The sequence below is a fragment of the Cydia pomonella genome, chromosome 3, assembly GCF_033807575.1.
Source record: "Cydia pomonella isolate Wapato2018A chromosome 3, ilCydPomo1, whole genome shotgun sequence".
Taxonomy (NCBI): Eukaryota; Metazoa; Arthropoda; class Insecta; order Lepidoptera; family Tortricidae; genus Cydia; species Cydia pomonella.
Window position 1 is genome coordinate 21928334 of NC_084705.1, and position 288358 is coordinate 22216691.

Sequence of the window (288358 nt, forward strand, 5' to 3'; positions counted from 1 at the left end):
AGAAGGCAAATATACAAAATATTATTTGAAAAATATATAAAACATACATTTATACGTTTTTCATTCGTTTGCATTGACTGTGAAACTGTTTGGTAAACGTTTTGCAATACACACAGTTTTAATAAAATTAAATATTTTAGTAAGTTTGTCATTATAACGTAATATTGATGATGAAATTTTGTTGACCTGACTGAGAGCAATGGATGTAATCGCATGAAAACGCTGTTTTATATTGTCTTCGTTATGTAAATATTAGCATTCCATTTAACTTTGTTTGTTTCAGGTAATTAAAAAAACAGCAAATTTATCAACTAATGTACGGTTGACAAAAATAATAAGATACACAGAAAATAATAATTATATATATATTAGAAAGATTATGTAGTAACATGAAACAATACTATTAGCAGCGTTTTCAAGTACACGGTGCGCTTCGAAAAGAGAAATACTTAATTTAATAAAAATAAATAAATAAAAATAACTCTTTACGATTTACAGATTGCTTTTAGTTGGTTCCCCTATCTTTGGCCTAATATTTTTTTAATAAGTCTATTCTGCATAATAACTTAGGCATAATATACTGTTAGCATTCACCTGGTACTGGATAGTTGCGCATACGTACTATACTCATAATTTTTATTGATCGAAGTATTTTTTGGCATTAAATTAATGTTAGAATTGTGACCTGTTATCTCCCTCCCTCTACGTCTCCGTTTTTGCAATTGCTCTCTAGGGGTAGGACAGACAAGACCACGTGGGTAGTGGTGTGTTATGTTTCGGTTTTAGATGAACTTGACATTTTAGTGATCCTTTGATTTAATGGGTATTTTTTTGGAAATGAGTTTGAAAAACGGCTGATCATTTAATTACTTCCCATTACAAACTGACGCTTTCTTTCATTCTAGCAAACGTACCTATCTTATGACAGATGCGTTTTAGGTCAAAGTTATGCAAAATAGAAGAAATCGAAATGAGTTTTCTGCAATGTAAAAAATCGGCTAAAACCTATTATGCTAAATAGATTATACCAATAACGTCTCGGACAATTGATCAAACTATGCTATGGTATATTATACAAACTGAAGCTTTCTGCAAATTTAACATTCGTAGAAAAACAGTTCTGCAAATAGGTTATGCCAAATGCGTTCCGGGTCACGGAAGTTATGCCAAATGGACGGACAGTGCTGTAACAGAAGTAGTGGGGATCCGTTTAAGGGCATATTTGGTATCGTGTTCTGATTAGGAAAAAGTAGAACACATTGTTTTTTAACCCTCAGTGCGTCAGTTAAACGGAATCGCACTTGACCCGTTATTTTAATTTGTACTGGATATGATATTTCTGCTTCATGTTTCAATAACATTAAAAATAGTCAATTTGCTTACAAATTCTGATTTACCCAGGTAGAGTACAGTCAGAAGCAACAGTAGCTCGGCTGCTGACTGTACGCCTTGGTATTCAGTTGGTACAAGTCAGTATCATGTTATTGGTTATAAATAATCTGTGTACAATTTCATCGCACCAAGGTAAAAACAATTTTATACGTAAGTATATGATTTTTAGGAATCATGTTTGTAGACAGAATGCTTTTCTATAAAAAGAGACGTCTAAATAGTTTACCTTTTTTGAAATGCTAAAAAACAGGTACAGTCAACCAAATTGAATCCTAGGCCACTATAGAACCTTGTCGCTTTAACTACTCTATACATGACGTGCATCACTCAATAAGCACTGTCGTAGAAGTTATTATGACATGCTTCTATAGTGGCCTAGGAATCAAATTGGTTGACCGTACATATTTATGTTATAGACAAAATACTGAAATAAGAGCATAAAGGCGGGATTCCTCCAGTGCGGCACCGCGCAGCACAAGCATATTCAATACACCTTACAATAATTTTTAAGAAAAAAAAACCGACTTCAATGAGGGAGACCGGTAAAAGAACGATTATTGTTGATTTTGGATTTCATACAATGAAATTAAAAAGACACCGTCCTACACCTAATTATGTAGACAAGGAGGTAATATGTTTTTTTTGTCACTGCACCCACACGACACATTTCAGATTTGCCCTATGGTTGACTGGTAAGATACCCGCAATAGGATATTCGACTGTATTTAAGATAAATTATTTTACACCATGCATGAAATAAAGCACCTGATAATTATTAAAAAACTCAATAGGATAGAAATATAAAAATATGCATTGAAAACCTAACTGCTTGACAAACATGCAAAGAGAACAAATTGCCAAACGTGAACTATGCATCGTTGAAGAGTTCCGTTCTGTTCATCATCAGCAGTTCCACTTCATCAAATGCCACTTTTTAAATGTAAATGCTTTATTTGTTAAAGAAAATACAAAAATCACTATATGTATGCCTTTCACATTTGAAGAGTTCCCTCGATTCCTCATGGACCCCATCGTCAGAACTCGAACTCGACAAAAATTTGTCTTCAAAATCTAATTTACTTAACAAACACAGCGAAGAGGACAAATCGCCACACGTGTACTATGCGTCGTTGAAGAGTTCCATTCTGATCATCCTCAGCAGTTTTACTTCATCAAATGTCACTTTTTTAAATGTAAATGCTTAATTTGTTAAAGAAAATACAAAAATCACTATATGTATGCCTTTCACATTTGAAGAGTTCCCTCGATTCCTCATGGATCCCATCATCAGAACTGAGTTTTGACAAAAACGGGACCAATCTGTATATATATATATATTCAAACAAAAAATAATTTTCAAAATCGGTTTAGAAATGACGGAGTTATGGAGTAGCAATCATTGAAAAAAAAACATACAACCGAATTGATAACCTCCTCCTTTTGAAATCTTGAAGCCGGTTAAAAAGGCTTGTGCCGCACAATGCCGCACATTGGTAGAATCCCGCGTAACATCTTATTGCTGTAAAGACTTCGCTAGATTCACTAACTAGGTGTCGCTACTCGTTATTATTTTAATTAATAACTACTCCCGGGTAAACATTATTTCGTAAAACCTAAATATTACGCCCTATTTTTGATTTGTAGGTAGGTATATAAGTATAAGAAAGTATAAACATTTTTAACAATCCCGAGTGCCTCTTACAAACGATTTTATACAGGCAATACATTAATAGACTGAAACTCTTTTTCTTTAGTTTTGAGGTTCCTTAGACAATGGATGACCAGAAAGTCGCGTTGCTAACAGCCCTGACCGTCGCGTGCCCAGAAATTATCTAAGGACGGGCCTTACAGCGATATCACGCACACGAATTCGAGCCAATCGTGCAGTCTTACGCCACAACACGATTGGTTGATGAGTTCGCATCACGCGCGCGATTGGTTGGAACTAGTTGCGTTAGACTGCACGAGTGGCTCGAACTGGTGAGTGACAGCGCTGAACTAGCACCATTATTAGTGCCCGTATAGCCCGTCCTTAGATATATGTCAATGTCACTGTTACTATCGTAAGAGTGCTTAGCTTCACAATTGTGCCCTTATTTATAAATATTATCACCATTAGCTTGTTTAATTTTGATTAGTAAGTTTTAAATTGAACAATAGCTAGCCTCTCTCACACGTTCATACTCGTATAAAGCTTTACGTTTGACGTTGACCTTATAGGTAGATTGGGGGGCCTTACAGTTTTACCCCGAAAATGCATTTGCATCGGGCTAAGACGGGACAAACGCGCAGCGGTGTTCATGAATATTCCCGGCGTAATGCGATAGTTTAATACTGGCCGCTTTCTGGCACACAACGGACCATATACCATCAAATTGCAAGTGAGAGGGAACTCAATTAATCTAGTTTGGTGCAAATGATAAGAATAGTTTTCAACTTCTTATATATAAAAGTTGAAACATTTCCTGTATTCCTTTATGATCACACCAAATGTTAAACTAAGATCAAACGGCTTAATGTTGTTACGTTTATTTTTTTAGTTCTATGAAGCTCTAATTTGACATGGATATTAATAACGACAACAAAGTGGTAAAACATTAGGGTGACTACCTACAGCTCAAAGCTATTAAAGTCTAGCAACACTTCTTTTGAAATTCTACAAGATATAAATAATATTCCCTACGTTTCAAACTCCTCCATTATTCATAATTCCTTATACTCTATGTAAGAAGCCGCAGGCGATAAAGCGACTAAGATAAACGGCCTTGTATACGAAAAGCGATCTATGGAAGAAGCACTTCCATTATATTTGTACGTATTATATTGCCTGGCTTTTAAGTTTTCCCACTAAGAGAGCACCTTTCATAACGCTAATAATGTAGCAAGTTCTTACAATGGATATGTATTAGTAGTTCGTGTTTAATATACTTCTCACATCCGAATTTCTGTTTTCTTTTAAATAATAAAAAATAAAGACTTAAAAGTTTTATAAAACATTCACTTCATGTTCATTATAATAATGAACAATAATTTTTGGCAGTGCCTTCCGTTTTTTGCATGTCATGAATTATTTTTCATATACCTTTCTATTTTGTGTAATGAGAAAAACCTAATAGCGTTTTTCATTTTTTTTTTCATAATTGAGTTCATATGACACGTTGCTTTTGAATGTCTAACGTTGATGTTGAAGGCAAATTATAATTCCGTAGGTACCTAGGTTTATTAAATTGCTTTTTTTATCATGTATGAAATGAATATCAAATTCGGTAAATTTTATTTCTAATTATTACGACAAACAGTTTGAAACAGTGAAAAATCATTAAGCGCCATTTTCGTAACCATGTTGGATGTTGGTGGCCATAATATCGGTTCTAGTAAACCTATATCTCCTAAACCTAAATTCATACAATAAACACGGGTAGATACTCGTATATTCCATTTTTATGTTCAGATAACATGTTTTATGGCATAAGTAGCCGATACTATTGACATCTTATGAAGTTATTATGGACTTTTTATATGTTTGTAACTCAGTTCTGATGGCAGAACGTCTTCCAACTGACGTTACAAGGAGCTATTAAGAGTTAATAGCTAAGCAAATATATTATGTTATTTACATCAAATCTAATGTTGTGGAAAATAGTGACATTTATAAAAGGAACTGCGACTATAAAACCTACCAATATGAGAGTGGTGTAATTAGTAGGTACATAATTATTAGAAAACGTTTGTCGGTTTATATATTTTCTGTAAAGATCGGAAAAATAAGGCAAGATCGTAAGAGTATAAACCTAATGTAGGAAAGAGTTACCTATGCCTAGGTAATATAAAATATATTATAACTAATATAAACGGGACTTAATCGCGTATTAACTTTAAAATTTATCCCCGTTTATATTAGTTAATAATGTGTAAAAATCGTGAAAGTTTAAATCAGGATATAAAATATAGTTATGCAGCCTATGCAGCAGCCCTATTAAGTAATCAAATTGAACTGATTGTAACAGAGAGGTAAGTCTAAGAAAAAAACGTACTCCGTACTTTAATCATTTTGTTTTAATGCCGCTGTACAGCGCCGTATGTTTTGCGGTCACTGAACTGTCACACGTCAACTTTTGATAATCAGAGTTACCGCAAAATGCATAAAGTAAAGTAAGTATATGTATAGCACAAAATGTATCGAGCTGTACAGCTCATCTCGTTTACATACCTGTCAAATTCGAAGCACCAAATTGCCTGAAATTTTACGAATCTTATTAATGGAAATCGGTAATAACATTTTATTACACGCACGCACGCACGCACGCACGCACGCACGCACGCACGCACGAACACACACACACACACACACACACACACACACACACACACACACACACGTCATACATTGTCACTTACTATCTTAGTATTATTATGTTTTCACTTCTTCTTAAAGTACCTAAGTTCATAAAACAACCTGTACCAATTTCTCCGGAGGAATTACTGAATCCTGAGTCAAAGGCTTTGTCCTAGTTCAGGAAACAGAAGCTCAATCCTAATGGAACTGTTATAAACCTAATATAAGTTTTGTTTTGTAATTTAATGTAAGGCTCACATTGTGTATTAGGTTTCAAGTAAATAAAAATTTATTTATTATTTATTTAAACTCATGCACAATGTCGTAAGTATCCAACCAAACTCTATTCTGCTGAAACATAGAACGATATGCTACTCGTATTTGATATACGATTGATGTATGCCATATAAAGGTTTTTACAACAACCGAGGGTCCGGAAACGACCGAGCGCCTACAAGAATACTGTACGCAATAACACTCGTGTAAATGAATGCTAAGGCCCTCGCCCTAGGCGTAGCTCCCCGGTACTAACTAACAACTCATCTGCCTAAATAAGAGTTACGAGCTGCGATTGCGAGGTTAGGTTAGGTTGAAGTGCCGGTTTATAAGAGTATGTACCGATTCAGTTCTATTATTACTATCAAATTCATGTACGAAGTAATTATTTCTGAGACGATCTTTAGTCTTGTTTATACTTAAATATAAGAAGGCTTTCGAAAATCAAATTATGCCGGTCGATTAAGCAAAGTCATTTAGTCAAATTTAGCACTCCAAAAATGAGGTGTACAGATAGCTTGCCGCAATCTCGTTGTTTTTTACACCGCTGTAATTTAACGCGACTGAGCTAAGTGCTCACTTAACGGGTGCGGCTCGGTTACCGGACGGCTTCCATGTCATCGATATAACGTTGTGTACACGCCGATATTAAACGAGAGCGAAGGCATTCTCACATCATTTTCAGCTATTATCAGAAAATCGGCCATTACTTGTAAAAAACTGGCCAAGTGCGAGCCGGACTCGCGCACGAAGTGTTCCGTACCATTATATATAAAAACGGCAAAAAATCACGTTTGTTGTATGGCCTTCTCAAGTATTTATTTTATTCTGTTTTTAGTATTCGTTGTTATAGCGGTAACAGAAATACATCATCTGTGAAAACTTCAACTGTCTAACTATCACGGTTCTTAAGATACAGCCTGGTGACAGGCGGACAGACAGACGGACAGCGGAGTCTTACAATTAGTAATAGGGTCCCGTTTTACCCTTTGGGTACGGAGCATTACAGAAGAACAGTTTTATCAAAAGCGCCCGATCACTCTTAACATAAATTTCGTATGTGATTTTTAAGCGCAACAATTAGACTACAGAAGTAATTTAAAACTCAGTCATAATATATTAAAAGTTGTCACTCCTATGGACAATACTAAACAGCTTGTGTGCACAAAGTAATGGCTGTATTTACACTGGTTGATAAAGAAGAAGAACCCTTAATACGGATATCGACAATAAAAATAGTACATTACGATACAAGTGCAAAACATAATAAATTTTGTATCATAATGTACTATGTGTATTACATATTGTTACTGCTTTACGATTCTAGTGCGGTAATGAGCACTTTACGTGCCTATGTCGAAAATTTAAAGGGCCATATATACAGTGAGCTGCGAAATTGCATGGAGAAATTATAAATGAATTCATTGATGAAGTCGCCATACACAATAACACATTGAGTACCAGGAACCCGCTCGGCGGGTTCTCTGTTCGTAGTCGCTTTCCTCTATAAAGCGGGAAAACGCTGGGATCGGCTACAAGCGTAGCGCTACGAAAACGTTCATAGCGAACGTGTTTGCGGCTGATGGTACTGTAAAACGTTAACTCGGGTCAATTTAAAAAAAAACTCTCTTTGGTCGTGTTTTAATAATTTATCGCCGGCGAATTTCCTACTTTTCTAGCTTGTATCGAAATGTACTAATTTTTACTTCAGTGTAAAAAAAAGTAATATAAAGCGAGTTATTGTGATTGCCATGCACTTACAAGTGAAAATTTGCACGTACAATGTGATATTCATTTGTAGGTAACTACTTACTCCTTCTGTGCAATAACATCTCTCTCTTCAGCTAAGCGCACGATGCCGGAAGGAGGAAGGCTGGGTAAACACAGGGGCTTTCCCACAGTTCTAATGGCCGCCGCGCAAATATCGCGACTAGACTAATAACACTATACTTTACTAGAGCCCTCTTTGAGTTTAAATTAGTTCTTTATATACGGCAACAGTAATGCCAATTTTGCGAAAAATCATGGATAAATTTTTCGAAATGCAGTACCTAACCCAATTAGCGCTAATTTCCACACCACGTCACGCGGATTTTCTCTAAATACAACGAGGGAATTTTTTCCACCATTTGGTGAGAAATAATGATGTAGGAAATGAGCTACACAGACGAACAACAACAATAATAGTTTTTCTACTCGTCGATTGTAATTGTTGAATTAAGATTTCGTATACCAAACTATAATAGTATATTTTTCAAAAATGGGCTCCCAACTCCACTATAATATTCTTTTCGATACGCTGTAGTCAACTATAGAAAAATAACCAATGAAGTCCCGCCGCGCTCCAATAGAAAAGACTAAACGGGGGACTGGCGGGCGGGGTACTTCGCCGTATGTATGAATTTTGTACTACATTTTTGTCTACTGATATAATACTCATAAATTTTCATTAATTATTTAGGTTTTATAGCAAAAGAACTGTTATTTTAAATGACTCGTAGAAAAAGTATGGTATAAGGTAGTGGTATAATCAAGCCTTTCAATTTCCTACCTTACTTAGGCAACTCAGCCTAGAAAGTTCTATATTATATCACGATTGTTTGAAATACTATTGGGTCATTTGTCGATAGAAAGTTGAAGTGGAGTATAATATGTAATTCTAATAATGTCAAAGATTATGTCACAAGATGTACCTCGTCTCTTGTCATACAATCTTGCAAAAGTGCGTTGCTCAACTTTTTTATCGAGCTATTTTCATGTTACGTTAGCCAATTTAACAATATGGTTCATTGTTTGGACGAGATCGCTTTTTAACAATAAGACCGCCTGGCCTATTTTCTGTTTCTATCTTAAATATTTTTTTCTGTAAGTAGCTGTTTTTTTTTCCAGTACTATCTAGCAAATATCAGGGTGCGTAGCCAACGTGCAAATCTTTTTCTGTCACTGTCGCACTAATATGGAAGAGTGGTAGAAAGACGTGACTACGCTACGCTACGCAGCGTTAAGACGAAAGTGGAGGACTCGTGTAAAATCGCCTTTCCATACAAACGTAGTCCTCATTTTCCTCTCTGGTAATAACGTAATTGAAAATATGTTGACAGCATGTGTTGTAACTATATCAACGTTTGATTTTTTATTTATTTATTTTAAGAGCATTTAAAAATTGTATGAAAACTGTTTTTCGTTCCAATTATTACAATAATAAAAAAAGAAAAAAGTCAAACGTAGCGGCATAGCTACTGGTGATATACATCAAATTATGAAAAAATATTTTCTATAATGACAATATCCAAAGAGGAAGATGGGGACTACGATTGTATGGAGAAACGGCCGTTCCCTTTCCTCTTAACGATTGGCATATTGGTTAATCACCCAGATATCAATGAAATTGAATTGGAAAGAATATAATTAGCGTATTCTATTTTAAGATTTATCTTCATTATAATTTATGTATTATTGTGTTATATTATTGTCCGCCATTTGTACCTAAATCTTTTTGTGCCTACAAGATACAACTCACTTCTAATATTTTGGTATCTTTTATTATACATTTTATCGTTTTGGGTACAGAAAGTTTGACACAAATAAAAGCAATTCTATCTCAATCAGTCTAGATCATCTCAGTACGTTGGTGCTTTTCTATTGAAACCAACGTAATTTATGAGGCCAACGAGCGTTCTATCAATATTACTACTTACTAAAGGTCTTGGCCCTCTACTTACGGGCCTGTTGGTGACAGTTATTGATTCACTTGTAATAAAGAAAGGGGTACAATGATCTGATGTTATCGAGAATAACCTAGTTTCTATGGGACTCTTACATTTTCCGGGTGCGTTTACTCCTATTTCACTTACGATTCTTTCTAAATAATTGGTACCTATGTTAAGATTTTTTTAAGATGTCCAACGTGAAGGAAGATAGCTCATTCAACATTAGGACACCTTTAAAATCAAACTATTAAGCAACTCTATAAAGCTTACTTACTAACTTTTTAGCGCTATTTATTTGTGTAACCACTGTATAACCTTATTCTGTCATTACTAGTGCGAGTATTCACAAGCTCCTAATAAGTTCATTTATGTAATAAGTAGTCATTTTAGTTTATCGTAAAAATATACAGCAGTTTCACTAATTGAGCGTCTCTTTTTTATGTGACCTTTTTTTGCACTTTTGTGTTATTTCTAGTCAGGATCAAGAAAAAGTGTCCCAAAATTTACTATATATTTTTCAAACTTTCCTTTTTGTTACCGCCATACAAAACATACGGGAAAATGGTAACACAATAGAACAAAAACTCTTGGACATATGTTTATCAGATTAGGATCGAAAGCGCTCGTGATTCTGAATTTAAAAAAACAAACTCAATGAACATGGCATTTTTTTTAAAGAAACGCTCAAGTTACGGTTTCAACTAAAAAATTCAATCGAAAGTTTGAGATTACGGCCTCGTGTCACCACAGAGATTCTCAATTTAATAGTCAAGTAAAAGCTTTATTCTTACACAATACATAGGTACAGATAAATTGTGAAAGGCTGGCAAGGACAACACTGCTACAAATGCTATAATAGGCAACCAGGAGGGCGAAACGAACTTTATAATCTTGTTATACATGTAACCGTTATGGATACAATCTGTCAGCTGTCAACAGTGAAATTTCTGTTGTTGACAGTAAAGTTATGATAGCAAATAATTTTAAGACTCCTGGATATTTAACCTTCGACTTTATTATATTGTTAAAAAACATGGATAGTAAAAATCTCCAATAGAAAAAATATCGGCCAAGAGCATGTCAGGCTCAGGGCCGGATTTAAAGGAGGGCAACCGGGGCTACAGCCCCGGGGCCTCCACAAAAGAGGGGCCCCCACACAATAGAGACTTCGGAAAATTTACCATTTTATTTTGAAAATAATTTGGGGCCCTCCTCTCCTTTATTGCCCGAGGTCTCCAGACCTCTAAATCCGGCATTGTGTCGGACTATCCTCAGTGTAGGATTCCGTAGTTACCATTCTGTCAGAATAAGCTAAAGGGAGGCTATTAGTAGGTTTCATGGACATAACAAGCATAAGAGAGTACCTTCGCAGCGCTTTGTACGTATTTTTACTAAGAAAAGAAGACTTTTGCAATAACTCGAAAACGGCTGGACCGATCATGTTCATGCCTCATATAAAGTATTTATCGATTTCACGATTTTTTTCATATTTTTTTGGTCCCATGGTTCTAAAGTTAGAGGGAGGAAGACACATTTTTTTCAGAGGCTCTTATTCGTTTTGAAAAACCTATCCAACATTATCCCACACCGTTGGATTAAATCGAAATAAAATGAAAATAGAAAATATTTTTTATGGAAGGTACCCTAAAAAAAATTTTGTACTTTTTATTTTACTATTCTGTCGCCATGCATTATTTATTGTTTCCATGCCAAATTGCAACTTTCTACTAAAAACAGAATAAAATAAATATTTCTTTCCAATCCCGAGGTTCTCATCCAAAAACAAAAATGCTAAAAATTGTGTGATTTACGGAACCTTTGGAACGCGAGTCCGACTGGCACTTGACTGACTTTTTATTATTATTTCTATTGGACTCTCGGAGTAATTATGTATTTCACATCCCACTTTGGAGTAAATTAATCAGCCCCCACTTTCCTTTAATGTGTACGACACTCTTATAAATAAGTAGATATTATTTTTAATGTTGGCGTCATACAAATTTTAAATTCAATTTCTATCTTGGCCACACTGGCGTCAAACAAAATTTAAATTCAATTAATCTAGGCCTCACAGTGACATCATATAATTACACGACATTCTTATAAATAAAACAGCCAGTACCTGGGTAAACATTACATTAAAGATAAATTGCGTGTGACATCATATAATTACACGACATTCTTATAAATAAAACAGCCAGTACCTGGGTAAACATTACATTAAAGATAAATTGCGTAGCGACAGACAGACAGACGGACATAGCAATATCGGAAAAACTATAAGGGTTCCTAGTTTACTACGGAACTCTAAAAATTCATTAGTATCAGATAAATTTACTGTAAAAGAATGAAAAAATTACCACATGCCACGACAGACATGGTATGTGGTAATTTTTATACGCACCTTACTTTCAGCTTCCATTTATCCATCCCCATGGAGTACAAAGACGTGCCGCTGTGCGAATGAAATCACATTTTGTCGCGTCATTGCCTCAAAGCATTAGCACATTAGCTAATGGCGTGTGGTCCTAAAATGGATTTCTGATGGAAACCAAAGGTGAACAGCTTGAAAAAAGTATTTTTACATTCGAAGATTCGAGAACTCTCCGTCGGTATTTAGGAAAAATCCAAATTTAAATAAGTCATCTCAACAATAGGGGTACGATTTAACCTAATTGTAAGTTTCAACCTAACAAGAAATTTCTCCCTTCTTTTGAGTGTACCTTTGTAAGATTTGGCGTTGTTGATAATTATAAATGAAAAAAGAATTTTGGGACAAATACTTAAAATTAAACAGAAGTTTTAAAGTAGACATAGTTTTATATTTTTATTTTTATTTCAAGCAAGCTACAATATTTATCGCTTATTATTCTAATCCCAGATGGTGTAAAGGTAGCAAAAACTAATTAACATTAAGATATCTAATGGACTGATCTACAACATGATTATGATCGGCCAACCCAGCTTACTGTCATATTAACCTATGTCGCTTGTGTTAATAGCCCCAGCAGGCTATCGGCAGATGAACTCATAAATATGGGTTTATATATCTACTTACCTACTATCTAATGGTAAAAAGGTCAATTTTATCATTGTCGCAGGGGAAATGTGTGTCTTTATTATAACATACAAAGTAAATTGTAACGATGTTTGTATTTTAATTATCTTCATGGTTATCGTCATCAGCCTAATACGTTTCACTACTGGGCACAAACATCTTCTTACAAACTAAACACGAAGGTTAGGACTACCTGTAGTCCTCACGCCCGCATGTTTATTTTTCTAGGTAACCTGTTACCGTCTTCATGTTCCCTAGGTCTCAGTGCCAAGAGGTGTATAGTTCTTTATAAGTTCATTCTTACGTTATATATCGCGATGTTATGTTGCTAAGACGTGTAAACAAAAATAAAGAAATGGAAAGGAATCGGACCGGCGTTCCGAAAGGTCGCAGGTTTGACGCTTGCCCGAAGCGGTGAATTTTAAATTTTTTTTTCTTTAATATAATAATTTACAGAGCTATTTATTTTATACGACTAAGATTCAGTGAAAAAAAAAAAAACATTTTTAATTGCTTTTGTAATGATTATTGTTTACCAACCCTTAATGAAACACTAGAAAATCCTAAATATTCGTTGGATTCCTATAAATTCATCTTACTCTCCGCTTCTTAAAATACTATTTACACATAGATTTAGCGAGATCGAAGTCAGGGCAAAATCTCTGTCTCAATATTCGGTTCGAAATAATCGGGAATTCCGCTCTTTCCGTTATCTAGTATATTGCAATATGACAGGAAATTGCTTTCGCCGGAAACTTTCACTCGCCATTGTGCGTACCTGACGATTCAGATCACCGTTTTATTGTATTGCCAAGTGCGATGGGGTGCCTAAGGATTCACGTATGAATAAGGAAAACCCGAGAACGTGGGAAATTCCTTCAAAAGTTGGGAAAAGATTAATATGAACTGCTGAAGTGGTCAGACTTATTCCAGATTAAGTATATGTGAGTTTTTACATGAGCTTAGTCAGGTCAGGGGTTTTCAGGTTAGTAGAAACAAAGTATTAAAATACGTGTTATGATCGGATAGACCTTAGTCTAGGCGTTGATGAAAAATAACAAAGGACAAGTTTTTTACATGAACATAATTCAGTTGATATTTTTATGCCGCTGTTATCTTAATGTAACACATGTATAACCTAAATAATAAACCTGAACCCCTGATCATGTTTAGTAATTAAATGTATTTACGTAATTATTTTGCTTGTCAATCACTGTTTTAATGTAACGTAACGTTATATCAATTATGTCATTGTTTGTAACGACATAATGTAATATTACTTTATGGTGAAAAATTAAATGAAATGAAAGAACAGTTCGGCTAGGATTCATCGTGTCTTAAATATCTTATAGCTTGTAAAAATTGGACGCGATAACTTATGGTAACTGGATAGTTATCATATTAAAAATATGGCCAGTTTTGACACTACTTGACTTCTCAAAGTTTTGTACCACATTTCTTTTTTTTGTCCTCGTTTTAAGCGTTCGTGAAAACAATACAGAGCTCGTCAATGCTCACGTAAACAAAGACATTCTTTTTTCACAACAGTCAACGATTGTAGCTGTATCATGCTAAATTTCATTTTGTTACATAAACAGGGTTCCGTTGCGCGCTGGGATTGTGCGGAGTATGATAAAAGTACAATAAAGCTATGGACAAACACAAAACAGATTATTATCTCGCTTAAGCAAGAAAAACACTTGATATAGTGTGTTTTAAATTTTTAAAATATATTTTATTACAATATGTATACTAGTTTATACCTATAATAGTTGCCTGAAAATAAAGATTTTCAATCATTCATGCATAATTAAACCTGCAGTTACCGACAGGATACTTGATCCATCAGACCTTATCGCTCGTAAAATTGTGAACCTGTATTGGAGAATCGAACGTCGGATGAATCACTTAAGGGATATATGCATGTAAATAAAATCGGAATCAGAGCGTCCTATCCACGTGGTCCTATCAAAGATGATGATAATAATATCATAATTCGATGGTAAAGCTTTATTATATTAATAAGGCGTACATAGGCTACGGAGACTGCTTACCATCAGGCGTGCCGTATGTTTGTTTGCCACCGACGTAGTATAAAAAAATGTTTTTCACACTGCTATTTAATAGGCAAACTTTAACATTTCACGCAGGTAATTACGTGATCATTTTTGTCTGTACATTAATCACTAAAGTTTGATCTCTGAATACAGCATAGGAACAAGTACGGCAACGCTATATTTATTACTATAACCTTCCCACTTATCACAATATAAAGAATACCTAAGTACTCTCTTAGTTCAAAGCCCGATGAGCCTCTAAAACCTTTCCAAACCAGTAAAAATTACATAAATTTAGCATATAATAAAAATAGAAAAAATATTTATTATAAAAATGGAAACTGTACCCAAAAGCTGTGCAAAACAAAATATTTCCCACGACCAACCCACGTCCGAAGTTATTTGTTTTCACTTTATGACGTCAAACTTGGCATGATAAAAACTTACAATAAAGGAATTGGCCTCCCTAGTATTTGTCAATGTCAGTCCCGTGGTTTTATTAAGATAATATTTCCAGATAGGTATATTTGCCTGGCAATGAAAATGTAGAAATAATGAACAGGAAAATATGTTTGGATGAATGTTCCGGAACGAGGAAAATACGACGCGCAGGCATCATCCTAATGGATACTTGGATTGAAAAGTTGATATACAATATTAATTACAGAAGGACACTGTGTATAGCAGGTTTTTTTAAATATTTTTTTTTATAGAAATAGTCTACCTTGTAGAAGAATTATATGTCTTGCAATAGTTGCATGGTCATTGGTACGATAGGATACAGAGTGAATATCTTCTTTCAAGATAGTATGGACAGATAGGTATTGTGAAGGTTTAAAAACTTCACAATATATTGTAGAGAACAGCATATATGTATTTTCTCTACTTGCATGTACACTGAGACGCCCAACTAGATGACACACTACTTCAGCTGCTCAGCAGGATGCAGCAACAGAGATACGAACCCCACCAGGCTCATGTTCATCTCGGAAGGCGTGGCGGGAAGATGGCGGTCATATGCAACTCCCGCTTCCATGCCACAGCCAATGAGGTGAATCAGCTACGAGCCGATTTCTGGCTTGACTTCTTCACAGAGGGTGCGGCGAGAAGACAGGCGGTTATACGCAGCCCCTGCTTCCACGCCATCACCGATGGAGAAAATCAGCTTCTATAAATATTATTCTTTATTGTCGAGTTTTTTTAATAAAATTCGCCTTGTTTTATTTTTTATTTTGAAGTTTTCAACAGCTATCAAAGTTAATGTCATCTAGTTATGACCAGTGGCAATTAGCTGTAAGAAAGTTCAAACATAAAAGGGTTTAGCCGAGGAGTCAGAGTTAAGGTTATTTTCCCATGTTTTTACCTCGCCATAAGCCGTATCCAACCATTTTTTGAGGATGGTAGCCATAGGCATGACCTGCGCGGATGGTTTGGACACTGGCTACCTTGAATTAGGCTGACTCATAGCGAATAGGTGTTAAGAAAATTATTTACTCTGTATGGATCTGGACTAGCTTAGGACAGAGTAGGATAGGGTGTAGTTTTGTGATAATTATTGCCACTTCCACCCGAAGAGGCAGTAGGCAGTTTGGTAGATAACTGGCAACGATTAATATGTATTTGAATTCAGAACTATCGCCCTGCTAGATGATTAAATATCTGCAGGAGGGCACTCCGAAGGTGGCAACCATTAAGAGTAGTCGATGTTTGTGATCTTGCTGATTGATGAAAAAAAAAAAATAGAATCAGAAATTTACGTCTACGTTTATTCTCCACCACAACTTGGCGGCACACTTTACAGTATTAAGTATACTATCTTTAGGGGCGGTGGCTGGATGAGTAAACGTTTATTTTAGAATTTATTATATAGGTACAGTTGTGATACTTGTGATAGAGCAATACTACATCATCTCCAGCATCTCCTGAGGATGCCTCGTAGAGAGGCGAAACACGTGTCGAGTTTTGTACTTTTGGTGGTGGGTTGTTATATTTATTTGCGTATTTATTTTTGCGGTGGGAGGGTGGGGATATTAATTGCATGTAAAAATACGCAAATAAGTATAACGGGTTAGCACTGTTTGACTAACACGTTATTTTCTCGCGGATTAGCAAAGTAATATTAAATTGCTTGCTTTAATTAGCATGGATTTCCGCAAAGTAACGCCTGATTCTATTAATTAATAGTTATGTGTTTTACAAGGGGGCAATATTGATATTAAACCAGTCTTACTAATATTAATACCCGAGCAAGTGAAAGATTCCAAAATTGATCCACGAGCATAGCGAGCGGAATAGAATTTTGAGCGTTGCGAGGGTTTCAAGACACGAGGGTTAAACAAACTTTGCCTTCGAGTTAAGCACAAACATTTTCACCAACACCAACGCGAGGAAAATACTAACTATGAAATACCAAAAAAAATCAAACCAAATCAAATTCAAATGAACGTATTATAAAATCTTTTTCAAAATCATCATTTACAAGTCACTTTTATCAGCTAACACAACTTAAAATTTGCATCTGATTACTTTGCCCCACATGTAGATAAAATGCAACTTTCAGTCTCATTAGTTTTTCAACAATCAAGTGGGCCTTTACCAGTTGGTGAGATGAAAATAAAATTACACAAAAGTACTACCTAGGTACTAGTAGTTCGTTTTTGACCACAGAATTAATTATATAGATGTACTCTTTCAAGCCAGCTTAGTCTCTAGAAAAGGCGGCAAATTTGAAAAATGTCGGCGCGAAGGATCGATACTTTTCGATCGATAATTTTAAATTTCGCGCTTTTATTTACTGACAAAGTTTGCTTGGCCGAGTATATTTATTTAATATCCGACGCGCTTAAATTAATAAAAAACTGAAAATTAAGAACGGATCCTCAGATATCAATTTTAAAAATTAAGAAATTTAAGATGGCCAATTTTGTCCTTTGTTGACTCACGTTTTGTATTAAAAGTCCTTATGCCTGATGTCATTTTTCCATAACAACTTGATTGTTCCAAAGTTATCTCGCGGAACAAACTGTAAAAAATTAGACTATCAACCTGCGTTCCAAGTTGATTCTAAGAATCTCGCTTGTTAAATTATCTTCTCTCTCTTACATTGTCTTATAATAGGTGTGTAAAATATGATTCAGATTAGCTCAGGACCGGGACAAGTGGCGTACTAGAAGAGAGGCCTATGCGCAGCAGTGGGCGATAAACAACTGATATGATGATGATGATGAAAATATGAATAGTACCTAAACCTATTATACACATGTTCGTCAATATTAGCCCAGTGTTATTACCTATTGTATTATGTTCGTGCTTTCTTAGAACACGTCGTTGTTCTCAGAACTTTATAAGCCTTTACTTGACAATAAAGCCTTAGAATAACAAAAGCGCACTACAAACTACCTCAAATTGTTCCACGACAAAGGCTGGCTTATTTTCAAAACCTGTTCAAACAATTCTAAGCTAACCTAAACAGCATTGGCGCAAGCTACATGAATCTGCCTGGGGCCTCCACTTCAATCGATTTGGCTACCGCTTGACCTGCCCTTTACTAAGTTAAACAACGGCAGCGCGAAGTTTTTCAATTGTTTTGAGTGCATTGAAGCTAATTGAAACAATAGCCGTAAGAATGTCGCGCTTAATGTAACATTTTAAGACATTTATTTAAACTTTATTGCAGAAAAGAAAAACTGAATGTACGAAATGCAAGCTTAACGCCATAAGGCACTCTCAAACAGTCAACTTTAGGGTAAAGTAGAAAACATGATTATGAACGAAAAAATATGATAAAGATTGTGTAGGCAACTAATGTCAAAGATTACATAGTAACAATTGGTCTTTAATCAAGATATGTGCAAGTTAAAAAAAAACAGTTTGGTAAATTTAAAAAATACTATTTACCTATAAATTAGGCTTTACGTTTTACGAAATATAATTATGAGAAGCTAAACAACTAAAAAAAATAACAAAGTCTAAAACACGTTCGTAACAAGTTTTTATTTTAAAGCATTTATTAATAAATCCCTTTTTATCCTTCTGTTTTTACCTACTTGCCACGGATACCACTAGGTTTTATTTAGGTAGGTATGCAATAAAAGTAATTGTGTAAACAACAAAAGTATTTTTTTCTTAAAGCAAAAGATAAATTATTGTAACGAAGCAATGTACAACTAAATGTCTATCACCATGCTCAGCGTTGATGTACGAAGCCGCAGCGGTGGAGTAGCCGAATCAGTGGAACCATGCCAATAGCCGAGACATATGCGACCAGCTAGCCTTTTTCTCAATTCCGTTGCAATTTTCGGTAAGAGAGAGGTTATGAACATCCATTCTGTTGGGTAATTTCACTTTGAAGAGGATAAAAGTAAATTACATTTTATTATTATTATCTAAAAATATCATTCACCGGTTAGAGGCGATTTACACACCATAATAATACCAACACACCTAATTAATCAAATCTGAAAACCATCTGTTCTGTACGTAATTAATTGCGTGCTTAAATTACAAAATTATTTTTGCAAAACACGGGTCAAACCTAAATGTTTGCGACTTTGCCGTAAAAAGGAAAAATACCGTGGTGTTAGGTAACGTTAAGAATAAACAAAAACATATATATTTAAAAAGAAATTGAATGAAAAGGGGTCCTCGATACCTAAAACCCTTCGAAATAAAATAATAAAAATCATTGTTGATCTCAAACGTTCAATTATTTATGATCAAAGTAAATATTCCTATTACGCGAGCTTATCGAATTGCGATCGAATACCTAATTTATATTTGAGCTTATTCTTTTTCCCTGGATTGTATAACAAGGAAATTGCCTCCGGGATATTGTGACAGGTAGATAAGTAAATATAAAAAAGTATACTCGTTTTATGTTAAATCCACGTTTTCTTGTCGGATAATTGAATTACTTGATAGGAAGTGGCAACTGATAACTTTCTGACATTTAATCAGTAAACAACAAAAACCTCAATATTATAAATATATTTTTTTTTAAATAAAATTAGACACTAAAAAGAATTATTATTATTCAGTATCTTTAAATACTTAATATAGTCTATTATCGTTAATAGATTAAATTTAGGTATAGTCTGTATCTTTAGGTATTTAAAAAAAGGTAAACAAAATCTATCCTCAAATGGCTCCTTAAGGCAGCTGAGGGTAGATGAAAACATTACATGATCAAATAATGTAGGTTTAAAGTCAGGTCGTTCAGTGACAGATCCAGGCGGTTTTGTATTTGGTTGGTTAACCAATAAATATTAAAACTACCCGAAAATTTACAAATTGTTTGTAAACCTTTTTTTAAATACCTAAAGATACAGACTATAGTAGTCCTCTATCTGATCTTTCATATTTCTGTAATTTCTCATTAAACTAATCCACCTTAATATTATAGTTAGCACCTTCAATAATTACAAGCTAAATTACAGCAGTCGTGAAAACAGTTTTTCAAATATACCAAATGCTCTGAAAAAAAGAAAGTGAAACAACATTTTTGGGTTTTGGAGAATAAGTAGAAGGTGAAGTGATCACAATGATGAAGGCCGTTGGAAACTAATTTTACAGTACATATGGGGCTACTTTATAGCACTTGTGCGAGAAGTAGCATATTACGTTACTGTGTCGAACATTTAAAGGGCCATATGTACTGTAAAACGTTGTACGATACATGTGCGAATAGGTAATTCGCAACTCGTGTCGATTTAAAACACTCCCTTCGGTCGTGTTTTAATTTATCGCCACTAGTTTCGAATTTCCTATTTTTCGCACTTGTATCGTAATGTACTGTTATACGTCGCTCTTATAGATTTTACATGATAATAGAGAGATATAGAAGTTAAAAATGTCGCTTTACGTAAACTTAAAACAAAACAGTAAAATTGAGTATCTTCTTTGTTTAAACCTAGTTTGTCTTGTTTTTCTTCTTTCGTGTTGAAGTTCCCTTAAACAGTGGATGCACAGAAAGCAGCAGTGCTGACAGCCCTGACCATCCGTGAGACGTGCAACTAGTTTAGAAAAACAAATATAATCTCTATATTTATACTATACTAAATGTAGCTTTCCATCAGACATCAGAGAAAGGTCATTTTGCACATGAAGCATAAGGATCCTTATCTGATGGAAAGCCACAAATAAACTTGACTACTCTCGCAACGCCCACTTAAGAGTAAGTACAGAGACCGACACTGAATCAGTAATATTTACTTGAATAGTGGGGTTGCTTTCAATATTCAGGATATCTGTAGCGGCGGAGTAACTTATATTTCGGGGGGGTTAGTTTATGTGCGGTGGTTGACGTCTAAACTGCCCGGGTGTCTATCGTAAAGTAAGAGGTCCATAGTGCCAGAGAGTAATATTCTTTGCTACTCGTAGTGGCACGTCAGAATGTATGTAGATTGATATCCACGTTTTATAGCACTTTAGTGTATTTGTGTTTAATAGTCTCCATATTTAGCTCCATATTTGTATGAGTTCTACATTTCCTGCTACCTAAAGGTTGTCTAGAAGAGAACGCTTATTAGCGATAAGACCACCTGTTGTTACTTGGTTCTATTTTCATTTAAAATTTATTTGTAGTTTAACATGTATGTATAATGATTGTATAATTATTGGTGCAATAAAGAATTTTTACTCTCATTTACTTTACTGTTCAAACGCAAGAATTACACTTTCGTGCACTTCAACGATATTTTTAAGGTTTCAGGTTGTTTAACAGAGCGCGAGCGAAGCATCTCCGTTTCAGCTTGGGCAAAAAAGTTTTTTATGTTTGTCCGCCAACTGTTCTCCTCTACAGGAGGTCTATATTAATTTTAATGATTGTATAATCAGAATAAAAATTGGTTGACAAATTTTTGGAGAAGGTTCGATAATCATATGTTGGTTGTGTTTGCGAGGTCTAAGTACAACTCACAAATCCCTAATTTTAATAACTAACTGGTTTGGCTCAGTGATCCAAAAAGAATTTTGACCTCCGAAACGTGAGCGTGCCACCTGTCCTGATCCTGCGCAACTTCTTACCGGTTACTGAATAATTTGAATAGTATTGGAATTTTGTCCTTTTTTATGAATATGAGCAACATTATTTTCAAAAGGTACGTAAGAAAAACACTTCAACTGATCAATTTTGAATTTTAACCCTTAAAAAAGCAAGTCATAACAAAACTGCGTCCATTTTAAAACGTAAAAAGTTAAAGCCAATGATATCCCCTGAAATATCACCGGAAATGAAGACTCGAACAAACAAGCCGGACAAAGTGGGGGCACAAAATAATAAGGAATTGTGGAGACCGGCCGGTTTTAATGAGTCATGAAAGAACATTCATCTACTGACATTGCTTTTTATTCGGGTTGTCAGTAACGTGGATGAGGTTTTTTTTTTATTTAAAGTAGATATTTTATGTATGTTAGATATGCTTCGCTTGGGCTGGGGTCCATTTCTCAAACGGTATTAGTCTGATATTTTTAGAGTGTTGCCATGATAATCCATATGACTTGACAGTTCGTGGACTAATAATATTAATCTAATACCATTCGAGCCCCTGGTAGGTAAATATGTATGAGTATTTTTTTAATAGGAAAATAACATAAATGAAAAATATCATGCAATCCAGCAACAGATTGTTGAGTTCCTCTCAGGCTAATCACTAGTAAAGGGTTAAAATGGCAATGTATGACGAATGAATATTCAGCTGCTGCTGCTGTGTTTGTGTATTGCAGCTGTATTTATATTGATTGTTTCTGTCTGTTAGTTAAAGGGGCTGATTATAAAGTTGTGGATGATAATGATGCTGATTGCTGATAGTTGACGGTTAAGGTCTGCGAAAATGTTGTTCCCGGAACATTCGAATGTTAGAATTTCTTAAGACTGCATTTAATAACACTTTTACTAGCAATGTAACGTTGCGACAAAAAAACGTCAGGCGTGCCAAAAAAGTATGCCCCAAATACCCGATATATACAATCTGCGATAACCGGCTAATTTGTCATCTATTTTATATTAAGATCACCTGTCTAATGTACATTGTACACTATGTTACCTCCATGTTCGATTTCGAGTGCCTTGTAATTTTGATAGATGGCGTGATCAATTCTAAGGCCGAATGTACATGGACGTTAATGGCCGTATGTGATTGGAGTTTATGACGTTTACCAATGTGTACTATGGTAATGTGTCTATAGAGAATCGGAAGTGAATGCTATCCTACACTACAAGAATACCGGCGTAACTGTAGGCGTTAAATACTATTGGTATAGACCACTATGGCGGAACATGTTATTGCAGTTTTCACCCCTTAAACGTATAAAATTAGTAACAATTTTTTTTCTATAGTTACTCATAAGCACTTCTAAGATATTTGAGTTACGAAGTCTGTAATTTTATTTATTGATGGTGCACGGTGCGGTGTTGACAACTACTTTAAAACTATTATTAATATGGCCCGGTTTGAATATAACACACTTCAAACCATTAATTTAAGAACCGAATAAAGACATAAATTTGTCTTGAATTCGCTTCCTTGATAGTAAACGAGCTGAATAAATGATACTTAGATATATCCAAAAATTTAAAAGATTATGCTGATAAATCTAGTGGTAAATAACCCAGCACTGATATAAGTCCAAATCTTGTAATTTCCAAACATGGTGTAGTACTCATCAAATTCAAATATCTCAAACAAAGGCGAAAAAGTAAATTTATAATTAGATTCATATAACTATAACTAATTGTTGAAGAAACGATTATGTATGGTTTTGTGTTTTTAATTTTGAGTGTTTTAGGTTCAGCGTATATCAGCATTGCTGGAATGACGAATGAATATTAAAGAGTTTGTTTATATCTATTCACATTTAAGCTGTTTTGTACAGTGAGAAGCATTAACAATCATTTAAAGGAAGAAAGAAAAAATGCAAAATGTCGTAGACCCCATCTCCTCAATTCTGTCGAAAGCAGCCGAATTCAAAAGAATGCTCACTTTTACGACAGCCTTAGAACTGTGCTCTCCCACAGACGATGTTAATGATAACAATTTTTATATCTTCACTCGGCCTACAGTCATGTCCCGCAAAAATGAGCTGACTTTTCTTTCAGTTTTGCTTACCTATTTTTAAGTTAGTTAAGGCAGCACAACAACATTTTATTTAAGATATTTTTTTAATAACTACTACTATGATAATAGTTTGTACTCGCTTCTGTCCGCGACTTCGTCTGCGTGGAATGGTAATGATGATTGATGAAACCTACTCTATGTCCTTTTCCGGGTCTCACACTATTTCCACACAAATTTCATCTAAATCGGATCAGTGGTTTAAGTGTAAAGAGGTTGGTGACAGACAGACCGAGTTACTTTCGCATTTACATTATTATAGTATGGATATGTGATTATTCACATAGTAATTGTATAGTAATTGTATAAAATTGAGCCAATAACATAAAACTGAGGTGAATTCATATAAATGAATTTATATACTAATATAAATAATTACTAGTTTGTGCCCGCGACTCTGTCTGCTAGGAATAAAAATTATCGTACGCCCTTTCTCGGGCCTCTTGCTACTTTCTTACTTCATTTCATCTAAATCGGTTCAGCGGTTTAAACGAAGAGGTACAGACAGATTTTTATAATATTAATTAAGGATTTTAAACTTAAAATGAAACAATTGCATTTTCAATATACTTGCTCTTTTATCAAGGACCTTTTGCACCAGCCACAGTTAACAGACTGATCAACGTCACGCTCTGCTGGGCATTTTCCGCAAATAGACAACCATTGTGCCTATTTTATATTGTTGCCCTTATTCTTTTATATTCTTGTACTTATATAATAAATATGGCGTAATTGTATTTAATACAAGGAATACCTATAATAACCTTGGAGGATTTAACAACCGCAGTCGCCTTTTAAGAGCTTACCCCTGTGTCGAAATCCTCGGCCAATGGTTATATGTATTGTATGGACTGACTTTTATCTGAAATGGTTATTTGTAAGTTAGGTAAAAATATCCATAAATTTGCCGTGTCCCCCGCAAAAAACTGCAGACTGTTTTATACAGAAAATTACAGACAAGGCGTCTCAAGTTATTAAATCCTCCAAGATAATAACTATAGCACACTGTGAATAGCGTAACATTAACTATGCTGCACCCACTAAAACATCTGCAAGTCCAATTTCTTAACACATGCATATAATCTCGTAGATCCACAGCATGCAAGCGTATATTTACACTGGGGCGAAGTCGTATCTCCTAGAGATATGCAACTCCAGTCGGAATTAAAATTGGCCTGAGGCCAATATAATCGCGTAGTGCTGTTATATTTATCGCCTTAACCTAAGTGTGTTGCTAAACGATTATTAGGTTCTATGAATATTTTTGCATATTTTGAGATTTTTCTGCACCAAATATTTCGGTGATATGCAAACTTCTTTTTGTATTTTTTCTACACTTGTGACGCGATTAATTTAAAACAAGTTACTGTAAAACACTGGAAACATTGAAAATAAATACATACAATTTCTGTGTTAATAACGAGTATTATTTCACGAGTTATAATTAAAAAAAAAACAAGTACTCTGGATTTACAGTACTTATTTTAGTTAAGCCTTTAAGTTACTGCCTAGTTGCCATAATAAAAGCTTTGCTTCATTTGGGGCTACTTCGATCTCTAACATAAGATCGTCCCTAAATATAAAAGTAAATAAATACGTATTTACGGATATCAAAATATATATATATATATATATATATATATATATATATATATATATACTCCTCAAAAGAAAATAAGGACCACTGAGTTTTTTGGCTATAACTTAAAACAAACTTATTTTATGTGATACCGTCGAGTTTCTTATCTTCGCCTGTGCTACCTATTTTCGCCTAGTTTGACATTAGTTGCCATTAACAAAATGTTTCTAATGGAAGCCTTACATAAAACTGCTAAATACAAAGTATTTTTTATGGGTGTCAACATTCTTCGAACAACCTGCGGCTAACTTCACACAGTTGACGTTCAGTGAGGTTTTTTCGCGACACCGACGAGACGTTTTTTTAATCCAGTGTTTTAACTTAAGTTTTAAACAGTGATACGGACCAGGTAATGTTAAACTTTTTAGATGATTATATCCTATAACTATTTGTTTTTCAAATGAAACTATTATTTAATGGCTAGCTTACGTTTAGAAGTCATAAGTGGATAAAACATTGGTGAGGGTACTTTGCGTCCGTCTTATTGCCAAATTTCGCCTACACCTAGGGTTGTCAAATTTGTAGTACCACATTAATTGGTGGATGACATTACTTGTTTCCAAATTTAAATATTTTCTTGTGTTTGGTTTTTCGGAAATGCCTTTAACAATTTGGAGGAAAGTCAATAAGTAGATTAGATTACGGATGATTCCGAATATGGGACAATGGACGATTATATCACGGCGTATTTACAACAAGAAGAAGAAAATTTAGAACCGCTGATACCTTTCGGAATTTCTGATATTGGGTATCTCATAGAGGACGATAAGAAATTAAATACAGGCTCCTGGGTTTTGGCAAAGTTCGTAACCAAAAAGAGTGTAAATTTTGTAGGAAAAGTAATAACTATGAAAGGTAACGTCCCCGAAATCAAATTCGTGAGGAAAGTGAAAGAATCGAAATTTAATACAGGATTCGTATTTTTCTACCCAAGAGTTGACATCTGCATGTACTATGAAGCATTTAGATGACATTCTTTTAATATTTCCCGAACCAAACATTTCTCGACGGGGACAAATTGTATTCAATAATATCAATTTAAGTAAATACAATTTACAGTAGTTTTCAAATAAAAGTACCTACCTACCTATTGGTTTTTATGTCTATTACAGGTTGATTGAAAGTTGAGACTTAATTATTATTTAAGTGTTGATATAAAGTTTAAGAAAAGCTGACTGAGATTTAAGACTTAATTATTATGTAAGTGTTAATGGAAATTTATTAAAGAATATAACCGAATTGCCTTTATACAGTTCCTGTTGAAGACCTTAGTACTTAACATGATTTTAGACTGATAGATTTTGTTGAATACTATTTAATGCCAACAAAATGGCCATATTCTGTATAGCTGTCGCAAAATTGATATGTTATTACTTATTTTACGTGTAAGCCAAAGTCGGTACTATTATTGTTATTCGTAGTGCAAACGCAATAAAAAGAGTATTTAAATTAAGAAGTTAAATATTTTAGTTTACGCTATATGAGTATATGCGAATGTTTGTCTCTACTCTTGCCGATGTGGAGTAGATATTTTTATATGTCTAACTTTGAATAATAAGGTTGATTTGATCTCAATTACTATCATAATAATAAGCGAAAAAAGATAAGTTTTTTGTTTAAATATGAAACAATTTTATTAAAAATATATTTTTTTTCTTATAAACCATTACTCCCCTTTATTTGGCATGTTGGTTAATTTTTGGCAGCCCTAGCTTCATTATAGAAAATGTATGTAAACAACTTCAGTCTGGTACCAAACTTCGCCTACCACACCGTTTTTAAAAAATATGCCTAGTCTGGTGGAGTTAAGGTTCATAGTATATTAACACATTCCAAGGAGATAACACTTAACATGCATAAGTCACAGAAAAGTTTATTATTAGCGGTAAGGCATGCCATAGGCGAAGATTGGGAAAAATACCCATACTTCGCCTATTGCCTTCGGGGCCATTTATTACCAAGTTAACCAATTAAATTCAAAGCTTTAGTGGTATATACAGATAGTCAGGAGTACTAAAAAACGTTTTTTTGCCATAACGCACTAAAATGCTTTCAAATTTGAAAGATTTTTTGGGAAAAGTGTCAAAATCCAGGCGAAGATACGAAACTCGACGGTATATTTTTTTACAATAAAAAATGACATTATTTTTTCCAAAAAAAAAATGCATTCTTTTTTTACAATTTAAGTGTGTTTCTGTAACCATTACCGAATCAAAAAAAAAGATTAATGTAAATTTACTTCTCTAATAAAAAAAATTAAAACTTAGAAATCACTGAAAATTAAACAAAATGACATTAAATCACTAAGTAACACTTTTGTTACTAACGGGTATGTCCTCCTCTTTTAACATTACATTCTTGCACCCTTGAGTGCATGCTTTCGATCAAGTTATTCACATTCTCCTCTGGAATAGCATCCCAAGCCCTTTTTAAAACGTTTGAGTTGCTGCTGGTTGTTAACCTCTAGCTGACTCTCCCGTGTTAGGGAGAGTCGTTTTAACTGGTCCCACAAGTATTCTATCAGATTTAAAGTAGGGCTGTTTAAGGCAGGCCATGGTAAGACATAAATGTGAGCTTCAGCAAGTACAGCTTTAGTCGCTCGAGCTGTATGAGCACGGGCATTGTCCTGCATCAGGATGAAGCCAGGGCCCACTCGCTGTGAAATTGGGTTCACGTGGGGTCTAATGACGCTTTCGATGTACCGCTGTGCAGTTACGGTACCTTCATTTAAAATGACCAGCTCCGTTTTCCCGTGTAAGCTTATGCCGGCTCAAACCATAACATTGGGCCCTCCAAAACGGTCAACTTCATGGATGCAAGCTTCAGAAAAGCGTTCGCCACGTCTCCAAACTCTAACACGCCGATCGTCATAAAAAAACTTCACTTTGCACTCGTCTGTAAAAAGAACTATGCCCCACTGGTTAAGGTTCCAGTTCAAATATCGACGACAGAAATTTCTACGATTTGTACGTTGAACCCTGGACAGCGGAATTCGAACCACTCGTTGTCTGGATGTTTGGTGAACTTCATGCAGTCGGTTACGAATCGTTTGGTCACTGACACGAGTACCTGTCGTCAACCGTAGTCGATTTTGTAGTGTACGAGCCGTAACTGAGCGTTCTCGTCGGGCACTTAATCGGATGTAACGGTCCTCTTGAGCAGTAGTAGCACGAATCCTACCTGACCCAGGTCTCTTTGCAACACTACCAGTCCGCTGAAAGCGATTTCAAGCGTTTTGGATTACTTGATGAGAAAATCTTAGCCGCAAAGCCACCGAACGCTGTGAATTACCTTCTGCAACCAGTGTAATAGCCCTGGTTGCAGTATTCATGTCCATATGTCTTCGATGTCGCTCCATTATTCATTAAAACGAATATTTAATGACTTTTCTTAAGAACACCTTATTTTTTTGAACAACGTAAAACAAAACAAAAGATCATAAAAAAATCGAATCGTTCTTTTTTTTAATCAGCCAGTATATTTCAACAAAAAGTTCAAAAAAAAAAGTTTAGATACCAAAGAGTTCGTGACATGCCTAAATTTACCACCTAAGCTGTAGACCTCGCGAGCATAGCTTAAAACTGAATAAATGTGAGGCTCGACTGTTTAGAAGAATTTATAAAAACTAAATTTACAAAATAAAAAAAATTATCGAATAGGATGGTTCAACTCTGTATGTAGAAAAAAAAGTGGAATTGATTTTGTCTTCACAAGGCTCCCTTTATTATATTATGGAATTGTGTAAAAATATTGAAAGATGTGGTATAATAGAGAAGGTAAGTTTCAAGTATTCATTGCAATTAATTTTACCCATTCGCTCTAGTAGAGACTTGATTATTGCTTACTTACTACGGTAATGTTTAGATGCGCAATAATTTCGCAAAACATCACTAGATGTCAGTCTCAGGCACAATAACAGTCTTGTTAATTTAAAATGTTCAGGTGGTATAATATACTCGTATAAGAAGCCGCAGTAGGCGGGTTTGTACGAGTAGCCGCGAACACTTGAACATCCATAGGTTCCTGGCTGCGTAGACAAGATGTCAATCGTTAACGCTCCGTAGCGAACGAAACGCAGCTGTCTGTGTCGCACTAATATGGAAGAGTGATAGAGAGAGATAACTTCGCTACGCTACGGAGCGTGAACGATTGGCATCTTGTCTACGCAGCCTGGTAAGTTTGAGCATACATCACACTTCAGGGGGCATCGTAATTTGCGGGCACGTCAGTTACTAAGGTTTACCAAAATACTTTTTTTTATACCACGACGGTGGCAAACAAGCATACGGCCCGCCTGATGGTAAACAGTCACCGCCGCCTATGGACGCCTACAACTCCAGAGGTGTTACATGCGCGTTGCCGACCCTAATTTATGAGTAGACGTTCTTAGTACTCGTAACTTACCTTCCCTTTTGCTAATTATTGTAACATCAAAATTAAATACATTTTATTTGATTTACACATAAACCCTTTTTGTTATTTACCCTACATATAAACTTTATAAACCTTTTGTAGCGATATTCAACCGGCCACTTAACAAATGTATAGGTAACAAATTTGGAAAAATGGAGGATGTGAAGAAAAGTATAAGTAGGTAAGTATATATATGAGAATTGGATCCACTGTTTGGAGTGCAAAGCTTGGTAGTACGAGAAGTGCACTAATTATAAAAATATTGGTAACTTTATGTGATTCAAATGTGTTAATTAAGTGTTGGTTCTCTTATTCTATTCCTATGCGAATTCTTTAACCACGGTAGGTTTAAGAGTTCGCAAATCTCCTTGTATGATTTTTTGTTTCATTTTCGACAGTTTGTAAAAGTTTTTGTTTGTAACTCTTAATAGCGCGTCCAGCTTAATTTACTCATATGTACTCGCCTTATGAGGCTATCATCACACTAGCCCCCTTTCCATAATCGGCTAAAAATGGGTGACGATGCTTTCAAATAATTCTCGTATCGAAATGGTTATGTCAAAATATCTCGTTATATCTCGAGCACTTAATCCTTGCAGAGGTAATCTACCGTGGTCAGAACCGTTATTTAGATGTGGATCCACTTACACGCGATATAATTGTATTGGCCCTGTGCCAGCGTATACAGTTTCATCTGTAAATGGGTGTATATATAATTTTTATGACGCCGCTTATGTCCGGGTTACTCGGGTGTGAAACGATTTTGTAAATTCATTGTAGATGAATGGCGCGATTGTTATGTTTTGTTACTAAACATGTCTTATATTAGTACTTATGAATCTTGTGACCCATAAGTGATGTTTTTTTGTTAATTTTGTACTTTAAAATAATAGTTGTAGCCTTAAGATCGATTCCAAGAGTTTTAACTGTAACTTCGGATATTATCTACACCAACATTGACTCCCGCACTTGACCTGAGTATTGAATATTTCTAATTATTAACTTTACGCTAATTTTTCCTAATAGTTGCGCTTCATTGGCAGCCTTCAACAAGTTTACAATTGCAATTTACCGTTTATAATCCAGATTTATCGCAGTTACGTAATTGAACGGGATTGATATAAGATTCGATAAAACAACAACAGTATCTTGAATGTGATAGCGGGTAGGCTCGATAGTCGCTATATGCAGCACTGGTCGAACCTGCACCGTTCCTTAGCTCCCTATGATGAAATGTAGTAGGTAGATAGATATATAATAAATTAAGTACTAACATGGTCTAAATTACAAGCCCTGTATATACATGTTTACTAACCTGTTATGGATATTTTTGTGGTCCGAAATAAATGATTTTTATTTTATTTATTTATTTTATTTATAGTATTCTACAATATTACTAGCCAAAGGTAGTGGTTTAAGACGTGTTCTAGATTAAACTATTACTTAACTAAGTGGTTAGGATTTTGATGATTGAAACTATTCTGTGCATCTAAGTTGCTTAGGACTGTCAGTCGTGTGTTTGAAAATATTTTAACATAACCATAGCACTTAGTGTTTGATAATATTTTGGCATAACGAGTTATAAAAAGCTGTTTGATCCACACAAACCAAGGCCCCAACGTTGACTGATCTCAATACAGAATTTAATACTCAAGCCGTAGCCATTTTAGTGGTTACACTGTGTATGTGTGCGTAAAAATGTTTTTTAGGGTTGTGAACTGGTCGATTTTAATCATGCTACATATCGATAAGCGCTACACAGCGGAAGGGGATAGTGATTAATTGAAGCTTTGATATCTTCACAATAAACTAATTCAACTGTCGCAGAAAATAAATGTTAGTAGTAATTTATGTATTGTAATTAAAAAAGTGTCGTGATAACCACGATAAAGAATAAAAGCGTTTACCTACTGTTAATTTGAGATAATATAAGTATTTAGGTACTAGTTAAACCTTTCAAGTACAATTATAACTGTACGAAATGTCGATTATCGATATGGCTCTATCGACATGGCCGATATCTGGTCATACATTGTCATCGTACACGTGTGCGCGTGTGCGCGTGTGCGTGTGTGTGCCGGTGCTGGCTTTGACTTCATCTTTCGGATCTTATATCTATGATACAAACAAACACTGATGGCATGACATAATAGAAGGATTCACTCCACTGTTTTCTGATTGTATGGGTGCAAAAAACTGAAACTTTGCACCAAATTGAATATAACAAAGTGAGTGTGTGTCATTATAAACATCATATTTTTATTGAAATTTTACATTAATGATGATATATTCACACTTTGTCACTACAAATGCCATTCCGCGGCCGTAGCACGGTCGCATTTTTAGCGCCTGCCACCATACCTGTCTCGTTCTAACAAGTTAGTAAGCACGAAAGTAACGGGCAAAGTGACATGCTTGGCTCGACTCTAGTTAGCAGTAGTTTGAATGTTCTTAGATGAAATTTTTAATATTTATTTTATTTAAGCATTAAAACACATTTCAGAACTTGGTTCACAATTTAACCGCATATACATGTGTTTAATATTTTTGAACTTTCTTTAAAATCTCGCTAAAAATACATTCATACAAAAAAAAATCGGTTAAATACCATGATAAATAATTATCCTTGAAAAACCAACATGAGACTAGGTCGCGCAAACGAGTCAGCCGATTTGCCGATAGATTGTGTTGTTCATCAGATTATATACAATAATATTTTGGTACAAAATCAGTATATAATATTTTGGTACAAAATCATCATGTTTATAGTTTCATGAAAAAAATTAAAGTACATACAGAACCCTCGGTGCGCGATTTAAATGAACATACAATTATTTTATTTTTGCTTAGCCGCCATTGTTCGGTCAGATGTTCATTTTGTTTTGGTATTTTTCATAATTTAAGCTGTCGTTTAAATACGATATATTATAATAGTTATTTATTTTAGGTATTTGTACTCTCAAAAACAGTCATTTAAAAAAGTTGTAAATACAAATTTGTATGTCATGGAACTTACTCGTGCTTGTTTATAAATAGGTAAGCTACGGTTGCTAAGCACTGTCGGTATTGATTAACGATTCAAATGACACTGCCTTTTGTTTCTCACTGGCGTAGTCATCGCGTATCCGGCAAAAGTGTCAGTTAAGTTAAATATAAAAATATACAATGTTTGAAAAATATTACCCAGACTGAACATTTGCTTGATAAATATAAAATCCGGGAAAAAAGACGTACCCTGTGTAAGCGTATCCTTTGATCCTCATTTATTTGCAATTATGGTCATTTAAAACTGCGTGAATGAACTTTTAGTTTTCATTATGGTTTATTTTGTGTCAATACTTATTTTGAAAAAGAAAATCATGGAGAATCCCGCAAGATCATTTTGTAGGTAAATAAACCATTTTTTATTTGTTTGTTTGTTTATTTATCTATTTATTCATTCGTTCGTTCGTTCTTTAATTCAGTAATTCATTTATTTATGTTACGGATATCCAACAGCTATCAATACAAAGTAGCGCCAATGAATAAGAGATGGAAAGCCATTAAAGCCAATTACATGATTACACATATAGCTATAACCAGAAATGACAAATTTTGAAAAACACCTACAGTCAAAAATACAATTAAAAAAAATACTTGGCAAGACAAAACACCCAACAGTAACGAACAAGGATTATTAAACATGCTCATTCAAAACATTTTAGCGTCAAATAATGTTTAATCAAAGGGATCATACAATTAAATACATCAATATCAAATTCTTTGGCAGGTTGTTTAAAGCTCGGCTCGCACGCGACAAGAAACTGTTTTTGGACTTGGTGTTATTGACAGTATTTCGACGATGAAAATTTAACGAAAATAGAAGTATTGTACCTTTTACAACGAGTAGGAGTATTAAAAGAGAAGTTATATAGAAAGTAATTCATCTACCAAACCGGAGAGGGACATAGGGGAGAGTCGCCTATATCGTACTAGTTATTACTTAAAGGTCAATATTTTGTTAATGAAAAGCAGTTACAAATGTGTTTGGATATGTATGTAAAAAAATAGCATCTTGGCTACATTATGTATGAATATTAGCATTCTGGGATTAACTTAGCCAATTTGTTTTTCGACTGTCGCAAGGCGATAGTGTGCGTGTTCATACATTTGTGAGCACGTTGACCGCCTCGATAACAACGACAACATCAACGAAAATCATATTTATTCTCTTTTTCATTTGTTTTTATCCGTTTGCCATTTCTGGTTAGATCATTGAGGGACCGAGGGAACCACCACTGAAGCGTTTGGTGCCTCACGCACAAATATAGTAGTAGGTAGTTTAATGGAAAATATAGACGTGGTACGATTTAACCGGCGGTACAATATACACGACTCTCTCGTAATTCAATCCTGAAGCCAATTAAAATTTAGATATTAAAGTCGTAATTATATAAAAATAATATCATTTTGTTATTATTCGCCCGTGTGTCTCGCTTGCGCCAATACATGAACGCATAAGTGCTAAATTTGATGAATTGTTGTCTCAGTTTGATGAAACGAATTTTGGCATTTATTAATAATAAAAAAATAATTGATTTTATTCAGGCAAGCACATATATAAAACAAAGTCATACAAAAAAAAACATTTAAAAGTCAAGTATAAAAAACACAAAAGTGTAAAAACCTACATCGTTTACGTGAATATGCCGCCAATGTAAAAACGTTATACATCATTTCGTAAAAGCAATTCGCTTTGATTTCCGAATTAAATTAAGCGAATTTATACAACGTTCTGTGAACCAACCGAATTAAAACGGATACCCTTTGTCTGTTTTAACCACATACGGTTCAAATCGAAATGTATTTTAGCTATTATTATATTTGCATAGGATACAAAGCCCTGTGACATGAAACTATCTAAACATGATTGCGTGATACTCAGAATAAACAGAAGTGATATTAAAATCTGAGCCCCTGAGTGTAAAATAAATTTATTCGATTTCGTTAAGTCTCATTTTGTATGGGATTTAGAAACAGCGCGCCAAGCGGAACGTTTTGAAAACTCAAAATCCCATACAAAATGAGACTTCACGCAAACGCGTAGTCACGTTACGCCATCGAATAAATTTAAACTAGGGATACCGATGTAAAAACTATACAAATAAAATTTAGTGGGGTTACCTTTCCGTCAAGCAATATTACCTGTTTGCGGCTATCTCTATCTGCCATAGGTAGACAGTCCCAAATCAATCCCTAATTTAAGCAATCCGCTCCTTTCAATCCTTTAAATGCCCAGCAGGCGTACTTCTGAACCTACATAATATTTTGCTATATGTTGCCACAAGTCTCATCTTTGTATTAGATGACATAAATTCACCACTTTTTCGTACCTTTAAAGTACCCGGCAGACGTACTTTCGGCAATTTGGGAGCTGGCAGATGAGTGTTTTCTGCACGTACATATAAATTGCTATATGTTGCCACAAGTCTCGTCTTTGTATCAGATGACGTAGATTCCACTTTTTTCGTACCTTTTAAGTGCCCGGCAGACATAGGTACTTTCGGCCATTTTGGAGCTGGCAGACGAGTCTTTTCGTAATTCGTGTATGTATGGGTTCCCTTACATTCCACAAATCTTCTCTTTCCGCAGAGAACCTATAAGTTTTTATATCTTTCCCAAAGCGGTACATTTTTCCTTTAATTAGTAGGTACTAGTATAAAAAATAGTTTTTTTTCACAGTAACTTGAAATAAATCATTTATTTAATCATAATTATGATCTGTCGGACCCTCAACTTATCGGCCCCCAGGTCCAAGAATGTTAAGTCTAGGTACTTAACTAACCTAACCTAACCTAACCATGCATTTAATAAATGCGAATTGTGCCTACTATTTGTAATCATCGAGCAAAGTACATTTGTAATCAGATTTCACGGCAAATGGAAACAATATTATAATAATTAACCTGTAATCAGTCCGCTAAAGCATTAATTAGTCCTTATCGAATTCAGATAAACAATAATTATCCAAATACCAGGTATCGAATTGATTTATCTTAAGTTCAACCAATGTACATAGTACTATTCTGGTCGTTGTGTAGTTATCTTGTTTTGTTTTGTATCGGTAAGTAAATTTAAACATTAATTTTCATAGAAATTTAAATACTTTGTACAAACACACAGTTTTTTTTTTCCTACTAATAGGTACATACTCAAAAGTGTTTAGCGTCACACTCGTGATTTTACCAACAAATGATAAGCGTGGCAGACTAACGAACACAGGGTCGTGTCGACCAGTGTTGGCTGAACGTTAATTGCAATTGACCATTAACCATCACAAATGGAACCGTAAACCGCAACGGATGGTTACAGTTTACGGTTCAATTTGTAATGGTTATTGGTCAATTGCATCAACGTTTCGGCCAACACTGGCGTCGACGTCAACATTACCATTCAAAAACATCAAAAGAACTACATATATTAACTATATACATACCTATCTATTGGTTTCAGCAATTGTCTTTGGGATTATGTCGTCGCACAACGAAAGTATCACAATGGAAAAAAAATATTGATCCGTACTTTGTGTTATAAATAAGCGAAAGCCAAAAATAATTCTTTTTAAATCTAAAACGTCACTTTAGACACTGACATATCCGATCCATATGGTATCTAGACCTAATATTATAGAATATTGTATAATATGGCTAAGGTAAATTAAATTGCTAATATCGTCAGAAAGAAACAAAATTATTTGTTTAAAAACCGTAACGTTAACACCCTCAATTTTAATGAACAGAAAATTAACTATTAAAATCACGCGTTATTACTTTGCGGAAATCCATATTAATATCGAGTTTTGTACTTTTGGTCTTCTCGTGGTGGTTTGTTATATTTATTTACGTACCTATTTATTTTTGGAGTTCTTATCTCAAGTGTGAGAATATTATTTGCAGGTAAAAATATGCAAGTAAATAACGGGTAAACACTGATTGAATAGCACGTTTTGACTTGCGGATTAGCAAAGTAATATTTTTTTTAGCAAAATAATAGTCAATATTGGTTGGTCAAATGACAGCGACATGACAGTCGTAGACACATTATGTCTAGATTGGCCAAGAATTGGGTTATACTTTCTGGGTACTTTTTCTGTGACGTAAGACACAAAATGGTCTGCAAAAGTAGGTTACTTAGGAGTTAGGACTATTAGCAGGCATTGTGCGGCCTAAGTACTCACAGTACAATAATTAACACGCGTTTAAACGTGATTGTTATTACGTGAATGCAAGGACTTATCTTAAGCAACGAAACCATAATGTAAAGTATTAGTTCTGTATTCGAAACGTACAATACTTGCACCGCTTATTAGGATCGCGGCAAATAAAGTACCTCTATTACCACGGCAGCCATACAATAAGGGATTTCATGTGGGGTACGAGTTTTTGTTTCAAGTTTTTCTATTTTGCTCGAGGCAAGAGAAACAGAATGAGCATTCCCTACAAGTGTTTTTCTTGTCCCGCCTAACTTTATTTAAAATTGTCTTTTACTTAGGATCTAATTGTCGTTATACTCTTCACAGAGTGTAGTGGTCAACTGCTGGTAAGTATCATTATCACGACTGGTTTAACAACAACTTTGCTCCCTTAAAAAACATTTTTTCATTTTTTTTCCATTCAATGAGCACTAACAGTTTAACCTTACGTACTAATTGGTATTATAATATTACTTAATTTCTAACATGCATTAATCGCTAATCACAATAAATCGACATACTAATTTCAATAAGTTATGTAAATAAGATATTATTATTGAACCGAAATAAATGTCATATATTTCATTTATTAGATAAAAATACACTATTGCTTTGAGCGTATTTAAAACAATTGAAACGAATTAATTAAGTCAATTGTAGAGTTTAAATACTTAATAATCAATGTCAGTTCGCACAAATTAAATTTAAATTAATCCGTTATTAAGAATGTAGCAAAAACGCCAAATTGAATTAAACAATAATAATTGTAAATTGTGTTATTTAAGATTTGCAATATTATACCATATATTATTATTAAAGCCTTTATTATACGAACTTTTGACATTATATTTAACTGTTCGTAAGGTATTTTGACCTAGGCCTAAGCATATATACTAAACTTACTAAAAGATGGTGCCATTAACATTGTGTAAGGTTATGATTTTTAAATGTATGCTACCTAAAATATAATTGTTTTAAACTAAGAACATCCGTTTATATATTTTGTATAATTACACAAATATTATATTGTTGTTGTTGCTATTGATCGATAACGATAGCATCACTGGACTTTAACTCATAGATAACTAAATACCTAAAAGCTACTTTACATGCATTGCATAATGGGCAAATGATTTTGTTCACCAATTCATTTATTTATTTCTTGTCACTCGAAACAAATAAATTAAGCTATTGCATTTTTTTAAATTATTTCATATTTCAGTACAACAAATATTAGGGCACAAATAAGTTTTAAGTTAAGGTTTACTAATAGTAAAATCCATAGAGGAAACTTTGAGGCAATTATCCCAACATTTGTTAATTTGTTCATGAAACTTTACAAGCTTCAATTAGTTCATCCCTTTCTTACAAATACATAAGTCAAAATGATAGATTAAGACAAAAGATTAATAGCTAATTGAGGCTTGGAGCGTTTTTATGAATAACGCCATAAATAGATAAGTATACTACATTGTCACCACACATCTATTCCTTATCGAATTTTCCTTCCCTCTTTTTCAAACATTAACCGCAGTTTTCCTGCAATCATAAGCGAGATAACGCTACTACACTAATTGTAGTGACGATGTCGTAGCTAGTAATAATACGGTACGACTCACGCGCGTATTCAATGCGTGTATTGCGCTCTGCAACGATGCGCGCGGTGTTGTCGAAAATATAAAAAAATCTTGCAATATTTAACTGATTTTTTGTGAAGTTATGTTTGCATTTATTAAATAAACCGTGAGGAGATATGGTCTACGATTGTATTCTCAGATATATTATTGTTTTAAGTTTAGTGAAAACTGTTCTGCGTCCATTGATTAACAAAGGCCTCTCATCTAAAAAATTTTTGTGGTACGTATATAATATACAAATATTTTATTTCAAGTTAATTAATTTTATGAGTTAGCTTGTATCATATTGATCTATTTAATAGTATATAAATATTTACTATTTAATATCAGTTCGATAATATTTTCCGATAATTTGCTTTCAATTTTATTCTCAAACATTACTGAACTATGGAAATATAAGCATATATTATACTACTATGTGACCGGTTTTGTACAACTCCTACGCGTACCGACTTGAAGTTTATTGGTAATCATATAAAATGTGTTTGCATTAATTACTGTCAATATGCATAATGAATGAATATTGAATAAATATTTTAAAAATCAAAGACAATGCCCATTGTCTTTCGTACGTCAGTCAAAATAGCATAGCACTTTTAACTTAACGCAGTCGTACTGAAAAATATGATATCAGTCAACAAATAGCTACGTCTTATAGCTGTAGTACAGGTACCTATCTTTGTAGTTATTTTTAATAACAAAACTTCCGTGAGACACAGACATATTAAATATGTTAAACGTGTGTGACCCACGTTTTTTTATGACAAAACGCTCGACATGTTTCACTCCATACCGAGGAGTGTTAGTGTTGTGTGTGTGGAGTTATTTTTAAGACAAATTTTCGCGTAAGTAATTACTTAAATTTAATTAAATTTGTTATACATTTGTGATGAATTGAAGGCGTAATCATAAATCACAAGACATGATGGAGTACTAAAACGAAAACTTTAATTTACAAAGATATGAACATACTAGAACGTTGCGTCACTCGTCTTATTTCCCATACTGATACCTCCTTAGTTCCATATAGTAACTTACAATAATATTGTGCTGTTACTTAACTTCGTGATTCGTTATATCTTTCCTCCTCCTTCTTCTTCTTCTTCTCAGCATATATGCGTCCACTGCTGAACATATGCAGCGGTTCTATGCCAGGTCGGCCCTGCAGGCTTTCTGATATCGTCCAACCATCTGGCTCGTGGTTTTCCGTCACCTCGGCTTCCCAGTCGAGGTCTCCAGAACAGTACTCGCTGGGCCCATCGGTCATCATCCCTGCGGCATATATGGCCGGCCCATTCCCACTTCAGCTGCGTAATTCTTTTGGCGATGTTGGTAACTGTTGTGCGTTGGCGAATACGTTGCGCGCTCCATAGCTCTCTGTGCCACTTTTAACTGGCGGACCCTTGCGACAGTCAACGTCCATGTCTCGCATGCGTAGGTCATTACTGGGACACATTGGTTGTAAACCCTGGTTTTCAGGGACTGTGGGATTTTGGACTTGAAAACATCACCCAGCTTGCCAAATGCGCCCCATCCCAATTGAATGCGCCTACTAATTTCAGCAGCCAAGGGATTACCGTCTAGCGTTATTTTCTGACCCAAATATACATAATCGCTTACTTTCTTCATCGTATTGCCTTCCAATGAAATGGTTGCCTTCTCAATAATGCTCATCCACTTTGTTTTCTCCATTTTAGACCAACTTGCATCGATGCCTGGCTTAGATCCTTGAGCATTTGTTCAAGATCTTCAGGTGTATCTGCGAGTAGAATGATGTCGTCAGCAAAGCGTAGGTGGTTTAAGTACTTTCCATCTATTTTGATACCTATGCCGTCCCAGTTGCAGTGTTTAAATACGTCTTCTAGTGCATTTGTGAAAAGGAGATATTACGTCACCTTGACGCACTCTTCTTCCGAGTGGTCTTGATGTTTTGGAGCCTTGAATTTGCACTGTCGTTGACGCTGAGCGGTAAAGGTTTTTCAACAGCTGGATGTATCTGTAGTCTATTCGGCAACGCTTTAAGGAGTCAAAAATTGCCCAATGTTCCACCGTATTGAACGCCTTCTCATAATCCACGAGGGCAAGGTATAGTGGTAGGTTGTACTCAAGTGATTTTTGTATCACTTGCCTCACTGTGAGAATATAATCGACTGTACTAAAACCGCTCCTGAAGCCCGCTTGCTCTTTAGGCTGGTATTCGTCCAATCTTTGTGATATTCTCGATGTGACGTTAAGTTGCTTCAAAGCCTGCTTAACTTCATAGGTACTGATATCTGGAATGTCTCCGGTGTAATGTTTTGTCAGAGTTGTACGTGAACACTCTGCACTGTCCGTCAAGTACTGTATATTTTGTGATTCATATAGTTTGTCATAGAATTTGGCTAACACATTTAACAGCCCTGAAGTGTCCGTTACTATATGGCCATTTTCGTCTTCCAGTTTGTTAAGCTGGCTAGTGCCACTACTCGTAGCCCTCTGAAACACCTTTGGGCCCCGATGTTTTTCTATTAAGCGGTGAATTATTTGCGTGTTTTTTCTCCTGATATCCCGTCTAACTGCCTTGGATATTTGTCTGTTTAGGCTCCGGTGTTCCAGTGAGTTGTACTGCTCCGAAGTCAAATGTTCGCACTGTTTGAGAAGCAAAAGCGTATCAGGGGATAGTTTGTCGTTGTCTTTTGTCGTCCGCTCAAATATCTCCTTGGCACTGCTAGTGACGTTTGTAATACATGTGCAGTACTTGTAGTCTAGACTCTTTTCGAAGTAGTCTGCATCAGAACGTGAACTCCTATGAGGATTTGTAGGTTAGCCAATGGTTTTGATACCAGTTTTCTCCTTTCTAGCTTGGTGTTGATGCATATCCTACTACGCACGAGGCGGTGGTCACTCATCTTCAGTTTTTTGAGGACGGTCACGTCTGTAACTACGCGTTTCTTATCTGCACATATAAGGTCAATTTCATTATTTGCTTCCCCGTCTGGACTTGGTTTGTTTGTACTTTCCATGAAGGTAATTGCCATAGACTTTTCACGTTGGCCAGACGTCTAGGGGAGCTGGCATTTTGGAGGCTTTTTAATTCCTCAAGGTTGCCATTGCCTAGAGATAGGTTAATTGACCGCCGCATGTTGCTCGGCGTTGGTGTATTTATGTCAGTTCTACACCTCTCTGCCTACCTTCCTCCTTTCTCAAACCGGGCTTAGGACCGTCTACGGCTATTATCTTTCCTCCACTCTACGCAAACCCAAACCATGAAATGAATTTAAATTAATAATTAAACGAAAAATTTGCAGATTTCCTGAATATAGTAAGGCTACTTTCACACGACGACTATTCGATTCGATTCGACAATTTAGCTACCGATATATTAAGAAATGGTACTTTAATTTAAAATAATTAAATTTAAATAAAAATTAAGAAATTCATATATTTTTTTTATTTTCAATTACCAAATAAAAAAATCAAAATTCTGTCTAATAATTTTCATCATTTGCATTTAACTGACAAGATGTTTTGTAACAAGGTGTTTTGACACTTTCTGTCATGTCAACAATTGTTTGTCTACAATGTCATTATCAACGTGTCATTTTATTTATCAACGTGAAGTAGCCAGCTAATTATTAGTTAATTGAAGTTCTAATATTTGCTCAATGAAGTCTCATTTAATAAAATTATCTCATTAACAGGGTCTTTTACGTTACAAATTTGTTTTTCAATTTTCTTAAAAAAAAAAACATTATAAAGACTATAATGATTCATACTTAAAAACACTCCAGAAGTTGAGTGCTATCAGCTGTAAAAATATTGGTAGCTAATTTGTTAGCACAACTGCCCGCGGGCGTCTCGTATACGAGAAACCACTGTCCGTGTGAACGAAATCATCGCATTGTATTCGATAAAACCGTTTCGAGAATCTCGCATCCGCGGTGGCAAGACCCTACGGTATAGAAACCGTGTGAAAGATTTTTACATTGACATACAAATTTTGTTTGACATTCGATAAAATCTCATATGCGGTACCCCTATACGAGAAAAATTGCGGCGTATGTACGTAGCCTAAGTGTGCTCGTATTTAAGAGAACATAACATAATTAAATAGTTATTTATTTTACAAGGGGGCAAAGTTGTTGTTTCACCATATACCATATACCAAAAATGAGCCACAAACGTAGCGAGTGGTGCAAGAAGTAAAATCTTGAGCGTTTCGAGGGTTTCAAGGCACGAGGGTTAAACAGATTTTACCACCGAGTAAAATACAAAAGTTTTTATCACACCAATGAAAATCAAACAAAATGAACGTTATTAAATACTGTCATTCAAATTCATATTATCATCATTTCAAAGTAATTTCTACCAGCCAATAAGGAAACAACTTAAAAATTGCATCAAATCACTTTTTCAATCGAAGTCAAGAGTGGCTTTTGTAAACGTATAAACAAAAATTATATTTTACAGTACATATGGTGCTACTTTACCGCACTAGTGCGAAAATTAGCATATTACGTTACTGTGTCGAACATTTAAAGGGCCATATGTACTGTAAAACGTACGATACATGTGAGAATAGGTAATTCGCAACTCGTGTCGATTTAAAACACTCCCTTCGGTCGTGTTTTAATTTATCGCCACTCGTTTTGAATTTCCTATTTTTCGCACTTGTATCGTAATGTACTATTGTTTTGAATATAATATGAGAGCGCTGGTGGCCTAGCGGTAAGAGCGTAAATAAGAAATAAATAAATAAATAAATAATAAATAAATATATAGGACGTTATTACACAAATTGACTAAGTCCCACAGTAAGCTCAATAAGGCTTGAATGTGTTGAGGGTACTTAGACAACGATATATATAATATATAAATATTTATAAATACTTAAATACATAGAAAACACCCATGACTCAGGAACAAATATCCATGCTCATCACACGAATAAATGCCCTTACCAGGATTTGAACCCGGGACCATCAGCTTCGTAGGCAGGGTCACTACCCACTAGGCCAAACCGGTCGTCAAAACGTCCCGGCGTACAACTTGCAAACCGGAGGTCGCGGGTTCCTACCCCGGCTTGGGCTCGTACCAATGAGTTTTTCGGAACTTATGTACGAAATATCATTTATTATTTACCAATCGCTTTTCGGTGAAGGAAAACATCGTGAGGAAACCGGATTAATCCTAACAAGGCCTAGTTTACCCTCTGGGTTGGAAGGTCAGATGGCATTGGCAGTCGCTTTCGTAAAAACTAGTGCCTACGCCAAATCTTGGGATTCATTGTCAAGCGGACCCCAGGCTCCCATGAGCCGTGGCAAATGCCGGGACAACGTGAGGAAGAAGAAGAAGATATTTTGTTTTGAATATTTTATAGGTACCTCCCAACTCATTTTCTATTGGGAGCCCTTCGATTGTTTGCACTAAAATGTGTATGTAGAAATTACAAACGTTTAATGGAAGTCAAACAAACGTGGTTTGCGCCTAAATTAAATTGTTTAATCTATTTAGCCGCTTGGAAGATCTCGTTACCCGCTACTTCTGATGGTTAATTAATCGCCAGATTAAAACAAACTGAGGCTGTTATCACAACTAAGGTGGCCTATTAAATCTTGTTTAAATATGTTTACTTTTACAATGTGTTCCTACATACAGGAACATGCATATATTCAGATTCGTAATAAAACTGTATGTAGATTCAAGGTGGAAACAGTGGCTCAGCTCGAACAGTCGCTCAGTCGCCCAAATATGACCTCTCTCGTGTTGAAATTAAGTTGAGTGAACCACTGAGGTCAAACAAAGCACAGATAAAAATAAATATAATTTAATACTTAATACCTATGGTTACACATTAACCCCTTATTCATGAGCATTGTTCGTGTACATGAATATAATTTAGAAATATAAGTGTAAAATATAAATATAATTGTAGGTATACACACAACTTTTTACTTACTTGTTCTGTTTCCAACTTAAAACTTTGTGATGGTTTTGCAGCGAGTTTTGATTAAGAGGGATCTTAGATAACGGTACTTTTTCTATGAAATTCAATTTCGGGAGAAAACGTTTTCCAGTAACTAAATCTTAACAAATCACTTTGATTTTGATGTCGATCGCTTCAGCATAATAGTAAAGATAGTTTATTATTCAAGTAGGCATATTACAATGCGCTTATGAACGTCAAATAAAGCTACACCGGCTCTAACCCTACACCTCTGACCCGAGAAGATTTATTAAATTAAATAACTAATAATTTTATAATTAGATTTATTTAAATCGTCATGGTATAAAAAAAAGAAATAAATACAATTTAGAATACTATAGAAATCATGCAATTACATACAGTTGCTACTTATCTTTATAGAAATATATTCTAGGTTTATATATTTCACTTTAAAAAAGATCCAAATTTTGAAAAAAACAGGAAAATCTATAAACCTAGTTTTTCATTGTGTCAATAACTTACTAAAAATCACGGAGAATGGAAAATATTTAGTAGTAGTAAAAGTGGATTAACATTTTATCTTTTTGTACGATCACGTACTGTACTTCCCTCTTATGAAGCTTCAAATGCCCATGTAGTTTCTCTTTGTCTAAAAAAAACCTCAAAAATAAAATAAAAATTATTTCCGTTAGATACGGGCATATTAAATATACTAAAACTGCTCACTCATGTATTTTAAGTCGAAGATTGCTCGACATAGTTCGCTTCATAACTAGGAGCTTCACCGGGAGCACACTTTGGTGGACAGATTTAGGCACAGTGTACCGTTTCAGTTTATTTAACATACATAATGTATTTTAAAACTCAAATGTCAGTGATAGATTAGTCTGAATATGTATTCAGACCAAGCTCTGTCACAACACTTAAGAAGCATAATGTGTGAAGCATGGTTACAAAGTATAATGTCATTTAAAGGACATGTAGCCATGTAGGTATAAAATTAAACTTAAGGGGTAATAAACTTTCATTTTTAATCATTTGTATATTAATTTACAAATATATATGCATGAAGTAAGCAAATATAAGTTTAACGAAGTAGTAATTTTTCGTATACCCTTACAGATTTACTTACACTAAGTCCTGTTTCGTTAATATAATCCCATCAAAAACTTTATCATGTAAAATGTTGCCAAGACGAAACCTTAAGGCTCGCACTGTCAAGTTAACTCTAACTCTACAAGCCGTAACTTCACAAACTCTACACCTTAGTCCAAATACATGGCTTGGCCGTTTTGCTACCGTCACATGGGCGTAAGGAATTAAATATATTCACCATTCATTATTTTTTATTATACAATCATTCTTGTAGTAACGAAACGGCCAAGCCACATCTGGACAACATTTTACATGAAAATGTTTTTGATGGGATTCCACTTCTTTTTGTAAGTTTCTTATGACAATTTTTCATCCCCCAATTTATAGGGTTGTGGGTGATTCATCAATCATGTACTTAAGCGAATAATATGATTGGCTGAGAATGAGGGCATTGTAATTTGTAAATGTATTCTGATATGGGTGTAAAACTGTACGTGTTGCCTGAAATAAAACTTTATTTATTTTTTATCTTATTTTTATTTTATTTAATATTGCGGAAGCAAACTTTTGCTAATCTATTTTAGTTGTTAATGTTTAATTTATTATTTTTTCCGTACCCGTACGTTCCGTTACATAATCATTACTAATTTACGCTAGTATACATATGTATAACAACTGTATAAGTCTTAAGTTGATGGTAATTCATTTCGTACCCATAATCTATTAACTGGTATAACTTAGCGAGGTACAATATTCATGACCTAAGACCTCAAGCCGCTACACCTTGTAGCTCATCACTGATGCCATATCAAATCGAATTAAAGGTATTTGCACTCTACACTAAATAGAGATAAGGTGTTTATCAGCTTGATAACTTGTACGTTTACAAATTATTAACAGTTCAACGTACGAATTAAATTATCGAAACAATTCTATTTTCTACCTACACTGAGGATAGGGTTTAGTGTAAACAATATTGATTTTAAATATCTTGGTGGAAATAAGGAGATATGCTAATGCGATTATTATATTAATAAACCAATATGGTGCTATTAAGTCCAATTCACTTATGATGATGGTAAGGGTGTGACATATTTTGCGATTTTTAAAATTAACAACGCATACCCCCTAAATACATATAACGATACTACCCCAAAACATCCTGTAGACAAAATTCAGGACATTCTTGTTACAGGAACCCGTGCCGACTTACAAATGAAATTCCCATACAAATTACAATGGAGAAATTTCGTCAGGCAGTAAGTAATTGGATAATTTTTCATTGATTTTGTGTTCGCATCGTGATTTTTTGTTATTTAATGTTTATTATAGCAGTATTATACATGGTTGTTATGAAAAAAAAAATCTTACTTATGAATATTTTTCGTCATTTTCAAAATTTTGTATAGCAAAATCACATGAAAGTGGCACGGGTTACAGTTACAGGAATTACCTAACAATTATTTTCATAGTATTTTAAAATAAAATAAATCTATTTAGGGGATGTGCGTTTTTAATTTCTAAAAATCGTATAATAAGGGGCAGCCTAATGTAGGTACCCACATCATTACAACATATTTATTGTAAAAATCTAAAACCTTAATTAATTAAAAACTAATTTTTATTTACACCGTTCTTACCGTTCGTTTGTCTAATTTGTTTTTTCAGTAAAATAATCTCAACACGCTAGTAACCCTATATAGAAAAACTAATTTATTTCATAGCAGTCATAACAACAAATTCACAATAATTCCCCAAAAATAGCAAGGAAATAAATTAAATATATTAATTATGGATTTAATAAGGTGGACTGCATTTGACGTCATAATATGTTGCATTTCTTGTTGTGTTATCAAATCGCATTAACGTTTTATAAATGTTAGCTAAAATCACTGTTGGTGCTTTATCTAACTGTTGTAATAACGAACATTTTCTTTTCAATGTCACACTATAAAATAATAAAATACTTACCTCAAGGTTTTGTCTACTTAGACTTCATGTCCAAACAGCTTAGTCCAGGAACTTATAAACCTGATAGTAACTAAACGAACCCACGCAACATTTTGCTTCAATTTATTTGATTTCCTTGCAAGCAGATCGACGCAACAACTAGTATAGCTTTCGTGTCCTGGTTAGTAATGTTAGTATCTACATATGTACGTCTATTGTACTACTACAATCACACAGTACACCCCGAGATAAGACTCTAACAGTAAGAGCACAAGAGTGTAAACATGTGTGAGCGATGCAATAGCTATTAATTGGTATTTGAAGATATAGATACTTACATACCATCTCGTAAATCAATTCGTGCAAATTGAAATGAAACGATCTCCAAGGTTGATTGCGTTTAGCATCCTATATTGATGATTGTGTGTATAACGTACTGATAAATATAAATGTAACACACATTCAAATGTTACTCCATCTATCTTTCGGAATTTTCGGTTTCCACGGAAGACCAGCTGCAATCCTTAGGTGGTATCTTGATATTAAGCTGAGTGGAGATCTTTTCAGTGACGCTTAATAATAAATTGGTTTTGTAGTCTTATGTAATACCTAAATTTAAGTGTTTTCTGAATAAATTTCTTCTATTTTATTAATAACGGCTAACCTCTCACGGTCATAGTGAGCCTGACGGTATAATCAACGATTGAAGAGTGAGCAGTGCATTCGTTGCTTTATTCATATACTCCCTTCTGGAGGTATGAGAATGCCTTCCCAACCTTTCAAGGTTTTTATGCGGTTTCTAGTCGCCGCCCGTAACTACGGGTGGGTCTTTTTAGTGCCCTTCATGGGCTGCGGCTTCTGTTGGCCTTGACTGGTCGCTGGCGGTAAGAATGAGCGGTGGCAAAATGACAAATTCTTCTATAGCGAACGTTGTCAATTTAGAAACTGCTTAACCATTCCGTTCTTCGCGCACCTTTTCTTTGTTTGTAATTATAAATACCTGTTAGACATTAAACTTGCAAAACCAATGGAAATATCTATTATAATACATATTGTTATTTATATACGAGTATACGAATAAATAGTACACAGGCATCATTAATCAGGAATATATAATAGTTAAAACTACATAGTGGGTATAATTATACTCGTAAGATAGGTAACGTAAAGATCGCGTCATTCACGAAGGTTAGATTTGATAAATCTGTGCGTCATTGTGGATGACACGAACTATATCTTGATACCTAAAATACGTTTTATAATTTGTTGGGGTTTCCGAATATTGTGAGCTGGAAAATAATGAAGCTGGATTAAATAAATGACATTAAACATTTCTTTGACACATTATAAATCGATATATTAACGAGATCGTGAAATTCCTAGGCATATCGTGAAAAGTGATTTTTTTACTCTAGTCTCCTGAGTCGACGGAGCCCTGCGGGGCTCCTATTTCTGGTAAATTTTCCCTTTGGGCTGCTGAAGCAACCCAATGATATTATTTAATATGATTATAACTCAAGATAGGTTATAGGTGTTCCAAAATTGAAGCGTTTACCTTATGCAAATTGTAATAGTTGCATTTAGTACACATTTTACAAGCTCCTGCACACCAAAAGAGAAAGAAACAACAAGTATGAGTGGAATGCGAATATTAATCAAATATAAGTTTTCTTCGTAGGTAAAGAAATAAATATGGAACTATATTTATACTCCTTATGTATGAGTAGAAGGTTGAAGGTTGTCTGGTAGAGATCGCTCTTAAGCGATAAGACCGCCTGTTGTCAACTCTGTCTTCATGTATTATGTATGTCTCTCTGTAAATGTTATTTTGAGGTTGTGAAATAAAGAGGATTTGTATTGTAATGTATGACCTACGGCCCGATTCGAAAAATGAGATACGATAACGATAAGCTCTGGTTTAGTTAAGTTCTCATTTAGATATCGTTTGTATGTCTTATAATTGACAGAAGCAGCTCGATTCGGACAACCCATGTCACTTTAACGTTAGAAATATCGCAGATAGATATTTTTGGAATCACAGCGGAATCAAAATAAACGTCAATTTTGACATGTCGTTTAGATCGATCTTTTCAAGATTATTCCAAGATCTTAAACGTGTCTTAATTATTCTTCAAATCGGGCCGTATATGTATAATATCATTGAAGCAACCTAACGAACCTATCTTACCTATCTATATTGGTTTAATATGGCTACCGTCAAAACGTTACGATCGGCCGCCGACATCAATATTTATTGATTTTTGATTTCCGACTTTAAAATCAGTTAAGGTTACGATATTGGTATAATACGCTGGCTCAGTATAATTAGGTAGTGGACGCGAAATGTACTACCTACTAGCCCTAGTGTCAGGGTTGTAGGTACCATAACAATATCAAAACTAAAATATTGAGAAATCTGAATATCACTGCAGTTATATGTATTTAATGAATAACTGTTGCCCGCGACCTCGTCCGCGTGGTGTTTTGTATTGGTTATCGTAATTCCACATTCCAGCATAAAATAGTGGTTGCCTTAGTAATTAATGAATTTCAATTTAATAATGAATTAATTAATTTGTCAAAACGTGACAGTTGTCTGGAGCAATGTCTTTCTACGGTTAAATATTTGTTCTCGATACAAAATGTCAACATCACCCCCTTCGATAAGGAATTTTCAATATTACATGCGTATACGAGTATGCAGAGAACGCAGGTCTCCGTTTTAAAGCAGCTCAGCTCCATTTCAATATTTAACCCCCTCTGAGATGAATTCTCGAAAATGCAGCAATTACTTTTATTTTTTCTATTATTTTGTCTTTAAGATGTGTTTAATTTGACTTTTTTTTGTTAAATTATTTTCAGATATTATGTCTTTGAAAATATAGAGCATAAGAGAACAAAATGGTGGAAATAAGCAAACCGTTATTCGCGCAGGCGTGCCAGAATTTGGACTGCCATGTTCTACTTCATCCCTGGCATGAGAGTTGCATAAAATCTATGCCACATACATACATCCATTCATTCATAGGAAGCGCCAAGTTTTACTCATTAATTTATGTAGTAAGTACTTATATTATTAATACCTGGGGCCTATTTCTTGAACGGATTAGCCTAATATTATTAGTGTTGCCATGGCTACTTATAAAACTTGACAGTTCGTGGAGTAATATTATTAGTGTAATACCGTTCGAGCAATGTAACTAATTATACAGGGGCCGTATAATTAGTTAGACGTTGTGGGTTCATACTGTAAAATGCCTACATTGTTCCAAAATTTGCTCCAAAACTCTAAATTAAATTTATATTTTTAAATTATTATATTTTGGTAGGTATGTTGATATATTATATGCCGATTTAAAGATGAAGAAGACCACGATCAGTTGTGACACTTAAATACGGTTGTGATTAGTTTTGATACTGTGGGAGGCTGGAGCACAATTGCCCAGTGGGGAGCAATGTAGGCCCAAATAACGGTACCCATTAAGTGTCAAGTCGTGACACGATATTAAGAGGAAAGGGGACGACCGCTTCTCCATACAAACGTAGTCCCCATTTTCCTCTCTGTATATTTACATTATGGATAATATTTTTATATAATTTGATGTATATTAACCATAGCTATGGCTCTACGTTGGCCTCATTTAATTGTTTGATAATTGTAAAAATTCGAAGCATAAAACAGATTTTTTAATTACTATAAAATCAAACATAGCTGTGGATTAAAAACAAAAAAAAGTAAAAGATTGATGAATACCTGACTTTTTTTCTGATGAAAAAGACTAAATAACGATATTGTTTGTATTTAATCATGTTAACTTAAATATTTCAGGCGCAAATTCTAATGCGAGGTAAAAAACTGAAGAAAAAAGAGGAATGGCTGAAAATGGGGGAGTATTACGCCAGGTCCGCGATCCTTGGGGGTGCTATCTGCGCTACCTGTTGCACTTTCGGGTGCATTTTGAGGTAATTTTTTTTCGACAGTAATAACATATTATATACTCGTCTACATATATTTTCTACCTTCGTTTCTTTCATTTACTTAAACATATTTGAAACTTTTTAAAAATCTTTATTTTTAAATTGCATTTCTTATTTCAGGAGGATTTTGGGCAATAAATTCTACTATTATTCTCTATTCCTTATACCCAGTACAATAAACGGTATATTTATATACGTTGAACCACCAAGCAGAAGAGGTCTGATAATCAATTTATTTACTAGTTTGGTAAGTTTTTGATATTTAATTAGTTGGGATTTTTGCAATGTTTGCTTCATTCAAAACCCGGCTCGTACCAATGAGTTTTTTGGAACTTATGTACGACGTATCATTTGATATTTATCCGTTGCTTTTCGGTAAAGGAAAACATCGTGAGGAATCCGGACTAATCCTATTAAGGCCTAGTTTCCCCTCTGGGTTGGAAGATCAGATGGCAGTCGCTTTCGTAAAAACTAAAAAACCAGTGCCTACTCCAATTCATGGGATTAGTTGCCAAGCGGACTTTAAGCTCCCATGAGCCGTGCCAATAAGCCGGGACAAACTCTAGGAAGAAAAAGAGGGATGCAATGCTTGGTTTGTTACAAGAATCGTACCTAAATCGTAATGAATTGTGAATGAAAAAAAATACAAAAATAGAATTAAAAAACACAACCGTCTACATTATTGGGATGTCCCCATCTGACGGTCCCCAAACTAGGCTGAGCTTGTATCTTGAGACCCTGAAATATATGGGTATATAAATGTTAAAATATGGGTTGGGAACAGGGGCCGTAAACCCCTTTCTTTACCTTAAGCGCTTTTGGAGCTTCGGCCGTTCGAAAATTAACCATTTATTTGGGTTAGGGTTTGTTTGACTTAACTTGTTTATGGAGTAAGCGTTTTAACTGGGTTAAGCCTAACAAATCAAATGTTATGGGGTTAGGGTTTTGATACGGTTATTAAAAGGGTTATGAAGCGGTTTCTATAGACTTAATTTAATCGCTTATTAGTCTGCGGGCCGGCGTGGGAGCAAACCATTCGAAGAACTCCAAACCAAAAATAAGTCTTATCTGTATTAAACTTTAGCCCAATATTGTTTACGTGCAATTCTGAATAACATATTAACCCTATAGGATAGGGTTTCGGCTTAACTTGACTAATTCACAGGAACGACGTTCGGGTTTTCCAAATAAGAATGAATCAAGGAGCTATGAAAATAAGGATCATTATATTTTGCGTTGAGTTCACAACCGCTTACGGCTAAAACCCTAAACAGAGTTCTGACTGGGTATTACTTTTCAACGTTCGGGTTAGTTGTTTAAGCAATAAGCCGTTGATAATCTTAACCAGAATGATATAGTTTCTCAAAACCAGCGTTATAAAACCCCGCTTAAAAACTCATAATGGTAAGCGGTTGCGGTCCCTGGTTAGGAACCATGCGGGAGTCCTATTATAAGTAAATCATTGTCAGCGTAAAAACAGATCTCATAGCCCATTGTTTCCATTTTCAGATGTTAGAATACTGGATCACGACTATGGAGAGAGCTGGTTACTTATCGATGACTAAAACGAAACAAACGATCATGTTTATGATTGGTAGCGCGGTCCTTTTCTATCTAATGCGCTTGGAAGGTGATAAAGAGGAAAGGACACCACTTTTTTGGTTAGCAGATGTTTAACTTCTAAAATGTTTAACTTCCTTTGGATACCTCCATGAGGTATGGTACCATCACGGAAAAATTTCGATACACACAACGTGCCAAACATATGAAAAGGCTTCACTACACACTACACAAAGTCCCCCACCGCGTCTCTCTCTTTGTATGTATGTTTGTACTACTGAACGGATTTTCATGCGGTTTCACTTATGAATAGAGTGATTCTAGAAAAAATCCGTATGTAATTTGTTAAGGTTTTGTTTAACCCGCGCAAAGCCGGGGTGGGTTGCTAGTAATATAATATAGGCAATAAGGTCGTGTATACAAATTTTTTACTGTACTATATAAGTAGCAATGGGGAATGCTGCCGAAAGTTAACTGTAGATGGCGCTCTTCTGGATTTCATACGATGATTGAGAGAGACAAAAGAAGGATGACTCACATTCTTATCTATGTATGGAAACTATTATATATACACGGAAGGCTTGTCTTCAGCAAAAATCTTCCCTATATGATGGTATTATAGGATTTTTAGTACAATAACTGATTTCTATTTTGAAGCATTTCAAATTTAAACAATGAGTCATCTTCACAATACACTACTTCGAAAAGCCACGGCCATTTTTATGATTTATTTTCGAGTGTTTGCCTAAGATAAGCCAGCGTTAGTGTTATCTTCTATCATTCATAGGAGTAACTATTATATAAATAATAGTCTTGCCTAATCTTGGAAACACATTACTCATAGAGGATATGAGTCATATGAGTCTTTAAGAGGAAACCCGCAGAGCCCCTTCTCAGATTTGAGAATTTTAGATAAATATCTACGTCGCCCTGACGGGGGCGGCTCCTAAAATTAGTGCGATAAGGACAGCTGCAGCTTAGGCGAAAAACCCTGTATAAAAATCTTGGAAATCGAGGTTTTGTTCTCAACATTTTTCTCCTCTAAAACTTAACCAATCGTAACGAAAGTTTGAAAGAAATTATCTTTGTCCGACCGTTATGCTTTTCGCGTTGATTTTGTGTACTAGGCGTCTGTCTACAGCGCATTTTTTGGCCGATTTTAGCGCTACATGAAGTAACCCAGTTCTTATAAAAACAATAATATGTTGATATTATCAAAACGTACAGATATGGGTAATGGTAATATTGAATTCATATTAAAAAAAACATCTAGGACCAAAATCCAGAGAGAAAACGTTTGTATGTAAAAATAATCACTAATGTTTCCTCTTATGGTTCCATGTTTTGTTTGTTCAAAGTTAAAGTTTAAACACAACCTGGCACAATGTGGCATGATAACGACCAAGTTTCATTTAGATTGTTGTACTGTTGAATGCAATATATAACTAGGTACCAATTATACAATTGATATACTTTTATGAGTGTTAAAAATCTCAATAAACTATGATGATGTATTTGAATAATTCATGTCTGTAAATCTTGTCAAATTGGTTTATTACCGCTAGCCGCTAGAATGGGAATCAATTCATACATTATATTTGTTAAAATACAGTAATACCGATTGTTGTTTTCCAGGTTATTTACGCCGGAAAAAGTCAAACAGAAAACAAGTGAGGATGAAAACCCATGTCCACACAATGGGCCGTGTTTGCGATATATCTTAAAGGTAGGAATATGTATTTTCCGATATACGAAAAAGACGTGAGAGTTATGAATTTAGCAGTCTAATATTTAATGTAAGAATTGTTTCTTGAAATTATGAATGTGTAATATCGCTTGCAGACTTTTCTGCTCAGTACAAAAATTCTACTGCAACATAAATTATACTATCCTACTTATATTATAAGAACAAGTTGATGTATACATGTTTATGCTCAATTGGTAGTCACCGAGTTGTTGTTATTACCTATTATTTCATATAGATACGTTATGTCAAACAATCAAAGTGTCGCATCGCAATATGTAGGCTAGGGTAGGGGAGGGGGGGAACCACGCGACCAAAACGTCGTAAGCGCCGTGAAATTTCTTAGAGCTTGCAAGTTTAGGTCGCGTGATTCAACGCCCCTCTTTCGTCACGTTGTAAGCGCAATGAACAGCGCCGGCACTTAAGACGTTTCGGTCGCGATGATGATCCTTACATAGATTTGACGCCGTAGAAGTGATAGCATGTTTTACCTAAGAGCCTCATTTGTTTTATTGAATGCATATTCTATTCCATAATTTTATTATTAATAATTAAATATATCATATCGGATGATTGGCCAGTTCATGATACGAGTATAATAAATACGGCATTAATCCTATTTAGTTCGTAAATTTAAGTTAGTGTAAATACGAGTTTATGAGTAGGTACTACCTTAAAAACTAGGTACGACGTCCGATATTTCTACGTATATCGCTTCATGAAATAGTCAATAATACATACGATAAACCAATCATAGGTAGATAGAAAAAGTACTTACTCGTACATACTAGCATTTACGCATTAAGTCTCCCGAAATAATAAAGCTTGTTAAAAAAAAACCGGCCAAGTGCGAGTCGGACTCGCCCATGAAGGGTTCCGTACCATTTATGATGTATTAAAAAAAAACTACTTACTAGATCTCGTTCAAACCAATTTTCGGTGGAAGTTTGCATGGTAATGTATATCATATATTTTTTTAGTTTTATCATTCTATTATTTTAGAAGTTTCAGGGGGGGGGGGACACATTTTACCACTTTGGAAATGTCTCTCGCGCAAACTATTCAGCTTAGAAAAAAATGATATTAGAATCCTCAATATCATTTTTGAAGACCTATCCATTATATACCCCACTCGTATGGGTTTGATGAAATAAAAATTTTTGAGTTTCAGTATGGGGAACCCTCAAAATTTATTGTTTTTTTTTCTATTTTTGTGTGAAAATCTTAATGCGGTTCATAGAATACATCTACTTACCAAGTTTGAACAGTGTAGTTCTTATAGTTTCCGAAAAAAGTGGCTGTGACATAAACGGACAGACTGACGGACATGACGAATCTATAAGGGATCCGTTTTTTGCCATTGGGCTACGGAACCCTAAAAACTCCGAAATTTCAGTGACAATACAACAATGACTACACAACTTTGTAATTTTACATACGTATTTTCTATGGAAATACAAAGAAGACTCGTACATAGGTAGGTACCTACACCAAAGTCATATCCTATGATTTTCTAACAAAATGTCCGAATGCAAAAGAAAATAAAATGTAAAATATGTAGTTTTGGTTGGTTTTAGTTAATATTTTGTTTATTTACTGATGATACGTTACGCCACTATCTTTTTCTTACCAGTGGATTGTTTTTTACAAAAGAAAGAGCAAGACGGCATTATCGCGTTTTGTTGACACACAGGCTAAGAGCGTCGGCGAGTAAAAATCTGTCAAAATGAGTTGCTGTCGGCCAACATCAACGCATGCAGCAAAATACAAGTTATAATAGTTCAATATTGGCAGTATAGTAAAGAAGTATTTAATAGCGAGATTTTATTGTTTTCAGGGTGCTGCTACGTATTTCGGGATAGGATCAGCTTTTACCCTCGCTAGGGTCATCCTACCTAAGATCCGATCTCCCGCCAGAGCCTTCGCTTCAGTCCAGCGCAAGCATTTCAAAATTGGCCTATTCTTCGGTTCATATATCGGTATTTACAGAGTACGATTTGTTATAGTTTAATTGTTTTAAGCTAAATTCAACTATATGTACTACGTATTGTATTAAAGTTGAAGTTACGTATTTGAAAAGACAAATTTTTGGAGTGTATTTTAATATTGCTTTGAGCATCTAATAGGTAACGTTTTCTAGCGAAACCCACGACCGTTATAACATGTATATTTACTTTAATAAATTATATTTGTAATTACACAATATTTAATGAGTAATCTTTGTGAAAAAGTTCACATAGGTATATGCTTGCTCTAGAGCACTATTCGACATTAGTCATAATTATAATTAGGTTTTGCATTTCTATAGCAATCAAGAAATTAAGTAAAACTTGCCTAGATGAATAACTTTGCTTATCTTGAGTTAAATTTTTAAGATAATTACTACAGTCTTTATTTAGCATCATGACGCAATTCGCAAGAGCCAAATGTCAAATGGTAAATAATGATTAAAAATTGTGTACCTAGTAAAAATATCATCTGTAGGTACAATCAAGACAGACTGATCTTTGTATGCATATTTATGTAAAAATGTAAACAGTGTCTATTTAAAAAAAGACTAGGTACAGCCGCCTTCAGATATATCGGAGCGACCAAGGTGCTCACAAATATCTGAACACACCTCTATTTTCAAGGCGTTAGAGTGCGCGCTCTGATATTTTTGAGCAAGTCAGCCGCTCCGATATATCTGTTGGCGACTGAACTTGTTTTGTTTCCGATACGCCTTAAGTACATGTTACTGAAATAAGGTAGGTATTGCGCAATAATTCATTACTTTCATTAGCAAAACTTTTATGTATCAGCTGAGGAAACTTAAGGGTATATCTCAAAAACTTACACTATTTGCTTCGTTTATGTAGAAGGGACGTGCCTTCTGAATTATAAAGTATATGTTCACGCTGATTACCTGTACATAAAACTATATTATATAATTATGAATTACCAATGTTTTATTACAGGCTGTAATATGCTACCTGTGCCGTAAACAAGGCGCTGACTCGGCGTTGTATGCGCTGCCGGCAGGGTACCTTGCTGGATTATCGTTCCTATTCAGTCCAACCTTGGGGTTTGCGACTGCATCAGTCACGGCGGCATTGAAAGTGAGTAAAAATAAGACAATAAGTACACATACTTAACCTTACGGCTAACCTAACGCAAATGAAAAAAAAAATGATGTTGGAAAAAAATTACGAAATTAAACATCTATCTATTTTCAATTATGCGTGTATTCCATGAAAGACTTATTTGTATTTGATATGTTTTAAATTTCTTACAACGTACCATTAGCCGCATTTCTCCATGCAACATCGCAGCTCACTGTATCTAATCGGTAACTTTCTTGTCTTACCATAAAATATGAAGTTGAAAAAATTGCGTCCATAAAACAATACTAGTTTTTTTTTTGAAAATATTTGTTGCTTTATGTAAGTGTTATTAAAATATAGTTTTATTCCACACATTCCGTTTCGTATTATCCAATCCATCGTTGGTCAACATTATCGTTTTTTATACAAGAACGTAAATTCAATATTAATGTAGGTAAATATTAAAAACCTAAAAATCTTGAAATAAGGAAAGCTATAACATTTTCACGCCACTGTTCGGAAATGTGGCAATAGATGGTCTAAAACCATGCTGGAAAGTAGGCAATAGCTGTAGTACCTGAACTAGCACTACTACAATGTTAAATTATTGTTATCATCATCTGTCATTGGTGATGGTAAAAGGTCTTTTTTGGCGCAACTTTTCTTATAGGACCAATTACTTGTTAAAAAAAAAGAAACGTCAAAACCATTCAGTTCACGCTTGAGGCGTTTTTACTTTTGTAGCTTCGGTTTGAACCAAACAACAGAAAAACGCCTTTTAAAGTAAAAAAGGCGGGATCGGAAAATACTTACTGAATTGGATATTGTAAATTGTGTTTGACTAAAAAATACAAGAAATACGTATCTACGCTATAAAAATGGGTTCTTCTGGTGAATAAAATATAAATGTTCCTGGCAAAAATAAATACATCGCTTTCTTTCAACAATTGTCCCCACGCCAATATAAATATTAATTTCTATTTAAGTACTTACAGTAATGCAAATGTTTTCTTATTTCCTCGCAGTAGTCGTGAAAAGCACTATGCTTCGGCTGGAAACGCTAAAGATAGACTCGTATTATTTGAGTCACTCCTCCATCTTTGATCGGTTTTCCGGCTCCTCCAATAATGTACTATAGAAATTACCAATTAAAAGTTACCTAAATGACGTAATTGTACCTATCATGTATGTAGTGGCTAGTATTTTTCTCTCAACTAGGCATTTTATTACTGTGACAAAGCAGCACTTTTTATTATGTTCAGCGGGCTGAGCATGGTCGAATTTTTATCGCCTGTCACCATGTTTATACGTCCTAACAAGTATGAAAGTGCGAAAGTGACAGGCATAGTAACAGGCAATAAAAATGCAACCATGCTGCCACCGCAGTTCATGATGTTATGTGTTTCAAACCAACGCTTAAAAACATAATTAACTAGCTAAATGCTAAAATAATATATACATCATAGATACGAGAAGCTATATCTACATGTGTTATTTTCACTTTGCACTTAATTAATACTCAACTAGTATAAAGTTAGATAACCGGTGGTTCCACAGCTATACTCGACAATTCTCTACGAGAAAAAAATACTGCCGGCCAACATCCCGCTGGCAGAGCTGATGTACTGCATCTGCCAGGGAACCCTGTTCCATGCTCGGTTCATGCACCCGGAGATTGTCCCCAGCTACATGTTCAAGCTCACAGATGGTGTTAGCCATGGAAGGTATGTTTCATAATAAATCAATAAAAAACCGGTCAAGTGCAAGTTCGTTTTACCGAGGTTTTCGTACAAACTTTAAATTATCTCGTGTAACTATAAAGGCGAAAGACTTGATCAAAAGTGCCTATTCTAAGTGTAATTGTGTACAGCGCCATCCATCGGAAAATTGTCTAATTTGCGCGATGTAATTGCACGTATGTTGGTTTTTCGAGGATAATTCTCTATCATGTAAACCGATTTCGAAAATTGATCTTTTATTTGAAAAAAGTTGTATTTAATGTAATCTCATAGAAATTTCAAGTTGAATAAACACACGTAAACTTGGTTAAACTGCAAACTGAATTTGTTAATTTAATAAAAAGTTATCCAGATAGATAGACTTTTCCTGTAAAATTTATAGCAATTTTAATATTATGTAAAAATTTCATAATTTTTCTTTGATAAACTTCGGTGATAAGGGAGGGGGGAATGGTTTTTTTTTTTCACTTCGAAAAAAAAGAAAACTATGTTTTGGAATGTACAATTTGAGCTCTTTCAAATGATACCCCACTCGATCTAGTCACTAGACTTTCAAATTTTGCCCCCTCTTCATATTGGGCACTTTCCATAGTTAATAAAAATTTAAAAATAATGTATCTGAGTTAGCGTTATTCATAACTATTCCAAATTTCAAATCGATAGCTTAAGTGGTTCTCGAGATATTTAGCGTTGTGACAAACGGACGGACGGACAGACGGACGGACAGAGTCGCACCATAAGGGTTCCTTTTGTACCTTTTTGGTACGGAACCCTAAAAACTAAATAAAAGTACATATGTACCACTTGGTACATCTCTCTTCTTCTTCCTTGTCGTATCCATGAGGATGAGGTCGAGAAACGTGACCACTGTGGATGCTCTTCATTAGTGCTCTCCAAGCCGCTCTATCTTGGGTCCAGTGTGTATTTAATGTGGTTTTTGTCTCTGACGTTATTCTGTGCGCCCAACGCATGGCCATACATCCATCCCTACGCTTCCTTGCCATGCGACCAGTGATTATGAGCTTGTCCAGACTATCTGGCCCTGCCCTGCTCAGATGGCCGAAGAAACCAAATACTATTTGGATGCAAACAGTGAAGAGCCTCGTTTTAATGTTAAGTTCATCGAGAATAGTTGCATTTGTGTGGCGTTCAGTCCACGAGACCCAGAGCACTTGGCACATCAAAAATGGCAGATCGGACTACGCGTCAAAAGTATCATTCTCAAACAGCTTATCAAAGAGAGATATTTCACTATGTAGAGCAATTAGACTGTTACAGATATTTTTGAATGCAAATTCTAGAGATTTGTCTTTATTTGGAAAAGTTATCCAGGGTTGCAAATAATTTTGACGCGTTGTTTCATCCGCTAGACTATTGATGCTGTACCCTTTGCTAGTTGTACCAAACAAATTTTTTGGTTGAAATACAGACACGAAGCATGTCACTCCTTATTAAGAAGGAGGTTCTCTATTCGGTGGTATACATGTGTTTTCTTTCCTTTTCACCACATTATTCCGTCATTTTTGGACCAATTTTTTTAAATTTAAATTTATAATTTAGGAATTTTATATTTTCATCTAGAAATCAAGCATTTGCATTTAAACTGTGCTATTTGGTGAAATGGAACTGATTGATGAAGATTAGGATGGAAAAACTCATCAACAAGTATTTTGCATCTTTAGACAAGGATTACCTACAATTACATTACAAGTATCGTCGGGCAAAGTGCAATACCGCGTAACTAACAAATGCAGCAAGGTCCAATTACCTTGTACATTGTTTGAATTTCGAACTCTTACGACTTTGTTAGTTGCGCGGTATTGCACTATCCCCGACGGTATGTAATTTTTAGAAGATGCACGGTCGTCAATAATTTTAATGGCAATGGCAATTCAAACTGTATTGTTAAGTAATAGTTAGTTCTTACGCTAGTGAACATTCTGGATGAATTTATTACATTCATATCCATTCTGTAAGTAGTTGAAAAAATATATTTTAAAATATATCTAAAAGTATTTATTTATGCAAAAAACAATTAAATAATAAGTTATTTTTATTTCAGAACTGCATTACTATCGGACAATCTTCAAGCAGTAGCAAAAATGGCATTATCGTTATAATCACGGCAACAATATGAAGAACTGTGGTGGTCTAATCTAAATATATAAAGAATGATTGGTGATGGTTAAGTGGACATTGGTGGACATAGGGATTATTTAAACTCGATATGATAACTGTAATGAACTAAGATAAGTGATATATACATAAGATATTTGTTGATATTATTAATAACGTCACTTTTCAAAATTTGGCCTATTCAAAAGTATAATACTACGAGATGCCATTAAAAAGTTACCTAAATTCCGTTTTCGCACTATCGATTTCTTAATAGTCTAAATTTCACTCTAGCACTATCTGTGAATTAAATGACTGACACAGACTTGACTGTGATTCAACTTCATTTGAGTGGCAGCGCTGAATACATTTTGTGTACAAGATCAAACTACCTAGCAGTCATCTTATGAATATAGTACACTGTTTTTTATAAGACCCAAATTCTAGGCAATATTTTCTAAAAGGTTAGATTTTGTTTTCAAAACTAATCACCTTTTTAATGACATTTCTTTAAAAACAGAAAAGATTAAATGTGTACTCGGCATATTTTAATCATATTCATATTAACAGAAAACGTAAAAACAATATTTAATAATATAATTTTTATTTTGACATTAATAAGGTCTTCTTGAACGCAGCCGTACTTGTTTGAAATTGAGAATGGCTAATTGCCTCTTGTCTATGGAATTTCAAAAGTTTATAAGTATTTAAAAAGTTGTGCAATTATTTTACAACAGAATATAGAGTTCAGTATTGTGTAGGTATATATTCGCAAAAACTTAGTTTAATCAAAAAGTTTACATTAAAATCATATTTATAAGTGACAAAGAGACTTCATAGTGTACTTGCGAAGTTTTTGGATGGCTTTTGGTCCAAAGTAGATTGAGTTTATAGATAGAGTAGAAAGGGTGTAGCAGGATAGCCTAGGAAAAATTGCCCCCAGCGATTTTGGGCCGAAACTGTAATCAAACGATGCCTTTTTCTGGAGTAGGTCCATGAAACTGTTGTATAATGTAGAATATAAATTGCTTAATTTTTGAAAAAAAAAATGGTGTGTGTACCATGAGCCAAACTTGATATACAGGATGATTCTTTTTTTATTTTTGTTTTTTTTTTACAAGTATTTCAATGGTTAGGTTAGTCTAATATTTGTACAAAATTTGAAATTCGTCACTTTCATAGTTTAGGAAAAAATAATTAAAACAGTTTTGGGGTTAATCGGGTGTTTTTCACCCCCAGGGGGTAACAGAGGGATGAAACTTTGTGCAGAGTATAACCTCCCCAAAAGGCATCGTTTGATTACAGTTTCGGCCCAAAATCGCTGGGGGCAATTTGTCCTAGGCTATCCTGCTACACCCTTTGTTACCAGATAAATCTACGAACAAAATTGATTTAATCTCATAATTTTAGGTGTGTGCTGCTGTCTTCGAAAAAATACGAGTATTGTGTGCAACGGTACGTAACTACTAGGTCTTAAAATTCTCGGGCCCGTTTTAATAAAGCTCGACTGTGTCTCGTTTGTTATTTGCTACCCTTGAATTTTTATGAACCTTTTTTATTTACCTGTTGCCGAATGTTGTAAGGAGGGTCATATTTTTTCTTTGGTTACCGTGGTACCGCAGCGATGATGATGATGATTAAACATTAAACCGGCACTGTTAATTTAGTATAGTAATGTGAACATAGAAAAGACAATTTGTATGGTATGTATGACTGAAATAATATTAATTGTACTAGCAGTTTTTATTAAATTAAAACACAATTTTGTTTCTGTTATCCATTCTTTTATTTTAAATAGATGCAATGTTCTCATTCACCATTTGAATAAGAAAACAAATATTTTATAAACATATTAAAATATAACACAGGTATTTCATACACACAATAGCAAATAAGATGAATGACTTTACTTGGAAATTAAAATTAAAGTGACCTACGAGTTCGTTATTGCTCTTTAGTAAGGTATATTAGTTACGACGACATTTAGAAATTTTACCGTCGGATAACTTCATGATGTATTTTTTTTATCGGTACGCAGTAAATAATTACTTTATTTAAATTAGCACTGATAAGTGTACTGCATCTTAAGAGATTATTGAGAATACCCTACATACTATAAAGCTGCTAGTAATAAGCAAATATTAAGTAGTTAGCCAAGTTGATCTTTGCTTCGTGCAGTGGTTCGATCGAACGGGTTTATAATCAATACCTTCTTTAATTTGCCATCATTTCCTTCTTCTTGTGCTGGTGGACCATTACCAAACCGGCAGATTGATTCGCACTGTAAGAAAATCTGCGGCATCAATGGGCTTCAATTGGTTGATTGTATGTACAAATTAATCTTATATATAACTATTATAAATGGAAAAGTTGTATAGTTGGTTGTTTATTACTCAATCATGCAAAAAGCGTTTACATATTTGGGTAAAATTTCGCACACACATGGATATTAAATAGTACCTTTTTTGACCTGTAAATCATATTTTAAGAGATTCATTTGTATTTTTTTTAGGCGAAGGTCCCACTTTATCGATATGACTTTATAGAAATATAAAAATATAAGCTATCAAATGGAGTATCTTTATGTTATAGTTTTTTTTTTCAATCTTTAAAGTTACACGTTGCACGAGTGAATAAACAACAACGAAGAAAACGGTGGTTAAAGTTTGGGAAGGCAAAAATTATAAGTACAGTGGTTAGAATTATGGAGTGGTTGATGTCAAACTAATCTGCATATTTTCAGGATTCTAAACAAAGCAAATCAACCTTAACAGTTGGAATGTCACGGTAGTCTTAGTAAAACAAAACCGGTCAAGTGCGAGTTCGTTTACCTCGCGCACCTAGGGTTCCGTACAAAGTTTCAATTTTCTCATGTAACTATAATCAGAAATACTTTTGACCAGAAGTATACTAAGCATAATAGTGTACAGCGCTATCTATGTGCAAATATAACTAATTTGCGCGATCTGCATGTATGTTGGTTTTTCAGGGATAAAAATTATAATTATAAGAATTATTATCTATCATGTGAACCGATTTCAACAATTTTTGTTTTATTTAAAAGAAGGTGTCTGTAGTATAATCTTATAGAAATTTCAAGAATAGTAAAAATCCGCAAAGGGGATTAAATTAAATTATAAAATGATTTTTGTTAAATAAATAAAAAGTAATCAAGAGATCTCTTCTTTGAGGTACGGAACCCTTAAAACACAAAGTGCATGTGTTAACATACAATTACTTTTCAAGCACGCTTACCACGAGTAAAAACAAGCAAATATTAATTATTTTTGTGTAAAGATAGTCATTATTTTACTAAATCTCAGGGAGACTCGATATATTAAACTTTAGTAAGTCATCATCAGTCGTTAAATGTACGTGTTTGGTACATGATTCTCTATTTACGCATGAAGTAAAGCTTTATTATCATCAATAAATACTGACTTTTATCGTTGATTTGTTCTTTTGTTACAGTATCAAAACTGAACGTTTATCCGACTTGAAACATAGATAGGGTCCAACTTTGACGGTTACATGGTCCAAGCACTTAAAATTGAATACAGATATAAAAACCGGCTTAAAGCATATTGGACCATGCTCAGTGTAGGGTTCCGTAGTTACCCTTCCGTCACAATAAGTATAGATTGTTAACCAAGGGGTGAAATGAGTTAAATAAATAGGCAAATTTGCATAATCAGTTCCTAATTAAAGTAATACGCATGGCCATGATTTTTTTCTTTGAACTTACTTACAATCGGAGACTTTGTGTGTAAAGATAAATATCCCATAGTGAAAAACATTTAGATCATAATCATAATCATAATCATTCTTTATTGCAACCATCGTACAGTATAGATGTTATACATGATATACAATGTCTCACATGGACCCTGCAAGGGCACAGCATATAATATCTTATTATTCATAACTCATAACATATTATATTATTATTAGCAATGAAGCAATTCTTATATTACACATGAGATCACAAATAAATGTCAAAATTAATTAATTAATGTACAATATTCATAATACAGATTTAGTTTTGGTTATAAATTTAGGTAAGTTTGTAAATAAATGTCATTGTTTTCATTAAGTATAGTTAATTATAATTGCTTAGAAGGTGTCTGTAACATCATCATCAAAAAAGTCCTGTAAGTTGTAGTAACATTTATTTATCAGAAAGTCTTTCAACATTTTATTAAATTGTTTGTAATTTTTTTGAGCCTTGATATCATTTTTAAGGTGGTTATATATTTTAACTGCCATGACGTTTGGACTTGTACTATGGAGTTTGAGTTTAGAGGTTGAAGGCAAAGCTAATTATGTTTAAACCTTGTTTCGAAGCGTCGGGGCTGGTCTACTAATTTTGTAAATAGGTCCGAATGTTTTCTTACGAACTTACAAATTTCGAAAATATACATAGAGGTTAGGGTTAGAATTTCATACTTAATGAAATGTGGTCTACAGCTTTCTGGACTCCATATATTTGCGAGGATGCGTATGCACTTCTTCTGAAGCAAAATTAAATCATTTACGTCTGTGCTATTTCCCCAAAGGATGATACCGTACTTGAGCCAAGAATAGGCATATGCATAATAGGCTATTTTTGCCGAGTGTAGACTAGTCGATTTTTTTAATTCTCGCAGGGCATAGATGAATTTGAGCATTTTATCCTTAATTTTCTGAACATGTGCTTTCCAGTTTATGCCTGTGTCAATATCAAAGCCTAGTAGGGTGAAGGTATCTACACAGTCCAGTTTATAAACGTTAAACGAATAATCAATTTCTAAAGCGCGCTTTTGTGCTGGTTTAAATTGCATGATTTTTGTTTTGTTTAGATTTAATTCCAGATTGTGGTCATTGAGCCAACTTACTACTACTTTATTCATTGTGTCATTAAGGTCAGTGTCCAGAGTGTCATTATTTGAACATGATGTCAGGATTGAAACGTCATCCGCAAACAACACGCATGATTTGTCTATGACTTTAGGGAGTTCGTTTATGTAAATTATAAATAACAAACAGCTAATTACACTTCCCTGTGGTATAGAGTGGTTGATGGTTTGCTCGTCTGATTTAACATTTGTTATTAAGCCCGTGTTATGATCGTGGTATTGGACTTCAACGTATTGCTTACGATTTGTTAGGTAGGAAGCAAACCATTTATGTGTTATTCCTCTCACTCCTATGTCGTATAATTTATCTAATAGTAGGTTACATTGTACGCGGTCGTATGCTTTAGACATGTCTAGAAGGAAGGATAGATTGTTATATAGATGAAAAAAAACACATATTTTAACAAACTGCAGTAATTTTAAAATGATTTTGTTCATTAAAGCATGAAAAAGTAATGTACAGCAATAAGTCCTAGACATAATGAATTGTACATGAGTGCAATAAACGAATATGAATATGAATATAAAATAAGCGGGTTTGCCTCTTACTTTTTAATATTTTACTCTTCCGTTCTAAAACTGCCTATAGTCAACGGCATTACTCATACAGCCAATGAAGCTGTTTTTTTATTTTTTTATTTAGGATTACCTACAGATAATACATCTTACATGCTCTTAAATCTATATGACAATTAGGACTGATGCTTATCTAATTATAGGTAACCACATCCTAAATAAGTGTCTTCTACCAGTGAACATGCAGTAATCTTTCGGTTAAATTAATTAGTACCAGTACATTACGTTAACTAATGCTACAACTAGAATGATGGTAAATAGTTGATAACAATGATTAACTATACTTATATATTTTATTAAGTATTTTTAAGGCATCTGTGAATCTGTGGCGAATTACTTTGTGATATCCAGTGAGCCAACATATTTCATCACCTTTCTTTTAAACTGTTCTGGTCTATCGTTGAATATGTCAACTCCCGCAGAGCCAGGGATATGATTGTATAATTTTGCCATTCTTAAAAGGGCAGAGTTACGACCTAAATTTGTTTTCCCAAATGGAATTCTAAACAGCTTATACAAACCAGGACGAGGTAGCTTAGCAGGAACAGTTATTTTAATTTTACTTAACAGTTCTGGACAATCCAGCCCCGTACTATTAACCAACAATACCCCACACTGTAGGGCTAAAGCAAAAAAACAAATACACCCACATTATGTGTAGGGGAGGTACCCTAAAAAAATAGTTTTTAAATTTTATTGTACGACTGTATCCATGCCAAATTGCAGCTTTTTAGCGCTTACCACTGAGCATAGCCTCAGACAGACAGACAAACGGACATGGCGAAACTATAAGGGTTCCTAGTTGACTACGGAACCCTAAAATTCTGCTTACAAAGTGTAGCTGTAAAGATATAAATTTACGTAAATCTATAGATGCAATGAAAATACAAATAGGTGAGTTGATTTAAACTTACACGATATTCACTCATAATTTTAAAGCTAAAACGGGATTTAACCGCGTGCACCTACGTTTATTCGAAACGTAAGACCAAATAGTACATGTAAGAGCACATCATTAAGTTCCGTTTCAATTTTAAAAATACAAATATATTTTATGGACCAACTCCATTCAATATTTTTGAAAGATGCCGCTGAGCAAAGAATAGTTTAAATGAAAAACAACAATCAACAACTATCGATCGTCGGTAATAGTTGAGAGATGATTGATTTGATCGGTTAATTACCTATACAATAATCAAACATTATTCGGAAGGTCGATAGCTATCGACGAACAAAAATCAATTAATTATCTGCAGCTGCTGTTGTGATCGAAGTAAATAGATTTAGGTTAAAATCTCTTTGCTTAAATTTTATCGATTTTGTTTATGTATTGTACCTAAATATCGATCAAACAATTGTCGCTCTTTCAATCGATGTTCAGTCTGTTGATGAATGCTCGATGATCGATTGGTAACAAAGTTACTATTCTATTAAACATATATTATAAAGTCGATAACTAACCCGAAACGAAAGAACGGTCACTTATAGATGAGTAATCGATCGATTTGTCAATGACGGCTGGCTTATCAACCGATTAGAATTTATTTGAGCTAATATTAACTTGGCTGAATATAGTTAACGTCGTTTTATTAAGGTATCAACAAAGTGGGACTCTAGACTCTAAACTATGAGGTGCTCAAATTGGTGACTTAAGCGTTGCGATTAAAGTCACAGTCTTATGTTGTATCAGTGTTTGTCAAAAATCAAATTTCGGTGAGTTTTTCCAGTTTTCACTAAACTGCCCGTAACTCAGAAACTAGAATCGACAGTGTGGGACCTTTTACTGCATACTTTGACACAAATGAAGAAGGACGCTTTTATGAGGACACATATAAATGTTCATATATCAACATAAATACAGCATTACGTAAAACCGCCCCAAGAGTTTAAGTCCTGTATATGGATGACGAGGAAATAATTAACTAATTGCCATTGATATAAGACATAAAAGACGAAGCAATACTTTTAAACTAAAGTCTCTTTTGTAAACCTACGTGTGACTGACAAATAATTATATGTAGCACTATTTTCTCTGCCACGACACATGGTTTTGTATTTCTATTATTTCAAGAATTGTAAGCTAGTAATTAAGTATAGTTTTAAGCTGTATGTCTTCTTTTTGTCTATACCTACCTACCATGTATGTTGTGGAAACGAATAAAGTTTTTATCTATCTATCTATATCGTATTGGTATTATGTTTAACTGCGGAAATACTATTTCAACTCCGACCATCTTAACAGCTGAGTGCCAATGTATAATTGATAATATTACTCACTCCTTCTTGGCTGTAGAAGTTGTTCTTGTTTCCGCCACAGCCGGAGTAAATGGTTTCTCTACAGACGCGCCATTTTTCGTCATAATACCATCTCTTGTCTGCACCAAAACAGAAGCCGTAGTCAAAGCTCAGGCTACAGTAGGTTGGGCGGCCCTCTAGAACAACCAACAATAATATATTAATATAGTAATATATTTTTAGGTCGGAAACTCGCCTATTTATTTCATGCTGTGTTTCTTTTTCAAGTTGCCCAAACGGCGTTGCGCAAGTTACGGAGTTACATTCGTTGTAGGTAGGTACACAGTATGTATTTTTAATATAACCGCAAACTTATACTAGACGTAGGTTTCAAAGATTTTTTTTAAATTTATTTTTAAGTACCAGTGCATAATTATTTTTTGAAAATATTTCGAACATCAATGTAATGTATTTCATACATCATGGTATTCATGGCCACTTGTGACAGTACGGTTCTGGTGTCTCGTCATCAAATGCGTCGTTTTGAATTAAAACAAAGTAAGTGATACATTGCTTGCTGAATTATTTTATATGGAAAAATAAAAGGCGTCCATTTTGTACAAAACCTATGAATGTGTGTTAACTAAAGCCTAAACTAACGACCGTATTTGATTTTGCGGTCGTATCGAAAATGCACGCTGTATAATAAAAACACATTTAACGGACAAATATTCGTGGCAAACACACAACTCTGTAAATCTTACTGGTATTCGAACCCAGAGCCTTCAGCTTCATTGGCATTGTCTCTGCTAATACGGACTATGTCAGGAGGTCGTGACATTAACAATAGATCTCAGCTAGCACGACAACATCAGTCTAAATCCGTTAAGCCTCCAAAAACATTTAGCTTTACAGAAACCTTTAACTAATCGAGAAATTATTGCTGTCACCGTCAGGGTTAAGCTGAAGACTTTAGACGTTAGTCGGTAAGAAATAATATATTTTCACCATATCAGCTCGTAAAGGCTCTCTTTTTACTTCAAAAACTGATGAGAAAGTTTCATTTTATCTATAAAAGTGGCAAAGTAATCTGATGCCAATTTTGAGTTGTTTCCTCAGGTTGGCTGGTAGAATTGACTCCTAAGTGATGATCTTGAATGATAATTTATTTGCCTTCATTTAACGTTAATTTGAATTTGATTACAAATTAATGTATCATATGTTTTACAGTTAGTATTTTACTCGCGTCAGTGTGGTAAATAATTTTAAGTTTTACTCGGTAGCAACATTATTTTAACGCTCGTGCCTGAAAACCCTCGGAATGGTTAAGATTCCACTTTTAAAACCAATCGCTACACCCGTGGCACGAGAAGAAGCAACAAGTTTTCTCCTTTTTTATAACAAATAGGCTAGGTTCACACGGAGTTAGTTTTTCCCGTATATCGAATACGAGATGTTATCGAATATCGGAGTGATAGCAAAATTTGTATGGCAACTTTCAAAATGGTTCACACAGCGTCGATGCGGGAAAGTCTTGGGTTCGAGACATGAGTCACTACGATATTCGCTAAAATCTCGTATGTCGGTATACAGGAAAAAGAAACGCCGTGTTTGGCTAGGTTCGCCAAATTAACTTTTACTTACTCTGTTGCCCAGGCTGGCTTAAGCAGGTAGTCAAACATTGGCCGAGGGTGTCAAACCGGTTGCCATTGCCCTGGCAGCCCCCCCAGCGGAAAGTACTGCAGTTCATTGTCTCCGGCGTGAAGTAGTACATCTGTATTTCGGCGCGACACGGCCCTTCGTCCGGTATCAGGAGACATATTTTGTTGATAACTAAAACATTGAGTTTTTATAATTTTAAAGGAAAAAAATACACCTCGGTTACATTTGCGGTGGCGGATGGGCGAACCAAGATGGTAATTTACGTTTATAATAGCAGAAGGGCTCTCTAAGACGCAGGTAATAGCATGGAACATAAATAACACTGACCTTCTGGTGTATGTACGGTTGCTCTACTAAATACCGCCGATCGTAATGTATTATAAGATATTTTTCCATTTGTACAAGAAAAACTAAGTAAAAGTATAAACAACAGCCATTTATACATCATATTTTACCACAATATCGAACACGATATACTTTTTTAACGGTAAATGTTTGCGAGGTAGGAAATAATATTTCTTTTATTGCATAGTATTGATGCGAATGTTATTGCAAATAATATGTTTTACTTTGAATTAAATTTATGATGCATAAAAATGTAATTTTATGTATTCTGATACAAGCAATAGTTCAAACTTCGCTTGCGGAGAATTTTATCCTGGTTGATGTAACACTCCAAACTTTTTGACTGAACTTAGGTACCTTTTATTTAAAGGAAAAAAATAGATTCTTCTCGTTAAACTTTTAAAAAAAACCACTATATTTGATTGGAATGACATTTGCTGGTTTCGCAAAAAATTACGAATTAGAGTCGACTGCCTAAAACTAAGTACTCAGCCAGTAAATAATTATGATAACATAATGAGCTCTAACTCAATATAGCACCAACAAAGAAATCGTGCCTAATTACTTTCTGAAGACTAATAAGGGTAAAACTTTATACGTACCCTAATATCGCTCGTCTCGAAATTCTATATATACGGTAGGCGTATACAGTTTTTGAAGCCTTTTACGTAACGTATAGGCAAGACGCTGGCGAACTTTATAATACATCCATAAATTAAAGCAGCCAAGACAAAATACTAACGAACTCCCAAACTCCGCGTAAATGAGACTACGGCTGCTTCAGCTGCAGACAAGATACAGCTGCTTAAGTCAAAATATACTGTTATTTCCTGAGTTTAGCAAGTCTGTTATTAAAACATTTGAAACAGGCGCAGATTTAGAGAAGCACATATATGGACGTACACATTGCGAGATATTTATGAATAAGTATTATTAAATTTCGTCGAATACTGAAAGTGTAACAGGGCTTCAGAGGCACTGCATTTCAGGATGGGGATTTTATTAATTAACTTTTGAAAAAGATAAAAAGTAACATTGGACACCTAAGCATTGAAAGACATAATTGGTCTAAGGTTTTAATAATTTATAATAATGTAATTATTATAAAGTCTGGCAAAAACAACTTTTCAGTCAGGATCAACAAAGAAAACTCTTCCTTTTCTTTTGGGTGCGACATTATATTTCTCCCTGTCTATGTTAGAAATGTCCAGTTCTGGGCCAAACTATAGCAACGTCAATCTTATGATTTTAATTTAAGTATAGTTTTTGGGTATTTCCTGCAATACAGGCTAAATTTAAAGTAAGAGAAATGTGCTTAATGAAATCGCTGATTATTTTTTACTTAAGGCTCAGATCTTCACGTAAAGTAGGTATCAAGTGGAAAGGCTGTGCGTCGCCAGCTGCTTGCACGCGGCGCCGAGATAACTTGAGCTCTGAGCGCCGCAAAATCTTAACGAGTTGCCAGTTCAAATCCTATTCTATGACGTTTTTCTTGCTCTAAAACTCAATTTCCATATGTATTCGCAGTATGAAATTCAGAACAGCTTTCGCGAGGCGGGTAACATTTGCATTGTTAATTGTGGCTTCAGAAACTATGGGACACGCCGGCACTGTGTTTACAAACCCTGCCATAATTAAAGTTTGATACCTACTAGAAGCGAGGACTTTCATTGTTGCAGCGGGTTAAGAAAGTTTTTGACAAAGCAACGCGGTAAGTTTGGTCGGGTAGTTTTGCGGAAATGTGGGTTGAATGCGTATTCTAAATATTCACAATGCGGTGTTCAAATTAAGACAAACATTTTATCATTTTGATTAAATATTTCTGATTGATTTTCGACAGTAACTGTTTGAAATTTTACACTTTAACCTCGGTCTCATTTTACACATTTTTCTTCCCGGGAACGAAAGTTGATTGATAGTTTGTATAACCCTGATCACTAGTAAAATTCCATCAACATTATTTTTGTATTTAGTATGTAATTATGTCCACTAACTATACTTAGCACAATGTTTGAAAACAAAGAGTTTTATTTATTTATTTAAACTTTATTGCACATAAAATTATAAGTACAAATGGCGGACTTAATGCCATAAGGCATTCTCTACCAGTAAACACTGGGCCAAAAAAAGACGTTTGTGTTTTATAGATACATATACCTAGATTAGATATAAATATAGCTCGAGTTGATAGCTTTCAGCGGTAATAATTGACCATCCTATACTTAATAAATTTCACACAATCAATACCAATTTTCTTACATTAAACCCAAAGTTTGCTACTGTTAAATGACAATATAAATAGATGTAGATATGAATACAGTAGCTAGATAATTCGCACGTAGGCGGGAGAGTGCAGGCTCCTCGCACCGCAGCGCTCGGCTAGGTAAATAGAACCAGCAGCGGATTTGCCAACATGATGAACAAGGATTTACATTTTTCGTCAAAATTAAAAATGCATTGTATATCTCGCACTTTCCTATACCATAGCGTATCCTTTGCTGTCTATTTCATAATTATTTACACTTATGTGAAATAGAAACCTCTTTTACAGTTTGTTACCTACAAGTGCTGCGGGTACCTATATACCCAGTCAGGATTAAAAACGTGAGACCCAAACTCAATAACGTAGAACTAGATAAGTCTGTAAGGTACGACTAATTAACAATCGCAACGGATCGTTTTGGTGACGTCTTCAATATCGCGATTCTTCATATTGCTTATCATGCGATCGATGTTTGTCCATACTTCAAGCCCTGTCCCAGGCACGGCAAACAATATTATCAAAACTCCAGTCAGTAAATACAAATATAAACATAATTATTAAAGTTGATACATCTGCACAATTAAAATAGTATTTACAATAATTATATAGCCAAGTACCAAATAAATTAAAAATATTATATCATCATTGTAGGTACGACCTAAGCATTAGGTAATCAATTGATTTACTCAAAAAGTAGAAAAATCAGGCATATATACTTATGTTTGACAATCGGTCTGGCCTAGTCGGCCCTGCCTAGGAAACCGATGGTCCTGGGTTCGAATCCCGGTAAGGGCATTTATTTGTGTGATTGAACACAGATATTTATTTCTGAGTAATGGGTGCTTCCTTTGTATTTTAGTATTTGTATATTATATATATCGTTTTCTGAGAACCCGCAACACAAGATTCTTGAGCTTACTGTGGGGCTTAGTCAATTTGTTTAAGAATGTCCTATAATATTTATTTAATTTATTTATTTATATCATATAAAATTTAGTCAATATCTTACGATACGAAATAAAACAAGGGATACAAAGTATTCAAATCATTGTCAATGTGAAATCCAAGGTACTCTACCATAATAACAAAACAAAGGAAAACGCACTCAACCGACTGAAAGGTATTTCCTCCCGTCTTGATTCTCGGGAATCCCTCTATCGCGGGACTTCTCAATCAAAGTCCTGGCAAGTCAGTATTTTTATCTATAGGTGAATGCAAACTTTTTAGTGGTTCCTCCGAGCTTTGTAGCTTTGTAAGTGCTTTGTTTAGTCGTTTTTGTTTAAAATACTTGGCTTCGAAACTGATTCACTACTAACATTGGATTTTATGGCTCCGTAGTCGTATTGATTGCTTTTGTTGAAGGCGATAAGTTTAAGAAATCAAGTAAATAACATTGCTTTTCATTTTATTGTTTCCCCTATTGCGGATTTATCCTTTTATGTGGGTTAAAAATGGTCTATATCGCGCAGAACGATTGTGTATAATTAACTAGGTATGGTGCTGACTGCTCTAAGTCCATAAAATATTTATTCATTAAATACATTTGGAGTAAATAATTTCAACGAATATTATAATCGCAATAACTGGAAGTCACTTTCGGTCGTGAAAGTAACAATGATATGGCTACTGAAGATGCACTTTTCGGATAGGCTTAAGATCTGTATCAAATTTACAATTCGATATTTCAATGTAGGTTTTATCGTTACTATACAAATAAGAAATAAGTATAAGTAACTGAATCTCACAAATAATTGACCTAGAATGTGGAATCTAGGCATAGCTAAACGGGCGGAAGCGTGGCATAGCCAGAGAGCGCAGAGTACTCTAAAGCAGAGAGCCACGGTATTCAGCTAACAGACGTATTCCTCAAAATGCTTGGTATTTTGTTATTAACTTGTTGTAAACCTTGATTTAGTACGACATTTTAAATATATTTGTTGTTTAATAAATCAGCACCTAAACGTGTAGTTGAACCAACATATCACTCTGTATACGACCTATATACTCTCTGCATTTCTTCCTACACTCGCTCAGACTGTTTGTTCATTAGAGGGGTTTTAATTTGATTTTTCTACCGTTCTAATTGCACCTCGCTTATAATTTTCTGCTCATTTATGCGGGCAAGGGCACAATTAGTTTGCACCGTTTGTTCAAAACGAGGGCGGTTATCTTTAGAGCTCTTATTGTGTTAGCGGTTTGCAGAAAACTTTTCATTTTGTTTGCATCTAATATGGCTGTGATATACGTTTGTTTTTCTGTTAGTTTTTTTTTATTATAGTGAAGTTGACAGACTAATGACGGGTACAAATGTTTCCATAAAAAACCCGTTTTAAGGGTGATTCACGCTAGACCAGACCGGGACCAGGCCTGAACTTCCGGCGCTTCGTTTTCTATGGAAAGCACCACGTGACCACAGATCAGCCATCATATAAAATAACGTGTTGGACGCCTCGGCCCGGGCACGGGCTGGTCTAGCGTTAAAAAAGGTTGTCGCGTTAAGTACTCTTCCAAAAGTCTTGGAAGAGCAGGTAACCGAGTGTGGAGAGTAAGTAGGATGTGAGGAAGCTTAGTGAAAACAATGAAGTCAGGGGTAGGTTACTTTATTTTCCACCAGGACACTGGTCAATATAACACTTCAGTTACAGTAATGCTAAGTTAAATGAGGCTAATAACAAAGGTCAAGTCTGAACTCGATAAGGAAAGGAGGGCGCAGAGCGCTCCGTCATCCGACAGAAACAGTCTTCAGCAGGGGCACTCGAGAAGCGAGCCCAGGCTCGCACGCTTGGAGGTGGGGCGCGCTCAGGAGATGGCGCACGTAGAGTAGAGACGCGCCCACTGTGTGCACGTGCAGTAGAAAGGCGCACCAGCTGCGCTCACGTGTAGAAGTAGAACAAGGCGCACCAGCTGAACGCACTACAAGGCGGCGCACCAGCTGTGCGCACGTGTAGAACAAGGCGCACGAGAAGGTGCACCAGCTGTAAGCACGTAAAGTAGAAGAGGTGCACCAAAGGCGCACCAGCGTTGTCAACTAGCGAACTTCCAGAAGAAGGGGGGCACTCTTCGGTAGCAGACAGACAAGTTTTGTTATTTGTCGCTTAACATTAACAATCGAGCCGATTTCGATACATTCTGGTCAAAGATTACTTTTTCACACTGTGATTCCCATACAGCTTTTCAATGGCCGAGGAAAACCATGTTTAAATGAACGCACCTCCATAAGTATTTTAAATCTGAATGTTAATTGTTACGGAAGATCCTGATCCAAATTCTAATAATACCATACTAGTTTGATCCAGATAGCAAATACAACGCTCCAGTAATATGCACACTTAAGGATGACTCAGGCTAGACCGGGCCGGGCCCGGGCCGAGGCGTTCGACACGTCATTTTCTATGATGGCTAATCGGTGATCACGTGGTGCTTTCCATAGAAAACGAAACGCCGGAAGCTCCGGCCCGGCCTCGGCCCGGTCTACCGTGAGTCATCCTTTAGATGTAAGCGTAAAAAACATTGATGGAGCGATACTACCTGCCTATGCATTTTAAGATAGGTGTACCTAACAAGCGTAGAAACATTGATGGAGCGATACTACCTGCCTATGCATTTTTACATTGGTGTACCTAACAAGCTTAGAAACATAGATGGAGCGATGCTACCTGCCTATGCATTTTAAGATAGGTGTACCCAACTGTATCTCACGTAAGTGAACTTCTGTCGTTTCGGTAAGTTTACGCTTAAAACGAATTAAATAGGTATGACGTTGGCGCCCTATAAAAACTAAATTAATTATTTGAATAAAACAACTAGAAAGATATTTGAAATTTTATTTCCTTGTTTGTTTATATACAATATTTTATTACATAGAAAAATCTTTGAAGAAAATCAATATTTCCTAACTAATTCATAATTTCAAACGCTAAATAGGTAGTATTCCATTTACTTTTCTTACATTTAATTTACTTAAGACTATGTACTTTAGTATGTTTTATTCTGTTAACTATGTACACAAGTTTTACTCGAAGATAAAACATTTGATTAAGTCAAGATTTGTTGAAGTTATGTGCCTATTTTTACGCAGAATGTAGGTCATGATTTGTTTAAGTTTTGTACCTAGTTTTACGTAGGTAGAACGTGACCTATTTTGTGTACCTAGTGATGAACAACCATTACCCAAGCCCGCTTTAAGAAGTAGAAAGAAAAAAAGGATCAAAAGAGAAGATATAAATAACCGATTTAATCAATAAAATACTTCTTTAAAAAGCTGCTAATGTATCGGGGATACAACAATACCTACTTTATATTTGGACACTTTTGTATAAACTACCTGTTAGGGTCCTACTGGACGTAAAAATAATAATGCGGACTGTATAAAAATAGGCTGGTTTATTCCGCCTTAATTACAAATAAATCCCGGTCAAGCAATTATAAAGAACTAATACAGTATTCGTCCGTTGCCGGTGGAGTATGTGAAGCCGAGTGTGTGCCGCGCGGCGCTCGCGGCCTGTCGCGAAGACGTCGCGCTCTGTCCGCCGCCCGCGCGTCTCCTTCTCCTCCCTTGCATATGTCCAGTACTTAACACTACCCAACTTGTCATGCTCGTAGTTAAATAATTTCGCTAAGCAACACATTAGTCTCGAGCGATCCACCAACCCGCGTTCACCAGTGCTGCACCAACAAAGTAACCTAATGGTCCACCCCCTCAAGTGTCCCCAATGCGCAACTCCCTGTCTGTTTAGGACCCAAGTGTCTGGCTTCAGATAAATAATCCCGGGCGGCGATTTTTCAACAAAACAAGTAATGACAATTTAATAAAACATAATAATACACTGTTAGGATAAATCCAATTATCAGTAATTACTTCACCCGCGCAAAAATTTGATCAGAGCGCGATGAATAAATCTTTGCACGGAGTAAGTTTTAACAAAATATGGGACTCAGTTATTGAAAAAGGGTGACTGTTATAAATTTTTTGAACTTGCTTGCTTTTACAATTGTATCTATTTTTTCTTTCGGCGAAATTACCCTGTTATCTATCTTTACTGCAATAAAACTGTATTATTTTGCAAATTATTTAACATGAAAATTTAACTATCACCTGGTTTCTTTTTTTATTTTATAATTTATTACACTAGAGGTGTGCATATTTGCTAGACTGTGAGCTAGATCAAAGTTAATATCTTAAGATATAATACTTTCTCTGACAGTGCTAAGCTATGCTTTTGTGATATAACCATTTATGTATGTAGCATGGGATGATATGGGATAAAAAAAATTAAAGTAATATTTTTTCATGACATAGGTACGAGGCAAATGAACAGACGAATCGCCTGATGGTAAGTGATTACCATTTCCCAGGGACACCCGCCACACCAGAGGGGTTGTAAGTGCGTTACCGGCCTTTAAGACGGGAGTAAGCTCTTATATTGAAGGTTGGAAGGTGGTATCGGTCCAGAAATACCGCAGGCGACAATTCATTCCGACAGTTCCACAAACAAAAAATTTATAGTGGACGACAGTGATTCTCTAGGTACCGATACGGTATATAAACTGGCTAGAAGATGCTAGTACTGGCTCACCATTGGGTCCAGACGAATGCTTACGTTACCCTTTTACCAGCTAAGATCATGCCGAACACGTTTTCGACAAAGCCCTAAAAAAAGTGCTGATTAATAGCACACATCAAAAACACACATGGCACACAACATGCCTGGGAAAGGTATATGAAGAATTTTTTGTTCAGGGCAGGCATGGATCGGATTCACAAACAAGATATTTTCGATAAAAGGTACAACATACAATTACATGAGCTAAGAATCTTTAATGATGGGTCCAAATCAGACATCGGGGGTCGGACTCTGGAACTTTCTCGGAAGTTTTTTACTAGCTAAGATCATGCCGAACACGTTTTCGACAAAGCCCTAAAAAAAGTGCTGATTAACAGGAAATAGCATAACTGCACAGACCGCGGCCGCGGCGTTACGTTAACTTTAGTAATAAGCAAGAGTGCTATCTCGACACAGCGTCCTCATAAAAAAGGACTTCATGCGGAGTCGCCTTCCCATTGATGAAACAGATTCTATAAGGTCATGCCGGAATGTGAAGGAGTATCTACAAACCAGTCTCAATCCTCAAGAAATCGAGGTATGAGAAGGCTACGGAGACATCAATAGGAAGTTGGGAACCAGTGTTTCTATTCGGAGTTAGACGGGACATTTGATACCGCGCCTTGAGAGGAATTTTGATCGTCTTATTTTTGTACCAATAGCAAGTTTGACAGCCACCTCATGGACTTATCGATCGCGCTCAAGTTTGTCAAGGTAACTGATGGGCTGTCATAGGTGCGATCCTGTATAAATATGCAACAATTCACCCCTTGTATTAATCCCAAAACCTCCCTTAGGCTCCCCTACTATTAAAAGCAATGCGTCGTATCACACACACTATGTTAAAATAATAAAGTCAACAATAGAGACAAAAAAGATAACAGGACAGTGTACGAGTTGAATTAAGTTCAATACAATACAATTTACATAGTTTATTTTCGTATTACAATGGAATTAATTAACTTTTTTTTTTGCAGTTCAGCCATACTTATGCTAAATGGTGTTTTAATTTTGAAAATGAATAAATGTACTAGATAACAGCAGCAACAAAATATACATTATCCTGCAAAATTACAATTATTTTAAAGACGATTGATGCAGTGACTTCAATATTTACCTATATGTAAGACAAGTATGAATCTTATCGTACGAGTATGTGCGCTGACCTAGTTTAATGCCCCATAAGTGACAAAAGCGGCTTTTTAGGAGTCGATCCTATTAAGTACAAGTTATCATCGTAATTTTCTTCGAAATTGTTGTCATAGGCTTCATTGAAGACGTCTTGGTTGAACATGCCGTAGTCTTGAGCCATCACAATGGGCAGGAAAAGCATGAAGAAGATCAGAAGCCAGCTGGTGAGGCATCTAGTGGCGTTGCTGCCAAGTGTGACTGAAACATAAAATATGAAACTGTTTTGAATAATTGCGTACTAAACGACAACCTAAGCTGATTTAAAACTATGAGATTCGTTTGGTAACCTTAAGTAAATTAAAAATATCGTCAGGCGACAAGCAAAACTCACTAATTACTAAAAAAATCATTAGACAAAAATCAACCTTATTATAGTAGAAATATGGTTAATTATGGCTATGAACTTGTCACCTGATAATATGCGTCCTAAAGGGTGAAAGTGTTATGTTTGACCATACGTTGAGAGGTGAATATGTAGGTCATACTGAACAACTTTTCCTATGGGGCCAACCCCGAAATCACGAAAGCACTTGTAGCCGCCATACATCTTCACTTCGTTTTGCACACGACGAGACGCGTCGACGACGCATTTGATATCAGTCGCACGTCGCACGATACTGTCATGCTGTTCGCACTCTACTCGAGCCGTAGGTATACGCGTTTCATTCCAAAATTGCGACGGAACAAACTTTTAAAATTTTTAAATTTTGTTCAAGAGGTGGACAATTTAACCATAAGTTATAGCAGGTTATATAATTATTTATATAATTATATAACCTGCCAAAATATGTGAGAAAAGATTTAACAGATGAATTGGGATTGGAAAAGAACAATTTGGCAGGTGAGTTATACAATACAATACAAATCCTCTTTATTGCACAACCTCTGAAAATAATGTACATGGAAACACATAAAAAACATGAAGATAGAGGTAAACAACAGGCGGCCTTATCGCTACAGAGCGATCTCTTCCAGACAACCTTTAGGTAGTGGAGAACTGGAACTTAAATTAACTAATTAGGAGGTGCAAAAAAACTAAATAGCAAACTAAAATACCCTTAAAATTTAAGTCTACAACAGTAAGACAATACATATACATATACACACTACTTACATAATTATATACCTACATATATACAATACTATATAATTCTTGCCAATAGTGATAACCAGTAACGCATGTTATAATATTTTTTTGGGATATTATTAATTGGACATCAAAAAATCAGACATTGCACAGAAGAATAATGTATTCGCACACGTGAATGCTGTTTTGCTGGCAAATTGCTTTTTTTTTGCTGTGCAATTATTTTTTTAGGTTAAGGTTAGGTTATAAAAAATAGTCTTATTTGCGTAGCACCGTGTGCGGAAACGAGTAGCATACCAATAGGCGATCATGGTTTCCATCTCGGTCGCGTAGCACTTGAATAGTCTCGTGAGAGAAGGGCCTTATATGTAGCTGCAGTTAGTGCAGTTGCCATCCGATGTTCACCTTAAAGCTAAACCTTTAGATGGTTTCGATTCTGCGTCTCTCATATTGTCACAGGTAAAAGTGGGAGTTGTCTTCTGGCAATGCAGACTCTAAAATCATCCTTTGGCTCTCTCAACTCTCAACACGATAATCCGCCCGTATTCTCCTACAGAGTCCTGGTTTGTTGGCCAAGAACAACATACCAGACAAGCTATAGAGACCAAAGGCTCACATGCGTGGCCACCACGGTGCACTGTCTGCCTGGTGTGGACACTAACTGCAGCTATGGAGGTCATGTTAACCCTTCCACTGCTTCTCACAGCAGTAAGGTTGTGAACCGTCAACATATTCAACCTACAAGCATGGCACACAACATGCCTGGAAAAGGTATACGAAGAATTTTCTGTTCAGGGCAGGCATGTATCGGATTCACAAACAAGATATCTTCGATAAAAGGTACGACATACAATTACATGAGCTAAGAATCTTTAATGATGGGTCCAAATCAGACATCGGGGGTCGGACTCTGGAACTTTCTCGGAAGTCTTAAATATGTCTATCACCACTCTACTAGGCGCTCATATTCCAAGCTGAATGCATGGGCATTATCAATGCAGCGGCTACCATCACTGCAAGGAAAGTAGTAGGATCCTCCATCTCACATACTTGCCGACAGTCCTAATGGTAAAGCCATTAGCCACATAGTCATACACGAGTGCCACAAACGACTAACGTCTTCAATGGATCAGGGACACAGTGGGTCTCAGGGTAACGACGCTGCCGACAAGCTTGCCGGGCAAGGATCAGCCTGCCTAGCCAAGGTGACAATCGCTATCACTTCGACAACAAAACTCTTTGTGACCCTCTATCAATCTTTCAAATTAGTGCGACAGTGACAGTTGCGTTTAGATCGGTACGGAGTGTAAGAGATTTGCACGTTACCTACGCGGCCTGGTGTGGGGGCGATTGGTATAAAAATTGATGATTGAAGCGGAGGCTCCGAAGATGAAATCAAGCGACGCATCGCCATTACAAGGTCTGCAATGGAGAAGCTCTCTAAGATCTGGAGAGACCGCAACATCACAAAGGCAACGAAGTCTCGTCTAGTAAGATCTCTCGTTTTCCCAGTGTTGCTGAAACGTGGACAGTAAGAGAGAGTGAACGGAAACGTATTGATGCTTTAGAAATGTGGTGCTGGAGAAGGATGCTGCGGATATCGTGGACTCAGCGTCGCACTAATATATCAATTCTCCAGGAGCTCAAAGTTACACAAAGACTTTCGGCAATCGTTCACTCTCGCATCCTTAGCTACTAGGGTCACGTTACGCGCAGGGAAGACGACGCGATGGAGAGGCTGGTTGTTCAGGGCAGAGTGGATGGCACAAGACCCAGATTGCGGCCCTCAATGCGATGGACCGACCAAGTGAAGGCTCTCACCGGGTCACCTCTGAATCTGTGCGCGCGGCAGGCAATAAATAGAGAATCATGGCGGGAAACAGCGAAAAAAAGTGGCTGTGACATAATCGGACAGACAGACGGACATGACGAATCTATAAGGGTTCCGTTTTTTGCCATTTGGCTACGGAACCCTAAAAAGCCGTACAACGACCGCAATGACCACGACTACTCTGACAAGAGAATACGACTAAGAAGAAGAAGATTCATAAATAAAATGTGACGGCTAAGTTATTTAGATTTTCCAACTTGGAGGACTTCTTATTTTACAAGAAACGAAAGATGCAATCCCTTCTATTGAACTACAAAGAAGGCATTTCTAGCCATTATACTTTATAAAACAAAGTTCCCCGCTGCGTCTGTCTGTATGTTCGTGATTAACCCTAAAACTATTGAACGGATTGAACTGAAGAGTGATTCTTGAGGAAGGTTTAAGTGTACAATTTGTTAAAGTTTTGTGTAACCCGTGTGAAACTGGGGCGGGTCGCTAGTTAATTAATAATTAAAAAAAATATATCTTTATGTATTATATACCTACTGAAAATCAACAAGTTATTTATAAAATACGGTAACAGTCTCTCTGGTTTTAAAGAAACCAGCTAAATCGTATTTACGCCAGTTTAGAAAATAACCTCAAACGGCACGATACGAAGAATGATTAAGACACGTATAAGATCTTGGAAAGATCTTTAAAAGATCGATAACTAAATTCCACGTCAAAATTGACGTTTATTTCGATTCCGCTGTGATCCCAGTAAGATCTATCATCTACGATATTTCTAACGTCAAAGTGACATTGGTTGCCCGAACAGAGCTGCTTCTCTCAATTATACGACATGTACGACATACAAACGATATCTAAATGAGAACTTATCTAAACCAGAACTTATCGTTATCGTATCTCATTCTTCGAATCGGTCCGAAAGTCACGAAATTAATCTCAATTATCTACACGATGAATAAAAAAAACACGATGAAACGAATGATTTGCAGTCGATTTACCTAATTAAGGCATGTTCAAATCTGGCCTGTCCTTCTTACATGTAATCGCTATCTCCTTTTGACTGAAGTTCTTTCTTTGGTTTAAAGTTTCTGACTCTATTATGTTTTTATTCAGATTAAAATAATTTATGAAATATGTATATATTATTTATATAATCCCAATATTTATGTTGATTTAACATGCTAACTCTACCATTGTACCCTTCGTGAAACGAAAGGTGACTTATCAAAGCATGTAACGTAGTGGGATCTAATTCGCTTAACTAGCTGGTTCATGCATGATGGCACAAACTTGCCAACGGGTGGTCATTCACGCGAGATTATCGGATTTGTTCACAGTTATCACTTCACAACACAAAGCTGAACACGCAGTCTGTTGTATATCATATCATGAGTATCATAACGAATACGTGTTGTAATTAAAAGTATCATGTTGGGAGATAATCTTAAGGCGCATAGATGTTGTTTTATTTCGAAATGAAGTGCGAATACTTTTTTGTTAATTTAAATACAATATGTTTCTACACGTATAGTGGAGCCGTTTACCATGTATAATACGATGAATTTCATCGACAAATCACCCCCATACATCTTTTTTTCAAAAACGAGGTCGTTGACCTGTACTTTTTTATTGTTAAATGATAGAACAGGATATCAGCTAAAAGTTGACATCAATATAAAGCAACTTAGTTCGACGCACATTAGAAGGCCTAGTTTGGACTCTTATAACTTGTGAAATGTTTTAACTAGGGCTATTATTTTGATGTCAACTTTTAGCTGCTTTTAGCCAATAGTCTGAGACTGAAATGGTGGCTTTCACCCGAGTTAAACAATCTACTTTTCGAATACGAGGAGAATAAAATACATACAGTATTAACTTTAATAGTATTTCTTGAGGGTACCTACTTATAATTAACTATTTAGGTTAAAAATATCGTTATTTATGGAATTGGGAGTTAATTTTAATTCCTTATTGGTAAGAACAGAAAGAAAACGTACTTAGAAAGTACAGTGCTCTAGAGCAGAAACGTATTATTTTTTGCTCACATTTCAGAAGATCAACGACCCACTTTCAAAGCACTAAAAATGTAATGTTTAAGGTAAGTCTTTGAAAAAATATACATTATTTTTTGAATAGATATAAACCCAACTAAGGTATCAAATATAGTTTTGTTTCATTTTAAGTGGCAACCTTACTTAAAAAAACCAGATCATCCGTTGACCTGTACTTAGAATTTGAAAATACATTTTAACTCATAAGTGTCATCAGTGACAAATTAGAAAGATTGGCATTTTGGCTACGCAGGCTGGTCTACCAAACAAAACTCACTTCTTTCTGGACGCGGGTCAGTCTCCGGAGTGAAGAAGTCCAGCTTGGCTGACTCGTTGTAAACGTCATACACGGTTGCATTGCAGGTGACACGCAAGCGGCCGCCCTGGAACAGTTCCGAGGAGACCTTCAGCTCCACGCCCACGCTGGCCCAGGACAGCCCACCGTCCCATGGGTGCAAGGTGGTCTCGGATGAACGCAGCTGGAATGATATAGGACGTCAAATTAGAATAAAACTATAATACACGGTGTCGCGTTCAGTATGGATCAGATGAAGGCCAATGATAGAGGACGTTGAGAGCTACAGCTACCGAGTAGATTTGTGTTTTAGCCGAACCGAATAAACTTTGACAACTAGATTGTTTCAAAAAATGTGAATGTTTATGGCCAGATAACACTTGAACTTGATTAGTGTTTAGTGCGAGATCATGCATTAGACAAATCGTTACTAAACGAAAGTAGCAAATAAATATATGAACTTGACCTAAACACTAATCAATGTGTAAATAGATCCTATGCCGAATATGATGAATGTAAATAGGAGTTAAATCGGCAGCTTTTAAGGTCCTTTATCAATGGCCTTCGTTTGAACACGATACTTAAGCACGATAGTCTGTATAAATTGTTTGGTGCAGAAGTATTATAAACATATTTGATAAACTTACACCGAAAAATACAAATACATCGCTGAAAATGTAACATCCCGTACCCATTATCGTTGCAAGAAGTACGAATTCGTCATAGAGACAAGCATTACTGTACATATATTAATTTATCGGTGCGGCCCAAAAAAATAAGAATAAAAAAGGCCAAGTGGATGACGGACCAAATACAATAAAGTCAATGAATCTTTATACAAAACAAAATACACGAAACCAAAAATAAATAAAAACAATCAGGGAAAAACAGCGTATCCTCATAGCACGGTACAGCATTTTATTAATGACAGATTTGTTCGGCAATTAGGTACTTACTGAGACCTCAAAAACTATATAGTTATTTTTTCTTGAATACCTAGTATTCTAATGATTGTCGCATTTTTTTGCCTCTATCGAAAAATATCGGGGGAGGGAATGTTTTTTGAAAATGCCAGATTTCTCTTAATACCGGAAAGTGGAAACCGTTTGTCCAGCAGTTAAACCGTTTAGCTATTTAAAAATAAAGCAATAAGTAGGTAATAAAACACAAGAATACGTCTCATGCAACAAATTAAAATGAAATTGAAACATAAAAATCATACCTTAGAACACAAAACCTCAGCCGCCTGTTATGTGTAAAATCAATTGTAAGGAGATTGTTCGTTCTTGGTTATGTTATAAGGAATTTCCTATATGTATCGAATGTAAGCTTTATAAGCATGGAGAATGTATTAGTTTTTTGTAAAATAAAAAAGATCTCAGAGAACGAAATTTACTATTTCTTATTCGTGTAAAAGTAGTGAAACCTCAGCAATAATACCATTAGGGAATTAATTTGATGAATTAAGACTTAAGTAATACTAATAATTACATTAGGTACTTATATAAATATCGAGTACCTACCATTGACGAGTTCCACGTGGACTAAGACGCGGGCCATTACTTAATTATCTAATTATAATATGGTTTTGGATAATAATACATATAAACAAATTTTCTTGGTAGTAACACCAAAACATAATATTTTGATATTCTTAGTTTTACCTACCAGTTAGGTACCTCGGACTTCGTGCGCGAGTTGCAGAGACAATCAATTATAGGGTTTTGGTACGAACCGGTTCATCGTTGATGTAAATGGTGAGGTTGGCTGGCGGCTTGGCGGGCGCGGACGTGCAGTTGGCACGCATCAGCTCTCCCGGCTGGTACTTCTCCTTCTCTGCTTGTAGCACTGGCTGACTCTCCGGTGTCACTGAAATAAGCGGCGTTTGCATTTAATGCTTCAATTGAACGTGGCAACATATCCTTATGGTAACAAAAGTGTGTTGCACTACGGCGGAGGAAATTTTATTTCCTTATTATTGAAAGTAATTAAATACATTACCTGAAAGTATATATCGGTAGCAAATAAAAGTGTCGTTGCGAAATCCTACGGTAATATCTCACGTTTTCTTAGAATAAAAAAAAATCTTTTTTGTGTGATACAGCCCGCTGACAGACGGATAGACAGCTAAGGCTTACAAAACCCGCCAATAGCAAAAATAAGACAACTCGCTAAGTAGCGACCTAACCTACCTTCCTCAATTTTATTAAACTAAACAAAAAGCAATCAGTTCAGCAATCCTCGCCAGTTACCAATCATATTAATTTGCTTTTGCGGTCAGCTCTTCGAGTTCCCATTCACTTTTAGAAGTTAACATTAGTGTCTGACTTCATAGTTCAGTGGTAGGAAGTTATGAAGCTGTAGAACTGTAACCAACCCACCTTCAATAATTTAAAAAGTTATTCTTTTCTTTGAAACTATAAAAATGTAAAGACGATAATTTGAAATATTATTAGTATTTATAATTGTTTGGCACTGGCAATTATAGAGGGTATGATATATTGTGCGAATATCAATCAAACGATGCCAGTGCAAAATTAATGAAATCAGAAGAATCTTTGGTATTCAGCATTATAAGAGATACCTAAACATCAGTATATTTAGAAATAATATTATGTATGATAATAATCATAAAATGTCGTTCCCATTTGGCTTTACAACTAATTATTTGTACGAAGACGATAAATGTTTAGGTCATAAGCATTGTTGAGGTAGGTTCTCTTCTTCCTCGCGTTGTCCCGGCATATTGCCACGGCTCATGGGAGCCTGGGGTCCGCTTGACAAGTAATCCTAAGATTTGGCGTAGGCACTAGTTTTTACGAAAGCGACTGCCATCTGACCTTCCAACCCAGAGGGTAAACTAGGCCTGGTTGGGATTAGTCCGGTTTCCTCACGATGTTTTCCTTCACCGAAAAGCGACTGGTAAATATCAAATGATATTTCGTACATAAGTTCCGAAAAACTCATTGGTACGAGCCCAGGTTTGAACCCGCGACCTCCGGATTGTAAGTCGCACGCTCTTACCGCTAAGCCATCAGCGCATTGTTGAGGTAGGTTATAAAATTAAAAGTGGAAAATTAAGGGACATTTGGCTTACCCACGACATCAAGAAACTGAGTGGCGGTCTGGGTGGAGAAGGTGCTGTCAGCAGTGACCTCACAGCTGAAATTGCCGGCGAGACTCGGCTCCAACCTCCGAAGGACGACTTTCTTATCATCAGAATTGTTCATCTGAAATTTATAGCGGTCCTCATATACACCGTGCTTTTATTGAATTCTGTTAACTTCAAAGGTATGGGTTTTAAGAAACTAAATGGCCTAGTACATTTAAAAAAAATGTTTTTATAAAAAGTAATTAAATATTGCATATAGCGTTGTTGTAACACGGGCATTTAATTCAACCAAACAATTAGCAACAATTAGCATTATGTATAACTAGCATAATTTCAAATGTACCTGTGTGACCTGTAAAATATTTTTTTTTACCAATAAAGAAACTAAACTAAACTAAAACTAAATTGAAAACTGTTACATATCAATGTCATTTTGGACGTCAATCGTCCGAGATAGGTCTTACGTTTAGTAGAAAATGTATACACTCGTACTAGACACTAATCAATATGTAAACAGGCCCTAAAGCAAGTGCATACGCTCGTAAAGGCCTTATAAGATAAAAAAATATACATATTTTTTTAATAAATATTATAGGACATTATTACACAAATTGACTAAATCCCACAGTAAGCTCAAGAAGGCTTGCGTTGAGGGTACTTAGACAACGATATATATAATATATACTTATTTATAAATACTTAAATACATCGAAAACACCCATGACTCAGGAATAAATATCCGTGCTCATCACACGTATAAATATAAATGTCCTTATCAGGATTTGAACCCGGGACCATCGGCTTCATAGGCAGGGGTACCCACTAGGCCAGATCGGTCGATTATTGATAATCTCTGAAATGGAGTTAATTAAAATACCGGCGTTACTTAATTTAAGCTCAGGATTGCACCCTTAAAATTAACGGAAAGACAAAAAAACACGGTGAAGAACACGAATGCAATACATCGTTCTGTATTTTTTTAACGTTTTATTTGATGATCGCAATGAACGAAACACAATTTTATAGACCGCGGGCCAGGAGCATATATCGTCAGTAATCGCCTCCCGGCTGATACTTTGTCAGATGATAGTTTAAATGCTGTTTTAAATATAAAAAAACCGCGTCATCCGGTTTTATCGCGGTAATAAGACCGTCAGCTTCACATGAACATGTAAAAAATACGCGCCTTACCACACAAAGTATGTGTAATGTGTATATTGCGTAGTCTATTTATTTGAAACGCCTGATAGAATGCATTATGCATTATTTCATGAATTCGTTTTACCGTTATAAAAACGTAAAGCTATTGTTTTTTTACACATGTGCATGCGACCAACTGACGTTCTCACCACTGCGATGACAGTTTTTTTTTACGTGTTTCGGTGGCTGCCATTCCTGAAACCACCAACGGAGCGGCAGCCCACGAGGGTTCATCATACCTAGCTGTAAACACTATACGAGTTACTGCCCGGGGAATCATGGTCATGGAAATCTGTTCCTGGTTCGCGGTCTATTAAGCCTTAGGCTTGTTTAATGGCCTCTCAATTACAAAATCCTACCTAATTATTATTTATCCTATCTGTTAAATACACAAAACTACAGCCCTATTCATTCTGACTAAATCCTGTTGCGCAATAAGCTCCAAATCAAAAAGCGGCCAAGTGCGAGTCGGACGGAGGGTTCCGTACCATTTAAGACGTATTAAAAAAAATCTACTGGCTAGATCTTGTTCAATATTTTACCACTTTGGACACACATTTTACCACTTTGGAAGTGTCTCTCGCGCAAACTATTCAGTTTAGAAAAAAATTATATTAGGAACCTGAATATCATTTTTGAAGACCTATCCATAGATACCCCACATGTATGGGTTTGATGTTTTTTTTTTTTTAATTTTATGAATTATTAAAAAAAAACTACTTACTAGATCTCGTTCAAACCAATTTTCGGTGGAAGTTTGCATGACAATGTATATCATATATTTTTTTTAGTTTTTTCATTCTGTTATTTTAGAAGTTACGGGGGGGGGGGACACATTTTACCACTTTGGAAGTGTTTCTCGCGCAAACTATTCATTTTAGAAAAAAATGATATTAGAGACCTCAATATCATTTTTGAAGACCTATCCATAGATACCCCACACGTATGGGTTTGATGAAAAAAGATTTTTTGAGTTTCAGTTCTAAGTATGGGGAACCCCCAAAATTTATTGTTTTTTTTCTATTTTTGTGTGAGCATCTTAATGCGGTTCATAGAATACATCCACTTACTAAGTTTGAACAGTATAGCTCTTATAGTTTCGGAAAAAAGTGGCTGTGACATAATCGGACAGACAGACGGATATGACGAATCTATAAGGGTTCCGTTTTTTGCCATTTGGCTACGGAACCCTAAAAATGACAATCAAAAGTACAAATACCTGTTAATTATACGTGATACCGATATTCTTTATATTTTAAGTCAAAACTCTGGGACTATAATGTTGTTTAGATAACTCACCATAATCTCAAAGTCGTATACTCCAAATTGCGCATAGGTGCTCAGCGCGTTCGGACCAGATATTTTGAAACGACAAAAAGCTCAACAAATCGCATAAAATAGAACGCTCTAAGGCACGTAAAGGCGATCCTATCAGGACATTGTTATTTTCCGAAACGCCGCAAAATAAACCCTATGCTGTCACCACAAGGTTCACCAGTTTAATCGTTTTTCGAGCTGACAACACGTGGCGATAGAAAGAGCTCTTATAAACTTGTACGACAGAGCACTACAGAAACGTAGCTCAGACGTTGTTCGAATGCCCAATTTAGTGATCCAATAAAGCAAAGGTGAGAAGTGGGCATATTCGATACAAGGAAGGTTGAAGCTGCATGATTCCACAGTGATATTGAATGCATGCCCCATCCGTCAGTCGTTTTTCCCTAATATTGCAAACTGATCAGGTTTTTGCCGAAATAGGTAGAGAGATAGTATCCAAAATTGCAAAATTTTCACTTCATAAATTTTCGGAGAGTTCTCATATTTATGTATAAGAATCGAGATTTTCCAACTGTTTGCAAACTTTCCGCAACTTGCATTATATCTGTAGGTTATTATCTCCATTAATCCATGTTGCCAAAAACACTGTTCTACTAAGTTCTCGAGTATGTACGGCACACTGAAAGCTTCGGGCAGATGTTTCTACCAGCGATTGTACTTATAGGTACTTTGTTTACGTTTCGTGTCGTATATGTGGTTGCAGTTTTATCACGATTAGTGCTTGTTAGCGTAAAATGTAATCATGTATTACTTGTACATGAACTTCAAGCAAAGCTCCGAAAGAAAAATTTAGGGTGATTTGATACAAAGCTAATCACTCATTATACTAATATTTAATCTGTGTCTGTATTTTTACTATGTATTTAAATGTTCGATGTTCAAGGGCAGTTTTAGATTCGAAGTGTTTGATCGAAAACCAAATTTTGTACCTGGATGTATAAGAAGACAGTTCATATGCGTGATTTCCTTATGACACTATGAGAGATATAAAGTCGTGATACTTGCGGAATACAGCATGTGTGGCCACGCCAAGCCATAAATCATGTACTACTTCATTAAAACTTTGCTTGCCTGTGTATTTACTCTTTCCATAATATGTTTCTTCTTTAGATTGCAACCTATATAATTTATCGGGTTTTGAAATTTTCCTTAGTTATTAATACGAAAAAAAAATCCCGCCGATTTCTCTATATGAGGTCCTTGGAAAATAAGTGAGCTCCTATTTACGCTCTACAATTTGACGCATAACATTGAGGTATGTTTGAGAAAAAGGATAATGTTTGTAATTTTTTCCGTAAAGAGTATGTGATTTAGTAATTAGACAGTTATTAACTTATTATTCTCGTAAAGCCCGCAGTCCTGTACCCCTAGTGTAAATTTGATCGACATCATAACGTGACGAACGCGTTTGCGTTAAGTCTCATTTTGTATAGGATTTTGAGTTTCCAAAACGTCCCGCTTGGCGCGCTCTTTCTAAATCCAATACAAAATGAGACTAAACGCAAACGCGTACGTCACGTTTCGAAATCGAATTTATTTACACTAGGGGTACTGTAGTACTAAGTAATTATTTCAACGTAATTTAACCCATTTTCAATTGGAACAGAGTTGCATTCCTTATTTCAATCTTATTATGTTTCATGTAAACCAGCTGGCATATTTTATACTAGATAGACCTTAGGAGATTATGGTGAAGCAAAGTAGGTACCTACGGTATCATAATGCGCCATCTGGCTTGATAACATGTCAGTTTTCTTAAAACAAAATAACAAAGCAAAATATAACAAAGTCAGTCAAGTCAATAGGATTAACTTTCTATGAGTAACAAACGCATTAACGAATATATTGTGGATGTTGTAAACTTCATACTAGAGGTTGTTTAACCATTTCATCATTCCTTTGAAAAGTTTAAGCCATAGATACTTAGGCATATACTGTATTTAAGGCGAGGGTGTCCGAGGCTAATATAATATGTCTAATTTTCATTCCGAATTTATATTTAACTAACTTTAAGTAATCATTTTAATGATATGTATTTTTTGGCGAAAAGCAAGCGTAATTACAGATTCTGCTTGTAATAATTTGATCTACATTTTTCTAAGAACTTTTTTACAAAAAAATCTGTTTTTTTATACTACGTCGGTGTCAAACAAGCACACGGCCCTCCTGATGGTAAGCAGTCTCCGTAGCCTAAGTACGCTTGCAACTCCAGAGGAGTTACATGCGCGTTGCCGACCCTACACCCCCCCCTCCTTCGCTGAGCTCCTGAACCTTACTCACCGGCAGGAACACAACACTATGAGTAGGGTCTAGTGTTATTTGGCTGCGATTTTCTGTCTCGGGCTTGTCTTGGACTTGTTTTGGTTACGTTGAAGAAAGGTAAGTACAAATTATTACTATGCATAAAATTAGCACTACATTATTAATTTCCAAACTAGGACAGAGCTTAATCCTACGCTATTATTTAGACTTTTTAATGAATCTTTATGAAGGTAAGAATAATAAACGTACTTTTGAGAAAAGTCTTTAAACTTCTTATAAAACAAGCCGTCATCGTCAAACTCAGTAAGGGCGTTTGGTACGTAGTTATTTTTATTAAATTTGATCAAAAGAGATTCTGGATAAGCTTTACTTTTCGAGCAAAACATTGCTTATTATCTATTCATACATTTACGAAAAACATTTTACGGCTGGAAAGGCATTACAATAACGAAATATGGAAATATAATGGATAAAATAATAAATTTGTACTCTAAAACTCTAAATCTTGTTACTAAATAACTTACATAATCTTGATCCTAAAAATCTTGAGGCCTACCTCCAGAATACATTTTTGAATTTAGAAACGCAAATAGTGTGACAGGTAAGCATTAATCGGCCATAAATAATTAAATATCTATGTAATGACTAATGATGATAAGAGCAGCATACGAGATGCTGAACTTTCATAGGTACCATAAATCTACGACTGCATAATCGCCAAATATAGGTACCTATATGATGATATAGTAGGCAAAACAGCGTGCGTCGTTACTCCGATAATAATAAATAATGGACAGAGATTTAACTTACATCAACAAAAATTCCAGGTAATCCAAACACTCTGGTGCTAGGATTTTCCAAGGGCGTGTATCTGTAGAACTCATGGTTCCCTCGGTACCACTTGGCTGTGTACAGTGGCGCCCCCTGCATATCGCGATAGCATGTCAACACTGCAGTGCCGTTGCGTTTGACGATAGATGGCTCTATAAGAAGCTTGACGTTGCCGATGCTGGTTACATCTGAAAAAAATATTTATTTTAGGTAGGTGAAAAAATAACCCAATGTATGTAACCCAGCAAAATAATATCCAACCAATTTCGATACACATTAATAGTCATAGTAATTGATCATTAGGTTAAATACCCATTAGGGCACAATGGTTAGAGCAAGTGATTTTAGGACAAAACTCGATAGGAATGTCGAGGGAGACCCAGGATTTAAAATGTGTACAAATATGATAAACTAAATGTTTATCAAAACAGACTTTTGAATTTGTATTTTAGATTTTCATAAGAGAATTTCCGGAATTTTCTCTAAATCTGTAAAAAGAAATTACCTACGAGGCGTGCGTGATTCATTTTAATTTTTATTACAGACCTACTTAGCATTCTTGCAGTCAAGTCATAGTGGTACCCAAGAGACTCTTCGGACCTCTTTCCATTTTATCGCATTTTGTCTTATAGCTGTTGGTTATATTGAAGAATTCATCTCGAAAAATAATGAAACTTTATATTGGGACTTATTATTAAAAATTTTTGAGGGAGTTACAGGGGATTGAAAACCAATTTTTGTTTGTCACTTGGAGTGTAATTTTTCAGCGTCGGTTTCGGAATTGATAACACAGTTTTTTTTGAATAGGTAACAATTTTTTTATCTTTTAAGTTTTTTGTCAATATTTGTATTTTGTCTACTAAAAGAAATCAATTTTAGTTTGTTCATTAGTTTATTTATATGATTTTAAATATAATATTGTAAAAATTATACTTTTTAATTTTGTGGTACGTATATACCTACGTACTAATTTGGCATATTATCTTAGGTTCAGTTTATTAAAAATAAAATCAATTTGTTATTTCATAAATAACATAAATTAACTTAAGCGCACTAGTAGTATAGGTAATTAATTATACTTAAACCTTTGTTTATCAAAACTATGTTAACATTAGACACGGAATGTTAAGCATGGATGCATTTCATAGTTACTGATTAAGTTAAGCATTGTTTATCAATCAACGGTTTAACAAACCAAAACATTATATACGATACTAGTAGATACTTTACGATGTGTTTAACTAGGTTGCCACTGTTGATTTTTTTATACCACGACCGTGGCAAACAAGCATATGGGCCGCCTGATGGTAAGCAGTCACCGCAGCCTATGGACGCCTGCAAATCCAGAGGTTTTACATGCGCGTTGCCGACCCTGATAGAATTTAACAGATATGATATGATAGATATTAACAGGAGGTGCCTAAGTATATTTGAATTGATTTTTTTTATTTTATATATAGGTACACATCCGAATCACTACATTGCGCTCCACAACACGCATAGCTAGGTGTCACGCAGGGGCGAAGACCGCCACGCTGAAGTGAGACTGGGCGGGTCACGTCTGCCGAATGCATCCGGATAGGTGGGCTAGTATAGCCACCAAGTGGATGCCGCAAGTTAAGCGCGGACGTGGCAGGCCCAGACGGAGATGGCGGGACGACCTAGACACCTTCATCAGTAACTGACCAGAAATAGCACAACAACGGGAGCTGTGGAGATCACGGGGAGAGGCCTTCGCCCAGCAGTGGGACACTATAACGGGCTAATAAAAAAATAGGTACACAACATTTCCTACGGTGATGATTTACTATACCTTTTTTAAACATTACGATTATCAACGCTAAAGAACAGTAGGTAAGCACTGACCCCAACTTTGCCATAAGTATTAAATTTATTTCGTACATGAGCCTTGAATCGCGTGAAAATGGTAAATGTTAACACAGCTAGAGTCGTGCATTCTTGTTGACATACATACATACTGCTATTAAATGCTGAGTATTATTAAATCATCCGTACCTACATAATTATTTTATACGTACGTATTTTGCTTACACAAGTAACGTCTTATACTTTTTGAACGCCACGCCACGCCACGGGCTTAGTATTTCTTATTAATGATCTACCTACTGTCACATAGCGCCATCTAGTGGTGTTAGCGTAACTTCGTTGTTTTTTTATTTCTCTTAGTGTTATATTTTTTAGAAATATGAAACATGATTTAATTTAATTAGTTTAGTTACAAATATAAATAGTTGTATTTCAGCATTTTTTTCTGGATATTGTGTCGTTAGGTAATGAAACCTACATGTTTTAAAAGGTAGCACAATTTGACTGACAACACACAGTTCTGGCTGAAAAGAGCACTAAATTTGAAATGTAGGGAAAAAAAAGAAGGAGAAGAAAAGACGGCATTGGTTTGTGTCAGAATACTGATTTATTACAAAATTAAAATAGATATCTATAAAACTCAGCGTGGAAATTTATTGTCGCCATACGAGTATATAGTTCCGGAGATTCAGATTTTGGTTTCTGGATTTTAATAGGTCGAGGCAAATGTTGCTTTCCTTTGCCAAGTTGCTGAGGAAAGAGGAGCGTGCCCTTGAGCGTGGCAGGCTGATGTAAGAGACGGGTCTTCTCTTCGTCCAGTTCGGGACGCCTTCACGGCCATTGTTACGAGTTCCAACCCAAATGCTAATTTTGACTGCAGCAGACTTTTTCTGTCGTCTGTCTTGTTCGTCAGGCGGAATGCAGAGGAGTTAATTCGGAGGAATAAACATCGTCTGTGGCAGCAGGTATGTGTTGGTCCTTTGAAAACCTTAGGAAATCCTTTGGAAACCCTTAGAAATCCCTTAGGAAGCCCTTAAGAAGCTCATAGTTTACTTGTAGAACAAGTTTTGTCATTGTCATAGATCGGTAACCTTTTGCTTTTGTCACATTTATAATGAATAATTTTAATATCATAATCAAGGTTTACTGAGGTCTGATGGACAGTGTTGCTTGCCAAATTTAATGCTTAGGTGTAACTTTTCATATAATAATTACCAGAATAAAATTTAATTAAACAACTAGTTTGTTGGTGATTTATCCTATAGTGTAAGAATACAGATATGAATGAACCAACAGCTCTACCGTTAGCAGTCTGAGCTAGAAGTTGAATTTTTAGGGTATGTAGGAGTTTTGAAAGAAGAAATAAAACAACTATCAAGTGAACTCTTGTGTTTTCTTTCCTTTACTACATCCCTAGGTATTATGTAACCAGCCGGGTACATTTCATAGATTTACAGGTTACACTACAAACAGACTCGTTTATTTTTTTAGCTCAGTACATTTTACGGGATTACTTTATTATCAAAAGTATTTGGCTCACTGACGTTTAACAACCTGCTGTTTACTTATCCCTAAATCCTTTGAATTACTTTGAGATTTTATTTTTTCTGCACAAGAATGTGCCCTAAAAGTAAGTGGGGATTCATCCCAAGAGTGTGATGAGCCCTGTAAGCTACGGAGCCACGAGTACAGTAGATGTAGTCTCAAAATTTAAGGTGAAGTTAGAGGGCCTACTGCGAAAACCAAAATTTGCAAATTTCTGGGATCTTTCACTTCTACTCCAATGAAGACGTAAGTAGAGTGACAGAGATAAGTGCCCGCAATTTGCGAGCTTCTATTTTTGCGCTTATAGCCCAGATAGTGTACAGTTAGCTACATGGATAGTTGACCACCCCTACAAACAAATTTACATGGAGGGGGTCAATTATCTCTGCAGCTGACTGTAGTTTATCAGTTAATTAATTTCACGGCACATATACACTTTCTTCGCGAATAAAAACACAGGTAAGTTTTAGACAAAATTTGTAAGATAAAGGGAGACATCACAAACAATATTCATCATTATAAATATTATAGTCGTCAGATTTGTAGCTGGCCCCTACGGCTTATCCTTTGTCTATTGTTAACTAAAACGGCGCGTGCCACTACCTGCAAAAAAAAGGACCCGGTCACTTTAACCGGTTATTTAATTACAACTCCTATGGTAATTGAAATAAGATTCAAAATGAACAAATGGAAAAATAAATTGCGATTTCTTGTGTGGTCCTTATACGGTTACTGAGTGCCGGCGAGTCGAACGCTACCAAACCAGTCTAAAATGTGTCCTCGATATGCGTAACAAAGGCGCGTTACACTGGTTTTTTTAAACATTAGACTAGCCCGTGCTCAGGTGCCAATTAGAATTATACGACCCTTTTTCTTGCACGCGCGGTTTTAGTTAACAATAGACAAAAGATTAGCCGCTTCGGGCCAGCTTAAAATCGAACGACTATAACTCTATCTTCGAAATTTTAAAAACATTAATGGTTACGCAGCTCTCGCGACTACACTCTGGACAGCCGGCTGTCCATTACTGTGCCATTACATTCTGCAGAGTACGGAATCGAACCGGCATCTTCAGCTTACGAGGCTTATGTCCTGACCGCTAATTGGTCACCTGGCCGCGGGGCGGTACCCTTTCCAAATTCTCTAGTATCAAGCTATCTTTAAGGGTAGGCGTCTTTAATCAACATTTGGTAAAGATACGATATGGATTAGATATGTCAGTGTCAAGAGTGGGGTTCTTGTTTGAAGAAATGTCAGTTTTGACACTGACATATCTAATCCATATCGTATCTTTAGCAAATGTTTGACGTATCTTAAAGTACGAATCGGGCAGTACGGCAAGCCAAAGACAGAGGATCCTGGTAATACCCATACCTTTCGGGTGACTGAGCTCTTCCAAGAGCACTCGAGTACGTGGGGTCGCTACTCCCCAACAGCTCGCCACAATCTGCCCTGCATTGATTGATTGCTCTAGTAAATCCAGGGTACGATGGGGTCGTCACATCTCTACACCGTATCATTTTTCTTTGTTAGGGTTCCGTAGTCACCTAGAAACCCTCAGAATTTGCCATGTCCGTCTTATAACTGCTTTGGTGCGCCGCCGAAGCCTTAATACTTGCCATTTTCAATACACGTCTTATCTCACCCATCACGCCAATTTTATTTAGATTTTAAAAAATCTGCTGCCGGGCAAGACTAACTAAATAATAATAAAATATACATTTCAACCCACATTCCATATTCCTAGACAGTACGGTCTGATGTGCTCACTACATAACAAGCGCGCCGAGGGACACTAGAAATGATTACGGCCAACATGAACATTCAAATTGAATCGAGATAGCCCGATCGAATCCGAGTAGTCGATTTATATTCAGACGATATGTGGTTATTTTCTTAAAGGAAGTTTACCCTCGGGAATTTACGGTTTCAAGATTCCGTTAGGCATATAACAAAAGAGAAAACTGTATCAACATTCTATAACAATATTTTCCCAAAATTTACTATGCACGAACACATTGGAAATTTACCGAGTGAACATTTTTATTTTGTATCTGGTATAACAAGTAGGTATCTATAATAATAAAGCTGAAAGATACATCTGATACGGAAATCCGGTTAGCACCCTTCCTCCTAGCTTTATTTGTTGTTTAGTTTGTCTTGCAGTTTATTTACTTGACGACCGGTCCGGCCTAGTGGGTCGTGACTCATGAAGCCGATGGTCCTGGGTTCGAATCCCGGTAAGGGCATTTATTTGTGTGATGAACACAGATAATAGGTAGATGCATACAGATAATTATCAGGCCAATTAAATCTGACATCATTCCAATATGAGATGGTTCCAATCTCCTTTAGAGGGCCTACTTATTTGCACATTATGTCAAACTTCAACCAAAAACTTCACTTTTGACACTGACAAATCAGTACCAGATCAGTATCATATTGGAATGAGATCTAATAACTAAAACTCGAATCCGAAAATGACACTTTTGCCACTGATAGATCAATATCACATTGAAATGAGATTTAATAATTATACTCGTAACTCGAATTGGCCTGTTTGTCTTAGTTTCTTGAAAGAACTTATGTCGTTACATTTTAGCATATTATTATTTCTTAGTATTTGAGCTATTCTCACTTTTTGCATATTAAATAGTTGATTCCTTCAATAATATTATCTTCTATTAATTAATTTAATTTAGTGGCAGAAATGAAGATGCTGAGGTGGATGTCAAGCGTCTCCAGGATTGATAGCGTTCGAAACGAACACATCTGTGGTAGCCTCGGAGTGAGAGACGTCGCCGATAGCTCCAAGAAAGTCGGCTTTGATGGTTTGGGCATGTCAAAAGAAGGCCGCCTGAATACATAGGCAACAGAGCCCTTAGCTTTGCCTTACCAAGCCCAAATAGGAGGGGCAAACCAAGGTAGCGGTAGCACAATGACATCAGCAAAGATTTAAACGCCTGTGGGTTAGCGGAAAACAACGTCCAAGATAGAGCGCAGTGCAAGGAGAAAAATAGAAAAGCGGACCCCGTCACGGTACGGGAAAAACACTAGGAGGATGATGAATTAGTTTAATTTAGAGTGTCAACTGTGTGTATGTATCTCAGTACTTATGTGATGTTCGTGTGCGAAATGCGCAGTTCTTTGGTTAATATCATCTATTCTTTCGCTCATTGCAACTAAGAAAATAATAGGAACAGTGTTTTAAATAATTTTTAAGAAAAAAAACCTACTTCAATGAGGGAGACCGGTGAAAGAAAGATTATTGTTGATTTTGGATTACATGCAATGAAATAAAATAAAAAATGTCTTGAAAATCTAATTTGCTTAACAAACACAGTGAAGAGGACAAATCGCCAAACGTTGTTGAAGAGTTCCAATCTGATCATCATCATCAGCTCCACTTCATCAAATGACACTTTTTTAAATGAAAATGATTGATTATTTGATGAAAATACAAAAATCATTATATGTATGTATGCCTTTCACATTTGAGTAGTTCCCTCGATTCCTCATGGATCCCATCATCAGAACTGAGTTTTGAAAAAAACGGGATCAATCTGTATACATATAAATTCAACCAAAAAAATAATTTTCAGAATCGGTTCAGAAATGACGGAGTTATGAAGTAACAAACATAAAATTCAACCTAATTGAGAATTTCCTCCTTTTGAAATCTTGAAGTCGGTTAAAATCTGAAAAGGCAAATAAGCGTAAACTAAAATTATTTCAGAACTCTTGCGATCCGTTCAAAGTGTGGGCATTATTTATTTTTGAGATTGCAAAATTATTCATGTTCAGCCAACCAGTTCGGTTATTATGATTTAAAAAATAATAATCAAAGGTAAGTTCTTGATTGAAGAGGCCCCTATCTTATTAAAAATATGTTGTTTGCGGAAATTACATTACATCAAGTAGTTTTCATTTAAAAAATCAGAGATCATCAGAGGCTTTGTTTTCTGGAACTAATTTGACTGACCCTAAAAAAAAATGTGTGAAGAGCATTTTTTTAGAGATATAATTTTTCATATACTTACACCAATCGACTGACTTTCAATACGGAGGGCGCGGGTTTTTCGGAACGGAATATCATATAATATTTACCACTAGATTTTCGGCGAAGGAAAACATCGTGAGGAAACCTGCATACATATACGAAGAAATTCAGAGGTATAAGGGTATACATGTGAATTTTCCAACTCGCAGTTGGCCAGCTTGGGGACTACAATCCAAGCCAAAGGTGGGCAGTGCTATGGACGTATGTAGCCTGAATTATTTTACATTCTTATCATACACCAATCGAAAGAGCAAGAAATAATGAACAAAATGGCTGCACTACGGTTGACCATATAGTCACGTTCAAAGTTATTACTTTCATAGATGTAAATAATTAAAATGTATTCATTAAATGTACACTTTAATACTGCTATGGCTGACATTGACGTGAATGTGATTACTTTATTGCAATATCTCTCTAACTAATAATAAGTAAGGTAAGTTTTATTAAGCAGGCATCCGGTTTTTTATCCCATAGCCCAGTATTTAGTTATTCCATCGCGTTTACCCAATAACCCAATATTTTAGATTTTATATATCCACTTTAGTCACACCCATCCCATCACGTCTCATTACACGGGCAAGGGCACCATCACTCAGTGTACCCTGTACCTTAAAGTGAGGCATATTCAAACTATACAAATTCGGATCAATAAATGTATAAATACTCACGTACAAGGTCAATTTAGGTATAAAATTCGAATAGTTCTGTCGCCAATATTTTCTTTTGTTAGCACATTATAAGGTCATTGGTTCTGGAATACCGTATATCTCTGAACTCAACAGCAAACGCTTTGCACTTCGAGGAATGAGGCAGGGTATCCTGCACAGTTTTCGACTGTCAATACAAGTGTAACAAGTGTTTGCATTCTTCGAGCTCCAGCCTTGCGCAAAACTAACTGCACAACCAAAAAGACCAAACACAGCGCCAATATTTAAATACCGTTTGAAATAAAACCAGCGGAGATACTCACAGCCTGCGTACAAGATTTTGAGAGTAGTCTAGATGACAACTTTTTTAAATGGTATTCGGTTCGTTTGAGGATCAAATGTGTCATCTAATCTAATCTAATCTAATCATTAAAGCGATACACAGAAACGACGGTCAAAGTCTGATCATCGTACACAACGCACAAAACGCCCCATACTAAACGGTACATGACCGTGACGTCACGAACACTGTCACTATAATGAGGCATGGAAAACAAAAAAATACTTTTTTAACGGTGTAATATTGCGTTTATGTATACACCGTGTTTTTCTTAAACTCCGTCAACTTTGGGGTATTGTTAAAGTATATATAAGGAAACAAAACGGCGTAGTTAATTTTCAACAATTTGTATTTAGTTTCTTATCTTCTTAAAAAGTAATTAAATGCAGCGTTACTGTAACACGGGCATTATATTTAAACTCAACCAAATAATTGAAAACTATGTTTAGTAGCAAATGTATAAGCTGATACAGAGGTCTTGTATATTTTTGAAATTATCATATTATTTTTGGATCCAATTTATTGTGACAAATTGCTAATTTCAGATTTATTTAACTAGAATTGGCCATAAAATTCAATATGTGTCACCGTGCCAAATCCAGAGGAACCCTGCTTACCTCCCGTGCTCTATGAGCACCTCCTGCGTAGGTATTGGCACCATTTGGATAAAATTAGCAACATTTTATCTATTACTTGGCACAACATTATTAGCATAAACGAAACGGTAATATCTCTGTATCACTCTTCCATATTAGTGCGCCAGCGAGACATAAGCGTTTCGTTCGCTACATAGCAAACGATTAGTATCTTGGCTAGGCACCCAGACGTCCTTATATCTGAGCGTACTAAATAATTAAAATACCTACCCGTATGTCGCGCTAAAACACGTCACGACAGACATATAGAACCCGGCTTGATGCGGCTTAAAACAGCCCAAGACAGTAATCCCCAATTACTTGTTACATAATGAGACCAATAATAATATTCCGTTTAAAAATAATTTATTTACATTTACTGACGTTTTTACTAGGCAATTTGCGCAGTTTCTGGGCTCTAGCTTTTAAATTTTATAATAAATATTAGGCATTGTTATATACTAGGGTGTAGTTTAGTGGTAGGTTCTATTACCTATAAATCATACGTTACATTGGTAAAAAACAACTAAAAAAGTGTATTTTCAGAGGACCACGTGTTTGAATCGTATGAATAAAGTAACCCACTATCCTTGAGAAGTGTACTGTGCGCCATCAGTAGAACATCAAAAAGTTCTCGAATGAGAAGAGAGAGTGTATTTGCCCGATTCGAAGAATGATTAAGACACGTTTAAGATCTTGGAAAGATTTTTAAAAGATCGATAGCTAAACGACATATCAAAATTGACGTTTTTGTCGATTCCGCTGTGATCCCAGTAAGATCTATCTACGATATTTCTTACGTCAAAGTGACATTGCTTCTGTCAATTATACGACATACTAACGATATCTAAATGAGAACTTATCTAAACCAGAACTTATCGTTATCTTATCTCATTCTTCGAATCGGGCCGTATGGTAGCCATGTAGCTAAGTAGCCATGCACTCATATGTGCCGCTTAACGCATTCAGCGCTAATCACGATCCGTTGTCATTTACCACAAAAGCATTCCAACTACACACTGGGAAATTCATGTTATCGGCTACGACGTAGCGCTACGACCGCAGTTCAGCGGTGAATGTTGACACATTCTAGTGCCAGCGCGTGCAATGCGCTACGAGCCTACAATATGAAAAATCCCATATATACAGTATATATTATATAATATATAATATATAACCGTTTTCCAGGCATAGTACGATTTATCGGCCACATACGCGCCATTAGAATTTCAACTTTAGCATTCCGATTTAAGGTTCAAATTAGATTACACTTTCAGGAAATGTTACTTGTCTTCAAAGGAATCATCAAAGCTGTATTAATTGGAATATATTTGGATTTTTTGTGAAAACCTAGTAGATTTGTGCGGCCTGGAAAAGGGTTAAGGTAGCTAACAAAGAGATGGTACTTTAAATTAAAACAATTACATTAAAATTAAGAAACTTGTCATATCATTTTTTGTTTTCATTTACCGAACAAAATAAATAAAATATTATAATTATATCTAAGAGTACTCATCATGTGCTTTTAACTGACAATATTTGAAACCCCTTTCTCTCAGGTCAACAATTGTTTGATTTATCAACGTGAAGTGGCCAGTTAAGTGTTAGGTAAAAGAGGTTCTAAAATCTGTTCAATGAGGTACGTCTCATATAATTATCTCGTTAACAAGGTGTTTTTACTTAGCAAATTTGTTTTCCAGTTTTCTCCAAAAAAACATCATAAAACCTTTAATGTTTCATACTTAAATATACTCCAGGAGCCAAGTACTATAAAAATATTGGTAACTAATTTGTTCGGCCCTTATATAAAAACAACACTGAATACGAACAGACAACCCGACTATCGGGTTACTAGCACTGAATGTGTTTCAAACTCGGAAAAATCCATTCGACTCTTTTAGGATATATATATATATATATATATTTATTATACAGGAGGCAAACGAGCAGACGGATCACGTGATGGTAAGCGATTACCGCCGCCAATGGACACCTGCAACACCAAAGAGGTTGTAAGTGCGTTGCCGGCCTATTAACTTTTTTTAATACCAAAATTACAAAATCTGACAGTTGAATTTATCCAAGTTTGTAGTTGACTCATATGCTATTTTATTGATTATTATTTTGTTTTACTTTAATTGATGATAAATATTTAAATGAATTGCAATTAATCTGACAAAGACTTACTTATTAATATTAAACCTTACTTATGAATATGATTTACCTAAAGCAATACCAATGGGTTTATATAAGTATAAATGTGTTTTATATAGGTACCGACTCGCTAAAAATGAAACTAATTAATAGTGCATATTTATACGAATAAAATTTAAAAGTCCCATAAAATTATCCTTTATCATTGTGGAAGAATACTTATTCTCCTTAACCTGTACCTTTATTTTTCAGGAAAGGTATCGCCGGACGTTATTGCGATGTAGATAAAGCCAGTGGCATCTTTATTGCCAATAAAATTCAGTCCCTATCAAAAACGTCTGACGTTGAAACAAACACATAGGTATATAGATAAATTATGTAAGTCAGCAGCAATGAATTGTGCATGTTGAGCCAGAACTTTTTTGAGATTAACAATAACACAACGCAACTAATTCATCTTTATGTTTTGATATATTTTAGTTTGTATTTCCATGAAATAAATAAATTCATCTCAGTAATCTCAGTAAAATTATAGTAATAAGAAAAATTGCCATACCTTATCAGGGTGCCATGTGATAATATTTATTATTGTATATAACTACTTGTATTGTACCATGGTTTACAATAAACATTTATTATTATTATTATGTCTTTCCCATTACGAAACAATGGTGTTCCGGACGGGTGTGTAATGCTCAATATAATTATTAAAAAACTATCATACATTTGTTATAATGCCATTTGATATAATATTATATGTCATAATGTTATTTTTATTATAGGTTTCTTTTGTTATATTGTGATTTCATCTAAACTATCATTTATATAATGCCTATTTTTTGCCTATTATAATGTAATATAATTTTTAAGTAGTATATAGACATCTTTTATAATGACTTTTGTTATATTATATTTTTGTATAACATATTTTGTCATAGTTAATTTAATGATAACTTTAAGTTTTACATAATGTTTATGACAAGAAGTACGCAGACCGTATAACTAAGTACATATTATCATCCCACCTAACCCAACCTAACGTATTGTTTCAAAGTTTTTGATTATGCGGGGGCCGCAGTTCAAACCTAACCTAAATCACATTTTTTCGAGGTATTTTATTCTACGGGGGGTCGAAGTTCTAACCTTACCTAACCCTCCATTTGCTAGGTAGTTGGATCCAAATTCATTTCGTTGTTTAGTTTCTGAATACTCTGTCACGCTTGTATCTATGTCTACTGTCAAATAAATAAAAAAGTTGAGTCCTATTGTATGGGTTTCTGGCTATAGATTATATTTTACGTGAAAAATTATAAAAACTAAATTTAATCTCATACAAAAAACTGCATTCCGTCACCTTTTTAGGAGACAAATAAACAAGACAACAAAAATAAGTTTGACCCAGTTATTAGTTTGTGCGGAGTCGCAGTTCCAATCTAACCTAACCCATTTATATCATGCACTCATTATGCCACACAAATAATTATGTTATGTCACTTGTTAGAACAAACAATATGCTTTAGAGTATGTAATAATTATGGCAAAGTATATTAGATGAAGTATAAATATACCTTATGACCATTATACCAATAATAACATTATGTTTGCCGTTAATTAGGTATTACGGTAGTATGCCATTTAATACGTTATTCCAAATACCGATATATCAAACTATAATATATGAAAAGTAATTATAAAAAATGTAGTGCACCCGTTCCGGATATTTGGTAGGCGTGCGCAAAGCCGAAGCCTTTTGACACATTAGTGAATGTAAGGGGTACACCGAGCGAAAGCTGCCCTTTCCTGAATCATGGGACGCACGTAGAGGCAGCACTCGACAGACTATAAGAACTATTGACAGTTGATGAAATGAAGAAGAACTAGGCTTTTGGGTGAAAGTAATTAACAAAATACTGGGCTACGGGATATAAAACAGCACGCCTGCCCAATAAAATGGTACACAACTATTAATCAATACTATTATGACCTTATTACACAGTATTGACATTAAATGCGTTCTGAACGATAATCAGCTTCAACATACATTTTGCTATAAGTGATTACTATAATGCCGTATTGTTTGTTTGTATTACGCTGCAACAATAGGTACATAATGACAAACTAACATGACCTAATTAATCTGTTATGTCGTGTTATTATAAGCATTGTTCTAAACCTCAGTTAGTGAAAGGTAAAAAATACAAAAGCAATTTCAATTGGATTATTTTCGTTTCAGTATAATTATTCAATTATAATCTACGAGTATTAGTATTTAACAAAACGCCATCATAGATGTTTTAATAAAATAATATAAAATTACTTATGTACCTTCACATGTGTAATTTTATATTATTTTATTAAAACATCTTTGTCGCTCAACAAACATTATTCATTTCTGAGCAAAGACGTAGCACTCCCGAGATACGCGTACTTCGTTAATGTAAATAGCAACAACCAAAACATTTTTAAAATACTTGAATAAGACTACGATTGTTTTAAACTTCCTCTTTTGAATTCAGTTAAAATGTAACGTATGTCATATGCGTTGTAAAAACAAATCGATTGAACCCTTATTTACCAAAATCTGCTTAATAGTTCCGGCGCTATGGTGGAACAGACACATATTTACATTTTTCGGGGCTAGCTCTTAGTCAATCATAAATATTTTAATAAGGGCCATTTGCGCCATCCAGGGTTCGCCACTAACTCGGGGTTAGTCGGCTAAAAAAGGAGTTACCAGTAGAATTTAAACATGTGTCGGTTAACTCCGAGTTAGTGCCCAACCCTGGCTGGTGCAAGTGGCCCTAATAGTAATAAAATAAAAATAATCAATGGAATTTTCACACCATACATACTTCGCACACATAAAAATTTGCTTATTTGCAGATGTATGTAAGTTTCTTTACGTTACTTTTTTCCAAAAAGAAACTGATACAGAAAAAGCATGCTATGACATCTATTTCGTACATTACTTTCAATCCCGAATAACTCATTGGTACCACAAGCCGGGGTTTCAGCTCACGACCTCTCATTTGGAAATCCCACGCCTAACCACTCTGCTTCCAAGTCTACCTGAAGCAAATTCAATTGACCGAAAAATAAACGGGCTGAGAGGAGGGACTTAAACCACAAATAAAATATGGATGCCAGAATCTTCTAACACCGCGACATATATATCTCTCCGTGACATTGATGAATACCGCTTTCCTTGCTGCATTTTTAATTAGGATCTCTCTACTCCTCATCATGATCAGCTAAAAAAAGTTTGAAGGTATACTGCTGAAAGTAGTCTTTTATTAAAACATATTTGTACTGGGTCTATCGGTCGTGTGCACGTATATCTCAAAACAGATATTTGTGTGTGTGTGTGTGCGTGTGTGCGTGTATGTGTGTGTCAAAACAGAACTACTCGTCAAAAAGTCTATGAAAAAGTTGAGGTAGACATCACAATTACAAACCACCCAACAAATATGTTAATTATTGTCAATAGTCCGACATGCTACATTCACTACTTACATCCGCCTACACATCCGAAGATCCCTTGGCTTTAACTTCTGGATCACTGGTCCCCAAGTTGGCGATAAATTAAAACCATCTTTCCTATTAAAAGGTCTGTTGAGACAATTTTCGGTTTATGAAGCTCAATCCAGTGATTTGCGCTAGATGTCAGGAGATGTACTGGAACGAGACCCGGAATAAATATGCGTTCAAAACGCGAAAGTTTTAAATGTAGTCTATAATGTTGTGCTATTTTCAATCCTGCATATAACACAAGCAGTAGCAATATAGTGCGCGTTAAAACGGCTAAGTAATTAAACACATTTACAGATACAAAAAGACAGGGAGTCTGACTCTGCTTTTGCTGACCACTCTAACTAACCAGCTACTGCCAGCAATGCTCCAGACCCAAGGAATATTAAAAACCTCTGAGCGAATTTGCGGAAAAAACTTTGATATTGGCGGCGTTCTTATAATTTATTTTAATTATTTATTATATTTGAATAATGATGATGAAATGGATATTCCAATGCATGTATTTCCTTTGTTGTTTTTATTATATTTGTTTGACATTTAGAATTTATTCTAGAAACAATCTAGACTAGTATTTTTTATACATTTTGTTTTTTTTTGTATGACTGTATTTTGTGAAAGTTTTAGTATTAAATTTGATCTATGAATTATATTCATTAGTATTATATATGGAATAATATTTACAACATCAATAAATTGCTCTGATAATTAGATTAAGATAATTATATGTAATACTGTCTTACTATTCATAAGTGCTTGTTGCTAGGCCTACATGAATAAAGTATATTTGAATTGAATTGAATTGAATTGAATTGAATTATCTATATTACTACCTACTCACAGCACGTCGGCTACTATTTTGTTAAAAACGTTATTGTCAGTTAGGTATTAATTTTAGTTTTAGTTATGCTTTCGGTATACTTAGTTCTACAACGATAGAAACGATGAATTTAATTACTTATACTACAGCAGCTTTTCTTGTGAATGACTCAATCAAGATTTTACGAAATTCTATAAATATATTACCAATTTTATGTACACGACTGCAGTGTTTTTGTTACAAAACATAAGTAAGTACAGCCTAAACCACAATATTATTTACTACACTTAAACTGACACTAACCGTGAATTATTCAAAACTGTCACAATATTACTTATTTTTTATTTGGTTGTCGCAATGCGATCTTCACATTCGAAGCGGATTCTCATGCAGTTCCGTTTTGCGAGCGGGACATCGCTATATACGTGCATAACACTGTCACGCTCATACACCACAGCGATGTGGGAATTCGCACTAGTGTGATAACCGCGTAAATATGTATAATATTTTTGTAAATAAGACACTGGTTCAGATACATGGATTGTCGTTGGACCCTTACGGTAGAGTCCTTGTCCCAGTGGCTTAGTAGCGAATATAACTCTCTCCGAAGCTCTTCACCGTGATGAGTGAGTACTTATTGTGGATATCATATGTCCTTCACCCGTTTGAAAGCTAAAATTACAAAATAAAGCAGTAAAGTAAATTATTTTATCTACACACATATCATAAACCCTCTATGATGCCTTCTAAATCCGTAAATAATGGCCAACATTACGATAAACTGTTTTGTTTCCAATTTTTTGAAACGCTTGTAATACGTCCTATATTTACCAATAGTTCCCCTAAAATTTAACTTTTACCCTAAAAACGGCTTTAAATACGTTAAATTAACAAAATATATTTTGACCCATGCTTTCGCACCCAAAACGCTCTTTGAAAATTGTATGACGTCACAGTTTACGGTTTGACACATGACTATGTACATACCAAAGAGTAAAGTAAGTATATAGGTACATACACACAATACCAAGGTCCCCGTTGTCTATCTCAGTACAAAATTTGATACTCAAGCCGTAGCCATTTAGGTGGCGGGCAAGCTAATATGTTTTCTGTAATAATTGAGTTATTATATATCATAAAGCATTCATTATCCATTAGCATTTCTATGATGTTAATTTTTAGTGCAGATATCGAAGCTTCAATTAATTGCCCACCACCATAATGGCTACGGCTTGAGTATTAAATTTTAAAAAACTTAGTACCGACAACCGCAGAAACCGAAAAGTGCTTTTTAGGGTTCCGTAGCAAAATGGCAAAAAACGGAACCCTTATGGATTCGTCATGTCCGTCTGTCTGTCCGATTATGTCACAGCTACTTTTTCCGAAACTATAAGAACTATACTTTTCAAACTTGGTAAGTAGATGTATATTTTATGAACCGCATTTACCTCAAAAACAATAAATTTTGGGGGTTCCCCAAACTTAGAACTGAAACTCAAAAATGTTTATTTCATCAAACCCATACGTGTGGGGTATCTATGGATAGGTCTTCAAAAATGATATTGAGGTTTCTAATATCATTTTTTCTAAACTGAATAGTTTGCGCGAGAATCACTTCCAAAGTGGTAAAATGTCCCCCCCCCCCCCACCTGTAACTTCTACAATAACAGAATGATAAAACTAAAAAAAAATATATGATATATATTACCATGCAAACTTCCACCGAAAATTGGTTTGAACGAGATCTAGTAAGTAGTTTTCTTAATAAGTCTTAAATGGTACGGAACCCTTCATAGGCGAGTCCGACTCGCACTTGGCCGCTTTTTTGTGGGGATCTTTCTCTTTTACTTTTACTAAGACGTAATTAGAATGACAAAGAAAAATGCCCGCAATGACGAACTTCGATTTTCGTGGTTATAGCCCAGTGTCAAACCGTGAGTTGTGACGTCATCGGAATCGTCGCTGTCGTTTCGACTTGGGCCACGTGACGTGTGTTAAAAGATATTTTATTAAATTCAATATTTACAAAAATATGTTCATTAGAGGTCCACTAAAGGTAGTTTGACATGTTCTTATAACCCATAAGAATTTATTGGGATACTATTTTGCCCTAAGATTTGTAGATGGAAACAACCCTATTGCTTTATAACTACATCAAAATCGATTTGAAACATCTCTGAAAAAAAAAAGCAATTCGATTTGACCTCTATTCTAATATCAGTCGAGATGCCTTTTTGTTCGAAATGAATTGTCAATTGCATACAATTTTGACATATCTCGCATGTTAGTTTGCATCGAATGATACGGAAATAGGCCCCCGACTCTTGTTTGAACTCTTGCGTGAAAAAGTTTTCATTTACCGCCATTTGACGTGTTTATCTTTAAATTAGTTTTAAATATAAAATGAATGTTTTGTTGTTTTTAAAGTAATTATAGCAAAAGTTTCGTGTACAAAGAAATGGTAAAAATATTTCGGTGACGCCACCACATATATTATCGGCGAGTTCCGCCAAGAGAGCAACGATGCCCAAACGTTGGCTGTAATTTGGGTTAGTGAATATATCATAGAAAGTTTAAAACATCTGTGTAGATAAAAAAGTGTACGTCACTTGCGTATTTTATTGTATTTGATTACGTAGCAGTCACTATTAGTAACGCTATTCTGCCATTCACCATAAGTGGAATTCGAACTCTCATTCAAGTGTTTACCATATTATCGCGCAATTAATACCACAACCCTTAATACGCCTTATTGAGCTGACTGTAGGACTTAATCTATTACTATAATATTTGTTTATTCACTCAAAGTTGAAATTAATTTTCCACTGTCAGTTATAATTGTAATATATCGTCGCCCCCATGCTAAACTAACAAAACTGTAAAAAACACATTTTCGAGGAGAGCTATTTGAAGCTGCAATTTTTTTTGAAGTAGTAGTTGCAGTTGTATAGATATAGTATAGGTACACACAGTGTTTTCAAAATGCATATATTACATGATCAATTTGTCAAATATGTATTATTTGATTGGAATTAGAAATTAAAGCACATTCGCAATTTTGCAGCTCCATAGATATATCATATCTGATTGCCTTCTTATTCGTTTGTATACCGAAATTCATTTGCGAATCTGTATTTATTTTTGATTCCTACAAGAATATTATGTCAATGCATCGCCAAATACAACCATTACAATAGCTTATATATGGATGAGGCCGTCATTTCTTGTTCCTAATTAAGCAGTTTAAATCGTCTAGATTTTCATCATTTCCAGTGTTACGCCAATCATCCATTTAAATGGATAACTAATATTCGCAACCCACTGGGACTGATTTAAATGTGAACAATTTAAACTGCTTAGTTAGGTACCGTGCAATCCTTTCAGTCTGAACCTAAAATTGTAAATTACTGTTTGCGTTAATTAAATAAACAAAAAGAAATGTGTGTACTTGTTATTTATTCAGCAATAGGTTTAGATTTTGTACCGAAATAATGTGATTCTTTTTTATTTTTTAATTAATCTGTAAGTACTTTTATTTAGAAGGTAGCTTATCTTAGTAGGTAAGTTTTTTTATTTAGTCGTATGACATATTTTACAAAATAGGCAATTACATAAAAGCTACAATTTTACAGCTTAAGTTATAGGTCAACATTTAAGCAGTTGAGTAACGCTGCTGCATCGGGTGTGAGTTGCAGAAGATCTTCTCTAGCTCCGGTGTATGAAAGCAGAGGCCAGCGTTCAATGATGTGTTCTATTGTTTGGATGTCCTCGCCACATTCACACAAGGCTGAATCTTTCCATCCCCACCTGTTTAAGAAATAATTGCAGCGACCATGGCCCGTTCTGAGTCTGTTAAGACGGCACCATAGTTTTCGGGGAAGATCGAACCCTGTAAGCTGGCGTGTGGGGTCCACGATTTCCGAGCGAGAGTTTGAATTTGCAGCGGCTTATTCATCTTCACCATACCTCGAGGATGTTAAAGCCCTGGAGTTTCTCGGCAGCAACACATGAAAGGTTTCGGGACTTCAGTCCTATGCTATGCTAGGACTATGTGACATAGTGTCGACAGTCAATCTTCGCCACGTGTGCGCTTTCTAACCAGACGAGTGCATAGTATTCTACCAAAGCTAAATCAGCAGATGTTCCCCATGAAGTACAACAAAGTATGTGCAGGATGTTGTTCCGCGATGCTAGTTTCAGCGACAGTTTGGTAACGTACTCCTTGTAAGTGAGGGGCCTATCCAGCGTGACTCCGAGATACTTAGGACATTGGTTGTATCTAAGCTTTTCACCATTGAAAATTACAGCTGGTTGATATTTTACCAATTGGTTGCTTAGGTGGAAGCATGATACCTCAGTCTTGCTTGCACTAGGGCTCAGGCGCCAACTCTCCAAGTCCGTTGTTAATGTAATTTCCCCGGCTGAGAACCTAGTACTTTGAGAAACTAATGCAATGTCGTCAGCGTAGTAGTAATATGTAGTTTAATTTTTAGTTAGTATAATGACAATTATTGAGATAAAAACAAAATAAAAAATTATATAAAAAATCAAATTTTTAGCAGGCATTCAGAGTCGGGAACGCCCTTGTGACATTCTCCTAGTTGCAAACGTCCAAAGTCTGCGATTGCCACCAAAGTGACGAGGTATAAAAATATGTGTATCTTTGAAATTCTATAATATGATTCATTTATACACTGACATATATGTACTAGACAGGCTATCGATAACAAATTGTATCCGCCATTTTCGGCGTTTGACGTCTGGCACAAAGCAAAAGAATAAGCTTAGCTAGCCAGAGGCGAAAATGTTATGACAACTGTTCATTTTCTGCCTGCATACGCACTGTAAAGAATGTAGATAAATGTATTAATTTCCTTACAAGTGTTTTGATTTTTTTTTACATAATTATATGACACTGACGATATTCAAATTAAAAAAAAAACAGTTAACGAACTGTTTCTATTTAGCTCTCACACTCGTAGTAATTTTGATCAAATCACGCTTATATCATAATATACTCTTTAAATATAATAAAAACACTACAACAAATTACGAGATAAAGAGTAACATATCATTATTGTGTATATATTCAGCAAACAATAAGGTAGGTAACCATTAGTAACTACGTGTTGGCTAAGGAATTCAACATTTCAACCAAAAAAATACCCTCTCAAACAGAAGGTACGTTTAAATAATTAGATTTAGTTTAAACAATTACAACTCACACCTTTCAATTATTGATTATCAACCATAACAAAAATTAGTTTCAAGTAATTTTACAAACAGTACAAAAAGTATTTCATTATAAACTTGCGAAAATGCCTGATTCACATATTATATTTATTTTATGTTACTCTAAAAGGCATTTATTTTTCTATTACAAACTCACAGATATGCGAAGTTCGCAAAGTTTAATAGGCAATTTATGTGATGTGGTAATAATTGCCACCATATTAAAGTAACGAAGGTGCCAGATTCGCAAATTTGCTATTGCTTTGTGGTTAGGTTGTATTTTCCACCATAGTAGATCAACGAATTAGCAGTTTCGCAATTATTAATGTGGATAAGCATTAAATGTCACCATAGTAAACTGACGTATGTACCAGATTCGCTAATTTGCTATAGTCTACTATGTGGTTGAGTAGTAGTAGTTGCCACCATAGTAACTTAACGAATGTGTTAGATTCGCAACTTTGCCATGGGCTAATCGCACCGGTCAGTAATAATTGCCACCATTGATAGTTAACGAATATGGCAGATTCGTTATTTATCCACAAGCATCATAGCTTTGTCGGCCAAGGAAAAATACCTTATCTACGCTTCGCAAGTCTACCATGGGATAAAATAAACATAAAGTCAGATTGGTACAATAGTAACTTTGAAAGCTTAAAAGATACAAGTCTGAGAATTAGAGACATATTGTGCATTGTCATATTTGGGACAGATTTACATTAATATCTCAATACAAGATCTATTTTGACCAAAATACAGTTATGTTAGTTTAGCACGGGGTCGACGATATGTTAAGGCAATCAGTATTATACCAAAAACAACGATATTTTCAGAAAAATATATAAGAGACTCGACACATTCTCGAGATATTCATAATCTAGTAAACATATTAGGCTAGTTGCATTCGGTTCCTTAGAGGCTACAGCAATTTCAATTTTTTTAAATCACGTTAGTAGCAATCAAGTTCCAGTTAAAAATCCCGTTAAACAATAAAATGAGCACTGAAATACATGATTCTGTAAATAGTAAAAAATACTAGTAAAGAAGGCTCATGTTTCAGTCAAAGAGTGAGTTTCGCAGAACAGAACAAACGTAGTAATAGCACAACTTTATTTACCAGTTACTCGCTTAAGGCACGGGTTGCTTTTCGTTAACAACGAACTCAGACAATGGTTGAAATATCAAAGCGGTACAGGTAAGTGGGTTAATTGCTTAACAAAGATGACGTACCTAATTGCCATTCTGTTCATGTACGCACTCACAGCTCACGTGTAAGTTAACATTCTTAGCTGTAGATAATTATCTAGAACAAAAGATTTCCTTGATTCACTTTGAAACATCGCAACACGTAACTTTACGTGTAACTTACTTAACATCAAACCAAATTGCTGAAATTGAAGTTAAAAGCGTTACCTTGCTTGGCGCAAGTTAGGAGTGCAGGTAGAGTGAGTTACAACTTAGGATTTTTTTTTGTTTTATTGAATAAACAAACAATTTACAGTCTAGAATTTAATACAAGACCCATCGTAGGCAAAACCTTGAGGAGGTTTGTGTGCCGATGGGGAGTTCAGAGAACAATACATATATTAATGTCTTATGTCTAATTTAAAAAAAGAAAACATTGTAGGATTCTTAGTATAAGTAGCTTGTGTCGTTCAATCAAATCAAATCTTACAATGCTTGATACATAGAGTCAGACCAAGATAACTCTGTTTAGCATTTGCAATGACAAAGTGTGGCAATATCATCATTGATGTAAAAGTTCTATTAAAATTTGACGTTAATAATAACACGACTTCACTTTGTTCTATTCAAGATTCTCGTCTGGATCCCATCACGGAACAATGGTGTTCCGGACTTTTTACTATGACCAAACTATGTTCCTCGCGCTGCCGCGATGTTTCCCTCTCCAGCCACACACTGCTCTACTCGCGTGATTAATCGCGAGCGCTTCATACTTCATATTGCCGGTCCTTAGACTCGCGCCAAAAAACCGACAAAATATAGGGAGCGGTAACGTGGCCACACAACTCTGCCTACTTCCCTCACTACTTTCCATGCGACTCGTCGAATATGTGACCGGGGTATTTGGGTGGTGTGCAAGGAGCCGGACCCAACACGTAGAAGCCTTTTGACACTTCAAGGAAATGTAAGGAGTGCACCGGACACTTGTCTTATTATTATGAATTTGAATTACAGTATTAACACTTGAGATAGACCGAGTAGTCTGTCTGTTTATAATTTTTTTTAATACCGACGTAGCGCGTGTCGGACCACACATACTGGAGTGTTCCATACCTTTATACAATACAAAAACCCATACACGCAAAAGGGCGTATAATATTCGCGGTACTAACGTCGTTTCAATAAAAAAAAATATTTTTTTATTCCTGTCTCAAGCGCTCACATTCAAAATAATTTTCGTGGAAAGTTTTTACTAAGCTGTATATTCTAATACTTCTATCAATAAAAATGATGCGTAGATTATGTATGGGCAGCCATTTAGTACTCGTACCAAGTGAGTTTATGCTAACAGTATATTATTATGGCTAAAGTTATTATGCAGAATAGAATTATTACAAAAATAATATGCCAAAGATAGGGGAACGATTAATGATCATGATACAATGGTTAATACGTAAACTGAAAAAAACGTTTTAACTTCATCCCCTCCCTCTATTATATTTTTAATTTTAACGTCTAAACTTAGTATCGGCTCACAAAATACACCTAAAAAGTGGAAATATTCGCTGTATTGGGTACGGTCTTGGTAGCTCAGGTTGCAGGTCATTGGGGCATTGGCGGTCGTGGGTTCAATTCTCACCCAAGACAGTGAATTTTTTCACTTTTAATTTACTAATAAGCTTAAAAGAACCGTTCGCAGACGTTTATGATTGTTAAAAAAATAATTTATTGAAGTATATTTAAAAACACGTACACACGTATCTATACGTGTCGTGTCGTGTGTGTGACGTGTGTGTTTAGATTATCTACATATTATATATATCGTTGTCTTGTACCCACAACACAAGCCTTTTTGAGCTTACTGTGGAGCTATTTGTGTAAGATTGTCCCATATTTCTTTTTTATATTTATTCAATGGACTAGTGCCTTCATAATTTAAAAAAAAAAAAACTATATAAAAAGTTAGTTTACACACTATAAAATTATGCTAATACTGTACAAGGGCCAAATATATTCTATCGAAGAAAAAGTTACAACGAACGCAGGTACTAATTAATTTGTAATACTTATCAACCATATTTTTTTTCTTTAAAACCGTATCGCTCGTAGTTTTCACCATGGCGAAGAAACCTCCAGAGAGCTCAGCCAGCGTTTAACTAACGGTTAACTAGCATAAAGTTCTTAATAGTTTTCAAAACTTAAATTGCCATGCTACGCAGTAATAGGAGACATGTACAATTTGCCAATATATACAAGCTGGCTAAGCAATTCTTTGGAGGCCATGCTTCATTAAAGTTTCTCATAGTTATAATTAACTTGCTAGATTCATTAATCTATTAATACGCTCAGAAATCAATCTAAACTTTAGGCAATTGATGGTTAAGAGGTAATATCTGGCCAAGGTTCTATCCTTTAAGGGACAAGTGCTCCGTGGGGTATCTAAGTTGTTGGTCAATAAGTGAGGTTCAGTAGGTGTGACGAGTTAGCTAGGTACATTCCCGCGGGCGTTCAGTTTGATGACGGTAACCGGCACTCCGTAGATATCTAGTTCACCCTCGAAAGCAGTCAACCTTAAACCTTTACATAATGCATATTATATCAAACCACTTTTGTAAGTACATACATCTGCTTGATTCTGAATTTCTCAGAATCTCTTAAGAGGATTATTTGAAAAAACATGAACACAACTAAAGTATTAAAGTTAATTTTATGATTAAATTCTCCTCGTTTGTAGTGATTACCCGATTTAGTCTAAGGGGTTGGATAAAGCTGGGGTTTGTAAAGTTTTTTTTTATGATTACAATTATTAGGTAAATAAACTACACAGTCTTTTGTCTTGGGTATACCGAAGTTCGATAATTTTATTCTTCTGTCGAATGGAATGAAATTCGTTCGTAAAATCAATTAAAAACTAAAACTTTTAGGTCTTCTCAAGGTGTATTTTGTGAGCCGCTGCCGCTACTAAGATTAGATTTATAAATAAATTTAATTTTTTTATACCTACCAATGACAGACAGTTCATTTTTTATAGCCTAATATCACGTAAAATGTTTTTAAGTAACAGTGTTGAATGGTGTGGACATTTAAGTGTTATTGTTACTTCAAGATGGTTGTAATAACTTGCCTTATGAGCCTTTTTTTCATGGATCCCTAAAATTCATAGATTTGATTTATTATATTTTGTATGTGGGGAGTTTTGCACATTGTAATTTTGATAGAGGTAAATTATATAAATATGTTTTCATCAGTCACCGATGATCACGAATGTAAAGGCTTCAAAACGTCGGGATGTATTCGTTATATTTCAATATTATCATTGTAAAACAATTTTTTGTGTGTAATGGGGGGATCACACATCTCTCTAATCTAATTTTAAAACTGGGCGTACAAAAATAAAGCTTCTATTAAATATTTTACACGAAAACTATTTCGAACATGACTAGTTGACGAAAAGGACGGAAGTCCTTTTGTTGGTATGGCTTATTATAACGTATGAAGGTATGGAACCCTCAATTCCGTACACGGCGGGAAGCAGATAATAATAAGAGAGAAAATTGAAGAAATTTAAACTTTATGTAATTCTATTTTAAGTTCAAATTTCTTCAATTTTATAACTCGAGTTATCAACGTCTTATCTCCCGTGTACGGAATTATGCGTGGCCCGACACGCATTTCGCCGCTTTGTAGGTGTGATGTACACGTTGCTTTGTCACACCATCTTTATCGCAACACAGAAAAAGCTACGTAATACTACCTGTTCTTATAATTATATATGAAAATATTGTTGCCGGCGTACTAATAGTTCTTGGCACTTTTGAGTTGTCTGCATATTTTTAGTTCAGAAAGACGATAAAGTTCCCAGCTTTGATAGTAGAAGTCGACTTGAACTTTGGCTTTAAGAAGGCGTCGTTTTTTACCTCGCCGAAGAAAAATTACAATTCAAGCGGATACTTTTAATAAAATAACTAGCAACTGGTTTTAAAATGTTAAGAATTATCGCTGTGAATGGAGTTTTGAGAAGATTTAAGAGGGAAGTATACCACGTGATCCATACAAAAAGAGAAAACGTTTTTCCACTTCTAAATATTTTCCATTCTCCATGATTTTTTAGTATGTTATTGACACAATGCAAAACTAGGTGTATACATGTTTTACTTTTTTTTTTTCACAATTTGCAAAACAATTTTTTTTTTTCAAAAAAGCGAAATCTATAAACCTAGAACTTATTATGATGAAGAGATCGGCATCAAAATCATAGTGATTTGTTAAGATTTAATTAGTGGAAACAGTTTTCTCTCGAAATGGAATATCATAGAAAAATTACCGTTATTTTGTTAGATTCCAAAAGCTTCCCTCTTAAAGGTGCAGTAAGTTCAGCCAGCAGAGTTTTTTTAAAATGGTAGCGCTCTTTTAGATCACAATCTGGTTGTCAAAAATGTAATCAGCAATCTTGAGGCCTTTCTCTAGTAATTTCATTGATTCGACCTGAGGGCCTAGCCAAAATGTCAATCATTTGCGCTATAGCGAACAAAAAAGTAATCTCTCTCTGTCAATCTTCCATATTAGTGCAACAGAGAGACATTAGCGTTTCGTTCGCTATGGCGCAAACGATTGGCAACTTGGCTAGGCACCGTGATTTCTTGACTTCCGCTCGGTACAAAAAAAAACACGAACATAAGTCTAAAACGGACCTTAAAAAATTGACATAATTTTTGCACAAAAGCTTAAAAATGCACTATTTTATTTATACCGCAGTCGTTGATTACTTTTTTTTGTTAAAGCTTACAAAAAATTTAAATTCAAAAACATGATATCCGCGATCCCGGGCACGCACAGCCATCTCGCTGACGTTTACGCTCTGTGAGAGTGAGACAAGAATAGAGCTTCTATTAATAGAAATAAGTAATGCCATGGAATAGAAAGTAAAATTTGAATACTGTAATATATTCTTAGAAATTGACATTTTTGGGTTTGCGTAGTATAGTTGCGTCACATACATTTGCCACGTAAAGAAAAGAGACAAACGGCTATAACAAACCACGCAGTGAAATAGCAACATTATCTTCTGGGATTAATTATTCCTAGTCCACTAGGAACCCTTATAGTTTCGCGATGTCCGACTGTCCGTCTGTTCGTCCGCGGCTTTGCTCCGTGATCGTTAGGGATAGAAAGCTGCAATTTAGCATGGATAGATAAATCATGCATGGCGACAGAACGGTACAAACATAATAACTAAAAATAGAAATATAAAGAAAAAGCGACTGCAGGAAGGGTTAATTAAAATATTATCCCTTTTATAAGCGCTAGCAACTGATAGTTTGAAGGTGCCAAGACAAATTTAAAAAAGCGGCCAAGGGCGAGTCGGACTCGCCCATGAAGGGTTCCGTATCATTTATGACGTATTAAAAAAAACTACTTACTAGATCTCGTTCAAACCGATTTTCGGTGGAAGTTTGCATGGTAATGTATATCATTTTTTTTTTTTCAAATTTTTTATTCTGTTATTTTGGAAGTTACAAGGGGGGGGGGGGACACATTTTTTTACTTTGGAAGTGTCTCTCGCGCAAATTATTCAGTTTAGAAAAAAATGATATTAGAAACCTCAATATCATTTTTAAAGACCTATCCATAGATACCCCACACGTATGGGTTTGATGAAAAAAGATTTTTTGAGTTTCAGTTCTAAGTATGGGGAACCCCCATAATTTATTGTTTTTTTTTGCTATTTTTGTGTAAAAATCTTAATGCGGTTCATAGAATACATCTACTTACCAAGTTTGAACAGTATAGCTCTTATAGTTTCGGAAAAAAGTGGCTGTGACATAATCGGACAGACATACGGACATGACGAATCTATAAGGGTTCCGTTTTTAGGGTTCCGTAGCCAAATGGCAAAAACGGAACCCTTATAGATTCGTCATGTCCGTCTGTCTGTCCGATTATGTCACCGCCACTTTTTTCCGAAACTATAAGGGCTATACTGTTTATGGATTTTTACACAAAAATAGAAAAAAAACAATAAATTTTGGGGGTTCCCCATACTTAGAACTGAAACTCAAAAAATCTTTTTTCATCAAACCCATACGTGTGGGGTATCTACGGATAGGTCTTCAAAAATGATATTGAGGTTTCTAATATCATTTTTTTCTAAACTGAATAGTTTGCGCGAGAGACACTTCCAAAGTGGTAAAATGTGTGTCCAAAGTGGTAAAATGTTGAACGAGATCTAGTAAGTAGATTTTTTTTAATACGTCATAAATGGTACGGAACCCTTCATGCGCGAGTCCGACTCGCACTTGGCCGCTTTTTTGCCATTTGGCTACGGAACCCTAAAAACGTCAACACACTGTCGAACCGAATGCATTAGTGGTTTGGGGGTCTTTTATTTTAGGAGGAGCAGACGAATCGCCTCATGGTAAGCGATGGCTATTATTGATTATAGGTGTTGTGTCTAGTTTATGGAATTGAACGCTCTTTCATCAAACAGTTCAGTGATCAATTTCTAAGTACATAGGTACCTAAATGTTGTTTTTATTACTTGTTGTGTTTTAAAAGCTTATTTTTATTTCAAAACTAAACTATTGCATGTCTTCTTTTTATGTAATTACTGAAGCTTAAGCAAGTAAGTAAGTATTTATTAGTATTTAACGCATTTGGTTTCGATCAGTGACCTAACGCCAGTGTTGGCCGAACTTTAATTAGAATTGAAAATATTTAAAATTAACCATTACAAATTGAACCGTAAACCGTAACCGTCCGTTGCGTTTTACAGTTCAATTTGTAATAGTCAATTTTCAACTCTAATTAACTTTCGGCCAATACTGCCTAACGTCTATGGTAAAGCATCTCTCATATATCGGCTCTTCTGACGTAATATGTAACACAAAATTCCCGTTTTTTTTAACACATTAATGGCGAGATCGATTTACATTAACTGAATTTTACAGTCTGTGGTTGAAGATAACAGTATCTAAAGGCCAAACAATATCGTTAGAAAGGTACGGTTAGGTAAATATAAGTTACGTTACGACGGTTCATGTGAAATGATTGTATTGAAACAGCCTAAAAGTTTACTGGTAAAATAAAAGACGAAGATGCCTACAGTATTGTTTAAATATTATAATGTCTAAATAAATTAACGTCTAGTAATTTTCATAAACCCTTTAAAGATTTTTAAGATTCAATAATTCCGTCGTAGGTCAGATTTGATTTTCAAAAAAGAAGATCCTGTTCCTAAATTATTTTAAAAACTACGTAGTATATTCTCTTTCTAATGATGAGCAAATGTTCCAGGACCTTTATTAATTTGCCAATTTTGAGTAAGGGACGCACAAGGTTCTAGACACGTGTGTAGAAGTAAAAAAAAAATCGGTGGGTATAAGAATTTTTTAGATGCCTGAGGAGAAAGGAAATGATGATCCATGTCATTTTAACTTGACAAGCGATGAACCAAACACGTACCTAGTTAACTTCTTCTTTTTAGGGTTCCGTAGCCAAATGGCAAAAAACGGAACCCTTATAGATTCGTCATGTCCGTCTGTCTGTCCGATTCTGTCACAGCCACTTTTTTCCGAAACTATAAAAGCTATACTGTTCAAACTTGGTAAGTAGATGTATTCTATGAACCGCATTATGATGCTTACACAAAAATAGAAAAAAAAACAATAAATTTTGGGGGTTCCCCATACTTAGAACTGAAACTCAAAAAATCTTTTTTCATCAAACCCATACGTGTGGGGTATCTATGGATAGGTCTTTAAAAATGATATTGAGGTTTCTAATATCATTTTTTTCTAAACTGAATAGTTTGCGCGAGAGACACTTCCAAAGTGGTAAAAAGTGTATCCCCCCCCCCCCCGTAACTTCTAAAATAAAAGAATGAAAAATGTAAAAAAAATATATGATATACATTGCCATGCAAACTTCCACCGAAAATTGGTTCGAACGAGATCTAGTAAGTAGTTTTTTTTTAATACGTCATAAAAATTAAAAAAAAAATTTTTTTCATCAAACCCATACGTGTGGGGTATCTAGGGATAGGTCTTCAAAAATGATATTTAGGTTTCTAATATCATTTTTTTCTAAACTGAATAGTTTGCGCGAGAGACACTTCCAAAGTGAAAAAATGTGTGTCCCCCCCCCCCCCCTGTAACTTCTAAAATAACAGAATGAAAAATCTAAAAAAAAATATATGATATACATTACCATGCAAACTTCCAACGAAAATTGGTTTGAACCAGATCTAGTAAGAAGTTTTTTTTAATACGTCATAAATGGTACGGAACCCTTCATGGGCGAGTCCGACTCGCACTTGGCCGCTTACATTTTATTACAAATTATAATAATGTAATAATTTATTAATTATTGTCAATTATTATACTTTATAATAAATCGAATAAAACTCTTGTTCAAAACTTTCAAATCGCCCTTACATACTCGTAACACATAGGTACGTTAGTTTATGAGCGTCTGCCTACATTACTGCCTACATTATTCTTTCACGTAAATGTATTTTCCACTGGGCTCACTTGTGTAAAATCTGTGTCCGAAATTCGATTCTAAATGAATAGGAATATGGGTGAAAATGAAAATAGACGGGTTTGATAATCGGGCTATACATTATTGAGCGTCCGATTTGAAGGTTTCGCCACCTTGCAGGCCACAGCACCCTCAGTTTGACCTATCTAATGGACTGGAAAATGGAGTTCCCGTGCTGCGTGTGTTGGGATAAGATTGTGACGAATTGCCTATATTTACTTATAGCTCAACGTTCAGCTATTTGCCTTTAAGATGTGAAGGTGTAGGTTAGGTATTAACTCTACAACCTAATGTGGGTGCTTAATAATTACATTTATGAAAAATATTGTAATTTTTTGATTTCATGTTTTAAGATTAAGTTGTTTTAAGGTGAAATATTGTGAAAATCCATTTTTTAAGTTTCTAAATTCGTCTTCTATACCTATATAATGTTGCTCATAATTTTCAAGACAACTGCTAAAACATAACGAGATTAGATTAAATATTATAATGACTACCAACTATACTACTATGAAGTTGGCAAGAAGTGTACAGTTTAATGTGTTTTGGCTACAATTATTTTAGTATAAAATAATGTTGTTACTCTGATGAATTATATCTAGTATTATTTGCTGTTGTTGTATTTAATTAAATAAGTACAAATATATAGGTATAAATTTTAATTCACCCTTACTAAGGAAACATTTCTTCATGAAATGAATATTATTTTATTCTTCTTTCTTTAAGCATCGTAGAACTGGTTCGAAAAAGTATACATTAGCAATTAGAAGAGAAATATTTTGGCACAACATTAAGTAATAGAAGGTCGAATACACAGCCGCTTAAATGAACCGTGTGATGTGGTTTGTTCTCCTTTATTATGAGAAAAAGGTTGTTATTTTTCCTAGTTGCGAGGAAAATAATAATAATTAATGAGAAAGAAAATTGGTCTTGTCCATGTAGTATGTAATAAAGATATTGCACTACAAAAATCAAGTTTCAAAAGCAAATGTATCTCTTAGTAAATATTCTCACAGTGTAGTAAGGCCCAAACATATTTTATTTCTATAATAGTCATTGAGCAAGCACGTAAAATAAAAATATTGCTTTTTAAAGGATGACACACGCTAAACCGGGCCGGGGCCGGGCCGAAGCACCTGGACTGGAAGCACTTCGCTTTATATGGAAAGCACCACGTGATCACCGATCAGCCGTCATAGATTATATTCATATTATTGCACCAACAATTATACATTTTACATACATGTAAAACTACAAATGAATCATATTAGTATATCTTTTACTTTTAGTTTTATTCAATATTAGTTTAATTTTTAAGTAGTTTTATTTTATGGCTAGTTTAGTTTTAATTTTATACCCTGTGATTAAGGCATTTAATACCTAATATAAGTTTTTATCTGATTATTACTAGTGGCATTAATAGATATAAAACACTAAAAAAATATGTATGTGTTTATATATACATATATGATTTATTTTTGGAATCTCGTATTCCCTCGCGAACGCAATAATCAAAATAAGATATGTGAAAGCGTCATTTTTCCAAACTTATGAGTACCATTCATCTCTTGGTTAACAAAATGCAATAGTTAATGCAGTTAATGCAGCGTTGGCATGCAGCAATCAACCCCGCCGACGAAATCCCAAAGAGATAGTGCGTTAAAGTTCTGTAAAGTTGAAATCTGCTCGGCAAGCCTAATTAGACAAACTCTGTCGCATCCAACTCGCTACCCCAGATTTCCCTATGAAGCAAAGTTGTTTTCGCTTATTCAGAGGTGAAAAGGAACAGATTATGAGACGAAGTAGATTTTACATGGGAAAATGAATTCTACTTACTAATGAATATGGCTTCCTTTCAAATGACATTGTAAATCTTGTCTGAGCGTGAGAACGTCTTCTAAAGTTAAGACGAGTATGTGCTAACGTTTTTAAGTGATCGTATTTGCGGCTTGATTATTTAATTTTTTTAATGAGATATCAAAAAAACCGCTAACATTTTGTTACAATAGGAGACATTAATCTGTTACAATAGGAGAGTCATTTGATATGGAACATACACTCCGGAAGAAGTACCCAATGGCATCGGCATTACCGTAGGTAATCTAATTTTCGAAGTTTCGTTATATTTCTTCACAGTCATGCGAATATACACGAACAAAGCAAGTAAACGAAAGTATTTACAAACGAAACGGTTCGCTTTTATACTCGTTACTCTCACCACTACGCACCAACTGCACTAAGTGCAGAGGTAGCGTTTGTGGCCACTGTATGCATATCGTCCTTAGGTAAAGTCGCTGCGTTGCATTTGATTTAGATAGTTGACCCGGATAATGAGGGTGATGACTGATGAATCATCCTTGGCACATTTTTGACGATCTTTTCGGCTCAATATTTGCCAAACATTTTCTAACAAACTGTCAAAAACACTGTCAATGATTAATACAATATGTTTCTTTTGGTTGTCGATTATTGGAAACAACTTTTGTTTGTTATTTTATTTTTTATCTTTTTTTCTTATTGAATTGGTACAATGCGTCAAGATCCTATTTTAGATTTAAGCACTGTATATATCCATTATTTATACTTTTATAGTAATAAAAAAAAAACGTTAGAGCATTCCTGAGAAATCACCCTACGTGGGATTTCAGGGTTGGGTGTTCAATGCCTAAGGGCATACTGTATATTTCCATAAGGAACCCTATTGGTTGTAATAAATAGCATAAACAAAACTTTTTTGGTTAAACATATTAGAAAGTACCCCAGTAACGATAATTTTCTGTTCAAAATTAATTAAAACTTTTATGTAACTTTTAGTTAAGTAACATTTACTGTGTGTTGAAGTCAATAATAAATATAATAATGTATTCGTCCGGAAACAACACAAGAACACGTGTTTTCAATACTCCGCCGTAAACAATAAGTAGACATTTGCTTCAGACCGTGCTTCAGAAGATTGGCTGAGGAACGAGATCGAGCTAGCGAGCAATATTGATCAGTTTTACGGGCCAATAGGTACTTAACATCGCTGTCGCTAAAACTACAAGAGATATTCAAGAATAATTAAATATTGAAGTTTTTAATATATACTTTTTTTCTAAACTGAATAGTTTGCGCGAGAGACACTTCCAAAGTGGTAAAATGTCCCCCCCCCCCCCTGTAACTTCTAAAATAACAGAATGATAACATTAAAAAAAATATATGATGTACATTACCATGGAAACTTCCACCGAAAATTGGTTTGAACGGGATCTAGTAAGTAGTTTTTTTTAATACTTCATAATTGGCCTTCGCACTTGGCCGCTTTTTTTTAATTGGTATTAACTGCGAAACTAGGAATACACTGTTAAAATCTTTCGGTTTCCTCATGTTAAACCATGTACTCCCAGTTCTAAAATAATATGTGTTAATGAAAGTTAGTTAATTTATGTTTTATCCATTTCTTACAAATACTTGAGACAAAATTAAGACAAACAAACAATTAATAGCAAATTGAGGCTGGAGCGCGTTTATAAATAGCGTCATAAAATAAAAGACTATAACATTTTACTATCCTTTTTTACTTATAAATGAAAATTTGAAGTTAGTAATAAATATTACAGTTTAATGTTAAAAAATGGGACACTAATTATATCAATAGTTCTAAGTAGATAGAAAAAAAACTTTATTCTCCTCATTATAACGTGGCTCTAATGGCAGACATTGTAAGTAATTTTCCTACGAATAAAATATGTGATATTAAAATATAAACCCAATTATTTAATAAATTAGGTACTTAGACGAGTATAAATCATTATTTTTTTATAACAGCTATTCCACATATAGGTTATTTTTTAATTTCTACCTATTAGCGTGGGGTATTTTAATATTAATTTTATAAAATTTCAATTTTAGTGGTAGAATATTAGCCTACGTAATTTTATGTTCGTACCTTGGAATAAGAAAATTTGCGATAGAAGCGAGAACTCGCAATCAATGTCCTTTGATCTACCAATGTAATAAGACTACTGTTACTACAGCTATAGACCTACTGTGCGCGTGTTCACAACACCAAAAGTCAAATCGTGAAGCCCGCAACCACCCACGCTGAAGTTTTTGCGCAAATATGGCTACGTCACTTCATGATATTAAAGAAAAAACGAAGAAGGGAGCAATGCATCAGCTATGTACTTATAATGCTTCGACAAGCATCAACGAAATTAAGTACTTAATTTATTTTAATACATAGGTATAAAACTTAAAGACCCTCTTGCATATATCTGCATATTATATACCCAAATAAATTTGTTTGATATTCATGACTGTACATTTAGCTATTTAGGTATAAATTTAAAATATACCTTAGTTCGGAAAAGGATCATTGCCACAGCAACAGTGTCCTATAGTCAGAGATGATTATGCTGTCTTAATTCTACGCCAGTATAATTACCCCAAGCAAAGGGATGAGTGCTGTATTTTTTAGTTTTGTTTTTAGGGTAAACTTCAAGACCAAACCACGAACGAGAAACACTAAGTAGGTAATAGATACCTACCGCCTGCCGTTAATCGATGGAGACAGTCGCCCTTCAGACATTTCTTTTTCTCCTACAAATATAATTCGTCTTAAATCAACATTTTATTCAATCGCGCCTGTTATCCTGATCAGCACAATCTAAGCATTTTTTGTTACGTTTCCGTGTTAGAAATGATAACGTAAAAAAAAAAACATTTTCTTTTTCCTTGTTTCTTTGATAAGTCGGCACTCTCGTGGCCATTTTTTCATACCACATTGGTTGTAAACAAGTGAACGGTCTGTCTGACAGTAACCGGGTACGTACTGTAGTAGTCTATGGACGCTTGTGATTTATTGCTACAAAAAATCTTTTAAACCTATATATATGTATATGTAATATTTATCACATCTATGATTAATCCTTATTGTTGCCCCTTAGAGCAAATCTTCGCGGAACACATATTCCACAGATACATTTTAGGACAGTGGAGTACCGTACATTTCGGTCATTTAATGTTTTGAATGTATCAAATCAGAAGACCGACTATAATATGTACCTTAAATTTACCCCCTCATGAGATAATTAAATTTATTGAATAAAAAATACTATTTCAACAGCTTAAACGCTATAGGTGTGCCAAATTTACAAACATACTATTGAATATATCTCAATAATAAATCTTACTTTGAATCGAAAAGGTAGAAACCTAGTCCCTAAAGATCTTATCAATAAAGAACACAAACGTAACTCCGACACTCCCTGAATTTTCACATTTAGTGTGTGAAACCCAAGAAAAACCAACAGTTTTTTTTTTTTTATATATTCTTAGATACCAAGTTGTAGCTGTAGGTGAACAGAGTATAGAATTGGTTGAAATATTATAGATACCTATTAAAAACTGTCGCAAATAGTTTGAAATTTCAATTTCGTTAATACAATTAGTAAGTGAGTTAACTGAAACGCGTTTTAAAGCATTAGGTAACGGCTTAATTGAAATTCCAAGTCTATTTATTAACTTTAGGTTTATTAAATTTGAATTTGTGACCCTTTTTAGGATTATTCAATTTTGTTAATTGTATCTTTTTTACTCGTGATTTGTGACTGAAAATGGCATATACACAAACTTTCAAATAAATATGTATGTAGGTACAAAGCTGTTCTTGTCGCTAATAGATTTCCTAATTCTAATTAACTTTCTTGAGAATAAGACAAGCGGTGAGCGGGTGAATAATAGAGTTGCTACTTTACATGCGTCGAGCGGTATTTGCTGTTAGAAACCGATTTTGGGGTTCTAGACGTTCTGAAAATCATTTTAAAAACTTCCTCTAATAATAAGTAGAAAAAAACTGTAACTAAACCAAAATGAAAAGGTTACGTAGAAAACATCGCTTATTAACGATGAGACCGCCCGTCCTTTTAACTTCTGTGTGATTTAAGCTACGGTGTGCAATAAAAAAGATTTCATTGACGGATTGTTTAAAAAGGAAAATTACATACATATTGGTCTAAAACCTTTATCTATTCAGGTTTGTAAATAATAGTTTTAATGTTAAAATTATTTTTGTTGGTATTTAAAAGGAACCAAATTTTTATAATTTTATTTGTTAAATGAACATGTTCAAACCCGTATACATTTTCTACTACCCATCTCAACTTAATCAAAGAGCTTCAAACAACAACAGACTTACGTCTGAAACATCGCAATGCTCTCCAAAAGGATTGCGCAAAATTCGAGGTATTCGAACAAAGCAAATAAGCTTCCGTTTAAAAAAAAACTTTCTCTAAAGACCGCGATGCTTCATCAGAGGCTCTTAATTAAAAACCCGGCAACAATAGCTGCTAGGGTGAAATATGGCTGCATTTACATGAATCTCCATGCAATACCAGTTTCCTTTGATTATTTCATGATTATTCTCATTTTTTATTTAGCCATTTTATCTATTGAAGATTTATTTCTTTTACCCCTTTAGGTATTTTAATGCTACAAACTTGTAGATAAATAAATAAATATTTAGAAAACACCCATGACTCAGGAACAAATATTCATGCTCATAGTGTTCATGCTCATCAAATAAATGCCCTTACCAGGATTTGAACCTGGGACCATCGGCTTCCTAGGTAGGGTCACTATCGACTAGGCCAGACAGGTGGTCATGATATAAAATATCTCCAGTAGAGGCTCCAAAGGCTACTTAAACTTACGAAAGATGAATATTTTTATATAGAAACTTTACGATACCATAATACTTCATAACTCTTAAAAGGTAGAGGGGACCGGTAACCTGTTTATGGCTGAAATGTTAAACGACAAAATGAACAGACACCGGTCAGAGCTATTTCAAAATTGGTCGCATTCGGATGAGTAACAATGGTTCAATAAGTTTTATGTTTCTTTTCTAACTATGTACTTATATGAGGATAGGTAAATTTCGCAAAAGTGTCTGTACCTGTCTTATCTATAAAAATATCTGTAACTGTTGAGTTCGATGACAACAATTAAATAAGTAAGTGGAATCCGATTAAACTGTAAATTGAAATAAGATGTAAATAGAATACCGTTAAATAAAAGTGGTGAAAATATTCGCTACCTTCTCGAACTAATTGGATATATTGACGAACGTACATTCTACTTGCACAGATATGATGATGATGACTTTTTTTCGTCTATCGTGTTATGCAGACTCTAATCTTGCACTTACTAGTACGATAAAAACACGATCATCACATCCGTAATATTTTTCATAATAGCATTTTCTGATTGCATTCTAAAGGCACTGGTTTTTACCAAAAGTGTCTGCCATCTGACCTTCAAATCCAGAGAGGGCACTAGGGATTACCTTCATCAAATAGGTACTGGTAAATATATAAGTTTCGAGAATCTTGTTGATACGGGTAGTGTTCCAGGTACACATCTACCAATCTGCTGAATACTAGAGTGAATTAATCTGCCACGTTTACGTCCTTTACCACTTCCATGTGAGCTGTGGATGTTTCCTGAGGCAGAGAGCGAGCTAGCCATCTGGATGAGAAAATGTATTGTAGAACCGTTTTGTAAGCAGGTATTTTTTATTCGACTGCCTCTTAAAGCAAAACGAATATCAAAGAACTTGAATTTCAAATTAATATATAGGTATAATATAAAGAAACTTTTTGATTGAAACTGTGAGAACAATGGAAGACATGTAAGAACCTAATTAATTAACTTTAGACGGTAGAATTTATTTGTACGCTGGGTTAATTTAAAAGTTCACTTCATTGTTAAGTGGTGTACTAAATAAATAAAAATATACTTTACTATCAAGCAGCAATATGGTACCGAAAAAAACAGAATAATTTTCCTGCAGATTTAATTTAACAGTGGAAAAATACAATAAAAATAACCTCCATTGCAAAAAAAATCCTGTTCTCGATGTTGCTTTTGTCCCCAATAAAAACTTGAATTGACGTTGAAAATGAAATGATGTAAGAAGTATTATACTTTTCTTGTACTTTTTTGTACATTCCAAGAAAATAATGTATGGGAGTAATGTTTTAAATATCGTATTTTGTTTTAATTTTATAATTTCTGAATCTAAACATTTTTTTTCTATTCACCCACGCTATATACATGCCTCATTTTCAAATGTTTCAGTTGAAGCTACGGGGATCTAAATATGTTGCTAAGGTTTCTTTCATTATCAGCGCTCGACAATGTCTGATATAAATAGAATACAATGTTTGATATCCTATTTACTTACCTATTTTTTGTAAATTAATATTATATAAGTATAAAAACTCGTATTCATTGTAACACACCCGTTCCAGTATTTTTGACGTGCGTTTGTTCAACAAAACAACCACTTAATGGTTTATATATTATGTCGATTTTTATGAATTCGAAGAGTTTTTATGAATTAAAGTTAGACTAGTTACTTTAACTTTTATAGTTAGTTTTCGTACAATTTACGAAATATGTTTCTTTGACAACATATGTCTTAATTATGAAACTGCGTTAATAACTTATTAGCATGCCCGGGGTTTTGGATGCGGGAACGTTTTATATTAGCCAAAACAGTTGAACAAAACTGTAAACAACAGAAATTATCCAACATTCCTACGCACGTTCGGGACCTACCTATTTTTTATTTATATTTGGTAACTATTTTACAATAAAGAAAGTCAATACACTAAATTATTCCCGCACCAAAAAGCCCAGGGTATGGTGATTAGACATTCTATTAGGTCACTTTTCTAACTTTAGCTATTGATATTTTACTTTACTATACAGTACAAAATGAAAGAACTCGCTCTCACGGCCGGCCGGGGTCCTGCAGTTGACATGAGGAAAACTCGTATTGCTCCCGAATCTCGACCTCTATGGTAGACGACATATAATATATTACCCCACTATTACTTTCTAATATAGGAATGGTCTATTCTATTTAATACGCTATTTGATTATCAAAAGAACCGCCCTAGGACGAGATTTATATCTTGTGGAATTTCTTTTAAGAAAATATGTCATTCTCAGTGTGGCAAAAAGATGTAATTTTTAAAGCGCTATAGATAAAAAATACTTTGCTAAAGCCACTCTTGTTGTCGAGACTGCAGATATTTGAAATTTATATTTATCTCGCGCATGAGAGGAGGCCTGTGCTCAGCAGTGGGACGTAAATATATAGGCTGAATTATTATTAATTTTTAATTTTATTAATCCTTTTCACTTATAATTTACTTTTCTTGAAAATCAAATGCGTTGTCGTTGTATTGTATATTGTAGGTACACTACTTTACACAAGAGGTAACAGAAAGGAGTGTAACCACGGCAAGTCATAAAAGTTAATAAAAAAAACATCAAGTACCTATATCTACATATGAGTGTGATTTTCAAAAGTCACTTTGGTTAATTTAATGAGGTAAGTACGAGAAGAAAACACTGATTATTCCTTTCACTCGGGATTGGACAAGAATTTGGTATTTCAAGCATTTAATAAGACAGGTTTCATTTTATTGAAACAAAGCCTCTTTCAAGAACGCGATTACAAACTAATGGCGCGATGAAATGTATAAATAAAATGTTCTCGAACAGTTCATACGGGGTATATATTTTTTTTTATACTACGTCGGTGGCTAACAAGCATACGGCCCGCCTGATGGTAAGCAGTCTCCGTAGCCTATGTACGCCTGCAACTCCAGAGGAGTTACATGCGAGTTGCCGACCCTAAACCCACCCCCCCTCGTTGAGCTCTGGCAACCTTACTCACCGGCAGGAACACAACACTATGAGTAGGGTCTAGTGTTATTTGGCTGCTGTTTTCTGTAAGGTGGAGGTACTTCCCCAGTTGGGCTCTGCTCTAGATTTGAAATGACATTGACATCCACTGGCTGTGCCCTACCACACAAAGCGAGATGACATTCACAATGCCTATACCTCTCTTATGGACGTAGTTTAAGGACGTACCCGGGTCCAATATTAAAATTAAATCTAATTTCATATGCTCAGTCTGTAAGTATATTGATATTTTAGTATAATTGACTGTGCTTACATTGTGTATACAAAACAATATTATAAGCCAAATTAAATCAAACAACTTAATGTGCTCCAAGATCTAAAATTAACTCAACACGCAATTCGTGTAAACGACCTTAATCTTCAATGCCCGCGTCAGTCTATTGTGATATCTCACAATGGAAAAAGTGCGCCATGTCCAGTTGTAGACAAAAGGGAACTTGATATTTGAGTTCAGTGACACTTTAACAAGTCACAACAAAAGGTGGACACGCTAATGGGTCATACGCATGCTAAAAAACAAAAGTTGTCTTTGCTGTTCCAGAAAGATATACCGGAGACTTATTTGTTTGTGATTTCTATCGGTCAAAACCACTCTCATAATCGTTTTGGACGGCGTCAAAATTTTGTTGTTTTGTTCCACTCCACCAATGTTTTAAACTTTCGTGAACAGGAGAGACAAATAAATCTGTTTCTAGCCCAATTGAGTAGGGCATTACAATTACGATAGATAATTAAAAACACAAACTCACGTCTCGTGTGTATGTCTAATAGTATAAATACAATTGCTGTTGGTTTAAGTAACCGTGGTCCTAAAGAATTCCGAACGTATAAAATAGTACATTACGATACAAGTGCGAAAAATAGGAAATTCGAAACGAGTGGCGATAAATTAAAACACGACCGAAGGGAGTGTTTTAAATCGACACGAGTTGCGAATTACCTATTCGCACATGTATCGTACAACGTTTTACAGTACATATGGCCCTTTAAATGTTCGACACAGTAACGTAATATGCTACTTCTCGCACTAGTGCTATAAAGTAGCCCCATATGTACTGTAAAAAGATTTTATTCTCGATTGTTACCTATTATGAATGGAAAAATATAAAATAAAAATAGTTAGTATTGAATCCATAAAATATTTCAGTTATAACTAATTTTATAGTCACCTATGCACATAAATAGACACTACTCAGATAAAAACAATTAAAAAACACCCCTGCATAATTAACACGTAATAATGTAAGTTTATAAAAAAGATAGTAACTAAATCAAGATATAATTGATTTTTAAAATTAGCATTCCACATTGAACAATAACCAATTCGAATTTAATTTAATTTCAATTTTATTATCGGTGCGTTTTGGCAGCTTAGGCACAGGCAGCTTTAACATTTTACCAGCCGTGACTTTATTTATATTTAGTATTTAAAATGATAGTTATTTCGAACTATGTTTATTTAAATTTATTGATCAATTGATTGAGGGTTGGATCCTCGCTCAGGGACCTTCCTGATGCAAAGATTATCCATAGCCATTCAACGTGGCAACGCGGCGAGTGTCATGGGTACTTTTGCGTCGGGGGGGTCGTTGGGTGAATTTTTAGTGTAGGGCGTTATTTAGGTTAGTAGTAAAGACCTAATGTCAGGTACTCTTTAGTAGTTAAATTTCTAGTTTTAGTTTAGTCTCAAGTGTTAGCTTAAAAATTAATGGTTAATTAATTAATAATAAAATTAAATTAATTATTTATATTTTAATTTAATTTTTCTTTAATTGTGTAATTTGTAATTTTAATTGTTCTATGTAATAATATAATAATATTGTTAATTCATTCATTGAACCAGCCTATACTTACATGCAAATTGGATTCATATTAAAATTTATTGATTATATAATCAATTGTGATATCTCTCAACGTCGAAAGTGTTAACAATACTGAAATCAGAAATATCGAAATTCCTACTAAAATATACGATTTATCTGTTAGTTGGAATATCCAGAATAAGCAAGATTATTGGGCATCCAAGCATCGTTTAGAAACTTCAATATTCTAAATATATTTTTTTATGTCTAAAGTAGGTTTTGGGTAATAAATAATACATTTAAAGTAGGTTTTGCGGAATAATAGTTGACGACCGGTTTGGCCTAGAGGGTAGTGGTCCTGCCTACGAAGCTGATGGTCCCGGGTTCAAATCCTGGTAAGGGCATTTATTCGTGTGATGAGCATGGATATTTGTTCCTGAGTCATGGGTATTTTCTATGTATTTAAGTTTTTTATATTATATATATCGTTGTCTAAGTACCCTCAACACAAGCCTTATTGAACTTACTGTAGGGTTTAGTCAATTTGTATAAATTATATATACAGATGTCAATCACAATGAAAAAAAACAACGATGATCAACTCTGGTCAACATGGGACTCGAACCTACATCTTTGGATTGCCGGTCCAACGCGTTACCAATTGCAATTGCGTTCAACAATAAAAAAAGAAAAGAAATATTTACATTTAAAGACATTGTAATTTCATAAATAAACACAATATTAGAAAAAAAAACGTGGTTTATTTTTTTTATTAAATAAAAAAATAAACCACGTTTTTTGTCATGGTGAGAAGGGTTAAAAGGGGTTGAAAGTTTATATCGGGATTTTTTGCAGTGTAGAGGACTCGAAACTTCGTAAAAGTACATGTTAATAAAACTAAGAAAGATGTGCACTAAGATAGATAGGCGATTTTTTTAATAATTCCCTGATAGGGTTAAAAAGGGGTTGAAAGTTTATAACGTTTTGAAGTGAGGAACGTGAAACGTAGAAGAAACACTATATTGGAAAACAACAAAAAGTTTTCAACGTTTTTGAACATTAATCCTTTTAAGGGGTCAAAAAGAGTTTAAAAGTTCGTATCTGGTACGAATATTTTTTTGGGCGTGGAATTTGAAATTGTGTCGAAATATCCAATATTAGAAATTTTAGAAGACAAGAAAAGTCACTTTAATTTAGTTTGTGAAACTTCATTCTCTAAACGCGTTAATTCATACCCTAAGAGGGTTAAAACAGGGCTGGAAGGTTGAACCGGGAACACATTTTTTTTAAGTGAGGGATTTGTAACTGCGTAGAACGACAAATATTTAGATATAACTTATTTTTGCGTTTATGAAAAACATCCTTAAGGAGGTTAAAAAAGAGTTGTAAGTTTGCAGCGGCAACTTTGTAGAAAGGCATAATATTACAATATAAATTTTATTGTACCGGGTACTACTCGTAACGGGGAATACAGTAACTTTTTTGGTGAAGGTCTGGGGGATTCGTAAAAATACATTTTGGCAAACAAATGCCGCGTGTTCTCAAATAATTAACGCTACGGCTATTGTTTGATGTTCATGTTCATGTATTAATATATTAAATAATATACAAAAAACAAATTTGTTTATGCATTAAGAAAAATTCGTCAGGTTGTGTCTCTTCAGGCCGCTATTACTGCTTATAATGGTTACGTGGATTCGGCCTTGCGATACGGAATTGTAACATGGGGAAATTCAACAGACAGAGAGGACCTATTTTTGATTCAGAAACGATGTATGAGGGCCTTATTTGGACTCAAACTACTTGAATCATGCCGTCCATACTTTATCAAGCACCACATCCTAACGGTACATAGTTTGTATATTTTGGAGGTTTGTTTATTTGTACATAAGCACAAATACATGTTTCAAGAGGTCCAGGAATTATCATCCAGAGAAGTTCGAAACCAGTATATACATAAACTATACAAGCCCTTAGCTAGACTAAAACTGACATGTAATAACTGTTTTATGATGAGTATTGACATATTTAATAAATTGCCAGATAGTTTTAAGAATCTCAATAGTAACAGATTTAAAAATACTGTTAAGATGTGGCTTATAAATAAGTGCTTTTACAGCCTTAATGATTACTTGGACCTACCATTAACCATTTAATAATTGAATATTATTTATATTAGTTGACATTTTGTAATTTTTATTTTGTATTTAATATAATTCTAGAACTAGATGTAATAGCGTGTACACCTGTAAAGGTAGGGTTCGGTGTGACTCATTTTCTGCAATTGTAACTGCTACTTTGTAACCTGAATTTCCAAATACGCAATACGCAATAAAGTCATTCATTCATTCATTCATTCATTCATTCATTCATTCATTCATTCATTCATTCATTCATTCATTCAAAACCAACATAAAAATCGACGCAAACGAAGTTGCGGGCAACAATCGGTAAATCATATTGCAAACGATAAAAGTCAATATTATTACTATTTAAACAGCCAATCAGCAAACACTGACGCAATTATTGACTATAAATAGTGTCTAAATTATAGAATAATGATTCTTGATGAGTGAGATTTCAATACTCGTATAATTTTGAATAAACTGCTATGATCAGTTTATCCAAAATAATGCGGCCTTCTTATTAGGTTACACAAAAATCTTGATTTTACATAGATAGTTTCGTTTCGTAGATATAAAATATTACCTGGGAAAATACCGACACAACGACATGTAGGTATGTACAAAATAACAGTAGGTATTTCGAAATTGGCGGGTAGTACTTCTATTTATTGACACAGAAACAGACGCTAGACACATTCTGCTAGACGCCCAGCGTCATGGGCTCAGTCGCATAGAAGTAATGAGTGTGAACTTTTTTAGTGCGCACTAAAAAATATTCTATACATGAGTTTTTTCCGTTTTCATGAGAATTATGTGTAATAATTTCTGATTATAAATGATATTAGCTAGTACTTTGTCTTAATTTTACTAGAATTCACAGTTATTTTCATTAAATATGATGTTTAATGCTTCTTGTTCACACGGACCCAGGTATGTCCTTAAACTACGTCCATTGGACCTGGGTATGTCATATTATAAAACCTCAATAGACAACTAGTGAGGTTTTATAATAGGTATGTAATTATATTTTTTTCTTCCTCATTTCGTCATGACTGAGAGTTGCGACCACATGAAATCGTTATTTTTTGCACCAAGCTTGCATAAATGCTTACACGATGGAATCAAGTTCGCTTGATAGAAAATTAAATTGCAAACCTTCCGAGAATTTATTTTAAAGTTTGGCAAATTACTCTAGGTAATAATTGGCAGCCTTCGTCTTTATCCTTGAAGAATCCTAACAAAGATTAAATTTAATAAATTTTTTCTTTGTATTTTATTGCAAAATTAAATAAAGTGTTTAAATTCCCTTCGGCCGCGTACGAAACCAGAGCTTCGTAACCAGATGCGATCGAAAACTATTTCTGCCTTGTACGAAACCGGTTGCGATCAAAAACTAATTTCGTCTTACCCGTAACCAGTTACGATCGAACACTTCTCGTTCTTATACGAAACCAATGTCTGGGCCATCTAGCTGTAGGTTTTTTCAAATATTTTGTCATGATACTCATGATAATTTCTTATCCTGAATGTCAGTGCTCCATGTCTCTTAAGCCAGTGTCTTTTAAGGAACGAGGTTACATTGTATTTGCCAACAAAATATTTGAATATTATCAACTGGTACAATTTTTGTGTTCTGATTTTTGACTAGATATATAACGTGTACAGTACTTATACTGTATAACAAGGTGTATAAATATAATCTTAGCTGACTTTATCAACGGTCGAAAGGTTTCGTACAACAAAGAAAAGTGTTCGATCGTAACTGATAACTAGTAAGACGGAATTAGTTTTTGATCACAACCGGTTTCGTACAAGGCAGAAATAGTTTTCGATCGCATCTGGTTACGAAGCTCTGGTTGCGTACGCGGCCGAAGGGTTTAAATTTCAAGCTCTTCATTTTGGCCGTTGTCGGTCAGTAGGTAGGTATCTAATGGCCCGATTCGAAGAATGATTATGACACGATTAAGATCGTGGAAAGATCTTTAAAATATTGATAAATAAACGATATATGTCAAAATTGACGTTTTTTTTCGAATTCGCTGTGATCCCAGTAAGATCTACGATATTTCTAACGTCAAAGTGACATTGGTTGCCCGAATCAAGCTGCTTCTGTCAATTATATGACATACAAACGATATCTAAATGAGAACTTATCTAAACCAGAACTTATCATTATCGTATCTCATTCTTCGAATCGGGCCGTTAGTAACTGTTGAATGTTTTAAGACAGGTAATAACATATCTGGGTGCCTAGCCAACGTGCCAATCGTTTATGCTCCGCAGCGAATGAAACGCAACTTTTTCTGTCGCGCTAATAAGGAAGGGTAATAGAGAGATATGACTACGCTACGCTACAGAGATAACGATTGGTACGATGTTAGGCACTCTGAGCTCATGGCTCCACCCACATAGGATTTAGTTCCCAAAATAAGTCTTGAATATCTACAAGTAAAATATTTTGTTTCAGAAATAAATACTTAAGAATACGAAATAAAGAATATACCTACATTTGTCTGAACTAGTTACTAATTTAGCCCTGAATAAATAAAAAAAACACAGACAGCATTTCTATTTAAAATTCTAATAAGCTGTCTTAATAACTGTTTACAACGAAGATAACTATATTTGAAGTAAAGCTCTAGATGAACGACTATTTACCAGGAACTTAATTCACTTGACCTACTGAATACGTTTTTACAACCGTCTTCGTCTGTTTCAAGTCCTCTTAAGTTGATTAAGGTAATTTCAAATTTTAGTATTTACGTAAGTATCTGGGTGCATGGTAGTGCCCCGCTAAGACGAGCCAAGCGAAATGCATTGGCACTACCTACCTCTTCTCTAAGCGCTTCGTCGTTTTTTTGGACTTTCATAACTTGGGTTTGGATTATACCAGATAAACAAAACTATATGATGTCAATAGTGGACTTATTAAACATAGAATGTTTCAACTACATAGTTACATACTTTAGATTTTAATGGTATCTAAAAAAACCCCGATTTGTTCACTGACTCACGCACTTACTCATTGATGATCATTAAAACTCTTAGCGTACTTCCTGAAGTCCTCAAAAGCTTAAATTTGGTATGTAAGCTAATATTAGTACAACTAACAACAACAACAAAAAAATCGAAAACTTGGAACTTTCACCCTCTCTTAAACTAGGGGATGAAAGTTTCATATCATATCATATATTTATCGATCACGTTGGTACAGTCAGCATCAAAAGTAGCGGATCAAAGAAGGTCTCAAAAGTATCTACCATTCTGTAATAACTTAACAAACAGTGATGGTTTTACGTCTAGAACAATCAAGACTGTAAAAGATATACTTTTATTGATGCTGACTGTACAAACAAATTCAGGTGAAATTTACAAAATTAAGGCACAATATGAGACCCTCTTAGGGTATTGCAAAACTATAACTAAAATCACACACAAAAAAAATTAATAAAAGTACATAATCAAACTATTTTTTTAATTTAAGTATACAAATCAAAATAATCTTGTATAGAATAAAAACAGTTTTCTATTAAATATTTTTCCAAATTGTTAACAAATTTACCATATTTTTCCTCTTTGGTTATCTTTTTAGGCAGGTTATTGTAAGCGTGTATAGTTGTCATATGAGGGCAGTAAGAGCTCATTTGCAAGTTACTACTTGGTAGGGCTAATCTGTCTTTATGACGTAGGTTCATAGGTGCAGTGATTTTTGGCCTTATAATATAGGGTTGGGTGCTTTCGGACAAATTTACACTTCTAAATTTTTTTTGAATCATTTCAAACATCGATCGTCTAAGATAATAAGCTTGCGTTTATTGGCGAATGTATTAACTTAAGGCAAGTGTACACGCTCGTAGGGTCTTTATCAGATGACAATAAAATATTTATTATTTCCAAGGAGTAAACTAGAATACAGGTGTCTCCGAGAAAGTTACTTAATTTAAGTTCAGGAATGCACCTTTGAAATTAACGAAGAACTACTTGGATATAAGAACACTTGCTTTGATTGCTTAGCCATGATGCTTACGCTCTGTAGCAAACGAAACGAGAATGTCTCTGTCCCACTAATATGGAAGAGTGATAGAGAGATACTACCGTATCGTTGGCCACGGAGCGAACGTTTATCATCTTGGCTACGCCTGTGAAGTCAACGTCAGAACTTTTATATTAATTTATAATGAGCTACGAACTAGCAGTAAAGCTCCTTAGCCTAGATTTGAAGGTGAACCTTGCGCATTTGTATTTATAGGAGGGTGCAGCTAATATATGTATTATATTTTCGTACTCGTACATACAGCCGACCGGTCGTATTCGAACAATGCTTGTAAGAGATCACTGCGGTACGATAACGATCTGTCAGTGTTAAAAGTGTCAACAAAAACGTCACTTTTAACCGTTTTAACAGTGACAGATCGGTATCGTACCGCAGTGATCTCTTTGAAGAATTCGGCCCGCTTTTAATATAGATACGATATGGATCGGATATATCAGTGTCAAATGTGACTTTTCTTTAAACAAAAACGTCACTTATGACAATAACATATTCGTTAATCCATATCGTATCTAGAGCAAATTTTTCGGGTCGGGTCGGGAATCGGGTCGATCTGATTGTTCGAATCGAGCCGTAATTTGGTGCGATCGTAACTAAATACAATTTTATAGTATAAATTGGACATGGTATTCCACGCGCTTTATTCTTGCTCGTATTCCATCGACATGTATTGTATGTTTCTTTTCACCCCAAAATAAGCGTGGAAACGAGCAAGCACACAAACAGATCGTTTGCTCCACAAAGTCGGGTTAGTGTGGCTGAATAAAACATGACCACACAATGGCGAACAAATAAAAGAATACAGCTCTATGGGATTCCGAGTAATTGTTGCGTTGTTTGGTGATTGAAAAGAATTTACGCTTTTGTCCGTTGAATGATAAAACGGAGACGACGTGCCTTTATCTATTTGTTTTTTGTTTTGAGGAAAAAATAACATTGTGATTGCGAAAAGAGATAAAAAATTAACATCGTTGTTAAAAAGTTAACCAAATACAAACGTTCAGTTAGGACCGAGAAACGGTCTTGAATTGATATGCGAAATCTGGCATTTAGGTAATACCTACTTACGATGTTCTAAAATAGGTATTGACATTGTAATATTGTGAAACCGATAATTTACAATGTTACGTAGGTTAGGTTAGGTTAGTTTGTAATCTTCCTACCCATAGTTTATAATTTAACTAACTAGCGAAATTGCAAACTGACGGGTGCTTGCAATGTTACGGTAACATGTATAATTATTTATACGTCCACCAATCCGCTGGGTGGACATTGTAAAGAAGGCCTGCCAGGGATCTACACAGGCGCCTATTATTATTTTTATCATAGTATTTTTTTGTGTAATTCGACATTTAGAGACTATACATCTCTAATAAACTATCTAATATTTCATTGATTCAATATTGGTAATTGTGTTTTGTTATTTTTATTGATTGTAAAAATTTGACATGTAAAAGTGCCCCTGTGGCCTATTTGCTGAATAAAGTTTTTTTGGTTGTTTTATGAAGGCGGAGAATTGTGTAAAATGCAGAGCCTTGGTGCAAAAAATAACGATTTCATGTGGTCGCAACTCTCAGTCATGACGAAATGAGGAAGAAAAAAATATAATTACATACCTATTATAAAACCTCACTAGTTGTCTATTGAGGTTTTATAATATGACATACCCAGGTCCAATGGACGTAGTTTAAGGACATACCTGGGTCCGTGTGAACAAGAAGCATTAAACATCATATTTAATGAAAATAACTGTGAATTCTAGTAAAATTAAGACAAAGTACTAGCTAATATCATTTATAATCAGAAATTATTACACATAATTCTCATGAAAACGGAAAAAACTCATGTATAGAATATTTTTTAGTGCGCACTAAAAAATATTCTATATATATGCACCAAGGCTCTGCATTTTACACAATTCTCCGCCTTCATAAAACAACCAAAAAAACTTTATTCAGCAAATAGGCCACAGGGGCACTTTTACATGTCAAATTTTTACAATCAATAAAAATAACAAAACACAATTACCAATATTGAATCAATGAAATATTAGATAGTTTATTAGAGATGTATAGTCTCTAAATGTCGAATTACACAAAAAAATACTATGATAAAAATAATAATAGGCGCCTGTGTAGATCCCTGGCAGGCCTTCTTTACAATGTCCACCCAGCGGATTGGTGGACGTATAAATAATTATACATGTTACCGTAACATTGCAAGCACCCGTCAGTTTGCAATTTCGCTAGTTAGTTAAATTATAAACTATGGGTAGGAAGATTACAAACTAACCTAACCTAACCTACGTAACATTGTAAATTATCGGTTTCACAATATTACAATGTCAATACCTATTTTAGAACATCGTAAGTAGGTATTACCTAAATGCCAGATTTCGCATATCAATTCAAGACCGTTTCTCGGTCCTAACTGAACGTTTGTATTTGGTTAACTTTTTAACAACGATGTTAATTTTTTATCTCTTTTCGCAATCACAATGTTATTTTTTCCTCAAAACAAAAAACAAATAGATAAAGGCACGTCGTCTCCGTTTTATCATTCAACGGACAAAAGCGTAAATTCTTTTCAATCACCAAACAACGCAACAATTACTCGGAATCCCATAGAGCTGTATTCTTTTATTTGTTCGCCATTGTGTGGTCATGTTTTATTCAGCCACACTAACCCGACTTTGTGGAGCAAACGATCTGTTTGTGTGCTTGCTCGTTTCCACGCTTATTTTGGGGTGAAAAGAAACATACAATACATGTCGATGGAATACGAGCAAGAATAAAGCGCGTGGAATACCATGTCCAATTTATACTATAAAATTGTATTTAGTTACGATCGCACCAAATTACGGCTCGATTCGAACAATCAGATCGACCCGATTCCCGACCCGACCCGAAAAATTTGCTCTAGATACGATATGGATTAACGAATATGTTATTGTCATAAGTGACGTTTTTGTTTAAAGAAAAGTCACATTTGACACTGATATATCCGATCCATATCGTATCTATATTAAAAGCGGGCCGAATTCTTCAAAGAGATCACTGCGGTACGATACCGATCTGTCACTGTTAAAACGGTTAAAAGTGACGTTTTTGTTGACACTTTTAACACTGACAGATCGTTATCGTACCGCAGTGATCTCTTACAAGCATTGTTCGAATACGACCGGTCGGCTGTATGTACGAGTACGAAAATATAATACATATATTAGCTGCACCCTCCTATAAATACAAATGCGCAAGGTTCACCTTCAAATCTAGGCTAAGGAGCTTTACTGCTAGTTCGTAGCTCATTATAAATTAATATAAAAGTTCTGACGTTGACTTCACAGGCGTAGCCAAGATGATAAACGTTCGCTCCGTGGCCAACGATACGGTAGTATCTCTCTATCACTCTTCCATATTAGTGGGACAGAGACATTCTCGTTTCGTTTGCTACAGAGCGTAAGCATCATGGCTAAGCAATCAAAGCAAGTGTTCTTATATCCAAGTAGTTCTTCGTTAATTTCAAAGGTGCATTCCTGAACTTAAATTAAGTAACTTTCTCGGAGACACCTGTATTCTAGTTTACTCCTTGGAAATAATAAATATTTTATTGTCATCTGATAAAGACCCTACGAGCGTGTACACTTGCCTTAAGTTAATACATTCGCCAATAAACGCAAGCTTATTATCTTAGACGATCGATGTTTGAAATGATTCAAAAAAAATTTAGAAGTCTGTAAATTTGTCCGAAAGCACCCAACCCTATATTATAAGGCCAAAAATCACTGCACCTATGAACCTACGTCATAAAGACAGATTAGCCCTACCAAGTAGTAACTTGCAAATGAGCTCTTACTGCCCTCATATGACAACTATACACGCTTACAATAACCTGCCTAAAAAGATAACCAAAGAGGAAAAATATGGTAAATTTGTTAACAATTTGGAAAAATATTTAATAGAAAACTGTTTTTATTCTATACAAGATTATTTTGATTTGTATACTTAAATTAAAAAAATAGTTTGATTATGTACTTTTATTAATTTTTTTTGTGTGTGATTTTAGTTATAGTTTTGCAATACCCTAAGAGGGTCTCATATTGTGCCTTAATTTTGTAAATTTCACCTGAATTTGTTTGTACAGTCAGCATCAATAAAAGTATATCTTTTACAGTCTTGATTGTTCTAGACGTAAAACCATCACTGTTTGTTAAGTTATTACAGAATGGTAGATACTTTTGAGACCTTCTTTGATCCGCTACTTTTGATGCTGACTGTACCAACGTGATCGATAAATATATGATATGATATGAAACTTTCATCCCCTAGTTTAAGAGAGGGTGAAAGTTCCAAGTTTTCGATTTTTTTGTTGTTGTTGTTAGTTGTACTAATATTAGCTTACATACCAAATTTAAGCTTTTGAGGACTTCAGGAAGTACGCTAAGAGTTTTAATGATCATCAATGAGTAAGTGCGTGAGTCAGTGAACAAATCGGGGTTTTTTTAGATACCATTAAAATCTAAAGTATGTAACTATGTAGTTGAAACATTCTATGTTTAATAAGTCCACTATTGACATCATATAGTTTTGTTTATCTGGTATAATCCAAACCCAAGTTATGAAAGTCCAAAAAAACGACGAAGCGCTTAGAGAAGAGGTAGGTAGTGCCAATGCATTTCGCTTGGCTCGTCTTAGCGGGGCACTACCATGCACCCAGATACTTACGTAAATACTAAAATTTGAAATTACCTTAATCAACTTAAGAGGACTTGAAACAGACGAAGACGGTTGTAAAAACGTATTCAGTAGGTCAAGTGAATTAAGTTCCTGGTAAATAGTCGTTCATCTAGAGCTTTACTTCAAATATAGTTATCTTCGTTGTAAACAGTTATTAAGACAGCTTATTAGAATTTTAAATAGAAATGCTGTCTGTGTTTTTTTTATTTATTCAGGGCTAAATTAGTAACTAGTTCAGACAAATGTAGGTATATTCTTTATTTCGTATTCTTAAGTATTTATTTCTGAAACAAAATATTTTACTTGTAGATATTCAAGACTTATTTTGGGAACTAAATCCTATGTGGGTGGAGCCATGAGCTCAGAGTGCCTAACATCGTACCAATCGTTATCTCTGTAGCGTAGCGTAGTCATATCTCTCTATTACCCTTCCTTATTAGCGCGACAGAAAAAGTTGCGTTTCATTCGCTGCGGAGCATAAACGATTGGCACGTTGGCTAGGCACCCAGATATGTTATTACCTGTCTTAAAACATTCAACAGTTACTAACGGCCCGATTCGAAGAATGAGATACGATAATGATAAGTTCTGGTTTAGATAAGTTCTCATTTAGATATCGTTTGTATGTCATATAATTGACAGAAGCAGCTTGATTCGGGCAACCAATGTCACTTTGACGTTAGAAATATCGTAGATCTTACTGGGATCACAGCGAATTCGAAAAAAAACGTCAATTTTGACATATATCGTTTATTTATCAATATTTTAAAGATCTTTCCACGATCTTAATCGTGTCATAATCATTCTTCGAATCGGGCCATTAGATACCTACCTACTGACCGACAACGGCCAAAATGAAGAGCTTGAAATTTAAACCCTTCGGCCGCGTACGCAACCAGAGCTTCGTAACCAGATGCGATCGAAAACTATTTCTGCCTTGTACGAAACCGGTTGTGATCAAAAACTAATTCCGTCTTACTAGTTATCAGTTACGATCGAACACTTTTCTTTGTTGTACGAAACCTTTCGACCGTTGATAAAGTCAGCTAAGATTATATTTATACACCTTGTTATACAGTATAAGTACTGTACACGTTATATATCTAGTCAAAAATCAGAACACAAAAATTGTACCAGTTGATAATATTCAAATATTTTGTTGGCAAATACAATGTAACCTCGTTCCTTAAAAGACACTGGCTTAAGAGACATGGAGCACTGACATTCAGGATAAGAAATTATCATGAGTATCATGACAAAATATTTGAAAAAACCTACAGCTAGATGGCCCAGACATTGGTTTCGTATAAGAACGAGAAGTGTTCGATCGTAACTGGTTACGGGTAAGACGAAATTAGTTTTTGATCGCAACCGGTTTCGTACAAGGCAGAAATAGTTTTCGATCGCATCTGGTTACGAAGCTCTGGTTTCGTACGCGGCCGAAGGGAATTTAAACACTTTATTTAATTTTGCAGAAAAATACAAAGAAAAAATTTATTAAATTTAATCTTTGTTAGGATTCTTCAAGGATAAAGACGAAGGCTGCCAATTATTACCTAGAGTAATTTGCCAAACTTTAAAATAAATTCTCGGAAGGTTTGCAATTTAATTTTCTATCAAGCGAACTTGATTCCATCGTGTAAGCATTTATTAAAAAAAAAAAAAAAAAAAAAAAAAAAAAAAAAAAAAAAAAAAAAAAAAAAAAAAAAAAAAAATTTAAAAGTCTGCTATTTATAGCTCTTACCATAACAAATACGAATTGAATACTATTTTCTTATGAAAACATGAGATTCATTTTTAATTTTAATATATTATAGTTACGAGTATATTTGTATGTCACGTGACCGAAAACGCCGACAACCATTTTCATCTCGTGAGTGACTAGCAGAAGCAAGTGTTTTTGTAACAACTGTGAAAAGTTTGCATTGCACATTTGACGTTTGTTTGTTACTGCACTGCTATTATGACGTTACAACCTTGTCTTTTTGGTGCGAACATTTATCGTTCAAATTTTTTACAAATTTTCTTTCCATGCGATATTTTTTTCAGGAAAAATATATCAGTTGCCTATCGAAGCTATGCGAAAATTTATGAATATATTTCAAAAATATATATAATAGCCTACTTTTAGATACTTCACTGTGACTAAGTTGAAACCGACTTGCATAATTTATTGATTACTTTCGGGTCAAGTTATACGAATATAAGGCTTGCAAAATGGCGTTTCCGCAAAAGGACGTAAAGCTGCTAATACATAGCAATTTAGGTAATGGTTTGTGGTTAGTAAAAGGAAAAGATTTATTGCTGGTAAAGCTCAAGATAGCCTGCCACATTATTCTATGTCACTCTCGTTTCGGGTCCAATGATAAAAGCTTTAAACTATCTATCACATGTTCCCGGTGACGGCAGCCATTGGCAAGCTACAAAAAGATTTAATATTATAACCAATTATACCGACATTATCAATAAACTTCTTCCAGATGATATTTAGAGAAGTTAAAATTATAGAGCATCGACAGTTTACGCAACAGATACCTAGTAGGTAAACTATCTACAGTATTTAGCAATTTAGGCATTTATTCGGGAACATAATATATACAGGATGTCTCCTGCAACAGGAGATTGCTCCTGGCCTACATTAATTTATTGAAATTAAACTGTAGGCTGTACTCCTCAAACTGACCAACATTAGTTCAGCAACTTTTAAAAATAACTTATGTTTAGATTTTTATTACACTTTAAAGTTTATTCTAAGACGCAACTTATTGCAAATTTTGTTATGTTTAAAGCGTGACAAGCAACGTCAAACACTGATGCCAGCGTACATTGAAAATAATATTTAATTTGTACGATAAAGATAAAATCTAAAGTATTCATAATTTTTTAAAGTTGTTATTCGAAAGTTATATCGTTTGAAGAGAACAATATATGGTTTTATTATTTGCCCGTACAGGAAATACCCGGTATAGACATATATATGACAAAGAGTAGGACTATAAAAAGTAGCCTTTTAAATACAATTACAATAACGTAATGCCTTGATCACACGTGCCGAGCAAACGGGCGAGACAGTATAATGTTTCCCGGCCGGGACAGTGATATAAGCGAGTGTCTATTCACACATGTTTTGAAATTCGGACAGTCAGTTTATTTGATTTTGAGTGGTTTTAAACAAAAATTATCACAAAAAATGGCGCGCGCGGCGACGTTCAGACCTGCCGAATGAGCGAGCGAGAGAGTGCGGGGAAGCGGGGGGGGTGGACACTCGACCTAGCAGATAGAACAGTGGCCGAGCTACTGTCTCGCCGCTTCGTTCGACCGAGCGCTCGGCCCAGCACTCGGCGCTATAATTATACGCACCGAGTACTCGGCCGAGAGCACTGTCTCGCCCGTTTACTCGGTACGTGTGATCAAGGCATAATAGATTTCGAGACTAATGTACATTAGACGTTGTTGAGGCTAGATACTGCACGCAGTCGGACGCAGGGAGCGTACGAAATATTCTAAAGCAATCGCAAGTCAAGGCACTACAAGTATCTTCAGAATACGTTTCTGACAACACTTTTGATACAAGCTTCAATTATTATTTAACGTTGTTTTTCTTTCTACAATCATTATCTCATTAGACAAGTTCACCAAGATAAACCCAGCTTGACTTTTGCGATAATTCTCAGTTATTATTATACAACCAATTTTATTTAACCTTCTTTCAGATTATATTTAGCGAAGTTCAAATTATAGAGTTCAGTCAGTTTACGTAACAGATATAAAGATATACCTAGAGTCGGTCAACTATCTAAAATATTTTGCGGATTAAGCGTTTATTCGAGAACATAATATATATATGAGAAAGAGTAGAAACATGAAAAGTTGTCCTTAGAATACATGTCCGCAAATTTCAAATTACTATTTCTATTTCTGAACTTCAGTTACAACAACGTAATAGATTTCGAGTCCAAAGTAAATCCAACGCTGTTGTAGCTAATAGGCGCTAGCCGGATGCAGGGAGCGTACGAAATATTTTTTTAAAGCACTTACAAATGCAAGTAGAGCTTTGACTACGAGTATGTGCGGAATAAGCGTCCGTCAACACTTTTAATGCATATATTATTACGTAATATTGTTTTTCTTTCTACAATCATTATCTAACTAGACAAGTTCACTAAGATAAACTCAGTTTGATTGACTTTTGCGATTAATTCTCAGTAATATTTAAGTACACAAGATATTTTAAAGCTGAAAGGTAACTGCATTTTAGTCATCATTAAACCTCAAATAAAATGTACTGAAGTAGATAGTGTTCTGTAGGAATTATAGTGACAAACGAACTTTGGCATCGTTGCGGAAAAGCGTGCAACTTTTATACAGGCGGAGAGGTTGCGACATCAAAACACGGCTGAGCTTTTTGGAGGATGTGTACAAAATATCGTTTGATATTTACCATTTGGTTTTTGGTGAAAGAAAATATTGTGTGAATACCGGACTAGCCCTGCTTTTCCCTCTGGATTGGAACGTCAAATGGCACTGAGGTTTTGTAAAATAAAAAATACCCATCGTGTCGATCGTTAGGTAAGGTAAAAGAAAAGAAAGAAATAAATAAAAAATATACAAAATTGTAGTCAATTTATTTAATTCGTAGGTTTACACCGATGAAAACCAATTACGAATCTACTACTATTTGATGGTTAAATGCTAAGACGTGTCACAATTTGACGTTTGTAAACAAAATAAAGTTGCTTTACAGGCCTAGGTGTGTAACGCTGTATGAAATTCCTTTACATATCTTCTTCACTTATCGCACCGGATACGTAGTATTTCCGGACCTAATTAGAAGTAATTCATGTCAATATTTCATTGCAAGTTTGAGAAAAACCTATTAGTATACCTGTATCCAGTAAACATTTAATTCATTTCATATATTACTGCAACCACCACATACGAAAACTTCAATTAAAACGTATTAACGACTTACATTTCAATGCAATTATTATATATTTAAATGAGATATTATAGTTCTGACGTTTAATTGCACTTAATGTTTTGAATGTTTATCAAACTACAACTACATGAACACCGAGAGAAATGTCACACTGGGGGACTAATTAATGAGTTTTATATACATAATTTAATTTTGTCTATATTAGCATTGGTTTATGATGAACGCAAAACAAAATATAATAAACCAGTCGGTTAACATACCTACTCATATATTTACTAAACAACAATTCTTCCTACTTATTTCACCACAGAAATGAATCAACACGAATTAGGAAATGGCACTTTATGAATAAATATTAACAAGTCTGCGGAACTCTAACCCGACACTGAGCCTGAAGTATATTTCACTCAAACAACAACGTCAACAACAGAGCTGTTGACAACATTATTAATGACAACAGTGACGTTTCCAACTGTGAAACTGTGCCTTTGTCTGGATTGGCCCGTGTCGGCCATGATTGTTTTCACTCGCAATTGTTTTTGTAACTTAATCTGTTAAAGCATTATTTTATTGTTTTCTTTTCAGGGTTCCCTATTCAACTAGGAATCCTTATAATTTCGCCATGTTTTTAAATATTGTTAACTTGCCTGTAGCGAAAAGGGAATATACGCTAATATTTTATAGTAAATAAAGTAGATTTTAAACAAAATTGCTTTTGCGGGCACAAAGTGAGCTTTTATATGTCTATATAAGTAAACTCTCTATAGGAAAAGCAATTTTCTGGTTATTTTTATAATTAATAAATCCATAGATGCGTTAAGTTGCGGTTCGACTATGTATGAATAATTTATCGATCACATATTATTAAAATATTGTGATGAAAAAACCACGTTGTTTGCCAGAAGATCAGGTAAGTACACAAAATGATACAATTAAATTCGTTACTGGCAGATTACTTGTAACTAATAAGAGGAAATGGGACAACCGGTTCTCAAAATTAGATGTTAATTAACTATAGCTATGGGGGGCTCTGGTTAATTTTTTTTATATTTTTGTTTAATTAGGGGTTACAAGCGAAAAACGAATTACACAGAAATTTTGAAAAGCTGCTAACTCTTATAATAATAATAAAAAACCGGCCAAGTGCGAGACGGACTCGCGCACCGAGGGTTCCGTACAAATCTGTAGGTATATAAGTAATAGTTCACCCATCACGACAATCGAGTCATATCAATTATTAAAAATATTTTTACTATATGATGTAACTAAAAAATTACGGTTTTCGATTTTTCCTTTATCTGTGCTATAAGACGTTGCTTCGTACCAAATTTCAAGATTCTGAGTTCACGGGAAGTACCCTGTAGGTTTTAATTCCCTTGCGAGTGTCGAATATTTGCAGAAATTTGCGGCATAAACGGCTGTATCTTTTGATTGCGTTTGTTTAGAAGTTTGATTTTTTCACAGATCCAAAGGACAGTAAACCTGAGTATTTGATATAAATTCCAGCTTGATACTTCCACACGTTCCTGAGAAAAAGGGTCTTGACAGACAGACAGACGGACGGACAGACAACAAAGTGATCCAATAAGGGCTCCGTTTTTTCCTTTCGAGGTACGGAGCCCTAAAAATCAAACACAGATGCATATAGCTATAAATTTTGTAAAAAATAATTTCTATAATGTCTCTTCCCAGAGACATTATAGACTATACTTCTTTTTATGGAGAAGCGGTCGGCCACTTCTTAATCAAATTGAAGGTTACTTATTTCCAAATGAGATATAAATGAGCGAACCGCAGACTTGCATATACACATTATTAATAGATTCATTAATAAAGTGGCCATGCAATTATGCGGCTGAGTGTACCTATAAGCGTGTACCATCGCCCGTAAAAGTACATGGCGACTTTATCAATGAATTAATTCATAATTTGTCCATGCAATTTCGCAGCTTGCTGTACAAGGCAAATTGTTTCTCGTTAATTCCTACGTAATTTTGACCGGCGAGTCCAATGCTTGATAGCCACCATCGTGGTATATAAAATAAAGGGTTATAAAAAACAACCTAGCTTTTTATAAACTAATAATATAAATCATTACACCTTATAAAACAAACTCCCCCGCCGTGTCTGTCTGTTTGTATCTATGCATGTTCACGATAAACTCAAAAACCCGCACGCATTTAGGTACAACCCCTCTGGTGTTGCAGGTGTCTATGGGCGGCGGTAATCGCTTACCATCAGGTGATCCGTCTGCTCGTTTGCCTCCTCTCATCTTCTTCCTCGCGTTGTCCCGGCATTTGCTACGGCTCATGGGAGCCTGGGGTCCGCTTGACAACTAATCCCAGGATTTGGCGTAGGCACTAGTTTTTACGAAAGCGACTGCCATCAGATCTTCCAACTCAGAGGTTAAACTAGGCCTTGTTGGGATTAGTCCGGTTTCCTCACGATGTTTTCCTTCACCGAAAAGCGACTGGTAAATATCAAATGATATTTCGTACATAAGTTTCGAAAAACTCATTGGTACGAGCCGGGGTTTAAACCCGCGACCTCCGGATTGCAAGTCGCACGCTCTTACCGCTAGGCCACCAGCGCTTCTCGTTTGCCTCCTCTATCATAAAAAAAAACTACTGAAAGGATTTTCATGCGGTTTTCCAGCTATTAGTAGAGTGATTCTTGAGGAAGGTTTAGGTGTACGATTTGTTAAGATTTTATGTAACCCGTGCGAAGCCGGGGCGGGTCGCTAGTATATTTTTTAGAGCCTTATTACCAAAGAATTATACAAAAATGTGGTCTTAGTAAAACACAATACATTTCAATGGATATCGTATAATAAACCATGAAATATTAACCATTATTATTTGCGGCGGAAGTTAGAAAAACTCCCTAAGAATGCGAAAGGAAAACCTTCAATAATAAAATCAAGGAAGAGAAGCCCAGCCAATCATAATTGTAAATGACAATATTAATTTTGTATTCTTATCACACAACGAAGGTCACGGTAACATCAATTTGCAGTGATCGGAATTTCCGTTCACTGTCAATTTGTTATACCTACTATATATTATAATGATGACGCGCCCCGGCTTCGCTCGAGTTACACACAACTTAACAAATTACACACTTTTACCCCCTTATTCATAAACGTCTACTAAAGTTGACAAGCCGCTAATAATCGTTTGTCCCTTTCCATCATACCAATACGTTGGAAAGGGACAAACGATTATTAGCGGCTTCTCAACTTTAGTAGACGTTTATGAATAAGGGGATTATATCTTCCTCAAGAATTACTATTTTAAGAGGTCAAAACCAGTACAGTAGTTTTTGAGTTTATCGCGAACATACAGACAGACAGACGCGGTGTGGGACTTTTATAAAGTGTAGTGAAATGCGAAAGTAACTCTAGTATCGGTCTGTTACCATTTAACACATTAACCGCTGAGCTACGGTTGTAGCGCTACGTCGTAGCCGATAACATGGAAATGCTTCGTGGAGGCAAAACGACAAAGTATCGTGATTAACGCTGAATGGGTTAAACGAAAATTAGGTATATCGAAGAATGAGATACGATAACGATAAGTTGTGGTTTAGATAAGTTCTCATTTAGACATCGTTTGTATGTCGTATAATACAGAAGCAGCTCGATTCGGGCAACCAATGTCACCTTGACGTTAGAAATATCGTAGATAGATCTTTTTGGGATCACAGCGGAATCGAAATAAACGTCAATTTGGACGTGTCGTTTAGCTATCGATATTTTAAAGATCTTAAACGTGTCTTAATCATTCTTCGAATCGGGCCGTGTGAGTGCATTTCCCGGGACACAAACTATCTTCAATTCTTCACCTTTCATGCAGATGAAGTTTTAGGTAGAAGCTAGTACGAGCTACATGATGCTGAGTTATGAGTGTTTTCTGTCTATATAAGTGTTTATATAAATATTATATATATCGTCGCCTAGGACCCACAACCCAAGCCTTATTAGGCTTACTGTGGGACTACTCGTGCCTAGGTCAATCTGTGTAAAATTGTCCTATAATGGGTGCATTATATTTAATATAATTACTTTTCGTATTATTATAATTTGTTATACCGTTATTTGGAATAATGTAATACTTATATGACATACTTTTATATTAACGAACCAACGATATACATAATGTTATTCTTTATTTATACATTCGGCTTAACGCGCACATGATCATAAGGTGTATTTACATTTTATCTAATACACACTGCTATAATTATCACATACTATAAAACATACAAGTTATGACTAGTGATATGGTATTAAGTCCCCCAGAAAAGTTTGTTAGGTTAGGTTAATACTACGACCCCCGCAAAATCCAATAAATAACAAATAGTGGGTTGGGTTAGGTTAAAACTACGACCTCGCAGAATAGAGTAGATTTGTCATCCCTAAGAATTGAATATCTACCAAAAAATAGGTTTGGTTAGGTTAGAACTGCGACCCCGAATAAATATTTTACAAATAACACGTCAAAACGTGCTACACAATATGTGCACAATGTGTATACAATGTGTGTTATGCTTTACTTATTAAAATAGTATAAAATATTACGTTACCTATATGAAAATATTATATAACTAAACTGACAATGTGTTTTTATACTGCAAACATATATTAAAATAGGCATTATTTCCATTAAGATTTAATTTAAATTATAATACACCAAAAACAACGTATAATAAAAATTACGTTATGCCATTTAATGTCACTTGCTATGATGCCAAGTGGTAGTTTTCTATTATTTATTTTTAAATATCAATAGATATACCTATAGTTCTTATATGTATATAAAAATAATTATGTTGCAAGCTATTTTACATAATTTCATCTAATATAAACCTTAGCTTAAATGAAAATGTCAAAAAAGTGTGCAAGCTGCAAAACTGTATGGTCACATTACCAATGAAAAAAATACTATGTTGTTGCTTGTTACAAGTTAAAACTGGCCATCTTACTTAATATGCAGTTTATCTCTACATTGTATACAGCGAAGTTGGTCCGTCTGTACGATTAAATGTTTTACCCGGATTTTAATGGGGTGTTCCTCGACTATTTATGTAAATTGGTTGAATACTCGGAGGATTCAACAACTGGAGTCACCTTTAAGAGCTTACCCCTCTGTCGAAAACCTCGGCCAATGGTCATATGTATTGTATGGAATGAGATTTATCTGACATGTCTATGTGTGCGTTACGTGCCCGTCCCCCGTAAAAATCGGCAGACTGTTGTACAGAAAATTACAGACAAGGCGTCTCCAGTTGTTAAATCCTCCAAGGTTGCATACGACGATGGTGACATTGTATCCATGCGAGGCAGAGCGAATTGCTAGTACCTATGTTCGAAAACATTTATTATACAATAGAAATTATGCTTTCGTAGAATAACAGATTATTATTATTGTATACCGGTAGCTTAACAGATGAAACATTCCTTAATTAATTAACTTCTGCGAGATTTAATTTTCAAATAACTCGATACTCTCAAGTTAAAAGGAACTGAACAAGTATTTTTTGCAATATCAATTATGTAAAGTAATTTGGGGCAATTAGTCTTCTTCCAGGCTCGTCAGGAAAAAGAGGTCGAAAGACGGATTGAAAATACCTGGAGGAACTATTGGTCCAGTTCTAACCTACGGTGCACAAACTTGGTGTTTGACTAAAACTCAGAAGTCCACCCTCGGGGTTTGCCAACGACCCATGGAGCGTAGCATATTAGGTGTCAAATTGGTGGATCGAATCCGGAACACCACGCTGCGCTCCAAGACACAAATCGTCAATCTAGCTCGGAAGGTGGCCAAGCTAAAATGGGACTGGGCTGGTCACGTCTGCCGAATGCCGAATGAGTTGTGGGGCAAAGTCACTACAGAGTGGGAGCCCGAAAACTCGAATCGGGGATCTGGCTGACCTCCCCGTCGATGGCGGGATGAACTGGACTCCTTCTTGAAGGAGTGGCCATACACAGCATTGGACAGAGATCAGTGGAGATATTGGGGGGAGGCCTTTGCCCAGCAGTGGGACACGACAGGCTCCAAATAATAATATGCATCTTTCTATAAAATATTTGCAAAAAAGCTTCGTTTAGAAATATCTTCTTCAAATAAGAGTTTGACTTAAGATGTGAAAAACGTTTAAATTGATAAAATTAGTTCCTTTTAATGTAGGGTTTCGTACCTCAAAAGGAAAACAACGGAATCCTTATAGGATTACTCATGCGTCTGTCTGTTCGTCTGTCACAGTCTATTTGCTCCGAGACTACAGGACCAATTAAGTTGTTATTTGGTACGGATATGTCAGTCTGTGAACCAGAGATAAACATGTAACGTAAATAAAATAAATATATATATATATATATAGGGGTCACTTAGAAGTAAAAAAAAATAAAGTAAAAATATCGTATCAAATGAAAGGTCTCAAGGTTGTGAGAATTTTAAAAACATTTTTTAAAGTTTAGAAGTTATGTAAAAAAATGTAAAAAAAAACATCATTATCTCCAAAAATACTGAGGCTAAACTTTTGAAACAACAAGTACACAAAATAGTTCTTGTTAATATAGATTACAAGAAAATCTATTATAAATCTGACGACTTGTCTGGCCTAGTGGAAAGTGACCCAGTCTATGAAGCCGATGGATTCGTGTGATGAGTACGGATATTTGTTCCTGATTCAGGCATGTTCTTATATACATATTTATATACTATATATATCGTTGTTTAAGTACTCCCAACACAAGCCTTATTGAGCTTACTGTAGGACTCATAGACTGTAGGAAAATTAACCACAAGTCGTCTCCTTCACGATTTTCGTAGACATCTCTTCTAAATACCTAAAATTAGTATGGATGTGTTCCTCGTTATCTCCGGAATACGGATTGACCGGTTTTGTTTTAGTTTATGGAGAAGGGACTTTTTATCGCCTGTTTAGAACCTTAAGTGCAAACTGCAGCTGCTCATTACTCATATAGATGTTAAGATTTGTATAATTCACTTTGAGCAATAACACTAGCTGCTTAACATGCATTAAAACAGCCAAAACAGCAACTGTGGATCTTAAAGCATTTTTATGTCACCATAGCCTGTAGGCTAAGACTATGTAGCTATTCTAGAGCCATTCTACGTCTTTAGGTAATAAATAGGTGCTAATGATCGCCTAATTGTTTGTTGGGATTTATATGACGTTGCGCAGTGACTCATGCTGAACAACATTCATCATTAATTGCTTCTGTAAAATCATATACCAAAAAAAAAGGGATTTTTTTTTGGGAAGTTCATAAAATTTCCCGTATATTTTGTAATAACATTAATTATAATTGAAATTATGAAGTTATAATTTATTGAGTTACAAGCATGTTTTAGCAGTAATTATGCCATCATTTTGTAAATTAGTGCAGTTATGATTATGACTACGTTTGTTAGAAAACAATAATTGTACGTTAAATGTTCTTTTTAACGACACCTCACAGGAATTGATCAGTAAAATAGAACACAAGTAATAATGGAAAGCCACCATCTCTCTCCCCCTCCTCCCCCTTTTTTTTTTCGACCCGTCCCCCTCTCCATAAAATAATAAAACCGGTCAATTCGTATTCTGGAGACAACGAGGAACACATCCATACCAGTTTTAGGTATTTAGAAGAGATGTCGACGACTTTTCTCACAAAGGCCGGTTTCCTCCAGACTATTAGTCAATGTGTGTAATAATGTCCTATTATAAAAAAATCTACAGTCAAGCGTGAGTAATAAAAAAACATTGTAGAAAATTGTGTGATGTACTTTACCGGTTTTTTATATTTAAGTAGATCGATCTGTTATTTAATGACAAATTGAGGAACAAATAATGAAAAACGCTGTTATAACATATTAAGGAACACCTTATATGGAATGGACGGATGGCTAGTCAATATTTGACGTGATATTGACATAAATATCATAGGTTTCATTATTTGGTTGTGATACTTGATGAAAGCTCAGTAAGTTCGTGTTCTTCTCTCACTCTCAAAATGAGCGTAGGCGTGGGCGATTTTGATTGCGTGCCCGGGAACGCGGAAATCATATTTTTTAATTTATTTTTTTTGTACGTAGGAATAAAAAAAGGTAATCGATAAGTTCCGTGATGATGATGATGATGATGAAGTTGATGGATGATATTGCCGATTTATTTTTTTAACTTTTAGAAGCCGTTTTCTTAGCTTACCTTTTGTGCAAAGTTTGTTTAAGTGCATTTTATCGGATGTTCGTGATTTTTTATATTGAGCGTAAGTCAAAAACTCAGAATTCGAATTGATAGAGACCCTCAAGAAAGGTCTTATGATTGCTAATTAAATTTTTGGCAGCCACTTTGTGATCTAAAAACTCTGCTTTCTGAACATATTGGTTAAATTGTAGTTCAATAGAAATCGCAAATATTGTAACAAATATGACAGATACTGTTAGCATTTGACATATAATCTAAAATTCTTACTAAGGTTGATTTTACTAAAATATTAATAATCAACGTCTATTTTAATTACAGAGTAGTATTAATAAAATATTTAAGTACTTATATAACCTGTGGATAAGGTCAAAGGTTGTCCTTAAAAAGTGCGAGATTACGGAGAGAATTGGTATGTTTAATTATTTGAATTTTCTATTGAAGTTCACTCCAGGTATAATGCTTGTTTTACTATAGTGACTGTCGTAGTATTTTATTATTTTGTATTTTTTTTTAATGAATGAAGAACTAAATCAGTCATTTAATTTATCATGCCAAATCAAACAGAAGTTTAAAACCACATTCTGTATGTGCATGTAATTTTAAATACCAATAATAATACTTTACCTATTTACACTTCTACTTGTTATATAAATTTTATTAAATTACAAAACGTATCTGTGATTATTCTTTATTAACTTAATTCGTCAAAAGTTTTTTTCGGAGATCCAAGAATTAGGAATTAAAATTCTTGTCAACGTCAGCCTGACGTGATTAAGTCCCGGCGCTGTCGGCTCATTTGTGCCCGTTTACTTAATAAGCTAAATTATACGAAACCATTAAACTGGTATATTGAAATATGTACATAGATACTATTTATAGCTTTCTAGTATAGCAATAAAAAATGTTGTAGGTACATGTTGGAAAAAAAAAAAAACTTTTTTTCTAAATGTAATTTTCAAAAAACAATATATATTAAATTTAAAATATTAATCCACCATTCTATTACAATAAAGTTATGAACATTAATTACATTAATACGAGTATTAACTATAACTAAAATAAACAAAGCCACAAAGGTACCTATGGTATATCTTTATGCGATACATTTATATATTATCTTATATTACGCCAATTTTCCCGCATATAACAAAAACCTTAAAAATACCTAATCCAGTTTATATGTAAGATATTCGCAACGCAGTATTCCGCAGGTGGCCAGGTGGTTTGGTGGTGACAAATGCTGTTTTTTAAGCTTAACATATCAGAGGAGCGAGGAAGGCAGAAGACGCCCAAATAATTAAGTAATCAATTAAAAATGTCACCCACCGAAATAGATTTTGAGTAGGTAAGTACCAACCTAAAAAAAAAATTAAACATCTTTATAATGACGAGTTGAGAGACGAGATTTGTGTTGCACTTAATTAGTTCAACCGCCTGGCAGGATAAGAAAAGGAACTTCGCACAGTTACAGACTTTTTGTTTCCGGCCTTTACGGAGTTGTGAACTTTTTGAGATACAATCAGAAATGTTTAAAGGAACAAGTTAATTGGAAAAAAGTTTGTTTTTGAAGTGAAAGCTTCTTTAGGCGCGTTGGGCATTTTTTGAGATGGGAAAAAACATTGAACTCGCGACACTGTTACCGTTACCGTATCCGAAACCTAATAAAGCTTAAACTATATCCTGACCATTAAAAAAATACACAGGTAATTGTTCATATTTTCAATTCTATCGGCACTCCCGGAGTGCCACTGTTTATTTTTTGTATCCAACTTAGCAATAAATCTTGTAACAAATGGTTTTATTCTGAATTTGTTAGTATACAAATACGAGGTCAATCTTAAAAGTAATTAATTTTTTAATGAACTTTTTCTCACATTTCCACTGTAACATCATTTTTTAAATTACATTTTTATTTTATAATTTGAATATTTTATGACATCTCACAATTCATTGAATGTTTTAATTAGTTTTCTGTATTTGGTTTTGATATATGTAAGAATATTATTCATTTCAAAGTATGCATGCAGCATATTATTTTTAGGTATGATATTGATATTGTACATCCGCATTTGTGGATAGCCACACCTATACACCTATTACAATCGAAAATTCTGATTCTGATTCTGAATCTTTACTTCTCTTTTATTAATTATAAAGGCACTTTATTTAGTGATATAAATGGTATTTTCATTCATAGTAATCAGGGATCGGAGTGCCGTCGTTGTTCGCAATAATGTGGACATGATAACAAAATTAATGAATAGAAAGATGCTTGCTCCTCGACATCGCTAGAGAACCTAGGGCTGGCGCATTCCTTGGCCAAAGAATCGTCGGCATTGCCATTCAGCGGGGGAATATAGACATCATTATTGGCATCCTTCCGCAGGGGACAGATTTGGGGGACTTTTTTTTGTTAGTTTTTATTTAATTGTAATTTATTAAACAAGTCAAACATTATTGTTCTTTTTATATTACTTATATTATGTTGGTAATAAAACTTTTTGTTTATAACCATTAATAAATTAATTTATTTTAATAAAATTGGATTTCCGGAGATGACTACACACTCTGACGTACAAAATATTAATAATATTAGCAGTTGTTACAGTTGTCGTAGATACCTAATTTTTATAAAGATGTTATCTAGTTAAAATACGCAGTACAATAATAATCAGGCAGGCGTCCGGCTCTTTATTCTATAACCCAGTATTTAGTCCATCGCTTTCACCCAATAGCCAAGTTCATTTTAGATTTCATCAACTCTCAAATAGTCCTTACACCCTGGCGGGTGCTGCCTCTGCGTGCGTCCCATGACACGGGCAAAGGCAGCATCCGCTCGGTGTACTTCTTTTATTTCATTAAAGTGCGAAAAGGGCCTCTACGGTGTTGGATTCGGCTCCGCGCATGCTTCCCAAAGATCCGTAATACCAATATTCCGTTGATGGGAAAGACAAAAATATATATATACTATCTATAATATATAAATTCAGATGAAAAACATTTTCGTATAAAAATGACTTTTGAATGTCACTTATTATTTCAGGAAAAGACTGAATACAGAAAATTTGTAAAAACATACTGTTTATTTCTTTAGTAAATTTATTATATAAAAAATCTATGGTGTTCTTTATTTACTGGGAATCGAAATTGAATCCCAAGCAGAATAAAATAAATTGTTAAGTTGGTCAATTGTAGACTCATATTGACGTTACTCCGTGCGATTCGTAGAAATAGTATACTTAGTGTTGGTTAAGACTCGAGCCCTTTGAGTCCTCTGCTTTGAAACTCGACTCAGTTTTTCAGACTCACATATTAAGTATAAGCTCGAGTTCTTTTCGACTTGTTAGAGACTCGCGTCTTTTGTAGGTTTTTTCAGGGAACTGTCTATTTTTTTGTTTGCAAAATTTGAAATGATTTGTCTTTAATTAATATTCGTGGATAAGGCACACAAATTATACAATAACGCATAATTTCTTTACTTTTATCTAGGTTAAGCCTTTGAAATTGTTGACGGAGTCTTTATTCGGAGGCTCGAGTCCTTTTGAGTTCTCTTAAAAAAGACTCAATTAATGGTTCGCCTCGGGACTTAAAAGACTCGGAAGTTTTTTAAGCGCCGAGTTTCCTAGAAACGAGTCGAGTTCTTCAAATTCAGACTCAAAAGACTCGAGTACATCACTAAGTATACTACTAGTATGTCTACTACTCAAAACCAACAATTCACGCAAGATAGATGTTATTGCATTTTAAGTTAAATGTTAAAGATGAATTACATTAAATCCTGTAAGATATTAAAGTTACGGAAAAAAGAAACATATCCACTATGTGTCGTATATGAAAAGATTCTTAAAATTTTAAAGCCTTATTACCAACAGTCAGGTAGGTAATTTAATTTAGCATCATATTTCACAAAGTTTTACTTACCTCCAAAACAATGCAAGAAAATAAACAAAAACGTCGACTTCAGGCGCCCTATCATTTTCGAATCACTAACCCACTATTTTCACAGTCTTAAACTTTCTTCAGTTCCTTAACTCTATACATATTCACATATAAAACTACATGTCCGCTTTCAAAACTGTAACTATTTCCATTGTTTCTTGAGAAATAAAATAAAATCGAAATTTAAATTTGAAATTCAAATAATGTTCCAAAAATCTATCAGAATCGGATACGTTTACCCTCTCGGGAGTCCCGCTGAGCACTGAAGAAAACAACCGGACTGGGGAAACGTCAGATTTAAGCGGGAAAGCTCGTTTGAAAACAAATGTCGATAGAACTGGCTTGGATACCGCCAGATCACTAGAGTTTTCTGCGCTTAGTTTGCTAAGCTGTGGCTCTGTACCTCTCTAGACCGTTTTGTAGGCAAATCATTTGGTAGAATTTAAATGAAAATTGTCGGCTGGACCGTCAGTTATATCCTTTGAATCGCACCACATATTTCCATTATTTATCTACTTTGCTTTATACGGCTCGCACCTGCTCAGCCTGAATCTTTTATTATATTTTGTCATCGATTAAAACGTTTTGGGTAAGGGTTAATGATCGATTTAAAACAAAAGAACCCTTGCAAATCAGTGGTCTAATCAGACTGAATTTTTAGAAACTGAATTTAGAAGCATTTTAATTACAGGTTAAGTATATTACGTAACCTAAAAAGTAAGTTTCAGTGGAATAGTTTCACTTATTTGTTTCAAGGTTTATATACCTAGAGTTACACCAAGACAAGTCTGCAACGATTTTGATAGCACACGCAGTTCAAGTGTTATTTTAAAAGTCAAACTTCTATGAAATTATGACGTATAAATAACACTTGCAGACTTATCTTGGTCTAACTCTACTTAAGAAGTGTAGGTAAGCCGTTTCGTACAATGTATGGTATTGTGCTGCCGTGTTTGTTTGCTCGACACGTGCTAACACAACGAGATATTATTTCGCACCCTTGTACTAACTCTAGGTACGTCGTCAAGTAGGTATATGCAAATTTTAATGTATTGTAAAGGCCATTGTACCGTTAAATTAACGTTTTGTGTTTATTACGATATCCCGAGGCTTATCGTTTGAGTACAAAGTGTGGCTTGAATAAACACCTATCGTTTAGTGCATGTGTAGGTAACTAATATACTTAATTAATCACATAAATACAGAAAATGTTTATGTTATATGCTATTATTAGTTATACATATACTTATTACTTTTACAGCACCGCCGCATGGTGCGCATTTGAAGTTTTGTGCGTCCATAGGCTGGGGTGACTGCTTAGTGGTTAGCAAGTTTTTGCCAATTACTGCTGTACTTGATGAGTTGTATCAGTTACACAGAGTGTAAGTAGATACTTGTGAAAAAGGTACAAATCTAAATCAGGCTAGACCACCGAATAAATAATAGGCTAGACATCCTACTGGCTTTGTTCACGTAAAAGCATTAATACTTCAAAGCAACTATCTTATTAATATTAATTTATGTAATGTAATAACGCTAAATACTCAAATAACGCAAAGTACGGCCTGAAACTAACTGTTTATATGGAACATATCCATATAAACCGGAATAAAACGTATTGTTAATTAATCTTATTGCAAATAAGTTTTCGCAAAGTTCGCTAAAAACTTATTATAAAATAAATAAATATTTGGGGACAATCTTTATAGACAGATGGACCCCAAATAAACCAAAGCTATGAGTACTAGGCGACGATATACATACGTATATAAATAAATACATTCTTATATCCATGTGTTATGGACTAAGGAACAAATATCTGTGTTCATCACACAAATAAATGCCCTTACCGGGATTTGAACCCGGAACCATCGGCTTCATAGGCAGGGTCAGGCTAGGCCAGACCGGTCGTCATAATGGGTTTTTATCTATGTATGGAGTGAGCACTCAAAGTTTACAGATTTCTCTATGTATAATATATACAATTAACCCCCGTCCAGCATCCTCAAAATGTTCTAACACGTGTCAAATACAGACCCTTTCACAAAACAAATAATTTTGTACATCGCTTAAAAGGCAGTTAACCAATTTTTAACAAAATCAGATAAACTTGGACACATGCCATTTGAGGCAGGCACAATTTGGCGCGTTAATAGGGGTTCCCTGACAGCCATGTAGATTTAGGTAAATGTCCCAAGGTGCCCATAATCGCGCCGTAAACGATAACATGATCATAATTTAAATTTTGTTTCGCGGCAAGATTGATGAAAAGGGTTTTCTCGTTTTATTGGCGTTATTGCTGAAACGTCTTTTATATGATTTTATATATTTAGTGGATAAGTGTTTTACTACTACTACTACAATTAAATAAATGTACAGTACATTTATAATATTTATAATTATATTGTTAGTGTTGATATTAATGAATAACATATATAATTTGTTTCAACAAGGACCAAACGGACACGACAAAAAAGTAGGAAGGTATGTTGAATCGAGCAATATTTCCTCATTATTGGCAGTAACAGGTAATTATTTTCTAACATTTTTTCTTACAAATAGCAAATCATTTGTCCATTATCTTTATGATTAATTTGCTGAAATTGATTTGCCCTATACCTACCTACTTTGGTTTCCAGTATTACTGAAGGCAGCTGAATTGTTAGTATGTTGAAATGTTCTTATTTATTTTCTGATATTAGCCCTTGTATCTATGTCATGTAGCTTTCAATATTGTTAACTGTCTTAAATAAAAAACGTCTGCGATATTTATTATAAATGTGATGTTCTTATAATTTCGGTGCACACAAAAAGAAGAAACGATTTGTAGGTAAACGCTGAAAATGCTACATGAAACAAAATAAGGTGCTTACAAGTTTCAACGATCATTTTGTCCAATAATTGTGTAGTTGGTAAGTCTAATAAAAGTTCAATTCGAGGTTTAGGCACGTTCTTCTTCGATCGATGCCAATCACTGAAAACGAAAACGTGAAATAAATTGTCAACAAAGCAATGTTGACCGTCTAGCACAAGTTTCTGCAATACATTTAAGACTTAACTACATATTTTACCGTGAACTCTAATTTCCTGAGAGGAAATGAATATCCACTCGTACCTATGCGATGCGAGGAAATTAAGGTAGCCAGATAATACGATCGACCCACCTGCCGGACGCATGTTTGATCGCTCTTTAACGAAATATGACCGATTTGATCATCTTTAATAATTCTTTGGCATTTCATTAGCTTTGATAGTACAGTCAATCGTCTTGCGTCTCACCCGTATAGTCAGCTGCAGATTAATAAACAATTAATGTGACACTGATTTTTAATCCCTTTTGTAAAGTATAATCCAGACGGGTATTCGCGTCTAACGAAAACCACAAAGTAAACAAGTAGTAAATAAAGATGTGATCTAAATTTTAATGTAATGCACGGTTATGTGACATTTACTCACCTTGTTTTATTCAAATCGGTAAAAAATCCGCTTAGACGGACTCTGAGTATAATTACAGGGCTATTCTATTGTATTGTATTTATTTGATTTAAGCAACATGGCTCATAAAAGCTTTGAAACATACAAGTTAACATTAAAATTAAAATGGTGTTAAAATATGGGGCTATGGGGGGTCGCGAGGTTTACTACAACTCACAGAGCCACAAGTTTTATGTTACTGAATCTCATTAACTGTAGCCGATGCTTCGACAAACTATTAACGTTTATTTTTATTTTAGAGACTACAAAAATATTATTTCTCGAAAATCGATAGCAACAATCAAGCAACTTAAATGTACCTATCTTCTACATATTATCGATAAAGATATATATTTTTGTCGATGTAGCAGCGTTCGGAGATTTTCGGTAAATAAATCTTATCTATTTTCCTTGTTATTGACATCAAATTGCTATTGGATTTTACGAGTATGATAAGATATACCTCCGTATAAATAGTATTGTATAAATGATTCGTAGACAATAGACATCGCAGGACGAGTATCTTGAGTTAACTTAGTATATATATAAATATGAATGTGGTTTCATCAATGAATTCTTATGTTTCAGGTATTTTTGTTTAATTCATTAATCAGAATTAATTGTTTTTAAATATGATAAGGGCCCTGATATTGTTCCACCCGTTAGGCTAAACGGGAAAAATTATAATGTGTAAATAGCTAAGTATCTAGGGCATGTTTTTGACAGACAGATTAACGGACGATGACGATCTCGAAAGACAGCGGCGGGCCATAGAGATGAGAACCAACATGCTGGCACGTCGGTTTGCTCACTGTTCCGACCAAGCCAAAATAACTTTGTTCAAGGCGTACTGTCAGGCGTTCTCCACTAGTCAGCTGTGGTACCATTTCACGAAACGTTCGTTCAATAGACTTCGAGTACAGTACAACAACGCGTTTCGTGCAATGTTACGGCTACCGTGGCGGTGTAGCCAACATGCATATCGTTCACGCTCCGTGGCGAACGAAACGCAACTGTCACAGTCGCACTAACATGGAAGAGTGATAGAGAGAGATGACTAAGCTTCGCTACGGAGCGTTAACGATTGTAACGTTGGCTACGCGGCCTGGTATGTTCGCCGAGAACAGAGTAGATGACTTTTACGCTAAAATGCGTAAAAGGCACTGGTCGTTTGTCAGGAGAGTGAGCGTATTGGCGAACAGCATTGTTAAAGTAGTGTATGCAATCTGCTACTGTATGAGCAAGGTTTCCCCGCTGCACCTATTTAATTAGTTTTAATTTTAATTTTAGTCTAGAAATTTTAATTTAATTTTTACTTGTATATTCGCGTTGTAATTATTGTAATGTAATGGGTTGATACCTGAATAAACAACATTTTTTTTTATTGCAACACACATGTTTATACTGCCTTTGTCTTTTTTGGTAAAATGATGACTACACACTATAACGGCCTGGGTCCGGGCTGAGGCTACCGACACTTTATGTTCTATGACAGGTAACCGTGGTGCTTTCTATACAAAACAAAGTGATGCCGCGTCTCGGACCCGGGCCATTCTAACGTGAGTCATCCTGCATAGGTTGGCTCCGTACAGAATAATGCCTGTAACCTCTGGAGACACTTGACCGGCCAACATGGTATTCACAAGAGCCGTCAAGTCCTTCAAGAGTTATGGGTATCACGATAGCCGCAGTACAAAACGTATCTGAGGCGCTGTGGTGACTACCCGTTTTTATAATATACTAGTTGCATACGTATCAATATTTTTGCGCTAAAATAATGGTAGGTTATCAAGCAAAAACGTGTACAAATTCGGACATATGGAGAAAACATGAAAATGGAGTCCAATTAAATTAAAAGCGTCAGCCAGAATATTTACGCAGCTTGTCCACTGCCACATACATGTACTCGTGTGTTTCGATTGCAAATGACATCTGTTTCAAATTTAACCCCCTTAATTCATTCACTAAATTCTGTAATTTAAACGTTAGGTATTATAAAACTATGAAATCATGCTGATGACTCAGATTGAATTGTTTTATTTAAATAATATGAATATATACGTAAGATATTTTAGTCTAGCCAAAAATAGACTACGATCACAGTGTAATATTATTCCAAAAACACCCGTACCCGTATTAACGAGATTGAAAATGGTCGCTGTGAGAGCAAAGCTTAATTATCAATTAATTTAAAAAGTCACTCCTAATTAAGGCAGCTTTCGCTCCATTTGAAATCCGCTTAGCTTTGTCTGGCGATAATTGAACAATCTAACTTATGACGTGTCATTTATTTTACGCTTTATCTTTCCTAAAATGTACTAAAAAAGTTTTATCTAGTTGAAATTAAAGGGTACCTATAGGGTTCGAAACGTCGAGATGTTTTCGTAGTCTTATTCAATGATTAACTATCGCGGTAACCGAAGAAGATATTAGGTGAAATTACCTAAATCACAGCCAAATCTTACTATATTTAGCTGCATTTTCAATTTAATACAAAATGCATTAAGGTGACATTCGGAAGGCTACTGCAGCGGCATTACTGCAGCGGCCTTGACTTGAACGCCGTCACTGTCAACTCCCTTGATAACATAAGTTACGGATTGAACGTCATAGTAGCTACAGTAATGCGTCGGCGAACGTCACTCACTTCATGAAGGGTCTTGACAGATAGAGCAGTGGCATCAACGCCTTGAAGGTAAAATTCGGATGGTAACAGCAGCTGCATTACTGCTGCGACATTATTGCGGCGACATGCGACTGCGAACGTCACTAATTTTATCAAATAAATTGTCAGTTACAGCATTTGCGCCGCCGCATTCTTGTCACAAGTCGAACGTTCAATTCGCCACTAATTGTATCTAGGCAATCAGTGACCAATGTTGGCCGAACGGTCCACGTCAACGTCCGTTACGGTTTACGGTTCAATTTGTACTGGTTTAATTTCAATATTTTCAATTCTAATTAACGTTCGGCTAACACTGTCAGTGACAATGCGTGCGTCAAGGCCGCAGTAATGCCGCTGAAATAATGCAGCTCCAGTTACCATCCGAATGTCACCTTTACAGAAGGTAAATTCGGAAACGCCAAATAAGTTTAGTAGATATTTGGCGTTTCCGAATTTACCTTAATTTATTCCTTACTAATTATAGCATTATTTACACAGACAGACGCTTTGGTAAGCATATTAGTGAAGGCGAAAGTGTACTTCTAGTTGTAAATTTTGATTTTAAGTAAGATATGAATTAAAACAGGAATATTGTAATTTATTCGTTTCTAAAGTTATTTCAGTGCACCTTTTTTCTGCAGGTAGAAAAAAATATGTTAGGAACTTAAAATAGAAAAAAATTAACAAGTACAAGAAAAATGTGGCATATTTTGAAAAGAGACCTCTTAACTAATTCGAACTTACACTGACATCAGAATAATATTTGAATCATTTTATTTAGTTATCGTGCGGGTCGCCCGAACCAATACATGTTCGGACAAGAACGAGTGAAATGCACGATAACTGAATGACACCGGTTAAAGATATCAGTGTATGTTCGAATTGGCCTGTTACTCTGATTTAATGCCTTCCCTACTAGATAAAAGTAAAAAGCTATTTGATTTAAAATTCGATAGAATTCATTTGCTCTTTGAAATACTTCCCGAGTGAAGTTGGATAATTAAAACAATTTTCATAAAATCCCGTTCCGAAGAAGTGCCAAAAATAAAACAAAAGTACTCTATTACGGTTGATCGGAAGAATTTGCACGCTTCCGCAATGAATGGTTGACGCAGCCTCCACTTTGTTTACTCTTCGCTCCCAAAAGTACTTACATAGGATTAATATAAAAAATAAGAAACATCAACAACTTCCTTAACTTAATCAATGGAATTGCAAGGACGAAACTCAACAAAAATTAATAAAAAAATGTATTTTGTTCGCGTGGCCCGTGCACGGCCAGTGTTTTTAAAGTCAGATAATTTTTCCGATTGTATTTTAGTTGTAATTTACAAATTTTTAATTTATGTCATTTTGACATCACTTTCAGTGCATCGGAGTAGTATTTAGGATACACATTTAAGTAGAGAGCGAGATGGCAAAGTGAGATCATATTCGTAATTTGAATGCATTTAGTCAAACGATACCACATCATTACACAAAATTTGTAACTTTAATTAGCATAGTAAATTTTGGTCATGATTTATATACAAAGATCATGTCGTAACACCGCATTCCGCATTGTAACGTCATGTCTTATAATTATGACAGTATTAAATAAAAGCTCACAGTATGGAGTTGATTGTCACGCGAGTCGGCAATTACTCGCCAAATACTCGCGACCACGCTATGCGTTACAACCGCAAATGAGATACACTTAGGTGGGGCAAATTTTGAAACATACCTAACATCACAATTAGAAACACATTTTTTTAAATTTAGACTTAATACTAATGTAATAAGGTTGTACATGAAAAACTATTATTTGTGCTCCTAATACACTTCATTTTTGATAATATTAGAGAATGTGCCGGTCACCTGGGCACGTTTTAAGTGAAATCAGAGGCGCAGTCACTGTTAAAATTATGACATTCTAGTTAATGCTAACCAAATCTTTTTTTTTCAGACTTTAAAAATACTTATTTTCATGGTTAACTGTTACAAATTAATGTTTTTCGAATTACGCGGAAGTCCTAAGAGCGCTACTTCAAAGACGCGGATGGTTGTAAAGATTGTATTCACGGCGGGACTTCCTTCGTCAAGGAAATTGCAGTTTCTTGGTAAAAACTCGTCTTAAGGTGACGTTTGGATGGCAATTGTAGCTGCATTACTGTGGCATCATTGTACGATATACGAAGCGAGCTTACAGCGCCTTGCGTGTCCCATTAAATAATGGGTACAGAATGTTGTTGAGGCTCGGTTTTGCAGTGCTTCTGGAATGTTTGCGGAGGTACGAATGGATGAAATGAACAGCTACAGCGGCGGCATTGGTAATGTCGCAACAGTAATGCAGCTGTAGTTGACATCCAAACGTCACCTTTACGTTATCTGTGCATCTCGTTCACATCATTATAAAAGTGAATATACCAGTAACACATCACTAGCTGAGTGTAGATTTACGAGTAGCTTCTGTGTATTTGAAATGTTTGTACAGTACCTACACCTATTGTTTACTTACGACATACGGTGAAACAAATGGAACAGGCATTTTTTGTGATGACATTAGGACGTACACATTTATGTACCTCGCAGACATTAAAATACTTATTTAAAACATTTGAATAACTGATCTCCGAAATAATTCGTCACTAACTACGGTGTACATCGCCGCGGCGCGCCGTGACAATAAAATGTCGCGACTTGCGAGATTTTTATACCAACGGCTCACAGTCATTAGTAACTGCAGCTAAGCGAAAGGGGTTTTAGGATTCGCTAAAAAGTATTTTGACTTTTCACGATATTTTAACATGTATCGGCTTCCTTCCGGTTGGTATCAGTTACTGTACAACGAAGTAACTTTACGATAGATAAATTAAACCAAAATGTCGCATCAATAATTGTACATCTAATAATAATAATTGGTATTTCCATCTGTGTCAGATGTTTTAAGCAGCATCCTGGTGACGAAATTTGCGTTCGTGGCTGTATAGTCCTATGGGAGAGATGATCCCGCGTCCACGCGCGTCAGGTGTATGCTCCCTCAGGTGGGCGCGGGTTGGAGGCCTGCTCGTGGCGCCTAATGCGTTTCTCTTTTAAACAAGTAAACCAGGCATTGTCGTGCTTGGATTCCCCATCATGAATAGCAAGACATCTATGCTTTGATTTATTTATTTGAGCTAAAGAAATGTGTGTGGATGTTGCCACTATAACGCCTTTAGTTCCATATTATTTAATTTCTACAATTTCATGTACCACTGTACCCTCCGTCATCGCGTTGCTATTCGAACTGAGATTCTGTCAATATGTAGATAATCTGCTGCCGCGGGGTGATGTTTATAAACTGAATTGTTTTAGTAATTACAGCAAAGTAACTATTTATCTTAGAAGTAAAATAATTAATTGTTAAGACTGATAAGTTACTTTTGATGCTGATTGTACAAATAACTATCATTTTAAGGACACAATATTTTAAAGCATTAGATTTTAGCGCCACATAAAATACGATACATGTTATTTTTCACCTTCGCGAACACATTCGTTTAATTTCTTGAAAAACACACTACTATACACTGCAGTTCCTGTGTATGTTATTGATCAGTCTTTCTGTATATTTTGCTCAGGAAGCGTATTCTGATTGTATTAACAGGTTATAAATTTTATTTGTTATGAATATGATCTATGATCAGTGTCAAAGTGACTTTCCTGGCTAAAGAATACCTTTCAGATGAATTCTTAACCTATTATTAAAATCAGATTACCCCTCTAGGAAACAGTGATTTGGGCCCTCTGTCAATCAATGTGTAATATGATAATATCACTTCAACAGTTACAAAATAAATGTATAAAATAGTTTAAAAATAATGTTATCTAAAGTAAGTCTGTTCATCAAATTTGAAACGTGGACCTCGTCATGCGAAACAAATACACGAAGTCAGTTTTAATAAAACTAACATTCATACGGAACCACAGAGCGAACAACACTTTCACAATACCTTTGTTTGCTCAAACCTTTTCATTGTTCTCTAAAGGGGACAACTTGCGTTTCGAGCGTGAAAATCCTGTTTACAATAGACGTCCTGCATATTTTAACTATCCTGGCGATTAAAACACTTGCTCTAGGAGACTTAGCCCTTTGTGGAACTGTTTATTCATCCTCTTTGGCAATACCCTTGGTCAAGGGTACTTACTCCAAAATCTAGCGTATTTTGAATAGAATTTCATAGCTCATTGTTGTCGGACAATGCCCAGACATCGTGGGTAGTGTTTGATGTTAATTATATACTATTATAAATTATATTTTTTTCAATATGACTATATATTGTGTCATTCACAACGACGCGTGCCTTGACTCTTGTTATTAAAGGTAAGATTTGACAAATTTGAGAGGTAATCGTACGGGCATCTTCAGCTTACGCGGCTAACGCCATGACGTCTACGCTTTACCTAACCCTATTCCACTACACCTAGGGTACCCGGCCATGGCGCCCTATTCCACTGCACTATGAAATCAGACAGCCGATAAATGACATTCAACATAACCCAGTATCAAACATTCTGATCACGAATGCATTGAAATGCCACAAAACCTGTCCATTCCAAACAATTTAACACATTCGCTTCGGCGTAGTAAAGTGCTACGCCACCCGTAGCTCGTAGACGCTTTATAGCGAAGCACTTACATGCTTGAAGGCACGGAACTCCTACAAATTTGTAAACTGAACTCGAGATAGGCAACTTCTATCTTGAGAAGTGCTTAAAATGTATATGCTTATCCATTACCCGTCCACCTAGGTAACTTATAAAACTTTAAGCTCAGAGCCACTGGGTTACTATTGTTCACCAGGAGGCATGTGATGGGTGTAAACTATATCTAAAATAGGTACTCCTATAGTTATAAATACGAGTACCTAAAATTTAAAAAAAAATGAGGATTTATTAGTATATTTATATATTTTTTCATGATAAGTCTTTATAAAGTTTTACTTTCATGTATTTTTTTCATAATTTTTGGACTCATGATTCAAAAGTTGAATGGCAGCGAGTAATTTTTTTTGGACTTTGAAACAAAATAATAATAATTAATTCCCGTTTTGCATGTATGGGAGAAATGTGATGAATTATTATATTTTAAATAAATAAATATATATTATAGGACATTATTACACAAATTGACTAAGTCCCACAGTAAGCTCAATAAGGCTTGTGTTGAGGGTACTTAGACAACGATATATATATAATATATAAATAATTATAAATACTTAAATACATATAAAACACCCATGCCTCAGGAACAAATATCCATGCTCATCATACGAATAAATGCCCTTACCTGGATTTGAACCCGGGACCATCGGCTTCATAGGCAGGGTCACTACCCACGAGGCCAGACCGGTCGTCGAATTTTATATGCATATGCATGATAGAAAGTTGACTTTTATATGAAATCTTCATTTTTCACTACCCAAAAGGTGCCTAGAAGACATCACTTTTTAGCGATAAGATCGCCCGTGGTTACCTAGTATCATTGTAATTAACTTATTGGTGCAATCATAGATTTTATTGCAAGTGTGCAAAGTGTATCATGTGAGTCCTGATATGTATCTTATGAACTGTAGGCAAATAAAAGACACAGGACAAGTACATAATGACACTTGCAAACGTACAATAAACGACTTTTTTAAATAAATTTAGGAAAAAATCCCAATAAAACAAATATCGGTTACCTGCACAAGTGTAATATTTGTACTACGGCTATCTACGGCTACTAATTTTCCCTTTAAGTTAAATGATATTGTCAATTCAGCACTATATATATTATATTAACGATTAGCGATGATATATAGATTGTAAACTTTAATCACAAAAACACTCACACAGTTGCTATTTACGATGAATTATTTTGATCAAATCAATTTTAGGTGAAAATAGCTGGCGCCGGTTATACTTTTTATTTTATTATTTTCAGTTTACGACAGCCAACGTTGCTACGATAGTTCCATTCAGTCAGATAAATGAAAAAGATTTTTAGTGAAATTTTCGGTTACCTATATTAAATTGTATTTGTATAGTAAAAAATATTTACTTTATATCGTGTAATAATATTTTTTGTAACTAAAATATCGAATGCCGAAAAACAATGTTTTTTTTTAACATACAAACCCCTTGGCAAGGACGTATGGATTACGGTCAGAAAAAAAATTGGAATAGTAAAAAGCGCAAGCAAGATATTCGCAAAAACCTACTTTACGAACGCTCAACAACTACGTAATGTACAAATTCTAAAGCAAAAGAATATTCACTTATTTACTTACTAAAGTACCTCTTCATCCACTTTTATTTATCGGTCAACAGTACATTAAGAAAAGTAAAGTAAATATACGATACGACTTTATAGTTTATTGCACCAACAGAAAACAAATTCAAACAACAGATTTACAATGTAAATAAAGGTAGCAACAGGCGGTCTTAACGCTATAAACGATCTCTACTAGGCAACCTTAAGGTAGCAAGATATAAAGAACAAAAATCTTTACAGAAAATAAATACGTATCAATACATTCAAATCGTAAAATATAAATTAGATATACTATAAATATACATATCTACAAACATAAATTACATACATATATGCATAATATATACACAGCGGCACACAGCAAGTAAGAGAAAAACAACGATTCTTCAGTTGGTTTTTAAAACTATGAAGAGTTTTATTTATTATTTAAAAATTTATTTAAAAAAATATTCAGGGAACAAGTCCCACACTACAAATACCTTGCGCAACACTATTTACGTGACAAAACGGCGTGGCTCTTGTGTCTTATTCGGCAGTTTGCCACGGAACCTCCGAAACACGATACCCTTCGGCCAGAAATCGGAGCATTCGATGGTCCCCTGCAGCGGTCGCGGAAAAGAGTTGAATTGCACGTAGTGATGCGATCGAAACTGGAACACCCTCAGCTTGTAGCTGGTCTTCTGGTATATATACTTCACCACTTCAGCAGCCGTGGCGGTGTAATGCAAGCGCGTTACGTATAGCCTTATTCGGTGTAGCAATCCGCAAGCCAGAATTAGCCGGTTCGGCGGTACCACACTCGTCTTACAGGCACCATGTGCGACTTCTTCTTTATTGATACCAGTGTGAAAATGAGTTATCATAAAATTTCGTAGAAGAAAGAGGGGGAACAAGTAGGTAGGTATTTTCCTGAAGGCCTGACGAAAGAGAGATAACTAAAACGCTACTTAAGATATGAAGGATTAGAAGGGTTGAAAAGAATTCTATATAGAAGAGCTAATATATTATATATATGTTAGACTTTTCTCTGTCTCTCTCTCTCTCTGATGTTTTTGATTGAAGAAATGTCACTCCTGACACTGACAGATCAGTATCATATCGGAACCAGATTGATCGATATAAATAAATTATTAAAAAAAAACCAATGAGGTTTTTAAACTTAGTTTAGAAACTTAGTATGAATGAGGGGGGGTAAATCATTGGCGTTAAACTTATAACACCCCTCTTTTTGCATCGGGAGTTAAAAATAATGTACTTACGTTGATACAACAAAGGTATTATTCAAATATTCACAGTGCCTTAGTTTTTACTGTAATGCTGTCATTTATTTAAATACTACAAAGAAAAATACATGTTACAAACAAAGAAAGGACATAAGTGAGTAGGTAACAACAGGCGGACTTTTTTTTTATACTACGTCGGTGGCAAATAAGCATACGGCCCGCCTGATGGTAAGCAGTCTCCGTAGCCTATGTACACCTGCAACTCCAGAGGAGTTACATGCGCGTTGCCGACCCTAAACCCGCCCCTTCCCTCGTTGAGCTCTGGCAACCTTAGTCACCGCTAAAAAGCGATAATAAATAAATTATAACGATTATATTATCGGCCTCGACCGCTTATCACTCTAAATTCTAATTTCAACAATTACGTTGTAAATTTGATCCATAGCCGTACACTCGTAATTAATATAGAGGTGTCTTAGAAATACAGGAACAATCAATCCTATCATTCCTATCATAGTAGCCGGTTTCCAATTACGAGAGCGCATCATGTTCTGCATTGCGATATGTTTACCTTTTGAAGCTGGGCATTCATCACGCAGAGCTGTTTATTCTAAAAAGTAACTGAACAAGCATAGATTTAGGGTGAGAATTATTTTCTGCACCTTATAAATAATTAAGTGCACTAAATACGTAATTTAGATATTATACAGAAAATATTTCGTACCTGCCGCTTTTTTAAATATTATGTGGGTGAACTTCTAAAGCTTCTTCAGATTATAACAAAAGAAAAGATATGACGATTTTTAAAATATAAGCTTCGCATATCATTGTTACTTAAGGGGCAAGGCGTACTTACCTAGTGCAGGAACAGGGAATTATACAACTTGTAAACGAATCCGGTATTGTGATTGAAACACTACTTTAAATCTACGTGAATAGATTAGTACCTACCCTCTAATTTTAACCCACTCAAAAGCATAACTACTACTTACTTTTATATGTATAATAATATGTAGATGCATACCTAATATGCTTTGATTACAGTTTGATGCATCTGAGAGCAGAGACCGGGAAAGTCAAATTTTACGCTTAGAATTTAAAAATACCTAGCCGTAAGTATACCTACGCACAAAGCAGGTAAAATGTAAAAGGCTATATACAATAATAATGAGGCAAGTGTCGTTGGATGGAGGTAACACTCTTAATTAAATCTGCATATTAATATTGTTATTTTCTTTTCGATCATTAGGCCACTAAAATATACTTTAATAAAATGACTTACCCATTGCGAATTGTTGAAACGTCCCGACGTCCATATAGATGCGACGAACTGACGTTCCTTCAATAGATATTGTTGGGACAGTACAATGAATTAATAATACAATTCGCTTTAGGGCTGTGCCATGGGTTGGTATAAGGATAAAGTGCGTTGTTAAATATTTTAGGTTTCTTATTCGTTGTTAATGATATGGCTGACTACTAAGATCGACGCGTCTTAACCATGCGTTTGTACAAACTGGAGCGCGATTTAGATTTGTTACGGTTTTGATCTTATTTTGATAAGACTTTGAAAATCGCTCACGCCGATTGATGCATGCGTAATAGAGTAAAAGTTGAGCGTGTTATGCACGCCTATCACCAAGACAATAGTCAGAAATAAGTAATTCAGTCTGATACGGGCTCCTTGGCAATTAAAACCTTAAAAATCAAACGACATTCGGTTATTGATGTTTTTTTTTCTTGATAAAACTTTTCATTTGAATTATGAAAATTATAGCGCTTGCCCTTACTTTTCTTATTATAAATTTGATAGATTTTTTCCATATCAGGATTTTAGTTCTAACACAAAAATATAAGTAGGTATATAATATTTACATATTTCAAGTACCTATACTATTTGTTATTGTAAAATACAGATTTAAGTCTTTTTTGTCCTCGTAATAGCCACGGACCTTTTTTTCTATAGCTACATATGTTTTTATCAGAAATATTGTATGACTGTTTGTTTCTAAATAAATAGAATAAAAATAAGAAGAAGGAGTGCATATTCTTTGATGTTTGTATAGGTATATTTTGACTGTTTACATATTTTACACTGTTTCAGTTTGAACGCTTAAATAAATACGTAAATAAGTATTTTGTTACTTAATACATATGTTGTTATTGTTATATGTAGGTATTTTGATAATAAAAAGCATTTTCTGGAATTAAAAATAAATAAATAAATAAATATTATAGGACATTACTACACAAATTGACTAAGTCCCACAGTAAGCTCAATAAGGCTTGTATTGAGGGTACTTAGACAACGATATATATAATATATAAATATTTATAAATACTTAAATACATAGAAAACACCCATGACTCAGGAACAAATATCCATGCTCATCACACGAATAAATGCCCTTACCAGGATTTGAACCCGGGACCATCAGCTTCGTAGGCAGGGTCACTACCCACTAGGCCAAACCGGTCGAATACATGAATACTACAAAGGCTTACCAGAACAGTAGGTACCCAATATCATATTACAACAACTTTGGAACAGAAGCTGGTCTGAAATTTGATAGTTAGCCAAATAGAATAATAGCGACTAAAACCGAAATGTTATGTCGGTTGCCAAGGAGCGGTAGCGAAATTAGTTCTTGTGTAAAAACAAATATCATTTAAAAGGCGTATTCCAATTTTATTTATACAATATGAATTGTATCTGGATTAGAGACGGATCTTATCTGTCAGTATTAAAAGTGACATTTCTTCAACCAAAAACGTCATTTTCGACGCTGAAAGATCCGATCCATATCTAATGCAAATCGAATGCATCCAATAATTAAAATTAGAATGCGCCTGTTCCTAAGCTTGATTGTGATACGGCGACCATATGGCGTCAAGTTGAATTTTTATTATGAAATGAAGAACTTCTACAGTTTTACTCTTTATATGTCTACATTGATTTTATTACTTAGGACTGCAGCACAATTTACTGAAACGCGAAATACTCAAAACAGAAACATCGGCAACCCTTTAACACGACTGACACCATACCGTACATAATCTAGTAAGTAATTAAATGTCTAGGCGTGGTTCATCGAGTCCCCTGCCGCAGCTAACAGGGGGGCAGCTTTGCCTGCGCCACGGGGCAACGGGTCTGTATTCAATTAATGACCGACCAATATGTGTCACAACTATTCACTATTCATGATCACGCCAAGACAGGCGAACAGCACAACATACTCTAAATTAACCTACCGTCTTCGAGCTTTGAACGCGAAAATTGACTAAAATGACATGTTACCTATAAGTATTGCAAAGAGGTTGTTTAAATACTATTGAACAAGACGTCAAAAAACACTTAGGTATTGTGCCAGGTTAAACATTGTCTTGCCTTTACTTTCTAGCGAGTAAATCCTTGCTGTGTATTGGGTCACCAAAATCATTATTATTATAACATATAAACATATGCATCAGTAGAGGATGATTTCAAATAATACATACCACGATATAAGTAAATGTAGAACATCATTGTGTGTTTCTTTTTAATAACTAATCCGCTAGGCGATCAATCGAAATAGCCCATACTGTTTATATTGTCATTAAGCTTATTGTTTCATATTTGAAGCGTTAAACGAAAACGAATTTATCTCCTTTGAAATTCAATTTCAACATGCGAGGTACTAAATTATGCACCGTTTGCCTTTAATGTATCAACCTATATCATTGTTTGAAATGTAAGCAATGCGCAACTAATAACAAAGCTTTTAATAAATTATACATTTAATAAACATAGCCCTTTCATTTTAACCTTTAACCACTGACGTGTAAGTATTATAAACGGTTATAAACTTAAAGAATTCGACGTAACTATTATAGCAACTATACGTTAAATATTTATTAACTCATCAATAAAAAAATTGTCTATTAAAATCACATGTCTAACAAGCGATGAATTGAGTGTGTGGAAAACGAAGACCCACACCAAGTAAAAGTCTCGTTTTTCCTAATGTTAGACAAGTAGAGGATACATTAATCCATTCAGTTTGTCATGTGATATTCTTATCAGAAATAATTTGAAAAAATAATGAGAAAGTGTGCGACTCTTTAGCAAACAATAGATTTGGGATTAAATCCTAATTGAATTGGCTATCGCATGAACTCAGGCTTAGTGGATGGATCAGGTAGAAAATTGATAATTATAGGACCCAATGACAGTACTGTATAAGTAATGCGTATAATTCTACTAATATCGGTCTTCGGAACATAAAATATAATGGCACTGGCACAATTCTAGTAAAAGCTATAATTTATACTTTTAACCGTCGTGTGACCACCCACTAACGGGTCAGATACATGACATACATATAACAGCTGGCCCAAAGATTAACAATGGAGCGGAGAGTTTTATGGAATTGTTGCCAATGTGCATTGTGAAGCGTCAGACGCAATGGATTAGACGAAGTGCATTTCTTACAGATCCCACACGAGTTGCAGTAAATAATCCGTCTGATTAGACTCTGGATACGACAAAGATATTTCAAATTAGTGCTTAAGTACCTGCTACTTTAGACAGCTACTTTGGATCCGGGTACGTCCTTAAACTACGTCCAAAAGAGAGTTTTGGGCATTGTGAATGTCATGTCGCTTTGTGTGGTAGGGCACAGCACAGCGGATGTCATTCCAGATCTAGAGCAGAGCCCAACTGGGGAAGTACCTCCACCTTACAGAAAACCGCAGCCAAATAACACTATAGGTAGACCCTACTCATAGTGCTTTGTTCCTGCCGGTGAGTAAGGTTGCCGGAGCTCAACGAGGGTGCGGAGTGTTAGGATCAGCAACGCGCATGTAATGCAGGCGTACATTGGCAACGGAGACTGAGACGGAGAAAAACAGTTGTTTTACTTTTTAGGGTTCCGTACCCAAAGGGTAAAACGGGACCCTATTACAAAGACTGCTGTCCGTCCGTCTGTATGTCTCTCTATCCGTCTGTCACCGGGCTGTATTTCATGAACCGTGATAGATAGACAGTTGAAAATTTCACAGATGATGTATTTCTGTTGCCGCTATAACAACAAATACTAAAAAGTACGGAACCCTCGGTGGGCGAGTCCGACTCGCACTTGTCCGGTTTTTTTTTACATTCTCTCATTCATTCAATACATCACTACAACTGAAAAGACCGCAAGCGTAGAACGTAATATTTTGGTTACGTAGCAAAATCTTGAAAAATAAATTGCAAATGATTTGAATAGTGGTTCATTATAAAAATGATAATTCTTGGTAATTTTGGTATGATTGTTGGTATCTTGGACCACATACTAAATGACACATTTGAAACACGCGAAAGGGTGTGGAAAATAGATATAAAACTCAAGGACTTTTCAAATTTTATGTCCCAGCCATTAGCAAAGTGCCGATTTACTAATATTGAGGTAGCTAACTGACTGGTCATATACCTACTTGTCTACATAAATAGTGTCAGGGCTTCCTAACGTCCATTTTTAGGGTTTCGTAGTCACCTAGAAACCCCTTATAGTTTCGCCATGTCCGTCTGTCTATCCATCCGAGGCATTGCTCCGTGATCGTTAGTGCTAGAAAGCTGCAGTTTAGCATGGATACATAAATCATGCATTGCGACAGAACGGCAAAATAAAACTATAAAAAAACGTTTTCTAGAGTACCGTAAAATGGGGTGAGTAGGGATCGTGGGGAGGGTTGGGTTATGAATGAGGAGAGAAGGGATGACAGGGGGGTGAGATGGGATTTTAAAGCTACTGCTACCTAAATAATGTATTCCAATTTGAAATGGAGCTATAGTAATATTAAATCGATCCAACAATGTTCCAAAATCACATTTGTATGAAATCCCATCTCACCCCAACTACGAGGGGCAACGGGGTGAGGTGGGATTTCGTGTTTATAATTAAAGTTATGAAATGGAACTATCCAAACCGTGAAAAATCGAAAATACAAACGTCCAGAACACTTATATACACGATTCAGTTAACATATGTAAAAATAAAATGTTATCGAGGTTAGAACTTCGATTTCGTCCCTACTGAACCCATTTTGCCATACAATTTTTTTAAGTCTTATAGTGTGGGCACGTGTGGGTTATCGTTGAATTGGTCTTTCAAAACGATTAAGGATCTTCAATCAATATTTTCGGAAATAATCGCTTCGAAAAAACAAAATATGTGCCCCCCCCGCCCTCCCCTCTAACTTTAGAATCATGGGTCCAACAAAATTGAAATCTTCTCTTGTTAATAAAAAGAAGACGGACGTACGTAAAAAACGCTACAGAGGTATTCCCTTATGCTTGTAATGTACATGATACTTACTAATAGCTCCCGTTTGGCCTATTTTGACAGAATAGTGACTACGAAACGCTACACTGAGCATGGTCCGACATGCTCTTGGCTGTTTTTGTTTTTTTGTTATAAGCCACGAAGTCACGTAGCTTAACAACTTCAACAATTAACAGTACTTAGACGTTAAACTCGTTCTCTTGTTAGGATGTAAACCTATCGATATGTAGCTTTATGATCGAAGATCAGACATTCGGTACCCGACATTTCATGTCGATACCCAATTGTCTGACTAATTAGCATATTAGTATGGGCTACAGTACAACAATGGCTGAGCGATAACGAACCGCTGCGCTACTAAGCTGTGACTAGACACTTGCTAGTCACTGGGACTATTCTGGAATATGCATGAGATATGTATATCAAAATTACTTATATTGATTGCGTGCGTCGTTTAATCCGACAACGACCGGTCTGGCCTAGTGGGCTACCCTGCCTATGAAGCCAATGGTACTGCGTTCGAATCCCGGTAATGGCATTTAATTGTGTGATGAACACAGATATTTGTTCCTGAGTCATGCGTGTTTTCTATGTATTTATCTATATATGTATGTATATTGTCGCTTATTAGTACCCATAGTACAAGCTTGGCTTAGTTTGGGGCTAATCTTCTTCCTCGCGTTGTCCCGGCATTTTGCCACGGCTCAAGGGAGCCTGGGGTCCGCTTGACAACTAATCCCAAGATTTGGCGTAGGCACTAGTTTTTACGAAAGCGACTGCCATCTAACCTCCCAACCCAGAGGGTAAACTAGGCCTTGTTGGGATTAGTCCGGTTTCCTCACGATGTTTTCCTTCACCGAAAAGCGACTGGTAAATATCAAATAATATTTCGTACATAAGTTCCGAAAAACTCATTGGTACGAGCCGGGTTTGAACCCGCGACCTCCGGATTGCAAGTCGCACGCTCTTACCGCTAGGCCACCAGCGCTTTTGAGTTTGGGGCTAATATTTATTTATTTTATTAATCTACTGTACAACGACTTAAATAGCTGACTGATTAATTAATTCTTTAAAAACTTGTAGTAAGCAGGGTAGAAGAATGGACAAAGGGGAACAGGTTTTACCTGTGCAATAAGTCAACGCAGGGCACTTTGTGTTGAGCTGTTGGGGAGTAACGTCCCCACGTACTCGACTACTCCTGGGGAGTTCTGTCACCCAAAGGAGGGTGGTTGGTACAGGATGCTCTACCTCTGGCTTGCTTTAGCTGGCCGTCCAGAGTCGAGTCGCAAGAGCTGCGTTATCGAGGGTAGATGTGGAAACGTAAGTGGCAAGTTGGATATATGTTTGAAGTCCAGTGACACCTCTCTACCCTCAGCCCTCACACCCTCTACACTGACACCGATGTTGCCCTTGAGCCATCGTACATGTCGCATTTTATGGGAAACCAGCTTGTGTTACCGTCTGCCAGAAATAAAATTGTATATTTAGTCCATTGCTTAACACCCAATAGCCTATTAGCCTATTTTAGATTCCAACAACTCTCAATAGTCCTTACACCCTGGCGGGTGCTGCCTCTGTGAGCGTCCCATGACACGGGCAAGGGTAACATCCGCTCGGTGTACCCCTTACATTCCATTAAAGTGTCAAAAGAGTTAGCTTTGGCTCCGCACATGCCTCGCTAAGGTTCGAATTCGAACCACCATTGTTCCGCGATGGGAAAGACTTATAAATGCGAAAGTAACTCGCTCAGTTTTCTTCAAATGAAATAATCTTAATTATTATCTATAATACAAATACAAATATGTTTATATCATTACTTTTGACAGCAGTTCTTAGGTATAAAGTTAATAATTAATAATATAATTCCACCAATTTGTTTTTAGTAAGCGACCAGTGGTACATGTGAACCTATCTTTAATTTCATAAGGAAGCCTCTTTAGGTACCTTTATTAAATATGAAATAAGTAATTGCCAGTTCGCAAACGAAACTTTGGAATTGCAAAATACAATCGATAAGAAAACCAACGGGGAACACCTTTTAATTTATTACAAAGCCTACGTAGCCTGACAACTGTACCAGAGAAAGACACGAATTAAAAAACCGGTCAAGTGCGAGTTCGATTTACTCCGTTCCGTTCCGTACAAACTTTGAATTATCTTGTGTAACTACAAAGATGAAAGACTTTTGATCAGAAGTACCTGTACCGGTCTGACCTAGTGGGTAGTGACCCTGCCTATGAAGCTGATGGTCCCGGGTCCAAATCCCGGTAAGAGCATATATTTGTGTGATGAACACGGATATTTGTTTCTGAGTCATGGGTGTTTTCTATGTAATTAAGTATTTATAAATATGTATATTTATATCGTTGTCTAGGTACCTACAACACAAGCCGTATTGAGCTTAATGTGGGACTTAGTCAATTTGTGTAATAATGTCCTGTAATATTTATTTATTTATTATTTATACTTAGTATAATTATGTACAGCGCCATCTATCGGTCTAACTAATTTGAGCCATGTAATGCATGTATGTTGGTTTTTCGAGGATAATTCTCTATCATGTGAACCGATTCCAAAAATGTTTTTTTTAATAAAAAAAAGTTATCAAGATACAGGTCTGATTATATATTTCCTGTAAAGTTTATAGTCATGTTAATATTATGTAAAAAATTCATAATTTTTCTTCGGTAAACTTCGGAGATAGGGGGGGGGGGGGGGGGGAGTGGGATTCCATTGGTGCCAACTGGATTTTTGTTTCTGAGTCAAGGGGTCATAGCCGTCTATGACCCCTTGACCTGCATTCGGCTCTGAAATATAGTATGGTATTTACTTTGCTGATATAAAATAGTAAGTAATCAATAAATACACATCCATACCCCTTTTTCATCAAGTGATACCGCACGCTAGCACCAGATCTCCTGTCACCGAATAAATAATATTATTTCAGATATTATTCTGTTTATTTGTCTAGGTTAGCTAAGGCTTGATGTTTAATAATTTAAATATAATTGTAAAATAAAGTAGAATAAACTAATAGAAAATACATGTCAATACATAAAGGGTGCCGATGATAGGATCGCAGAGAGAGGAGCCGTCATACTGTGCGCGCGTCGCGTCTATGAAGAGTATGAAGACCGCGTTTTATGTTTGACCCTTGATACAACCATACCCACATATCGAGAGTCTCGAAGATTCAAATCCTGTGTCTGTTTAAGCTTAAACGGGCTACATGTTACGTATATGTTATAAGTATGTAACTTTACTTTTGAGTGGCATTAACATAAGACACTTCATTCGGTTCTTGTCTGTTTGTTAATTTTAGGTATTTTAACTATTTATATAAGATTTCATATCTTGGAGACCCCGTAAATCTCTAAGGATATTTAAATCATTTTTATTTTTGAATTATATTTAATCCCTGACACTTTGAGACTTTTACATTTCTAAAGAATTTTAGTATTAGTTGTTTGTATTTTTTATCATAGTTTTTTTTCTGTAATTCGACATTGAGAGACTGCGTTTGCTCAACCTTAATACATTAAAGTGCTATACAATCTTAAAGAAGAAATGGTTCCACCAGTGGCAAAAACAGCAATAAATACGGCGGCCGTTACAAGGTTGGTAAACACTATTATGAATTTAAAACATGAAGTCAGTGACATGAAACTAAAAATAAAATCCTGTTTTGATGTAATCGAAGAGCAAAAAAAGCTACTCACCAGTCAGAATGTATACATCCAGGAAATTTTACGAACTGTCACACACACCAACAATAAACAGCCGGACGACACTACATATGAACCACTGAACGAATCTGGTCCTCCAGGCTTGGTAATTGTAAATGGAAATCCAGAATTAGATCGGGAACCCCCACTATTGGAGCCACTGGTACCTACATCAGCTTTTCCTGCGAGCCCCAGCTTAAATGAATCGGTTGCTGGTACCTCTGAGCCTTCTAGTCCTGTATCGCAGGCTCAAGCACCTTATGATCTCACTCAGACTGGTTCCAAGGCGGCTAAACCTGAGCCTGCTATGCCCGAGAAGCGTGGAACTCGTTCGCGCCGAGTAACTAGAAACCAGAGTAAGCCGCCTACAAAAGCTCGCAAGAACATTCCTGCTGCAAATGCTGCCGCTACCATAGCTGATGTCGGCGTAAATGTTACTGAGACACCCGCAACACTGGTCACACCCTCTGACCAACTTCAAGCTCCACGCACTAGCGGCCTGCGTGCAGCCCCTCCCCGTGTAATCAGCCTGCATGTTTACAACCTCAGCGAGGATACCACCTCCGACGACGTCATAAAACACGTCCAGACTCACATGGGAATCTCAACACCGAGGTGCCAACAACTGGTAGTTACTCGAGGCAACTATACTTCTTTCCGCCTGGACGTGCCGGCTGATAAAGTGAAAATCGCCAGGAGTGCGGAAAATTGGCCCGAGGGTGTTGGAGTACGATTTTTTAATGTTGTGCAGCCAAAAAACCCAGTACAGCTGCGCCCGACGGCGATGAGGTAGCGGCAAAGTTCGTAGTAATCCACCAAAACGTTAGATCCATTACTGGTAAAACTTCACTGCTCAAATTACTATGTAACGATGAAAAACCCGATTTACTTTGTTTAAGTGAAACGTGGTGTCAAAAAAGTGAATTGGATCGCACGAGGTTATGTGGTTATGCGCACGCGACCAGTTACTGTCGCGAGCGAGCCGGCTCCCACGGCGGGGTAGCAATTTTTACACGTGAGGGTACGCAGTATAAACAGCGTAATGACCTTCATAGCCTTTGCGTTCCATATCACTTAGAGTTGACGGCTATTGAAATAACTTGCTTTAATTTGATTATTGTAGTATTATATAGGACATGTAATGGAGACTTTGACATTTATTTAAATAATTTGGAATTGTTATTGAAAAAGTTGACTGACGAAAATAAAAAGTTTCTCATAGTCGGTGATCAAAATGTAAATTATCTTACTAGAAATAACTTGCGACAACAGGTCGACGATGTACTTAGCAGTTACGGCTGCTCCAATACTGTGACATTCCCGACTCGCGTGACCGTTGATTCTGCGTCATGCATTGACTGTGGCATAGCGAACCATGCTCGCGACCGCCTCACTGTGTCGCCAGTGGACACTGCTATCAGTGACCATAACGGCCAAAAGTATGTTTTCACAATAAAACAAAGGCACGCAAAAAACAACACAACCCAGTTTGTTGAGCGCCGGTTATATAATAAGGAAACTATACAATTATTTTACGCTGACATTTCGAGTTATGATTTTGATTTTATTTATGATGCCACTTACGACATACAATTGAAATTTGAAAAATTATTGAACATTTTGACATATTACGTTAATTTACGTTTTCCATTAAAGAAATTAAAATTAAATCGAAATAAACACACCCCTTGGCTGACTGACGAACTTTCTGAATACATAAATAAATATAAAAATCTTGTAGAAATAAGAAGACAGTACCCCGAAAATCCTATTTTATCAGACTGTATAGAACATTATTCTAAGCTTATACATTCAACGACATTGACTGCTCGGAGAGTTCACATAGAAAACAAGCTGAAAATTAGCATAAATCCAACTAAGGAGATTTGGAGAATCGTTAACAATGAAGTTGGCTTAAAGACTAGATCGAATATTAATTGTATAAAATATCCAACAACAAATAGCAGCGTGCCAAGTTATAAAATTCCTGATGTTTTTAATGCGCATTTCATAAATTCAGCAAATAAGTACTTAGTACAGATAAATGAACAACAGTCCGTTCAATACCTGAGGGAACACCTGAGTGGCTCGTCCGTGCTCGTTTACCGCCTTCCTACAATAACGCGCGACTTACTGTACAAGACAGTAAAATCAATGTATAAAACGCGTAAAACCGTAGACATATATGATATATCGCTAGATATAATCCTATATGTCTGGCCGGTCGTTTCAGACATCCTGATTGAACTGATTAATAACATGTTCGAAACCGGCGTATATCCACAAGTACTTAAAAGTACTAGAGTGTGCCCGGTTTTTAAAGGAAAAGGGGACAAAAGCGACGTGACGAATTACAGGCCTATCACCATAGTACCCACCATCTCCAAGATTATAGAGTCAATTCTGTCATCCAGCTTAATGACTCATCTGGAGGCAAACGATTTACTCACAGAAAATCAGTTTGCCTATAGGAAAAAAAGGTCTACTACTACAGCAGCACACAAAATCTATGACCATATCGTAACGGCTCTGGATGATAGGAATAGGGTGGCGGGTATTATGTGTGATTTATCAAAAGCTTTCGACGTTATTAACCATAAATTAATACTGAACAAATTATGTAACTACGGCGTAACAGATGTAGCTTACCGATTGTTTAAATCGTTTTTATCGGACCGTAGGCAAGTGGTAAAGCTGTCTATCGGTGGTAGCGGCACACTTGCATCCGACACTGGATACATAAATTTGGGCGTTCCTCAAGGTTCGGCACTGGGAAATACCTTATTTTTGACATTTGTCAATGACCTTTCATCTGCTATTACAACAGGATTGCCAGTGCTGTTCGCGGACGACACTACCGTAATAGTTAGCGCGCAAACCTACGAACAGCTAGGTGAAAAAATTAATGACACTTGCAGGCAGTTGCAGCGGTGGTTTACAACGAATGGCCTATTGCTGAATGTTAGCAAGTCCAACGTTATGGTTTTTTCAGGACGACAAGTCTCACTACCACCATGTATATCTGACGTCCCGATGCCGCTATGTACCGAGTGCAGGTTTCTTGGTTTTATGATAGATGCTAACCTGAACTGGAAGTGCCATGTCGACAAATTATGTGATAAGCTGAGTAGTGTCGTATACGTACTACGAAAATTGAAACCCCTCATATCACAAATTGCTCTAAAATCGGTTTACTTTGCCATGTTTCACTCTCAAATGTCTTATGGTTCAATAATGTGGGGGAACTCGACGGATGCAAATCGAGTGTTAATCCTACAAAAGCGTGCCCTGCGCGCCATGGCTGGCGTTAAAACAAGACATTCATGTAGGGGTATTTTCGTAAACTACCGAATAATGACACACTACTCACTATATATGTACGAAGTTTTAATGTTTGTGAGGAACAACTTGCCATCGTTTTCGAAAGTAAACGTCTCTGGCAAGGTGATTCGCTCAACAGGACGACTTAGAACCGTCCCGCGTCGCATGGCACTTGCAGGGAAAAACCCGCGTGTCATCGGTCCAACTTACTACGAGCGACTACCCCAAGACTTAAAAGACGAGCCCTCTAATGAAAAATTTAAGAGCCGTTTGAGAAACTTTTTATTGGATAACCCATTGTATTTTATAAAAGAGTTTTATGACATTACCAATTAGATTTATTTAAATAGTAAGCATATTGTCGACATCTGTATTTTAAGATTTACTATAATTTACTTATTTGTTAGCTTAATAACGACCCTAATGGTGACATTATTTCTTATGCTGACATTATTTCTGTAACTGTTACTATTTATTTTCTACCTTAATGACGACCCGTTCTTGGTGAATTTATTTATACAATTGAAATTTAAAAACTTTCGTAATTTTAAATGAATTATTAATTGTCACATGTTTTTCCTATGTATATAAAGTAAGACAAACCGACAATCACAATATAAATTCCTAAGAATTTACCACGCGTAGTTTTAAGTGAAATTGTATATTGTGAGATAAATAAATCATATCATATCATATCATATCATATCATATCATATCATACATCTCTAATAAAGTATTTAGTTGATATTGAGTTGATTGTGTTTTGTTCTATTTATAATTGTAAAAAATTGACATTTTGAAGTGCCCCTGTGGGCTATTTGCTGAATAAATGTTTGTTTGTGTGTAAATACCAAAGAGTGTCGAATTATTATTAATATGTCTTTCCCATACACGGAACAATGATGGTCCGGGCATAATGTTAAGGAAGGCGTGAGCGGAGCCGAAGTCAACAAAGAGGTCCTTTCGACAGTTTAATGAAGTGTAAGGCAATTAATACCTGTACTTATTATTGTCATTCTTTAATTGCTAATACGTTTTCATTGTGAGCTGTCTATTTCCTATATTATTCAACTAAATTTAAAAATAATCAGGTTTCAAAATCTCTTTGTTCACTTCGGCGTGTGCTCATTTGGGCATTTTTTCCAGATAGCAGACTATCTGCATTGTATTCTGTAATCTTTGCTCCTCGTTCCTCTGTCCCCGCCCCGAATCCCGCGATCGCAACTGTTACCAAACTCCCGCTATTTGACGTTTCACTCGGCGAAAGTAATTCGATCCCCGACGCATAGTTCGCTCGCAATGGCTCAATGTACGGAATTTCCTTTGTGCCTCTGGTGCCAAGAAGAATCTATCACGCGATATATACATATGTGAGTCTCGTGCAAATAATCCGGTGGTATTAGCTGACGGAAGCGTTCGTGAATGCTGTTGAGGTTAGTGATCAAAAAAATATTATTTACATGAGGGAAACTTGTTCCAACACTAGCTATTCAGAAAGGCTTCATATATACGTGGCGGCGTCATACATCCATATAACTTATTACAAAATTTCGTATTCGTGATACCTAAGTATCCGATCGTTCGGCACTCAGAGTCGTAGACACTCCGCGTAGCCGGGGTTCCTTTGACTTTTAGGTACGTAAATCAACTGCCTATCTATAAATTTGATCGTTTGGCGTTTCGGACGCTGACTGACTAAGTTGGTCGATTCTTTTATTTGTTAAAATATGCACACACAAAAAACAGAAGTGCCTAGAATTAATTTAGTACCCAAATCTCTCCGCATGATATTGTGTCCAAGTATCCGATAATATGTTACTTGTATTTCAATGTGACCTTGTATGAGTAGCAAACTGTTTTCGCGACACCTCTTGATACAATTCGAATAGCCTTGTTTGCATAAAATAATATTATGGTAACAATTGGAGCATACCGAATCCGAATGGCAATAACAATGCTTAAAACAAATAGGTACTTTATAGTCGTGAAGCGCGACCTAACTTTATCACATAGAGAAATCGCTTCGATTGTTTTATGGCTTACTTTTTCGTGAGATACATTCTCATTGCCATAAAAAGTACCTACTTACATAGGTATAGGATACGCTAGTAGACATCCGTACGAAATTAATATACCTATACGTAAATAACATTAGTAAGAAAACAATATAATAAAAAACAGCAACACAAGCAGAGGTAAACAACAGGCGGTCTTATCGCTAAAAGCGATCTTGGCCAGACAACGTTTAGGTAGCGGAAACTGATAAATTTACATATGTCAGTACGTGTTGCAAATGCAGTGAAAGAAATCTATCACAAATTCAATTCAATTCAATTCAACCAAAACACCTACACCTACACAAAAAATAAATAAAATGCCATGGAAATAAAAATCTATAAAATAAAAATACATACATACGTACATAAATATAACATAAAACATGACAAAATACAACGATGATAAATCTCTCTCCATTTACAATTACAATATACATAATGTGTGCAAAGGAAATTGGTTAGTTCTAAAACCTAAACCTAACCTCAGTTCCGAAAGCTCTTATGTAATTAACGAATAAAGCACGAGTACAAACGCGATACTTAAGTTTGTAAAAGCGCCGACCGCACTAAGGGATAATGAAACGTATCAGTTTTATTTTTATTGTTAACGTAAATCTCCTAAAATCGCGGCTCAGCCCTAATCAGCTCAACCCACTCCATTCGTAATCACTTAGCACTCATTTTCAAAGTCGGTTAAACGAATTAATTCAGACGTGCGTTGTCGTGCGTGCGGCAAACGTAAATCACGACTCGGGTGTGGTCCGAATAATTAAAACAGGAACCTCGCCCGGCCCTAACCCAGTTGTGGCAGACTCATTTTAGCACGACACCGCTAAAAGCGTTCGTAGCGAGACACGATCAGTGGTCTAACTAGTGGCATATCAAAAAAATTGCTAAGCGAGCCCTCACTACCACGTCTTTTTTGTTTCGTTTTATGCTTGCTTGCGACTTCATCCACGTAGATATTCACACGGTAATCAAATTCCCGTACTAACTTTGAATCATATTTTTATCCCACTTTTTGCCACTAGTATGTTTTCCTGATGCGGCGATGGTGTGATATAAACACCGGTTGTGTTAATGGTGTGGTGTGTTACCGCTTAAACTACAACGTGACTAACCGCATGACCACAGCCCTGTTATATTTCGACAACTGTTAGCTGGTTTTTAACAAGGACGCTATCGCTACCGTTATCACGGTTACTTTATCCCGAGTACCACTTCGAATGTGTTAAGATTAATGTAAACTGTGTGCTAGTGCGAGGCCCTGACCCCCTATTTCATCACAGTGACAATTGAAACCTGCCGTGTTACTGATTATTTGCTGTATGGTCCAACAATAACAATATTGACGGTACTTACCATCGTTACATAGCAGGTGCCAATTGTCAGCTTGCTCAAATAGGCCCGATATAGCTCAGTTGGTAGACAAAGATTAGACTTATTATTAATAGGTACCTATTAATTCGGAATTAATTGTTTTGGTTCCTGTAACTCTCGATCGCAATCAAATATCATCAAATTAAGGCAAACAAAACGATTGAATTTGAATTGTTATCTCGAATTCAAATATTGGATGTAGAGTTTTTCTAGGAAAAAAATAATAATCAGTGTAAATTAATTTCATGAAGTACTTAACGTAAAATAATTATTTTTCCACTCGTCGACTGTAATGGTTTCGTATACCAAACTGTAATTGCGGACTTTTCATGTATTGGCTCCAAACACAACTATAATATTCGTAAGCAAACACTGTAGTTAACTAAATAAAATTGTCCAATCACTTGCCGCTCCGGGGGCCAGTGGAAAAGACACTAACGCGCGACTATTTCATGAGAATCGTATATTATGAACTCGTTGATGTTTTTTTTGTACTACTGAGATACCTAGAACCTACCTAATTTTCTTGAATTATTTAGGGTTTATAGTAAAAAAAATCTTATTTTAGATAACTCGTAAAAAAAAGTATTGTATACAATAGTGACATAATCGAGCTTTTCAATTTCGTACCTTCATTACGCCACTCAGTAGTACCAGACTGAAAAGCTCTTTTTTACATCTCGATTGTATAAAATAATATTTTGTAAACTAATAGCCTATATAGGTATTATATAAATACATGTATAGATAGTGTCATCTACAGTTATTATTATTACGATGTAGTACGAAAACGCGAGGATTAAATATTTGTATGTATGTATACATACGAGTATAAAAAATGCTAACTTTATATGAGCAGGTTAACTGTCTCTTTGTTACTAGCACAAATACCAATTATAGTTAATTTGTATTAGATTTCATATGGTTTAGTTCAAGTTTTAGTTATTTTCATGTTTTGTTCTCACATGTTTACCCGAACATTATTGCCTAGAAGGGTTGAACTGAGGGAACGTTTATGGTAGTGCCATTAACAAGTTTCACATGGATGAAGTCCCGAGTGCTCTTTAGTTGTAAAACTTGTAAATATTTATTCAATGGCTACTTACCTACATCATAAATTTAATTTTAAATTGATTCGCAAGCTACAGCGTCAGAATAAAAATATATACTTCAAAACCTTCTAACGTAGGAATACAATTTAAAAATCGTACCTTGTATTGTATTGTAGTTCGGGCGATTTTCCGCAACTCGACGACTGGCGCCTATTTTGCGTGACTAAAAATCGTACCTTATATAATCATATATTATATAATGTCTTTGACTGTACTTACGAATTATTAAAGCGGGGTCAAAACTTACTGTATTCAAATATCGACGAGTCAGTAACTTCAGTATGGCGCAAACAACTTTTTATCACACGCAGCCATCGGCAAGTTCGCCGCTTGCATTCCCAGTGCTTATTCATTGTAGGCGGGTGAAATTTAGGATGGTCCAGTTCTCAAACAGTGCAAACGATATACGGGATGGAAATAAATAATGGAATACGAGTAAAGGTTGTTAAAATCCGCACGAATATCAGCGCTCAGTGCTCTACTACATTTGTTACAATAATGAAGAATACTTTTATGTTTCAGTACTGTGTGGGAACAATAACTGGTTGATCAGAGAATTCGACTCACCTGCGATTTGTAAGCATTTGGGAAAACGCGGCTGATACTAAACTTTACCGCTCAACAACTCGCCTATTGAAGAAATATCAAGCGGAAAACTCCATTTGAGGGGGTGGGGGGGGGAAGAGATGGTTGATAATAAATTTCTATGATGCTAAATATAACAGAACGTGTCTCGGGCCTCGCGGCTCTCTCCGGGACCTCCTGTATCGTAGGCGGGGTCACTACCGATTAGGGTTGCAGGCCGTCTAATTAATAAATACTTACAGCAATACTAAGGTTGTCATAAATATCTCCTGAAACGTATCTCCATGACGATTTAATTGCATCTACTACTATACGTACAGACCTACTCGTATACCAGATGAATATCAGATAAACTGAACGTTACTTTCTGTATTGTAGGCATATAGGTAGGTTAGTGAGATATTAGTTACTACCTTTAACTGTATTGAGAACGTGCATCCCAATTATGAAATATGAAATACATACTAGTTTTTGCCCGCGATTTCATCCACGTAGATGTCGTTAAACTGACCGCTCCTTAGTAATTTTTTATAAATTGTTACGTTAAATGCACTCCCTGAAGAGAGAATGCCGGATTAAAAATGATCTCTGTGCCAAATTTCACCGTAATCCATTTAAACCCGTTTTTACGTCACTGAGAAACAAACATCTGGGAACTAAAATATGCCTTGGCGTTGAAACTCTAGGTCCATGGGGTCCCAGCGCGCACAAGTTTTTTGGAGAAATCGCGAAACGTCTGGTTGACGTAACTGGTGACCGAAGAGCTGGCGGCTTCCTCGCACAACGTATCAGTATTGCGATACAACGAGGAAATGCCGCCAGCATCCTTGGTACAATGCCTCAAGGGCCTCTTTTAGATATAAGCTAGTTATAGTATTCATCTGTATATATCCATTATGTATATTGTTATTGTCAATAAATAGATTTATTATGGTAAAAAAAAAAAAAAAAAAAAAAAAAAAAATATGCCTTACCTAACTTGGTAAGTGCCTATTTAATGATTAGGTACTTATTAATATATTATGTAGTTTTACAGATTATGTCTGCGATAAGTTGGGCAAGACTACGATGTCAGGGAGCCAACCTCATGATACCTTTCGGTCAAGTCTGTCTGGTTGAAAAATAAATACTTAAATGAACAATATGGTACCTATTATGTTAAAACACAGAATATCAAGTCACATTATTTTGTTTTGTGTTTGACTTAAGTTTTCGAGCTTCGCTCAAACTTTAGTTGAGTGGTAGCAGAATAGATAACTGCCAAAATTTTCATACTAGCAAAAACGAACTACGGCATCGTTGACAGACGAGACGGTTTAGCGTTCCGAATGAATTTCTTGATCGCGTGCAGACAGATCGTGTCATTAGATTAAAGTCGGCAGGTACCTGCAGTATAATAATAGTACATTATGATACAAGTGTGCTTAGTTGGTCACTACACAATGCCGCCAATTATTTTTCACCCGATTTTGATGGTTAAAGGCTATCGTTCTCGGCTCTTGCCACCTGCCTCTATTAGTATTACTGGCAGCGCAATTTTATGTGCTTGAAAATGACATATTCGTCAATGTATAAACTAAAAACATGCAAAACTATACCAATTTTATTACAAATACGGAAAATGGCTGGCGCGTTATTTTTTTACGCACGATTTCAATGCGCGCGCAAGGCAAAGGCGCGAACGAAATCGACAAACACCCAATGAATTTTTTTTTTAAAGCCAGTATTTTCGTATTTCTATTCGACGGATGGAGATCAAATCAATAAAATGTTATGTTTATTCATTAATGTAATTTACGAGATAATTTAATCTATAAATTATGTTTGGTGTGATAAAACCTCTTTGAACTAACATTTGAAACCTTATAGTTGGGTAAAAAAAATTATTACTCGACCAAATTAAGAAGGCTCCGTTTCCATGCATATTATTAACAATCAGTTACCTTCTTAACGCAGTCTGATAATATAATGAAAAAGCACGAGTGTTATAATATACTGAAAAAGCACGCGTGCATCTAGGATTATGAGCCAAAAATCGGTGGAATAAAAACGTCGTTTTGAGCAAGTGTGTTGAAGAGCAATTCCTAGCTGAGCAACTTTTCAAATCTCGAATTTTTGAAGCTATGTTTCTGTCGCGCTGCGGTGGGCGGGAGCGGGAGCTATCTAAGTGTGAGTGCGCGCACACAGATGCGAGACGCGAGCGCCCGCTCATTGCGCGCCCCGTTCCGTTGACATTGCCGGCTCGCCGGCCGGAATTCATCCTGCGCTGCTCGACATAAGTTGTTTTTGATGTTATCACATAATATTGTTTTTAATTATTATTTTGACGACCAGTTTGGCCTAGTGGGTAGTGACCCTGCCTACGAAGCTGGTGGTCCCGGGTTCAAATCCTGGTAAGGGCATATATTCGTGTGATGAGCATGGATATTTGTTCCCGAGTCATGGGTGTTTTTTGTGTATTTAAGTATTTATAAATATTTATATATTATGTATATCGTTGTCTAAGTACCCTCAACACAAGCCTTATTGAGCTTACTGTGGTACTTGTCAATTTGAGTAATAATGTCCTATAATATTTATTTATAGTGATTATTTATTTATTATATTATACTGTATCTATTAATTAATTCAGATAAAGACTACAAAAAAGAATGATGTCCTTGCTTCGGTCGTCGTACCTATCCGTGACAATAAGTTGGGTGTGATCATAGTGTGTTGTGAAATTTTGTAAGTAAGTATGGTTAACCTACAATCTAAATAGTAGTAGTAGTACGATGGGGCTAAACTTGTGCCGTCTTATTGAAGAACGTATCGCAATGACAATCTGGGTAAGGTATGTTGGGATAATGCCGGACAATTTTGGGACCAATTGAGAGAACTCGCGATTCTTTTTTTCTAGATCGTGTCAGATTCTTGAAGTACGGAGCAAATCGTTAAATAATAACCGTAGATTCAGCCTGAATTTTGGTAATCTTCAATATATTAAAGTTTTAGTTTTGTACACGTGTAACGATGAAACATACTTTTTTTAGGGTAACGAGTGTTTTGCCATCAAGGGATAACATCGGATGGTGAATAAAAGTTGGTTTAAATGGAAAGAGAATAAGGTATCACAAAGAATAGGTCCGGTGTTTAGCCTTCTCCTACGTATATAAATTGCAGCCAACAATACAAATTTAAAAGTTGTCATCGAATGTTCTATTTTTCGTATTTTTGTATCCGATCTTAACCCTGATACAAAAATTTGGTAAAACTGTGGCTCTCAAACTTTGATACTTATATCATAAGGCAATTTAATAAGTAAACAATGTGTTAACAATTGCGATTTTGACGGTAAAATATTGCAATTATATATATAGTTGATATACAATCTTTTTTTTTGGATAAAATGTAAGGATCGTATGCAAAGAGTAAAGTAATAGAATAAAATATATAGGAAAAGAGAGCCCTCTTGAAGCATTTTAAGGAAAATAATTTCGAAGTGCTATCTCTATTTTGTATCCGAAACTAACTATATAATGTGTGCGTTAACATCTACATATGCATCCGTATGTGTAGGTACTTTCGTACTACATAATATTAGGTCTACTTCGGCGATATACATGTTAGTTTTTTTGTAACTTTCATAGTTTTTCTGTTTACAAGATATTAAACAAAATACTAAATTGTGAAAACACATGGCACCCTTTTCTTAGAACTACGTGGTATTTTGGTTATATTACGGCGATCGACTGTTGGTTGTTGGTGTATTTTTTCTCATTTTAACCATTAACTTGTTATGCCCATCACTATTCCTTCTCTGTACGTATATTTAGAAACTGTCTCCGCCTCTAATTCGTGCGATAAGGACAACTGCAGCTCGGACTAAAATTCACACGCAAAAAACTCAAAAATCGAGGTTTCGCTCTCGACTGTTTCCTCCTCCAAAACGCAATCAATCTTTATGAAATTTTGGAAACTGCAAGAGGAAGAAATAATCTATGCCGCTATGTTTTGATTTTTTGGATATTTTTTGTCATATTTGTATACTGTGCCTTTTTTTACAGCCAATTCAATTGAGCCGTTTTTGCGATTTTCGAGGCGCTGTATCTTTCTTTAAAATAAAATAATCCAAAAAAGCAAAACATAGCGGCACAGATATTGATGATATTGATCTTATTTGAAAAAATCACTGCTCTAGGTTGAAAATCCAGGGAGGAATCAGTCGAGAGCGTTTGTATGGAAAAATCGCAACTAGGAATTCCTCTTAACTGAGACGGGGCAAAGGTCAGCTAAGGATCCCTTATCAAATACCGGGCGCTTATAAGTTTGATTGCAGTTTTTGTACTTCCCTATATCGGTGCAATTACGCCCACCGTGGCGGAAAGGATAAGGAACATAATTAACACGACTGTGAAAATCGTCTATCATTATTACGATACAAGTGCGAAAAATACAAAATTTGCAACGAGTGGGGATACTTTGAAACACGACCGAAGGGAGTGTTTTTAATCGACACGAGTTGTGAATTGCCTATTCGCGCAGTAGGTACATATGGCCCTTTAAATTTTCGACATAGTTACGTAATCTGCTAATTATCGCACTAGTGCGGTAAAGTAGTATTTTATTTAATTAAACTAGCCCACTTTACACGGCAAAAATGTGAACTTTCGTGACCTCAATTTTTCACTCTATTTGTCTAATAACTTTCAAACAACGAATGAACCATAGCTTTTTATTGTCGCGCAAATAACCAATTCGTCATTTCAGTACCTATGCAATGTTGGAGATACTGTGAAAAGTCAAAAATAACCCATTTTCCCAAGGCACTCATATTACGAGGCAGTGCACGCTGTGCACGTAGACATAAATTTACAGTGTTCTATTTCTTTATAGATAAAACAATAAAAGGTGTAGCGGTGAATTATATTTAGTGGTTTCTGCACTCACAATGTTCAACTATTTGCTTTTAACTGGGACTAATATAATAGTATATAAAAGATACTGTCATTAAATTTACATTAAAAGCTATTGTATATAAGTAAGATAGGTATAATTTTTTTATTTATAAATCTGTAATATTGACCTAGACGTTAGAAGTCTATTTTTAGCGGGAGCACTTACTTCGCAGCCGTCGAAAAACTAATTTAATACTGTTTGACCTTTGTAGTAGTTTGTACACCGCATAAAAGATTTGTTTTCAAGTATTGTTATGGTAAACATGTCCACACTTTGAATTAAAATATCTCCACGGATAGAAGAGCAGATCGTGCTTTAACTTACACAACCTGGCTGAATTTATTTGTTTTCATTTAAAGAAGAGGGCTTCGATAGTTTTAGAGAAAGTGGAAAAATAACACAAGCAGTTGACTGTACACCACTAGATTTAAATTGACATTAAAACGTGAATAAACACGACACGTGCATGACAAAGTACGTGATTTCAAGAAACAACGTAAAGTTGACCTCAATGCTAAGCGCGATGAGCTGAAAGTACGCCAGCATGCTGCCATCCACTACCACTATAGTCAATTTTTTTATCCCGTAGACTAAAATGACATTTCATGTGTTGCTGGTTTTTTACGTCTTATAAATAGTGATGTGCTACAACCGGTACTAACCGAAAATAAACTATTGGTCGTTACTTATTTATATAGGCATGTAACACCATTTTGAGGCATTTAGAAAGTTTGTATCCAGGTCTAAACACAATATTTCTAATATTTATAAGCGATTTTATTGTAAGATTAACAGTCACCTCGAAGCTCATAATGCAATTTTTAAATGTTTGAGTGGATTAGTAGTGAGTAGATTTTATTTATTATTTACTTCCTATCATGTAGTGAGTAGATTTCATTAATTGTTTATTTTGGATCTAAAATTAATTTATTGGTTATTCACAAACCGAAATCAAAGATAAGCACTATTTGTTTTAAGCTGGACATTATTTCTGCGTTTGACATTTGTGGTTGTCATTTTAGTCTACGGAATAAAAGAACAGACTATACGTGGTTGGTGTCTTCGCGTGCCCACAATGTGCGCGAGGGTTCACCTCGAAGATCAGCTATGTCAGCCAGCTTCGGGCGCACGGGCGCCGAACTAAGAGTCAAAGTGGTCGCCATGGCTGAAATCGGCCGGAAGGATAATTCATGTAATACTAGAAAGTAACTGAAAACTAACATACTCGTAGACAAAGGATATAAAAACTATAAGATAAGGGGCCGTAAGTTCATGATAGTACGTTATTTCGTCAGTTTTGTTTTCGGCGCAAATAATAAGCAACTTCAATATTTTTTATTCAAAATTTATATAAAAAAACTGTATTATTTAATCTCTTTCATAATCCAAGAACCAATATTTTAGTGCCTAAACTGAAAGTAATACGATGCTCGAAACTGTCAGAGGGCCACGAACAACTGTGTTGTATGAGCGCACTTTTTGTAGCCGTAAAGTGCGCGCTCTAGCCCGCCTGATGGTGAGTAGTCTCCGTAGCCTATGTACGACTGCAACCCCAGAGGAGTTACATGCGCGTTGCCGACCTTAACAACCCTCCCCTCGTTGAGCTCTGGCAACCTTACTCACTGACAGGAACACAACACTATCATATGACCCTACGGTCTAGTGTTATTTGGCTGCGGTTTTTTTTACAATTTCGCAATGACATCCGCTGTGCTGTGCCCTACCACACTAAGCTAGACGACATTCACAATGCCCATACCTCTCTTGTGGACGTACAGTAGAATCCGTTTATTATGACATCGAAAGGAATTGACAAACACGTCATAATAAGCGGACGTCATACAAAACGTTTTGTGAAATGAAAAACCTTTTTTATGTAAATATGTATGTACTTAAGTATTTTAATACAGAAACACAGTAAATACATATGTCTACATACATATTAAATCAAAATCAAAATTGTACATAATCAGCACATTATAACACATACAAGTGTATTTTTTACTGTAAGAAATCTGTAATTTTTCATTAAACCTTCAAGCGTCAATTACTCACTGAGATTCAAAACAAAAACGAGCCACGTGCCGAACGTCGTCGGGAATCAACGAACATTACCGGAGGTGTAAAGAATCATGTCGGTCATTATAACCGGACATAATTTATTAAAAATGGGTCATAATAAGCGACATGTCACTGTAAGGGAAGTCATTATATCCGACTTTTTTATAAAGAATTTTATATGAAAACCAAACTTCGTGGTGTAATTACGTCATAATAACCGGTTGATCTATATAGGCGGAGTCATAATAAACGGATTCTACTGTAGTTTAAAGACGTACCCGGGTACAGCCAAGCCAAGCTTATAGTAGGAAGGAAAATGTAAACTCATTCGAATAAAAGTTTTTGAGAGTGTTTCTGTGGGTTGCTTAGTAATTGATTTAATATGAAAAAAATATTAAATATATGCATAGAAGTACCTTGAAATTACAATAAATTGACTTGCAAAATAGCGGTCATTTTATTTTTACGTCAGCAGCTCGAACAAGGGTAATTTGCTGCTTAAAAACAGTGAACAAAATCGCATTTTGCTCACTGAGTGAGGCAAAATAACTTTCAAGTGACCTTTATATTCGAATGTCATATTAACGTGCAGGGTCTAATACAAGTTCGAAATATTTGGATTCTATTGTCTTTTTCCCTTTCACGTCATTAACAAAAAGAAAGAGACAAAAATTGTGCATTTTATTATTTCTTATTCTAAACTTCTTTCCAGACACGGAGATTAAACTTTACACAGATACCTTAGAAACAGCAGGTTCGTTTACAAGATTCGGTTAACTGGTCTTTGGTTAAGTAATCCCATATTTTTGCTTTTTTTAGTTTTACAATGACAAATATGACCTTTGGCGCCCTTAACAGAATAATAGGGCATTGAGGTATTATGTAGTACTAGAGAAGACCACTGGAAGAAAATACTTCCACACTTCAATGAAGTGCCGGCACTTCACTGCGTTTAGTACGTCTCCGACTACTGGCAAGATGCCACGCATGTGTCACAAATAAATAAAAACCAATAAAAATAAAAAATACCATTGTGCGTTATGAAAATGTATTCTAATAATATCAAGAAACATAATAAAAGCAATATATTAACAATCCACTGTGAAAAAACTCTTGTTTTAAGCTCATATAGAGTATTTTGAAATGTTACTGTAAACACTCGCGGTGGTACGCCATTTTCTTTGGCGCATAGATTAAATTTCGCAGATGTAACACGTAGGTACTAATGATTATCTACCTTATTGTTTGCAGAATATATACATAATAATGATATATTAATCTTTATATTGTAATTTTTTTTTAGTATTTTTCTCATATTTAAAGAGTATATTATGCTATAAGCGCCTATTTGATCAAAATTGCTACGAGTACGAAAGTCATTTGAGAAAGAGTTTCGTGATTATTTTTATAAATTTTAACGTCATCCGTGTCACATATGTAAAACAATTTCAATACTCTTGTAAGGAAATAAACACATTTTATCTAGATTCTTCACAGTGTGAATGTAGGCAGAAACTGAACAGTTGTCATAACAGTTTCGCCTCTGGCTAGCTACACAGCTATGCTTATTCTTTAGCTTAGTGACAGACGTCAAACGCCGAAAATGGCGGACACAATTTGTTCTCGATAGCCTGTCTAGTATATTTATGTCAGTGTAATAGGGAGTATTTTATCGTACAAGTTTTCTTATTTGACCTTCAAATAAAACCGGAAACCATACAGAAATATTATTGTTTGTATCTTTTCAAGGTATAATAGTATCAATTCCATGCATTCTTGTTGCATTGTTTAAATATTTTGTAACATAAATTACATTTCCTAATTGTGCTCTTGAGCATTAACACTTTTTAGCAGAAATTTGGTCCTTACGCACAAGATGCAGAAAAATACTATAGGGGTCAATGCAATCAAAAATATATAGTAAAAAATTTACATTTTTACACGAAAAAGTTATGTTACTTATGAATGCTCTGTATTTTTCTATCTATTCACATGTTCCCAGGAACTTCTGAAAAGTAGCACAGCATCAGTCTCCTGTCAAAATGTTTCGTTCCCGTGGAATTGTCGCGGGCGGCGCGCACGTCGTATATTTTCGATAAGTGGACGTTTGGACCACTCACTTAGAGCCTGAAGCTGATAAAAGTGACAAGTTACGACATTAAATATGTTTTTCTACTTTTAAAGCAAACAATAGTAGAAAATAATAAGTGCAACTTAATAAGAGATATTTAATATAAATTACTCAGTAACATAATAATAGCTTTTGTAACTAGTCAATAAGGGATTGTTTTTGTATAAAGTCACTAGTAAATAAAAAGATAATAGATATTTTATATATATAATTACTTATTTTTACCAAAATAGAAAAACTTTGTAGATTTATTTAGATAAAAGTGCGTTCTGAGTTACATTTAGGTACATACTCGTATTATAAAGTTATTATATCTACATATATTATGTTTATCTAAATCGATAATATAATCAAGATATGTAGCTACATATATTATAATGAGAATATGTCCTAACTGAATTTTATTCAACACAGGGCTAAAACTAGTGAATATAAAAGCTTTATTTTTCTACATTACTTAGGTTACTTGCAGTTGACATCTGCAAGACACCTCAAGAGTGAGTGACGCAGACTAAGTAAGGGAGTCACAAAAATGGTCCCAGGAATCCGCTCGACTTGCAATACTGACTTGCATGACGAGCACTTCCATCGCGAGCGAGTTTAAGCGGAGCGGAGGGAGCGAGTTAAAATGGATCCGCTAACATCACACGCTAGTTTTAAACGGACTCCGCTCTCATTTCCCATCTGGTTGGCTCCGCAAAGTCCGCTGGCAGTGGAAGGCGAAAGTTGAAACTCTTTCTTTGTGGAAGTGGGAGAATCAACTTTTTAGCGTCACTCGTTGCCATGGTTACGATTAGTTGTCCAGGGGACAAAAGTTCATTGAAATACTGATTTTATGGTACTTTAAATGTATCAAACTTGCGTTTTTGTGGTCGTTATAACCAATGTCCATAATGGGCCCCCTACTAAGCATGTTAATAGAACGGCATACAACGTCTCTTCAAACAAACTATGCCACTGTTGTCCCTTGGACAACGGGACAGGATAACAAAACAAAAAAAGTTGATTCACCCAAGTGCACCACCATTTTACACTGGCCCGCTCAGTCTGTTGTCTCCGTTTCCGCTTATTATTACCCTTTTTTGGTGGAAAGCTCGTATTAAGTGGGGGAATGAGTGTTTTTTTTTCATTTCATTTTATTTCAGTGTACCAAAGCGCTTACATACTAGTCATGTTGCTATGGTGCCTATAATTATGTATTAATGCAAACGCAATGCATTAATATTTATGTATTAATATTTTAGATCGATCACAGCACTTAAAACTTCGTATAAAGTGCTGCTTACAAAATTTTGTTTCATAATATGAACTTGAACACGTAAGGTTAGTTAATTTTCGAACCTAACCAAGTCAAAACAAATTAATTCCCGCTTATACGTTCTAGTTAAAAGCCAAACAAAATAAACTTGGCGTAGTTTAATGGAAATTATAATTTTCACGGCGCCAAGCAACCCAAGATATTTTATATAAATGCAGGCGATATTTCTCGCGCAAACACCGAAGTTTTCATTTCATGAATAATGCTCTCCCTCACGCCCCCCACATTACAAAAGTTGATGCTCGTGGAACTTGAATCTGCATTTAGTTGTTAACCTGCTCACTATTTAAGTGTTGGAAATAGATTTTATTTACTTCCACCGAGAAAATGTCACCTGCACCGAAACAATATTTTAAATAGGTACTTCAAAATGTGACACTCCTCCCCAGAAGCGGACTGACATAGATGATGGCGTGAGGTGTGGGAAGGCACAATAAAGTTTGATTGGATACTCGCTGCTATCGCGGGCGGTACAATTTCTGTTCATTCCGGCAGCGTGGGGTAAGTTGCTGCCTTCAAGCGCATTCCAATTAAGGTCAACGGGGATAATTGCATCAGCCGGCGTAAATGCGCTGTCTTCAAAATTATAAGAAAATGGATACGCTTACTTTATGTTATACATACACAATTATAGGCTTAAAAATAACACACTTATAACTAGAGAACAAATCAAATTATTTTATTAAATATTTTTTGATTTGTGTTTTTAAGGTGTCAAGTGATACTTCTATGTATAAATAAATTATAAACTGAAATATATGTCATATATGTACTAAAGAAAAAGAGACCAAGCCCTGCGGTGGCCGAGGCCGGAATTGATCCGGCGTCTTCAGCTTACGCTTTCTAACGTCCTAGCCACTAGATCCCACCCGGCCACGGCGGTATTTCTCCCAAAAACCTCAATTCTCGAGTATGCCTATATCCTCCTCATTGAAAGGCTAGGCGCCTTCAACTCTAAAGGGCGAGTGGTAAGTGCTTGCACCTCCTATACGAATCCCTTACGAGATTACGGTAGGTACAGCGAGAGAGATCTAAATATAAATTATACATATAGACTGAAATTGATGTCATAATATATACTAAGCCTTCAGTAACCAAGCTTTCCGGTGACCGAGGCCGGAATCGTACCATACATATAGACTGAAATTGATGTCATAATATATACTAAGCCTTCAGTAACCAAGCTTTCCGGTGGCCGAGGCCGGAATCGTACCAGCGTCTTCAGCTTACGTGGTAACCGCGGTAACCGTTCCGAATTCTCGAGTATATGCAATCATTGAAAGTAAGTAAGTAAATATTCTTTATTGCACCAACAATTATACATTTTACATACATGTGAAACTACAAATACATTTTAAAGGAATATAGAACCAGGTAACAACAGGCGGTCTTATCGCTAAAAAGCGATCTCTTCCAGACAACCTTTAAGGTTAGGCGTCTTTGACCAACTCTATAGCAGGGTGCGAGCAGTACGTGTTTGCGCCTCCTATACGAATTCCATATTATAGTATAGGACTATTTCAGCGAGTACACAATTATTTCATCAAAGACGCATTTTAGGTAGGTACAACTGCCATAGCACAAGAGGACATGGTACCTATATACATATGTGTTCTTCCCGTGTCAGCTCGTACCGATAAAAATAGGAAGACTTAAAATTCTACACTGCCTCTTCTTCGAAAAAACAAATAAGTAGAAGCCTTAAAACATTGCCTTTCTCGCTTCCCGTCAGTCATGATTTGTTTGCTTTCACGCATATATTGTTCAGATCAAAAGGCAGTTATTTATAGAATTTCTTGATTGTACAACGTCATCGATATCGTCATGTGACGTACGTAATCTAGTTACATTGCCGTCACAAGTACCTTGTTTTTTTCTGTAGCCGAAATGGCAAAACCGAACTATAATTTTCGTCATGTCCGCATGTCCGCCCTGTCCGTACGTACATAATATGTCCGTATCGGCATAACACTTGGAAACTTTAAAATGAATATTACCTAATTAAATTTGGAAAATAGGTATATTTTAGAAGCAGCTTTGTTATCTGGTTCAATTATTAAATTTCTACAAAATAATATTTTTGGAGCTGGCTATCCACATACAACTGTGCGTTTCTCCAGAAACTTTCTGCCTTGCACAGCTAAACTGTGGAATGAACTGTCGCCTGCGGTATTTCCGGACCGATACGACATTCAAGAAAAGAGCGTACTCCTATCTTAAATTTCGGCAACGCACTTACAATCCCTCTGGTGTTGTAGGTGTTCATGGGCGGCGGTAATCGCTTACCATCAGATGATCAAACATTTTACTATCGTCAAGCATCACCGCGTGGCACACGTGGCACATTATTTGATAGGTATTTCAAAATAACCCTGAGGTTTTTTAATTGTGAATACGTTTGGAAATTATTGATCCCAAAGTTCGTCAAAGTTGTCCGTTTCCCTATTGAACCTTGGCTCATATCAATAAGTACTTGGAATTTACACATGAAATATCACTTGTTATTTGTCGGTAGCCGTTCGATGAACAAAAACATTTCAACAAACCACCGAAACTAGAATTACAACAAGATATAGTATTTTGTTTTGCCAGCGCAGTCGCTTTGGAAAAAATTAGTGCCTCTGCCAATATTTCAGATTACGTTGCCAAGCCCACGAGAAAAATATCCTTTATAATAATGTTTTGTCTTAATTGAGTAGGAAATGTTATAATTGCCTATTGTCGAGGCATCTAACATCCGTGCTGACCTGACATCGACCGATTGACACTGAACAGATCTTTAAAAATATGATTATATTGAGCTATGTACATACCACAATCCGCCATGCACTGATCAATCCGTTTTGCAGCCGGTTTGCTACCGCGTCCGCTGCCCCGCCGAAACGTTGCGATCAACTCCACTCTCTATAATAAACGAATGTTATAACTTGAATCTAAGAGCATGGTGATTCTAAGAATCTAAGTTTAATTTTGTTTTTAATTGCACCCCATTATATCATCCCACCTATTAAAATAGTAATCCAATTCCAATTTAGGGGGGATTTAAATCTTCTCGGGTCAGAGGTGTACGGTTAGAGCCGTTGTAGCTTTATTTGACGTTCATTTGCGCATTGTAATATGCCTACTTGAATAATAAACTATCTTTATCTTATCTTTATTAGTAATTAATTTGAGAATTATTGATTAAATTTTAGGGGTTGCTACCAGTACCACCTGCCAACTTTTACCTACAATTACGTTCTTACTGAGATGTGTGATATGGTTTGCTTTTAATATACTATTCTATGAAAATGTTTACCTAATATAGTAGTTTATATGACTGCTGCATAATGAAAGGCATCATATAAGATAATAGCGCCTTTTTTTAATTTCACAAAAATTTTAATATCGGTAGCGATCCATAATAGTCGATTCTAGTCGCACGTGTATCGAACGACGTTTTTTAATACAGTTGCGAAAAAATAAGAAAAACAACAAGTATTTTTTTTATGTATGTTCTATAAGACAGAAATAATAGTAAATATAAAATATTATACTATTATTACCTAAGTATCGTTATTTACGATTATTTGTGTATCGTATATTTACATAAATTGTATGAAAACAATATCGAATGTTGCCTTCGGAAACTTAAAAATTTCTTGCAGTAAGAAAAAACGCCTCTGCCTTGACAGGCGTTTCGACAGCTATTCCCTTCCATTCAGAATATTTATTAAGAACGGTTTTTCAATATTCAATATTAAAAATAAACGTGTTATAATGATGAAGAGAGGTAAGTAATAAAATATGAAATAGGCTTATATTTATTATTTTTACATTAACAGTAGGTTTTTATGTTAATTACGACTTTTAAAGAAAACTAACATTAACACTCATCAATAAGTAGTCATGACTTGGAACAAGTGGAAAAGTAAAAAGCACTAGTTCGCGAAATCCAACTTTCCGCACGCTAAACAGCTACGTAAAGTAGCACTTTTTGAGCAACTGTATTAAAAATATCAATTTAAAAATATAAAAACAAATCTACTTATAGGGTGTTGATTATCTTTACAGGTTGAGAGTAAATTAATAAAAATAATATCACCTTTCTTTGATTTCACAAAATTTCAAACGTTGGAAGCGACTCAAGCGACCTCTAAATAGCAAGTTAAAAATGTATAAAAAAAATCTAGAGTGATTTCTAATGCAGTAGGTCATTTTTAAGGGTGAGAGTACAAAAGTAAAAATAAAATAGTACTAGTTTGAATCACTTTGTAGTTATGTCACATTCGCTGCGTTACGGGAAGCATTTGGCCGTATTTGACTTTGCGGCACCTAGCTGTGCTTGTCTTTCCCCCGTAGTTGGATTTTTATGTTGCCGTAGGTATAAGTAAGAAAAAGATAACTTATATCCCGATATTCTTGCTTCAAGTATATTCCATATTCTTGCTTCAAGTATATTCCATATTCTTGCTTCAAGTATATATCTTGCAAACTTTATCAAAAATCTTTTAAAAAAACTGAGCAGAATACCGTTTCCGAACAATCTTTTATGATACTACGAGCTATTTTAAAAAGGTTAAATAAAACCGCATTACAAAAGTAAGGTTGTTTGTTACCCCTGAAAGCATTCCACAGCAATATCTGCTCAGTTTCAGCATTTCGTGACTAGGTATTGCTCGGCCGCGAGGCTAACTCAATAAAACGTGCCCAACAGTTCCACAGTTATGAAAACTAAAACGAAAACTTTTTAGTTTCGCTTTACGAGGCATGGTTAGTGTTGCCGGCAGACATAAATGGTGGCTATATCGTCGACGTATGCGAAAACTTGGGTTGAATTCTTTAAATATTGGCGAATTTATCTTGTTTTAATACAATGTAATTTTTTTATGAATTCCCGTTGAGTATACATATTGGTAGATATACATTGTTAAGGAAAACATCGCGAGGAAACTGAATTAATCTCGATAAGGCCTAGTTTACAACCTAGTTTAAAACATTACTCTGCCAAATACCCAATACGTAGGTAATTGATCTGCTAATTTACACAGAGTCGAATTGAACGGTAGCTATGGGAACCAAGAGTCTATCAAATTTTAGTCGGCCAAAAGTTACATCTACGAATAGCTAAATCACTCTGCGAAACGATGTTCGGTGAAACGTTGTCTGCGAATCGATAATTAGCTTAAAATTGATCGGAGATAAAACAAATATCATTATCATCTAAGGAACGTAACTCATTTGAGTATCCATTTGATTAATATATTAATGACAAGTACCTTTAAAGACCTGTTTTCCTCCTCGCTTCACTAGTCATCTCACCTATATTTATTTAATATTCAGAATACGAATAATTATGAATTCTTTCAAATTCCATATAATTCAGAATTTTAAACTTTTTACAATGTACATAAATGTAGCTTCCTTTAAGCCCTAAAGTTAGGTGCGACGAGGTGAAACGGTGTAACCTAACACGCACCTTCTCGCTTCACATATACTGTAATCAAAACATACCAAAACATAAATAAATAAATATTATAGGACATTATTACACAAATTGACTAAGTCCCACAGTAAGCACAATAAGGCTTGTGTTGAGGGTACTTAGACAACGATATATATATATATATAATATATAAATATTTATAAATACCTAAATACATAGAAAACACCCATGACTCAGGAACAAATATCCATGCTCAACACACGAATAAATGCCCTTACCAGGAAATGTATGTATTGTAATTGTTATTAGATAATTATAATTGTGTTGACTAGTATACTTTTTGAAGTTATATATTTTGAACATATTCATTCAAGTGTATTTATGCATTATAATCATAATACTTTATGAATCCTACCTCTACTATTTTATACATAATAACTGTTATAGTTTCCAATATTATTTATTTTGAACTTATACATTTCGTGCGTATGAATTTTGACTATAATAAACCATATGCATTGTTTAGTAAAGTTACAGTCCCTATTCTAAACGTAGCAGATTGAAAGCCATAAGCTTCAAACACTTTCGAATACCCAACACTCTCTGTATCCTTTCGTCGGTTTTCATTACCACATTCAAACTGACCAAGATAGTTTGACCTCTGCAAATATACCTTTACTTCCCTGTCCTGTCAATTTTCTGGCATTCGTGCAGATAGGAGGAGCCTCTGCGAATGTGGGTGGATAGACAATATAGTAAGTACGTGGCAGTGGAAATTAATGCCGATGCGGCAGCCTATTTTCCCGACGTATAATGTTACTACTCGCGCCAGTTTGAGCTGTACGTGTGGCTATAACATAAGCGAAAATTGAAAATAAATAAAAGTAATGAAGTGAGTGTGATAAGGTTTTTAGCGTAGGGCGAAGCGAGGCGTAGGTTTAAATAAAATATACTTAGGTATAATAAAATGTTTCACTCCGCCTCTTGTCTGTTGCAAATCGCCATAATTGTCATAATAAATGTAAGCGCTGAAGTAAAATCGTGATATATTTTCTAACAACGTGTTGCAAATCAATCCGCTTTTTACTTTATAACTTCACAGGGTATTATGATATTCATGATACATGTCACACATTCGAAATCGTTTTCCAAAGTAGCTAAGAGCCAAAAATAAAATCCCGCGTGAAAGTCGTTTTCAAACAGAGGTCAGTTTTAAACCGTTGTACTTCTACTCTCTACTTAGATTTTAGATGTTTCAAGATTAACGTTTATTTCCGGAATTTCATTATGTAAAGCTAAAAAAAAAGATGAAAAGAATACAGCTTCCAAGTAACCACAAGTTATGCTAACAATCGTTCACTTTATAGCCAAACGAAGATATAAGAAAGGTGATACTTTGTGTAAAGTAAATTTCAAAGGTTGTTTTATAAAGCATGACGGGAAGTGAGAACACTTGACGTGGGTACGTTCGCCCGTCTCCGAGGGAAATACAATCTTAGAAGCAACCAACATAGATTTTGATAGATCGTTACACGAGTCATTAGGCACGAGTAGGCAACGCAAACCTATTTTTATACATATTATGTGGCTTTATTCCAATCTTATTTATATACATACAAAATTGGAAGACTATTGCGTTTAGAAATTTTAACATTTTGTCTTCTAGCTTAGGATTGTGGATTTGAGATACATGTAGGTCATATTGTAGTTGTAGGAGAGAAAAGTAAAAAATGTTTACCTTCTACAACGAAAGCACAATAAAGGCATTTAACAACCACAAAATTGCAATGAAATCAACTTTACCATTACTTTGCTTTGCATATTACGCATGAATATTTAAATACAGCTCGTCTTTACAAGGGAGGAGATGGAGCATTTTATAATATAGGTATACATATCTAAAGGCCAAATTATTGTCTAGTTGTCCCAGTAGATATTTGTATGCAAATAACTTAGTTACAACGTGTACTTAGATTTGAAGACTAGAAGGTTTGTGTATAAATTGACTGGCGCGCATTGTTATATATTCTGAATTCTTTCTTGATGCTATGCATAAGTCAGCTGTTTAATCTTGAACTTTGAAAATGTTATCGTCCAAATCAGTAACCATATTTTTTAAAAATGTATTTATATATTGTGTTTTAAAGTTTTTACTACTTAGTAGTAGCAAACATTTTATATGAAATTGCTATTTGAAACAGGTCTTTTATAATTCTTCGTTCTTTTCGTTTAAAAGGGCTCAGTAGACTCGATTGCTCCTCTAAGATATTACTTTTGTACAACCTTAGTAGCGCACGTTACTTTCGTTCTATTTATGAATTTTTAACAGTATGAAGTATGGGTAAATATGATGCAATGAAAACCAGGGCTGAGTTAAACAAGCCAAGTCCCAGTTTGAAACCAAGGGCGAGGTTCTAATAGTTCATAACTGCTAGGTTTTATTTTATTGTTCATCATACAAAATAATTCATACTCTAAGAGGTAATTTTGTAAGACGATATTATTTGCCAAATTTCATAGTTTCATAGGTCAACCTATAAATTTTTATACCCTTGAAAGTGTTTTTATTATTATTATTATGTCTGTCTTTTACAAATTCTCGGGACCATGGGGTCCCGGACATTTGGAAGGCGTGCGTGGGGCCGAAGCCAACACGTAGAGGCCCCTTGTGATTAGACAATTTACTCTAAATGTAACGTGACACCAACCGACGATTATCCCTGTTCACACTATAGCAGTGCATCCAAGGACAAGCCCCGGTTAGTGTAGGACTATTGTAAAATAATAACCGGCCAAGAGCATGTCGGGCCACGCTCAGTGTAGGGTTCCGTAGTTACTCTTCCGTCACAATAAGCTAAACTGGAGCTTAAAGTGTAGTAAATGGTACCTTTCACCCGAGTTAAACAAATAGGCAAATTTGCATAATCAGTACCTAATTAAAGTAAGTCTTTTTACTATGAAGGTAAAACTTTTTGCGATAACTCAAAAACAGCTAAACTGATCATGTCCGCTATAGTTTTTATTTAATGTCTTTCTTAAGCTCTACTTCCACGATTTTTTTCATATTTTTTGGACCTATGGTTCAAAAGTTAGAGGGGGGGGGACACATATTTTTTTTCTTTCGGAGCGATTATCTCCGAATATTTTCACTTTATCAAAAAATGTTTCTTGAAAACCCCTATTAGTTTTGAAAGACCTTTCCAACGATACCCCACACTCTAGGGTTGAACCGAAAAAAAAATTCACCCCCACTTTACGTGTAGGGGAGGTACCCTAAAAAAAAAATTTTTAGATTTTATTGTACGACTTTGTCGGCTTTATTGATTTATATATCCATGCCAAATTTCAGCTTTCTAGCACTAACGACCACGGAGCAAAGCCTCGGACAGACAGACAGACAGACAGACAGACAGACAGACGGACATGGCGAAACTATAAGGGTTCCGTTTTATGCCATTTGGCTACGGAACCCTAAAAAGGGTACCAAAATAAACCGGGCTATTGGGTTGAGTTGCAAGTGGACTGGTAACCGGGACTATTGAGAATACTATGGCACCTGCCCTGATCATATGTTTTTAAAAACACGACAAAATGGGCAGGTGGTGACTTGCCAACTCACAATATGGGTCCCCGAAAATGGCCGCTCGCACGGAGCGACAAGGACAACATTGCGTGAGCGGCTCAGGGTGTGGAGAGGTGTACGCCGCTTTCTACCCAGTGGCTGTAAGCAGCCACTGTTCCAACTCGCGTCTTATGCAAATTTCACTTCCACCCTGCGAGCATATAGCTCTGACACCCCACTCTTGACGGCCGGTAAAGGCAAGCCAGAGGTGAGAGTCCTGCGGCCCCTGCTCAGTGTTCACTCCAGCCGGCCAATCAAGGCAAGCCGGAGAGAGGGGCCTGACCGACTCTCGGGGGTATGGGACCCAAGGGACGTCACTTCCCATTCAGCTCGCCACAAGCTGCCCTGGGGGCTTATTATTATTATTTAATAAGCAGGCAGGCAGTTTGACAACTGATATGACCTGTATCCAATATTCATAAAGATAGTTATCATGAACGAGTAGTAGATATAATGTGCTTGTCTAATTTATTTTTAAACTGGTTCACATTTTGTGCTGAAACCACATCTGGGAGTTTGTTTCAAGCCCTCACCACTCGATTGCTGAAAAAGTGTTTGTATGGGTTACTGTGAGCCCTATGCCTTTCCAGCTTTAAATGATGACCTCTCAGACGGTTGTTGTTGTTGCGCTTGAACATCTCTTGGAAATCCTTGAGGTCATAGTGCCCAGATAGTATTTTGTACGTCTCTATTAGGTCGCCACGTTCTCTGCGGTGCTTTAGAGTAGTGAGGTTCAGTTCCTTTAGTCTCTCTTCATATGGCTTGTTTTTAAGTTGCCTTGGCAGTTTCGTGAAACTGCGTTGTAATTTCTCGAGCATCTTAAGTTAGTGTTTTACGTTAAGCTTGATTTATTCACAGCATCAAGGGACCGTAGTCCTAAGTAGGTATATATAGTTTGAGCTTCAGCACAATTTGAAAGACAGACGGACGGTCGAACAATAAAGTAATCCTATAAGGGTTCCGTTTTTTTCCGTTTGAGGTACGGAACCCTAAAATAGCGGCAATTAATCAGGCGAAATGTATGAAACATTCAAAGATTATCTTAAACTGAAACGTTGTCTGCATGTTTTAGCGCGCATGCTGCATTATTTATTGTGTTTTGTATCGCTCACACCAGTAAATTCGTCGTGACTTCACACGTTGATATACTTGATATTACACACACAACACACATCCTGACGATGCGGTTAAAGATGGAACATACTTAAGATCACTTTTAATTTGAAAGGTTCCAAGTTTATTTACTTTCCATTTTAAAAGATCTAAGTATCTAAGTTGTATGATCCAAGATGAGCTAGAAATACATTTTAAGGAAGTGATTGCCACTTGTGAGCCATTAGCATAAGAAACTGTATGCGGCAAAGTAGCAACGTATCTACATCTCATTCATTTATTCATTTTATTTCATTTATTTATTCTGTACCATAAATATTGTGTCGAACATTGAAGTCCTCCCATCATCGAACACTAGTGTTGGCCAAATGTTAATTAGAATTGACCATATTGAAAATTAACCATGACAAACTGAATCGTAAACTGTAACCGTCAGTTACAGTTTACGGTTCAGTTTGTAATGGTTAAATTTCAATAAGGCTAATTCTAACTAACGTTCAGCCAACACTGTCGAACACTCGCCGAAATCATAGAGAAATAAGTAAGGATAGAGTGCTAACTCCATACTTTTAGTAGCGGTACTGTTAAATCCACTACTTGACGCTAGATGTCGACTACGAAACAATTCGCGTTTTGATAAGAAAACTGATATATGGAGATAGCACTTTATCTTTACTTACTTATTTTTCTATGCCAAAATGTATCATGTAGGATACCAAAAAGCAGGCAATTTATTGTACAACGGTGTTCAAGATGTAAATTTAGAGACATAAGATACTGCATAAACATTCGATCTTGGCGGTAGCACTACCAGTTCTAAATACTACCTTACATTTTTCGTTAAACTCTTCGCCTCAGTGCACAATCTATTAAGGGGAATGATGGATTCATAACCATTCGCTTACCTAACCACACCTCAAAGCTTTTCAAAAATACAAGAAAAATTACTCTTAAAGTGCTGCATCAACGATAAACTAAACTGAAAGTAATAAAATTAATATTTATCATTATTGTACTTGTACATACTTAGGGCGAGGTAGGTAATATGGTGACTCGTAGATGGGAACTATTATGGTGAAGGGAATGTCATTCCTGTTCAAACGATATTTGCAACAATTTGTGAGACATGCACTGTGTTTCTGAATCAAGTAACCTGAAATGGACAATAGAATTAGGTATAACACAAAACGAGCAATGACGGGGCCGTGTTACTTTAGTAATCCAGAAAAGTTTTCTCGAATGTCATTCTGCCCTAAACCTCAAGATCCATAATTATTACGATCATAATGTATACTGTTTCACGTGCGGAATTTTTAAATAACGATAAAAAGATATGATGTGGTTTAACGTGAAAATAGTAGTAACTTAACAAACGTCACTTGATGTATGGGCACAAAGAGAGGTATGGGCATTGTGAATGTCATCTCGCTTTGTGTGGTAGGGCACAGCCAGTGGATGTCATTCCAGATCTAGAGCAGAGCCCAACTGGAGAAATACCTCCACCTTACAGAAAACAGCAGCCAAATAACACTAAACCCTACTCATAGTGTTGCGTTTCTGCCGGTGAGTAAGGTTGCCAGAGCTCAACGAGGGGGGGCGGGTTTAGGGTCGGCAACGCGCATGTAACTTCTCTGGAGTTGCAGGTGTACATAGGGTACGGAGACTGCTTACCATCAGGCGGGCCATATGCTTGTTTGCCACCGACGTAGTATTTAAAAAAAAAAATTCACTTGTAGCATTTATACTTTGCAAGTCGGTAAGAAGACAAATAATACTTACTATAACCCATGAAAGAGGAATTAAACACTAAATAGGCCTCTACTAAGACACTTAGTAAATAGCTTCTAGAGCCAAATATTAAAAGTCGGAATTGGTTACCAGGTCTGAACTATGTTCAATTTTAATAAACATTTAATATTGGAAAAAGTCAAGAAACTTAGGGCGTATTTCAAGACTTACAAGGTTTATGATGGACTACATCGAAAATTTTTGATGCAAACTTAGTCTACTTAAAAAAAATGAGTTTTGCCGTAATATTAGTCTTTAGTAGTGAGCAAAAGAAGGTACCAACATCAACATTTCATGTTTTTTAAGTATTTGACAATGACCTGGTTTTAGAGGTCAGAAACTTGAATTTAATTAAATAATGTTGTCACTATTAACACACAAATAACCAGCCGACCTTCATTTAATACAAGGCACCAACACGCAGGTAATTTGGAACACTGTCAATGGTATTTCCCGTGCATTTTTTAAGAATAGCTATATAACAGAATAACAACTTAAGAGGGAAGAACTTATACCACGGGATCGTCCAAACAAAAAGAAAAAACGTTTTCCCACTTCTAAATATTTTTCATTATACATACTACTTTTTTTATATGTTATTGACACAATGTCAAAGGTTGTCTGGAAGAGATCGCTTCTTAGCGATAAAACCGCCTGTTGTTACCTAACTTTTACGTGTTTTTTTCATTTCCTGTCTATTTTTAACTGTATGGTGCACAATAATAGTACATTTCGATGCTAGTACGGAAAGTATGTCATTACTTCACGAGTACCGAGATATCTTGCCACTAGCCGTAGGCGAGTGGAAAGACTCGGGACGAGTGAAGAATGACATTTCCGCACGTGTATCGAACGACGTTTTTTAATACAGTTGCGAAAAAATAAAAAAACAACAAGTACTTTTTTATGCATGTTCTATAAGGCAGAAACAATGGTAAATATAAAATATTATACTATTATCGTTACTTACGATTATTTGTGTATCGTATATTTAAATTATATGAAAAGAATATCGAATGTTGACTTTGGAAACTTAAAACATTCTTGCAGTAAGAAAAACGCCTCTTCTTTGACAGACGTTTCGGTAGGTATTCCGTTCCATTCAGACAACTTATTAAGAACGGTTTTTCAATATTATAAAATAAACGTGTTACAATGATGAAGAGGTAAGTAATAAAATATGAAATATGCTTAAATTTATTATATTAACAGTAGGTTTTTATGTTGATTACGACCTTTAAAGGAAACTAACATTAACACTCATCAATAAGTAGTCATGAATTGGAACACGTGGAAAATTAAAAAGCACTAGTTCGCGAAATCCAACTTTCCGCACGCTAAACAGCTACGTAATATAGCACTTTTTGAGCAACTGTATTAAAAAGAATATTTACTTACTTACAATGAAAAACTAGGTTTATAGGTTTTCCTTTTATTTTCAAGACTTTTCTAAAGTGAAACCTATATAAACCTACAATATATTATGCTGAAGCGATCGACATCAAAATCATAGTCATTTATTAAGATTTAGTTAGAGGAAAACATCTTCTCCTGAAATGGAATTTCATAGAAAAAGTACCTACCGTTATTTTGCTAGGATCGCAAAGCTACTCTTCCCTCTTAACAAGTTACAACTCTTTGCATGGTTCTAAAATATATTAATCTACGAACACCCTACAAGTACCTACAATATCGTTTTCATATTAGAACACGAGTAAGTTAATGATTTTATCATAGACCTATTGAAATTCGAGCTTTTGTGTATGCCCCAAACTTTCAAGGAATTATATCAACTCCCTGAGGATTTCAATTCAAAAGCTCTCCTTTTATTGATGTACAGTACTAGTAATAAGATATTTCTGAACCGTTGTTATTAGTCGAAGTTTATTATTATAGGATGTAATTGGAGCTGGACTTGTTGAGTTGAATGATTTTGATTGTTTCTATGTAGGTAATAGATTGAATTAAAATGAGTGTTTTGGTTATTGAATTAAACAATTACCTACCAAAAAACTCAAAAGTATTTTTTTGACTAGCGTCGTTATCACCTAATTTTGTTTTATTTTTCTCGCATTTGACTCTTATGGTAACTTAGTAATCTGCGAATATTGTCTGTCTATAGTGTTCAAAACATTCTCGCCCCAAGTTCCATGATAAATTTACATACACTTGCATATGATGCATATGTATCGCCCGTGTTAGCAGGATCGGTCCGCGTGAAATGAACGCCTAATTGCTAACTACACGACCTAAACTGCCAACAGTTTGAGTATTTTGTAGCTCGGTTCTACGTATCTAAATCGTGACTTTATTTCGTATTTTTAAATTATATGTTAACCGCACCAAACATGGAATATTTAAGAAACAATTTGGAGTGTTTTTGATATTTCACCGACACCTGTAAAATTTCTACCGCTTTACGCTTAAAAGTTGAATGTCCAATTCGTCCTTTATGTTTTCTATGTATTTAATGAAAGCTACTGTAATTGGTTTCATATCAATATTATTAACCAATTAAAACTGTGATTTTTTGCTCCAGTTATGGAATGTACGGCGCCATTCATTTTCAAAATAACAAATATCAATGAAAAATTAAACGTAAGCAGCTCTTTGGCTTTTGTTTATGGTAACTGATGGTAAATACTTTTTTTACAGGATTTGTGTATATAATTCCATTACTGGTGCATGTTCCATTATAGGGGTGTTTACTATATTGCTTTACGTTTTCCTGTTTTTGTAAAACATCAAGGAGCATTGCAACCTTAAAGTAATAAGTTTCTATCAAAAATTGCATTTTTGGTACAAGCTTTTTTGCTGACTGTACTTTTCTACCCACGAGACAATTCTAACAACCCCAAACTCAATTAAGTTGTGTTGTTTTATAACAGAGTTCCTATCGTCACTTCCTGTCTCTATCATCAGATGATCTGCTCGATAGTACCATAATATAGCATTATCACCTGACTTACACATCCACGTAAATTTTAAGTTTGGTCGGAAACCAGTAAGTAGGTTAAATTTAACTTGTAAGATTTGACCCGTAGAAACATAGTTAAATACATACGTACATTGAAGTTAAATAAAAGCTTGTAAAAAGTAAATAGGCATAGTTATTGAGGTATTAATCATGAATGCAAGCAACTTTAACACTTCCAGAAATCTATTACCTGTTTGAGGCTTAGGTCTCCGGCGGACGAATTAATTATACATAAACATATCCTTTTATAATAATTAAATGTAGGCAAACCTGATTCAAAACAATAAAAAAAGTGGCGGTGACATAATCGGACAGACAGACGGACATGAAGAATCTATAAGGGTTCCGTTTTTTGCCATTTGGCTACGGAACCCTAAAAACGTAATCTGTTTTCTTTACTCTAGTGTAAAATATGTTAACACGTAGGTAAATACCTACTTATATACAGTATGCAGATAAAATTTAATCGGGTACATTTTAAAATGACGCTATGTCAACGAGCTAGCAACAAATTCTACTAAAATGTAATTTTGTGAAAAGTTCTACTAATATTCAAAACCAGTTAATTCTCTGTTTAAATTCCAAAAACAAGTCCTTTGACATTAGTCGAGAACTTTGTTACCGATGATGCGCCGTCCGCGTTACTAACTATATTGTTATTTACTTTAGGGCTTGTTTACACATTGAATAATGTTTAGTACGAGTTCATATATTGGCAACTTATGTTAAAATGTGTAAACAGGCCCATAAAGGTGCAAAGTTCCGCGATGTGCTTGAATGTTATTGTCGTCCATCGTACATAAAAAGGAATTAATTATTGATTATAATGAATCAGAATACAGCAGTGTTTTTACTAAGTTTCTTATGTTTCATTTGAGCGGAGTCTTATATAATATGATATTTAGGGATAAAAATTGCTTTTGGAAAAAAAAATTAAATTAAATTTGTGAAAATTTAAAAATTGACCACGCTTTATAAAAAAACCTTAAAGTTGTTTTTAATGACATAAAGACCCATCGAATAATGTTGATTTTTATTAATGAACGTTTTATTTTCTCACTTTTACTTGCGTGTAGAGAGCCCGCTCTAAAAATACATTTTTTATTTTGTTTTAACTTCTAAATTCTAAAGTAATATAAGTAGCGGTTCACAAAATACACCTCTCTATGTTCCATATTTCTTTCTTTAACCTATGGCTATGGACATAAGGGTCCGATTAATGCCATTTTGGTTACGGAGCCCTAAAAGTCCCTGAAGTTTATGAACTTAAATTATATCAAAAACTCAGCCACCTATTTGTACTCGATACGCATATTTTATCAATATTGATATTTATCGACCCTTTTGCTGAAGGTTCGTAACCTATGTACTTAGTAGGAAAGTAGGTAAGTACCTACCCATAGATTAGTATATATTATTATGTAAGTACCTAGTTTATTTCAATATAATATATTTGTCTGCGGCCGCTCGTAAGATCAGGCATATCGTGAATTGTGAAAATCTTTGTCTCGTTCCCTGAATCGACGGAGCATTCCTTCGGGCATCTGAAGCAACCTAACGATCTTACCTATCTATTGGTTGTTTAATGTGACTACCGTCAAAACATTACATAGGTACATTACGATCTGCCTAATTTTACGATTGTACCGCCGACATATTCCTTCTGGTATTATATTCTACTATTGGTATTGTGCAGACTGTAGAATTTACTGAAAGTGTGCATGCATTTGGGTGATGATATATTGGTGTATAAATAATTTTCGTGAAACTGTGCGATCCCGTGTTAGGCGATAAATGCAAGCGATGGCTGCCATGGCCCACAAATTTGGCAAGCGAGCCACTGTTTATAAGTTGGTGATGTTGATTGTAAATCAGTGGCGGTTTGGATGTTGTAGTCGCTCCGTAATATCGAGGTTGATTTTGTAAACTTTACTGCTTGATTTCAAGTGTACAGAAAGTTACAATAACAAAAAAAACTTTGATTTTAATAACTACAGTTTGTTTTGTGTATGGTTGTATGTATAATAATAGTTATTTGTACAACAAGAGAGCAAAGTTTGATATTTCTTCGAGTGCTTGTTTTGAGTCCCGTGCAAGCGAAAGATTCTATAATTATAATCTTGAGCGTAGTAAGGGACTCAAAAGCGCACGAGATGTAAATAACTTTGATCTCGTGTAGTACACAAAATTTTTCACGTCAGTCAGCCATCAAAAAATACAACCTGAAAAAATGTAATCCAGACGCACGGATCACTATTTCACTCATTTTTTCTGAAGTTATTCTAACAATTAACTTTAATTACCGCAATAAAACTAAACGAAAGAAATTTCAATGAAATAATACGAAAATAATGAATTAATGAACATCAATTGACAGTTCAACCGACAACTTTTTTTTTGTAAAAATAAAAACTTTGTAAGATACGGTCCGAATTGCGGATACTACTATTTGTCAACTATAGTAGAGATCGTTAAAAGTAGTTAAGTAGAATTATTTACTGCGTAACAATTGCGTAAATTTGTATAAGTTCATTGTTTTGATTGTATGATAAAATACGCAAAATATGGTGTTTTTATTAAATTTTAAACTTTTATTACATTAATTAATTATTACGAATGAAGACTCGTAGGGTGTTTTGGAACGATGCAGTCTAACTTATTTCGGGGGTCTATTATAAACCGTCAATATACCGTTGAATTACGTATGCACTTTTGTGTCTCTTTCTTTTTGCTAATGACGTGAAAGGGACAAAGACAATAGAATCCAAATATTTCGAACCTGTATTAGGCCCCGCACTTTGAAATGACATTCGAATCTAAAGGTCACTTGAATGTTATTTTGTCTCACTCGGTGAGCAAAATGCGATTTTGCTCACTGTTTTTAAGCAGCAAATTACCCTTGTTCGAGCTGCTGACGTGAAAAATATTTTGTAATTTATACATTTTATTTTAAAACATAATCTCTGTTTTGGATCTCCACGATGTATCCAAGGGATTATTAGATAGTTTTCGATTCTGAAATTGGACCCCTTTAATCTCAATATAAATTGTCAAAAAAGGACCTACCCTACCTGTTTCATAAATCTGTGCCTGTATGCATTTTTCCTTATTACTAGCTGCTATGCGGTTAATTGTTTTATCATAAAATAAACTTTTGAAATATAGATCAAGGCTTTTCCTTTTTCCTAATTAACATCTAAGCTAGAATAATTAATGTAATACGGTGCAAAATTTTTGGGTAGGTATAATTAGTGGATATTGGAATTTTATTAAGAAAAACCACTTTATTCCCGAATCACGATGAATTGACCATAATTATAAACACATTACCAGATACTGTAAGCTTAGTTAATTATGAGTCTTATTTATTACGGATGACTCACACTAAGCGTGGCCGGGGCCGCCGGGCCGTAGCTGCCGGCGCTTCGTTTTCTATGGAAAGCACCACGTGATCATCGATCAGCCGTCATAGAAAATGACGTGTCGGACGCCTCGGCCCGGGCCAAAGAGAGTAAGTTGAAGTATATGCCCGGGCCCGGCCCGGTCTAGCGTGAGTCGTAGTCATACGAGTGTCTTACGTTCTTTCAAACGAAAAGTCGGTTGAGAGGTTGAGACTACTCCTAAAGAATTATTCTCTTTATATTTTACAACTACTTACCTACAATGTTACGTTTTTACTTAATTAATCATCCGTTACTAAAGTATCTAATTCTGTTATTTAAAAGCAATGCATCTTTGACCTCGCCTGATTTATTTTGTTAGATTTTGATAGTCAAAATAAAATAAAAAAACTTTTTTTACGTCTACATTCTAAAAAAAATACGAGACGAGTTCATTAGCAATCCTATACATATAATCGAACCGATTCGTTTAATGTCTTTCTACTCTTTCTGCAGGGTTTGACTCCTTTACTTTTAGATTTGGCATTGCTAAAATATCACAAACATGATCGTGAGACTTATAAGTTTAAGGCAAAAAACATGTATTCTGTTTCAAGGTGACCTTACCTAAAGTTTCACAACATTGATTTTCTTTTATAGACGAAGAAAAATGGAACTTTACAGTTACGGGACCAAATAGAACCTTGAATAGAAATGTTGGGTTATTCAATTGGTGTTGGTATTTGAATACCCGACATAATTATAATAGTACATTATGATACAAGTGTGCTAAGTTGGTCATCACACACGTGGCGATATTGTGCGCGCAAGCTGTAAGCGAGCGCGCAATAAGAAAGCCGATGTGGGTAATGACCAGTGCACACGCGTTTCATACGACGTTTTTCAATACACTTGCGAGGAAAAAACAAAACTTATATATTATTATTTTTTTGTCAAAACAGTAAAAAGTACAATTTTCAAAATGGTGGCTTACAGTTTTAACATCGAATAATTGCACCAAATTGTGCTGGGCTTGTATGCACTTATACGCCAGTTCATTGAAGTATAAGCTACCAACACGTTTTCCAAGAAAGACTGGGTGTTTTTGCTGATTTTCCATTGAATAAAAGTTTCATATGCCGCCAATTATTTTCCACCCGATTTTGATGGTAAAAGGCTATCGTTCTCGGCTCTTGTCTCTATCGGTATTACTGGCAGGGTCAATTTTATGTGTTCTACACTTTCAATGCTTGAAAATGACTTTTTTGTCAATAGTTAACAAATATAAACTAAAACATGCAAAACTATTCCAATTTTATGACAAATACGGAAAATGGCTGGCGTGTTTTTTTTTTTGGGCAATTAAGCAAAGGCGAGAACGAAATGACAAACAGCCAATAAAAAAAATTAAGAAAGCTAATATTTTCGTATTTATATTTGACGGATGGAGATCAAATCGATAAAATGTTATGTTTATTCATTAATGTAATTTACGAGATAATTTAATCTATAAATTATGTTTGGTGTGATAAAACCTAATAGTTTGTAAAAAAATATATTATTGGATCAAATTAAGAAGGCTCCGTTTCCATGCACATTATTAGCAATCAGTTACCTTCTTAACTCAGTCGGTTAATATAATGAAAAAGCGGCCAAGTGCGAGTCGGACTCGCACATGAAGGGTACCATTTATGTCGTATTAAAAAAACTACTTACTAGATCTCGTTCAACATTTTACCACTTTGGTAGTGTCTCTCGCGCAAACTATTCAGTTTAGAAAAAAATGATATTAGAAACCTAAATATCATTTTTGAAGACCTATCTATAGATACCCCACACGTATGGGTTTGATGAAAAAAATAATATATTTTTATTTTATGACTTATTAAAAAAACTACTTATTAGATCTCGTTCAAACCAATTTTCGGTGGAAGTTTGCATCGTAATGTAAATCATATTTTTTTTTAGATTTTTCATTCTTCTATTTTAGAAGTTACAGGGGGGGGGGGGGACACATTTTTTCACTTTGGAAGTGTCTCTCGCGCAAACTATTCACTTTAGAAAAAAATATATTAGGAACCTAAATATCATTTTAGAAGAACATACCCCACACGTATGGGTTTGACGAAAAAAAAATTTTTTTTTAATTTTATGACGTATTAAAAAAAACTACTCACTAGATCTCGTTCAAACCAATTTTCGGTGGAAGTTTGCATCGTAATGTATATCATATATTTTTTTTAGATTTTACATTCTGTTATTTTAGAAGTTTTTTTCACTTTGGAAGGTTCTCTCGTGCAAACTGATGTAAATGCAGGAGGCTGACTTAATGGTTTTATATTGCCAAAGGTATGTAATTTAAGTAAATAAATGAAATATCGTAATGGATTTAAGTACTTACTATTTATTATCACTGTGTTTATACACACATTTAACTCACCAATTACAAACGCTTGCCTTACTCGTATGCAATTTATAACGTAAAACGTGTAGTTGTAAACAAATTATGTAATATGCAGGTTAGTGTTTAATTTGAGAACTCCTTTCCTTTTGCTGGTTAAATCAAGACTGCCCTACGGCCGTTGCAACTATTCCCGCTACTTCAAGCGTCATCACTGTCGGCCAATCAGAACGCCGTGCCACCATTTTAGCAGTGCCCTGATTGGTCGACGTGCCAACTGTCAAGTCTTGGTTTTTTCATTACACTCACTTCTTTTACTAAATAAATCAGATTATTATTAATAAAGTACAAGTATATGTAATTAATTTTATTATTAATTATATAAAGCTAACACTATTCAGTTTAGAAAAAAATGATATCAGAAACCTCAATATCATTTTTGAAGACCTATCCATAGATACCCCACTCGTATGGGTTTGATGAAAAAAGAGTTTTTGAGTTTCAGTTCTAAGTATGGGGAACCCCCAAAATGTATTGTTTTTTTTTTCTATTTTTGTGTGAAAATTTTAATGCGGTTCATAGAATACATCCACTTACTAAGTTTGAACAGTACAGCTCTTATAGTTTCGGAAAAAAGTGGCTGTGACCGAATCGGACAGACAGACGGACATGGCGAATCTATAAGGGTTCCATTTTTTGCCATTTGGCTACGGAACCCTAAAAAGCACGAGTGTTATAATTATAATATACCTACTGAATATCACGCGTTTTTAATATCTAGGATTATGAGCCAAAAATCGGTGGAATAAAAACGTCGTTTTGAGGAAGTGTGTTGAAAATGAAATTAGCTAACTTACATACTTTAGATTGCTAATTATTCTGGCCGATCTACCGAACTGCATGTTTCTTCTTCTTCTTCATTGCATGTTGCTACCATTATTATAAAAACTGTGAGCAGCCACAACTTTTGCACAATTCGATATAAGTTAATTCACGAGGAATAACAATTCCTTGTTAAATACATCTATGTACTTTAGTTGTTACGCTTCGCTTTAGGTCTTCACTACGTACCTATGTATAGGTAGTTCGTAATCGGAAAATATAGGTACCCTTTTATGGTTTATTCGTAACAATATTTTGAAATCCGTATCTTTTTTAATAACGTGTTTGACAGAACGAAAGTTTAATTTGATTTTATTGTCTATATATAAAAAAAAGCACTTTGCATAATTTCGAAAAAAAAAACCTAAAAACCGCTATACCCTAATAACCCAGATCTGTTTTCAATACCTACACTTCCATCTCACTTCTTAGTAAAACAACTTAATTTTTCATTAAGTAACTCAATAAAATAACTGAAGCGGTGGTGGCCGAGTGGATCTAACATCCGACTTTCAATCTGGAGGTCCCAGGTTCAAATCCTGGCTCCTACCAAAGAGGAACGTATGTAGGCACGGAATATTATTTAATAATTACCACTAGCTTTTCAGATAGAACTATGCACACTTTACATTCTTGTAAACGAGTTGATCAGTATAGCAAGACACCTAATGGAAGCGCCTTGTAAAGGGTCTAGCCGCAATCCTATAGTGAAACTGCCCCTGGCTGAAATGTATACCTTTCTTAGAAGCGTTAATTGGTCTTATTATAAGATATCATTTTACAATATTTCAAGCCTGGAATCCCCTTGGTTTGGATAAAAAAACAAAAATATATAAAATCTTTTTTAATTTTTCTAAGCTAAACTAATGGTTAGATTTCTTTGAAATTCGGATTATACATGGCACTAATAGCAATACATTTTCAAAAAAAAATCAAGGTTCTAACTTATTTACAAAGGCCTAAAAAAATATTTTTTTTTGTTTAAATTTTTTTTATTATTATTTACAAGAGGGCGACAACCTCAATTTTTAGGTATTTAATGCACAATACAATATTGTATGAAATATATTTTTTTCATAAAAATCCATTTGTGGCAACAAGGTAAAAATGTCTTACTAATGCAGGCCATTCGACTTAAGGCGTCTGTAGGTTACACATTGGGCCAACGTACTTAACGATTCACGAGCAGCAGCTAGTCGAGCAGAAAAATTATATATATTTTATTTAATAAGTATATTTTTTTTAATGCAGTATTGCGTATTTCATAATAGGAATGTTTACGTAGTAGTTGTTTACGTACAGCAATGGTAGATTACATACCGAGGCCAATAAAATAAGAAATGTCTCAGAACACATCGGACTCGCCCATGAAGGGTTCCCTACCATTTATGACGTATTAAAAAAAACTACTTACTAGATCTCGTTCAACATTTTACCACTTTGGACACACATTTTACCACTTTGGAAGTGTCTCTCGCACAAACTATTCAGTTTAGAAAAAAATGATATTAGAAACCCCAATATCATTTTTGAAGACCTATCCATAGATACCCCACACGTATGGGTTTGATGGAAAAAAATATATTTTTATTTTATGACGTATGAAAAAAATGGACACACATTTTTTCACTTTGGAAGTGTCTCTGTTAAATGTTCATTCTTAATTTCGAATATCGCGCCTTATTTAAATCCGTCTCGCACTTGACGGTTCTTACGTCAGTGTCACTTCCTATTCTTGTACTCCGTGACACGCGTTTTTCGAGTGTGCTTGTTGCCTAAAAATCTTTACTAGATTGCCGTTAATTTTCGTTTCATTTATCAGGTTATGGGCCCAGCACGCTTCCACTGCAGTCTCTCGCGCAAACTATTCAGTTTAGAAAAAAAAAATATTAGAAACCTAAATATCATTTTTGAAGACCTATCCGAGATAGATACCTCACACGTATAGGTTTGATGATTTTTTTTTTTTTTTAATTTTATGTCGTATTAAAAAAAACTACTTACTAGATCTCGTTCAAATCAATTTTCGGTGGAAGTTTGCATGGCAATGTATATCATATATTTTTTTTAGATTTTTCATTCTGTTATTTTAGAAGTTACGGGGGGGGGGGGGACACACATTTTACCACTTTGGAAGTGTCTCTCGCGCAAACTATTCATTTTAGAAAAAAAATATATTAGAAACCTCTATATCATTTTTGAAGACCTATCCATAGATACCCCACACGTATGGGTTTGATGGAAAAAAATATATTTTTATTTTATGACGTATGAAAAAAATGGACACACATTTTTTCACTTTGGAAGTGTCTCTGTTAAATGTACATTCTTAATTTCGAATATCGCGCCTTAATTAAATCCGTCTCGCACTTGACGGTTCTTACGTCAGTGTCACTTCCTATTCTTGTACTCCGTGACACGCGTTTTTCGAGTGTGCTTGTTGCCTAAAAATCTTTACTAGATTGCCGTTAATTTTCGTTTCATTTATCAGGTTATGGGCCCAGCACGCTTCCACTGCAGTCTCTCGCGCAAACTATTCAGTTTAGAAAAAAAAATATTAGAAACATAAATATCATTTTTGAAGACCTATCCGAGATAGATACCTCACACGTATGGGTTTGATGTTTTTTTTTTTTTTTAATTTTATGTCGTATTAAAAAAAACTACTTACTAGATCTCGTTCAAATCAATTTTCGGTGGAAGTTTGCATGGCAATGTATATCATATATTTTTTTTAGATTTTTCATTCTGTTATTTTAGAAGTTACGGGGGGGGGGACACACATTTTACCACTTTGGAAGTGTCTCTCGCGCAAACTATTCATTTTAGAAAAAAATTATATTAGAAACCTCTATATCATTTTTGAAGACCTATCCATAGATACCCCACACGTATGGGTTTGATGAAAAAAGATTTTTTGAGTTTCAGTTCTAAGTATGGGGAACCCCCAAAATTTATTGTTTTTTTTTTTGTGTGAAAATCTTAATGCGGTTCATAGAATACATCTACTTACCTAGTTTGATCAGTATAGTTTCGGAAAAAAGTGGCTGTGACATAATCGGACAGACAGACGGACATGACGAATCTATAAGGGTTCCGTTTTTTGCCATTTGGCTACGGAACCCTAAAAATAAATCAAGGTTCTAACTTATTTACAAAGGCCTAAAAAATATTTTTTTTTGTTTAAATTTTTTTTTAATTATTTACAAGAGGGCGACAACTCCAATTTTCAGGTATTTAATGCACAATACAATATTGTATGAAATAATTTTTTTTCATAAAAATCCATCTGTGGCAACAAGATAAAAATGTCTTACTAATGCAGGCCATTCGTCTTACGACCATTAATCATAAAATATAGATACATTCTCGGCATATGTCTAAGAAGGTATATAGATGCTTCATAAAGTATGATGGCGAAAAGAGGGGCATTTTTACCTTGTTGCCACAAATGGATTTTTATGAAAAAAAAATATTTCATACAATATTGTATTGTGCATTAAATACCTAAAAATTGAGGTTGTCGCCCTCTTGTAAATAATAAAAAAAAAATTTAAACAAAAAAATATATTTTTTTTGGCCTTTGTAAATAAGTTAGAACCTTGATTTTTTTTTTGAAAATGTATTGGTATTAGTGCCATGTATAATCCGAATTTCAAAAAAATCTAACCATTAGTTTAGCTTAGAAAAATTAAAAAGATTTTATATATTTTTGTTTTTTTATCCAAACCAAGGGGATTCCAGGCTTGAAATATTGTAAAATGATATCTTATAATAAGACCAATTAACTCTTCTAAGAAAGGTATACATTTCAGCCAGGGGCAGTTTCACTATAGGATTGCGGCTAGACCCTTTCTAGTTCCATATGATGATGATAATCCGGCTCATGTTAGAACTAATTTCATTTAAATTAGAACAAATGCAAGTAGGATCAAACACCTTCGAAATGCCCCGAAGACGCCCCTAGCCAGCTGGGATCGAAGTTGAATGTAAAAACTTGAATGAACAAAACAACACACAATTTAAGCTTGAACATCTTACTTGTCAAATCAAAGATGCAGTTTGCTTGCGCAAGCCGACCGGTCCGCAGGCAAGCCAAAACAAAACATTATTTTGTGCGAACTTTGTGTTGTTCAACTGTTATAGATTCGCATATAAATTCTTCTTCTAATAAAAATATAATTTTGAAGTAATCTGTAAATTGCTAACGTAGAATGTATGTATCAGTGTAAGTGTAAGTGCAATTTGGCGTTATTTACCAAACTTGTTTTTTAGATTTTATTATTATTCTAAGATTTATATCAAAATGTCCTAGACGTATTGTGGGCGCTCGGGCGCAACCGGGTCAGTCTGCATCGCAGTCTGCCAACAGGAAAACATCATGTCCTTCAGCGTGATCTTGCTGTTAGGTGAGTTTATTTGCATAAAAAACAAAGTAAAATAATGATAATATTTAACTTTTCATATACGAGTATTCGGTAGGTTTGGCTTGTTGTTCAGAAACAGTTTTTTTTATGAGTTCGGTAAAATGTTTATGCTGATTTCGCAAATAACAAAAAAGTTTTTGTAATGCATGACGTTGTTCGGTAATTGCTGTTAGTAAATGTTGTTGTCTCTTAGGACTTTACAAAGAGCGATGATGGATTGCTGGGTGTTGACTAAAGAACGCGTTTCAAGATTCATTCTTTATTAGTTAATTAGCCGCACACCACACTACCACATTAGTTCACTGCATAATAAGCTATCAGTATAGCTATAATACTATCAGTATAGCCATAAGCAATCCATCGTCGCTCTTTGTAAAATATGTTGTTTAAACAACATTAGTGTGTAAAAAACAAAACTCAAATTTAATATTCTCGACTTTTTTAAAGTTCAACCGGAAAAAAGCTAAATTAATATGAAATAAGAAATTCTTCACAGCAAAGCGGAAACAAGAAACAAATAATAGATATTATAAAACAGATGTTTATCACTTGAAATAGGTACTTACAAGAACCATTCGATTTATTATATTCGACGAACAATTAATTACGTGACCATTTTACCTTTGAACGCAATTTTTGATAAAAATAACAAATAGGTTACCTATGTTTAAATAATAAAATACAAGGGTATGTTTATGAAACGAATAAAATGAGAAATGAATGAAATGCCTTTCATTATGTAGCAGCAGTCACATCCATCCGTGCCATCATTTGTTCCATAATTTAGTAGGTATGTTGTGTTTTGTATACCGCTAATTTTGAACGCTGAACCAGCATCGTTCCAACAGCACCTCACCCCGCTGCAGTTGCAATCCAAATGGAACTCCAATCTAACCCTATCTTCCTGTAACTTATACTCGTAATTTTAATTGGAATAAAATTTTCTATATGCGTACAAATAAAAGGGACTTAACTACAGTTGTTTAGGCGTTATTGATAATTTTATAAATTAAAGTTGGGTACTTTTATTTTCATGTACGTACATCTTATTATAAATATGATCACAAATACAACCGGAATAGCAAAAATAAATTGTACCTAATCCGCTTACTTTTTCTAATTCTGAATATTGCTTTTACTCGTTAAAGCGATATTCAGAATTAGACACACGACATGCCACGGCAAAACCCCGTTTTTAGGTAAAACGCGTTTTCCTTAGTTAAAACTAGTTTTCCGTATCGCCTCAGTGAAAACGCGATTTCACTAATTAAAACTGGTTTTCCGTAAGGCCTTGTTGAAACCTAGTTTTAACCGGGATTATTCAGTCAAAACTACTTCTCGCAAAGTGCTTTGGAGAGATAGTTCAACGTAAAAACTAGTATTCTCACTCATTATTAAAAATTAATTACAATTAAAACTGGGTTTGACTAAGAAAAACACGTTTCTGGCAGAGTCGAAAGATACCTTGGTGTGAAAACGAGCTAAGTGAGAAGGAGAGTGTTAGGATACCCGTGACCATATTAGAACCGACTTTATCTATTTTTTTTATAATGTAGAAAAGAAAGTTTTTTTGTAAAAACTAGTTTTCGCTGAAATTAGTTTTGAACAGTAAGTTAAAATTAGTTACAGTAAGGTAAGAGCGTGCGACTTGCAATCCGAAGGTCGCGGGTTCAAACCTCGGCTCGTACCAATGAGTTTTTTCGGTACTTATGTACGAAATATCATTTGATATTCACCAGTCGCTTTTCGGTGAAGGAAAACATCGTGAAGAAGCCGGACTAATCCCAATACGGCCTATTAGTTACCCTCTGGCGTGGAAGGTCAGATGGCAGTCGCTTTCGTTAAAACTAGTGCCTACGCCAATTCAATGGATTAGTTGTCAAGCGGACTCCAGGCTCCAATGAGCCATAGCTAAATGCCGGGACAGTGCGAGAAAGAAGAAGGAGTTAAAATTAGTTACCAATGCACTTTAGGAAAAACTAGTTTGAACAGAAAAATGACAGTTAAATCACCTATTTATCAGTAAAATCACCGATGACTTATGATAAACGAGTGAAAACGCGTTTTCACTGAAGCTATATGGAAAATAAGTTTTAACTAGGGTGAAAACGCGCTTTTCTCCAAAAACGGGTTTTTATGGTAACACATACATTATTAAAAACAAGTAAACAAGAGTTTTAAGTCAACTTTTAATTGGCACAGGTATTCTTCTCACTTGCGAAGGACTCGAACAATCAAGTCAAAACTGGCATCATCTTCCACCAGCATTATTTGGCTCCTCTGTCAATGCAACTTCACGACACAACGACAACGTAATTCGACCCAGTCCAATAAATGTGACTACAGAAGAGCTTAAGAAACTTCGTTGGCCACAAACCGTCTTAGACGACTATGCTGACTACATGTTACGAAATTATACGACTACAATGGATCAGACACAAAAAAATCTAAATTATGCCCAGAATCAAATGAAACATAATCATGTCGCAACTCATGTCTTCAGTACAGAAGGTATCCCCAGCAACTGGAATATTACAACTTCAGTACATCGTCCTTTAACTGACGGTGAACAAGTTTCCCTTAAAAATCGGGATTCTCTTCGAGTATCCCCACCCAAAAGTAATAATTTGACAGGAGGCTATCAACCTGGCATAAACAATTTGGTAGGAGGCGAGAAACTAACGTCAGTTCAAGCCCCCTTTCTGCAGTGGCACGTGGGAGTATACAGCAAGGAGTTTGAGCCCTATATGCAGATATGCGGAGGAACACTAGTCACCACAAAAGCTGTCATATCAGGTAAAACGTTATTTTCGTTTCTTTGAATAAATTCAATAGGTTATTCAAATAATAGCAATTAGATGATGTGAATCCCAAATTTATCTGATTTGTACATCATTCGGAGGTTCCACGTCACAAAGAGAAGGAGAAATCTGAGAATATGTAACAATGTTAAAATTCTGGTAAACGCAAAAATTTAATATATCTGAATTTGAGTAACGGAATTTAAAAAGACATTTTGTTAGCGGCACACTGTTTCTGGAGTGACGTGGGCGGCGCGCTGCCTGCCTCGCGGTTTGTAATAGCGGCCGGCAAGCTCTACCGGCCCTGGACCGACAATCACGATCTTCATGCACAGAAGTCAGAAGTAAGTGTCTAGAGGCAAAACCAACAGTTGTAAAATGTACATATATGTATTGCTGACGGGATCCCTTTGTTTGACATAATTATTGAAAGTCATAATGTAATGATAGTCATATTATCATTAGTCATAACTCTGAAACCGTTAACTTTTCAGGAATTTCCTTAGATTATCCTATAGATAGGTTAGGTTAGGTTAGGTTTGTTTTATGGCAATCCTGAAAAGTTACGCGTTTCTGAGAAAAACCAAATTATGACTAACGAAAATGCGGACAAACAATACATTATGACTTAAAACTTTATGGGAAACAATAGAGACCCATTGCTGACTTTTCCAAAGTGAATAATTTAGGTACCTACATACCTTCTAAAAGCAACGCATGAATTGTTGCTTACTTTCTACCTTACCGCTGTTTAACGACATATTAGGAGTTTGAGTAAGCATTAAGGTGAAGTTCGGATTTAGACCCCAGCAGCATTACTGCTACAGTATTGATTTGCGACAGTACTGCCGCAAATGTCAAAACTGATGTCATTGCCCGGAATTTTGACATTGGCGGCAACAAAGCAGTGGGCCCACTGGGCAGTAATGTCGCGCTGCAATACTGTTGCAGGCGACTGCCGACAAAGAAACCAAAATCAAAATAAACTACAAAAAAATGCTAAAATGAAAAATCGGATGAGTGCATGTCGGACCATGCTCAGTGTAGGGTTCCATAGTTAACAATCTGTCAGAATATAGGCTAAAAACGGGGGCTATTAGGAAGTATCATGGAAGTAGGTACATATCATTACAAACGGTAGTACCTTCTAAGGGAGTACCTTCGCAGCGCTTTGTACGTCTTTTTACTAAGACGAGAAGACTTTTTGCAATAACTCAAAATCGTCCGGCCCGATTACGTGTGGTGTAGTTTTCATTGAAAGCATTTATTAGGCTTTTGTTATACGATTTTATTCATATTTTTTGGACCCATGGTTCACAAGTTAGAGCGATTATTTCCGAAAATATCCACTTTATCAAGAAATGGTTGTTGGAGAAACTTATTCATTTTAAAAGCCCTATCTAATGATACCCCATACCATAACATTAAAACGAAATAAATAAATAATAATAAAAATATTCACTAACAATCACGGAGCAAAGCCGCAGACGGACAGACAGATGGCACAGTGTGGGATTTTCGATCAGTTTTGACCACCCTCGTTTTAGATTTTTATAATACGCATTATAATATCCTGCATCCCAGTGTAAAACTCCCGAATGATTATCTTGCGTCGTTAATGCACAATATTTTTTTGTTGATTAGGTCAATGACCTTAAGAAAACATGTTTATTGGCATAATTACTAAAGTACCGTCAATATAGTTTCAATTTTTATTTCTGAGTTTTAGTGAGAGATACTCATTAATTATACGAAAATCCAGCATTTTAGTGCCATTCAGTTAAAAGTTAGATGTTACTAAAGTTTTCAAACATGTTTTTTTATATCTCCTATATTTTCCGATATTAGCGTTTTATTTTTTATTAAATGTATTTAAAATATAGTTAACTATAATTACTCAAAATTTCAAAAGCTAATCTTGCGGGATTTAGGATTTATAACATTTCTAAGTTTTTTACCGATTTCTATGGAAATAGGGTTGTCAAGATTGACTTTAAGACATGATCCAGTAATATAGTTTTTAACAGAAAATTTGAATTAACCAGTTAAATGAGAATCGTCTTCAGTCATCAACATCATTATCATCATCATCTGAATGAATTAGAATTTCTTCTGTAGGGAGAATTAAATCCGTGCTTAACCCCAATTCCGACAAATCCGACTTTAAAATGATTAGATTGGTTTTAAAATGGCCAAAACTTTTGCCCGAATAGGCTGACGCTTTTGTTTACTTAAACGGTCTTTCAGGGAGAAATGTGAAATGTAAGGATCAGATGACTCTAACGCACGCCGAAAAAGATCTAGGATTGTAATTTGCTTTATGGATTTTCCTCGTGTGGTGCTCTCTGTCATAACGCCAGAATTTGTTCCTGGATTCACCGGCCTGGGTTAGCTCCTGCCGGGGCAATGCAGCGTCATGGGTCTTTACCGGCACCATGACGCCTCACCCCCGCTCCTCCAGATATCATGTATAAGTATTGGGTTTCAGCAATTGCTTTACGAGGGCGGACCCCTTCCCAATACCACATGATATCCTTCATCCGAGATATAACGCAGTGCTGATATGACCGTTCGTTCTGCTGTAGAGTTAAGGCTTTTAGGCAAGACTATATTGGTTAGTAACATAACAACACATCCGTTGTGGTGTAACAATTTATCTTATAAATACTTAATGTACTGAATAAATGCTTAAATATCAAAACAATAAAGATTAATCATTATAATTCATTGTATTTCCAGACATTGTAACTATGTAAGTATTCACCTAGGTACACCACCGGAGTTATGTGACAGCCCTGACCCAAATATTTAAAAATGCATATCTCGGCAATCCTGCGTTATTTTAATTCAATTTTTTTTTCAGTGCCGCCTTTTATAGCATAGAATAGTTTCGTTTAGAAATAAAATGCTATAAATGTAGGATTATCGAGCAAAAAAAATTTTTTCAATATATTAAAAAAAATTATATCGCCACCCAGAATAAGAAATTTTAACTTTATTTTGATGAAATGTATACTTCAATATATCCCTAATAGATATAAATTAGATTGACACAAAAAAGATGCACATAAAATAAGAAATTTCGTTTCTATGTTTTCTATGGACATTTCTCAAGTTTATGATTATCTCCAAAACTACGCATGATAGAAATTTTGGAGTTTCATTCTGAGCTTTTATTTGACGAGACTAATGCGATGAATTAAAAAATGAAAACAGTCAAATCTGATCGAAAATCCCACAGTGTGGATGGATATGGTGAAACTATAAGGGTTTCCAGTTGACTACGGAACCCTAAAAACACAAATAAATAAATACTAATATACAATACAATACTCTTTATTGAACACCTCACATTAAACAAAGACAATTTGATAGAGGTAACAACAGGCGGTCTTATCGCTTAAGAGCGATCTCTTCCAGACAACCTTATATTATATTATATTATAATATAGTATAAATAAATAAAATATAATACCGTGCAGTAATGCTGGTGCAATCTGAATCCGAACGACACCTTTGGATAGCCAGTATACAGTACAGTATACGCATACAATATTAGAGTGAGTTTTCTTTATAACTTTTGCAAGAAAAATGGTTATTCGTGGCTGAGCTTTGATTTTGTCGGACGATGTGAATCTGATTCCGACAAAGAAGACGAATCCACGAATTGCTATCACTAGAATTGAATCTTCACATAAAAAACTTTAAAAACAATTTCCCGTTATAATTATCTAAAGTTTAAGACACAACTCATATAATTGCCATTTAAAATAAGCGTATAAAATATAATAATAATTGTGCAATATAATATATTTGCACGCCATTGACACCTGACCATTTTTGTCGATAAAAAGGTTAAAAACAATACAGTTATCAATTTGCGTACAACTTCCCGTCCGCTTAGTCAAAAAATACACCATTACTAAGATAATTCTGGGCCCATTTGTAGGTTTCCGCTGTACAACTACCGCCGCGGTTCCATGGCGCGGTCACCAGCTTCCAAGACGACATCGCCGTGGTGTTGCTGGCTACGGCGTTTACGCACTCGCCCGCCCTCCGCCCGCTCTGCGTACTATTCGACGAATATCTTGAACACACCAATCTCCGAAATGGAAAACAGGGCGTTGTAAGTTCTAATTTACACAACATGCACTCTATCCTGTCTATTCTACTTTCACGGTTTATTTTCATCGGCAACTATGAAAACATTCATAGTTACAACGATTTGATTTTGCTGTAGTGTATTCCCATTAATGACGCGTAAGTAACTTTATCCAAGTAGTAGTGGTTCATCCATAAAGTGGCAATGCAATTTGGTGGCTTAGTGTACGACAAATGAATTTAGTACTGGTTTCATTTTCATACTCACTGCATTCTGCTAATGGTCCATCATAAGTGGCCTAGGTACCAAAATTCAGTAAAAAAATAGTTTTAATATATAATATAACACTATATTTTAATTCTAACTTACCTACCCGCTCTAAGCGTTATAGTAGGCTGACCGTGGTCTCTCACAGATTCAATCTGGTGCAAATTAAGTCGGTCGACAAACATTGAACAATTGAGAATGAATTGCAGGTACTGGGCTGGGGCCTGACTGCAGAGAACGGCCCGCCGGCGCAAGCGCTGCAGTACTTATACATGCCGTACGTGCCCATCGAGGAGTGTGTCGCCAGCACGGAGCCCAACTTCCTCAAGTACATTACCAGTGATAAGATCTGCGCAGGCGTCACTACCGGTACGTTCGGTTTTTATACGATTAACTAGTATTTTTTACTGTACATGCGATTTTTATAAAAAGTGCGAAATATGACTCGACCGCAGGTAGATTGCAAGTATTTGCAAAATTTTATAAGTATTAGTATTTATACCTTTCCATTTATTTCATGATTTACGAATGTACCTACCTGGGTACTTATTGAAATAAATCAACTGTTTGAACTTTAGTCCGTACAATTTTGACGTGTAATCTCAGTAAATAACAGTGCAGGCAAATCAGAACTCTAGAGTAAAAGCAATAAAATAGTCATTATAATACTTAATCATGTGTGAATCATATTGAAAAATCATTCACTTAAATACTTAGAACTTGGTTATGTTAACAGTTTTCACTAGACTTAAATCGACCGGGATAAGGACCGTGATTACCTTTTAACCGGTGGTAATGTTGCTGATTTATGGAATTTTATTATTAGGGAAGGCGCTGTGCCGCGGCGACAGCGGTGGCGGACTGGTGTTCTTCGATCTTTCCACCGGCGACCGGGTACCGCTCCTGTTTGGAGTGGCCTCCACCGCTCCGCGTAACGAGCACCTCTGCAACACGCACGCCCGCGCCACGCTCACGCGCGTGCTCGCACACCGCGTCTTCCTACGCACGCATATACCAGACATAGAGGAAACATGCATGAAAAACTATGTTAGTTTTGCAAGCGATATCGAGGCCAATTTGTTAGAAGATAGAACGGCAGCGACGCATCAGCCACCACCAGCTAGAACGAAATTAATTTGCAACTGCTACTGTAATAATTCCACGAAACCTTAAATACGTACCAAATTGCCAACCAATTCCTTTAGTTTCATTTCATAGTAACTACCGAAAAACCCGTTTTTAATGGAAACGCGTTTTCCCTAGTTGAAACTAGTTTTCCGTGTCGCTTCAATGAAGTTTTTAATTATTTATTTTAAGATTAGTTTTATTTATTTTTAGATTTAGATTTTAAGTTTTATATGTATTATGTTGTTATTCCCATATTATTCATACAGATTAAAAAATCCCTCTATTTATTTTCTATAAATACAATTATATTACTCGTAAACATTAATAAAAAAAGGATTTCGTTTTTAAGATTCCGTCGTCACTAAAACCTTTAAAACGCGATTTGCGAAAAATTCAGATATTTTAGAACGCTGGTTTAGGGGGTATTTAGATATTTAGGTTTCACTGGAGAATAAATAGCCTAATTTCAACATCTCGAATATATCCATTCGTGGCTCAGTTGTAATACGCTCGCTTTGCGATATCGAGGTTCCCACTCCGAGTGCCATCCCCGAACAATTAATACTTTTTTGTTTTTTTTTTTTGCACTTGAATTTCGTATTTTTGATAGACTAAGCTTTGTAGCAGGGAAAGAGAGTTCCCTGGATCTATCCCCTGAATTGTAACTTTTTGTATTATTTTTTTTGCACTTAAATTTGGTATCGATGATTGATCAAGCGAGCGCCAAGCGCGAGCTAAGTTCATTTCAGTGTTTTAGTCTGAAACTCTTTTGTCTGTTCAAGGAGACGGACAGTTGCGCAGGCAAAAACGGGTGCGATATGTGGGAGTCCATGTTCAGAATTTTTCGGAGCAGTTTTTGTACTTTAATTTATCAACTTTGGCTTTTCTATAGATTAGTTGTAGATTGGAATATTAATATTATTTTAGGTACAGAAGTTTAAACGTAAATATATGTTATATTGCTTTAATTACCAAAATGAATATCATAGCTAAAAGAGGGAAACAGTTTTCTAGCATTATACCCTAGCCCCGGCAGCAATGTTTCAAGATGGTTGTCGACGCAGAAAGTTAAAGTTAAGTTGGAAATGGGAAGAGGAGTATTTTCTCTTCCATTCCAATTCTGTAGCTGTTATCAAAGATAATTTAAAATAGAGGTGGATTGTCAAAGAAAAATTTGTATCCACGAAACGTGATTAAAACTTTTAAAACGCTATTGACTTTGATCCCTATTCTTTCACTAGAGAGATAATACACCTCTATATCAAATTCTCATTGCTGTTAGTCACCAACAGAAAAATTACCAGACAGGGGCCGCATATTTGTATAAACCCAGATCAGTTGAACAGTTTACTACTTTGCTGTGCGGTATTTAGAGCACCAACCTATTCCTCAGAGTTTTTCTATTTTTTGTTTGTTTGTTTTTGTTGCATATTGAGACGGCCCAATAATGTCATTTACTGAAAATAGGTCCTTTGGCACTGTTTGGTGTATCTTTCTAATCATGCTCTACCCGTTCCTCGCATTTCGGTTATAATGGTCAGATTTGATAACTGCACTGTCACAAGAACTTGGCGTCCTAAAGACCTTACATGGTCTAGGAGTCAGTTTCCACTTACGTTAAGTAGTATAGTCGGTCACCATCCATCAGTCGCAGGGGTTAAATTAAAGGTAATGTTCGTATTCTCGACCGCAGCTGCACTACTGCCGCAGTGTGTGTGACAAAACTGATGACTGTATTACTGACGCAAATTTCAAAATTGCGAGCAGCAGCAATTTTGAGATTTGCGGCTGTAATTCAGTCGGCAATATTATCGCGCTGCAACACTGCTGTTGCTCACTGTTATGCAGTCAGTGGCAGTAATGCAGTCGGCAGTAATATCGCGCTACAAATACTACGGCAGTAGCGCAGCTGCGATCGGGAATCCGAAAGTTACCTTTATATTGCTTGGAGTAGTGGTCGACCTTGGGTATCTTGCTGTAGGTTGTTTATACGCTGCGCTGTCTCGGGTTCAATGTCTTAATAAAATTATCCTAGAGCCTTCTAAATTCTAATTTGGATCGAAATTAGTTATCGATCTTTTAAAGATCTTTCCAAGATCTTAAACGTGTCTTAATCATTCTTGGCAAACCAAACAAACCGATGCGTACAAAGCATCTCGGTTAAACAGCTTTCAGTCCACTTTCGAACGTACACTGACATCAGAATGCACGAATTATGAACCATTTTATTTTGTTATATCGCCTTCGGTGTGTAAGGAGTACGAGCGAAAAGCATGATAACTGAATGACATCTTTTAGATGGTAATGACATCAGTGTACGTTCGAATTGGCCTGTTAGGCAAGCATTGTTTCGTATGTCCATCTGTTCTACTCTACAGGTCGCATTTCTAAACCGATTTCCGTGAAATTTGGGTAAGTTCGATAATAGGGTGGTCCAAAAATATAAAGTAATGAAAATTCTTTCTCCATGTAGGTTTTTGATTCCAATATATGTAAAAAGTATCCCTAGCAAAATTTTGAGTAACTAAACATCATTTAGAGGTCGCTATAAATAAAACAATTCTGCAATACAAAATTGCATGAAAATAAATTGACCCATCAAACTTTGGAAAAATCTTTAACGACTCATTATACGTTTTATTTATTACTTATAAGTACGTTAAAAATATGGTAGTCTTTTTTTTTACTTTTAGGTTACTTTGTATTTATTTAATTGTATGAGTATATTGCAAATTACAAAATCATAGCGAGTACAGCGACCACTAATGATTGCAAATGAGTTCAAATTTGGCATATAGATTACTATTCCATAATATAATTGAGGAACCTTGTGAAGATAAAATCTATTCCACTTTATTCTACATGAAAGTTGGACCAGCCAACTTATATTCGATAATTATGTATTCTTCTAAACAGGAGAGACATACATTTATTCACTTTTAAGCTATGCTCGCGAGGTCTACAGCTCACAGAGCTACTAGTTTAGTGTTTTGATCTATTCCGAGCAAATAATCTCAAAGATCTTAAATCAACTCGTTTGTGTAAATTATAGCAAACAAGTACGAACAAAAAAAAGAAAAAGTTTTAATAGAAGGCCGAAGATTGTTTATAATCACGCAGGAGTAATCGGACCAGTCCGCGGCTCCAGTCTAGGTTGTCATCATGGCTTTCTGTACGATCTTGCTCTCATGTGAGTTTATTATAATATTAATACCAAACGCAAATATAAAAATATTATATTTAATTGGCACATACAAGGTATCGCGTTAAGTATGACCCTTTTTTTCATTTTGTGGTATGGAATCCTAAAACCCTAGGGGTTTTAGGATTCCATACCACAAAATGAAAAAAAGGAACCCTTATAGGATAATTTTGTTGTCCTTTATTTCGGGAACGTGTTGAGGTATCAAATTTAAATTAAAACTATATACGTAGGTCTATAATCCCTTGAAGGTGTGATAAAATCAAACTTCTAAATCGACTTAAAAAAAGATACGGCAGCATAAACGCAAAAAAAAGGATATTTCGACACTCTCAAGAGGGAATCATAATTTATACCTAGGGTACTTTCTGTTGACCTAGAACTATGAAATTTGACAAGTAATATCGTCTTATACTAAAAGTACAGGAATAAATCTTAAGTTAAACTAGTAATTATAATTGTATGGGTGACCAAATCTTTTTGTAGAAATTTTTAAACTTTTTATAATATGTACCTACAAATTTATATGGAACCCTCGGTGGGCGAGTCCATCTCGCTCTTGTCCGGTTTTTGTCAAACAGCGTCAGTAGCAAATAAATAAGTATACAGCCTGTCTAATGGTAAATGTTTGCCGACGATTTAAAATATACCAAATTTAACTTATTTCTTCGATCTACAATCTGAGGTAAAATATGGCCTCACTTTTCTATTACCTAAAATAACAAAAGTCTCTGAAAATAAGTAGGTACTTACTTGTAGTTACCTTCTTATACTTTTTAAATATAGTATTTTTCATCGTTTCGCAGAAGCTTGCAACTTATTATAATAACTAAAGCCTCTTTTTATCTATATTAAGTAGAAAAAACCTAATAAACATTATTTTTTAAGTAAAAGTCCGATTTTCCTCTTATTTTCAGGTGATATCCTAATAAGTAGGTAGTTAAGTACTATCCTACATGCATTACAAGTCAGATCTAATTCAACATTTAATTTGCATAGGTTTACTTCTCATATGTGAAGGCCTGGAACAGTCAAAAATTTACAACTGGCAGACAAATCTTCCATTAGCCCCATTTATCCCTTATAATACAAGAACTTCGCAGAATGATAACGCTAATCAATTTACTCCGATAAATTGAACAAATTTACTTAATGATCTTGGTCTTCGAAACCATACTAAGCAGACAATTACAGAAGAATTTGAGAAACTTAGTCGGCCACCACAAACTGTCTTTGACAACTATGCTAACTACGAGTCACAAAAGTATACGAGAACAATGAATCACGCGCAAATAAATTAAAATCAAATTGATTCCCAGAACCAAATCAAACACCATACGTCAGGAGCACCACGTCCGTTATATAGTTGATGGTATACTGGTTTCTACTAAAAATTGGGCTCTTCCTCAAGTAATGCCAGAAGGGTCCCAAGCTCCCCTTTTGCAGTGGCACGTGGGAGTATACAGCAAGGTGTTTGAACCCTATATGCAGATATGTGGCGGAACGCTAGTCAGCCTTAAAAGCTGTCATATCGGGTAAGTGTTTCTTAACTTAGTGTTACTTACGTAGACATCTTCGATTTTCGTGGCGTTTCTCATAACAATTTCTACAGACAATTATTTACTTCAATTCTATTTGCATTAATTAAACTTAATTCAAAATTTATATTGAACATTAGGGAATAAAATTGAAAGTAAAAAATAATAATCATGATAATCGACTTTTTACGTAGTTCCTAGCGGCAATTCTTATAAAACTAGAAACCCAGTGTGCGATAATTATTTTTTCTCCAGTATACTCGGAAATGTTCACCTTATTGTAGCAAAAATGGAACGGGAAGTTCTTCGTTATGGTCAAACTCAAATTTAAAAAATCAAATCATTATTGTCGTGTTTTAGCGGACGGGAAGTTATAACTGTATTGTTTTATATTGTTTAAAACATGTATCCACTAAGACAAACGCAAGCAGCCCGTTAATATAGCCGCGGGCTGCGTCTACACGACCCGGTCAGCATCATTTCAAGCGTCGCGTCGTGTAAGACCGTCGTGTAAGATCGTGCGAATATTGCTTAATAAAATCAAAGACCATATAAGTTTTATATTTTTTTAAGGATCTCATGCGTGTACATACAGCTTATATTACTCAATTATATTAAAAGAGCGAATATTGAATGGTACTGAATGGCAGGATATGTTGTGCCTGTACCTAACCTATTATTAGAAATTATGTACTCTAGTTAAATATAAGTAATATTGAAAAATGTAAACCATGATATTTTATCATTAATGATTTTAATAACGGTTTCGTGAACTTGGTCCTACAAACTTTGTTTTCGGTCAAGTTAGTCAAGTTAAAGACAAGTTTTATACTTACAAGTTGTAAAACTAATCCTATCAAAACATTACGTGGATGCAAGTTTTGCGAAGCACTTATTCTACTGCAAAAAAGCTACAGGGTGTACTGAATCATCAGTACTTAAACCCATAACCCCACTTTCTGGAGAAGTCGCAGTCAAGTAAAATGTTGATATTGGGGTAGATCATGTACAAATGTGTACACAAAAGTAGAATTCATATTCCTCCGAGTGTCATATTAAAAGTAAGTCCCCTTGGAGTGTATAAGCGCTAAACCTAGATTCAGCAAGTATTTTCTATATCAAGATGTTTTTTTTTTCGCAAAGATATCGAGACTTTTTTGTGTAGAATTTAATAAGCTTTAATGTTGTCTTACACCATATTTTCCTAGATAACACTTCACCTGTATCTGTTACTAGTAATTAGTAAATCTGACACGACCGACCCAAATAAGCTAATTTCACTAGTAAAGCACTTACTCAAAGTTAACCACACACGAACTGTCCCTCCTAATGGCCTTATGTTGTTTGGGGCAAGTTCTAAGCCCTAAGTTTCTCTAATGCAAGAGATCAATGGACCTTTTTGTTGAGGTTTATTTGGGTCTGATAATTATACTCTTAGTCTGAGCTATATTGTAAACAATGAAAGAGGACTTAAGTAATCAAGCCATTTTAGAGGAATCGTGTGCTTAGTATTCAGACACTTGCTTAAGTTACTAAAAAAAATAAGAATATGAACAAAAAGCTTTGTGAGTTTTATTTCACGCGTCATTCAATCCATAAAGGAAACCAAATAGGGTGTTGAAGGAGTGCGTATACTCGTATGTTCGAAATATTTGGCACTTGACCGTATTGTCTAAATATTTATACCCAATTAATCTACATTTTTAGCATTAATACCATAAAGCAAAACACTGTATGAAGAAGCCTATTCTACTTTGGTAATTTAGATTATATGTTTTGCTATATTGATGCATGTTCATGGATTGGATATACCAAGGTAATTTTAAGATATCAATGTATATTGAAAATTCTCCTAAAATCATGCTGCTTTTATAGTTCCGTGCACGACGGTGGACACGAGCTCCGTTTGTCTATGTCTGTGTAATAACCATCCATCGATGGTCCATAAGTCAGCAGTTTATTCCTCATGAACCCTAATAAGTATGTAAATAGTTGCTCGTGTTTATATTTGGATCATGTTATGCGTCTTTTAAATCACTGATGTTCGATATATTACCTATATCTCCTTTTTAACTACCTAGTTTGTTTAAATACCTATTTGAGAAAGTATTGTGATATTTCATAAGATTTCGAGAATAAATTATAATTATTTAGTGTTGAGATATGTAAAACTAATGGCATTCAGTGAGTAGTGATAACAAATGTGATTATGTTTACCCGAATATTTGTTAATTAGTCTGTCGGTACTCGCGAAAATGACCCTTCCTTCGTACCCGCTAATTCTAATCATGAGAAAGTATAAATATAAAGTACCATGGGGTGGAAGATTCATTTTCGCTATGGCGCTTGAACCAGTAACATTTAGTACGAAGGCTACTGTTAGTTAAGATTGTTGAAGAGTGTTGAAGTAAGAACTTGGAGTAAAATAAAAGTATTTATTGACAATAACAATATACATAATGGATATATACAGATGATTACTATAACTAGCTTATATCTAAAATAGGCCCTTGAGGCATTGTACCAGGGATGCTGGCGGCATTTCCTCGTTGTATCGCAATACTGATACGTTGTGCGAGGAAGCCGCCAGCTCTTCGGTCACCAGTTACGTCAACCAGACGTTTCACGATTTCTCCAAAAAACTTGTGCGCGCTGGGACCCCATGGACCTAGAGTTTCAACGAATAAAATAAAATAAAAGTAATAAAAGTAATAAAAGTAATTGTTTGTACCAAGGATTTTGATTTTTCACATTATGACATCACAATTTTATTCCTTCATCAGTAACAACAAACCCCATAAGCTACAGAAAAAAGGTTGTTGATTTGGCAATTAAGTGGCTTAATCTCTAGCTGCCAAACATGGGAAGTGCCCTGAAGCCTGAACATCCAAAGAGGAGGCACAAGAGAACTCATTGTAACCGTCACATCATTTTAGTTCAGTTAGTGTAAGTACAAAATTAATTTGAAATATAATAGGATGGGTGGTTACACCAGTGCCTATCAAGACTATAAAGAATAGTTATTTGTACAACAAGAGAGCAAAGTTTGATATTTCTTCGAGTGCTTGTTTTGAGTCCCGTGCAAGCGAAAGATTCTATAATAGATTCACGAGCGTAGTACAATTAACTTTAATTACCGCAATAAAACAAAACGAAAGAAATTTCAATAAAACAATACGAAAATAATGAATTAACGAACATCAATTGACAGTTCATACGACAACTTTTTTTTTGTAAAAAAAAAACTTTGTAAGATACGGTCCGAATTGCGGATACTACTATTTGTCAACTATAGTAGAGCTCGTTAAAAGTAGTTAAGTAGAATTATTTACTGCGTAACAATTGCGTAAATTTGTATAAGTTCATTGTTTTGATTGTATAATAAAATACGTAAAATATGGTGTTTTATTAAATTTTAAACTTTTATTTCATTAATTAATTATTACGAATGAAGACTCGTAGGGTGTTTTGGAACGATGCGGTCTGACTTATTTCGGGGGTCTATTATAAACCGTCTATATACCGTTGAATTACGTATGCACTTTTTTTGTCTCTTTCTTTTTGCTAATGACGTGAAAGGGATAAAGACAATAGAATCCAAATATTTCGAACTTGTATTAGGCCCCGCACGTTGAAATGACATTCGAATCTTAAGGTCACTTGAATGTTATTTTGTCTCACTCAGTGAGCAAAATGCGATTTTGCTCACTGTTTATAAGCAGCAAATTACCCTTGTTCGAGCTGCTAACGTGAAAAGGTAATTTCATAGTTGTTACAACTCATAAGTATCGTGATAACGTAACAACATTTCATTTAACGCAGTTTCTTGTTCCAAGTCTAAACTTTGTTGTAACTTTGATGAACCTATTAAATACGGTCGGAATAAAATTATGTATTGTTAACTAAGCACTAAAGATGGCCGTCCACAATACAATTGTGCGAGCGAGCAGAACAATTGGCAAGGTTTTTATTCTCAAGTTCATGCATTTTATTGGAAAAGGCTCTTAACGTACTTCGGCAAAACAAAGGATGCCAGCCTGATATTCTTACTCTGGTATTTTCTTCTGGTAGCAATATTTATATTATTATTATTTTGCAACGTCAACATGTGTTCTGGGAAAAGCTGTGAATGTGATGAGTAAAATTAAATTTAATTGATTAAAACTACCGATAATTTATCATGCATATCGTTTGGGAATACACACATAGTAAATAAATATCATACTATGAAGGCTTTACAAAAAGCTCGTAATCACCGCACATAGTTAGTTTACTTAATTGACCCGGGTGATCTGAGCTGGGTGAACAGAGTCAACTACAGGAGATATTAGGGGTAAGGGGCAATATGCAATTTTACCTTTTATCTTCTACGCCGCTTCAGTGAGACGTATGAGATGAAATAATACATTTAAATATTTTAACGTTATTTTGAGTTGTTTCGATCTCTTCACAAGGTCGATTTCATAAGTAGTAAGTACTTACCGACTTAAAATTTGTAGTTTTTCAATGTTATTAGATTTTTTAATGGTTTAAAACTCGTCTTGAGTTCAAAAAATCCCATAATATTAAGATAAGTTAAAAAATAATTATAAGCTTTTTTTAAGTTTATGTAACTAATGAAGACTTAATTTTAGTTTTAGCCTGCTATTTTCGAGTAAACTAGACTATTTCTTATATCTTTAGTATAAGGGAAAAAGCGAAGCGAATAATTTCCGCTTGTTAAAAATATCCTCCTGTTTAGAAGGTATAATATTTTGTTATTTGGATAACTCTTAAGTTAAAAACGATTAAAATCTATTATTACTGTCAAAATGGTTTTTTTTTTTGCGGGCCTGAGTACCCTGCTTGTGTTCAATAAGGTCCAAAATAGTACTTCATAAAATGTCTGTTCCGAGTGTGCCGTAATATTTTAATAACTATTTTGTTATATTAGGAAATTAAATTTAATGAGAAACCATATTGCATGAGTTTTACATAATATTCGAATTCTTATATACTGCTGTTTTAGTTATGGTGATCTCTGGGAATACAGTAGTACTCTCTCGGCTTCTCTCCGCCGGCGAGCAGAGCCAATGTCCCGCATGAGCGGCGCCTGGCCGGTGAGATAAAGGGTTCGCGGTAATCTGGCGGTAATGCTTCGGAATCACACGCGAGCCGCGTCACGTGCCATGGAGGGCTATTCGTTACTAACGATCAATTATCAGCAATAATAGATCCGTCTAAACTAACACTATGAAGAAGTGTCATGTTACAACAATGAAGAAGTGCCTCCATAACCATCGTAATATACTATTTAGTGCATTAGTATATACTGTAATGCTGTGTAATTTTGTTGTTAAAATAAAATAAAATAAAATTTTCATAGTAATTTGACATTTATGGTGACCCCCCGCACTCTGTCATGAAAAGTATGTACAGAGATAACTTGGTCCGACTTTAGTCAGCTGCTAATGTTTCATAATTTTTAAAAGTCGTAACCAAGACTCATGAGGTACTGTAATAATGAGACGCCTAGATTATGGTGGAATAGAAACACTCGTTGTAGTTTTCTGATTTCATATATTTTTTCTTCAATCAGTAAGCTCACAAATATCGACTACTCTTAATGACTGCCACCTTCGGAATCTTCGCCTGTAGATATTTTTTTCATCTGGCAGGGCGATAGTTCTGAATTAAAATACATAATTGTTGCCAGTTATCTTCAGAAAGACTGTAGAGGTTTTCAATCTTCACATATCTCGCCTCCTCGGGTGAAAGTGGCAATCATTATCACCATCCATCGAGATGAAAAGTTTTTACTCGTAAATATCCATGTAAGTAATGTTTGTTGTTTCAAAAGAGTAGAAATTAGCCTATTTCTGTAGACATTTTATCATTACGAATATTGGCACTGTATAAGTGTGTTATTTTCTTTTTCTGTCATTAAAATAGAAAACCATTATTCGTACCAATAAAAACTTCTTTCTCCAACACTGTTTTATCTTAGAAAGTTCACCAGTTTCCTTGTAAAAGTCCCTTTTTTTAATTTTGCCGCTAATTGTTCTATCCGGTGCAATTTAAAATTCTTGGCGCTTGAAGCTAAATTATTCTTAGCTGCATTTTAACTCAAAGTGAACCTCTAAAAGAAATTATAAGTGATGAAACCTTGTGTTGAAATGAGTTTATTTTTTTACCTGCTACAATTCGTTATTCCTTTAAAACATAAAATTTTGAATTCTTTAACGTACAATATTTTTTGAAAAAAACAAGGGCCATGTGTACTGTAAAACGTTGTACGATACTTGTGCGAATAGGTGATTCGCAACTCGTGTCGACGAACTCGTACCGCCACTTGTTGCGAATTTCCTATTTTTCGCACTTGTATCGAAATGTAATGTAATGACTATTAAGCATACAATATATAAGTGTATGATGATGATTTTTTGAAAAAAATATTGTTAACTTTATGTTACTAATCCATACATAATATTATAAATTCGAAACTGTGTCTGTCTGTCTGTCTCTAACCTCTTCACGCTTAAGAGTCCGTACCAAGCTCGGTTCTCCATACAAACGTTGATACACTCCCATTTTATAACGACTAGCTAGATTGCTCTGAACCTTTGTACTTACAATAGGATAAGTTATATGTATGCCTGTAATTCGTTTACGTAGCTTGAGATAAATAGATAAAACGAATTTAAATTTATCATACAAAACTTATTTTTGCTATATTTTGTTGGTTTTATAAGCTGGAGCTATACCGTGTGTAGCCTATATAAAATCCTATTTTTGATACAAATTAAATAGTACATCCGTGTAATTGACGTTTGCTTGTCACGCTTTAAACATAGCAAACAATATCAATGCAATACATATATATAATACATATATATGTATTATATTGTTTGCGTCTTCATTTTGTTGAATTATATGTATATCGGCACTACCCGTTCAATGTTGTAAGTTCATAGTTTCCTGCTACCCAAAGGATGTCTGGAAGAGATCGCTTCTTAGTGATAAGACCGCCTGTTGTTACCTAACTTTTACGTGTTTTTTCATTTCCTGTCTAGTTTTAAATGTATGGTGCACAATAAAGAATATTTACTTACTTACTTACTTACATTGCATCTTAGAATTAACTTTAATGTGTTCTAAAAATGAAAATATAATAAGTTATTTTTAAAAGTTTCTAAGCAAATGTTTTTACCAGCCGAGTTTGTTGCGGACTCTTAAATCGCTGAACTGATTTATTTGAAATTTAATAAAGAGATTGTTTGAGTTCCGAGGAAGGACATAGGATAGTTTTTACCCAGAAATCATCTCGTAAAAGGGTGATATGATCTCACTTCCATCCCGAAAGCACCCGAAAGTGAGATAATTGGTGCATCGCCTGATAATTGATGTAAGCATAATGCAAATTATTGGCATTACACTTTATCAAGACGTTATGTGTGTCTCTCAAATAAGGAAGCTTTTATAGAGAATAAATAAAAAGCAGATTTGATAAAAAAGAAGCTACCCCAAATATTTTCATTAGTATTTATTTATAGGGAACAGTCAAGTAGAGAGAGAGTCAGGTAGAGTCGAAAGTCGCTCGCCATCAGTTGATCCGTCTACTCGTTTGTTTCTAAAACTCGATTTTTGGAATTTGAGTGCTCATTTCTCATCGTCGAGTTTTGTGGGATTACGTATATACTTAAGAATACCACTTTGTCTTATTAAATAAAACTAGGGGCTCTGTGATTATTACCTCTGTGATAGCATTAAATAAAACTACTATCTGTAGACCTCGTGTTAAGCGTAGAAAATGTAAAAGTGAAAAATACTTAGTTCATTGAGTCGTTATCATAGTGAACTTACAAGAATCTTGAATGCCATAGACATTAAAAATAACTGGATGGACATTTTTTATTTTTTTTGATCATAGAATTTGGTCACAAAAGGACCGGAGAAGGACATAGGTATTTATATCAATCATCATTATCATTCCAAGCACACAAAGTCACGGAAAGTGGCTAGTGGTTGTGGGCCTGCGACTTTCTATCCGGGGGTCGCGGCTTCAAACATTGGCTTGTACATAACATGGGGTGGTCAGATGGCGGTTGCATTCGTGAAAACTAGTGCGTACGCCAATTCTTAGAATTAGTTGCATAAGCTGTGGCACAAAACAGAGACAACTCCAGAAAGATAAGTTGTATAAATAGCTCATAGTTTCCGCTTGCCAGCATCCAGCGGTCAAAACAATGCCGATAGGCTATGGCAATCAAAATACGATTTGGATATACTCGTACCTACGCTGTCCATTCCATCGCTGTCTGCGTAACAGGCCCGGGTCGTGTCTCTGGCAAGCGACTGTCGATGTTGTGTTGTGTCGCTCATAAACGTTAATAAACTACCGAGCGCAAGCTCGTTGAATATGTCTTATGTAACTACATACATATACGTACGGCATTGTAAATAAAACATCATACACTTATATATTGTATGCTTAATAGTCATTACATTACATTTCGATACAAGTGCGAAAAATAGGAAATTCGCAACAAGTGGCGGTACGAGTTCGTCGACACGAGTTGCGAATCACCTATTCGCACAAGTATCGTACAACGTTTTACAGTACACATGGCCCTTGTATTTTTCGACATAATTACGTAATGTGATAATTATCGCACTCGCACTAGTGCGGTAAAGTAGCACCATATTATGTACTGTAAAATAATTTACAAAATTACTTAGCAAAATTTATTGTTTATTTTTAATCAACCATCATATTACATATGTTCTTTCTAATATGCTAATAAAAGGTATATACCAACTTAATATTTAATTCATAGCCATTTCTTTTCCACTGGGAGCTCTAGGCGTCGAAAGCTTATTAAACAATAGGTATATTTCATTAATTAAATGAAATAGTAAAATAGCACAAAATTAACACCTTCTGGATATACCAGATGGAATGAACTACAAGCTAACAAGAAACTAGAGCGCAGCGCATCGTACATCATTATGCACTCTGCAGTTTCATGTTTGTTATTTTTCATTGAGAAAACAAAGCAAATCGTTAGGCAGCTGTACGAGTAGCAGACTAAATCCCATTAGTAGCAATGTAGGAATTAGGTTGGAATAGTAACGAGTCAAAGGAGATGCTAGAAGACTTCTAAGTGGTGTTATCGTTACATAAACAAGTAATCGAGTAAAAATACTACATCTAGTAATCAACCTACATCACACATTTATGCGGACTAGTAAAATTTAGGTTTCCTTTGTCAGAATCAATGTATCAGATTGTAGTTAAACTACAAATGAAATAGTATGAACTAGTTTTCAAAAATATGTAGAAACGATGTTCGGATAGTTCACGGACATCTACAAGTTGAATCTTCTTATTTTACTCCAAGTTCGGCAAAACATACACTTACAGGTTCCGTTTCTCTTTTTATGCAAATGTAGATCAAACAACACCGCGTACAAAAGTTAGTCTGCTGCAAATTAATATTTTGCTCATAAACTGCGTCGTGTTTTGACAAAACCATTAACAAGACCACCTCGTCACACGACGAAGTCAGGAAATGTAAATTTTAAAATTTTAAATTAGGCAATTAAAAGTTCGCATGCGTCAATAAAACTCAAAATCTAAAATGAAGAAAAGAAAAGATAACGTTATAGTGCCAGTTAACTTGCCGTGCTTTTAAGTTTTGCAAACAATCAATATTTTTTTATAATTTAAATTAAAAAATGCACAAAATAAGGCTTCAGTACAACTATATCGAAATACGTCTAAAATCTTAATTAGATATAGTTATATTTATTTATTCGTAAAACTGAAAAAAAATCTGGACGACAAGTTTTATTGTCTATTTAATCCAAAAAATTAATAAAGACAATTACAATTGCATTTTTACTACAATAAATTGTGTTGAAGACATTTTGTGAATGAGGCATTGAAATTTTAAATTAAGAAGCTCCCAATGCGGTCGTGTTTTAAAACATTAACTTATATTTCAACTTGCCCCAGGCCCCAAGCTCTGTTTGAGGTTCTAGTATTACTTTTGTTTGTTTTTCCTATGTTTAAGCTAGTATTTTCCAAGTATCATATAAAGGCTGTAATAATAATATGCACATGTGAGCTCTAATTAATTTTGTCCGGAAGTATAATTAAGGGGTCAATTCAGTTTATTATTGCAAGTTTTTCTTCAACTCCCAGCTCGTGTGCATATTTAAATTTTTAAAAAAAGTACATTGATTGAAATTGGGAACTTATAATAGTAAGAAAAAAAAATTAAACAGTATATGCAATTTATTACTGAAAATATATATTTTAATATTTCAGTATTTGAGATTTATTATGTGTTTATAGTATTTCCATTGAATCGAAAAAAAAATTAAACACTTCAAATAGCATTACGAATAATACATATAAGATAAAGGTGAGGAACTAAATTTTAAATTAGTGCCTCAATTTGCCGATAAACTTATCGTATGGCGAAACTATTATAAGCTTAAAATGTACCATATAATAATCTACCATACTTGGAAAATTATTTAAAAAAATACAAAAATCTATGTAGTTAATTAATTGAAAAGTTAGGAAATGTACATGTTCCTCGATTAAATTCAACGTCATCATCGTCACAGTCATTCAGGGTCTCAACTCTCAAATACGAGTACCCACATCTTACTTACCCCTAAAACAGAATCTTCAACTCATTATAATTATAACCAATACTTTAAAATTGTAGACAGGGATGCCGACGAATGTTTAGATTTAAAATATAACTTTGTAACACTCCATTATATTTTTTTACTCTGCGGCAAAAAAACAAACTTATAAATCTATAATGAAGTCTTTTCCCAACTTCCAAACTCTCATTAAGGAAATTCTCGATAAGGCAAGTTAATTAGCATCAGCGAGTGTTTACTTGACCGGCGTCCCTAGGTCAAATGGTAGTTGAAGTTAAATTGATCAATTAAAACTTGTGCTCGTCTCCAAGATAGCTACGAATCGTATGAAGTGGCTAAACTATGTACAAGGATGGCCGCAGGTCGCAACTTGCGACGGAAGCCATAGCTACAAGTTATAACAGGGTGCCCGGCCACAAGCAGTTTATAGTAATAAAACTGATTAATGAAAACAACATGAAGAAAATAAAAAAATATGCTAATAATGCTATGTATTGAATTATGTGCTTGTATAAAATAAAATGTTAGCTAAAACAGCTGAATTAATCTTTAGAATACAGCTCCTAATTAATTTCGTTTAACCCTTTAACGGGCAAGACTGAAAAAATCCTCAATTCTAGCCTCATCGCCAGACATAGGAATTCGTGGGGCAAAATTGTTTGACAAGTAGGGAGTTCCTTTATCGATAAACTCGACTATCGATACTAGTTCTATACACCGTGGGCTGATAAAACCCGACGGATTTTAAAGATGTATTCTTGACCGCATTAAGAGACTAAAATGTCACAGAAAGTTTTCTGAAATCAGTTTTGTTTTAGAGATAATGTCATTTTTTGTAAAAAATTGTTTCTGTAATAACTTAGCGAAAACTTATTTTTGGCTGCGACGCTGTTACTATGTGACTTGGTCTAGACATACCTATTGGCAGACATAAAAGTTTTATGTCTGCCAATAACAAAGAAACTCGCAATTTTTAGTGTAAATAAAAAAAACTTTACTTATTCGTTGTAACTAATTAATTTTTTTGTCGCCGAGCTGTAAGAAGAAATAACGTGTCGTGTAGTTTTTGTCTGATAAAAAAAAAAATTGCCGAATTTTCCCAAAACTTATATTAATTTTTTTTGCTACTCATGACCTCAGGAATGCGTGGTTAAAATCTGTCGGGTTTTACCAGCCCACGGTGTATAGTAGTGATCACTCAAGGGTTTGCTTGTAAAAATACGTTTTTATTAACCCAGTTGTTACTACCGACCTTTATAACGCCACCAACTAAGCGTTAGATCTACCCGCAATATTTATGGCTTTGACGTAGCATAAACAAATATCAAGTTTAATTGTAGTACTTACAAAGGGTACTTCAACAAATCGCATTGTTATTTGACACAGTGTTGATTGTGGTTTTAAGTCCAGACGTGTTTTAAAATAACCTAAGTGATTTCTTTGAAACATGCCCTCGAAAAGGTAAGTTTTTTTTATTGAATTTGTTGATAGTGTAGCCTTATCATGATGTTTTACAGAGGACTGATACGATTGTATAATTTTAATAAAAAATAGTTTATATTATCGCTTTCTGTGCGGGTTTTTTTTTTCAATTAAAAAATTGTGGCGTTATAACGCCCGGTAGTAAAATTGACGTCTATCTATTATGACTACTTTGTTTATAGGCCACTGAAGAAAAAGGCTTTAAGCCTTAACGAAATAATTGACAACCTACACCATTTAGATTCTGATGATGATTTGCCAAATGAAATCACTATTTTTCCACCGGAAAATCCGAATACTGAAGTAACTGATGAAGATTCGGGTGATGAAGAATTTCGGTCATTACATAATCTTCCAGGTTTGTTTTTAATTCAACTTTGTACGTTATTGTTCACTATGGAAAATATATATTTGACATCATTTTAATCGTTTTAGGATCTCAGCTAAGGGCTCCCGCGGAGGCTATATATAGCTCATATTCGGAAAATGAGGATTCGGAAGACGATTTATCTTTGTCGACTTTAGCCAAAAAAATGCGTACTACTACCGAAAATTCACATGAAAATGAGAACGAGCCTTCAGTTTCCAATCCTAGAATTAGTTCTACGCGTTTACCTAGTGTACTAAAATCTCAACAGTACAAGTGGGTCAACCAGGATAACCCGAGGGAACGTAGACAGTGGCAAGACCGGGAAGAGCCGAAAAATCGTCAATCTCCTATGTATTACTATGAGTGTATGATGAATGATCAGATAATTGAGCTGTTGGTATATTATACAAATTTGTACGCGAGCCAGAAAAATGCCGTCGGTAATGTAACTATTTCAGAAATGAAGTGTTTTTTGGGAATACTTTTATACAGTGGTTACGTTTCGGTACCACGTCGATATATGTTTTGGGAGAAATCTTCTGATACTCACTTTGACATTGTGTATAATGACCCGAAGACGTGTTTTGTGGCCTATCATACTAGTGTTTAATTTATAGGCAATTATACAAATGTTTAACAATGTTAGTGTGTTTTTATTTGAATCCAGAATATATTTATGTTACTACTGGCTGGTAGCCACCGATTTTACTACCGGGCGTTATAACGCCACTCGTTTTCCAGCTTTTCCAGGCGATCAATATTTTTTTTTTTTTTTTTCCTATAACATTTTCTTCATTATAGAACATCATATTTAAAAATCAAAGCAATCCGACTCTTTAAAAAGTTTCAGTAATAACTGGGTTAAGAGTAAAAATAATAATTCAATGTACTGTTCTTCGTTTTTAAGACAGGGCAAGACAATTTTATAATTCTACTCATCCCAATTTTCGTGAATGTCCCATTTACTATTGTTAAAGTAAACGACGGTTTCGGGTATTAAGCGTCTAAAATTAAGGGAGTAAAATTATAAAATTGTCTTGTCTTGTCTTAAAACGAAGAAGAGGACATTGAGTTATTATTTAATTATTTTTTTACTCTTAATAAAAACATATTTTTACAAGCAAACCCTTGAGTGATCACTAGTATAAACTAGCATCGGAGTTTATCGATACAGGAACTCCCTACTTGTTAAACAATTTTGCCCCACGGATTCCTATGTCTGCTCATCGCCAATCTAGGTATAGTACAAAAAAATATAAACAAGAAAAAACACAAAAAGATAATGTTATATATGGTCCTTTTTGAGACTGTTGCCCTATAAAAGGGTTAAATATAGGTGGGACCCCCGACCCATGACTTATCAAATTAAAAAAATAAACAATTTAATTCATGATTAACGGTGCACGTTTGTTACGCAATTATAACAAACGTGCAAAAATATACAGTGTCCTATATATTAAACTACTCTTTGATATACAGTCAAATTGATAACCTGTTGAGATTTTTTTTTAGTCTGTTAAATATAAATCACAATACACTACCAAAATACATGTCAAAGCAACGTTTCAATTAATTTCATTGTGTTCCTGTAAAGTATTCAAACATTCATTCGCGACAATGTCAAACACGCGAGAGAGAAGCACTTAAATTAAATAAAAAGTAATAAAAAGCGTTATAAAACGTCCGCGTCGCACGGATGCTCGAAACGGTTATAAAGTTTAAAAACGTGAAATTTGGACGGACGCCCCGATTCCATCATTGCCCAAACGCAGTACAAAATGTCGCATAATAAAAGTTGTCCGGTACCTAGTACGAGGGCTGATCCAAAAGTTGTTAGTTGCTCCGGCTCTACTCATGCGATAAAAAAATTATTTATACTATTGTGAGGGAAATTCAATTGATTCAATTGATTGGGATGGCCATCAATTTTTTTTTTATTAATGCAAATAGTTTTTTTATTATATATTTAACCGAAAGGAGTTGTATGGAGTTACGAATTGCTTAAAAAAAACGGCAATTTTGGGCACAATTAAATGAATTTCGTATTGAAATCTTTGACAATCGAACTTAAATTTACCCGGGTCTAATTATTATATTCCTTTTGCTATTTCCTATTAAATCATAATAATATTTACTCAATCAAAACGATTTATACGTAAAAGTACGGCCGAAATTCGTCAGTAGCATCTAAAAAACTTTTGTTTTTTTTACAAAAACTGTCTATAAAATTACAGCACATATGGAGTCTCAATTACTGATGTTCATGACTGATGGTTAGGCTTCGACGCGTCGAAGTAAAAATAAAATAAAAATAAGCGTTTTCTAAAAATGTATTACCACTTTAATAAGCACTGAAAAATCCCTCACAATAGTATTAATAAAATTTTAATCGCATGAGTAGAGCCGGAGCAACTAACAACTTTTGGATTAGCCCTCGTAGTATACTTACTATGTCTCCATTGTTTCTGAATGTTAGGTTAATTAAGTACCTACCTACCTACCTCATGCAAATCTTTAAAATATGTTCTAATGTTATGCCTTTTTTTTACAAAAAGAAACTCAAATGAAAGGCACAATACATTGATACTGGCTAAATAGTATCAAGGTATCACTGGACTGAAGCCATAATTTTAAAAGGATGATGATGATGAAAATTGAAAAGTAAATAGTATCCAAGATTGACATAAGACACATATAAGTTTAACAAACACTTCATCTCAATTCTATCGCTTGTTACGAAGTACTGTAACTTCAAAGTGCGAATCAAACGGAGCACAGAAGCAACCCGCCATAAATTGAAATAAGTTCCTTCGCGCTGAATGCCAATAGGAACCGAACTTAAACTCATTAGCGAAGTTTTTGCGGTGAACCATGTCGATGGACCCAGTAAATTATTTCGCCTCTTTGGAAATGTTTTCGGTGAAATATGAACTGTTTTTTGGGAATTATTAACGAGTCTATTTGTGAAACAGATCTGGTTATAAGATCTTTTATATAATGTCAATGATAACCTCTAAAATAATGATTGCCATCTTGGCTTATAATAGAGGACCATAAGACTTTGATCAGTGATACAAGGGTCGGCAACTTTAAGAGAACCGAGTTTAAATTTAAGAAAAAAGTATGTTCGTACCATGTCAATAGTGCCTAGGCACACAATACATTAAAAACATTGCTAAACTGTCTCAAGTTAATTTTCATAAGCCACTTAATAAACCTCGCTCTCTATAAGCCTCGTAATATCAGTGATATCACACTATATCAAGACATACAAAATGATTCATAAAACCAATTTAATTAGGTAAGCTTTGAAAAATCCAAAACAACCGGCTGGTTTTCATCGATTTTTGACGAGTTTTGAGTCGTTATGGCCAGTAAACCAGTTTTTGGGCCTAAATTTGTTCAACGTTGATGCCAATTATCTCGAAGTAAATATGGTATACTATATTGCTTACAGCAGCCGTCGCTGTTAATATGATAAGCTACAAAAAACATTAGAAAACTAAGGGATTCAGATCGAAGGTCATTGGCGTTAGGGACCCCCTTAATGATGCTACTTAGGTATAAATAGCATCATTAAGGGTATTCGTAACTACGTATTTTTAATTATGTTATACAGGAACCGATCAACTCCCTACTTCGAAACTTGACTACCTACCTCTATATGCCGCTCCAGAACATGCAACATCCAGACTTCCACCTGCTTTGCTTCTATTAGAAAACTTGCTCAAAAACACTTTGATTTCCCGTTTTTGTCTATATACCGTCGCCTTAATTTTCATAAGCCAACTTTGCATAAAGAATTTGCATAATATCACTTTATACTAACACATACAATAAGATTCTTTCATAAAACTAATTTAATTAGGTACGCTTTGAAAAATACACAACAATAGGTTGGTATAATAATATCTTTGTCACAGAACTCACTCAAAAGTAACGTATGAACGCATTTCTCCGGAGAATTCAATATGCGGCGAAAACGGTTTGAAATATTGAAAGTCAACGGGAACTTTTCTAATAAAAAAGTCCTCTTTTTCTTGAAATGAAAAACGTTCCTTGGAAAAGAAAGGTACTTACAGGCACTTAATGTTTCGATGTAAATTGATAGGAAATCTTTGTCAGCCGCCTCATTGTGTCGGAGAACGTAGCATATTTTTAAATATCTGATACAGCAGTTACTATACTTACTATGGAGTTTATATCGACTTTTGTACTTCGATTTTCAAGTAACTTCCCCGTATCTGCTGACTAAATAGTGCTGACTGTGATAAAAACGCGAGCTAATGTTATGCTGTTATTTTTTCTATTTCACCAATAACTATGTTTTACAAGGGGACAAACTCGTTGTTGAACCTCTCCTGCTAATATTGATACCCAAGCAAGCGAAATATTCTAAAATTTTACAACGAGCGTAGCGAGTCTTGAGAGAATCTTGAGCTTTGCACAAGTTTCAAGGCACGAGGAGAGTTAAATAAACTTTACTATCGTGTTAAATAAAAAAAAACACCTCGCCAAAGCGTGAAACATGGTGTAAAATATTACAATTGAAATCCCATTAAACGCTATTAAATACTCGTATTTATCATTCAAAGTCAATTCAACCAGCCAATATGAGGAAACAACTCAAATTTGCTTCGAATTACTTTACCACTCTTGTGAATGCAACATTATCATCAGTTTTTGAAGAATAAAGAGAGCATTTACGAACTGGGTGCTTAGCGAACGTGCCAATCGTAAATGCTCCATATCTTTGCGTAGTCATCTCTCTACATCACTCTTCCGTATTAGTGCGACAGTGAAAGTTGCGTTTCGTTCGCTACGGAGCGTTAACGATTGGCATGTTGGGGACGCGGGTTGGTGTGGTGATAATAGATGTATACACAAAATCTTTAAAACATTTTCTAGCAAGAACAAGCCATTGCTGGTGACTCCCTTCTGCTTATTTGTCGTTGAAGTAGTACCTACTTATTTATTGTTATAATGTAGGAATATGGTTATATTATTATAACGTTACTGCGAGAAAAATATCTAGGTTCATATTGATTACAGTAACATAAGTTTTTCCATTCCTGCTGTAGCCGCCGTGCAGGTCAGGATGTTGACGACTCAAATAAAACTTCGATTGATAATAAAGTGAAGTATAATCTTCCAAAAGGTACTGTTTTAGAAGGGTTCTTGCCAAAACGGTTAAATGTAGAAAGTGGGTGTTGATAGTATGGAGGATGATGAAAGAGTCATTTGCAATATTTGATCAGTACAAAAGGTGGTTTAAATTTAGATGCTTCTATTGGCCGCGATACTGAATATGTGGGGCGCTCCTAGTGGTGCTTTTGAAAAGCCTCCGAATACTAGCCGAGCCCGACGGCTGCGTTTATCTACTGCATTGATTTTTATACAATAATAAGTTGCATTCGCAACACCTGCCATTCATTCATGATTTTTTATACTGGGTTACGCCTATCTGAATTGTACGAGGAATTGCGATATATTGTTTTAAACGTACGTATAAGTCGTACCGAAAATTACATAAAATTATAATGAAACGAAGGGTCATGCACGACAACGAGACGCAATGCGTTTCTATGTTGCAGCGCAAGCCATTATAACCTTGGCTAGGCACCCAGGTCAGACAGCTGCCTAACGCACACCACCGAACTCCAATTACTTTAACTGGTGAAGTAGAAATATAGTTATCAATACTATCAATTTATTAAAGCTACAGAAAATCTGCAGGAGCGCACATCGAAATAGTTACGAGCCTTAAAACTCGCGACAATTTATTTACGAACGACTTTATATAAATCTCGAACGGCACCGAAGACAATAAAATAACCCGCGGAGCCTGGCTCTTACTTTTGTTATGATTGCTATAAATTTTACGGCTCTGGTCCAATTCTTATTTTATACCTTTATATGTGGTTTATTCTTGATTCTTATTCCATCAAAAATTGAGTAATGAAATTCCATCGGTTATCGTCGTCAAATAAAACTTTAGATGTCGTCTGTGCAGCTACTATTATCGATTTCAATAGTAAGTCAAGCCGAACAATAACGACAACATTGGTTTCAAAGCAGTCCGGAGTGGTTATTTGTCAAATAGTGGGATAGCATTAGCATTACTAACATTGCGGTCGCGCCTGGGGTTTACCACTAAACCTAAGTCAACAGTAAACAGAATACGAAGTAAACAATACCTTGATGCGGAACCAAAGGAGATACTTAGGTATTTTTCGGATAATAGTTAAATTTATTTGATAAATTAAGCGAAGCTCGAATCCAAGATAGAGCGAAATGCAAAAGAGCAAGCTAACCCGATTTCTATATAAATATTTACTTACCGGGAGTCCAGACTTACCTAGCCCAGGTAAGAGACTTGAACCATTTTATTAATAATACTATTATAACTCCAAGGCCCGATATGGCCACGGAGACTCCTGTCAAATCCGTTGCTGTCGAGCCGATATGCTCGCATTTGGCTGACGTAGCCGACTTATTAGTAAAAGTTCGCGGACATTGTGGGCATATGAGTAATTATATGTTTTAACCAAGGAAAAATGCCATGAGAAATTCACAAGGAAACTAGATTATATTTGCAGGGGCAATCTTCAGCGAAAACCTTCCTTTAGGTTAAATTTGGTTATGATTATGATAGAAAAAAAAAAACAAGAAAATATGTGTGATTATCAGTTAATTTCAGTTGTATATCGTTACTCTGTATCAAGCAGTAAGCAGTGTATATCAAGCAGTATAATTTTAGTATGAAATAGCTAATAGTATAGCCATGCGATGTCACGAGCAAAATGTAAATATATAATTTCAAATTAGATTAGATGAGTAGATTGAGGTAACCTTTTGTTGCATTTTAATTCCAGGCTTAATATAATTATATTTTACTGCCTTAAGTGGTCTGGCTTTTATTTCTTCATGTTTTGAATTCGGCTATAAGCGCCGTCGAGATTCAAAATCGATTGCTGATTAAATTGGTGGTAACTTTCTTTAGTGAATTTTAACAATCTAAATGATAAACCCAAAATGACGAAAATAACACGTCTCTTTTAATTCAATTGACAATGAATAAGTGATTGTTTTTTACACGATAGACATATATTTAAATTGGGTTTATTTCAAAACATTTTAAAAGGTTAAAAGATGTTGGCATTTAGCGCAGCCGGCCATTCATAGCACATCTTTATAACTAAGAATTTGGCCGCCCTGTTTCTGCTTGCCCTCCTCAAGCTCAGAATATAAGATCTTTCATCTGCGATACCTGACCGCACAACCGAAGCTGACGTCGCATGAAGTACACCAACATTTAGGTACTCTACGCAGCACTTCGGCATTCAGAACACAATCAGACCATCGGATCGTCATTATCTTACGTAGCTATCTAAGTCGGAATCAGTCCAGCATGCGAATATAAGGGAGGTTATAATTCGTTTTATTTAGCATTAGAAGGTAAGCGATCTTGACGTGTCTTTTTATTGAGAGTAACTTTTAAAGTCACAGCAAATATGTTACAAATCATATACGATCTTTTACATTCTTTTGCTTTCATAAGTAATATAAACACACTATTTAAAAGCATTTTTTAATCATCTTCAATAAAAAGACACGGCACGATTGTTTACCTTTTTTCTAATGCTAACTAAAAATACGAACTAGGCCATAAATACGGTTATCTTAGTGGTCAATTTCAAGTAGTGTGAGCTGAGGACCTTAAGATCTAACTCGCATCATCGACATCACCTCAGTCTTTTTGATACTGATTTTGAGCCCAAATCTGCAACGAGGCTCGTTGAAACTGGATATAAGGTGTTGCGTGCCTTCCGGGAACTCAATCACAAAGCACAAGTGACGACTTGTGCCAGACGTGGCATATATCATATCTGTGATCGTTGCGTATGAGCATTTTGTACACACTTAAAACCTAGCCAGATTGAAAATGTTACTGTACCTACTGTCATTGACTACGGCCGAAAAATAAAATTCTATTAGAGTGGGTACTAGGAGAAGTCGGATTGTTCGTCGTCGATAGCAACGCAGCACTCCATGTGGTAAAACAGGAGTCTAACTATAAACTTCTCCGTACAACCATGCTTGTTTAGAGCTATCCAGAGGGCTGCTTGCACTATGCACGCTGTCAAATACCTTATCGAGATCAACAAAACATGAATTTAAAAAAAAATCGATGCTAACCGCATGCTTATTTTGCTGTTGATTAACGGCGACATCAACCTCATCATCTGATAGTGGCTTATCCAGCTCAATGGCAATAGCAAGTTGAGATATTCATTTGTATATATTCATTTTATCAACACTCTAATGTTAAATAAATATAAATATTATAGGACATTCTTACACAAATTGATTAAGTCCCACAGTAAGCTCATGAAGGCTTATGTTATGGGTACCTAGACAACGATATAAATATATCTCTTCTTCTTCCTAGCGTTGTCCCGGCATATTGCCACGGCTCATGGGAGCCTGGGGTCCGCTTGAGAACGAATCCCAAGATTTGGCGTAAGCACTAGTTTTTACGAAATCGACTGCCATCTGACATTTCCAAGCCAGAAAGTAAAACTAGGCCTTGTTTGGGATTATTCCGGTTTCCTCACCGTGTTTTCCTTCACCAAAAAGCGCCTGGTAAATATCAAAAACGATATACATATATAATAAACATAGAAAACACCCAAGACTCAGAAGCAAATATCTGTGCTCTTCACACAAATAAATGCCCTTACCGGGATTCGAACCCAGGACCACCAGCTTCATGGCAGGGTCACTACCCGCTAGGCCAGGGCTACAACCGCGAAAATCGAAGTTCGTCAATTGCGGGCATTTTTCTCTGTCACTCTAATTACGTCTTAGTGAGAGTAAAAGAGAAAGATCCCCGCAATTTGCAAAATTCGGTTTTCGCGGTAGGCCCCCAGAGCTCAGACCGGTCGGTCACTTACCTCACGTAACGATATTTATATCTATAAGGACATGATACTCGTAATACATGGAATTCATACCAAAAAAGAGGTGTTGCCTTACATCAAATGAGGTAGTTCTGTTTTTTATACATATTGGTAGTGATGAAATAGTAATGACAAATCCAAGTTTTCGACCTCGAAAGCCCTTCGGATCATTGTGTGTATAATATACAGTACAGCGAGGGAAATTGTTATAACTCGTATCTCTTGTATATCTTTGATGAATCAGGCTGGTCCTCTGAATCCACAGCACTCCTTTTGGAGCCAGCGTGTGTGGTAGCATTTCTTCGTCAACCTTCTCAGGCCGCTCGAAATTGTCATTTGATGGTGGATTATCAATGAATGGTTTTACAATGTCGGCAAACATCTTCGGTCCTGTATTCGCACGATTGACCATTGCTGTAGTTGCAAACAGCTGAGCATTTGAATCCGGCTTTCCTGCAACCACAGCTGCTGATAAAACCTTTTTTGAGTTACAGTTAGTTCAAAATTTTACAAACCTTTGAGAAGCCGTATCTTATGAACTATTTGGCTTACTAAGAAAAAAATATAGTCAATTAATTGCAAATTTCTTCTTCTTAAAAGTAGGCATAGCGACTCTTGCCGTAACTCCAGATTTTGGTGGAAAATAAATACAACAACTGAAAAAAGTCCTAAAATTTAATCGATTTTCATGTACTTTTCAATGATCCTAAAGGCTTTCGACGTCGAAAACTTGTATTTGTTAATCCCATTTCATCACTACCAACATATTAAAAAAACAGAACTATCTCATTTGATGTTAGGTAAAATGTATCAATTCCATGGGCTATCGTACATGCTTGCCAAAAAATATTTATATTTCAATTTTAACACCATTTATGATAAAAATTTTGCAAGTTTCGCAGAATCCCCCTAACATTAATGTCAAAAAATTCATTCATTAGTCATTACCAAAAGTGTCTAAAGTCTAAATTGATAAAAGACATCAACCATTTTGGTTAGAATTTATTTAAAAATGTTTTAACCTGATAAATATGTGCAATCTTTTAATAGATATTTTCTTTTACAAGTTTCTATTCGTTTTCATTATAATGGTCTGGATTTAAAAGTTACCTTATCTCAACCGCCCACGGGCGTGTAACAGAATTCACAGCAAAGTACAAATACGGATCCAAACTCTGAAGCCTCTTATCTAAATGTTATCCCCCAAAGAGCCACAAAAGAGTAAGTTTTTCTTCGATTTGTATTAAAATTGCACCAATTCCTTGCATACCATCTTAAGCGAATGAGAGAGTGTTCACTGGTTTTAATCATGACGAACGAAATATGCAATTCATTTCGCTCATATTCTTTTCACTTTTCTTATTCTTATGTTTAAATTCCAAAAAATAATCGTTACTTAGTACATTCCCAATGTGCGTTGAAACCAATATTTTATTTCCGTTCTGCGTTACTTTTGTCCAAACTACCTTTTTCGGACATAACGCGTACTTACAAACAAAATCGATCGCGTTTAAATACAGTTTAGTACGCGCCTTTCTTTAAAGATTTTTTGTGTTTGGTGACGGTGTATTACTAAAAAAATTGAGCATTATGCTCGGAGAATACAATGAGACCAGTCACTGTGGTGATCCGAGTGAGAAGACCTCTGTCCAGAAGTGGCCATTGAACAACTTTTGAGCAAGGCAACCCTTATAATCTAACATTTGGCATTATTATCCTGGAAATTTACCAATTAAGTTTACTCGCAGAACTTTCACACCGTGTTTCTCGCATCAAGTCCCTCCCGTAACTCCCGTCACACCGGCCCCGCCATTAAACAGCGTTTAGGCAGGTGCTGAGGACCGGAGTGAAAACTAACAACCAAACGATCACGCTAATTGATTACGCATTTGATTTACAGCTTAAGGTGTATTCGAAAAATGTTTTTTTGCTAACTGAATAAGAACTAGTCCCTTTATTTGATGTTATGCTAAGTTGAAAAGGTTATATTGATTTCTGACTGTCTGACTGAAAAAGAAAAAAAAAACTAAAAGCATTAAACACAGTCTATTTGTATTTTATTTGCACTTTTTTGTTGTTTTCATTATATTTTTTGTAATTTATTTATTGACATGTCCCGCCGTTATTTTATAATTTAAATTATTTCCATGTATTAGTGTGTAAGATTTTTTTAACACAATATCATATTGTTTTAGAAATAAATAAATTAATGAAAATGAATAAAAAACTCTATACCTATTGTAGTTTTCCTAGTTACATTTTACTTTGTAGTTTTACGTGCATAACATATTTGTTATTATAAATGGTGCGATAAATATTTACTTACTTATTATATTTATAAATATTTAATAGGTGTTGTTAGATGGACCAAATTTAAATATAGGTATAGGTTACCTACCTAATGATTTGGAATAAACATAAAAAGGCATGAAAGAGAGAAACCCATATTTAATAACATAGCTTGGTACTTCCTTGTCCCCTCATTTCGCGAAGAACTCGAGCAAAATTTCGACATTCATTAATAATAATTATTAAATTATTTGACTGTGAATTTGACTCATTTAATCCCATTTATTACTATCTAGATTTTCTTTAGATAAGACAGTTTGAAATTTTGCTCGCACAATATCTTTTATATACACCTTAGGGAAGCGCCTTAGGTGCATATGAAAGATATTGTGGTATCTCAGTTGGTAGAACGGCGGGCCAAGTTCAAATCTCGCCCGAAACAGTGAGCTTTTTCACTTTCCCTTTATTTATAAGCATTATGGTAGCTTTTGTAGTCGTTTCTGCCTAAGGTGCAGTGAGTTTAGGTCCTTCTCCGAACGCAGATAGCTGAGCACTGAGCGTGACGGCCGTGCCTGCCCGGGATCGTGGATATCTGTGTTATGAAATTATTATTATTAGTTATTTTTTTAAACAAAAAATCTATTAGTTATTTTTTACAAACAAATCGATGGATCTACACATTTTTAGAACCACGTTTCATGTTTATACTCGTAGATTTCGTGCAAAAATAGTTACAAACTTTAATGGTGAGTTTTAGACATACGTTCGTGATTTTTTCTATCAAATGAAAATTGTACAAACGGGTTTCAAATCAATGAAATTACTAGAGAACGGCCTCAAGATTTCTATTCATATTTCCCACTGCACCTTAATACTAAGTTCATTTATGTCATTAGGCCATAACAAACCCAAACCAAATCCAAAGAAACACAAACCACAAACTTCTGACTTTTTTTGGGTTCCGGGCAGTTGAAAGTTTGAACGACTTATAATTTGTGGGGTTTTAACCTCATTGTATCTCTTAATCCCCATTTACCTTAAGATGGTGCAAGAAGTAGCATACTATATTTGTTACATTAATCACTGATGGATCAAATATCGAAATGTAATTAAAATCACAAGCAATTTCCCGCCAGCGCCGTCTAAAATGAGGATCAAAGCCTTCTCTTTAAAGAAAACGTTTTCTCGCGTCCGTGGTAAAATTAAAAAGGCTTCTGTTTAAAATTATTTATTATGCACTAGGATATATTTAAATTTGAAAGCGTTATATTTCAAAAATTTGTAGACTTATAAGGCTGTTATTAATCTATTAATAATATAGTTAGGGAGGCGAGGTAGCTAAATGGCGTAATTCAACGGCGCCGTCGAGACCTATTAAAATCGAAAGATAAAATAATTTCGAAAAGAAAAGCTCGTATGGTAAAAACCATTTTAGCGGTGGGTTTGGCGTGTACGGTTTTTCAAAAATGTTAAAAAAAACAGTTACTTGGGCATTCTCGAGCGCGTCCGATATTCATACGTAGAATGCCCCAAGTGCCTCTGATAACAACGGTATACTAATCTGCCGGTTTGCGTGGTGGGGGTAGGAATATACAGTAGTCAAAAATGCAAAAAAAAAAATTTACTCGAGCGCGTCAGATTTTCGGAAGGGGTGTTAAGTAGGCCCCAAGGAAGCTCCCTTTAAAAAAACTGACGATTTCGGCGTGACGATAAGTTACGATGAATTTTTGAAAATGCAAAAAAAAAAAAGTTTTTTTGAAATACTCGAGCGCGTCAGATTTTCATAGGGGAGCTTTATCTCGGTATCCTGAAAGCATATTTTCTTAATCTGACAAAAATGTTGGTGGGTTCTCTTAATCTGACCGAAAAAGGTTTTTTGGTTTCTTTTTTTTCCTTTCTTTCTCCTTGATAAAACGGGGATTTTAAGAATGACAATAAAGCGATAGATGCAACCAACGTAAATGTAGATGAAATATAGTACGAATTGTATTATTTATTGTATAAAAAAATGAAATGATATAAAAATATATTTCCGCGAAGCGCTCAGTCTGTATTACATGTTTATGGCAAATTCCTCTTTTTTGCTTCAATTCTTCACTTCGTTTTGCTTACGGTACGTCCAAAAAACAATTTGAGGATCAACAGGCTATTGAATAATATACATACATGAAACTGTACATGTTAATAATACTTTTGTATACAGATACGCGTAACTTTTTCCGAGTCCACGAAAATTGTCAAGAAGCTTTAGAAAAAAAAATTGAGATATAATAAAAGTCACATAATTTAATCATCGTTATTTCATATCAATTTTTTTTAACACCCTCAGTTTTCGAGATATACTCAAAAAACCGGGAGTTTGAGTTTTTATGATGCTTCAAGTCAAAAAGTTTTAACTTTGGACAAAAATGTAAAGAGACCTTTTTTGTGTAAAATAAAATTACCTTTTTTGTTTATTTAAACTTTTTTTTTGTAAAATGTATCGTTCGCGACTTATATGCCGCAACGCGTTTTTCGGAAGACGAAATGGCTCCTCCCCACTTCCGGTCATGCGGAAACCGGCAGATTTTGTATTTTTAGTAAGTGTTAGATTATATTCTTCAAAATAAAAAAAATAAAAATCGCGCTCGAGAATGCCGGGTTGACGTTTTTTTTTTTACAAGTTCGCGACCCTATAACTCGGCGCCGTCAAGGACTTATCGTCAGATTAGTTAAATTTAGTCTTAAAACACTAAAATCAACCCCCAATATCTTAATCTGACGCGCTCGAGTATTTCAGACTATCGATTTTTTTTTTACTAATCTGATCGTCTATCCTAGGCGCGCGTCACTACATATAGAGCTAAATACTTTACAAGGTTTTTCTATTAGGTCTAAGGTATCTCTCATATCTTAAACTGCCACGCTCGAGTATTACCGAAAATTCCCCTATTCGCCGCCCTAACTAATATGACTTTTAATATTAGTTATATTATGAAAAACTTATATATTATATTATAATCTTATTAATTAAATCGAATACGTTAACGCGAATATCTACGTAATCAGTATCTAGTAATCTAACAATAGTTTTTTTATCTTTTAATATTAAGTAATAACATGTGAAAATTCTATATTTACAATAACAATATATATATAGATGATTACTATAACTAGCTTATATCTAAAATAGGCCCTTGAGGCATTGTACCAAGAATGCTGGCAGCATTTCCTCGTTGTATCGCAATACTGATACGTTGTGCCAGGAAGCCGCCAGCTCTTCGGTCACCAGGTCGCGATTTCTCCAAAATACTTGTGTGCGTTGGGACCCCATGGACCTAGAGTTTCAACGCCATATGGTACAGAATGGTACTCTCTACCGAGGCTCTTATACATACAGACTTGGGGTTTCGGCCCCGAGTCGCAAACCAGTCGCCAGTCTTAGGGAGGTCGGATCCATGAAAGTACCAGTATTAGGTGAAAGATGGGCATGTAGCCAGTAGCCGGCTTCCCGGGCTCCGACCGCCAAAAGCCTCGCGTGATTTGGACCTGTGCAGTTGTTTAGAAGAGTATTGTAAGTTAAATCACAGTAAATATTATGTCAGCTCCTTTGTGATTTTGGGTTGTCTGGAAATTGTTTGCCCGGGCAAGCAATTTTAAAAGCATTTTTAGCATCCTCAAAGCCCGCAATCTCAGTTTGTGGGCAAAGCCCTTAAGATATTTCCTATGAGACCTGACGTGCTGATGGATGCCAGATAAAGGCTGGGGAAGCCACACTGGAAATTTTGCGAAATCCTAAACCTCCGAATCGAATACCGGGAAGGCTTACTCAGCTGAATATTTAGAATCGTCTCTAAACTAATTTTGTTCAAATCGTCTATAGGCGATAATACATTTTGATGTTCCCAAAAAGAACAGCAGCGGAGCACATATGGGACAAAAAGACAGAATTTCAGAATCACAAGAGCATAATGAGGGCTAAATTCGAGTAAACGATTCGTGTGACTGTTGAATTTAGATATAGAGTTCTTTTTCTTTTCAGTTGGTAGGTAGGTATGTGAATACAGGCGGAAGTCGCGAAAGTACAATTTTCGGCTTAGCCCAAAGACAACCGCTCGCGTGCTCAATTTGCGCGCGCGGTCAATCCTTTGCTCCATTATCGGAGAATTTTCCGACTCACTGGCCACAGTTTTATTGGAAAATGTACTTTAATTCAGCCCGAAGCCATGTCCTGCTCATAGAATCTAGAATCTCTCTATTTATTCCATGTCATTGAACCACGATTGAACTAACCCCCAAAAAGGAGGTTATCGATAATTAATGTATTATCCATCCATATACATTAGTAGTTAATTATGTGCAGTTACATACACTATTTTATCTAGGTACACATATCTAGACACGCGCCAGCGTGTCCAGCCAAGTTCAAAGAAAAAGGAACTGGCGACGCAGCAACCATGTATAATATTACACGAACCTTTGTTTTAATGGTAATGCAGTTTAGTAGCTAAAAGACAGCTTAGGTACCTACATACTGTATCTTTATGCCCGTCTTATTACGAGTAATAGCCACCAAAATACTAAATGCCGTCTATCCTACATAAGTCTGCATCCACCTGATTGTACGAAGGCGGCATACCTACTTCACATGCCAATTTTACACGCGAACGAAGTCGCGGACAAAAACGATTTAATATTATGAATACGAAAATAATTCTGTCTGTGTCTCTATCGGTTACCTCTTCATGCTTAAATCGCTTCATCGATTTATTTTAAATTTATTATGGAGATAATTTTAGGCCTCTTTCGTACTCGAGCGCTTTAACAACGCGGGTTAAAAAAGTGCTTGAATGACACAAATGGATACCAGTGTTATGGCGGTGGCGATTTTTTAACATGCGTTGTTGGAATTTCGACTTTGAGCGTTGGCCGTTAAATCGAATTTAGCGTACCGAACTTCTAACGTCAGGTTTTAACGCAACTCATATGAATGAAGCCTTAGGCCTGGGCCTTAGGCAGACGAACTAGTTTTCTCTAAAACTGCCGTGGGATACAAATTGCTGATAAATATACTTCAAAGGTATATCTATAAATAATTTGGTAAGTAGGATTAAACTTTCTTAGGTCTAGACTAGATAAACATTTATATTTATTCGTTAATAAGATAATCGCTTTGTCAAGATAAAGCAATTGCCGAGATGGAGAAATCATAATTAAACATAGCAATGTCAATTAAATACAAATACATATTTAAATTTATATTTTTCATGATTTTTACACATGTCACTCTATTAATAAATGGCTAAACGATTAAATACATCCTTGCAAAAATAATAATTCTATCATGGGATGGATTTCTGTAAGTAAAAATGTGAAACTTTCTCTACGTGTAGCCAAAGTTTTTAAGTTGTTTGAAGTTTGGGAAATATTAACGTAGGTAACGGAATTTATGAGTAGCTATAGATATACAATTTTAACCCCCTATACATTATAATACTATGCGGATTTACTTATCAGTGTCAGTCACTCTGAGCGACATATTTCCAACAACAGTATCGACTCATTTGATGCGCCACAGACTCAACAAGTACTTACGGGTTTCATTGATTTTAGAATAGAAGGTCTCTATTCTAAAATCAATGAAACCCGTAAGTACTCCGAAATATATCGCCAAGTGCTATTAATTTTTTTTAAGTAAATCAATAAATGTTGTAGGTACCAAGTTACTCACAACACTTTCATCCCTTGTCGCATTATGTTTACCCGTAACGTAGGTAGGTGTAGGTACCTACTCGTATTTCTTCTGGAATCACTTATTCGTAGTAAAAATTAGGAACCTTTTGATGACCAGACATAAGCATTATATAATGTCAGTGAGTAGGTAAGTGTTTTGTAGTATGTACGGTGCATTGGGATAAACATGGTACGAGTTCGTTTTTTTTCCTAGAACGTAAGAAAAACTTTTTACTCTTACGCATACGTATGCGTATTGCGTACTGCGTATGCTTATCTCGATCTCACTGAGGAGCAACTTAATAAGCTTGAGCGTATCCAAAATGTTTGCATACGGTTTACGCAAATATGACCATGTCTCTCACTTCCGTTCGCAGCTCAAGTGGCTCCCTATTCGCTTACGTCGTAACTCTCACGTTTTGTCCCTTCTGTATTCCATTCTTTTTAACGCCGCGACTCCCCGCTATCTCAAGAACCGTTTCAGCTACCTCCGTTTTGTTAGGTGCTCCCAGAACTTGCTTCTTTCTGTACCATCATCCTCTTCTAAATTTTATAATAATTCTTTCACGTTTCAAGCTATCCGACTATGGAATTCTCTGCCTTTAGACTTAAGGCGCGCTCTATGTCCTAATTTTTTCAAGAGACTCATTAAACTTCACTTTTTATCTGCTCCGTAATACTTTTATCTGCTTCCTTTTCCATACTTATAGCTGGCATTTATTATATGTATTTATATATATTTTTATTTTTATTTGTATATGATATATTGTTTTGTTTTGTGTTTATTCTGTGCTAGACTTCTTTTGTTGCATCTGGAACACCTACTGACATAACATTTTTTTTTATTCCGCTACCTAAAGGTTCTCTGGAAGAGATCGCTTTTTAGCGATAAGACCGCCTGTTGTTTACCTCTTCTTTATGTGTTGTATTATTTGTACTGTTTCTGTATTGAGGTGTGCAATAAAGAGTTTTTGTATTGTATTGTATTGTATTGTATGCGTTACTAGAGCAATAATGCTATAACTAGAGAAGTATAGATAGGTAGCGTAACAACAAAAAAAATGTTTTGAAGATGGGTTAGCGTAATTCATTACTATTCCATATTTCAAATGGATAGCTTAAGTAATTCTCAAGATATTTAGCAATGTAACAGACGGACGGACAGAGTCGCACCATAATGGTTCCTTTTGTACCTTTTTGGTACGGAACCCTAAAACATATGTTTACGTTTATTTAGTACCTACGACATGTTTCAACGCACATCGATCCTACTGCTTGAATGTTGCGATCTAAGCTCTCCAAAACATTTAATATCATAAATTTATCACAGGTATTTTAATATACCTCACGACAGTGTAAATTCATTTTGTGGCCATGGTCGGTACTTCACGTGCTAATACATATGTCTAAAACAAGTCGAATTTCCTCCGCCGCCACATTTCGGTTGAGATACAGTGCCGCCATTTTGGTCGGAAACCTGAAAGCCGCTCGGCATGTTTGTATGTGTCGTTCTATTTCCTCGAACCACCCTGTAAACATTGCACACATAAGGCTGTATTTTTTCTAGAGCTACTTATCTGAGAGGCTTTAACGTAATGTCACATTGAAGTCCAAGCGACACAAAAATCCAATATCCAATTTTTTTACAATTGCGGCAGCGGCATGTAAAAAAAATCGCTAAGTAGATTGTAGATTTGGTCATTTTGTCCAAATTAAATGCTATAATAGTGCTATTACTTAATCTGACAATTATTTGTACGCATTTTCTTAACCTGACGGTTATAATGTGTAAATCAGGTATCGAATTTGTAGCCGCCAGATGAAGAAAAATGCGTACCTACGAATAATTGTCAGATTAAGTATTAGCACAATTATAGCATCAACGTGGAGCAAGCTACATAACGAGTTTTTTAACTGACTTCAAGATTTCAAAAGGAGGAGGTTATCAATTCGGGTGTATGTTTTTTTTTAAGTTTGTTACTCCATAACTCCGTCATTTCTGAACCGCTTTTGAAAATTATTGTTTTTGTTTGAATTTATATATATATACAGATTGGTCCCGTTATTGTCAAAACTCAGTTACGATGATGGGATCCATGAGGAATCGAGGGACCTCTTCAAATGTGAAAGGCATACATACAGTGATTTTTGTATTTTCTTTGACAAATCAAGCATTTACATTAAAAAAAAGTGATATTTGATGATGATCAGAATGGAACTCTTCAACGACGCATAGTACACCTTAGGCGATTTGTCCTTTTTGCTGTGTTTGTTAAGTAAATTAGATTTTCTAGACAAATTTTTGTCAAGTTCGAGTTCTGACGATGGGATCCATGAGGAATCGAGGGAACTCCTCAAATGTTAAAGGCATATATATAGTGATCTTAGTATTTTCATTAACAATTCAAGTATTTACATTTGTAGAAGTGATATTTGATGAAATGGAACTGCTGATGATGAACAGAACGGAACTCTTTAATGATGCATAGTTCACGTTTGGCAATTAGTTCTCTTTGCCAAGCAGTTAGGTTTTCAAGGCACATTTTTATATTTATATCCTATTTAGTTTTTTAAATAATTATCTGGTGCTTTATTTCATGCATTGTGTGAAATAATTTATCATAAATACAGTCGAATACCCTATTGCGGGTATCTTACCAGTCAACCATAGGGCAAATCTGAAATGTGCCAAGGTGGGTGCAATGACAAAAAAAAACATGTTACCTCCTTTTCTACATAATTAGGTGTAGGACGCTGTCTTTTTAATTTCATTGTATAAAATCCAAAATCAATAATAATCGTGCTTTCACCGGTCTCCCTCATTGAAGTCGGTTTTTTTTTCTAAAAAAATATTTAGCTAAAAGTGGTTAAGGTAGATTTCCAAGGGTAGCAAGATATCACTCATCTGTACTAATCTGACACGCTCGAGTTACTCAAAAAAACCCCTGTTGGGTTCCCCTACTGTACAACTAAGGAGGACAGCCATTCACAACTTCATGGTATCAAACTACAAAAGAATTGCTGCAATTGGTGTTTGGACACAGAATAAGGCCATGTTTACACACTAATTAGTGTTAAGTGCGAGTTACTACATTTGTTACTTGCGTTTAGTAGTAAATGTAAGAACTCGCACTATATACTAAACAATACGTAAACAGGTCGTAATAAAACACATGCAGTGCACAAACACATGACAACTACGAATATCATGACTATCTCTTCGGCTGTGAGGCTTGAATGCGCAGACACAGCCTAAGGTAATCACTTCATAAAGTACGTCAAATAACAACTTACTCAAAAATTCTCCTATTTGTTGAAAGTTTCAATCCGTGAAAAAACGTTTATTGTTCTGCCCGCTAGCAGCACGGCGTGTCTTTAGTTAGACAATGCAAATGCAGGTGCACGTACAAATCTGTTTCGCCTAATTGTTACTAATGCGGCGTCCGCTCCGTCCTATATTTCTACCACCTAATGGCACCCACTGATACGGCTGGACTTAATACTCCAAGTTTAACCTTTTTACTAGGAATTTATTAAAAGATTTTTTTTGGCTCTTTTCATCAGTTTTTTAATAAACAAGAAATGTGATGGAATGACACCCGTGCCTTGGAGTTTTGTCTGGGACGCTATATAGTTTACCCTCTGGAGTGGAAGGTCTCGTTTTATCCGGCCTTTTCGATTTTGGTGACAACGGGTTTGTGACCCCTAAATATAAGTGACTACTTGCGTACCTATGTGCACTCCATATGATTTGTAAATAAATAAATATGTAAATGTATGTGTACCTACTAACATTAGTTGTAAAATTTAATGTTACTAACCATATTGATCCATTGTAGGTCTCTATGAGACAAGCCCAGAACAAATTCTCCTTCAAGCGCATGTTGCGCAAGCATCTGTTAGACAAGGTTCAAAGGTCGTCCTCATGATACTGATCTAAACTTTCACGATTTTTACACGTTATAAACTAACACAAACGGGACTTAATCGCGTATTAAGTTTTAAAATTTACCTCCGACGTTTCGAGGACGGCGTTGTCCCCGTGGTCTCAGAGAAGACAGTCTTCTCGATTAAGTCCCGTTTGTGTTAGTTAATAACGTCCTCATGATTTATTTTATTTTATTGTTTTTAAGGGATAACAAACAACTATACAAATACAATCTACAGATGGTGTTACATTATAAGTGTTGTTTTTATATACAGCCAACAACGTTATCCACAAGTTACTTATACACATAAAGTTGAAGAAGGTAGGACAGATATACAATTTTACTATGCTAATAATAGTTTAAATGTATCTCTGGCTAAATACGGCAATTATAAATTAAATTAGTATACATTAATCTATATTAAACAATCTGATAAGGCTTTTCTATATTTAGCGGTGGGCAGGTGGAATATATCTATCGAAGTAAAGTTTTGGTTGTAGGAAGCAAGAGGATGTTTCACAATAGGTATATATTTATGTATGTATGTATGTATACATATTTATGTATCATATTATTTATGTATGTATAATTTATGTAATATCAGTAATATTGTTAATATTGTTTCTAATACTTTTAGGTGGCGGTTTTTCTTTTTTTAATTTTTTTTGTTATCGTTTGTCCACGTACGATTGTCATCTTGGCTAGACCTCCAGTGTACTAACAAGTTTGTGCACATGTATGTTTCCATAATTGGATACGTGATATGAATATTTCAAAACCTTTTCATCAAGGCATCTTTTCAAAACCTGTCTCATCGTTAGTGTAATTAAGTTACGTAAAGACTTGTAAGCTAACACGCTTCTAAATGATGGCTTACGTTTACCGCGCACAGACCACTGGTGGCTTATTCGGTTGGTTATAATTGGTTATAAATTTGATTTGATATTATCATAAATTTGATTTGTTTTTGATACATTTTTTTTTGTTTTCTTCAACACTGACTTTTTTCTTCAGAAATATCACTGTTGACAGCTAACAGATCATATCAATAACAAATCCAGATCAAATTCATAACCAGTTGTTACAATCCGAATAAGCCTCCTGCTGTGCTGACGGAACCTTCTGATCTTTATCACTTATTAGTAAATTCTCCTGCAATTTCATCAAGAACTATTCCAATTTTTTCGTTGCTTTCAAAAAACGTAAAAATTCATATCGTTACAGGGAACCGATTTATGACTCGATTTCGTCACTATAAAATCTGTGGGAAACGGCGAATTGATATTTTTGAAATACGAACAATATAAATTGGTAATCTAGTAGTATTGACTACTCGTTTTCAATTCTATTAGTAGAATTTAAATGCCTAAAAGTGGAGATACAATGAGGAGGAAAGGCAGCCTCACGAAATCGAGCACTCGAAATTCTAAAATCGGACCCCTGGTCGTTTCACCCTTCTTGGCGAAAGAAAAAGACAGCATGAGAATTGCATCTCTGTTTATAATGACGATGCTCTAGTGTCATCGACCCTTATAGCTAATCCATTGCATCGAAATGGGACCGTAAGGGGAAATCGGAAACTATGTAAAATAATAGACAGCCGATTTTCCGCCGCGGACGCTCCGGCTGTGGAAAAAGCTCCCTGTTGTGGTTTTCTCGAGTGACTACAGTGGAGGTTCTTCAAAAAAGTAAAATTTTTAAAGTGTCTGCAACGCACATGTAATACCCCCGGTGTTTCAAACGTCCATAGACTACGATGATCGCTTACCATCAGGCAGGCCGTATGCTAGTTTGCCACCGACTTGGTATGAAAACAAAGTTCTAAGAAATCACGTTTACTTAAGAATAACAAAACCCACGCTGAGAATGCACAGATGCCCTGATAGTTTCCACTGTCAAATCAATATTAATCAAATCAAAAAAAAAAAATAGTTCGGATGCCGCTCCGTAAATTAGTCAAATTCATTTTTCTTAAAGAAAAGCCTCGGATTCTAGACTTCTAGTGCGGTACGGAGTAACACAAGTTATCCTCAACTCCTCTGATCCTTACTCCAATGCAAACAATATCTCATTATTACTCCTACAGCTACACTGCAACAAAAACAAGATAAGAAACAGCATGGTTGGTAATTATTATGATTTACGGCTAAGTTCAGCAATAAAGTACCGAGTAATAAGTTAGTTTAAAACACGCTGCGTTTATTGCCGCCTTTGTAGTTGCTGTCCCTAATGCCACTGTAATCCTTACCTGTACAGTTAATCTTGTGTAATTGTGCGATCTGATTCTGGTAACGATATTTACATATTTTGTAGAACATTGTAGTACTAACATGTACCTAAAAACTCAATATACGGACTGCGGAGTAGAGTAGAGGTTGCTTGCAGCCTAGGCCGACAATATTGTATAAAAACCCATTGCCGAAACGAAAAGAGACGAAAGTAGAGGACCATCAACTTTTCATACTTTTTTTCGATGTTTCAGTTATTATAGGAGTTAGAATCATTCAAAATTTTATATGAAATCTGTTTTTCGCTCCTAATTTATATAATACCTAATACAAAAATCGCAAAAACTCAAACGTAGGAGCATAGCTATGGTGAATATAGATCTAATTATGTAAAAAAAATCCAAAATGTCAAAACCCAGAGAGGAAAACGGTGACTACGTTTGTGTGAAGAATCGGCCGTCCTCTTTCCTCTCAAGCAGCATCCATAAGATTGCAGCATTTATGTAAATAACTAGTAAGTACGTGCAATACTGGTGCAATGCGAGAGCGGCAGCAGCGACCGCAAGCTGGCAGGAGAATCGGCCCGAATCGAACTTTAAAATACGTCAAATATTTGCTAAAGATACGATATGGATTAGATATATCAGTGTCAAATGTGACGTTTTCCCAAACAAAAATGTCACTTTTAACACTGACATATCCAGTCCATATCGTATCTTTTATCGAAGGTAGAGGCAAGGAATGCAATCTCCATGTACCAAAAAGTGTCCGTCAAAAAACCTTAAATAGGTGGCGCTACAACAGCTAGAATAATTAAAAAGACACACATTCAATCATAGACAGCGCACTTCACTCCGTCAATAACGCCTAGAAGGAAAGAAATCTCCATATACCAAAAAGTGTCATCAAAAAACCTTAAATAGGTGGCGCTACAATACCTAAAGTACTTGAACAAAAAAATCAAATCATAGACAGCGCAATTCACTCCGTCAATAACGCCTAGGTTCTTGGCTACTCTATCGCTACTCTGGAGAGATTTGGAACTATTATTTATAGCTGACAGCTGGACACTTTCGCAACAGTTCTATCATAAGAGATTTCTCTCCTCTTAAATCCACACTCCATAGCCTAGGTACTTAGTCACTCTACTTTAGCGCTTCTCTGGAGTTTTGGAACTATAATTTACGGCTAACAGCTGTACACTTTCGTAACAGTTCTGCCTATGGAGATTGCATTCCTTACCTCTACCATCCATACTCGTAGTATCTTTAGGAAATTTTTGACGTATCTTAAAGTTCGGATCGGGCCGAATCTCACGCCCGGTAACGAAGGTGAGGAATCGGCGCACTGGTGTCTCAATTCGCGCCTGGTGTGAAGAAGGTCGTGTGCAACGAGCAACTACTCCTTCACCCAGGGTCTTTCTTCAGTGATCATAAAACGCCCGTATCATTATCCTTTTTTTAAGTATTTTGCAGTTATGATATGAAAATAAAAATGACGAAATTTGTATAAAACCTCCCTTTTTGACATTGCCAAAGAATTTCTTTAACGAAATAACCCAAGAATCCCATCCCTATCCCATCGAGTTTTGACTCGTTAGAATTGTCTTGATAAGTAATTATTATTGTGCAAATAATATACAACTGGAAATAAAAGCTTGTATTGAAAATGGAGATTTCAATATAAACTTTTTAATTTAGGTTCGAACAATAGAAGGCACGACAGGTTTACTTCCATAACTAAGATTTCGAAAACATGTAACAAAGATACAGTAAATTCTTCAAAATCACAATAGATATCACTGTGTTCTACTCAAACATACATGATTTATGATTAAATACGTGCCAAAAATCTTGGCCATTGAAGTGCTTTTCGCGTTTTATTTCTCCTACCTCACAATAGGTCTCTCCCAACCCTAATTATGTTTACGTCGCGGCGACTTGTCTGAATTTAGGATATTCCCGCGGTAATGAGCTGACCCGGCTCTGCATTATTACAGTTCATTTGTCATCGTTTCGGACTTTCACAATGGCAATCATTTTTAATCTCTACTGACAATATAAAATCATTTAATTGAAGCACTATAACGTTATTATTTTGTAATTTTTGTCCTTTTTGTCATAATAGTAAAATCGGATGAACGTTTTTATCCACACCTACGAAAATCATGCTACAGTAATGCAAGCCCAAAGTTTTTACATAATATAAGTACCTTGTTTTTATGTCAATAATTGTATAGATAATAAAATGAATTACATATTAATATATAATTATACATGTGTATACTAATAAAACAAATTATTCTTAATTATGTCGTTCTTATTCTTAAAAAAAAGAAAAATCTAAATCTTTTCAGTTCATTATCGTATAAAATCACAAACAGTAAGTAGTTGAATTAACAGTACTCTTACTATGTATTAAAGAGAATAGAATCCAAATGGCTAGACCGGCAAAAATTACAGGGTTTTGTCATAGATCCGGTCCAAATTATGCAAATATAGAGAAGTCCGAATGGGCACACAGTGATCCCGGCCACAGCCTCCTATTTGAGCAGTATTATAATTATATAACTTAATATATTGAGAGGATTTATTTTTAGAGGTATGGTGTACTTATTCCAATTTATTACTACTAGTATACGTGGATCATTTTAGTATTCTCTAAGTTCAAATATCCCATGACATGACGACGCCTTTGCACCACAAAGTTTGTGGTAAGTAGCGAAAACGCTGCCACGAGCTACGCGACACGTAGCACTATTTAGTAGTAGTGGTAGCTTCGTCTTCTGTGGCAATATCGCAATATTATTGCAGGAGTAGATGGTTTACCCGATTATGGTAAGTGTTATGTTTTAGCAGTAGGAGTGACATAGGCTACATTTGGAAACCTACTTGGAAGGAAATTTGTAAAAATGGTACCTATTTTCTAACGTTTTGTTCGTTAAACATTTGAACCTTCATTGAATGACATCTAACTGACATCATTAAGTTATCGTGTACTTCGCTCGTCTAATTCATACATAATATATTGGCATGGGCGAGACGCACTATAACTAAATAACTTGATTCGAATATCATTTTGATGTCTGTGCATGTTCGAATTGGCCTGAAAATTAAGGGGTCGATCATTACCACTTCGCCGGACCATATCGGCCTGTCAGTTATTCGCAAAAACTGTCAATCGTGAATAACTGGCAGGCCGATATCGTCCGGCGAACTGATAATCAGTGACCCTTTACATGGAATAAATAATTGAAAAAAATTACCGCTGCAATAACGGTGGTACTGTGACCCTAAGCAGACAGCGATGTAAATTCGTAGTCCGACGAATTTTAATGAGGGTAGATTGTGCAAAGTAACGTTTCACCGTTTGTTTAGGATCCTCATGACATTTTTTGAAAAACGCTGATCCTCGAACTTCGCTAGTGGATGAAATCAAATAGATTTGTGTTGGGGGAATTCGATTGGGTGTTGGACTGAAATGCCCTCGCGCTTTGGATCGTTGATTTCGTACCTTAAGACACCTTAAGGCGAAAGTGGAGGACCCGTGCTTAATCGCCTTTTTATACAAACGTAGTCCTCATTTTCCCCTCTGGATATGAACATTATTGAAAATATTTGAACACAATTTGTTGTATCACCCACAGCTATGCCCCTACGTTGTTTTATTTCGTCTTGATTTATTTCGAAATTTTAATTATTATAAGAGTTACAAGCATTTATAATTGTGTATGAAATCTGTGTTTCGCTTCTTATTTTTACAATAATCGAAAAATCAAAAAAGTCTAACGTACGAGCATTGCTATGGTTAATGTACTTACATCAAATTATGTAAAAATATTTACCATAATGTCAATATCCAGACAGAAAAATGAAGAATACGTTTGTATGTAGCCGTCGGCCGTCCACTTTCCTCTTAATTCAGCGATACACAACCTACGGCAAGCGGGCCGCATGCAGCTTGCCGAGCTTTTTTAGGTGGCCCGCCAGGTAATCCTAGTATTGATTTGCTTGCCTTGTCATCCGAACGTCACCTTTTCAGGTTTTCAAGCCACCAGTAAATCCATCCTACGGCCTGAGGCTACAAAGCAAAACCGTCTTTGTGGCCTTAATAAAAAAAAACGGTCAAGCGCGAGTTCGTTTTACTCGCACACCGAGGGTTTCGTACAAACTTTGAATTATAATAATTAATTAAGTCTAATATAACTATATATAGTTTTTGAGTTTTATCTTATATAGCCTTCAACTTATTGTCCCTCGACATCGTACAGATTTCATGTCAAATTCCTTCAATATTCAGGCAATCCGGCTGTGGAATGATCTTCCTCTCTCTATGAGACAAGCCCAGAACAAATTCTCCTTCAAGCGCATGTTGCGCAAGCATCTGTTTGACAAGGTTCAAAGGGCGTCCTCATGATGTTTCACAATGGGTATACATATATTTATGTATGTATGTATGTATGTATATTTATATGTATCATATTATTTATGTACGTATAATTTTATATAATTTTGTGATATTTTTTTGTCATTTTACTCTGTATTCTGACCCTGCACCAATAGGGTTGTTTCCATCTACAAATCTTAGGCCAGAATTGTATCCCAATAAATTCTTTTGGATTATAAGAACATGTTTAACTACTTTTAAGGGACCTGTAATGACCATATTTTTGTAAATATTGAATTTAAAATATCTTTTGGCACACGTCACGTGACCAAACTCGAAACGTCTTTGAAGATTCTGATGACGTCACAACTTTCGGATTGACACTGTTGACAGTTAGGCGATAAACAACAAATGACAAATGTCAGTTGACAGTTGACAGTTCGTATCTCCTACTGTAGTTGTGTCAAACCGTAAACTGTGACGTCACACAATTTTCAAAAAGCGTTTTGGGCGCGAAAGCATCTGTCAAAATATATTTTGTTAATTTAACATATTTAAAGCCGTTTTTAGTATAAAAGTTGAATTTTAGGGCAACTTTTAGTTAATATAGAACGTAATACAAGCGTTTCAAAAAATTGGAAACAACCCTATTAGGATCTTTCGGTTTGGCTCATGGTTGACTGGTAGAGAATGCCTTCTCGCATTAAGTCCGCCATCTGTACTCTTCATGTATTGTGCGATAAAGTTTAAATAAATAAATAGAAATAAAATAGTAACAAAAAATGGGATCACTGTTATCTCGTAATAAAGAATTGATATGAATATGATATGAAAGGCTTTTGATCAGAAGTACTAATTATAATTGTGTACAGCGCTATCTAGCGGCAAATTGTCTAACTATTTTGTGTCCTGTAATGCACGTATGTTGGTTTTTTCGATGATAATTCTCTATCATGTGAACCGATTTCAAACATTATTCTTTTATTTAAAAAAAGGTGTCTTTAATGTAATTTTATAGAAATTTCAAGTGTAATAAACACACGTAAAGTTGTTGTTTAAATTGCAAACTAAATTTGGGAATGTATTTTGTTAATTGAAAAAAAAATATCAAGATAGAGGTCTGATTATATTTTTCCTGTAAAATTTATAGTAATATTAATATTATTAAAAAAAAAAATATTCTGCGGTAAACTTCGGAGATAAGTAGGGGAAAGGTATTTTATTCACATTTTCGTGCATAAATCATTTTTTTCCACTACAAAAAATAATAAAACATTTATATTAGGCATTTCCTATAGTTATTAAAAAAATACTTTCAATGTGTCTGGGTTATCGTTTCTCATAACTATTCCAAATTTCAAATCGATAGCTTAAGTGGTTCTCGAGATATTATTAGCGATGTGACAGACAGACTGACGGACGGACAGTCGCACCATAAGGGTTCCTTTTGTACCTTTTTAGTACGGAAACCTAAAAAAGGTTCAGTATGGCTGCCTTTATTGAACAGATATCGTCCCCCGTTCTATGAGAGCGCGGCGGCACGTGATTGGTCATTTGTTTAAATACAATTGCTCAAAAAGTGCTACTTTACGTAGCTGTTTAGCGTGCGGAAAGTTGGATTTCGCGAACTAGTGTTTTTTTACTTTTCCACTTGTTCCAATTCATGACTACTTATTGATGAGTGTTAATGTTAGTTTCCTTTAAAAGTCGTAATCAACATAAAAACCAACTGTTAATGTAAAAATTATAAATAAAAGGATATTTCATATTTTATTACTTACCTCTTCATCA

The 288358-nt window shown here is 35.2% G+C and overlaps 6 protein-coding genes across 14 annotated transcripts; 3 read left to right on the forward strand and 3 right to left on the reverse strand.

Moving 5' to 3' along the window:
- Positions 1–32831: 32831 nt before the first annotated feature.
- LOC133516313 (transmembrane protein 135-like) lies at positions 32832–63825 on the forward strand. 5 transcript variants are annotated; one of them, XM_061849186.1, is made up of 11 exons: positions 38511–39079; positions 47076–47139; positions 50693–50890; positions 51660–51793; positions 51929–52055; positions 53318–53469; positions 55004–55094; positions 56950–57102; positions 58070–58210; positions 59753–59919; positions 61997–63825. In XM_061849186.1, the coding sequence occupies exons 3-11, from the start codon at positions 50732–50734 to the stop codon at positions 62052–62054; spliced, it is 1182 nt and encodes a 393-aa protein (XP_061705170.1). In that variant the 5' UTR covers positions 38511–39079; positions 47076–47139; positions 50693–50731; the 3' UTR covers positions 62055–63825. The 5 variants fall into 5 exon arrangements, with proteins under 5 accessions (XP_061705172.1, XP_061705174.1, XP_061705170.1 ...); XM_061849188.1 differs by lacking the exons at positions 38511–39079; positions 47076–47139 and adding an exon at positions 32832–33230; XM_061849190.1 differs by lacking the exons at positions 38511–39079; positions 47076–47139 and adding an exon at positions 33265–33379.
- LOC133516660 (uncharacterized) lies at positions 40708–41980 on the reverse strand. The gene is made up of 2 exons (XM_061849679.1): positions 41874–41980; positions 40708–41644 (listed from the first exon to the last, which is right to left on the reverse strand). Exons 1-2 carry the CDS (start codon positions 41978–41980, stop codon positions 40708–40710), a joined length of 1044 nt encoding a protein of 347 aa, XP_061705663.1.
- Positions 63826–64198: 373 nt separating the features above from the next.
- Positions 64199–73043, reverse strand: LOC133516661 (BPTI/Kunitz domain-containing protein-like). Its single transcript, XM_061849680.1, has 4 exons — positions 71745–73043; positions 71400–71588; positions 69798–69952; positions 64199–64330 (listed from the first exon to the last, which is right to left on the reverse strand). The coding sequence occupies exons 1-4, from the start codon at positions 71863–71865 to the stop codon at positions 64199–64201; spliced, it is 597 nt and encodes a 198-aa protein (XP_061705664.1). The 5' UTR covers positions 71866–73043.
- Positions 73044–77835: 4792 nt separating this feature from the next.
- On the reverse strand, positions 77836–179924 carry LOC133516305 (uncharacterized). Of its 3 annotated transcripts, XR_009799200.1 has the most exons (7): positions 164907–165395; positions 94818–95026; positions 89193–89325; positions 87831–87964; positions 86078–86279; positions 78136–81017; positions 77836–78089 (listed from the first exon to the last, which is right to left on the reverse strand). XR_009799200.1 is itself a non-coding variant. In XM_061849161.1 (6 exons), exons 1-6 carry the CDS (start codon positions 179874–179876, stop codon positions 80800–80802), a joined length of 930 nt encoding a protein of 309 aa, XP_061705145.1. In that variant the 5' UTR covers positions 179877–179924; the 3' UTR covers positions 77836–80799. The 3 variants fall into 3 exon arrangements, 2 of the variants coding, with proteins under 2 accessions (XP_061705145.1, XP_061705144.1); XM_061849161.1 differs by lacking the exon at positions 164907–165395 and adding an exon at positions 179843–179924 and having other exon boundaries at positions 77836–81017; XM_061849160.1 differs by having other exon boundaries at positions 77836–81017.
- A 53222-nt stretch (positions 179925–233146) lies between these two features.
- On the forward strand, positions 233147–241874 carry LOC133516306 (proclotting enzyme-like). Of its 3 annotated transcripts, none has more exons than XM_061849163.1 (7): positions 233163–233315; positions 233397–233490; positions 235711–236304; positions 236532–236653; positions 240259–240435; positions 240888–241047; positions 241505–241874. In XM_061849163.1, the coding sequence occupies exons 2-7, from the start codon at positions 233463–233465 to the stop codon at positions 241849–241851; spliced, it is 1428 nt and encodes a 475-aa protein (XP_061705147.1). In that variant the 5' UTR covers positions 233163–233315; positions 233397–233462; the 3' UTR covers positions 241852–241874. The 3 variants fall into 3 exon arrangements, with proteins under 3 accessions (XP_061705146.1, XP_061705147.1, XP_061705148.1); XM_061849164.1 differs by having other exon boundaries at positions 233163–233309; XM_061849162.1 differs by having other exon boundaries at positions 233147–233490.
- A 16565-nt stretch (positions 241875–258439) lies between these two features.
- Positions 258440–259702, forward strand: LOC133516307 (piggyBac transposable element-derived protein 3-like). Its single transcript, XM_061849165.1, has 3 exons — positions 258440–258669; positions 258873–259048; positions 259126–259702. Exons 1-3 carry the CDS (start codon positions 258656–258658, stop codon positions 259668–259670), a joined length of 735 nt encoding a protein of 244 aa, XP_061705149.1. The 5' UTR covers positions 258440–258655; the 3' UTR covers positions 259671–259702.
- The last annotated feature ends 28656 nt before the right edge of the window (positions 259703–288358 follow it).

Excerpts from the sequence above, each read along its gene's own strand:
- LOC133516660 (XM_061849679.1), bottom strand. The coding sequence starts at position 41,980 with ATGCGGCGGTCAATTAACCTATCTCTAGGCAATGGCAACCTTGAGGAA. Across the intron at positions 41,645-41,873 it reads GCCAACGTGAAAAGTCTATG|GAGTTCACGTTCTGATGCAG; the intron begins GCAATTACCTTC and ends AAATCCTCATAG.
- LOC133516313 (XM_061849188.1), top strand. The coding sequence starts at position 50,732 with ATGGTGGAAATAAGCAAACCGTTATTCGCGCAGGCGTGCCAGAATTTG. Across the intron at positions 53,470-55,003 it reads GAAAGGACACCACTTTTTTG|GTTATTTACGCCGGAAAAAG; the intron begins GTTAGCAGATGT and ends GTTGTTTTCCAG. Across the intron at positions 58,211-59,752 it reads CAGTCACGGCGGCATTGAAA|CTATACTCGACAATTCTCTA; the intron begins GTGAGTAAAAAT and ends GTGGTTCCACAG.
- LOC133516661 (XM_061849680.1), bottom strand. The coding sequence starts at position 71,865 with ATGATGTATAAATGGCTGTTGTTTATACTTTTACTTAGTTTTTCTTGT. Across the intron at positions 69,953-71,399 it reads AAGCCAGCCTGGGCAACAGA|AGGGCCGCCCAACCTACTGT; the intron begins GTAAGTAAAAGT and ends TGGTTGTTCTAG. Across the intron at positions 64,331-69,797 it reads ACTTCTACAGCCAAGAAGGA|TGCGAATCAATCTGCCGGTT; the intron begins GTGAGTAATATT and ends ATTTTCTTACAG.
- LOC133516305 (XM_061849160.1), bottom strand. The coding sequence starts at position 164,961 with ATGATAGGGCGCCTGAAGTCGACGTTTTTGTTTATTTTCTTGCATTGT. Across the intron at positions 95,027-164,906 it reads TTTCTTGCATTGTTTTGGAG|ATGTAACCAGCATCGGCAAC; the intron begins GTAAGTAAAACT and ends TATTTTTTTCAG. Across the intron at positions 89,326-94,817 it reads TACCTGGAATTTTTGTTGAT|ATGAACAATTCTGATGATAA; the intron begins GTAAGTTAAATC and ends TATAAATTTCAG.
- LOC133516306 (XM_061849162.1), top strand. The coding sequence starts at position 233,463 with ATGTCCTTCAGCGTGATCTTGCTGTTAG. Across the intron at positions 233,491-235,710 it reads CAGCGTGATCTTGCTGTTAG|GTATTCTTCTCACTTGCGAA; the intron begins GTGAGTTTATTT and ends TAATTGGCACAG. Across the intron at positions 236,654-240,258 it reads TTCATGCACAGAAGTCAGAA|GTTTCCGCTGTACAACTACC; the intron begins GTAAGTGTCTAG and ends GCCCATTTGTAG.
- LOC133516307 (XM_061849165.1), top strand. Across the intron at positions 259,049-259,125 it reads GTCATTACATAATCTTCCAG|GATCTCAGCTAAGGGCTCCC; the intron begins GTTTGTTTTTAA and ends TAATCGTTTTAG.